Here is a 266,709-nt window from a genome sequence, read left to right on the forward strand (position 1 = left end):
CCAGCAGCTTACCGCCTTCCACTTTGTCACTGAGCACCGTAACGTGAAAATCGGTACCGAGCAATAAAAGCAGACTTACTGCTGAGCTGTAGAGGTTTGGCTGTTCGAATCTACAAACCAGGCCATTTCGACAGCAGCTATTTAAAGACTGTGTTTCAGTACACTCCGCTGACGACTACAAAAATAATGGATATTATTTTACTTCAAATAAAACACAAGGAAGTGTTTTAATACTTCTTTCGTAATAGCAAGATACTGAAATACAGAGGATGGCAGTATTTCTGGTTGCTCAGAATGATGATTAACGTACGTTCCTGCACTCTGGTAAGTATATTGTATGTATGATCGTAACTTTGGCCAAAAGCACAGCAAGGCAAAAAATGTTTACAGGTTCCCGTTATGCAATGAGGGAGACCGTGCCTCTCCTCTTTGTGAATTCAGGACCTGCAGTCTGCAGCTGTGGCAGAGCCAAGGGGCTGGACAAAAAAAAGAACATTTTTGGTTTTGCAGAGGTACCTCTATAGCACGATACCAGAAAAAACGTTCCAAGTACGCTTTGCTTCTGGAACTGTCCAGAAAGTATATTACATTTTTCTTGGAGTGGTAATTCTGTAACAACTAATAATTCTTTGGGTTTTTTTTTGTTTTTTTAGAACGTTGATGTACGAGTGCAGATTCCATATGGTCGTGACTCAGAAATAATAAAACAATTTGCGTTCAGTCCAGTTGGGAGGTTGCCAAATGATAAACTTTTTCCTTTAAAGTAGCAAAACAAACCGGTTTAGAAATAGGCCTTATCCACAAGATTTCAGCCAGAAGGAAATGGGAAAGGCAACGCTGGAACAGCTCAGAAAGTCTGTGCAGGAGGATGGTCAAACAATGCGGAGATAGAGCTATCTAAAGCTTTATTCCGAGCACAAGATTTGCTCATTTTTTCTAAAGGAGGAAACTGCTGATTGTACAAGCCAATCATGTATTCTCCTAAGGAAAACCACAGACTTTTATTTCTGGAAATGCTAATTATGAATCCAGAATAATGCAGGTCACGAGCAGTGTCCCTGGATGCTTCTGGTGAGGTTTGCAGAGGGACTCACTTGTTTTTGCAGAAGAATAAGGGTCACCGGCTGGTATCACTTTTGATAACTGGTTGACAGGTGAGAAAGGGTAAAAACAAGTAAGATCTCTTGAGCTGAAATTAGTGTGTAGATGAACATACTCAGCGTGCTGAATTATCAATGAAGTTGTAAAAACTATTTTAAAGACCATACTGAAGAAATTGAGCTAACCAGATCATTCAAATAGTAGCAAGCGAGAGGAATATTCAGTAAATATCACAGGATTAATAAAACGTGTTTGGTCCCCCCATAATGATATACTCTTTTCCCCATAATAGTTAGTCATCTAGTAGACCTCAGCTGGGTGATTTGGAAGTTTGTTACAAAGAATAACACTTTATCACGTGATGTGTGTTGAAAAATACATTGGCCTCAAATACTACAGGAATTTATTAGGTTTAATACATAAAAAACCTACTACTAGCCAGATAACTGCTGTTTGTAAGAAAACGCTTAATCAAAAAGAAGCCTATTTATGGCACTTTGATACTCCCTTTTTGTCAAGAAGATGGAGTCCAAGCACTTCCATGAACTTTAGGCCAAACAATTACGGCGTATCAAAACAGCAGTCATCTTGCTGGGGGAATGAAATCTTTAATCACTTACAGGGCTTTAGCTTAGCTAAGTAACATTAAAGTATTCTAAGCAGGTGTGAACAAAAGGTTCTGCAGGTTCAGTTCTCATTAGAAAATTTTCATGACTCCAAGCAGGCTTTTCTTCGGAGGAAAATATTCTAAACTTACTGTTCTTTAAAGCTTTTTTTTTTAATAATAGTGTGACAATTAATGCAAATTACATCGTGACCTGTAATGGATTAAACAGTCATCGTAGGCATTTCTTAATTTTCCATGGTACCATTTCTCTGCTTAAGTTCCCTTTGACATTCGTGACAGAACTCTCAACTCAAGGTACAACCCCTTATTTCGATAACAAAAAGATCCGTAAAACTGTAGTGTAGGATATCTCAATTAAAATAACAATCAAAATAACCAAACAATACAAATATATTTCTCAGACTAACTTTTATTTTCTGATGTATAATTAATATGATTTCTTGATCCGAGTTTCTAACCACATATTACAATTTAGAAAAAAAGTTTTCTGCATCTTAAAAAATTAGCTATTCTTATAGGCTGCTTAGGCAGAAATGTTCTGAATATTTTAATGCTTTTCAACTGCTGCTAGTTTGTTCATTCTTCATTAAATATTTACAGTTTCACTTTCATGGCTTCTTCAGGCCAGGTGTAGGAGTCAGCCACAAAGCTGTGGTAGTTGGTACTATAAACCTGAGAGCGGATGAAGGCTTCTAGGTCCTTGGGCTGAGGATAGGTGGAGGCAGTGTTATTCCTGTAGGCTTCTTCTGCGATCTAGAAAGATGCATTAAAATCCTAATTAGTGCTGATAAACTATTTGAGTACATTTAACAGAATTTAAAAGTAGGAATTAGTTCAAAATCAAGGTAAGACCTCATCTTCTCCGGTGCTGACAGTCACCTGTATTCACACTGGATCGGGGCAGGTGCACAGCGAATAAGACTAGGAACAGGATGATGTTTGCATTTAAGTGAGTCTGACTCATGCTACTTTTGAACAGGATTACGTGTCTTTGCTGTTAACAAATACAGCGCTCCTCCTCCTCCTCCAGTAATATCTTAGCTTTTATTGTGCAGTGGTGGATAAAATATTCCACTAACCCCAAGCACTGAGATACAATTTCTGCTTTTCCATCATCAGGTTACCCTGGTTTACCATCTTCTCCAAAGCACCGTAAGAAAAGTGTGATTTGTTCAAAGCCTCCATGCTCCCTGCATATTAGGGAAGTTCATTATTTGCCATAGTTTGATAATATATTTCTTAAAGGTAAACTCACGAGAAAAAAGTAGCCCTACACAGTGCACAGGTTTAACGCTAGAGATGGTTGGGGGCAATACGAATATATGCTTGCTTTTTCCTCACCCAGACCATACCTAAGTGAACCAATTATGCATGACAAGTATAGCTGCAACAAAACTCAAGTTTAGAAGGGGTTGGAGCCCACTCAACACATCAAAGTAGCCTCTCACGTCTGAAGAACACCGACTTGAGAAATGCGTATCTTTAGACTGGACATTCATCCATGAAACAAAAGAAGTTTGACAGACTGGTTTTATGCAGCAGCACTCTTTGGAAAGATCTGCTTCAAACTATTATTTGGCAAACAGACAAACGCTCCTGCGTTGACTAAAAGGAAGACGGTCTCCTTCCTGCTCTCCTTAGCTCTCTCTTTCAAATATAAATGGTTTAGCTTGGTGAGAAGCTGAGACCCCAAGTTACCATATTTAGACTTCCTTTCTAGGATTAATCTGAAGCCCAACCTGATTTGACTGAGAAGTACTTCGGGTGTTTATTTAAGTGTTCATCTTCAGGTCTGTGCGCATAATTATCACGGTTGAGTAAGGTCTGAATTTATACCCCACGTTTGGTATTCCAAAAAATTTTGAGAGTATTCCTCCCCTGGAAAAGGCAGAGGCCATCACTAAACCTCTTGGGCTGTATGAGCCAGAATAGGTATTTGCAGGAATAAAGTTTCAACAGAGATCAGGCAGAAAGAATCGTTTGGTAACATTTTCCTTTTTTGTATTTTATATCACGCGCACAAGTAGAGGAGGAATTTCTGTCACTGTATTTCTGCCAACCACACAGGCAGTTTGATTTTGCCTGAGGAATCTAGTTAACATTTTGACATCTACAGAACGGAGATCTTACTTGCCTAAGAAGACATGAACTGTGAGGAGGACTTTTTTTTTTTTTTTTAAATATACAGAATGATGTTTCATGCACGAGGGCTCCTTGTTATTCTTTCAAAAGAATATGCAGTAAGTGGAATTATTCACAGTAAGGTGACCAAGAGAGAAAACAATAATTGGAGCAAAAAAGGTCACAGAAGACCAGCAAAATAACCTCCTAAAATGCTGGGGAAAAAACCCTAAAAAACAGAACGAGGGAGGAACCGGGATAAATACATTATTTGAAAGCTTCCTCCTCTTCTCTCCAGGGCAGCCAAATTTCTTGGGGAAACTGCGGGTTTAGGTCAATTACTAAAAATCTATCTGCATCAACTCTGTATTTGCCAGTAAAAATCAACAACCGAACAACCTCCAACCTAAACCCGAGCCATAAACAAAAAGCACCCCCTGCAGTTAGTCCTTTTGACAAGCCAGAGTAAGGATGGGAACAAAAGGGAACAGTGCCCAGACATAGGGTGACATTTACTGATAATCATGAAGGGCCACAAGCCTTCAGCTGTGCAGCTCGCATGACTAAGCCTGGGGACCTGCTCCTAACCGGTGGACAGTACAGTTTGGGCTCTACAGACATAAACCCTTGCTATAGTTCCATATCCTTCCTTCTTGTATTTGGATTAAATTTACATTTATGAATTTAAATTTAATTTTGAAACTGCTACTTGTCCACGATTGATTGACATAAACCTTCAACTTGTGTGAAGGTGTGTTAGTTGATCAAATCAAATGCTCAATCATGTAGAGAGCGTGGGAAGAAAAGAAGCCACAAAAGACTGAAATGACTTACCCTCACAGCAATTTTCAGCGACACGTGCTGAATGGTGACTAACGGAGGGTACAGACGACCTTCCTGTAAATTCTCCTCTGAAACTTGCTGAGCTATTACCTAGAAATAAAGCAGACATGTTTAACTTGGAATGCAGATGCAGCTGTAGCTTTGTTAGACAGCGATCTAGTCTTAAGCAAAGAAATGGTTTCGCTTTGGCAAATCCCGCAGATACTGCTTAATCCACCTAGGCAGTGTTTTTTACAACCGGCCTTAACACTGGGAGTAGCTACACAAGAGCTAGAAATTTAGGGAGTTATGCCGTTTTCTCACTCAGATGATAAGATTTACTCAAGTCTTGAATAAGTCCATGACACATAAACTAGCAAATAGTTCACTGTGAGATATAAATTCCAGCCATCAACTGTAGTTGGGTCAAAGACTTCTAAAATTAAAGAAGCACCTGTTATTCTGACAGTTGTCAAGTCATCCTGTGCAGAGAACAGAGCTGAAACGCTTAAGCGTAAAATGCTTTGAATAAAATTACAGGTGGCTGAGCAGGTTTGTCGTGTGTCCAGCTCACACATCTAGCCTGTGTGAGATCATAGAAGTAAGTATGGTCAACCACAGAACAAAGTAAAATAAAGGTAAGATTATCCAGGGTCTTTTAAAGCCCTGCTGGTCACTGCAGTCAGATTTAGAAACAGAAGGTCTAATGCTAAATTCTGGCTTGCTGGGACAGAAAAAACAGTGCTGCTAGAAAAAGTCTGTCTGCTCCACTTGAAGGCTGCAGTGGGCCTGTCACCTCAACCATCCCAAGTAACTAAAGACATTATTTTGCTCTTTGCTTAATTTTTCACCAGGCTGACCAGGGGAAGCAAGGAACAATAACAGAAGTTGTGATGCACGTCTAAGAGGAGCGTCTCCTCTATGGCCTGAGTATTCTTGCCTGGTCTTCCTAGCAAGACTGGAAATGTTTTGTCGTCATCCCCAGCAATGAACAGATCAGGAAAGCATAGCAAGCTGGAGAAGCCGTTTTTTACTGTTTACTCATTGGCCATATGAAAAACCTTCTGTTACCATGAGGTGTGAGGACATTCTCCCCAGAGTGAGGAGGGACACTGCTTGCACTGTCTGCTTATGGGCTTACGTCATGAACTTCCTCTATTCCTGCAACAGGTACCTTTTAAGAAGCAAAGGGCTGCCATTGGGTCTAATGATATTTCTGCTGTCATTAGCTAAAGTTTCTTTGTCATTTGGGGATCTGAAATAGAAAATAGCCTTTCAGGGTGATCCAGACTGGGATTTGCTGAGCCCGAGAATCAGCTGATGCCAGTTCGCTAACCTGTCTTCTACTTTGTAATGTCTTTGGTGGACTTGAAGGTTTCATTTCTTTAACTGCCCACCTTTGTACCTTCTAGGGAGCTGCTAGTTAGAACCAAACCTAAACATCTTCTAAGCAAACTAAGCACAAAATTCATATATTAAAAATGGTCTGACTTTATGCAGTTTTTAATAGCTACCTTCACTAACATTCTCTACTACAATTCTCAAAACAAATTATTAAAAAGCATTAAGAGAGATTTGTGTGACCAGAATACAAATTTCAAATTTCTCTATCTTGCTTTGGGACAGAAAGGAAATTACTCTAGGGAGGGGATGTCACTTGCCCTTTGAACAGCTGGGAACACGTAACAGTCACAAGGAAAGGAGGTTCTTTGTACAGTGCAAGCTTATCCTTCTTAAATCTGTTACAGTTTATAAGCAGTTTCCATTGATATTTAGTACATTAGGCTTGCTCCTGGAGTGTATCCTTCCATTTAGTTTCATCCCAAAGGAAACCAGTGCCCCTCTCCTCTCAAGACCATGCCCCACTGTGGACCAAGGTGGAGTATGTAGGGACACCAGGGAGACGTGCTCCAGAAGACCATTCTGATGCAAAAGAGAAGGCACCCTTAGTGTTCCCATCAGGAGAAATGACACATTTTTGTGCAATTACAGCTTAGATAACAAAAGGTTAGAACCAATCACTGACTGATCCAGGAGTGCGGGGATACTGCTGCGTGATGTGACCTGTAGGGGTACTTTGTGGTTGGAAGGAAAACTCTGGTCTGGATAGCGTCTGCTGCAGCCATGTGTGACCCATCATGAGGTTCTGAAAACACCAGGAAAGTCCAGGAAACACTGTGAAACGAAACTGATAACATGGCCCAAAGAGAAAGCAAGAAGTGTGCTTTTGAGGGAACGTACTGGGAAGATACTTGAAACAGAGCACAAACTGCTTCCTACAGCTCCTCTTGCATGTGGGAAATAGGACCTTGTGTACATTGCTTGCTAACAACTAGGACTGCGTCAGAAGAGATGCCCGGCTATCACCAATTCATCGTTTCTGACAGAAGTAGGTAAATAGTTTGCATTAAAGAGCAAACACTATAGTAACTCCAGTTTCAAAGAGAAACAACGTTCTCTTCTGCAATCTACCCAGCATGCTGGTAGGCATAGTAAGTTTTTCCATTCGGAGTGGAAATGCTAACAAGAGCAACAACAGATTATACCCTTGTTGAGTATAACGAGTAAAGGAAAATTATTTGTTTACATTTTAATCTAATATTGAGAAATACAGCAGAGATAAAAACCCACTAGGGGGAGCTAAGACAACGTAAAATCTAGTTTTTGCTTTCCATAATAGCAGCTAGGTTATTTAAAAATGATACGTGGCCCTTTTGATAAAACAAGATGTGCATCTGAATGTGTAAAGAGGAGCTTACAACATGAGATTTCTGCTGTTAACAGTTTACTGGGGCTCTGCAGGAAAGATGAAATCTGAAGAAATCAACAGCAAGTTGCCTTTAGTGTAATGCATCACCGAAAAAAAAGATTCAGGAGTAGAGTACTTGTGTTTCGCGATGGGGTTGATATAGAAAGCAAGCCACAAAACATTTGGGCAGTGCTCAAATGGGAGAGGTAGCAAGCTTAACTATATAGATGCCATGCTATTCCTTCTGACATACTCCTGTAACAGCATTAAAAACTGTGCAAAAACACAGAAACAAGCATTTTCAAAGAGAATGACACCTTCTTCATGTGGTCTCTGAAAAATGCTCCTCGGGAACATCAGCTCAGTGGCAGGGGAAAAAATAATGAATCAACATCTGGAATTATTAAGAAAATAAGAGGCGACACAGAAAATGTAATAAATCCACAATGTAGCACCGCTTTCAACAGTGTGCATTTTTGCTCCACCTACTTCAAACAAGAATGGGATAGAATCATGAGGGGTATAAAGAATAACAAGGATGATCAAAAGGTTATTTTTTGTACAAGGAGACAAAAAATAATAAAACAGACTTGGAAGAAAAAAAAAGAAAAGACTGAAAGAAAATCATAGAATCATAGCATAGTTTGGGTTGGAAGGGACCTCTAAAGGTCATCTAGTCCAACCCCCCTGCCGTGGGCAGGGACATCTTCAACTGGATCAGGTTGCTCAGAGCCCCGTCCAAAATACAAACGACAACTGAAAGCGAACATTTCTCATGGCACTATAGGGAACCCAAATCATCAGACAGCAGGAAATCGTAAGAGGAGAGTGTCTTTTTCCACAGAACTCTCAATTAAATTGTGACGCTAATTGCCAAAAGATGTTCAAATGTACAAACATGTTTAAAAAGCCACTAGGCTCATTTATGAAAGAGAAATCCATACAGGGATAAAACTGCCAGTGCAGGAGGGCCATATAGTACAGGCTGCCAGAAGCTGAGAAGCCATTTCAGCAGAAGGATCACTCTGTCTTTTCCCCTTATTTACCCCCTTTTCCTTAGCTTCTGCTACTGATTACTTTCACAGGAAGACACTGAGCTGTTTGGATCTTAGGTCCAACCCAGTATGGCTATTTTCATGGTTTAAATTTTAATTAATTCAAGTTTTTAATAGAGAAATTAGCTAAGCCTTATTGCAGAACCTAGATGAAAGGCAGCCAAGACAGGACAAACAGCATAAAGCAAGTGGGGGCATCCTGGCTTTTGGAGGACATATTCTCTGTAACGAAAGGATTTAACACGATTATTTCTGGAATAACTTAACTGTAGGTCACACATGCCAAGAATATTTCATTAGTTCATAATTCTCTGTCCCTTTTGTTGTAAGACTTAGAAGAATAGGTAATGTCCTTGTCATCACAGAGCAATTGCCTGCAATTAAGAGGTATTACAGCCTACAGTACCTTAGATTTATCGTCCAAAATCAAAGTTACATGCTATTTTACTTGCCAGGAAGAAAAGAACACTGAAAGTAGAATTTTTTGTAGTTACAATAAGCTATTTGTGACTTTTATCAGATTTAATTGGAGGGGTGGCAAAGCAAGAAGACAGGAGGTGCAGGCATGTAGCCTGGGCTGCTTATTTTTTATACTTTCCTTCTTCAGGTAAGCTACCGCTACAATCTGAGAAGGTCCCTCTGTCTAAAATGCACGGGGTTTGGTGCTTTAAATTTTGCGGCATCTTGGGTGCTTCCATTTCAAATGGAGAATACTAACCACTATTCTAAAACCCACACGAAACTATTTTGATTTTATCCTTCCATTAAAAAAGCCAGGAAAACAAAACAAAAAGCACTGTCGCCTTTGCTTTGTACTGTAATTTCAGCTAAGGGCGTACGCAGCCCTCTCGGCCTTCACAGCCCTGACACCTCTTCTGGCAGAGACTCCTCTGAAATCCATCAGTTGTCACCTTGCTCAGTAACCGGCTGTAGCTCACCCAAGCCCCAGTCACACACTGCCTCTCACACAACTAGGGAGACCAGGTGTGACTGCTCTTAGCTCCAGCCGTACGGCGAGTAGCTATCCATTGATCTTGCCGCCAACAGAGACCTTCTATGCAAGAAAAAAACCCATATTTACATGTCAAACTTTTCTAGGGATTTTAGTAGAGGATGGCAATTATGTAGCAAAACCTTTAGCAAAAAAGAAGAGTCAGGAGAGAACCTCTACCTCAAAAGAGAGTTTAAAAGCTTCCTCGCAATTTCTGATACCATTTTACTTCCCTGACTGTTGCATTTCTTTGTTCGGTTAAGTTTCTTTGTTCAGAACAGATTTTTTTCTGACTTAGTAGACTACCACTTGAAACATCGTTCAATCCACATATGTGTCACCTTTCATCCCTCGGCACTCTATATATAGGAACCATTTCACCCAAACCAAAATGAAGCAACTTCTAGAATGAAATAAGACAACTGTTTAACACAGCAGTTGAGACCGGCAAGCGAGGATCACCGTATCCAACTGAAATTACAGGGAAGGATTTAAAGGGAGGATATAATTATCCAAAGACTTAAGAGATGGATCATTGCCCTCCTAAGATGGTTAAAGCCAGTGGAGACAGTCTGGGCTTTTTACTAATTTTAAATTGGAAATTGTGAATATCTTTCTTATACTGGCAAGCTGCTGGCAAACTTTTTTAAAGATGCCATAGTACGCACCTTAAAAAAAACCCCTTCAGAAATCCAGCAAAGGCAGCGTGCAAGTGCTCACCCTTTAAGAAAGCTTTGTATCACATACTGCCTGTCGTAGGATCACGTTGCCTACCAGTTGCCTCCGAGTGGTAGTAAAGGGCCATTTTCTTCCCTTTAATCCATGAAGAGGACACAAGGAGAAAGAATTCTGGAATGCAATATCGCTTAGAGCAGCTGCAAGAGTTGAGTCAAGGCATTCGCACTTCTGCTAATTGGGGCAACTTTTTTTTCTTTTTTTTTTTTTATTGTTCCATAACAGTTGCTAATTGCATTGCTTTGAGGCTTCCTCTGTGTGCTACCTACACTACCCGTGTATTTCCAAGCGTGCTTACACAGCTTCTTTGAAGATTAGGACGCTGCACTTTCATGAAGTTCTGTGGATTGTAATTTATATGAACTGGACTGGGTAGAAATTACCACTGAAGTGCATCTAGGTTAATTAGAGTTAACTTGGTAAACTGAGGCTAGCCTTCTTCCTTATTTCCATATCCTTTAAAAAAACCCCAAAAGCATCAGGCTTTTAATGACTTTGCATGGACATGGTCAGACCATCATGCACTGCTCAGGGCTCTCTCATCACTGTCTGTACTGAGCCTGGGCTCTCTCTGAGCAGGATGAGCTTGGACGCACATTCCTGGGAGCAGAGTAGCCAGGAGCTTGAGCATCACTGGATATCACATCACTCAACAGAAGGAAGCTGAGTCCTGTGAGGCTCATTACGTTGCTCTTGGTGCCAGCCAAGAGCAGAACCAACAGAGGCAATGGAGGAGACGGGAACTCCAGGACAGGACGGGAAGGGGGTGAGATGGAAAGGGTCAGAGGAAGGAGTGGTAAGGGTGCTATGATGCTATCGTGGATGAGGAGCAAAGATGCTGGACCCAGAAAAGCACAGGAAGTTTCCATTTTCTTAAGTGAGAAACAGCTACAGAAAGATTGACTTATTGTTTTGTAAAAAAAAAAAAAATTAAAAAAATTGTTAAGTATTTGATTTCAACAACTGCTGGTAATCTATTTTGTTTGAATAAGGGATTCTAAAATAATAAAGGCCAGATCCTTCTCCCATATGTGTTGAAGATACAATCCTGTGCATTTATGATGTCCTACTGTAAGACAGTGGATGTCAGATTTTGAACAATCACTGGAAGTAGGTGGTGAATGACTCCTAGAACCAAAAGTGTTTGCTCTCTGTTCATCTCTTGCCTACTGAGTGGAGATAAAGGAGGAGAGATCACATGTTGGATAACATCAGAACAAAGATCATAAAAAATTGCCTGAGGAAAGAAAAGAACCAATACAGAAAACGATAAGAAAGAAAATGGGAAGAATAACATGGCAATTGTGTCAAACTGTGGTGCAAGGAACCACAAGGCAATGGAGCACTTTCACCAGCTGTTGACAAGGGAGGTCCACAAAACATGATGCCAACAGCTCTACTCAAAAAGAGCAAAAAACTAAAAAGCTAAAAAAAATTCAAATAATTTTTGCAAGCAAAACACCCACAAAAGTCACCCCAAAGCTACCAACATCAAAATATAGTTCCTTTCAATCTAAAATCAAACCTATGTGCACATGTATGCAAACTGTACATATGTGCATTCACCTGTGATAATACAGTGCTGAAGTCTTTCTCTTTTTTCCTTGCCAAGAGAAGGTGAAGTTTATGTCAGATGACCTTTGGACCAAGTATTTAACTTTTTAAAAACAACTTGTTCAAATAGAATTTATAAAAAAACAACATACCTTGCAAATAAAGACCTTACACAGACAGCACTGTTTTTCCAATTTAAAAGATAATGTTTAACTATTTCTGATTAATTGTTCATTATTACCAAGTTACTAAATTAAGGACTTCAAATAATTTTTAATACAATACCTCAGCGGTTGTGAGGAACACGTCCTCGCCAATATGTTTCAGTCCACATGAAATAACGCCAAGGGCAACTCCTGGGAACACATAGGAATTGTTACCCTGTCCAGGATAGAGAGTTTGTCCGCTTGGAAGAGTGACAGGATCAAAAGGGCTTCCACTGGCAAAAATGCCACGTCCCTAAATTGTAACGAGAAAGCCAAAGAAAGCACGTTAGTTGTGAGGATGCTGTTGAAGTATTTCACACATCCCTTTAAATATCTACCACTGTGGAAGCTGGGTTACATCTATTTAATATCTCTTCTGAGAGAGCGTTAGAGCTACTTAACTGAGTATGTCTCAGGAGCATCAGGATGCTGATCCTAGAGATCACTGGCAATTCTCTGTGACTCTCTGATGTCAGAGAGTAACAGCTGCCTTGTTGAGGTAAGAGCTATCAGCACAATTCAGAGGAGGAGAAAGTGAAAGGCAGCACTCATTATTCACTTTGTGTGTCCATGCCAGAAGAAGGGTACATGGGAAGAAGGTATACACCTGGAGCTGTAAAACTCAAAGTGCACAATACTGTCATGGTAATAACGGGTGATGCTGCTGGATTTTTTTCCCAACAGCAGATCATCCACAAAAATGACACTAAGGCCACTAAATGTTGCACTTTTGGATGTGGCAGTTTCTGAGGAGCTGTGAGGACAGGCAGAGCTCCCTGTTCCTCCCAATCTCCCCTCTTCAGGCCCCTGCGCCCGCTCCGCAGCTCAACAGAATGACAGAGATGCAAGCTCTGTCCCAGGAACATCATCCCACCGTGCAACCTATAGCACAAGTTGGCAGTGGGACCTCCTCTTCTGGGACCTTGTGGCTCCCCTCATTGTAATGTACCGAGAAGGGTGAGGGCACCAACTCGGGCACCGCGTGTAATCATCCAATACTGATAAACCACTAGGATGTTTCCCAGCAGATTTCTGGGTAGTGCCAAGTAGCACTGTTGCCACCAGGGCCCAGGCACCATGCACAGGCTGGTCCCAGCAGGCAGTATGGAAGAGCCAGCCTGTTTTGGGGATTTGGAGAATTTAGCCGTACAGATACAAGTTACACCATATCACTTGTCCTGAGGACAAGAGAACTGGCTCTAACTCATTTTATATTGTAGTTCACATGGGACCTCTTAAATCTATTCCCAGGACCCAAACGCAGGCGTGCCTCACTGGCACACATCAGGCAGCTGTGGGGAGGAACAGAAGCCTGTGGGGTGGCCCAGACGTGGTGACGAGGCTCATGTTGCTAACGGCTTAACATTAGCTAAGAGGAATATTAGGCCTGGTGTCATGCAGTAGCACGCATGTTCACAGCTGATACCATTGGAGTACCAAGAGACGGGCTGTAAGGGAGCTGCAAGTCTGATGGAGTCTCACTGTTCCCCTGGGATGAGGCACACCCCGATGGGAGCAGATGCCGGCACCATCGAGTGCCGTTCAAGGGTGGCAGAAGAGGCACCTCAGAGGTGACTCACCTGCAGCACTACTATCCAGGTTCTCCCCAGATCATTCCTGATACACAGGGAGAGGGAAGTAATTTCTACAGCAGGCAATGCCGTTTGGGACTAATGAGGGAAGTGACGTTGCACAGGCTCTACGTCCGCAGCCCAAAGGCCCCTGGCTCTTGCCTTGCTGGGGAGGGAGCACCCTCAAATTTATGCAGTAAATTTAGGTAGGGAAGAAAAGCCAGCCTTTATTTACGCTAGCACTGCTGAAGTGATAAATGTCACTGTTAAATGCTTCAGAGGCGCTTTTGTATCAGAAATGTCTATGCCTATTTTAGAGAACTGGAAATGTGCATTTTAAAATATGCCACTGTCACTATTCAGCTCTTCAGAAGAATATTCTGTTTGGTTTGGTGTCATGCAGTATTATCACGGCCGGCTTATTATATGTTTTGGTGACAGATCAAATACTTCAGTGTGTCTTTTGCTCTGCCTACCAGATGTCGTTACCCACTATAACCAACCCTTCATGTAGGCCACTTCCCTGGCCCTTGCATTGCGCTGTAATTGTGTACTGTGCAGTACACAGGGGAACAGGCATGCTAAATTTGTCTTTTAAACACTGTGAAACTGTCATTCAAATTGCCCTGTATTTGACAAGAAATCCAAACACAATCCACTATGAAACACATACAGTCAAGTACTCATACTCATACATTTCAAATTCTAGACTGAATTACAGGATAACGTGTTTATTAGCACTTCTATAATACGATAATAAATCAGCAAGCTCAGTTCTCTTAATTTTCACCTGTTTCCATAATAGAAATCTTTGTAAAAGGAGTCAATTACCCCAGTTCTTAATGAAGAATTATTTTAAAGATTCTATTTCCTGTATTGAAGTATTTCCTTACCCTAAAGAGTATTTGTAAGATCTCAAATGAAAAGCATGCCACTGTGTGTATATGTTACACAAAGTGGTACAGTTCAAAAAGAGGCATAAGGCTTTAATGATTGATGGTTACTGATGCTTTGCTTGTAATAAAGACTTTGAGTCTTGCCTGACACCAGTAAAAGCTATTAAATGTTTTTATGAGAGTGCAAGCATATATTGACTTCAGTGAAATTGTTTTGATAAAATCTGAAAAACCACTTAATTCATTTTACCTACACACAGAGACATGATTAGTACTTGCTACTCCACCCTCTGTCTTCCTCCCATTTTAAATGTGATTTCAGATTTACTTTTCACTACGTATACTGGAGAGATGTTAATCTTTGGTTACCTCTGTATATTTGTAGCACTGCTCAGCAGTGCATTCTGCTTTGCTGGTAGGATTGCTGAGAGCAAAAATAATAGGACGTTTGTTTAAAGCAGCCATATCCTGAAGAATTTGTTCAGTAAAAGCACCACCAATTGCAGCAACTCCTAAAGAAGAAAAACACACACGTAACAAGCAGACAAATGCAATCAGTTCAAGGTAAGACATGCATGTCACTTTTAAAAGAACAGAGCTCCTTTTACTGCATACCTCCCTCTTTAAAATGGAGTTCAACCTTTTTCCTAACGTGGTTAAAATAAAGTTTTGTATAAAAGACTTTGCAACAGTGAAACTTCAGTATTATCCCTAACATAAGGCAGAACCTATTCACCCCTGTACAGTTTGGTGAATTTCTCACTTCACTTTTCTCAAGCCCATTATATAAAATAGAAATGTATCACCTAACCTGCAGGTAAGTCCAACAACGAGTAGAAAGGTACAACTCTGTCTCCTAAAGTCTCATGCAACAGACTGGATAGTTTCTCCCAAATCCAGTGTGTCAGATTTCAATTTTTTCTGACATGACGAGTAAAGTCTCTGCCTTCTACAGCTGATCATTCTGACACCTCCAGCCTCAGCTGATGAATAATCCCAATTTTGAGTCTAAGGCTTCCCTGACAGCAACAATTTTTTTGAATACATCCCTTTCCATCCCACCAGAGATGCTTTTCTATTCTCCATACTGTACTCACAACCAAAAAGGGATGTGTGTGATATTTTTGAGGTGCGACTACAGCTGTATTTCTGCCTAACCTACAAGAGTTGGGAATCCAAGGATCAGGTCCTTGCTCTCTATGCCTTCAGTGAAAAACAGATAAACAGACCTTGGAGTAAACCTAAGGATCTTTATGTCCAGGGAGGGCCCTATCACTTGGCTTGTAGAGAAGGTAGCCTCCTTCTTGCTCAGAGCCCCCAGCGCCTGGCTCCCTCCTCTGCTTTCCACACAGCATCCGAGTTTCAACAGCAGGAAAAAAGCTGTTGTTCCCTCTCTTGGGGGAGTAGGAATGGATTCAAACCCGGGCCAGGAGAGGGTGTCTCTTGGGTCAGTACTCTAACCCCTCGTCACTCATGCACAAATGAGCATCCCAACATTGCCCACTCTAAAAGGACAGCTTGGTGTCTGCCCAAGGAGAGCACAAGGTACTCGGAGGGAGGTGAAAGAGGTCCTCACCTCGCAGAGCTGGCTAGAAGGTCATACACGCTCCAGGACTAACATTTCTTAAAGGTGTCTCAGAGGATTTTCTGACTGCTTCTACATGAAGCATAGTATCATCTTACAGAGACATCTTCAAGCACAGCCTATGCCCTCAATAGGGAGAGGTGGGTGCCACACTGAAATTCCCTGAATTGTTTTAAATTGAGCTTTCCCACAAGGTCTACTGAAAGCCCAAGCACCCTACTACAGGCCCTTTAGGTGCTGTTTAGGTGCTTAATGTGGGCCCAATAATGCCTAAGACCCATTTGGTTTTGCATCTGGCCAAATCTCCTTTATTCTGATCCCTTGGTAACAAAAGAGGCAACTCCTCAATTGATGCAAATCGGTGACTTCTCTCAAAGTTTAAACATCTCTTGCTCAAACGTTTCTGTCACATACTACTATTTTTTGCAAATCTGAGCTCTCTGTACTTCACCATCTATGAATGGACAAGGATGCTTAGATGCAGAAGCTCTGCTAGACCAGCTGGGCCGCTGTATGTTTGATGAACAGTTAGGGCAGTCATGATTTTGACCCACTTGTGTAAGAGCCTGTTATACCACCTTAGTTTCTGCTTAAGTCTGCCGTTGCCAAATATTTAATGTCTTCTAAAACTGCTTCTAAACAGCCAATAGTAAGAATGACAACTATCTTCAGATAGAAAGTTAAAACACAATGCTCTGAGCAATCTCACTGACTATTTCTTTTTCGGTTTTCGTTTTAAAATTGCAATTTCTTATATTTGATCAAGCTAAACTAAGGCTTTTCCTTGAGCCATCACAGGTGATGAAATGTATATGAGGATTCGCTGAGACAGAGTGGAGTAAAACATCGGGAGAAGGAATATCAACATATTTCCCCGTGACTCCTGCTGCCCAGGGGAAGATACTGAATTACTAGTCCTCCAAACCGAAAAAAAACCAGTATTAATTTTCATTGCTGTTTCTGTTGGAAAAGCCTTCATTATGCAGTATGGATAGGAGAAAGTGACCTTGAGGGAAAGTGCCACATAGATTTATATATAGAAATGACACGCAGTAAACATACATATTTCATGACAGCAAACATTCCCTAAGCATCCACACACCTTTATCTAGATAAATATCACAGATCATTCAATCTATTCTTCTGTTCCACTAGCTTTTTCAGCCTTGTATTCCAAATAAATTCTCTAGACTACTTGGCCTCTGTCTTGCAGTGATATCTTTATGGAGCATAGAAAAAGATAAGCTTTATTTACCTCATTCATGATCATTGTCAAAAGCAGATTTTACTGAACAAGAACCATGTGGTCTAGGCATAGTTGAAAAGGTAGCTCTTAAAATGTAGGATAATTTTCACTGTGGCATTTCAGATTTTCCGGCATCTGATGAATGATTTTACTAGCCAGATAGATGAATTTTTGAGTCTTACATATTAAAAAAATGATTTAAGAGTACTTGCAGTTCATTCCTGAAACTGTCACTGAAATACAATAACCAAACTGCAGAGAGCTGAGCAATCCTTCACTGAGATCCCAAATCCTGCAGCTTTTATAAAAGAAAAGGTCTTTGTAAAATCTGTGTTTTGGTCTGCACAAAGTACTGGTGGCTAAGGACCTAAATATGAGGGAAAAGAAGATTCAGCTACAGCATGCTCATATTTGCACAGCTTTACATGTGCTTAGCTCAGTTTTCTCAGTCTAAGTTTGAGGTTATTTATATTACACCATCCACATTAAATCAGAAGTAATTTAGGAAGGTGATAAGGTTCTCTATCAGATGTTTAAACCAACTCGGATTATTCCCCCTGTAAAATGGATGGCTTGGAGTGAAAGCAGCGTTACATGCTTGGATAGTTACTATTTGTTCAGTTGCTTAATAGAGTCCATTATGCACCTAGTGTTTTCTAAAAACACACAAAGGTAAACTCTGTTCAGGGGAACTTGATCTTGTCTTCAGACAAAGCCACATCCCCATTTTTTTCCAACGAAGAATAAGGTCATTGCTTTAAAGTAAAAGAAATTACCTATTAGCACAGATGGTTTTATATCTTTAACAATATCTTCTAGATTTTTCATCTCACCATGTTCATGGGCAAAACGTTGTTTCTCAGATGTTAATGAGGCACGCCCCTGAGTAAGGAAAAAAATGAAAAAGACATTTATTATAAGTTTAATGGAACCTAATATCCCGGGATAATCAGTTTACAAAGTATCTGGTTTAACATGTCCTATTTTCATTTCTACTTTTGCGTCTACCACCAAATACCATACTAGACAAAGTTGCACTGTGTACAGCTTAAGACACTTAGGATAATTTAGAACTAATCTATTTCTCTAAGCAGTAGGTAAACCAAATTCAATATTTTTAGTTTAAATTCATAACAGCTGTAGAACACCGCTGTATTAACAATTATATGAAAGCATCATTAATTTCTTCTTTGAAGCATTCTTAAAGCTGTTTTACCTGTTAACATTTGGTCAAATGCTTGAAGTTACTAATGATAAAGATTAAATATATTTATATAGCAAACAGTACAGATGCGCCAGGGCGGGGGGATTTGTAACTTAGCAAAACAAAAATAGTGTCTCCTAGCTTTTTCAGCTTTGCCCTTGTCTAAAAGTATAGAGACTATATGGGGTGAGTATGTAGACTATAAGGGAGCCTACATTTTGCTCCACATTTTTCATATTTAAGTCATTTATTCTTAAGGATGGAATAAAAATCATTCTAATCAGACGTCTGGTACACCGTTTTTGCATTAACAAAATTGACTCAGCTGTGAAACAACTTTCACCCTGATCTACACCGGCAATTTCCACCCATTGATGCCCCACAAGGTTTCCAAATGGAATACCACAGATGCAGGAAAAAGGGCTACAGAGTATCATTGACATTGACTGGGCTGCAAACAGGATTTGAGCTCAGTGTAAGTAACGTGGAGTGCGGGGCAAGAAGGGGCCAGAATTTGTGAAAATTATATCAGTTGTCTAAATACGTGGACCTCTGTCTGTACACAGGCATCTGAAAATTTCAGCAGAAGAGTTTAAAATGCGTACACCTCCACCCCTCGTTTTATTCTTGTGCCTGCAGAAAACATCACTGCAAAGGCACTTTTCAAACACAAATCTAGAAGATGGTGCCAGCCCCTCAAAACATCGTACAATTTCAGACAGCAGAAGCAGATTATACAGATATATAGGGAAGTACACGAGGAAAATGGAACGCTAAATGTAATTTTGACCAAATACCCAGAACAGATATATATCATCTCCCCAGCCACATCTTCTCCAACTGGTAAGATGAAAGTTTCCTTAATCTTAGCAAGTTAATTAAGACTATACTGAAGTATTGGAACAGAATTCATTCCACGATTCCACCAAAGTCTATGAATTTGACAATCTTGGCTCAATTTAGGGTTGCGTATACTATCGGATTCAAGCCGGGATTAGTTTTTTAACGGCATTTTTGCTTAATTTTAACAGAAACGAGAAATCCAATGCTACGTTTCAGACCACGATTCTGCCACGTGGCAACGTGTGGCTGTGCCAGTCCCATCACCGAAGCTCCTCTGCTGGTCCTCAGATGGCCACCGCAAGAGCTGGTAGACAGAAGGGAAGGCCATTTTTCATTTCCAGCTGCAAGAAAAGTGTTTCCATCCTGAGGGTACCACAGAAAGCCGCGGAAGGCTGTTATGTGGTCGGGGCTGACTGAGCTGGTCTGCCTCACAGGACGCCAGCTTCTCTTGGCTCACCCGTGATTACAAGAAACGTCCAGAGATTTCTCCTCTTCTACAGATTTTTTTACGTGACCAAAATACAGAGTTTTTAAATTAAGAGGGTTATGTCTGGATGTGCTTATACGGGTCTTAAGTGTTCTCCTAGAGCGATTAGCACAGAAATACTGTGATACGGGCACCTGGTTTCCTTTGGGGGTAAAAATGTGAAATTCTCAGCCTCGAGAGAATGCCGCAATATTAACAATTTCTGGCACATTCACGCTCGCATCATTCCACTGTCAATACAAATTTTGAAGTCTGCCATTTCCCAGCACCCCAGCAGATGTCCCCACAGTTTACACACACGGTTTGGATGCATCTCACTTTAAAGCAGGAATTTTCCTTAACATTTTCAGGGGAAAAATACAAAGTTTTCTTTTTAGTCACCAAAGAAAAAAAATGCATTTATGACTTCCAGGCCAAAAGCTTGTTGCTAGGAATAACTCAAAATACTATAATAAAAGCCACTTTTCATTCTAATCGGTTGGTTGGTTGAAATCAAAATGCTCGACGGAGCCCAACTTGGAGGCAGGTTTCCTGGGGAGCTGGGAATGGGTGCCATGGGCGACCACCCAATCCCACGCTGCTTCTTCAGTTGGTTCCTTAATAGCTTATCAGGCTGCCATTGAGGAAGCCAGTTTTCGATCTGGTCTTAAAATCTAGCCTCCAGGAGACTGCCCTGGGCTACCAAGAAAAAAGAAATCACCTCTAAGAGCTATGATCAGCTCATTCTTTGGGCTGTGGCAGGCTGGTAGTTCTGAGCACCTCCAGGATCTGCAGATCTGGGCAGATCTCTTGGGAAAGGTGAACTCTGATTTTTTGCACAGTGCATAACAGCTAAAAGGCCAGGCTGACATCTTAGTGTAGAAAAATGTTGATATTCTTTCATTTTCATTTTTAATCAAAACCAATAACCACAATCCTGCATGAAACAGTTACTTCTTTATACAGTTTTACACTTGATTGGCTTTCGAGGACGTACTTCAACATTTTAAAATTAAGATAATGGCAGAGCTGTTTAAACACTTACTGATGCAACACCAAGGATTCAAAGCCCCATTTCCTACTCACACTGATGATCATCTCTCATTTAATTAGTTTCAAAGGAGTACTCAAACAGTAAGCTGGATGTGATCCACTGCAACCCTTTCCGGGCCACTGGCTAGTGAGACTAGTGCTAACCAGATGGGTCAGCTTAGGTCAGATTCACTTCTGCCCTACCTTAATTTGTGTCTGCCCTTAACTTCACACAGGGCATTCCACCATTCTAAAACAAACAAACAAAAACCAAAACAATTTTAAATTTATTTCTTTATTCAGCCTTGGTCTGAATTAGCTTGATCCCATTAGTCAGAATGAATCATGTCTCCAAGTAAATATTTTTCTAGTATCTTAACTAAGAATGAAATATTAAATTCTGTGGCTTAGCAAAAATAACAACAGCTATGTACATAGAGATTTTTGCTTGGAAAATGCTTATAAAAGGAATTCTACGGTTAGGGGTTTTTTTAAAATATATATTTTTAACTAGATTGTCAGAAATGTATTTTAATTGCTAATTCAGTGATCCTAAAGAAACTACATAACACCTCCCTAAAACCTGTGTCCGAGATTTCAAGACCAGCCAGTTGATTTGGTTACAAAACTCCAATAATTTAGAGGACAGTGTTTTAGATAGCATTTTTTCTCCCCAAATTGGCAAATTCTTAAGTTCTGCTCTCCACAAAGTAGAGAGGCGGCAGCAAGGGCACAGCTAGCTTTCCTCCGTGCCCTGCCAACAGGGCAAGCAATGACTTGCAGGAAGGAAGAAACAATTCAGTTTTGTGCATGCTTAACCTCAAACTAAGGGGTTGCCAGTCCATTTAGTACAAGCTTCCAGACATCCGCCCCTGAATGCCTATAGCCGGAATAAGAAATGACAGAGTTTTTGTCAGTCAGCAGAGAGAAGAGGATGGAGCCAAAATGCAGAAGTCTCAGTTCTGGATTTGTGTGGTTTTCTGTCTTGTCTCCCTCCAGACACTGGAGAGATGCAAAGCGGATGGACCTGTCAGTGCAGAGCTGCTCTGACTAAAAGATCTTCTAGAAGCGCAGAGCCCGTCTTCTGACATTTCCATTTCCAGCCCTGGGTTAGCTAGCTTTTGTACTCTGGCTATCTGCTGCTAGGAAATGAGCTGTAGAGGATTAACACAAGGCAGCATAAATCAGAAACTGCTCTGGTCTGCTTGCGTCTCCATAATCCTAAGATACTAACATGGCACACAGCTCACTGATATTTCCCTTCTTCTAATAGAAAAAGGACAAATTTAAAATACTCCATATTAAGAAAGAATTCGAATGAGCTCCGGGGTTCTGTGTATGAAGCTCTGAGTCTTTTAAGAAGAAACGTTATCTTCAGTCACATTCACGTTTGTCTTCTAAGCCCACTGTCTTGCTCTTTTAGCATTATTAAAAATTCATTAGTTCAATGAAAAGGGCTCAGAACAATCAGCAATCTAAAGACGCGCCCCTTTCAGTATGCCAAGCCTCAATACAGTCTCACTGTTTCACTGAAGGACTTCAATGCTTGCCACACAGGGGAGGAATTTTTCCAGGGGTTCCTGCCAAAGGATGTTATTGCACCGTTGTTCAAACAGCAGTATGAAGACTCATCTAGGCCAGACAGCAGCTGTCTTAAGTTGTAACATGTTTGCTATAATGTATAACAAGCATCTTTCCTGCATGAAGTGATGCTCCCTAAATCCAAAAAGAAAGTCTTTCACTCTGAAATCCACAGATGAACTAAGACTTGACGTGATACCTGTGCAGCTATTCCGAGGGGAAGATACAAACTCACAAACTCTTTCAATAGAAGGAGGAAGGTAAACTTAGAAAAAGAGGCTATATATCCCTCTTGCTTTAACTTCACAGATGTATTCAGCATCCCAAGAAAGAAATAAAAAAAGCACCAACATTTCATTATATAACTTTTTGCGATGTTATGTATTCTTGTATTATTTCCTTATCTTTTATAGAATAAGTAATTTGCTAGGGGCATTATAATAAGTTTGCTTGAATAAAAAAACCCAACCAAAACTACATACTAAAGTACCAGGAAGACAACCATAGCATCTTTAATACATACTCAGGCTGCCTGAATAAACTATACAATACACCTTCACTAGAATGCTGAAGGTGAAGAATATTAAAAACACTCAAAAACATTAATAAACCTTAAGTCTAAAGACTCAGTGAAAATGTCACAAATTACTTCAGAGGGGAAAAGTATTGCCTCTATCACAGTATCATTTTGTACCAAGAAACCTATGGGATATTTTGGATTTGAACAAAAGAGAACAAAGCAACCTGAAAACAGATATGTTGCTATATTAGAAGTCACCGTGGTATCTCAGATGGAAAGTAATATGAGCTGAATTCTTTATTAGCAAATGAGTTACAATGTGGACTGTGTTAAGTCAGCAGATGAAGTACGGAGATAAAGAAACAATAGCAGCATTCTCTGATAGTGACATTATGTATGAAGATCTTGGAAATCCTAAAGTGTCTATACTCCCTAATGGATGAGAGTCATTGGTATTATGTATTATTACAAATAGTAAAACATAGTCACTTGGACACCAGGACCTTTTAATTCAAGGAGCAGAAGGAAGTAACAGGACGTATTGGGTTTGCATGGCAAGGTTTTGGTAGCGGGGGGGGGCTACAGGGGTGGCTTCTGTGAGAAGATGCTAGAAGCTTCCCCTATGTCTGATAGAACCAATGCCAGCCAGCTCCAAGATGGATCCGCTGCTGGCCAACGCCGAGCCCATCAGCAACAGTGGTAGCACCTCTGTGATAACATATTTAAGAAGGGGGGGGGGAAAAACCAACCCAAAACTGCACAATTGCAGCCGAAGAGAGGAGTGAGAATATGTGAGAGAAACAACCCTGCGGACACCAAGGTCAGTGAAGGAGGAGGGGAAGGAGGTGCTCCAGGCGCCGGAGCAGAGATTCCCCTGCAGCCCATGGTGAAGACCATGGTGAGGCAGGCTGTCCCCCTGCAGACCATGGAGGTTAACGGTGGAGCAGATATCCACCTGCAGCCCGTGGAGGACCCCACGCCGGAGCAGGTGGATGCCTGAAGGAGGCTGTGACCCCATGGGAAGCCCGCGCTGGAGCAGGCTCCTGGCAGGACCTGTGGACCCGTGGAGAGAGAGGAGCCCACGCTGGAGCAAGTTTGCTGGCAGGACTTGTGACCCTGCCGGGGACCCACACTGGAGCAGTCTGTTCCTGAAGGACTGCACCCCGTGGAAGGAACCCACGCTGGAGCAGTTTGTGAAGAACTGCAGCCCGTGGGAAGGACTCAAGTTGGAGAAGTTCATGAAGAACTGTCTCCTGTGGGAGGGATCCCATGGAGCAGAGGAAGAGTGTGAGGAGTCCTCCCCCCTGGACTCCTCTGGAGTCTCTCCTCCTCCTGGAAGGAGCAGCAGAGACAATGTGTGATGAACTGACCACAACCCCCATTCCCCATCCCCCTGCACCGCTGGGGGGAAGGAGTTAGAGAACTTGGGAGTAAAGTTAAGCCCAGGAAGAAGGGAGGGATGGGGGAAGGTGTTTTTAAGATTTAGTTTTTATTTCTCCTTATCCTACTCTGATTTGATTGGTAATAATTCCCCCCCCCCCCCCCCAATTACCGTGATGGTAATTGCTGAGTGATCTCCCTGTCCTTGTCTCGACCCATGAGCCTTTCGTTATATTTTCTCTCCCCTGTCCAGCTGAGGAAGGGAGTGATAGAGCAGCTTTGGTGGGCACCTGGTGTCCAAGCAGGGTCAACCCACCACACAGGACTCAGTAGTTAATAGTTTTATGAAAAACTGCTTGTATTTTGGATTTGAACTGAAAGCAGTTCTTAGTTTTAGGGAGGGTTCTTAAGTTTTTAGTTTTACTGGCTGATCAACAGCACAAGAAGCAAAGGAGATACTGGGATCAGGCTTCAAGCAAATGTACATCATAGTTTCCACAGAAAGTTACTCATATCATCATATTATAGAACCAAATTGAGGCTCAGATAACAAACAAAAATGACCCATCAATAAAACCCTGAGAAAATTCATCGAAAACAGCTGTAAAAACAGGAGACCAGACTGCACAGCAGACATCTATATGGGATATTACAAAACAGGAGGCAAATCTTAAAAATACCACCAATGTGAAGCCTAATGCCATGGCCTGTTTGAGCTGGTCCTGCCGGGGCTGCCCCTTGAACCGGGGCTGAAGAGCAGAGCAGCTTAATGTCAGCAAGGCAAGAGAGGCAGGGCTGGAAGCTCTCCAAGATTTGCTCTTTCCATCAGCTGGGAGGCAGCTGAGAATAAGCGAGAGCACCCTGATGACTGCACTGTCCCACATTAGAAGCAGTGCTGGCACTTGTCCCGTCTCACAACCAGGGAGGCACAAATCTATTTATATAAACACTTGCCTCCATTTGACTGTGTCAACTGCGGCTTATTTCAACAAGAGAATAGAGATCAGTACACAGATAAATTAATACATTCATCTGAGGTTCTTAAATTCTGAAGACATGAGAACCACAAAAGACATGAGAACTGTAGACCAAAAAGCAAAGCAGTCCATTAGTAAGTTGAGTATTTCTAACTGCAAAATGTTTTGGTTTTAGTTGCATGTTTCCTGTGAGTTCCCTATTGCACAGTTAAGAGGAAAACAAAAAAAAGCAGTTGTTAAAGCATCAAGGAAGAAGAGGAAAAAAAATGATGTGGTTAAGAGTCATGGGAGAAGGTGGTGAAACATCTCCCTCTTGGGAGATGATCTCTACGTGGCCTCGTATCTCCTTCACCACAAGTAAATCCATGGTCTAAAGGCTGTTGATGAACCATCTGGAGGGCTCTAGGCAGGGACTGTAGACAGCGCTGGGAGCTGAGGGACCTCTCCATGGAGTCCCCCAGAAGCATGAAAGGGAAGGGACAGGAGAGGCACAGAGAGCATGCTAGGAGGGGACAGGCCAGGCCACCCTCCCTAGCCAGAACTCCAGGAGAGTATCGGTTATGAGGAGTTGCAAAATGTCAAAAAAAAAGGTGGAGGTATGGATATGGACTCACTGGTCAGGGGTTACTGAAGCCCAAGGGCCTGCAGGTGACAGGCACTCCTGTGCTACCTCGTTTAGGAACCAAAAAGCAGAGACATACAAGCCCTCCCAAATCCGCATACTGAGGCCCTAATTATGAAGTGACTGTGCCTCCTGACCAGGCCCATCACCTAACACCTAAAGGTGAAGAGAGCAGATTAAAACCAGACAAGGCAATTTGGACACAGAATTAATAAACAGTTTGTTGCCAACTGTGTGAAAAACCACAACGTTTTGAAGAGATAATGTCATAATGGTTGGCAGTAAAACATAACATTTAGGTAGAAATGTAATTCTGGTATTGACTTTAAAATACATTGTTAGAAGATTAGGGCTGTTTATTTAAGTCCTGTAAAATTTATAAAATACCCTTTCCATGTAAATAAGCGCACATAGTTAACAGGCAGGACAAAATTTATAGAGACAATTATTTCAAGACTATAAGATCTGAGAAGCAGAGCAAGTCAGGAACCCACAGAAGAACAGAAACAAAATGGAGCAAAACAATCATTCATTTCAATAACAAAGCGTGAGCAAAAGAAATCATAAACCACCCAAATTAGGTCACCATTTCATCAGTACATCTAATGTACACGGTGTCAAAGAGGAAACAGTTACATGCTAACAAATTTAACACCTGAATTTTTGGTGGTGTCTCTTTTAGAGAAAACAATGTGGGTATTCCTTGAGCACACCCCACCAATCATCCTTTTGCCTTGTCCTCACTTGTTTTCACATATTACTGGCCGAGTTTGAGTAATGCCATGAGCGTTCAAAGACTAATTAATGTGTTTCCTTTCTGCAAAACTTATACTTCATATAGAACAAAATAAATGCAAGATGAAACCGCACGGATTGATTCCCCAGACATCAGAATAACTGACAAAGCAAACAAGGATTGCTTCGTTGGGCTAGTACATCAGTAAAATAAGGCAGAAACTGCTTTAAGTGATTGTGGCACCTTAGAGACACCCAAGACATTGCATCTTTGCTAAGACGCAAAGCAGGTTTTTGGCTCAAAAAGTCACAGCCAGTTGCAGTTAGCCATAAATGAACTGATCAAGGACAAAAGTAAAAAGAATAACTGACTGTTGATAAAAAGAAAGCTAGAAATAATTAAAAGTTAGCAGAAGAGGCAGACATAATATTAAGCGGTATATACAAGTTAACATTAAAACCATTTTCAAATTAGTATCTAGAATGAAATCCTTTTTTTTTTTTTAAAGCGATTATTGCTAAAAAATAAGAAAATTCAGTCAGGATGGGATCCAGTTCAATATTAAGATACTTGATTGTGAGCGCTAAAGGCTCTTTCATGTATTATATGAGCTCTGCTGACTGTAATAGGAGCGACCACACCTATATGGCACTGAAATTCTGCTATCAGTCCCAAATGTCCTCCTTTCTCTTCCATCATTCTCTAAGCAAAGATTGAACTATGCATGTATCCAGCTTTGACCAAACCATGAACTTTAATCAAGGTCATATCCACTGCCAGTTAATTGGTTGTGAGGACCTTTTCCAAGTAAGATTGCCAGGGATATTCAAATGGGGGGAAGGAGGAAGGAAAACGAAAACATTTTAGAGGATTATCTACAGGACTGCCTGGGTATCTCCATTCTAATTATTTAGGACCACATAAATTGGTAAACTTTTGGGGTCTACATCCGTCCTCCTCTTACAAAGATCGATATTCTGAGGCCTTCAACTATCAGACCTCAGCTGATGTTCTTGCCATTCTGTTTGGGCTTCACTCAGATGATCTGAAGTCTTACAGGAGTTAAGACCACACATCTAATGGACATTTAAAATACAAAGCACTTGATCAGAAACAAGTATTACTGTGCTGAACTAGAAAGCATAGAGTACAAAACTGTCAAAAGCAGCATTGCTCCATTTTGACATACTCTTTAAAATTAAGGATGATATTCATCCCTAGTGAGGGAACATCATTTGTGCACTGGAGATTATGTGGCATAAAAAAATCTAATCCTGTCTTGCAAATTACAGATAAACTTCACCACAAGAGAAGCATGTTTGGCAGCCCAGCAACACTCCCATCAGCCTGTCATCCATCCTCAGTGAAGGAGCATCCATTCTTGGCAGAGGGCGGGGGGTTTCTACTGAGCCCCTTTAAATATTAAAAATGTCTTATATTTGCATTACATTCCTAGGCAGTTCCAAGAACTATCTTGCCTATCACCCTACCCTGTTCTTGGTATTGCCTTAAAGAAAAAAGGAAAGAAAAAAGAAGCATTTGCAGCTCATTACTAAAATGCTCAGACAATGGTGAACCTCATGAACATCCCAATACTGTTTATCACTTTCTGCCTCTTCTCAGCTACTTGACACAAAAGAATTTACTTTGAAGTTCATGGGTGAAGATTTGGCCACTAATATACCTAAGCATGGCACTATGGCAGCTTTAAAGATGATACGAAATGTGTTCACCACACATCACACATTTATGTATATTTGTGTGATAAACAGAAAAAAAATGGGAACACTGAGAATATGGGAAAGAAAAGGAACGTAGGAGACATCACCCATCAGTATGTTCATATAGGTAAATATCTATTCATTAATCAGACAGAATGTGACAATATGACAGAATTCAGAAATTCAGAATTAAAGATGAGTCTCAACTGCTTATGCATAATCTCCAAGTACACAAGAGTACAAAAGCAACTTTAAAAGCGTCTTTCAATTAAACATTAAAGTGTCTATCTGAATGCACTGGGATACTTAAGACATGCATTTCAAGAGGAGTGATATCTGTTTCAAAGAGTAAAGTCATGTACTTCAAGTGGCAAAATTCCAATGATATTATGATCTGCAAACCTTCCTGATCCACCTTTGGAGAAAAAATAGTTTTGAAAAGTGAAAGCATACTGAACAGATTAAAAAACACCTCAACAACACCAAAACAATATGAACAACATTTTAAGGTCACTAGAATGAAGTAGAGAACACAACTGTAGACGGTATAACAAATATAGCCTTCATCACCAGTTCTTTCACCACAACATAGCAGAAAGGTTGGTCATCAAACTCGGTTTAATGAAAAAAGATGGTTCCCAGGGGAAAAGAAAAAAATATTAACAGGAAAATGAAAACACAGCTGCACTTGAACAATTAAAAAGCCACAAGGAAAAATCAGCTACAAAAGCCTGATAAGTGACTTCGTGGCAGCTTTTGGGGGCAGGGGAAGAAGAAAAAGGTGGAAACTGCCGTCAGGTCAACAAAAGTTCCAAGGTTATTTTTCTTTGGTTTGCACTGGTTGAAATACTACAGAAAGTAGATGAAAGGAGAAACAATGTTTAAATCTATAATCATGCATTGCAAAATTAATGATCAAAGGACAGCATAGAATAAAAAATGATGTAAAAATTAGTTTAGTTGGACAAAGTAATCGCTGAGTCTTCAGAGAGTCTGTTATTTCTCATACTGCTAAAGCAACATATCAGAATATTTCTAGGACTGAAAAGGTCTCCCTGCTTCAAGTAAAATGCTTTTGATCAGGCAGTTTTTGATAGGGCAAGTTTTAAGGGACTCTTGTTGAACAGGTTTCCATTGATACACCTCCTTAGCGTGCAAAAGTTGGTTAACTGGTGATCTATGCTGTGGCTTGGCAAATCTTATCTTTGTAATAATGAAAAGGTTTCTAACAATAGAGTCCTTCCCATTGTACAGTTTTCTCACAAATCTTCCTCATTTTACTTCTCTTATCTCCTTTCTAAGAGTTTGGAAAGTCCTTCAAGTCTTGCAGCACTTTTCTGCAATCAGCTAAAGCCAAAACAATTTTCTAAGCGGACCTAAAGTACAGCATTCTCTCTCAGGCCAGAAAAAGGAATGAGGAATAGCTTAATTATTTACTTGCTGTATATATGACTTCCCAGCAGTTAAATCACAAGCTTCAAGAGGCTTACATTGTATTTTCTTTCTTCTTTTTTTGGAGGCGGGGGGGGGGATTTTTTATTGTTTTTACTTTTTAGGGGGAACATTTAGCTGTAGAAGAAAGCCAAGAGAGGACTTGCAGAGCCCTAGACCAAGGACAGGTTTCCTTATGCCCAGCTCAGGCCTCACACTGAAGTATCTCCAGCTTCTAGGTCCAGCGGGCTCTGCGCTCAAACACACTGCAGCAGTAAGCACCCACCCATTCTCAAGCCCCCCCAGGACAGCCAGACAGGGAGACTGGTACTCCCAGGTCTTCCAGGAACACCAGCAACGATCCGAAATCCGCACTGTCTGCTCCTGCTGGTTGCATCAACATCTGGCCACAAATTCAGCCCTAATCTATCTCAGACAGCTGTTATGTCTGGCTATCCTGAACAGTTTGCAAATATACTCCGGGCAGGACATGAAATTCAGTGGACTGCTTTTTGGACAAAACCCAAATTAAAGCCCCACCAAGACGAATAAGCAGAGGAAAGGAACTTAGAGGCTGTGTGAGACGCTGATTGGTTTTGGCCCCATTTGAGAGCACTGAAGCTAGAAGGTGGTGAGGAAAGAATACAGTCACTGAGTCACTAAAAATTTAGAAACTGTGAAAGGAATTAGTTGCTGCGTACCAAGAGCAACAACCCAGCTTCTCGCCTGCCTAGCAAATTAGCAGCGAGAGGTGTAAAAGAAGCAGGAAGAGGAAACGAGCAGGAGAGAAGAAAGGCTGGTTAACCACCTTGGCTGGATGGACACACAGCCAAGACTTGTTTTACTGCTTTACGGTCATAAAGTTCCTATACTTCTGCCCCTGCTAGTTTGTTTCCTTAACCACCACCAGGAGGTGATTTTAGTTTAATTGTATTATTTGATAATCCCAGTCTCTATGGTGGAAGAAATTGTGCAACACACCATTCTTCTTAGGCAACCTCTAGGTTTCAACAACCACAGAAGATACACAGGCCTTCAGTCATCTGTGTTTGGATGCAAAAGCACTTTAAGATTATTAGATGAAAACCAAAAGGATTAAAAACACTCATTAAAACAAACAAACAAAAACACCAGAAAAAAATCTGTGTCTTAGATAGTAGCAAATACCAGCATTCTTCTGTACCTGATCAGGCTACTTTTGTGCTTTCTGGCAAGGGATGACCAAGATGACCGTAGTAATACTCTCCCATCTCAATGTCTATGATCCTACTATTTTCCCTTTAACAGTATGAGTGAAAGGTGCTGTGATGCTGTTCAATAAACCAACACAGATACTGACTGCAGAATGCATGCTCCTGATGCAAAGGTATGTGAACTACAAAAGATCCTAAATATTAGACAGCTAAAGAACACTGCTCAAGAGTGCAGTACCAACAAAGATGACCATAAACACTGCTAACCAACAGGCAAGTTGAAAAAGCAAAGCCAACTGGCCTCTCATCCATTTCTTTTAAGTAGCTCACAAACTATTAAATACATAACCACCTTTTAAAACATACCAGTTTCTTTATTCTGGCACATGGAATTAATATGTTACTTTATTTTGGCACATGGAAGGAATGAGGTAAGGGTGACTGATGAAGTCTCTCAGCAGCTTCAAATTCTGACCAGTGTTGATAGCACTGCAGACCACAACATCTGCAACGTGAGCTATATCACTGTGCATAGAAGCTATTTGATGCAATATATCTCAGTTCTTGCAGAAGGGTGACATGCTTGCAACACCAAAAATATTTTTGAAGAGAATATTTTCCTGTTCCTTTTAAAAATCCTTGAATGCTATCCTAATACTGTATCTATACATCTTTGTGCAAGATTGGGCTAACAAATAATAGTTGCATTAACATGGGAAATACTAAACCCACTAGTTGAACGTTTCTTTCCTTACACATTTTTTAATGAACTGCTGAAAAATTCTCTTCATTATGTGCTCATCCCTAATAAAAATAGAACAGGAACTCCAAGCATAATCATGCCCCCCCCCCCAAGTAACATGGGAGTCTGTCATTCACTTAATACACTTTAGAAAAGAAAAAGAGCTTGCTATGTCAAGAGAGATAAATTGTTGTAGTTGCTTTCACAAAGAATACAATACGTTCTTGCCTTTATCTACAGACTGCAAATAACTATCATGGTATTTAAAGGAATAAGAAAATTGTATTACCTTTACTATTAATCCCTTTGAGTCAACCATCCATATCCTTTTGATAGCTGCATCTTTAGATACCCCTTCTTTTTCCATAGCCATAACAATGAGGTTTGCTATCCCCAGTGCAGCCTGAAGGAAAGAGAAGAAAAGCAGTATACGGAACTAGAAATGAAAGAAATCCCCTGCTCACATGTTTCCTCTACCCACTATTTTAGATAAGTTTCTTAATTTTATTTAAGAATAAAACTGAATCATTATTTTTTCATAAAGTAAACACTAATGAACTGTTGCTACCATCTGGTAATTAGAAACCATAATGTAGATAAATAGTATAGATAAATCTTAAATCATATAGATAAATCATAGTCTAGATAAATCTTAAGATGGCATTTACAGTGTGGAGAGCATAATAAATGTTTAAATTCTAATGAAAAATGCTAAAACTAATATTTATTCTACATAATCATCTCAGAATATATTAAATATTTTTTCTTCTTTGAAATTTTCTTTTGTTCATTAGATTTTTTTTTTAATTTAAACCAAAGGAAACCACACTCCGCATGCCAGAATGTAAAATGCAGTCCTGAAAGATTTTTTGCTCTTATCTTTTTTTAAAATGTCCATCAAGAAGGTAAGTCTCCTTTTACCTACTATTCATGTGTTTTGTTACTCTAGACTTGGCTGTGCTCCCAGTGAAAGCAGGGGCGAGAAAAATTCACTTATCAATATTTTGCTGAAACATGTATCATTCTTACTGGATTTTATAGTATTTCATCCAACAGATCAAATGTCATGCAGGTACAGATTGAAAAACAGGCAACAAAATGAGCCAACAGACGACTCAGTATTTCTGATTACCAACTCATATACATATTTATGGGGTTGATTCTCTTTCTTGTTCTTTATTATTCAGTTTCACTGAGAATCAAGTGAGATTCCCTTTTTTTAGTTACGAAATAAGTAGTTGTATTAGGAATGACCTCCCACAGTAGGGATATCTACCATTACCTCTTTGCAATAACAGGCACACTGACAATACTAATGAAAAAAAAAACCACCACATTAGACCAGTGACGAGTGGCGTCCCGCAGGTCCATATTGGGACCGGTACTGTTTAATATCTTCATCAATGACATAGACAGTGGGATCGAGGGCACCCTCAGCAAGTTTGCAGATGACACCAAGCTGAGTGGTGCGGTCGACACGCCAGAGGGATGGGATGCCATCCAGAGGGACCTGGACAAGCTTGGGAAGTGGGCCCGTGTGAACCTCATGAGGTTCAACAAGGCCAGGTGCAAGGTCCTGCACCTGGGTTGGGGCAACGCCTGGGATCAATACAGGCTGGGGGATGGAGGGATTTAGAGCAGCCCTGCCAAGAAGGACTTGGGGGTACTGGTGGATGAAAAGCTGGACATGAGCCAGCAACGTGCGCTCACAGCCCAGAAGGCCAATGGTATCGTGGGCTGCATCAAAAGAAGCGTGGCCAGCAGGTCGAGGGAGGTGATTCTGCCCCTCGACTCTGCTCTGGTGAGACCCCACCGGGAGTACTGTGCCCAGCTCTGGAGCCCTCAGCAGAAGAAAGACATGGACCTGTTGGAGCGGGTCCAGAAGAGGGCCATGAAAATGATCAAGGGGATGGAACACCTCTCCTGTGAAGAAAGGCTGAGAGAGTTGGGGTTGTTCAGCCTCGAGAAGAGAAGGCTTTGGGGAGACCTTCTTGCAGCCTATCAGTACTTAAAGGGGGCTTCTAAGAAAGATGGGGACAAACTTTTTAGCAGGGCCTGTTGCGACAGGACAAGGGGGAATGGCTTTAAACTAAAGGGGGGTAGATTGAGACTAGATAGAAGGAAGAAATTTTTTACGCTGAGGGTGGTGAAACACTGGCCCAGGTTGCCCAGAGAGGTGGTAGATGCCCCATCCCTGGAAACATTCAAGGTCAGGTTGGACAGGGCTCTGAGCAACGTGATCTAGTTGAAGATGTCCCTGCTCATTGCAGGGGGATTGGACTAGATGACCTTTAGAGGTCCCTTCCAACCCAAACTATTCTATGATTCTATGACCATGGATTCATCTGTCTGTTGAACATTGAGCAAAACCAGGGGAAGGAACTTCAGAAAGACAGGCAGCCTTGATGTACAAAGGCGTTGACATGCCAGACATGGATGCAAGTCACTCTGAAAACTACAGACCTGATCTCAGTAGCACCAATTATTGAACCAAATTAAAGTTATCTGGACTACACAAACTGGATTAGTATATTGCACCTATAGTGGGGTTTGGTGACCATGAACAATATTTTTCAGAAGTCTGCATGGGGTTGTAGACTTCATACAAGAGATGACAGCTAGCCACACTGTAGGTAAGTACAACCTTTACTTGTGTGTCAGTGGCTTAGAAATTTATACTGAAAAATTAGTATCAAAAAATAACGTGCATAAAAACCTTCAGAAATGGAGGATCTCATAGAATCACAGAATCATTAAGGTTGGAAAAGACCTCTAAGATCATCGAGTCCAACCATCAACTCAACACCACCATACCCACTAAACCATGTCCCTAAGCGCCTCATCTACTCGTCTTTTAAATACCTCCAGGGATGGGGACTCCACCACTTCCCTGGGCAGCCTCTTCCAATGTTTAACCACTCTTTCAGTAAAGACATTTTTCCTTACGTCCAATCTAAACCTCCCCTGCCGCAACTTGAGGCCATTTCCTCTCGTCCTATCGCTTGTTACTTGGGAGAAGAGACCAACACCCACCTCGCTACAACCTCCTTTCAGGGAGTTGTAGAGAGCGATGAGGTCTCCCCTCAGCCTCCTTTTCTCCAGGCTAAACAGTCCCAGTTCCCTCAGCCGCTCCTCATAAGACTTGTGCTCCAGACCCCTCACCAGCTTCGTTGCCCTTCTCTGGACACGCTCCAGCACCTCAACGTCCTTCTTGTAGTGAGGGGCCCAAAACTGAACACAGTATTCGAAGTGCAGCCTCACCAGTGCTGAGTCCAGGGCCACGATCACTTCCCTGCTCCTGCTGGCCACACTATTTCTGATACAGGCCAGGATGCCATTGGCCTTCCTGGCCACCTGGGCACACTGCCAGCTCATGTTCAGCTGGCTGTCGACCAACACCCCCAGGTCCTTTTCCGATAGGCAGAATACTGAAAAACTATATTTAATGACAGGAAAAATCAAAGGGGCACTGCTTCTTACTAAATAACACTGACTCTGGTAAATACATTTTATTTCATTTCTCTTTGGTGGCCTGATATATTTCCTCATCTTTCCAAAAAGTTTTGTTTGTTTATATTGAGAGCAGTTCAATAATTTACAGCTGAAGAGCTAAAACCTGAAGTTTTAAAAAGAGAACAGATCTCTGCAATATGTCTTGTGAAAAATATGAGGCTTGACCAGATGATCAGAGATTTTTCAGTAAGTTTACATTTGAATTAAGAACCAACTTTCAGCAGGTATTAGTGATCATTCTACCCATTTAATCTTCTTGCTAACTGGATACATATAACTTGATTAAATATTAAGAAAAATCTTCATAGTACAATTTTTACTGATGTATAAAATACATACCTCTCCAGCTCCCTGGAACAACACTGTGTGATCTGATAACCTGTTATTGGTGATACGCAGAGCTGCAAGAAGACCTGCAACAGCCACAGATGCAGTTCCTGAAATAAAAAAATGAATATATTTGGTTATTCTGGAAATAATTACAAAGCATTACATTTTAAATAGTTCCACAGCATCTTGCGGCTAAAAGATACAAGTACTTAGGGTAGTAACAAAAAGTTCAGTGGAACTGGAGTTGATCTACTTTATTCTTATGAAAGTCAAATGTAAGTGGGAATATCTTCAGAGTAAAAGTAAATAAAATATGATTGATTGATTCTACTGGATGGGCATAATGGCTGGGGCATTCGAACTATTATAAAATATTCTGGTTATGACCTTTTTTGGGAGGAAAGGGTGTGAGAGCCAGACAGAAGTATTTTGAAGGACTCCAGATACTGAAAATTAAGATACTGGTCTCATTCTTCAAACAGATATACTTCAAATACAGTAAAATACAAGACTAAAATAAAACTTTATTTCTCATGGGGAGGTTGTCAGAGTAGAAGAGCAAACTGAACATTTACAGAGAAACTAAGCTAGCTGAAAGAGTAAGGACAGCTTATTTAAGACACCAACTGTCCTACTGCATCTGAAAGCCCTCGGGACTCCAGTCTACTGTGAAAGGGGTACTAGCATGTAAAACATTGGAAGTACCTTTTAAATCTATCTTTGAGTTATGCCACACAGGGAAAAAGGCTAACATTTATTTTTATGATTTAGCCTGTGGAGGCCTTTCTTCTCCAAACCAAAACCACAAAGAGTGAGATACCTGTCTGCCTTTGAATGGAAAGATTTTGGTCCTCATCATGAGAAACACCTCTTAAGAAAAAGTAGAGCAATAAACAGATCTCAAGTAGGCATCTAACCCAAACCTGTTCACAATGGCAGGATCAACAATACCTCTGGGATTTCTGACAGATCTTTGTCTAACTTGTTCCTAACATCTTCTTTCGAATACTCCTATGATCTCCTCAGCAAGCTATTCCAGTGTTTCAATATACTTTTTGTTGAAAATTTCAAATCTAAGTGTTTTTTCTTCTTCTTCTTCTTCTTCTTCTATTTTGGCCTCTTGTCTTATCTACCACTGGAAAACCTGTTCTTTCATCTTTGCAACAAGACGTGTATTATATTTGAAGACTAACGATGTCCCAACCTGCTTTTCTTATGTGGAACAATCCCAATTCTTCCACTCTTTCAGAAAGATACGTTTTCTAAAACAGTTAGCACTCATTTCTCTCCTCTGGACTTTATCCATTTGTTTCTTATCTTTCTTGAATTGCAGCATCCAAACCTATAGACAACACTGCAGCTGAATCATTAGCACTGCCGAGTCTAGCTGTCAGCTTCTGTCACGCTGAAGAAAGTTGTATTTAGTTACCAGGACGTGGTATCTGGCTCTTCTGATCCAAAGACCAGTTACTCCTTCTCCCCAACAAAGCCTACTGGAGGGGGAAGGCCTTCTTTCATGGTTTACTGACTTCAGGTAACAAGCTTGTATTTTTTACAAATGATCATCGTCACTAAAGCCCAGGCACAAGGTGGCCCAAAAAAGACAGTCAGACTCCTTATTCCTGCAACAAACTTGGATCCATTAAATATAAGAAAAAAGCCCAAGAAAGTGCATCAGTTTTCAACAAGTTCACAGAATCCAGAAAGACATCCTGTGGACGGGGATATGGCAGTGAGGTAGATGATGCCAGCAGAAAAGTTGTGCTCAGTGTGCCTTTTTAGAGGAGGTTCCGAAGAACCGATAGCGGACAGCATTGATTTCATCAGGACTGAAAGAGCTGTATCAGCCACTAACGATTAGGTATTGAAAGTGGAAAAATGGGTTTCAACAGTCTTTTAGGATTTATGATGCCTATCTGATTCAGAGAGAGCTGAACCACAGGGAGACAAACATGAGCCCTGAGATGTCCCCCTTGTTCAGTTCTGGGCATAAGAACTTAATTCTTCCTTCTCCAGGCAGCGGCTGCCATTGACTGACCCAAGGAAACCAAAGATGAGCCATAAATGATTTTGAGAAGCCTGCAAGAACGTGCAAGGAGGAGATCTGCTGGCTCCTACAAGTCTGTTCCTGATCACCACAGCCCTAACTGCAATTGTCTACAAGCCACCTGGTTGCTTTTGAGGGGAGAATTCACATTGCTACTGATTTTTCCTCCAGAAAAAGTGTGAAATAGGTATGACCAGCCCTCCAAAAGCACTTGGCCCAGAATCTGCACATTCAACATTTGCCCTTAATGTGCAGCTCCCCTGAAGGATGTACTTTTGCTGTTCACAAGCCTACTTTCTCATAAGCGAGGCAAAGTTTAAGGCTGAGACAGCAGTAATCTCTACATTAAACTCAAGGAGATGCTCAAAACAGGTATTCGTATTGCAGGCATACAGACCATTAAGTTTCAAATACATGTAGCTAATGAACTAAAAGAACAGAAGTAGTAAGAAGCCTGGTATTGGGTAACCCTCTCCTTAAAAGATGTCATTTGGGTGATGGGTTTGAATCTGTGGTTTATAGGTAGGATCATCTGAGTTTCATGAATGGTTACGTTTTCAAGGTAATGCTTAGTAAAATTTAAGAACACATTTTAAAGTTAGAAAGTCACTTCTTGAAGTAAATCCACCTGAACAGTTCAAAAACATGTGTCTTTAGAACTAAAAAGTTTGTTACGTGCTTTTGATTATGACTTTTCCTTTCAATCATCAGAAATACAGGACACCTTGTTCTCATCCCACTTAATGTTTGGACCATACAAATTTGTCAGTTTTAGCTATTTAGTAATTTTTATGACTTGTTCTGAGAGCTGAGATCATTTACTCTCTTCTCCCTCATTTCTAAATAAAAATATCTAAAAAATGGTTCCTCTGAGGCACGGCTTTGGGAACAACAACCGTCGGACTGAGACACTTCAACCCCACAGTATCCAAGAGCTAGCTTGTTTCTTTCCCAGATGAAATTAAGTCTTCCTCTGGCGAGTGCCAAATTGGCAAAGACCAAAAATGGCAAAAGAGAGAAGTCAGACCGTGCTCTCAGTTTCCCTTGGTACTCTACCAAACAATCCTCATAACTGGCAATGAAAAAATCCCATCCTCTCGTTGGATGCCAAATTCTTTCTTCTATTTTATATTACACAGCTGTGCTTGCAGGGGAGGAGGAGGAAGCCTACATAACATGGCTTATTCCTAAGACCATCGATCTGGTCTCCTGAAAAGGAAACCTGAGCTGGAGCACTGTAAGGTCCTGTTTCCAGCCCTTGAAGACAGAAGTTGTGACCACGGCAGCACCAGAGGACTTCTCAGAGAGCCGGGAAAGCTGCTCTTCAAGCTGCTTTCTTCTGACAGAGACAAAATGAAACACTGAAAATTTATAACGAATGGGATCCTGCTTATCTTCATGGCTGATGTACTGTTGCTAAGTTTGTTAGCCAGAAAAATGGACTACGATTAAGTATTATCCGTTGGCATACTTTTACAAACTCTATTACAATACCATCTTCTGTTTTAAGGAAAAAGAAAAGAGGTATGAAACATGAATAAAATACTACATTGAATGTCAGTAACATTTTGCATTGATTACTTATGCAGGATGTGAGTTATTACCTGTATGTTCATTATGAGGGTGATTCAGAACAAAGGTTATAGTAGCAGCATATAAAGGCTTAAATATTGTATTTCTCACAAATCACACTTTGCACAGAAGAACTGCTCTAAAAATAGTATTTTAAAAGTACCCCACATCGGTTTTATTCAGCCATTTGACTCTAAAAAGCATAATAACCCAGTTTATTAGATTACTGAACCCACTATCACTGCTGCTGGCAGTGGCTGTCATCACTCCTCGTCAGCAGCTTCCCTTATTTCTTCCTATTGAAAGGGGGGCACCGTCAGTGTGAATAGCAGATCTGTTTAACCGGAACTGCTCTGACTAACGGCATGACCTTAAATTTCACCCTGAATACTGACTCGAGTTTTTGAAAAGAATCAAAATGCAATTCACATCCATCTGCCAAAGCCTAACCACTTCTCATGAACATTACGAAGCAGAAACAGAATTTCGCTGCTTTTCTGACTGTCATCGCTATAGGAAGGAGAGAAATGGCTTCACCTCCCTCTCCCACAGAGCACCGGTTAAGTCCCTTGTGTGCAGAATAAGATAGACAATGTTCACGGATATGATTTTGAAAACCGATTCTATCTTCCCCAAATTTCTAGAAGAATAACCACAGCAAGTTTAACAAAGGATAGTTTTCTAAAGCAGTGTTAGCTGCTGTGACAGCAAACACTTCATTATAGTTTTATAGGAAGGTGAGTCATATCTTGTAAAAATATGGTAGATGTGACATTTCAAAGTACACTATTCTTTATCAAGTCTTTGTTTTCTGTCCAAGATTCTTTAGCCTTACTTGTTACTGTAAACTGTACGACTGAGCATGAATATGTCAAAGGAAATCCTAGAGACCACGGCCTTTTGGGGTTGGCACATTATAAATGCTTTGGAGCAGAGAGTCTTCTTTCAGCAGATGCAACAATTAAAGAAAAAAAGGGGGGAAAAAAGCCCCAAAACATGAGGAACGAGAATTTAATTTTTATTGGATGTAGTTTAATTTACATTAGCAAGAAATGGCTTACAGCACTGAAGCCTTTGTCCATTATTTAAAGTTTCAAAAAATAAAACTTGTAATCAAGTATCAGTAGTTCCTTTACGTCATTTTCCCTACCTCATCTTAAAAAGCTAGCAAACAAGAAGAGGGGAGGAATTTCCGCAGCACATCCTAAAATCTGAGCTATTCGTTCTGGACTAAAAGATTAGGAAGTGGTAAAAGTAAAATTCATATTTCTCAATAGACAGCATAATAGAAATCACATGTTAACACGGTCAGTCTTCCAAATAGCACTGCATAGAGTGCCAGGGAAAAAATAAATCATTCCCCTCTCCTACACTAACTGGGGAAAAAAGGTGAGAGTCAAGATCCTGTCTAAAAGGTGTAATCTCAGCTGCGAGTGAGGCAAGTGCTATGGCTGTGGGTAGATCAAAAGGACCCTCTTAAGAGATGGGAGCTCCTTCTTCTTGCCATGAACTGGCTTTTCAAAGCTTTGTACGCGCGCTGCCCTGCTCTGCAGCCACAGCAGGCAGGCAGTGCAAAGAGGGGAAAAGGCTCTAGTGAAGGAGAAACGGAGCCTTTTTAAAAGAGCAACTGCTTGGTATATTTGAGAAGGGATAGAGTCCCAGAAGCACAGGGTGGCTGAGGCTGGGAGGTCATCTGGTGCCACCCCCCTCCTCAAGTAGGGCCACCTGGAGCCGGCTGCCCAGGAACATGGTGAGAATGGATTTCTTTTTTTTAACCCATAACGAGCAAAAAATTAAACAGAAGAATACTTGTATATACACGTATATACACATGGAAAAGTATACAAAAGCTACAATGGGGGATTTACTTGAAAGCATACTGATTTCAATGCAAATTTACCACTGAGTACCAGAGAGGTGATATCCTGAATATACTGGAAGAAAAATATACTTCACATAACCCTACAGTGTGTATCTTAATAGGGTTTTTTTTATTATTTTATTTTAAAAATCCCAATGTCTGTTTCACCTGGAAGCAAATGTCACTTCATATTATGAAAGAGGTTTTCTAGAGTTTGCACATAATATCAGAATTTGAGATATATGATATCAATATATGAGCTATTGCATGTCATTCAACTTTGCATTTTTCAAATTCTTGATCAGAGAATGAATTGGAAGCCCTGTGCCCATCACAACCACAACAACAAACCCCAAACCTTCTTTACAATTTGATTTCAAAAACTGTAATTTCCAGGTACCAAATGTATCATTTCCGATGTTAACGTTAAAAAGAATTGAATCTCAAAAAGGAGAATGCTTGTGACAGAGAAATTCTGACTTCTGAGAACTGCACTGACTTAACGTTAAATTGGTCATAACATAACTTCCAGGTATAATTTTTCTAATTATTCAAATGGCAGTCTGCTGAACATTTAGCATATATTTTAAATCAAACCACACATGTAAGATGGAATAATAATCTTAAATTATATGTGCTCTACATTTTTATTTTAGGTCTGTTTCTTTTCATAAAATTTTGATGCAATTGAACAGCACAGCTGTTAAAAACTAATGACAGCTAAGGTCATGATGGATACCAAAGTAAATTCCAGTCCAGTGCAATCTCTCCATGCAAATATTTTTGTTGGCATAAAATACGGGTTCTGTGTTCATAATGGGGAAAAGCATTCCACCTGTGGGCACAGTGAAATAGAGCTATAACACTAGAATAAAAACTCACAGTATTATACTGCATCAAGAAACACTTATGTAGATTGGTTTATACTGCAGAAGTTTGTCATTTTCCATTGAGACAATTTTAAAGTACAGGGGTGGGGAAAAAAATCAAAACAATTGAAACAATTGAAATAATTGGCCTGCATAGAAGCAGCAAGGCTACAGAAATTTATGCCACTATTTCAAATTTAACCACATCAGCAATGACTACAACCAGCTATCATGTGATAAGCTTTGAGAGACCCATGTAAAACAAATGCACGGCTTCTAAGACATGGAAACGTGCCTTAAGCCACTGACTGTGCTTGAGTAGCAAAAACTCTTTCAACAGACACACCGAAACCAAGATGGGTGTGGAAAAGGGAGCGCTACGGCACCCTGCTCTGTGCCAGGTGGGTTTGACGAGGGGCAGGCAGGTACGGCCCGAGCCGATCCCACCCGTGAGTGGGATTTCAGGCACTGCAATCCTGGACTTGTACCCAGGACGACTTCTTTAACCGATCTTAAGAGATTTGTTCAACATCCCCACAGCAGGGAAGGGAACAGGTTAGTTTCTCCAATGGGATTTTCAACCTCCTAAACTGTGAATCGCAACCCTGCCTCCTCCCAGGGGTGATCAAGCAGAGAACATCTTCCACCCTGATAAACAGCTTTGTTTGCCAACAAAAGCCCCAATTCTTCTTCTGGCATTGGTCCATTCCCAGGCAGGGGTTGGAGAGAAAAGAAAAAAAAAAAAAAAACCACACCACCACACATTTTGTATCTTTAAGAAAATTCCACTCTGTCCTTATGACTCCCCCTTCCTAAATATACTGGAGATGAGCAAAGCTAGCAACCCAATCTAATTCACTTATTTCTAAATGTTGTGAAGCTTGACATTACAATATTAATTATTATTTCTCCCATATAGGAAATTATGATTTTTAAAAAAAAACAATTTTGGACAATACTCTCTAATAGATAGAGAGAACCAGATAAAAGTATTTGGTTTGAATCCAAGGCTTTCACTGATTTACATTTCCAAAACCCATATTCTATATGTTTCAGAGAGGGGAAAAAAAAAAAGCAGCAAGCTGATTTGTGGTCAGAATAAAAACAAAGAAGAATCCAAGGAAATGAGGGAATATTTTCTCCCTAAAGCAACATTATTGCTACTGTGTTTGTAAAAAAAATTTTGAAAATATAAATATGAAGAAATGATCATAATCGCAGAGGGAAAAAATTCACCACCCATTCAAACCCAAGATGCTTTCTAGAATGATAAAATAAGAGCAATTTTATTATTCCAATACAGATTTATAGCAGTTGGTCAGAATCCTGTTCGCCCTTGTTCCCAGTTCCTTGAGTACAGAGAGGGGACGTAGAAAAAGTTAAAAAGCTTTTTCCGAAGTAAGAGATGTGACCGTGCTGTAGCAGGGATGGAGACGAAACTGTTTCCAGAAATTCTTAAATATATCTATAGGTGACCCTTAATGGCCAATCTTTAGTGGTTTTAGATCATCAGTGTTTTGGCAGACACTTTTTTCCAAATGTTCTGCAATGGCATCAGTTAGGGGCATGCTGACACCGGGCAAATAGCTGCGAGCTAACAGAAGGCAACTGCGTTTGACAAAGTTACTACTTGCAAATGGATATTCAGCTTGCCATATTTTCTTTATCTTTTATAGTGTCTGGCAGGAGTCAGGATTGTATATTAGTTTTTTTAGATTTGAGGTACTTAAAGGTCCTCATTGCATCACTAAAATATATAGGAATCCTTTGTCCGGATATCCTGTGGCAGCGAAAAAAGCCTCAAGCCCTTCCATGAAACACAGTAAACATTTATTTCGATCACTAAAGTAGCTTTGGCTTGACAAATATTTGGACTAGGAGAAACTATGTTTAAAATATCATGTAAGCACTATCTTCAGAAGATGATGGCAAATCAGATGCAATGTTGTGTTTGCTTGCTTTTATTGGCCTGACGCTATTTGTCAGCTTTACTGCTCTAGGGGTAGAAAATACAACTTGTATACAGAGAAGGCCACTCTTTCAAGTAGCCTGGAAAAAATCGTGCCATTTAGAAACTGAAAATCTCTAAGGATTGCTAAAGAAGTTAGCACCATCTATCCTCATTAAAGTTGTCAGGTGAAAGATCCTTAGGGTTTATAAAGCTGGAATAGAAAGAGGGAGAAAAGATCACTGGATCTATATTTGGGCTGTTGTTATTCCACTGCCACATTATAGGGGAAAATGACATCCTACAAAAAAAGTTACTGAAGATACTTATGGGGATATGATGACAAACAACAGAGATCAGAGCAGACTAAATGCATCCACTTTCACCTCCTGGAAGCTGTACAAGCATTAAGGATGGACATCACCCAAAAGTCCCAGACATCGTTTATGAAAATTATCAAAAGACCCACAAACACAAATTAGATTGCAGAAACTGAATAAATTAAAAGACTGCATGTGGCTGCACTTCTAAGGAAGACTGACAGCTGCTACAGCAGCTCAGCCAAAAGCCAAACAGATACCTTCCAACAGTTTTGAACATGAAGACATCTCCTTCCAAGGTGCATGAGAGAGAATGCAATGGTTTTAAAGTGTATCTAGAGACACAGAAGACTTTCTCAGCTTAGTTTACCCATGTTTGGTACACTTTTGCTGAAAAGCTTCTCTACCATTTCTTTGAAACTACATTCTAGTTGAGTCTCTTTCTGATTTGGGGTGAGGACCTTCGTTCTGCAAGGAAAGAGAATTCCCTGTGGGAGCTGGGTCTCTAAACAACTAGGGAAACTTCCAGATGCTGTTTGATCTGCTGTATTAGACTGTCGTAGCCATGACTACACTCAGACCCTGCAGGGTAAGAAGCACCATGCTTCTTACAAAGGGAAATGACATTTTATAATTAGTTTATTACCCATCTGGGAGTTTGTCCTCCATCATTTGTTTCAGATGCAGGAGTACAACTAAGCCAGGCTTGTAACAGAAACATAGTTCATGTGGCCAGCCAAATCCCTAACATCAGAAAGACAAGGGCTATTTGAATTCACTGCCATGCGTTGAGTCCCTGAAATAAGACCTAGGTCCCAAGAATGACTCAAGAATGACTTCTGGAAAACTCAAGCTCCTAATGCTTGGCTTAAAGTGCTACTGCAAACTGTTAGAAATAAAGACAGTTAAACTCCCATTTTTGATCCTGTCACTGCTGAGGACCTCCATCTACCCAAGGAAACACGAGGGGGTAAGAGGCAGCTGGGTGCCCAGGGCCCTCCTTGGGTACCTCTCTCCAGCAGTTCGTCTGACTTCAGTCTCCTCGCAAGGATGGGAGCCAGTGCACTTACTGCCCTAGAGAAAGTTATTCTCCAGTGCTCTTTTCCTGACAGGAAATACGGCAACCCAAGCAGCAGCATCCGCCACTTCAGCCCTGCTTGTCTGTCTTCTTGGGAGGGAAGGGACAAGATGCCTGTCTAGACTGAGCACTGGGGGAATCCCCCTTGCTGATGTTTCCCATCCTAGGTCTTTTCCTTTTGCCAGCTGCTACAAATGATTCAGATGGGAAACCAGAGTCAGGGGGATAATTTCCCTCTAAAATTGAATGCAGCCCTGAGACTGCAAGGAAAATTAGAAGAATATTTAACTGAGTTGTCAGTTTAAGAACTGAAATACAGTTTGACATTTTTCAAGCAAGCTCTGTTGCATGGAGGAACAGTGGAGCAGTTGTCCCTGCAGTGACAAAAAAACTGAGGGAAGTACAGTCCAGGCTTGAGCTTTGACATTTGCCCAAACATCTGAAGTTAATAATTTATATGGGAAAGCCATTCACACACTAAACTATTAAAAAAAAAACCCTGAAGGGTGAACATCTAAATAAAGCATGAGGCATAAATGAGAGGGGAAAGGTTAAGAACAAAGACAGCTCACCAGAAACCCATGCTGATGAAACCCAAGGCAAAATGTGACCTGTACTGAACATCTTCAAATATCACAGGAAAGCTGATACATTTTTTTCCCTCTGGTACATCAGTTAAGACTCATTTTTCTGGCTGGTGAGCATCACAAGAGTGGAGAGAAGCGAAAGAGTCTGTTACCTTGAATGTCATCATTGAAAGTGCAATACTTGTTACGGTACTTATGCAGGAGGCGGAATGCATTAGCATTAGCAAAATCCTCAAATTGAATGAGGCAGTTCATGCCATACCTAGAAAGACAAAAAATTGTGCATTACATTAAAAATAATACATTGTATATTAAAAAGCTATTAACATTTGCAGCTAGATTTTGAATAGAAATACAATATGATTTATACATCTACTAATGTGTTTCTGTTATATTCTGTATCTTTACGTTCATATAAATTATCTAGAAGGCATAATTAGACTACTAATACGCTTTACTCAGTTCTAAGTTAAGAATAAGAGATCAGGGGAAAAGGCCTTCATCTCTCTGCAGACATCTCAACAGAAGTCTTCACTGAGCAATCAGCTAGTGAGCAAAAAAAAATTGGCCCCATAAGGAGGGTAGTAAAAAGGTTAACACATTCAGAACACGGATTTTATTGTATTGTCATTATGCAGGGCAGCAGCATGACATCACTCACAATGTGATGCTCGACCATTCTTATTATAAAAGAGGTACTGATCAGAAACACAGTTAATCTAGACAAATGATAAACATGTGAGAACACTTTAAGGAAGGAAAGTGATAGCTGCAAATCTGAATCGAGTTACACGGCTAACGTACACTAAAACTTTGGGTATATGCAGAGAAGAGGTTATCTACATTTCTTACATCCACTGTTTCACTGGATTGTCAAAACTGATTTTCTGATATGGATACTAGATGTTTCTTAAACAGTATGCTAAGAATCAATGTTATCATCCATTTCAATGTTTTCTCATCCTTGTAGCTAATGAAACAATTCAAATTGACATTTCCTATAGTACTCTGAAATCTCTATGTACTATATTTTGAAAATATAGCATGCAGTTGCATCAGATGAACAATTTCTATCATTTAGCTGATATGACTATCTAAGTCAGTTCAACAGCATGGGTAAGTAACTTTTGATGAACCTTGTGGTAACAGTCTCAAAGTTAATGCCAATCACTACATTTCTTGGAAACAATTCACTGTGTTACCTTGCTGCCTTGGACTCACTGCGTACCAAGGCTGCACTACCAACAGGGAGCAAACAACAGCATTTTTCTAGTATAGGTAGGTGCCTGTGTTGACTTCGACAGGCGTAAGGCATCTCAAATACATCTAAAAATTATCCAAGAGAGTATTTTTATTATTATCACCAGAAACCCATGCTGAGGAAACCCAAGGCAAAATGTGACCTGTACTGAACATCTTCATTATTATTAAATTATCCAAGAGAGTATTTTTTTTTTTAAATAAGGAAACGCCAGACTCCTGGAGCTAGACTAATATGCCAATACCTAACAAGTAAATAATTGCCCTGGTGTGCCAATAAGGTTACTCCTAAAATGAAAGTTAATAATAAGTTAAATTAATTTAATATTACTACTATGCATCCTCCAGTCCTTAGATGCATTTCATAATAGTACTGTCTCTGGATTCCTTGCTTAACATTCCTGTATGGCATTCTGAAATATTTCCTTTAAACAAAAACAAAACCAAAACACCCCCACAAAAACCCAAAAACCACCAAAGACATTTCTAGACAAAAACTGTGTAAAGACTGAATTCAAGCTCACAAGCACATTGGCAACAAGAAAAAAGAAAACATGAACATAACTTCACTATCAATTTCATATAGAAAAAAAAAGTAAAACACTAAAAGTTTAAAATATAGGGTTAGTACTAAAACTGTCTGTACAAGTTTGGATCTGGAAATATCACATAAGCATTACTTGTAATATTATTCCAGGGTGGGATAAAGTTCTTTAAAAAAAAGTATTTTAAACTTAAATAAACCTAATGGCAATTTGCACAGACTAAGGAACCGTTTGATTAAAACTTTAAGAAAATGCTGCATTAAGGTGTTGCTATGCAATTATTACCACTAGGGTCTAACAGGGCAAGATCTCAACAGCACACGTCCTGCTTGAGCTAAAGGAGGTTTTTCCTTATCTGCTAACAGCACAAATCCAAGAGAGACAGTCAAGCAGTTCCTGCTTCATCCAGAAAAACAATACATACATATACTGAGCAGTTCAGTATAAATAATCTACTCTAACATTAATCGAGTTTTTCTTTAAACCATACATATGTTTGGCAACCACGTTAAGCAAAGCCATCAATATAAAAAAAAAAAGGACAAAAGTTCCTGTAACTAAATTAATTTCCATGGAAATCACATCTTTACAGCCATATTACAATTAGCCAAAACTACTGGGATTCCACTGGCAGGAATGGTAATCCCTGCTGAAAATAAATACATCTTCAGGTTTTATGGAAAAACCTGGACTTCTTCAGCAGCATAATGACAGGCAACTGTTTAAAAGAGAATTTGGCGAGTCAGTAATTCAGTACAGTAAATCACAACAGTTCAAATAAGAAACTGGAGCTACTTTTCAATAATTAATTTAAATTTCTAACCTGATTCAGTATCTGACATGAAATTCTGTGATTCCGTAAGGGTCCAGGAGCTGACAGTTGCATAATAATATGAAACTAATGAGATTAACACTCTGGAATCCTGGTTAGAAGTGTTTCTTGGATGTCATTAAGCCAATGTCTGTTTCTTTATTTTACCATATATAACATTCCATTTTCTCATCTGCATTTGATTTTTCTCCATTTTATTACCCATTGCCATTGTAGACATGGATCAAAACTCCCTGTGAATTATATTAAATCAGTGTCCCTGTAGAAAACACTCATCCTATACTGGGCACACTATCCATACTAATTCTCTGAGCAAGATATCATGGCTGTTTAATTAAAATGGAAAAAATGCAGGCAGTCTAATTCTGGGTCTCTGAGATTTTGGTATTATAGCAGAAAAATTTCTAAAGAGCATTCTTATTCGTTGCAAGTGTTATACGTGACCCCCAGGTAAAAACCTCAGACTTCAGTGCTGCCCATGACCAGTAGTACCTCATAAGATTTGTGAAGTTTGAGGTCTGTGTCTTCAAAAAAGTCTAATCAAATCCAGTCACTGGGTACCCATGACAGACAAGAAAATGACACAGTGTTTCTCTGCTTGGAGTATTCCCGTTCTCAAAACCACTAACAGATAAGACATACAGATGAGGTAATACAAAATAGTTCATCTCTGGCATTCCAGAAAATCTCCTTGCAATAATGAATTGGCTACAAAGGTGCCACACGGTTCTGGAAACAGTGACCATACCAAAACAGCCATCAATTATTCTATGACTTCCACATCTTACTATCGCAATCACTTACAGCAGAAAGTTGAGCCAAAACCTAAAATTATGTTCACAGCCAACAGCTCAGTTCCACTTTCCTTCCTGTATCACTCTGCAATAACCTTCCACCCCTATCGCACTCTGATGGATGGGTTTAGGTTGTGGTGTCTCCACTATAAAGGGACCCTCATGAAAGTAGAACATGGCTTCTCTGTTCGCACCTCATACCCTATTGTCATCACAAATCTTCGGTTTGGAACTGCACCTCTTCATAGGTGGGTATGGTAGATAAATGACTGCTGGATGAGAAGGGAACCAAGCACTTCATTGCTCGCCCATGTGCAGTCATCAAATCCTGTTGTGCCTTCCAAACCACTCAAATTCCAGCAACTGTGGGCCACTACAGTGCTGTACTTCATATTATCTTTCAAACATCATGAAAAGAGAAAACAAAGCGTAGAGCTACCCTAAAACGTGACAATCTTAAGATCTATCATCAATATTTTATACAGATAGGGCACAGACTGACTTTGGTGAGTTTCCTCAGATGACATAGAGTGACTGATCAGGTAGGTCCAGAAGCAAGTAACTGAGATTTGCTATAAACAAAATCATCAGATTTAAAAACAACATTGAACGGTTGTGATTGACTGTTACAGGGGGCATGTTAAAAGCAAAAGGCCTGCAGTTGAATGCCAGCAGCTCCAGGCAGGACAAGAAGATTAGGAGGCAGTTACAAGGAACTGTCATGATAGAAAACACCGTAAGAGATATTTCTCCATATATTAAAAGTAGTGGACTACATATCGTTATAGTGTGAAATAAGGGTGTTAACCTATGTTCTGCTTATCTAAGCAGCTAAACTTGATCATCATATACCTTAAGAGAATTTCACCTTCCTATTTGAAATTTTAAGGCGTACACATTTAAAATGTAACCTAAAATCCTTTTAATTTGAACGTGTCACCAACAATAGAGTCACAGGAGCAGGCAGACATTGTATGCGGTTACAATGCTGCAAACATGAGTCACATACAACATAATCATGCCTTATCGCTTGCCCTAAACAGAGATAACATTTCTCCAGCTATCACTACTCTTGACCCAGGGATACACAGGGGATAATTGGGGAAATGGACATAACTAACATGCATGTTCATATTGAAAGGTGGTACAAATAAACGGAAGAGAGAACCTACCCAGTGGGCATCAACTGTCTTAACCAGAACACTTGAAGAAATGACGGATCTAGTCCTAGACTACCAAAACTAAGAAAATAAATGAAAATCTGGGACGACATTCCTCTTCAGTGTGCAACCATAATGCCTGGTGAATTCTTGCTCTGGAAAACACTTCTCTGATAGCAATAGCTTGGCTTGACTAGCCTGGCTAGGACTGCTGGATTCTCACAGGCACGTGTTTCGTAGCTGTGAATTCCTCTCTTCCGCCTGTTTGGGATCTGTCACTGTGGCAGATTAAACATACATAAATTGTCCCTAGAAAGTAATAATGCAGATCACTGTTCCCCCTCGTAAATCCTGTTTTGTCACCCATGTCATTTTGTGTACTTGGATCTTAGTCTCCTGCTCCACATCATACAGGCAGTCTGAATCAGGATCCAACTGGACCGAAGTTCAAAGCCATCTTTCCTTTTTCTGTTGTGGACAGAAAATACAGCCAAGAGTCGTGGCAAGCATGCAACATCAGATTTGTCATCAACTAGGGGAGGCAAATGCTGGACAACGGATTAAAAAGAACCATCCCACTGAATAACGTGTGGTTGCCAGAAAACAGTTTCCAATACTTCTCCCAATTTACAACATATTTTGTGTGACAGCCTTAGCTTTGTTTTCCCCATTTATAAATAAATTTATATTCAATTGTCTGTGACAACAATGTTAGTATTTCAAATCATTCTACACATTATATCTTTATGTAACAGGCTGGAGAAAAATGCCCACAGCTCTTTAACCATCCCAAATACACAGTACTAGCATTTTGGCAACCTGATGCTCTTAAGAACCTCAAACAGGGAAAACCCTCAAGAATCCAGTGGGAGCTGTAAAAGTTTGGGCATCATTTTGAATTCAAACCATATGATCAGTAAAATCCATGCTTAATCCTACAGCTAAGAAATTTTTCTGGGAATACATTTGGATCATTTGTTCTTACTGCCAGCCATTGTTTTGGAAACCTTCCTAAAGGAACAAGTGGTTGTTTTTTAGGTTTCTAGAGCTTCCAAAATCCTATTTGACTATTTTCTTTGTTCATATGGGCCTGGAACTGAAAAAACCTTAGAAACCAGCAGAAGTGGTTGCTGCCACCCATTCCTAAGAAGGAGCAAAACCAAAATGATAGCAACGTTGGTGTTCTCTCCCTTGCCTCGTGCATCATGCAGCCGCTCTGCCAGCCAGAACCACTTATAGTGCACCAGGACGATGTGGGAATCATCTCCTTCCTCCCCACTCCAAACGCTGTAAGCTTGTTCATTTCCATATATCCCACTGCTCAAAACAGATTTAAAGCATAACGGCCACTGCTATAAACTCCTCTTTGTGCCAGGGCTTTCATGAAAGGATGCCTTCCCACCTTCCCTCCTGACAGCTCTTATGACCTGGATCTTCTCTTCCTGCTCTCCCCCAACCTATCTTTAACTTCATTTCAATAAAGCAACTAAACTGCTGCAATGAGGTCATACATTCATCCTAGCACCTCTTCCACTACAATTTTAACCTGCTGGTTAAATTCAACCAAATTTGACCGAGGGGGATAGAGTTTTCCACAATAATTGCTACGTATATGTTCTGTGGAAAAAGGTGGCCAAGATGAGAAACCCTCCAGCAAGCACTGCAGCCACTCTGCAGCAGATGTTACTACTCATACTGCCTGTCTAACAGCCTGATGTGCTACAGCTGCACAGGACAGAAATCTGTCCAAGGTGTACTCAGCTCTAGCCAGTGCTATAATGCAAATACCTTCCCAGAAGAGGTTTCATTAAATTACAGATAACTTTCTCTCTCTGTCCTGAATTGGACCAGCAAGTCAGAGACAGGACATTCTTCACAGGAAGAGATTTTCTAAAGAACTTAATAGAAACTGTCAGCATCTCTGCTTTCCACATGAATGACCCTATTTAAATTCCACCCCCACCCACCCCCCCGCCCCCGCAGGCAGCCATTGTTTTTGTTTTATCTACAGAAAGCATTTACTTTCTTAGGAGTATTTTTGATAGCCATGTTCTGTTTCCAAACCAATCCTTGCCCCAATGAGCTCAGTACCTATGCAAACTAGGCATGGGGGTAGGGGAGACGGCAGCATTTAGCACCCACGCTAGTACCAGCAGCAGATTCTTGCTTCATTCACGTTCTCCTTAAGGAAATATAATTCTACAAAAGTTTTCCAGGTTATTATTCCCTGGCATGACCACAGTGCTATAGTGTCTGCAGTGCAGCCCTTCTTTGTAACAGTGCTTCTAACAGCCCTCTACCTGCTCTTCCCTTCTCCATGGTGTTCATGGCATTTCTATCCCAGGAGTAGTGAGCACTATGGGCTGGTGATGGCTCATAATGTCCCCTTCCCCCCCCCCCCCAGCCAACAGCACTGCTACATGTGTGGACTTCACGGGCCTTGGGAAAAGCAAGGCTTAGGAGCAGAGCACTGCTGAATTCAGAAGGTCTTGTGGTTGGTCATCCTAGAAGTTGTTGCTTGTAAGCAGACAAGCGAAAACAGTTTATCCGCAGCCAGACACCATTTACATAAAGGGCTTCTGTTATGTAAAAAGGGAATTAAATTGAAAGCTTTTGTGGTATACTAACATAAACAATTACTACAAGAAAAAGATGGTCTGTTTTTTAACTTAATTTTTCCATCAGCTTAGTTGCATCACACTTTGTAGCGAGGAGTACTTGCTTTTAAAATTGAAGACTCAGAAGTCCATCCTACTGAAATATTAAGTTGAAAACACTTCTAAACATACTCTGTCTAATTTTTTGTGCATTTTCAAAGTGCTGTTAAAGGATTAATATTGATGGTCACTAAAGAACCTGAAGATTTCTTCTACTTCAATAGCTGATTGAATTAACTATCAGATGTCTCAGGGTTGTGTGATATAAAGGCTGTGAAATAATTAATCATAAGTTACCACTGTTGTAAATATATTTTATTTCTTCTTGTAGTAAAGTTTTTCATATTTTATTTTGGATTTAGATATTTGTACTAAAGTATTTCACACAACAATGTTGTCAGAAACTAGGCTTGATCATAACCTTGACTTTTCCAGTGCACACGCAGAGAGTCTTGTACCAGAAATATGAAGACTGGCATGAATGAAGGATGAATGGAAACATATGCAAAAGCACCAGAAGCAGCAGCAAAGCAAAGGTGAAAACAGTGGCACATACAGATAACAAAGGACAAAACTGACTGCAGGAAAATTAGAAAATTGTCTCGTTTACATCAAGATGAGCAAGCCCAAGCTCTGGTAAGGCCACAGCACAGGCAACTCTTGGACTAGGACCCTGCACCTTGATAACAGGAGAACAGCAACAATAACAATGCACTATCACAGCACATCACGTATGCCAGCCCTTATCCTATGGGTACAGCAAGATGTCATATTACAGCCCGAAGAAACTCAACATGAGAACACACAGACAAATGGACAGCAGACTTGCCTAAAATTTATGAAGGCTGAAGTAAAACCCTGCGGCAAAAGAACCATACCAGCATAGCTGTTGGATCCTAAAGGCATAAAAGACCCGCATCAAATCAGGTTTGTCACCACTAATCACCAGGAGCCCAGGAAATGCACTGAGGGCCCTTTTGCCTTCAGTGCCACGCATGAGCACTGGCCAGACCACATGGACACATACATCCTGGTGCTTTGAGTATGCATGTGTGAGACTGAGTGAATAAAATCAATTTGTTTAGAGATTTTGTAACATAAAACCATAAGATCTTACACTGAATGTTGTCAAATTAATTTCCTATGGTGGGCTTTGCCAAGTTGCCTGCTCCCCACTGTGAAAAAGTCCCCTCAGCAGGAAGGTGGCTGGATGACACAGTACTGAGATACAGTATAATGCATGTTATACAAATAAATTATACTTTTGAAATTTCACAAACTCAGACATAAGCCAAACTCTCACACTCAGTTCTTGACATACACAAACATCAGCCCCAGCAGACTAGATCACTGCCATGAAAAAACATACCACACAAACTTCCACAATTGCAGAGGTATACGGGCTTGGATAATCCTCAAGTTCAATTTGAGGAGGAAGAAAACTATATTGCAAGTTTTGGTAGTTTCCCTCCTTAAAAAAAAAATTCCATGTGGATTTGAAGTAAACAGCAAATTGAATTACTGTGATGTTTTCTCATGAATATGTATTGGTTCACTTGTTACCTGATCCTGACCTCACCTAAGTCAAAAGTAAAACTCCGGGAGCCTGAAAATGCAATTCTAGCTCTTCTAGCTATTCTGCTGCTTTTCCCAGTGCTACCACTTAGCTGCTTTAACTGTGACTTAGACCAAAGAACAATCTCAAATTACCTTCAGTTTTATATTCACTTAAAAGAGATGAGTGCAGATTTGAGACATGATCTGAGAGGGTGGTTTTTTTTTTTTTCCTTTTCTGCCTCTTCAGTTCTTTAGAGACTTGGCATGGTGACACTTTTGGCTGAGGGAGGGAAGGGTACTGAACAGATGGATTGGTCAAGTGTCTGAGCAGGCTAAATCAGAAAAACAGAGAATCAAGAAAGAAATCCGTCTCAGCTGGAAATAGTGAGTAGCTTTATTCCTCATGAATCTTTAGCTGTAACTAAAGGTGTGTGTCACGTCTTGCCCTCCCAAATATTGAGTAGTCCTCAGCAAGCCCTTTAAGCTTACTTTTTAATTTTAATTAAATGGTTTTCCACTAAACCAAGAAGTAACTGTTGTTATCAAAAAAAGAGCATATAAAATACATTATACTGTATGATAAGTCACCCTACACAGCTTAAATCATTTTAATCTGGTTTCAAATGGGTGTTTCCTGGTCACTTCATGACTGCAATCTTTAAACGTGTGTTAAAAAGTCAATGATTATTACTGTCTGGTTTAGATTGTCAGGAATTTTACTTTGCCAAGAAAAGCATCAGAAAACCACAGTTCTGAGGTTTCCTCTGTGTTGGCATGCACCTGCACACTTTACAAATAAGATTTTTAATGTTCTAAATCTGGACAAAAATTATCAAAAAGAAATAAGTACAGCAGCACTTGAACAATGGTCAACAACAGCAGAGGGCTGTCACAGGGAAGCCCTCTATAGATCTTCCAGGATGAAATATACTATGTTATATCTATCACTATTCATAATTACTGTGATTAATGGAACCATCTATTCCAAGAAGCCTGGATTCCTATATCTGGACATGAAATGTTTCTCTGGGCAAGTTCTCAGATTTCTGTATTAAAATGAGAGCGGCACTTGGAAAAGGTAAAGGTTCCCATTCGGTTGCACAAATTAGATTTGCATTGACTGTGTGTACTTTAAGGTGGCATTTTGCTTATACAAACTGCATCTTATTTTCTTGAGAATGAACCTTCATATATTCACTGCCCAGACACCAATTTTCCCCACTTTCCAGAAGGGGTGGGAGGGTTTACATTACAGCAACAAGAATAAAAAGAGATCCTTGGCTGATAATTCTGCACCAGAAAGTTTCATAATAATTCTTCAATTGTATTTATTTAACTGCGTCTAATAGCATTTAAAAATACTACTTCAATAAAGGCTAATTTATTAAGGTATTTACTTAAACATATGAGAATTCCAGCTTGGGTCAACAGGATTATTCCTTTGCTTTAACTTAAGTGCATGCTTTGATGCCTTACTGAATCAGGCCCGAGTGATTTATAGCAAATGCAATACCTTTTTGGAAAAGATATTGTATCTTTTGCCAGATCCTAAAGATTGCTAAGTGGCTTTAGGAGGTTAAAACAAGATGCCTGCATTTGCTTCATATTTGATTATATTTTTATGAGTTTATAGATATTTTTCCTAAAATAAAAGATGCAGTTGGATAGCCAAATTAGTACAAAGCCTGGGGCAGCACATCTGCTCTTTCCCCCTGCTACTTAAGATATAATGAACAGATGGAAATCTCGCTTCCACCACTGACAGCCTTCACCTTGACTGTTAAAAGGCAAAGAAGTAATGACCTTTCAGAAATGTCAAAGGGAGACTGGTAACAAGAATACTTAAAGTATTTCCGACAGATTAAATACACTCCATAATCTTTGTACTGTTTGATCATTTATGAAACACACCTCTCCCTCCCCAAATACTTGATGGTGTTTTTAAGGCATTAAAATATCTTATGTACCTGCAACACAAATTACACTTGAGAATAGCAGCATATTGGAGGGTAGACCAAAGAAATGGAGAATCATAGAATCATAGAATCATTGAGGTTGGAAAAGACCTCTAAGATCATCGAGTCCAACCATCGACCCAACACCACCATGCCCACTAAACCATGTCCCTAAGCGCCTCATCTACTCGTCTTTTAAATACCTCCAGGGATGGGGACCCAACCACTTCCCTGGGCAGCCTCTTCCAATGTTTCACCACTCTTTCAGGAAAGACATTTTTCCTTACATCCAATCTAAACCTCCCCTGCCGCAACTTGAGGCCATTTCCTCTCGTCCTATCGCTTGTTACTTGGGAGAAGAGACCGACACCCACCTCACTACAACCTCCTTTCAGGTAGTTGTAGAGAGCGATGAGGTCTCCCCTCAGCTTCCTTTTCTCCAGGCTAAACAGTCCCAGTTCCCTCAGCCGCTCCTCATAAGACTTGTGCTCCAGACCCTTCACCAGCCTCGTTGCCCTTCTCTGGACACGCTCCAGCACCTCAATGTCCTTCTTGTAGTGAGGGGCCCAAAACTGAACACAGTACTCGAGGTGCGGCCTCACCAGGGCCGAGTACAGGGGCACGATCACTTCCCTACTCCTGCTGGCCACACTATTGCTGATACAGGCCAGGATGCCATTGGCCTTCTTGGCCGCCTGGGCACACTGCCGGCTCATGTTCAGCCGGCTGTCGACCAACACCCCCAGGTCCTTTTCTGCCAGGCAGCTTTCCAGCCACTCTTCCCCAAGCCTGTAGCGCTGCATGGGGTTGTTGTGGCCAAAGTGCAGGACCCGGCACTTGGCCTTGTTGAACCTCATACAGTTGGCCTGGGCCCATTGATCCAGCCTGTCCAGGTCCCTCTGCAGAGCCTTCCTACCCTCCAGCAGATCAACACTCCCACCCAACTTGGTGTCGTCTGCAAACTTCCTGAGGGTGCACTCAATCCCCTCATCCAGATCATCGATAAAGATATTAAACAAGACTGGCCCCAGTACTGAGTCCTGGGGAACACCGCTCGTGACCGGCCGCCAACTGGATGTAACTCCATTCACCACAACTCTCTGGGCCCAGCCGTCCAGCCAGTTTTTGACCCAGCGCAGAGTACACCTGTCTAAGCCATGAGCCGCCAGCTTCTCTAGAAGAATGCTGTGGGAGACGGTGTCAAAGGCCTTACTGAAGTCCAGGTAGACCACATCCACAGCCTTTCCCTCATCCACGAGGCGGGTCACCTGGTCATAGAAGGAGATCAGGTTGGTCAAGCAGGACCTGCCTCTCATGAACCCGTGCTGGCTAGGCCTGATCCCCTGGTTGTCCCGCTCATGCCTTGTGAGCGCCCTCAAGAGGAACCGCTCCATAATCTTCCCCGGCACCGAGGTCAGGCTGACAGGCCTGTAGTTCCCCGGATCCTCCTTCCGGCCCTTCTTGTAGATGGGCGTCACATTGGCAAGCCTCCAGTCGTCCGGGACCTCCCCCGTTAACCAGGACTGCTGATAAATGATGGAGAGCGGCTTGGCGAGCACCTCCGCCAGCTCCCTCAGCACTCTCGGGTGGATCCCATCCGGCCCCATAGACTTGTGAGCGTCCAGGTGGCGTAGCAAGTCATTGACTGCTTCCTCTTGGATTATGGGGGGTTCATCCTGCTCGCCGTCCCCGTCTTCCAGCTCGGGGGGCCGAGTACCCTGAGGATAACTGGTCTGCCTGTTAAAGACTGAGGCAAAGAAGGCATTGAGTACCTCAGCCTTTTCCTCATCCTCAGTGACAATGTTCCCCCCCGCATCCAATAAAGGATGGAGATTCTCCTTGGCTCTCTTCTTGTCATTAATATAGTTGTAAAAGCTTTTTTTGTTGTCTTTAACGACAGCGGCCAGATTGCGTTCTAGCTGGGCTTTTGCCTTTCTCATTTCTTCTCTGCACGACCTAACGAGATCCTGTACTCTTCTTGAGTCGCCTGCCCCTTCTTCCACAAGCGGTAAACTCTCCTTTTTTTCCTGAGTCCCAGCAAGAGCTCCCCGTTCAGCCAGGCCAGTCGTCTTCCCCGCCCGTTCTTCTTACGGCGTATGGGGACAGCCTGCTCCTGCGCCTTTAAGACTTCCTTCTTGAAGATCGTCCAGCCTTCCTGGACCCCTTTGCCCTTCAGGACCGTCTCCCACGGGACTCTCTCAACCAATGTAGAACTCAATGTAGAACTTAAGCAAGAAGGAACTTACTATTTTCAAAGCATTATTTAGACAGCATGCTGTTTGACTTGAGGAACTGTGAATATTACAGCTGAATATCACAGAATCACAGAATGGTTGAGGCTGGAGACCATCTCGTCCACCCCCCCGCTCAAGCAGGGTCAGCTAAAGCAGGCTGTGCAGGATCACGTTCAGACGCCTTTTGGATATCTTCAGGGATGGAGACTCCACAACCTCTCTGGGCAACCTGTGCCAATGCTCCATCACCCTCACAGTAAAAAGTTTTTTTCTTAAGCTTAAACTTCTCTTACATTTAAGCACAATGTTTGTGTCTACTTTCTCTTGTCCTGTCACTGGGCACCACTTATAAACAGCCTGGCTCTGTCTTCTTTACACACTCCCTTCCAATATTTGTACACACTGATGAGATCCCTCTGAGCTGCTTCTTCTCTGGGCTAAACAGCCCCAGCTCTCAGTCTCTCCTCAGAGGAGAGACGCTCCAGTCCGTCATCATAGTGGCCCTTCACTAGTCACTCTCCAGTATGTCTCTCCTGTACTGGGGAGGCCAGAACTGGATACAGCACTCCAGGTGAATATGGATTATAAAATCTAACTGACCATATGATGTGTAGAGCATTAATTATTTGACATAATACAAAGACCTATTTCTTCTTCAATTGGGCAGGACAAATTTTGCAGTGTGACAAATAATTTATATGTAAATAATAAGACTTAATAAAAGTGTGGATAGGATAGGATAGCATTTGGCTAGTTTTTCAGCGCCAAATCCACTTCCATTTACATTAAAGTCTTCAGAACTAGATCTAGGTGATCCATACCATAATTATGAAGAAAGCCCTTTATTGTACACAAAATCAGTAACTCCATTATGCCTAGACTTGATGCTGGTCTTTACTCAACATCACTAATTGAAGGGGGGAAAAAGGGGTTTCTTCTGCGTACATATAAGACAGAACAATTACATTTCTAAAGCATCCTTCAGCTTTCCCCCCTTCTGGATTACAACAACTTCACTGGCGCTCTATATGCTGCACTAACCGTGAGGGTTTGAGTGCTTTTAAATCTTGCAGATGCCTCGAGTTGGAGGTACCTGACATGTCATGGGGTTGGATCTGAAGAACAGACTTCTTTCTTCCACAGTGGTTCCACAGCAAACACGGCATGCTATACTGCCTTTGCACTGTAATCTCAATTATGTATGAAACCTCAAACCGGAACCCCCTGTACTTAACAATGGAGCTATTATTCCACTGCGTAGAAAAGATTCACCTTTATTACATTTATTCCAGGATCAACTTCAATGGAGAATCACCAGGATCAGACAAAATCCTGGGACTTCAGGAAGGGTATTTGAGAAGCCATTTGGGACTACATACTCTCATGGTACTTGACGGTAAAGAAACTGGTTCTTTAAGTCTCTCCTCTTATTTCCCCAAGACTGGGAGAAAGTAGGTTGCAAGAGAATTTTTTTGTAGGTTTTACAATTACTGATTTTAATTACAAGTTTCTACAGTTAAAACCATGAAAAAATGCAGTCTACCTTGGACACATCAGAGATTTTTTCCAAAATAGCTCATAGCATTAACCATCACCATTTACCTATGTGAAAATTATTCTGTGCCCCTAACTGGCTAGCATGGTATATTCCTTAAGTCAATCCTTATTTTCCTTAAGCATTTCTTGGAGGGAAGGGAAGCATATTACAGAAATTTATCTCAAGCATCCAGGAAGGAGCTCTGGAACTTCTGAGTGCCCCAGCAACCACTGAATTCTGTAATATGTCCCACCCCAGCCATTGGTAGTGAACATAATCTAGCAATGATAATTTATGCTAGAAACTGGTTTTAGTATGCAGCCATTTCAAAGGTGGGGAAGTAAAAAAAGCTCAAAATTAATTTGGAATCCCTTCAGTCAAAACCAATACTGCAAACTCCTGAAAAGAAGATCAGGCATATGAAATAGTTTTCCTAGATGGATAAATACACGGGTTGAGATCTAAGTGACATTTCAGTAGGAGAAGATGGACAAGGGTTGAAAGGAAGTGTCACATCTCATCTTAAGCACACTGGGACTGAATTGCATCTTATGCCTGGGGTGTATACCATAGTCTTAGGCACTGTGGAATAAATGCCCTTGCAACCATACACAGGGAGAGAAAATCAGCAGTATCTTCAGATGCTAGTTGTGGTTGTATGGACTTCTGTATTTTGTACAGAAATATGGCAGCCTGGTCTCTTGTGACCCACTTTCCTTCCAAAGTCAGTCTACAGAATGCTTAACAGAATACCCTCTGAGAGCCTTACAAAGAGGGAGCAACCTTAGCTTCTAGTCATCACACCTAGAGGAGATGCTGAAGGACCAAATCTCAGCAAACTGGCAAAATCTCTGCGTCTGTGGTTTACCAGCTTCCCCAGTATGCAGGTCAGCAGTGACAAAGACTGGAGCCCAGAAACATGGGATTCAAGGCTTCCTAAGAAAATCAGCAAGCTGTAGGTCCTTGAGTGCACTGAACCTTACAGGTGTTCTGATCCTGAAAAGGAAGGGAAGATGACCTATTCCAGGCAACTCTTCAGTTCCACTCTGACTCAAAAGAGAAAGAAAGAAGCACGGAACTTCTGCTACATTGGTATCAAGATGGTTTATGGGTTTTATGCGCAGCACTGCATTAGAAGAAGAAGTCCGCCCAGACAAAAACTGAACTGATCCTGTGTGATTTTAAAATTCTTCATAATCGTGCTGTGATGATGCAGTTTCTGCCACCATCCTGGTCAGAGATTTTTTACGTATGAAGAAATAACCTTGACATTTACAATTGCCTTAAGTCAATCTCACTGTCTTTAGGGATGGCATTACTCTGGAAAACACTAGATCAGTGTTCCACAACTCTTTTGTAGTCTAAACCTTGTATCAGATACAGGCCCAAAGGGCATGCAACTTCCAATTTCTCTTTTGACTCTTTTCCAAGAACACCATCTACATGGGCTCTAGGATGTTTTTCTACAATATATCTTAAGCATTTAATCTTTTTTCCATTCTACTCTATTTGCATTCTTAAGATCATTCAGACAATTAAACTACATGACTAAATCTCTGCTCTCCATTACATACAATCTAAATATCATGGCAAGACAGGTCCAGGGGCAACTAAATCAAAGGAGATGGGGAGAAATAGGAAGAAAAAGCAGCATTTATCCCTCTGCTGAGCCCTACAGGAATTCATGCATACGCACAATGTAATTCAGTATTTTAGCATAATAACAACTTGGGGAAAAAATAAAATCATTACTAATGAAGTTTACACATGACACAAAGATTGGGCTTGTCATGAATTATGAAATAGGGTGATGTCTTGTAAGCCAGGCAAAGACAGAAATATATTTATTTCAATGTGGCCAAACATAAATTTATAAAGCAAGGACCAAAAGTGAAGAACTCCATTCAGGAAAGATATATTTCAAAGAAAGCTATAGGTAATGGACATATACCATTGCTCAGCAAATATAACAGCCAAACTGGTTAATGCATATAAGGGCTGTACAGACAAGAGATTATCAAATATGGATGGAGTAATCTTACCTGCATATTTGGTATAGTCTAACCAGTGCTACAGTACTCTGCCCATTTCTGATGTCTATAATTAAAGACTTAAATAACAAAAACAATTGACTCTAACCAAATGCCCCATTTTATGCAGAAGGTCAGACTAGTTCACAAAAATGTTTTCTGGCTTTATAAACTTGCAGTACACTGAACGTGGCTAGAATGTTTAATTAACATACAATAAATCTCACATTCACTTCCAACCATTCAATTATGTTGACACACTCAGCACGCTATGGGATGGTTGAAAGGACTTACAAAAGGTAAGTTTTGAACAGCAATCTGAAGGAAGCGGAAAAAAGTTGTGCTGCAGATGTGAAGAGAGGAAGGTTTTCCACATTAAAGATGAAAAAAAATTCCTCTTAAGAAAAAAGTGTGGGGGAAAAAAAGAAAAGGTGTTAGACAGCAGAGCTGTGTAACTAAAGCAGACATGAGATAGAGGTGGAAATAAAGCTGTGTAGAACTGTGAAAGAACAAAAACTATTTTGGTGTAGTAAAGCAATGAGCAGCCAATGAGGACGTTATCTAAAGATGAAGTGTGAACAAAGCGCAGAGAGGAAGAAGAGCTTGGCAGCAGCATTTGGACCGCCTGGAAGGAAACCAGGTGTATATCAGGGAGGCCAGAAATTACTGTAATCCAAGAGGGAGATAATCCAAGACTATAAATGTTTTGAAGTGTTTTCTAATAAAAGATAAGCATAGAGAAGAACTATGCCCAGGGCAAGACATCAGAGTCATCTTACACAACCTAATGAGATGGAGAGCGCTGTTACTTTCCTCGCAGAAGCTGGATGGCTTCTGTTTGAGTAGCATTGCTAGTGCAATTTAATTTTCCAGCTCAATGCTGTCAAAGCAATAGGTGACTCAACAGAAATTAAGCATAGGTAACACTACCAGTGCACATCATACAGAAGATATCTCAAACCAGAAAACGTTATAAAAACACACGTAAGTATGTGTTCAGCCAAAGTCTTTAGTTCCTGGGAATGGTGACCTGCCTTTCCTCAGACAGCATCCTTCCTTCTTTCTGCCCTTCCCTGGGCAGTTATATGAAGCAGTGAGAATCTGGATTATAGCTTCCATACCATGCCTTACTGTAAGAGGATCAGAGATTCTCTAAAGATAAATGCACCAGATACTTTTTGGATCATGCCAGAAGATTACCGTTCTGTATTAATAAAAAGCTTTTCAAATCAGCTCCACAAGTGAAACAGCAACCCAAGTTAATAAATATAGATTTAATCTGCAGCAGTTGGCACCAGCAAGCTAAAGTAATCAGAAATTAATACAAGTTCAGAAGGGCTGCACAGACTCTACATAGTGCCTTGAAGAAAAATTCTCCTAGACTCATGACGGTTGGTCTAAAACTTGAGCACTTCTCACTCAAATATAGAGCATTTTGCATCTCCCCTAGCACACATGGTGTTATGACCAGTCACACCAACATTACAAAACCAGGTTACAACTGCTTGGTTGCTCTCCGGTTTCACACGTGATGGACGACTCTGGTTATTCTGGACCAGGAAAGGGAGGAGTTCACAGGGAAAAAAACAAAACATTCTAGACCAATGACCACGGAAAATTAGGTCAGAAGTATATCACAAATTTTTAAAACAAAACTTTGTAGTGATGAAATTCAGTATTACGTGTTTAAAGGTAAGAAAGAAAACAAAACTGAGACAATACTTTTCCAAAGTACTCAAGTAATTACTTGTTTTGAAAATACTAGCCAGAATTTAAGGGAAACTCACATTTTATTACTACCAACTAAACTCATTTTTCTACAACTTTACTAATATGGTTTATATATGTCACAATGTTCAAAGCTCCACACAAAGAGTAAACCCTCAAAGACTAACAAGACCCCTTTTCATGGCTCTTTGATACTACAAAAGTTGCCACCACTATTAATATTTAAATGAAGTCAAGACTTCATGTGTTAACTTCAAAATCACCCCTAATTGGATTTAAACTTGGGAAAAATTGGAGGAATGTTTATAAACTTTGCCACAGAAGTAGAATACCCAAGCTCAATAAAATGGTATATTTATAGGAGTAATGTTTTTTCCAGAAGTCATCATAAAGAAATAACAGCCATTCTTGCTTTCATTGCAGAAACAGGAGCTTTTTGAAATCCCTAGAGAGAAAGGGAAAGTATGAACATTGTATTTTACATTGAAAAACTGGCAACGCTTTCAGCTGACCTACACTGGACATATTATTGCAGCCTGTGCTAGTGGCTAGGGTTGCGTTTTATCACCATGAATTTAGCTTTCTTAAAAATTGCCTTTAAAGCAAGTTCAAACATTTCAGTCCAAACTGTCTCACTGGTAAACTTATATTCAAATATTTATTAACAATGACTGGAAAAAAGGTTAATTGGAGACTAAATTAAGGTCCCAGAAGTGTTCTAACTCTGTTTTAACATTTTAAACAGGTGGTTAGAAGTTTTAAATGGCTCTTCCTCATAGGCTTTTCAAATATTCGATATCCTGGGGATTATATCGGTGATCTCAAAAGAGTAATGTACGAAATTATAGCTCTTATAATTAGGGACTAGGTGAGAAAAGGAAGTGGCTGCGCAGTCCTCAGAACCGTTTATAATCCTCTGCTAAGCCCAATGCTATCTATCCTTTTCACAGCGTTATTTAGGCCTTCCTCAGGGAACCTCAGATGCGTACCAAGTGGTCTCCCAATTTCTGGTCCAGACTGAAGTAAGAAATTGATGCTTAACATGTTATTTTAGATTATAGAGGCAGCACACCAATGAGATGCAGTTTCTTCTCTGATTTTATTTCAGGCTGTTTAGAAACTAATGATACACCTACACTAGGATCCTTGGATATGACTGTAGCATATAGGCTTTGCAGAATATATGCGCACTTCAAATTAGCTGGCTCAGATACCAACTTCGGTGTACTGAGAAAGTAGGATGTACCAAATAGTTAAAAAGAATACTTTTTTATGTTCTTTCTAAATTCTATCTATATTATTTGCCTTTTTGCATATAACTCCACTTTACTTATTCCTTGGATTTCTGAATATTAATCCAACAAAAAGATTTATATATATTTTAGTGGACTTGGTAAACTGGTTTTTCAGAGATGAGCTGCTGGAATTCCTACTGGATTCAATCACGGTTGAAGATGCACAGTATTTCTGAAACTAGACCCAGGCCCCACCTTTTTGGAAGGACTGAGGGGAATCATGAAGGAAATAAATTTATACTAATTCCAGATTCTCTTATTTTAGTGTTTGAAGCAAAAATCTTCCCGTTACTTGTAATTACTGGTAAATTCTATGACTAATCATTCAAAGTTATTAATACATATGTATTCCCATGACTTCAGAGAATTGGATTGTTTTAACAGGCATGTTCAAGATATGTTGCTTTAAAAAAATACCTCTCGGTTACTTCAGTAAGTTCAAGTCCCCTGTTCATGATTTATTGATCAGAGATCCATCTGTCTTTTAAGATTACTTAATATTCCTTTTCACTAGCCAGCAATCTGACTTCTGTTCTTTGTTGTCCTGGTCAGCTTTAAAATGTTCACATCCATAGTTAGAATTACTTGGTCAACACACAGTAATAACTTTGAGTACTCCAGAGTCATATGCAGGGCAGTGTAGCACCTACTGAGATGGGTCATATCGGAACAGTTCAAGAATGCCAGTTAATACAACTTACTCTTCTTTACAGTTACTCATTCACAAAACTACAGAATTGGATTCTCCAGTCTCCTAAGGCCACCTTGCATCCCAAAAAGCAGCATCCTAAATCACAGAAGAAATCAAAGAATTTTGCTTCCATAGGTGAACCGTCCTGTCACCTCAAGCCAGTCAGAAACTTAACTTCTGGAGTAAGGAAAACGTATTTAATAGGTTTTACAGAAAAAATATGTGGATGTGGGAAAACTATGGCGAAGTATTCTACTCCTGTGCAATGCCTACACCAAGTCATAAAGCCCATAATAAAGAAAATCAAAGTGAAAGTACTTTTTTCTTCCTGTAGTGCCTTCTTGAGAATAAACAAGTTCAGCTTGAGCTTCCTTAGCATGGCAACAATTATTATTATGCAGCATAAAGCAGAACACCAGAATTGTCTGTGTACTTCCTATGACTCTGAGTTTTCTGAAAGAGGTCTGATAATGTTTTCATGGTATTAGATTACATAGTGTAAACAAGCAACCAAAGGTTAATTAAGCTTATTCTATAATAACAATTTTATCTGTTTCTTTCAGCTACCTGTCTGAAAGCTATTTTCCCTGCCACTCACCTAATACACGTGACCTTTTAAAGGCTACCAACCCATTACATGTTGGGATGACGGTGAGCGCAGAATACCCACAAAAGCACTGTGTGACCCAGCAGCCTAATGAGTGCCTGTAACTGAGTGAACCCATTCACCCTATTCCATCTTCAGCAGTAACACGGGATAACTCTCTAAATACTTATTTTTGCAAAAATGTAGGGAGAAAGTAGATGGAAGATGCTACAATCATTTTTCTTCCAGTCATGCAGAAGCAAATACACATATACACATGACCATTCTGGGAAGAAACGTTTACATGGCAAGAAGTCTTATGAAGAAATGAGTTAACAGAATTAATAATGCTTCCAACTTGCACACTATCAGGCAGATACTTAAATGCTCACGTTAAACATTCACTGTGGCATCTGAGGTGGGCCCCAAAATCCACCCCTCACTCTCTGGTTGCAGTTCAATGGATGCATATGATCTGTAACACACTAAATTTCATTATGCTATCAAATGCTGTTCCTCTTATGTAAACTGTCAAGTACTACCAAAGAAGCTCATCCGGACTCCCTTAATGAAAAACTACTTACTGATCATTTTTTTCTTACACAAGATAGCTTAGAGCTTGACATCTGTATTTCTCCTTGGTCCCTAAGTCTCCAAATTCCATGTCTCTGTGAGTTAAAGACAGAGCTAAAACTTGGTTTGATTAATATTTTTATTTGCTCGTAGGCTTTAGTAGCTAAAAATATAAAAAGGGTCAGAGTGATTACATCATGAGATTTGCACATGCTGGCAAGATCATCTGTACGTTAAAATAAAAAAGTAAATAGTAAATGTCTCTACTCACTGCCAATAAACAAAGCAAAACTGTTTCAGAACCACGTATCATATTCAGTGCAGAAGGTAATGAAAAGACCATTGCTTCTACTTCAAGAAGCTATGAAAGAAGAGAGTGACTAAAAAGAATAGCACAAGAGAGAATAAGTATTATGCTTTGAAACTGCCTGTTTGCTTACAATTGCAGTGTTCCATTTAATAGATTAAACGGGAAGCTCATATAGGAGCAAATGGTCGGCAATATCGGACTGTCCATCTATCCTACTGTTAAAGTACCTTGGCTTTTCATAATTTATTTTTGTGAGCTGTAATAATCAGCAAAAAATACGATGTGATTTATATTTATATTAATGAAAAGGATGAATTGCAAAATGTACGTTTCAAAAGGTTTGGGAAAGCTGCCATCTGACTCCAGCCTCTTAGCGAAAGGACAACCACTGAACACGGAGACCGCTGTCGGTAGTGGACCACACCACTATTGAACATCCTCCTTCAGGATTCTGAAGGAAACTCCTCCAGAATCCGGCAGAATTTCCTCTTACACAGAAACCCAGCCAGTTTCTTTTTGGTTTAATTTGTCTCAGGGCTCTGACAGGCAATGATAAACTGAACTCAGCTGAAAATTAGGATCAGATGGTGAACTGAGATTAGTTCTGTAAACTTCTCACAATTTGACAACGCTAGCACAAGAAAGTCTCCCCTCATTCTACATCTCACCCTTATATGATTTAGGAAGCTAGATCATTTGGACCAAGCCATTAGCTACTGTAATCAGGGTTTTTTAATTGAATTTATTCCGTCTCTCATCCAAATGCTCAAAAGACATTGACACTGGGATGGATTTTTGGTCAGGAAACACATATCCATTACACTGCTTCCCTCCCCCCACTTCCCTCAAGAAGTCCAGGAAAGATGTACAATAACTGTAGCTGTCTGCAAAGTCTCTTCCCTAGAGATGGGAATAATGAGCTCTTGGAAATGTTTAAAGTCTACTAAATAAGAAAAGCATCTAGCAGTGATCTGGTAAAACAGTTTCAATGCCATGAGATTCCACTCAATATCTCCAGTACTATTATTTTTAACTGAAAAACTAGGACTACAGCCAATTTTATACTTCTGGAATTATTATTGTTTTATAAATTTATACATATATACACACATGTATCTTTTAAAATGTCTACATTTCCTGGCATTCAATGTAGACAGCTAGTGCTTCAAATCTTGACAAAATTCAGCTAAATAATCAAGTCCCCACCCATCTCCAAATATTTAAAGTATAGATGTGTCAAAAATATTTTCAGTTTCTTTCCCTTTGTTTGAGCTATTAAAAAAAAAAAAAAGAAAAAAAAAGAGATTTTGCAAATTCATAAATATTATATCATTTCCAGGATGACAACTAAGAAGAGCGAGAAGAGACTGGCTCTAGGGATTCCTCCATGAAGTTCCTGGTTGGGAGCGTGGATAGTGCTGCGCAAATAGTTACAACATTCAAACACGGTGAAGAGAACTCAGCTTATCCACTCAAAGCCAGTGTACAACGGCTAGCAAATACGAGCTATTGCATAAGTATAAAGACTAACAATCCCCACACATAGAGAAACCCTACGAATAACAGCTCTGAAAGTCCTTTTGTCAACTTCCAGATGTTGTTTCTTACCCTTCAAGCATCAACAGAGGCTAGAAGCATCATGAAAGCTAGCATGCACTAGCCCAACATGCCCAGAGTTGGGCTCTTAAGTGTAGCACTCAGCAGCTAAACTTTTTCAAAGCTTGGCTTGAGACTCCAGCAAAAATTCTAGAAGACTTCTGAAGTTATGTGCAATGGTGCCATGACCTGAGAGTTCCACAGGAATCTCCTCTCTGTGAGGAACAGTGACAGTGTGGCTTTCTCTGTCCTACAAAAATCCCCTCATTAGCTCTCAGCTTTCATCTCTAGTCCAAGAAAATCTCTGCTGCCCTTTTTGTAGTTTCAAAGTACTTTAAAGAACTTCTTAATAAATCAAAGTGGTTTTTAGATGCTGGAATCTCATATTTTTCCTGATATTCTTGCAGTGTTTGCTTGATACAAATTTGAACATCGATCCAGTTAAGTGTTGCTGTAAGGGACAGCCTTATCTTTGTGCCAAGAGACACACAAGTTGTTCTCCTATAAGTACAGGCTGTACCCTAACCAGGACTATCTGGACCATACCTGATGTCTGAAAAAACCAACAATTTTTCAAACTGCAACACTACCAACAAACTATAGAATCCATGTTTACATTAACACTGAGAACAACTCCTCACCATATTGCACCATACAAAGTGAAAAAATATGTACTTCTCTCAACAAAGTCAAAGCTCACAGAGAATAGAATAGTTCCAACTGGAAGGAACATACAGTGCTCATCAAGTCCAACTGACCACCTCAGGGCTCACCAAAAGTCAAGGCATATTATTAAGGGTATTGCCCAGAAGCCTCTTAAACACTGACATACTGTATTTCTCTTTGGTCCAAGCAACAGCTAGGAAAGAGAAAGAAGCATGTTAGTGCAGAAGTAAGGATTCACAAAATTTAATGTTTAGCTGGATCCCTTTAAACACATTAGCTCTGCATGTCATTACTTGACCAGAGCAGACCTAACTGGGAGAGACTTAGCAAGCTGTGAAAAAGGGGGCTGCATCCCAGACATTAAGACCAGATGGAAAACATGGAAAACAGGTGAGATCTGTCACTGGAAAGAAGCAGCTACACATACAAAAAGAGGAAAAAGAGCATGTGGAGCAAACCTGACTTTCTCAAATACATTTACATCTATTTACAGCACAACTCACTGATAATGACCATATGCTTTTGACCATAATTTTATGTTGCAGCGTCAATGTTCAAGTAATATTATATATCAAGTATAGAAATGCTCCCCAGGTTTTCATATTTATTTTTGTTTAGTAGTAGGGTATGTGACTACAAATATTTTAAAATTAAATATGACAGATTTGGAATCATACCAGTAAAATTAATAGTAGTGTAGGAGCAGTCCTTGGGACAGTAGGATACGTGGCGAAAGTCCTAAGTCAGTATTCACCACACAATCTTTTTTTGGATATTTTGCAGAGTTTAAATCACAAACAGATGTTTGTGGAAAGAAACTCTGTCTCCTCTTTCTTACATACAATGTATTAATCACTCTAAAGTAAGACTATAAAGATAATATCCTGCTGAGTCCTTAGTACTTAGCGAGGTTACTAAATACTTCATTTACATCCCGTTTGGGACAAAGCTTAAGAAGCAAAATTTGAGATGCTTCAGTGATCTATAAAAACAGTTGTAAAAACTATTTAAATATTTATACTCTTGAGGCTGACAAAAGGAACTGATGTCCCACCATGCTGGATGGTGGCAGAAGACAGAATCTCGGCCTTCAAGGGCTACGGGTCCAAAGAAAAGAAACCATCCTGAGACTGAATATACAAGCAAATTAGTTTGAGAGAGAATGAACACAATTTAGTTACGTTATGACACTCCTTTCTTATTTTTAGTGGGGACAGTGATAGCAAGGAAGTAGTAAAGAAGCTGAAAAGCAGTAGTTGCTTATCATCTGTTTATCCCTTATTAAGAGACTGGGAAGGGTGGGACCTGTGCTGTGCTATGACAGAGCCAGCCAAGGAACCAAGGTTGTGGGACATACCACAGCCAGCAAGAGCATGACAGAGACAGTAGAAGTTAGAAGATCATGAAATGAAGTAATTAAATAACAAACCCAATACTTTTAGAAAACCTCAGACTCAGAATCACGAATCAACAATCCAGAAGGATATGAAGGAGGGAACAGCTGTGACATAGAAGGATTAGAGATAATTATAGCTAAGAACAAAAATGGGTAAGAACACAGGTAGGATTTGGATTGAACAAACCTCTCCAGAGAGGAGTGGGCAATGAAGGAGGAAGCAGAATTGGAACTTACAAAAGTCAATCAGGAAAAAAAAGGCAACAGGATGAGATACCACTGGCAGAAGGCAGCTATAGGAGGTAAGCAAAAACAGAAATATAAACAGACAAAAAATGTGGAATGAGTGAGTCAATGAGAAGTTGCAGACTGTTATTTCATGCAAGCAAGCATGTCAGAGCTCTTAGGTCTGATTTCCACACCGACTTAAAGCTCAGGCACTGCTCGGACTGCAAAGCTGCACAATATTTTGTGCTAACCAGCTGCAGTAGATGGTCTGCTGCAGAGAGCATGAGGGTTCATTTTCTCATTTACCGGTGAGGTAGGGCTCTGTCGTGTTAAGCAAAGAACATCCAAGCCACATCACACCAGACAAGGTTATTGTCTTTAACAGCTTCTACCCCCCGGGGAAGGAAAAATTCATGCAGACCACAAATGACTGTGTCATGACATTCAAAACCTAACTAAGGTCTATACCATATTAGGGGAAAAAAATATGCAATTGGTCATTCTGCCGTCAGCTGCTGGATCAGGAATGCACAAATCCACAAAATCTGGCAATTTACTTTTTTTTTTAATGCCTTCACTATTCTTAATCTGCAGCATTGCTGTGATAGAAGTTGCAGTCATTTAGTGGTGGTGTAGTTCCTTCACTCACGGGGGTCCCTACAGTCAGAAATCTCAGCTATCATTTAATAGCACAAAAAGTATAACCCACCGGTGGTCCTCTCACACAGCACACGGCAGAGCAAAGCATAGAAAAAGGAAACATCAAATTTTACCCAGCAGAGGACCATCTCCTCTAGTCCTATCACTTCCTCCTTTTGAGGATGTAACAGTCATGCCTGCATTAGAGTCTCAAAGTGACACCTCTGAGCAGCACAACGCTGGACTTAATTACCTAATAGCTAAATGAGGAAAAAAAAAACCCAAACATTAAGCTGCTTATAAATGAAGGAACACAGGTTCCTATAAATGTGATATCTAAACAAAGTCTTCAGCCACAGGCACAATCTGAATCCAAGCACCAGGCACTGTAAATGAAGAGTGTCCCTAGCACAGGTGGTAGTTAAGTTTATCACTGCGATAAACTGAATGACATTTCACAATGATAAAAGTGATCTAAGCCAGGTCTATTTTCGTATCGTCAGCACTGCTCAGAACTTCAAAATTAGTATGTAGCACTGTCTTGCCTTATAACTGACAAGCGGGTAGCATGCTAGCACTTGTTTTCTGCCTCCTACTTCTCCCAAAAGTCAGTCCCTTTTATTTTCCTAACATTGTACTACAAAAAACTGCCTAAAATTAAGAGCATTTTCTTTTTTCATTAACATAATTACAATAAAAATGGAATTGCTTTCCATTCCAGCCATTCTTATCCAAAGGATATATTTACCAATGTTTGTACACTCACTGGCAACTCAGCTTCTTTGAGCCTATGTTAAAAACACCTATACATCCATATTTGACTTCTAAAATTGGACACGTGAGTGGAATTTGATGCCTTCTCTAAAAAAACCACTTTTTTCTTTGGGAATAAGCACAAGTTAGCCTTGGCCATTTCTCTTAGAATGATTCAACAGCTCCAAAGGCACTTCTGTAACCCCAGAGAAGACATTTAGTGGAAAACACCTAAAGGCTGTGCAGTTTAATTATTCTTCATTTTTAATTTTTAAGTTTTATTTTATAGAACTGGGCATTTGTTTAAAAGTCTTTTCAAATATTGATTATATATTTATCGCCTTTCTTAGTTTATATCAGTGCAGTCAAATCATATACCTGAAACCCCATTAAAACACCAATATGCAAACAATAGTTTCAATGACACAAATATTAAGGCAGAGCACATTACTTAAAACCCCCAGCCCCATGAGCGATATCGCTATGTTTATCAGCCAAAAAAAGTAACTTAGGTGGATCTTCCCTTTTTTTCCAATCACAGTAGGGTTTCTAACAAAGAAAGAAGGCAAGGTGACAAAAATGAGATAACATTCAAAAACTGCTATATAGTGCAGTGTGGCAGTACTTACTGAAGCTGAAACTAGTTCAGTGGTTTTCTTTGGAGCACAGACTATGTTCTTTGTCAAGAATCTGTTTTGTCCCATGTTCTGTGAAGTGGTTATTTGACATTGCCTCTGCTCCTTAAGCTAAACCTGCTGCCAACAAGCCTCAACTGAGAAAACACAATAGCCCCAGTAACCTTTTCAACTGCTTAATATATTAACTCCTTGTTCTCAACCATCTGACCTCCTGCTCCCAAACACAGAGTAGGAAAACCTGTTTTAGCACCTGATTTTAGAACAAAAATATGTTGTGCAGATACTTGAGTCCTAGAAAATGCAGCCATTTCCTTGTCTTCTACTCTCAAGTTTTCTCTATAACATGCTTTTATACCAATAGCTGCAATTACAAACTCCGCTGTTCTGATATTTTGTAATACAACAAAAGCCCAGAGAAGCAGAATGATGGCTACAACATGTCCTGTGGAAGAAGAGGTTTTCCACCAATGCTGAATATTTGCAGAAGGTGCCTTGAGTTCAATGAGGGCATATGGGTATTGACTCCAAGGAAAGTATGACAAGATTTTCTTTATGAAGTCACTGTAACAGGAATATTATTGAATATAATTTCAGGACAAAGTATGGCAATTTCTTTCCAGGGGGGAAGAAATCTCTTGGAAGTCTACATAAAAACTAAAATAGGGTTTTCTGGAGACCTGGGCAAACTCAAAATGGTTCTAAGCAAACCTCTTTTATATATGCTGCAATGTTGCTATTCTTCATGTACAAAATTTAGTATGTCTCCATAATATTTAATATATTTTTTTAAATAAAACAAGTAAAAAATGCTACAGCATATTTTGATATTGATCAAATCTACCTTTTAAAACTTCCCAATTTATTAAAGTTTGTGTTTAATATTAAGGAAAATAAATTTGAAATAACATTTAGCCCTACAAACCCCCTGTGATACTTACTAAACATGAAAATTGCGTTCAGACCAAACAAACTTGGCCCCAAGTCTAAATCAAAGGCCTTAAGAATGCACTGTTCACTGCAGCCCTGTGTGTGACTTCTGTTAACAGTCCAGTCTAGATTTCTTAATTTGTTCGTCAGCACCTCTGCTGAAAAGGCGGGTCTTATTTAACAAACATGTATTCTACACTCCCAGCGAATTAACAGTAACAACAACAAAGCCATGTAGCCCGCCTCCATCTCAGTTTTCCTCCCAGTGCCAAAGACCAGCATCAAAGCATACCTGCCTATAGAGCTCCAAGGAGAAGGCACCTGGGACAAAAACAAAGCGGTGCCAGTTCTGATGTCCAGAGACCAATGCCCAGGAGCCGCCTGCTCAGATGGTGGTGTCTCCTAATGCAATCAAACAGCACAGCTGCAAGCAACGTGATTAATTCAGGTAGAAAGCTTGTTGAAAAGGCACAGTGGATGCTATATACCACGATTCCCTCATTAGTTTTATTTTGGATTTTTTGCAAACAAGTCACTCAAATGTCTTTAGGATACGTGCCTGCAGCATTTGAAGACGGTGCTGTGACCAGGTGAGGATACTTTGCAACTGCTTGTATGCAGTGTTCCTCGTGTATTATTTCAAAAACGGCCGTCGTGCAACAAGCAGCATATGCTGGCATTTTAGCTAAGAGCAACAGATGAGCAGCTGGTTCCCATTTTGAAATCTGATTTGGAAAATATACCAAACCAGCTGCACTCAGTTCTCTTATCCTGAAAATACTGTTCTTTAAAAATATTTTCCATATATAATTTACAGCTTCTATACTTTTCTGGCAAAAAAAAAAAGAAAACAATCCTAACACTGTGTAGTCTGGCTGAAGCTGAAAAATCACTTTTTTTATACAAATTTAGAATCATTAATGAATTTAATAGAGCACTTCTTTGTAACTGTTATGACATTCTTAAATCAGCTGGTATAAATGGGAAGGATCTATGACTTAATTAAGGGTTTTTTTCCAGTATCAATTCAGTAGAATCGCTGCAGTCACACAGCTGAAGAAATGTAGTATTCCAGAAGCCAAACACATGCTCAGATCATAATCAACTTTTCAGAAGAAAGGATTAATCAAAGCCCTTTTAATAAAAACTCGATACTGTAAAAAGATCTCTAAATGTCTGGACCATTATGCCCCGCCACAGAAATGGACTCCACAGGTTTTCAGATGACTCCAGGGCTGACAAATGCAAAACCTCTAACAAGGCAGGCTTTCTATTCTGCATCTACTGAAAGAAGGAACCAAAAAAAAAAAAAAAAATTTCCATTAATTTTAATGGTGCAGGACCAAAGGGTATGTAAGCAAGTGGACTTAAGTATTATTGCTAAATTTGAAGATTCTCATAGTTTATTAAAGCATGTGAGATACAAGATTACTGTGAGAATTGCAGTATTTCAGAGACTTGCACCACAAGTGTTTTGTATCCTTAAGTATGGAACCACAAACCCAGATGACATCTAGGCAAAAAATAAGCTGGTTAAACATCTTCAAAGCTTCTACAGAACCTAAAATTAATACAATGTAAGTTTAATTATATGTGGCACCTAATGGCTTATTAAAAGAGTACTATTTTTTTTGCTGCATTTTTCTCAATATGCTTTCAGATTTGCAGACTCTTCTAATACTAATAACTATCATTACAACATTTCAGTTTCTCTAACAGACACAAATAAGCTTGCTCCTATTCATATATTTTGTAAAAGGAAAAATAACTCCTGTGTATGTTTTCTAGATCAGAGCTCTATCCTGACAAAAAGCATTCCAAACATCTGTTCCATTAAGATCTTTAAAAAAAGGGAAACAAAAAAAAAAGAAGGAATTTACATTTAGCAGTGGGAATTAATTACAAAGCAATTATAATAAAATGAATTTTATAGTATCATTTAACTAAATATTTGCAGAAATAATGCCTTCTATGATTCTAGAAAGAAGGCGTTCCTTTTTCTAGCAGTATTTAACTCCGTTTTTATTAAAATCTGCATAGTTCATTTTCAGCAAACCCTGCCAGCAATCTCTTTCCAGTAGCCATTTAGGCTTGCTACAGACCAGCAAGTAGATGAATGATTAACTTTGATGGTAAAATCCACCAAATTCTGAAATAAAGTTAGCCAATTAAGTGATGCTTCTCTCGCTGTTTCCAAAGTATAATGTTTGAAACAGATAACTTTCTGGTTTTGTACTAAGCTAAATCCCATTTTTAGAAGGAGAAATATCAAAGTAACGCTGTGCCGGAGATAAAACACTAAAGAATTTCCTTCTGCAAGAGCCAATGCAGGGAGAGCAGTAGGAATTCTTCCCCCTAATTATTAGCAAGATCTAAAAGAGTACGGGATTAGGAGAAAAAGATCTTTGAATCACTGAAACCCCAAGTCTATTTTTCAAAATGTGTTCCTTTTTTCTCTCATATACACCCCCAGTTATATAAAGATGACCCACCAGATAACTATTATCTGCTTCTGGGGACACAATCAGCATCCTTTGGAACTCCAGAAATCCAGTGATTCAAATAAACTCACTTACAAAATCGCAAAGAACTTTTGTAATTTTGTAATTAAACAAACACATTAGCTAAAGAGATTACACGATTTATTCAGATGTTGTTAGCACTGGCACCACTGTGGGCGTCAATGAAGTGTCAGTTAACTGCACTTACGTATGGTAGTGGGTCTGAAGTGTCATATTGCATTTTTCAGCCATTTCCAGGCTAATATTTTTTACAGTGGTGTATAAACACTAGTGATGGCTAATGCAGAAATAAGATGTGTATCTGGAATTTCCAGAAAAAGTGTAAAAAATTCTGCGGATACCAAATACTGTCTCCTTACCTTTAGATTAAATAAAAAAACCAATGAATCAGTAAAATAAATGAATTGCACGATCTTGCGATTAAAAGCAGCAGTCTCTAGCTCCCTTCAATTAAGCAAACTCTCAGTATGCCTTATTGGCATGAAACTGGTATAGAGAGACTGCAGGATTAGAAGGAGAGAGGCAGTTCTAAGCATTCAAAACAAGTCAAGTACAAAATCTGCGTGCAACCTCTAATTTTGCCAAAACTATATCCATATGAGAAGTTGGCCAGGGATAGCTGTATAGGTGGAAGGCTACCCTACAGGATATTTAGGGTTCTCCTCTATTTGCTATAGTCTTCCTGTGCAACACTAGTAAGGTCACTCAGAGCCAGTGTTTGAAAGCCTTCAAGCACCTAGAGATACAGAAAGACATAGGGACATGATATAGATGCTCAAACACAGGAACCTAGTGCCATCCGAGACACTCCAGCGTATCCACAGCACCTAAACAGAGCTGGCAGATATGATTGAGGACGTGTGGGACAACTAAGGTACCTGGACCAGCAGCTGGAGGCCAGATAGGGTATGACACTGGACCCCTATGTTTAGGCAACTGGATCGTGCCCAAGAGGACATCTAAATCCAATTTTGTCACATAATGCTCTAGTTCCCATGTATAAAAGCGGAAAAATTTTACTCTGCAACAGCTTTAAGGACTATAAAGAGGCCAGGCTGCTGGAGAATGCAGTAATAGACACTGCATACGTTTATTATACTGAAAAGACACAGAAGAAGTCTGTAGGTAGGATGTTCTTGACACGGAAGATACTTCATTTAAGGTACTCCATATTATTTTTAAACAGACCATACTTACTGATAACGTATACAACTCCAGAATTCAGTTCTGACATGCTTTCCGATCCTAGTCCCAAATCGCTGGCAGACAGTTCATATCACAAGGTTTGCACAGCTGAAAGACTAATATGGCCATAATCTCAGGAGAAGGTTAAATACTTCCATTTTACAAGTCAGCATTTAAATCCACAGTTAAGCACCAAAAGAGAAGTATCCTGATTTTCAGAAGTGCCATATGTCCATGAATAGCCATATTCAGTAGGCTATATTGCGATGTAAGGACATATGGATTACTACTGCAGATTCTAGGATGGACAGGGAAGCCACTGAAGTTTCCATTGCAATCTCCTGGGAACACTGTACAAAAACTTGTTTGTGAGCCCTTGATCCTAGCGAGTGCTCTGTCTCACAATCTCAAGGAGCATGGATAATTAAATTCTAGGAATACTGTGGTTTGTCTAATCTGGGAGTACAGTTTGTCTAATGCCATTATCGATTTTTAATACAGTGATAATGCTTACAAGAAAAAACTTTTGATACTCAGGTATGAAAAGATCTAAAATAATTTACTTCAGTTCTAGGATATCCACTGAAGATCTATGGCAATGTATGTATTCTCTCATGCTAGATTTTGTTAAAAAAGGGTACAGCTACGGTGAAAAACAGTATAAAAATACAGTTATACAGCAATTTGCAAGTATCTGACATACCAAACAGTGAGCCATGACAGGTAAGGTAACAAATGCAGCTTAGACTGAAATAAATATTTGATATGAGCATATATGCACTACACATTAGGATATGCAATCAGAGACAAGTGATACACAAACACCACAGTAGCATCCAAAACCTAAAAACATACCAGATGAAAAACATGAGATGTCGATACTATCATCTGTTTTTGTGAGCCTCAGGACAGAAATGGGTGAGGGAAAGGCCTGTGCTGAGCTGGGGCTGCCCATGTCTTGGGGACAGAGTAAGTTCCCTTCAGTGTCGCCTCCTGCTGCAGACACTACCAGGGATGAAGTTCCTCAGGGACGTGTCCTTAACGCCCAAGGACACTGCCCCCTGCCCCAAATCAGTATAGCTGGAACGCAAGATGTTAGTAAAAAAGGTCCTTGTCTCCAGTTACAGCTCCCTAACCCAAGTCAAAAGGTTTAAAAAATAGCGGATAACATATTGATATCAAAACACTTACAGTGTTACAATACTTTTTTCCCCCTTTTGTATCATCTGAGTTTTTTAGGGTCACTGATGTTGTCCACCATTAATGTCAACAGCAGGTCATGATTATATTTATTTCATCAGCACAGATGCAGGTTTACTCAGTAAATCAGCAAAGGAACTGAGACGGTATCACAGACTCTCTATTGGGAACAAATTAAGCAAGACAGTCTTTCTGGCAAAGCCTGTGTTGGCCCATTACTTTTCCAGGTGCAAGTGACAAGGGATCATTTTAAAATAACTGAGAACAATGTATATTTCTATTCTCTGTTTAAGTTCTAAGCAAAAAAATAGAAAGTAGGTAATAGCCCAGATTATATAAAAATTATATTTTCAAAATTATGCCTGCTGATTTACAGTTTTCCAGCATTTCTGTTCAGAATCAGGGCCAAATGAACAGAGACTCTGAAGATGCAATTCCTTAAAGCATTTAATCTGCCAGTCACATCTAACAACTTCTCTCTACCACACTCATACACTTGTTCCAAATTCTCTGTCAGGTGTATGAATTATTACATTTTTAGCTTAGTCCAGTCAAATAATTTAATAGTGTGATGTGTTAATAACTGAATATAAAAATTCTGTTTTATTGCTAAATCAGCCAGTGGCAAAACAAGTTACTAACATTCAAATGATGAATAGGTTATGTCAGTGATATTTCCTAATGGCTTATTATTTGTAGACAACTGGGCACCAACAATGTTTATAATCCATAGCAGATATAAAACAAGGGAATTACTCTTATGATACATTACACAATTGCATTGCTCCAGACAATAACTGACACTTGGGTGGTGGTGTTTTTCAGGTCCCACCAAACTCATGGGGAAGCTCTTAGACATTCTGGATCTGGTCAAGTCATGCACCCTCCTGAGCAGTGGATCAGTTGTGCTTAACTAAAATGCAGTGGCCCCACCAGTCCCTGGGTCTGCAGCAATGACTCCGCTATATCCCCCTATATCCTCTTAAATATTTTGTGTTCTGTAGTTTGCATTTTATCTGATAAATGCTGTTTCCTTTAAAAGGAGAACTGACTTAGACCCTGACATCAATGTTTCGCGTTACAGAAACTGCACTGCCTGAAACGTTTTTCTATCATGAAGCACAATGGAGAAAAATACCTGCCGTCTCTGGAGTCTGGGCAGGATTGCAACATCCAAGTTTCCCTCTTACCCCTGTGATACTTATTCTGTGACAGTAACAAGCAGATTTAACTCTAAAAATTGCACTCAAGTAGGAGATCAGGAAATTCAGACTACCAACTCTTTGACCTATGTCGTCTACCCAGGGTGGTCAAGAAGCCATATGTTAAAAACTTCTTGTAACTGGCACACATGCCTCAGAGGGTGCAGGGAAAGGAGAGATCTAAGTCTTTCCTAGGTGGCAGATGACCGTGGCCCTCAGTAGGTCCAGGCCCTCTCATGCAGGGCAGGATTGGTTTAGGCAGGGTAGGACATCTAGGTCAGTCCAGCAGGACACCATTGACTGGCCTCAGCTGTATCTGCTGCCTTCTGCCCTCCTGCAGCAGGGCTTTATTTTACCAGCATATCTCAGGCTGCCGAAGTCCCACTGCTGTTGGCGTCCTGCAGTCCCAGCCCGCGAGCTGCAGCAGAGGCACCCAGGGGCACAGGCTGATCCGCTGCCACAGATCAGGAATCTCAGGTGGGAGGCAGGTGCAGTTCGGGTGGGATACTCTGAGTAAAGCACCGTAGTGTCGCTGTCTGGCAGGGGTAAAGGACCAGGGAGAGATGAAGCACTGAGGTACCGAAGCCCACTAGCCAGACGGACAGTGACTCAAAGTTTTCCTGAGAGTTGAAATCTAGATAGAAATAATTCTTGACTTGTAATGGGAGAGAGACAGAGATGGGATAAGAGGGACAGATATCTTATTATATTTTGATGTGAACTGCAGCCAAAAATTTGATATTTTAGTTTAATAGAGTTTCCAAAGGAAAAAAATAAATTAAGAAACTGCTGCTTCTGACACCCTGGAAAACTACTATACTTCTGTAACAACAGTATAAACCTTGTTAAAATATTACACTCGCACAAATTATTCGAATAAATCAACATTCACTCCATTTACAATACAGTTGCACCAGCTAACTTCTGTTGAGAATCCTGCCCACCATTTGCTGGAGCTATAAAAGAGGAAGGAAGGTTACTGAGATTACCCAGGCCTTTTCCATTTGAAAAATCCCTTCTTAAAATAGTTTGGAGAAGAAAAGCCTGAGAACAGTGTGTTCTTCACTTCTTGGGTTTTGAATGACTGTAGCAAGTCTGGCACATAGCTGAGCATTATTAGAACATGGATACATCCAATGCTGAGCTCCAGAATCAGTTCTGGTACAAGAGGCATATTAAAAATACTAAAAATATTCCCCCCCTCTCTCTATCTTGTCCCACAAAAACAAAACAATAGCCTTCCCCCTCGGTACTGTGTTTGAGGATCTCATTTCTTTTTGTTTTCTTTAAGGGATGAATGAGGTTTTATTTTTTCAAGGCTCCTCTGCTGATCTTTGCTAAATTTCTCTAAGGTCTCACATTACAAACAACAATAGGACTCTATCTACAAATAAACTTGATGTGATTAGGGTCTGTCTACCCTGCTATGATTTTGCTTCACTGACAGATTCATTTTTCCTTATGCCACTTACTGTGTCCGAAAAGTTTGTAAAGCATATATTTGTAACATTTCCAGCAATCAGATATAATTTAACCACCAAATGAACCAGCAGGAAAGGGAAGAAGAGCGGTACAAGGCACCAAATAACAAAAAGAAAGACTGCTTGCCTACGTTCTTCTTTCTGTGATGTATTGTTTATAAGGATATTCATACTGGGGTTGAATTAATTAACCTGCTCCCCCTTACCTAATGGAATATACAGCAGTAGATGCCTTCTACCCAGTCTTCTTTCTTCCATCTCAGACTTCCCTGGATTTGGCAAACAAAGGAGCAGCAAACGTGCACACAAGCATCTCGTCTCAAAAAACATACTACAGCTAAGTTACTTCTCTTCTTCCCCTACATAGGCAGGCAAGGACGATTCCAAGCAGGGTACCCCACTAAGCACCACAGCCTGGGGAAGGGTGCAGGGTTCCTTAACAAACTTCCTAGAGGTGGCATCATCTGTTGAGAATTTAAATGTTGCAAGTGATAATAGCTACCAGTTGTCATGATTAATCACGAAAATTTGAAGATTTGCCTCAGACAAACCATCACAGTTGCTTGAACTAGGATAAAAAATAAACCCTGCCTATCAAGCTGTTTGAGTTTTCCTCTTCCACAACAGTCTCCGCTATCCAAAGCAATAGTCCCTGCTTTAAACCCACAATGTTTTTGCGTTTGAGGGCCTTTTTTAATAGGCAAACAACCTAAGGATCCTCCTGAATGGTTTTACCCTGTCAGTATAAAAGCAAAGTCCACCTGGGAGCCTAGGTGGGCAAGGAAGTCTGAGTTCTGGGGCCAAGCAGTTTCAGGAAGAGCATAAACCCATCAATGACTAGAAATGAACCTCAGATGTAACCACAGGAAGGAACTGAGGGTAGGTTCAAAGAGCAATTGTAACTGTAGACAAGGCAGCTCTTAGACAAGGGCTTCTGCCTAAGGACCCACTTTTCTCCTATCCTGCTGTCCACAGTGGTCTTCACTAGGAAGGTAATGTTCACCGAACGGTGGAAGGAGCAGGTAGTCATAGACTTGAAAAATTGCCTCAAAGGGCCTAAGTCCCACTGAGGGACAAAATCTCTGAACAGAAAAATCTTCACCAAGTCTGCCATAGGAGGGAGTTGTTGCAGCAGTATTTCTTCCTGCACACTTTCTGACAGCTACTTTAACTTGAGCAATATGGGAATGTACAGGCATGATACATGTCTTGGTCTTGCACCAGTACAGTGCAGAAGAGGACAGAGGCACCAATGTTCTTGTACTCACAATCTGTGCTTGAACATACTGTCAGAACCATTGTGTAGTCCAACTACTTCCTTAATGATGCACAGCTGTAAGCACCTTTTATGTTGACTTCTTGCCAGTATATTTTCTTGCCAAATGTAAGGGCTGTTTGAATTAATTAAGTTATTAACAAATTGAATTATATTCTAATGTAATCTACTCAATGCAAACATCTATTAAAATATTTGTGTATTTTTATTTTGTGGACATATTACTTTTACAGTTGTTCTCAAAGTCAGATAAACCATACTTACCATAAAACAGTTTTAAAGTAACACATGATGTGAAATGAAACCCTGCTACCATCTGTGAATAATGTAATCAGGCAAATGAGGAATAATGACTACATCATGGTAATTTAGGACAGAACATACTGAATTACAATTGTCAGCAGCTTGGTTTATAGCTCTCAAACTTGAGAAAAGCACAGCATATAAAAAGAGTGGGGAAGGATTTGATTAAAATATGATTACAGAAGAGAACATAAATGACACATGATATTACTTTTCAAGGGTCCACCACTATTACTTGCATCTTGAAGTGAAACTGAAAACTCACCATCACACACTCACAGAAAGACAATTTCAGTGATACAGGGTTGCTTTTACGCATCACAAATCTACAGGGTTTAGCTTATAACAGAATAATAATTTCACCCAACTCTTTGGGGTTGCAGTAGGTGGGCAAGGAAATAACCTATGGGAATTACACAAGATTCTTTCTCTTTTCTAAAAGTTTCCTATCTGCTCACAGACCAGAGGTGCAAGTCAGTATTATCCCTCCCCAGTGTACAGTGCCTTCCATTGGGGATGGTCTACAGCAGAAAGCAAGCTGGTAGGATGCTGTTCTTCCCTACTCTGGCATTTTTTGGAGGGGTTCAAGGTGGAGTTATCTTTACCAAATTTGTGAAAATGAAGCGTCCTTCAAAATAAGGAAAAAATTTCCAGGCCCTTTAACTCTACTTTTTGCATCAGACAAGGAAATTCAAGTCCCTGTTATTAAAAAGGTGTTTTTTTCCTCTCCCTTCATTTCTTGTTCTATCTCCACTCTACATTGTTTTCCCCTCAAGCGTTTCCATGATCCCTTCACTGTTGTACATGAATACCTCTCGGTCATTGATGTATTTCTCTTTGCATCATCGCAGGCAAGTAGGGAAGAAATAGGAACTGGAATAAAAAGACAGAGTTATTTCCTCTGGTTACACAGGAAGCCTTGGTGGATCAATCCCAGCTACCAGAGTCTTGTTTAGCAATCCCTCCTCTCGGAGTTTCCTCTGTAAACATAGGTATTTAAGAACAACTTGTTATTTGGAAAAATTTACTTCTCTGTATAAAATGTTTTATGACCCATTTCTCCATAGGGCAGAAACTTCACAAACGTTTCTGAATTCCAGTTTGATTTACGTTCTTCAGTGATGAAGACAACTGTCCATTTTTTCTCATGTTATAAAACATTCCTTCCATTTAGAATATTCCTGTTCCCCTAAATTACCGCACCGACACAAAAGCAAGAAACACCTGGTAACGTCCAGAGAAATTATGGCACCTGCCCTCAGGGAGGGCAGCTGCTGGCACTGGTAATAAATAAATAAACAGATAAATGTATACATATGTAAATAAATAAAAGCTGTTCATTGGATTTATGTCAACAGAAATCCAGATACTTTCCATATGCCTTCCCACATCTGGGAAAAATCACATTGTACTAGTTACATTCTGCCATGATCACACACTGGATACTGTACCAAAATCTTTTAGTAATGGATGGTTTAAGTTGTAGGGTTTTTTTTAAATCCCAGCTCTTTCATAAATAATTTTGTTTCATAAGAACTTTTTGGGCGTGAATAGCAGTGGAGGCTAAGAGGAAAGTATTGTAGTTGATGAAACTAGACCTTCATATGACACGCTTTTTTATAAAGCATTTTCTTTATTACGCATCATGACATTTACTGTATAAAGGTGATGTTTCAACATGAAACACTATAAATGATGCTGCATCAGCTTATAAAAATCTAGATTTTCAAAATTTAACCATCAATCAAGATGATGTGCATGTCCAGGAAGATTCCCTGGAAGCCAATGAAAAGCCTGTACAAAGTGCACTGCCCGGTACAGCTGCCTACTCCTGCTTGTTCCCAGGCAGTGCTGCTAAAACCTGGCGCTCACTTCTATTAGCATTTGGCTTCTCTGGAGAACTACGAAGGTGAAAAAGATCTAAAATAGGTATTTAACATAGTTTTCCAACTTGAAAACATTTGTCATCACCTTAAAAGCCTGTCTTTAAATTTGGCTTATTAAAAATACATGACAGCCTTGTGCTTTACGATGTTCATGGTTATGTATGTCTTGGAGTTGAACACTCTATGGTACTGAAAACACGACAACAGATTTCCCCAGAACTACTCCCATTCTCAGAACTGATTAGGCAATGCTAAATAAGAAAGCCTCTTCTGGAGTACCATGGCAATAACTAACAATAAATACGACTAACCTAAAATGTAACAGACCAAACATGCATCTAAGATTAGCAAAGCAAATACTCCCTCTGTGAAACAGCCAGCAGAAGGCTAAGAAAACTGAAAAGAGGAAAAGCATAAGAGAAAGTTTAACAAGGAAAAGATAACTAGCATTTAACCAAAGTATACAATTACTTAGATCACCACAATGGCTGGCAAGGGAAAGTAATACACAATAAAGCAAATAATGTCCTGCATCTTTAACAGTCAGACCCACCACACCAGAATCAGCTGCAAGTGCTGAGTCTGCCAGTGGCATGCTAAACACAAATTTGAATTCAGGAACATTTGAAATTATTGAGCAAATGGACTTGATTTTGATTTAACTACATCACTTTACCCTTCACCTTAGCAAATGAGTATCATAATCAATATAGATGTCACACTACAGCCAAAGCAATTCACAAGTAAACCACGCAAAGCTTGAACTGTAATTTGTAAGTGCTCCACTTTAAACATGAAATAAATGACACCATTGTAGACCATGACAGATTTAGCTGAGAACGAAGTGATCTTTCAGAAGGTCAAGCAAACACAAATTGCTCAAAATTGCTCAAAATTATAGAGTTTTTTAAGATGTTTAAGTAAAAAGAGCATGTCAACCAGACCTTCAAACATCATTGAGATAATCTTCTTCTTGACTCTTTGATTTCCTTCAGTATGAAGAACTGTGGTTCATTTTAAGGAAAGGGTGAGTTAGGGAATGCATTAAGTTAGAGATTCTCAAAACGTGGTCCACAGAGCAGTTTCTAACGCTCTGAACCTTCTTTTAGGAAGGTGAAAATGCATCAAGTTTATCTGAAAGGAAATACTCAGAAGAGGAGCTAACACATTACAGGGTAGAGCCAAACCAGCAATTTCCATGGCAAGATTATGAACAAGAGAGTGTCAGTCAAGTGGGGGTGATGGGGAAGAGTATAGTAATACATGGAGGAATATGTGCTTCAGGCATGGAAATTAATACTACCTGCTTGCCCAAGTTTCTTTTGCACAGGAACCTGGGCAGGAAGAACAGAGGTTGTGCACGTCTAGGTAAGGTCCCAACATGGAGTCAAAACGCAGATGGGGCACAAGCCAAGACTGAGGAGCAGGAAAGTATTTCCAGGTCTCACAGCTCAGCCCCAGCTTTGGGATGCAGATGCAGAAAACACATTCTGCTAAGGATCCTGGCACTTGGACTATTTTAGGTATATACATTGAATGCAGGGCTAGAACTCCAAATATTTGAACAAACAAGGAAAATATGAGCAAATGTGTTATTTGACATGTGAGAAGAACTATTTTATGCATCATGGTCTAATAATAAATTTAACTACTTTCTGTATAGGAAAAAAGAAGCAAGAGAAAGAGCTGACTTGGTATAGGTCCACACCATGACATTTAAAACCAAAACATCTAACGCTTAGTCCTGTCGTGGTTTTGGTGAGGGCAGAGGCAGGGGTTGCCAAGTATGATAGTTTCTTTCAGGCTGCTAACATCTCACATATGAAATCACAGAGATGGAGAAAATCATGTAGGCACAGCGCTAGGCATAGAAAAATATTAGGCAAATACTTAACAATCCAAATCTCGAAAAAGAAGTTTGAAAAATTAGTTCACTCATCTCAAGATGAGTTTTACCACTCATGCAGTGAATTCATAAAACTGCAATATTAAGGGCAAGTAGTTCAGGCAGTTATAAACTTATAAAATACTATGCTCAAAATAAAAATGATCAGGAACCTAAAAACTCTGTCTTCCTTTCATAAGCTACTGAACTTTATTTCTCCCAAGATGAAGTTCACAGTGGAATTCACCAATGAATAGCACAGATATATTACATACCTTGAAGTCACAGCTTCCATGAATTCATCAAGAAGATCATCATAGGCTTGACCTCTGATTCTCTTGTGTCTCAGCCCAATATACAAAGGATCTTTCAGCAATGCCTGTTAAAAAAAAAATGTTTGAACTATTACATGAGCAAGTTACACTAGTACACTCTAAGTTAATAAGAAGGGGACAACAATACAGTGTTTGAGGATTAACCCAAGCATATGAAGTACATATCTGTTTATCCACCTCTATATAAAGACTGAAGAAACACAACAAAGAGATTAAAGAAACACTCTTTTGTATCAAGGAAAAGGGATACCCTAGTCTCAAAGGATGTGTATTGTTTCCAAGTGAAAAAGTAAAAGTTTGTTCTGGGAAGTCAGGTTTCAAAAGTATCTTTTGAAGCTTTAGTTAGTACTTTTCTCTTTTTCCTTTACATCCTGACAGTGCTCTGACATTTTAGAAAAGCCATTTTCTTTACTTTTATCATCATGTTTCACAAATCTCTTCCAGAGTCCATCATTTCAACTGTGTTGATGAGCTGATATTCAGAAAACATGCTGCCTTCTAAAATTCAATATGCAAAAACATAACCAAGCCTTTGACCTTTTCCTTCCAAGCTACTAGAAGGTCTTGTTTTGGTCTGATGTATTTCCAAATAATAACTTACGAATTACTAAATGTGTTCAAAGTGTTTTGTGATCACTTTTGACAAATCACTCCAGCTACAGCAATTCTCCAGTCTCAACACTTTCACTGGCTCTCCCAGGAGCTCTCACATAAAGACACTCTTTGCTATTATTTTTCACAGGCCTCTGAAAATGAATAAGCTTATTTCTCCGTTGTATCTAGTGTGCAATCCTCCCACACATGCCCAAACAGCTTGCAGAATCGGTCAGGAGCTTGACTAAACATTTTTCATCCAAAACCAATTTGCAAAACCAACACGGCTGCAGAAACTTGTACAGCCTCTTCAATTAGGAAAACATCGTAAAGAAAAATACAGACCACCTCTCTTTCCAGGAGAGAGCGTTCAATGTACAGCACGAAGTAACACGGCTGGAAAGCTTGCTCAGCCTGCTTCAGGCTGGGAATCAGAAATCTGATTTCTGTATCTTAGAAAAGTGCCTAAATTCCCTTCACAGCTTTTCTATGTTGTAGAACTGAAAAATCCTTTGGGTCACAAGCCCCAGTTGGAGACTGATTTGAATCAGTAAGAAACTTAAAACCTTTGGTGGTATTCTGCCTCCCCTGGGATAGATAGATACGTACAGATAGAGGTGTTTGTCTCTCCCTCGCTTTTCTCTCCACTTCCATAAAAAATTAAAGATATCAGATTAGAAAGTTTAAAAAATCAATAAAAAAATTCAGCAGGATTAAAAGCTGATTTTTCTAAAATTGTTGCTAAATTCATCACCATTTCAAAACAAACTATTTCTAATACATTACTTATAGACTTTCAGAAGTTGTTAGTTCAACTGTTTGAATCGGAGAACAAATAAACCTCAAAATTAAAATTACTTCGTAAATGAAAGTGAAGTCATTACATTGTAAGCATTTTACTTGTTCCCTTCACCAATTCTATGTAGCATTCATGTTTAAGTAGCATATTCTTTGGCTGAAATAATTTTACCTGTGTATTTACATTATTCCAGGTATTCTAGCAGCAAAATCAAAATCATAATTATGTACCTATTCCAGATACTGCAGGAAAAACTGGCAAGAGCTTGATGTCAGGTACCTTCCAAAGTAATTTTCTCTTTTGTATGCTCTTCTTTTTTTATATATAATCATTTCCAATTTTGTAGTCAAGAACTATTTCTGGAATTATTTTTTCATTTCCATTTTGAATTTGCGTAGTTATTTAAAATGACCTCACAAAAATCTGACAAATCAAGGATAATTTTATTTCTCTGGGAGAGAAATTCACAGGAATTGCAAATGAACTGTTTAGCAATGCGAAATCTTAAGACAAGTTTGGAAACCCCGTGGGAGTTGCCTCGTGCCTACCACCAGACTGAGCCCGCAAGGTTGGAAAGCAGAACTGCTGAGCGGCAGGAGCCTCTGTCAGGACCATCGTGGTAAGACTCAGAAACAGCAATCCCATTTCTAAAATCCCATCGCCGCAGCTTTCCATGCCAGTAGGCTTCTGCTACTCCATGTCCTGTGCAAGCGTATCACATGCTCCGTGGTCCAACTCAGCATAAATAACTTATCTCCTTTCCAACTCCTGTAACTCTTCTTCCTAAATTGATTTGCTCTTTTAACATACTTCCACAAGCTTTTTATTAAACAATGTCCGTTTTCTCATTTTGTCAAACAATGCCCAAAATGAGAAAAAAAAAAAAAAGACATATATATCTTCGGTCCCTTTATTTTTTAAATTCTGAAGACATGTTTCCAAAACACTTCGTGGCCAGACAGAGTCATGCTGATTTCCTCAAGAAGGTAGCTTAAGTTGGGCAGTGATTCTGTGAAAGTTCAAGAGAAATAGCATTCACAGTTATGCTGTTTAAAAAGTGCTAAACAAGCCATGGGTCTGCCTTGAAACATAGGCTCTTATACTCCTTTTGCCACTTTTGCATCTTTCATGTCTGTGAGCATTTAAATCTGTAGCCAACGCTAAAACTCAGAACTCTGAAACACCTCCATTTATAAGACCACAACATAAATTTATTCACATATCTTTGATGCTGAAATTTAATGTGGAATATTTAAAACAATCAATACAATGTTTCTGGGGTATGTTTAAACTTCCAGCCTGGGAAGTCTCGCAAGCAGAGACAATTAATTCAGCGACACATCTCTGATGAAAAGCTTGGCCAGCTATATACCCAGAGTTCAAAATTCCTTTACAGCTCAGTGCATTCTGCTTCACAAACGTTGCAGTTCGACAAGAAATAGTCCCAAAAAGTTCCTTTATAGTCCTGTTTGGAACAACGTATGAAGAAACCCGGGGCGGAGACAAAAGAATGAAACATTCAGCAAGTGAAAAGAACAGTGGTCACATCTGAGCCCTGAGTGGCAAACCATTGTGGAGCCGCTCCCTTTCCAAAGGGCACTGAAGAATGAATAAGCTGCTTAAGCACATTATCCCCTTATTCAGGTCAACACCATACAAACCCGGTCCGTGGTGGTTGGTTTTTTTAGAGGGTTCACACATCTTTAGAGATTAACATTTGCTATCAACTATTTCATGGCTTTCAAAACTGATTACCAAAAAGAAAGTTCCATCCTACAATCGAGTATGTCAAGCTGACATGATGATTAGGTACTTTTCCTCAATGACTTCGGTTTCTTTTGTTCCCCAGCTTGTTGTCAAAGCTTAAACTTTGTTTTGTTCTTTTGGAAATTGAATCTCCTTCAAAACATAACTCTGCTTTTTTGAGGTTAGTGGCTTTGTTATGCATATTAAATGATACTGAAAAAGCTGATGCTGGTTTATTTTTAGACACGCTTACTCTAAGGCTAAAAAAAAAAAGTTCTAAAACATTCAGATTTAGCAATGTGGTACATTCAAGCTTTAACAGAAATAAGGTCTTACAAGAATAAAGGGCTTAATTGAGGTTCTGGTACTGGAAATATCATGTAGATCTACTTAGAATTAGCTGCGTAAAATAACAAAGAGTTCTTTGAAGCACCACCTGAGCATATTAAAACTGCAATGACCTTTGGAGTTTTAAGAAAAAGGCAAGCCGTTTATACCATCTTACTTGTGCTCACTTATAGCAAAGAGATCAGCAAACCATCAAAGTTCAAGCAAGGCTTGAGCTGCGCACCTGGCTCTAATTTAGCTACAAAAGCCAAACCAGTGAGAAACAGAAAATTGCACACTTATATATTTCATCAGTTGAGAACAAACATGCTGAAATGTCATCTATTCTCAAACTTGGCACTGAGACGTTTCTTTGGAACAGATACATATTTTAGTGAACAGCTTCACGGAAAACTGGAGGTGAAGAACTGCAAGGCACTGAGCCTTTCCACTCACAATGATGGCAGCAGAGAGCGTCCAGAACCTCTCAGTGCCACCTAGAAAGCATTTGGTGTACGGTAATGCTTCAGAGCAGCAACTCCCCCCATGCCATTACAATGTCAAAACCCTCCAGCAGTTCTACAATGGGAAATGATTTGCGTTAGAGCCACAGTTATAAAATTAAAGGAGAACTACATTTGTATGGGACATCAGAAGCGTTGGGACAAAGACATGACACATGCCAGAAATTAAACACATTTCAGAGTATGATTGGTCTAACAGGGCACACGGTTACCAAGAAAACCGGGGGAATGCTTCTGCTTTTTCAAGTGTTAATATTTTCTTACATTAATACACTGTAAATTCTTTCTGAAAACTTCTTCTTGTCTCAGTTTTCACAGGCTGGGGAAGGGCTGGTAGAGCACAGGGGAATTTCTGTTCTCCAGGAAAGTCGGACATTTTTAACTTTTTTTTTTGGTTCCACAAGATTGAAATTTCACTCGATGTGAAACGTTTTCCAATAAAAGAGTTAGCCAGTCAGAAACAACATCAACGTTCTGGACTTAACTTCAGCTTCTAGCAATACTAATTACCCCGTAATCAATCTGTGTTCATTTAAATTTTTGGTTTGCAAGCACTAACATGCTGAATCACAATCTTCTGTCCTGCAAGAACTGCTTACAGCTGCAAAGTGTTTTTTATGGCATTAGGAAGAATGTATAAGATTTCAATTTATATTAGAGTAGGAAGCCTTTTTTTCTTTGAATAAGCTTATTTTGAAGTCTGAAATACAGGATGATGCTCTTAAAACATGTAAGAGATTCTGTATTTCCAAATGCTAACTGAATTTCGGATGTGCTGAATGCTGCAAGTAACATTGACACTAATTGGGTTTGAGGGTGTAGAATACTTTGCAAAAAGAAGTTTCATAATCAGAGAACTAAAGATTTTTTTAAAATTTTGTTTTCTTTGAACTACGCTGGCCCTATGACATACTTACTAAGAAGAGATCATGGCCCCTCCTATCTAAAGACTAGACCTTTGTCAACACTTTTGCAAACTGCAAGGAGCCTCTTGCACAAGAAAAAAGGGGCCTTATCCTCTGTTTCTCCCCAGAAGAAGGAGGCCTCATCTTTGGGAGTCTCAGCTAGCGCTTTATCTGGACATCCCTAACAGACAGGTACTGGCATACAAAGCATCACCTCTCTTTGCACCTCAGTTTCCTCCAGGGGATCCCCCATGGGAGATGATGTCACAAAAGATTCCAAAATAGGAGGCCAAAAAATGGGTATCATGATGGGTCATTCTAAGTATAAATAAAGGAGAAAAAACCCCACACATTGGACATGAGTTTAAAAAGTTGAGCCCAGCTGTGCTAGACTTGCCAAACCTAAGTGGTTGCCAGTACTTGAGAGACAAAGACACTGTGTATGCAGACAACAGTTGTTCTATAATTAAGTTTTTCCCATCTGTAGCCCTAAAAACATCACTGAAAACTGTCCATTGTCTGTCCAGACAAAATTCTAGACCTGCGATAGTTAAGAATTTAAAAGATAATACATTCATAATGTTTCTTTGACATTAATCTTAAATACAGTGCTTGAAGGGAACAATTTCTGTGGGAAAAAAATAATAGCAAAGACTATTATGCATTTTTGAGACAGTTCAAAATATAAGTATTTATTAATACTCTGATGAAGCAATATCCTAATGTAACAGAAAAGAAGTTACAGTATTTCAAATTCTGTTTAAAATAATCTAAGATTGTGCTAAAAAATTAGAGAATATGTTCTCTTCCATAATTGCGTAGTGATCCTATAGTTTTGCACAGCTACACTAGACATTTTCAGTTATTTCTCCTTAAAGACAGGCTTGACTTATCCAATCCAACTTGTTTTTTCCTTTCATAAGGTTGTTTATCTGTCAATTTGACCTTTACATCCTTTGCTTGCCACCTTCTCAGTAAACTTACTCATTTCTTAACCTGAAGAGGAATTACCAGTTGTAGCTTTGACTGTGCACTGAACCCCGTTGCTTATGTTCTAGTTATTTCCCACGCATGCAGACAGCTTTACCCAGCTGAAAAATCATCAGCTCCAGCAAACTTTAATTTAACAACAAAATAAAAATCACTCTAATGGCTGGAAAGAACGCTTCATGAAGGAATCTTGTAACACGCTACGAAATTACCACAGCCTGTCTCCAAGCAAGAGACTGCACAAAGCCAGGCTGTGCCAAGGACATTCTGTGGGCTGCTTCCGGCGCGTGTATGTGGCACCGAATAAAGGCCCCAGTGTGTGAGGGCTGTGGGCAGACGGCGGGCTGCGTGCTGAGCGGGCGCCATCCCTCCGGCCGTCTCGCACGGCACGCTCCGCCTGCATCCCTCCTTCCCTTGTCACGGGTACCAGAAGGGCTCTCCCAGGAAGTCAAACTCATTGCCTCACACGACCATGCAAAGCTAAAGACCATTCAGCCCCCTGAGGGTAACATTTACAAACATAACATAAAATACACAAAATAGCACAGGCTATGTGAGCCATCATTAGCGAGGGAGCACCAAGTGCAAAATCCAAAGCGAAAAAGTTGCTGCAGCATGAGGCAAAATGCACCAGATTTTTCAAGAGGCTGTTGTGTTGTCAGCTCTTCGAGCCGCACAATGCATTGGTGTTTGTCTCCACGAGTCAGTCTGTGGAATCAAGTGATGGGTGAAAAGCTCAAGGGCTGTTGATGGTGCAGGGGTGGGTAGCAGTGTGGCCTTCTGGTTTGAGTCTGTTAGGTACATCTGAGTCACTCTCTTAGCTTACCACCAAAATACTGGAAATTATAAAATACTTTTTAGAAATCAAAAGTTTATCTCATGATTTTTAGGTGTAATTCAAGATTTCCAAGCACTTGAAACTCACAATACCGGTTACAGCCAGGTGCCCATCAATGATGCATATGCCTGAGGAAGTTCCTTTCTAGGCTGACGTTTCCATTCCCAACAACCTGGAATTCACAGGGACACCTGAACTGAACTTCTGGATTGGCTCTGAAAATTCCAAGTAATACACAGTATAGCTACGCTAACTTTATATTTTGCCATACTTTATATTGAATACTAAATTTTTTTTTTAAAAGGCAATAATACATCAGACATCAGATCAATGGTATCTTTTTCAGAGCAATTAGGCTTTTGTTCCACCTGCTCACCTTTCCGGTACACAGTATGAGAGACTCACACAAAAATGATAAAGCTTTTCCAGCAAGTTTCCATTGCTATTAAAAAAATTTCTTGCAGTAAAATTAATTGGAGAATCTAGCAAAAACTGCTCTGCACACCTTGTTCTTTATGGCAGTTTCAAATTAGGAAAGACCTGGGAGTACAGCTCAACAGTGAAGCATACCCCAGACTACAACTTTGCTAGACAAGAGATAAAGTAAAAAAATAATGGTCTTTCCCTGAAATTTAAATGCCATTGGAACTTTTTTCAGGTAAAACAGCTTACGTTGACTCTTTTCAACCAGCTTAACTTCTAAAAACTATTAGAAGCAAGTATCATAGGACTGCCATCACTGAATCTGCAGCACAAGCCATGCGCTGTTCATAAGGAGAAAAGCAGACATTTTCCTCCGGACTGGATTAGATACTGTTTATGAAGGTACTGTAACTGAAGAAAAAAAAAAAACCCTGCCTTCAAAGCTAGCAAGTTTGTCAATTCTTCATACTAGAAAAATGAAAAACTAAGAGTTTTTCAATCGTAAACATGGAATTGTGCCAAGATCTGCTGTTAATTGAATGTTACCTTCAAAAACTAAAATTCATAAGGTCCTTGTTTATAGCACTAGAGTTCTTTGCCTAGTACCATGCTTGCGTACCACCACCACACAGATGCATCAGGTCTGTCTTTTAAATCTATATTTAACTTCTACACCAAGTAGCAGCTATGCCAAGCAGGTCATTACTAAGACACTTGATTGCTAGGAGGAAGTGGGAGGGGAAACAATTTCTAATCTTGGAATATCCTTAATTTATACAAAAGAAAGAGTATAGAATGATCCATTTTCTGTGTGACTTGTGCCAATCTGAAAATAATGGCATGCTTTGTACAAACAGGGCACTGTCACTATGGGTAGAGTAGAGGCAGCTGCATTCCAAGGATGAGCACTAAGTGGAGACAAGCAACGTATCTACAGTAACACACTTCAATCATTTCATTTGTTCTTTACTGCAGAACTCTTAAAAAATGCTGACTTTACATCTCCAAACAGATGCCTGAAAGTTTTGTAGGGACAGCCAGACCAAAACCTCCGTGAAATTTTTATGTTACCCTTATTTATTGTTTGAAGGACCCTAGATAAATTTAAGTAAAGTTCACCAGAGGCTTTCTAACTCTTCTTCCTCATCATCATCATCTGACTATATCCTGTCTTTTTCTCCATAGACAGAAATATGTGATTGCACATAAATAGTTACAGGTCTTATTTCAATGCATATTTTCTGGTGGTGCTACTAAGCTAAAAAACTCTCCCAGTACCTCAGCTTGACAATCACCTTTCAAAAGAGCTTTATAAATTAAAGAAGAGAAAAAAACCCAACTCATCTCTAATGTAACAGGATAAAGTCAAGAGTGGCTGAAGGACGCCCTGAGCTGAAGAAGCCCTTAGAAGGAGTCACCAGTCTGGAATCCACAACCAGCCATGAGAAAACTCCATTCTGGGCAATTTTGACAAGCCCTGAAAAGTGCAGTTTCCCATTAACAGAGCTCAGACAACAGCCTGCTCCTCTCCCTATGAATTTTTCTCTCTTCCTTAGACATAACACATTAGTCCCATTGAATACTGCTTTCTGCCTCTTCCTTAGGAGGTTACAAATGATTTTGCAACAAAAGAGCATCACCACAATGTCTAAGGTGGGACTGCTGCACTAATTCAGGCTAGCATGCATCATATGATCCACTGCCAGAACCGTATCTAGCAGAGTTAGTAAGGAGATCAGAGAGGCCTAATTCATTGTATATTTTAAGAAAAATAAAATAAACAGCAAGATAAATACGCTGCATTATGTTTAACAGTCTCGGAGAACTCTCTGAATGTTAACATCTGTCTGCAGGGATAGGGACGATGCCAATTCCACAAATGCCTGTAATTTGAGTTGGAACTTGGAAGACAGAACCATGGTTTCGGAGCAACATTTCATCAGACATAATTTTAGGATGCATAACTCTCTTATACAGTAAAACTGAAAACAAATGGTTGTCTGTATGCCAGTGGTATTTCTTGAAAAACTTAATCATTTGCCTATTGAGAAAACAATAGTCCTGAAGAATCCGACACCGTTTAGGACTTTAGCAGATTATGCTGCATATAATCATTATTATTTTAACATATAAATAATAATCAGAAAACAAAGAAATCTGACAAGTCTCTTGTATTTTATTCTTATAATTTTCAGACTACCTAACAAGAAATCTCCTAAAACCGCTGATACCTAATTTCTATAAAAGCTTTTACTGAATCCCAGAAAAGGCTCAGACGAACCATGAAGCTCAACTGACCTTCAACAGCCCCCACACAGTTAATGACTATCACTTCTTCTTCATGAACCCCAGCAACTAAATGGCTAAAATCTCAATCTGCATGTCCTGCCACACATCAAGAAATATTTAACAATATCCTCCATACTACATTTTGAAATATAGCTGATGGGTAACAGGAACTGGAAGAAGAAATAGATTACCACAACCAAACTTCCGAAGTTTATTGCTCTCAAAAACATGAGGGAGGACGCAAATCTCCACCCCAAAATGCTGAAAGAATGTACCTACTTGAGGGTCCAGTAGTAAGTGCTTATAATAAATCACAGAAGGTGGCCAAACAATAATGTTTAAGGGCCAAAATAGTACCCACAGTAGCTTACATAGTACCCTAAAAACAAGTCTAGCCTCAGTGAAACTTTTTATAGAAGCTATTTTTCTTTTATTTTTTTCTGCAAAGTTACCAGGAGTGTAGCCACCTTAATAAATTATCTTCTTCAGCTTAATCAGGAGAGTATGACAAGTTATAGCTGCTTGAGGTGGTTCAACCACTTTGAATAAATCAAACTTTCCTACACCACTTCTGCAAAGCAACAAACACACATCACTCCCTTTATTTTCATCCACTGACATTTCCAAACTTTGTTTAGAACAGGCAGCTGAAATGTCTGAATGCAAGGAGTCATCCAGCTTTTGAAATCAGACAAAAAAATGAAAAAAAAAAAAAAAATCAAACAGCAAACCACCACCACCAAAGTGAATCAGAGAAGAGCAAAAACTTATTCTTTTAAAGAGGACATCAGGAAAGTTTTGCTATTAAGTAATAATATTCAGAAGAATGCCATCTTAATAATTCTACTTCATCTGTTAAACAACAAAGATAAAATAAACTTTAAAAAAAAGTCTTAAAGATCTAATTTTCATTCATCTTTAATATTCTATTAATAAAAAGAATTTTGCTAATATTGTATCAGCTCACACATTTTGACAGCACACAAAGTGTGTCTTGAGTCCCTCACATAGTTAATTGAACAGAATTTTAACATATCAGCAGATACACCATTTACAAAACTGAAAATCTTGTTCTATGTTATCACTACATCTCATTTCTGTATCAACAGTTCTGGTATTTTGTTTTGATTTCTTTTTCTCATTCACATGTAACTATAAATCTCCATCACTTGTTGCAGCCTCTTCCCAGTTCTATTAAACTTATGTCTATTTATTTCATTTACTTCCATAAGCTACTCCCACATGGTCCTTCACCAAAATATCTTTGACGCCAACATTCCTGTCTCCTGTGCTGACACTCAGCCATTTTCTTTACTAGAGCCAAATGGCTGGGCCTCTTCCTACATAAACAAGTCACATCAACAATGTCCCTTTGACTGACTGGCAATTATTAAACAAGTCTGGTGATATTATTTCGGCACTGGCATCTCAGCTGTTGACTATATATCTGTCCTAGCACCAGAAGAAAAAAAGGAAAAGTAGTTCTGTGCACAAAGCAGACCTGCCAGTGCAAGGCCAACATTTGTAAGAGCACCTTTATGGTCAACAGGTGACACGTTTTGTCCCAGACACTAGGCCGACTTCCCTGGAGGCACAAATGATGCATCTTATTTGTGATAATAGCTATATTTATGGCTCATTCCCTCTCTTGTCTTCTCCATTGCCTGTCAAACTGCTGAGGAGGCAGATAGCTAGCAGTTACTATTTCAGAAAGAATGGAAGCCAACCAAAACAAACACTATCTGTTGCTGTCTTCTGAGTATGAAGAGTTGGAAATGTCTAATGTATCTTGAAATAAAGTCTGCCATCAGTTTGGTCTATGGATATTCATGCATGCTATCCAAAATAAGCATTTCCAGATATTCATTTCTGCCCTCTTTTATAGATCCCCTTGTGCTGAAAAGTGAAGTAAGTAGAAATGAAATGGACTGACAGAACTGCTGGTAACACCGGTACCCAGCTCGTTCTTCCTAATGTCAGCTGAAACCGAGACTTAAATCCCATGTCACCATTTATGCTCTTTCTGCCAAAGCCCTCCCCTCTTCAACTTCTCAGGTCTTAAAGATCATTGCCGATGTGCTGTTTGGTAAATGGGAAAATCTGAAGCACCACGTGGCTTCGTCACATTTTCCATGGTCTAATGAAATAGAGTATTTCACAAAATAAATATTCATAAATAGCATATACCATAAAAATAAATGAACAGTCTCAGAAAAAGAATACCATATATTCCTAGCCAAAATGGCAAAGTTTAAAGGATGACAATGGATCAAAAGTAACAGACAATTGCAGAGGTCTTCTCATGCACTAAGCAGTAGAATAGCATTTCTCAAAGATACAAAGAGTTTGTTTAATAAGAGGATGACATAAGTTCAAAAACAAGTTTTAGTCCCTGTAGAAGCCTCCTGAGCCACACAGCACCATGTCAGATGCAGAGAAAGGCAAGTGAAGTGCAAACTGAGTATGAATTCATGTTCTCTAACTTAAGAACCTATACTGGAAATTTCAATACTCTAAGCTTTTTTTATAGTCAACAGACAAAAAAAGTTTTAAAATACAATTCATCTGACCAATTTGAGACAGCTACTCTACAAGAAGAAACATCTGCTCCTCTTCATAAAATTAGCCTAGGATAATTAGCTCAGGTTCAGATGACTCTCAAGCTCTACATCTCTTTCTCAGTCATTCTGAGCTTACCTAGTTTGGTGATGGGGCTCCAGATTCTCAAGACTAATAATTTGAACACACCATTATAATTGTCCATTCCATTGAATCTTAAGTATGGGAAAGATAAAAGAGAACAGGCAAAAATATTGCTGCCTAAGTGGGTATACTAGAAAAGTCTAGATTTGGGTTTAGTACACAGGCAACATAGAAAGGCTGGATGGTTATAAGAAGATTGCGAGCACTAATCTATTTTATGAAGCTATAAGAGGACTTTAAGCAGAGGCAATACAAGATGATGGTGGATGTAAGTCTGGCACTGAAATATATAATATATTATTTTATACAACGTGCATGTTAAAAAGCTAATATGAACTTGAAAGTCTCCTTTAATTTAATTGTACTAGAACAGTTGGATGAGTTTTAAAAATTGCGGTAACCTTTTGTTGTACAATGACAACAGTAAGCCCCTGATGAAAAAAACCAAGACTTTGCTCTGTTGTTTTTTATTTATTTAAAAAGGACTGTAAGTATTTTTGATACTGAAAGGAAATGTCTATCAAGATATTCTCCATCCCCGTATTAGGCCAAAAGCATTATAATAGTAGTATCGTAAACACCGAATGTCTTTCTACTATTATAGTAAAGAACAAAGCCCATTACAAGTGAATGGAGCATAAACAAAATGCTGATAGTGTACATATTATGAAACTGAGAAAAATATTTAAAGAGAATAAATGTTTAAAAGCCAAGCCCATTTATATTTGAGTTCTATTGGTAAAACTGCTGGTACTCATAGCTGCTGAGCTATGCCTAAGAAAATATGAGAAAAGCATCTAAATGAAAACAAGGGAGGTGGTGTAATACATTCCCCTGGGAACACCATGGTGAAGAACAGCAAATGATCTTCTACATTTGCAAATAAGTCAAAACATTTAACAGCTCTAAATATGGTGGGAAATGCTGTTCCCCTTTGCACACAATTATTTCATAAAAGGGGTAGGCAATGTTTTGTATTTCAGCTCTCTTAATACATGACTAGTAGAATGCATCCCTTAGGAAGCACGAGACGTTTATACACAGTCTCCTACTGAAGGTTTAACACAACCAATGAAATACATAGTAAGGCAGAAGATACAGAAGAAAGAGTAACTAAAAAAAAAATTGCAGAAGACTATGAACAAAATAGAAGACAAAGATTCTTCAAAAGGCAGTCTTTAAAAGACTGAAACGCACTGGAAACCTGAGTATCTTGGGTAAATTTAGACTCTCAAGATTCCCTCCCTGGAACCCCATCTCAACAACATGCTGCAGTCACTTCAGGCAAGGGTTTTAGGCCATTGTGCTGGTTTTGGCTGGGATAGAGTTCATTATCTTCATAGTAGAATCACAGAATCATAGAATAGTTTGGGTTGGAAGGGACCTCTAAAGGTCATCTAGTCCAACCCCCCTGCCGTGGGCAGGGACATCTTCAACTAGATCACGTTGCTCAGAGCCCCATCCAACCTGACCTTGAAGGTTTCCAGGGATGGGGCATCCACCACCTCTCTGGGCAACCTGGGCCAGTCTTTCACCACCCTCAGCATAAAAAATGTCTTCCTTAGATCTAGTCTCAGTCTACCCCCCTTTAGTTTAAAGCCATTCCCCCTTGTCCCGTCGCAACAGGCCCTGCTAAAAAGCTTGCCGACATCTTTTTTAGAAGCCCCCTTTAAGTACTGATAGGCTGCAAGAAGGTCTCCCCAAAGCCTTCTCTTCTCCAGGCTGAACAACCACAACTCTCTCAGCCTTTCTTCACAGGACAGGTGTTCCATCCCCTTGATCATTTTCATGGCCCTCTTCTGGACCCGCTCCAACAGGTCCATGTCTTTCTTATGCTGAGGGCTCCAGAGCTGGGCGCAGTACTCCAGGTGGGGTCTCACCAGAGCAGAGTCGAGGGGCAGAATCACCTCGCTCGACCTGCTGGCCACGCTTCTTTTGGTGTAGCTAGTATGTAGTTTGTATGGTAATATGTAGTATATGTAGTATCTATAGTATCATATCATATAGTATATGTAATATCTAGTATGTAGTAGCTAGTATGAGGCTGTGTTTTGGATTTGTGCTGCAAACAGTGTTAATAACACAGGGATGTTTTAGCTATTGCTGAGCAGTGCTTACACAGAGTCAAGGCCTCTTCTGCCTCTCACACCACCCCACCAGCGAGTAGGCTGGGGGTGCACAAGAAGTTGGGAGGGGACACGGCTGGGACAGCTGACCCCAACTGACCAAAGGGATACTCCATACCGTATGACGTCATGCTCAGCATATAAAGCTGGGGGAAGAAGGAGGAAGGGGGGGACGTGCGGAGTGATGGCACTTGTCCTCCCAAGTCACTGTTACGTGTGATGGAGCCCTGCTTTCCTGGAGATGGCTGAACACCTGCCTGCTGATGGGAAGCAGTGAATGAATTCCTTGTTTTGCTTTGCTTGCGCACGCAGCTTTTGCTTTACCTATTAAACTGTTCTTATCTCAACCCATGAGTTTTCTCACTTCTACTCTTCCGATTCTCTCGCCCATCCCACCAGGGAGGCAGTGAGCGAGCGGCTGGGTGGTGCTTAGTTGCTGGCTGGGGTTAAACCACAACAGCCATAGAGGGTAAAAAACCTTCCTGACTAAAGCCCGATGCAGTTTTGAGGATATACTTGAAAGTATAAATCAGGAAATTTGTTATTTGAGTATTTAGTAAAAAAATAACATTTGATTCTTAGATTTTTAATTGCAGAAGTGAATTCTGAAATATAGCGACATCCACTATTAAAACCAATGAAAATAATTGTGTAAAACACACCATCAGCAAATTATTTTCTGATTTCTTGCAAGAAAATCATGATGCAAGAGATCTCTGAATGTTACTGAACTGTACTTTTAAGGCTACCCAACACATAACGTTAACTGCTAACATCAGTTTCCTTGGCATTTGCTCAAAGCTGAGGTCCATCTCAGCAGGACTTTGAGCTCTTACTGCCTCAAGGAGAAAAGCCAACAGTGAAGAATGAGCCATTTTCCTTTCCTAAGACTAAAGACAGCAACTGTTTGGCTAGTAAGCTTTTACGTCCTTTTCTTTTTTTTCTTTCTTGCAGTTATTATCTGTTACTCTCCGTGAGCATTGCTTGATGCATCTTGTCAGTAAGCATGCCTGCACACATCACATTGGATATGTTTGGGAAAAAAAGAGAGTCTGTGAAAATTGATTATAGCTCTCAGAATAAATCTCGACAGAAGGTAAAGAAACATGGAGAAAAAAAAGCACAGACAAAAGTCAGATGCAAGCTACCATGCAGACTGACACATTTAACAAGATTAAAACAGGAAATGTGGTTTCCAAATAAAACACAGTATTCCAAAATACGGAATATCCTGTGCAATAAAGGCCTCTCTATCCAGTAACAATTTACCATTTCTGTTGATGACAGGGCCCTGTGAAAATACAGAATTTTCTAACGGCCCAGATATATTAACTCTATGTATGATGTAATGGACATATCTCTGTGTGCACAAACACTTCCACATAAATGAATGCAAAGCCTGAATATGCACCCATGGTTAGACTGAGATGGGAATAACTAGCATTTACTATGATTACTGAAATAAAAATAAATAAATGCAGCAGAAATCTGTATTACTTCATTCCTCCTCTCATCATGTTATAAACAGCAAGTTACTTAAGAAATACTACCTAACTTTGTGCGATGCAATATAATGGGACCAAATACCATAAAGAGTTTTGACTGAGGCCTGATTAGAGAGACTTTTGGAGACTCTTATTGTTCTGATTCATTATTTGTAATAACGATAATGTCTGTACTAGAATAAAATAATCTGATACATCAAAATTCAAGTTCAATTTTTTTTCCACAAGATTCAGAAAAGCACATAAAAAATTACAATTTCTTCCACATCTGTAATGTCGAAATAAAATGAAGAAAACTCAGTACATGTAAGAAAACACAGAACAAGAATTCCAGCATGCTACAGAAGATGACCTTGGATAAGTATTCACTTAACCACACCTTTCACTACCATCGTGGTAAGAATTTCAATATTAACCAATACCAGCTTCGGCAACAGTCAACAAAAATATTCCAAATAAAATCTGTGGGAAAACTGTAATTGTTGTTAAATATTCCCATGACTCCGCTTGCTCACTACAGTAATCTGTATGCAAGGCTCCGTGCCAGTCCACACATCCCAGGGTGTACCTCACCAGCTCAGCAACACGGGCGCCACAAAGCTTCGTAGGAAACACAATCAGGCGGAAACTCCTGATCCACAGAGAAAAAATACTGAGGCATGAGACATCCAAACAAAGTGCTGGAATCAGCTTTAGGATTTAAATTATAATCCCCCTCCACCAAATATATAAAGTAAAACCCAAAACCAGTCTATCACACTATTTATCAGTGGGTTTAGAACATCACATAGATGTGAATCCTTGGAGTACAGGAGGTTTAGGCTCAAGTTTGTAGTGGATTGTAACAGAGGGAACATATTTGACGTATTACTGTAAGGAAAAAATGAAATAAAGTTTATCATATCCTGTGAAGTACCCACCTCATGTCTACAGCAAACAGAAAACTATTCAGGCTATGAAAATATTAATGAGACAAAAACAGCAGTGATAACATATGGCTTGCAAAGGACAACATGAAATTTTAATACACATGAAGAAAATACAAAGATAATGACACGTATAAAAGCCCAAAGAAGACCTAAGGGACGTTAGCATTTGCCAATGATATGCTTCTAATGTGCAACAGATAAAGTACTAATATCTCGCTAAAACTCCTCTGTAATAATGAAAATAATAAAAATGAAATAAAAACTCCTAATAATAAAAATGCCACTCCATTTGAATATTTAAATATAATATAGGTGTTTTCTTTCAGTTTTTCATGAATTACCTTTCCAGTGTGTATACTTCATGACTGCATGATTAACTATGTCCTTCACTGAACATGCCACCTAAAAACTATTACCCAGAATCTGGAGCAATTTTGGCAGCAATTGAACCTTTAAATTAAAAAGCAGATGCTTCATGATAAATAAATAAATAAATAAATAAATAGATTTGTCACTCATTTTAAAATAACTGTACCTTCAATAGCATGTATAAAAACCTGTGCAAACTATCCTTTCATTCTGATAAAATTTAACAATTTTGATCAATATTTTCTTCTAAGAGTAGACTAGGCTTGTCAAGCTACTGCTTTGGATATACAATACATCACAAGATCACATACATAAACCTTTACTTTTCAATTTATTTCAAGTTTCCCTTGAAGCAAGCTTATTTAATATAATTTCTTGTCTGATGCCTAAGGCCTGTGATTTCATTTACTCTTCCTCATCTGTTTTATTACTCTCTATGTGCTCTACTAATAATCCAACCTGGCGAGCTTACAAGACTCAATACCTGAGAAATAGAAAGCTAGGAATTTGCAGAACAGACTAATGTAAAATAATATTTTTGGACAGAAAAAGCGAGCTACAACTTAGTCAAAAGACTGAGTTCGACATGTGTCAATAACAAATCAGCAGCATATGGCATAAATGTATTCAAATCATAAATCTAGATTTATTATTACACTTACAAATTCTCAACATGCCTGAGTTAAAATACTGAGTCAAAATAACTTTTGAAACTTTCAAGTTGTGAATGTATTACCAGACATATTGTAACTATTCACTAAGAGAACATTAAAGAGCAAGAAAAGGAAAGCTCTCAAAAAAACTACTGAAAAAATCAGCTGTCGGGTACTTGTGATCCACTCAAGCACATCACCCAACGGCCCCTGCACTGAGGGGAAATGGTGGCTCTCCTAGTACCATCCTTTCCCCAGCTCATTCTTTAGGTCTGCAAGTGTAATATGCACACTGGCACAGTTTCAGGTGTTCCTGTTGTTTAAATAAAGCATGTTTAGGAGCTATGGGTGATGCCACATTTATTTTAGGGTGGAATCTTCTGAAACACAGTGGAAAGATGACGCTAAATCCCCCCAGTTTTAGAAGACGCATCTATAAAAACAGATCGTTCTTCTCCATTCCCTCCTCTAACGCAGTCCACTCCGAATAACTGAATAGATTTAAAAGGAGACTACCAATTCCTGCAAATTAAAAACACGTGGGTTTTTTCCTTCTGCACAATGGGCTAGACAGAATTGTAATTCAGAAATGACTTTACTTTTCAGTACTTCTGAACACTGAAAAAAGAAAAGAAAAAATGACTCATGACTTTGACTCTAGGAAAAGTAATATCCTACCACAGTATTTTCTTGCCAACTGGAAGCGGGGAAAGGGGAGGAAAAAGGAATGCTCATGTATTTTCTTCTTTGTTCAAGTGCTGTTGGTGTACTACCAAGGAAGGATCTAGCAGCAAGATCTAAGGGGGGAAGAAAATTCCACTTGTAAAATAGAACTTAATTGGTGAAGGAAAGTGCAATTACCTCCTACCAGAATGGCATGGACGGGCAGTAGCCGAACGATAAAAAAAACACAGAAGATTTATTCCATCAATAGTTTTACAAATTTTCATGCCTGGAATTCAGCACCATTGGGCCACAGCATTACCTCTGAGCACCTTCCCTCGCCTGACTATTTTGTGGAATATGGAAAAAAGCCTCTCTCAGTCAACCAGGTTAATTTGGTCAGTGACATTTTAACATAGCTAAATGAAAATCCGTGTATCTAGAAACCTCCTGTTTTGGTCACACATAGTGTCATTTGTATTTCAGAAATACTCAAAACTACTAGGGAACACACTGGAGAATATAACCTAGAAATGAGATTCCCTTATATGCGCCAGATACAAAAATAGATCCTTCTTATACAGACAGGAGCAATCTCTATTCATAGAATTCAGGAAATGCTACTACTATTTTACAGTAAAACTATCACTGAAATGCTGTCTCTAGCTCTAACAACCATCATTCAAGGGGAAGGCAAAAGGACCTTTTAAATTCAGAGAGCATAACCATTCCATAATACATATACTACACAAAAAACTGTGTAAAAGTACCACTCATCTACATATGAATGCCAATTGTGACTGTCTTTTATTTAGAAATCCCTACAGCTGTACACGATTTACATGATTTGTTTGACACGTTTATATCTTTACATTGATAAGATATGAAATTGTAGGTTTCCTCTATACTCAGCTTTCTTCTGTCCAGGTTTCTATTTTGGTTGGAATACGAATAAGAAAAGCAGGTGTGTTTCTGTTTTCTCAACAGTTTCCATTTGCACATTCATAGGTAGATATTTTTCAAGAACATGAATCTTGGAAGGCTGGTACCAGTTCTTATGACAGTTGGAAGTAATTTGGGGAAATGCAGAAAGCTAACAAGCACAAGTTGAAGAACTGAGCTTGAATTTGCACCTCAGCTTTTCTGGATTCCGTCTTCCACCATGGGTGCCTGTCATTCCTCCAGAAGAGTCAGAACTGCCAGTCCAGTCATGCTCATTGACCTATTTAGGGCAACTGTGAGAACTGTCACATTCCTGCATTTAAATATTTGTCGTAAGTTAAGAGAAAAAATATTCCAAAGCAAGCATGCAGGAAATAACTTGAAATAGCAGCCCACAAGTCTCTGAAGTGTGGCAGATGGAGGAGGAGTAGCTGCCCTAGCAGCTGCCCCGCATGTTTCTCTCTCTTGTGCACTGTTCAGTACTTAAATGTCTGTATTTGACAGTTATACGAATGAAGAACGGCTTCAGATACATGTTTGCAAAAAGTGAACTGACCGTCATGATTCATCTGTACATTAATGGCATATATATATGACCAGCCAACTATTTAACTGTCTGCCGGGGGCAAGAGAAGGTTTGCAGGTCCAGCTTCATTGAAGCCATCACGGCTGCAGCTGGACTGACTTCTGACACCTGAGCAATCCTGATGGCTGGCGTGTGGCCACTGTCCCAGTGCTCAGAGCACCAAGATGCCTTCCGCTAGAAACTGCCTATCTAAAAGGTTCTTCCAATACCAGCTGTCTTGGCTTTTCTGCATTGTGTGAAAGTACTATTTAAAAGAGTTGAATGCTTTCTACCTAAGCTGAAATTTATGGTAGATGGTTTACGTTTAAATGCTAACACACACTTAATCTTTCCAAAGCTCCCACAGCTGGTCATTGCCAGTATTGAATTTACACGTGCAATCAGTCCAGGATTGCTCTGGCAGCCCTGAACTTGTCAGAGCTTCTCTTGTAAGGTACCAAATAAACACAGTTCTCATTCCTCTGCTAAGCATCCATTATTAGATTAAGATTTTTATGGTCAGAAGAAACCCTTTCACCACTGATTTGACTTCTATATAACACAAGCCATCAGTCTTCCTAGTTTTCATTCTTGCTCTGGCTGGATAATAGTACTTTAACTAAACCATGTCTCATCTATGACCCTTGGACATAAAAAATATTGCCTCCAAGTCATTGATAAAGATATTAAACATTGCAGAGCTGGAAAAAAAAAAACTGAAATACCATAAAACCACAACTATTTTATTATTCCTCACAGAAATATATGTTTTAAACTGCACTTTCTCTAGTAACACAGGAGGCCTGCTTTGTTTTTTCATTAGTCCAGTTTCTTAAAAGGAACAGTATGAATTCAAATGTGTTACTGAAGGTAAAAAAAAAGTCAACCAAAAATCTGTAAATTCACCTTAGCATTAGACTAAATTTGTTTTTAATAAGCCCATACTAATCAGCAATAGGTATTTTACCCTCAGTTCTTGATTAGCCAAACTTTCTGATTTTACTCAATTCTTTATCTCAGGTTTCAGCAACCAGGACCACTGTATTTTAAATAAGAGCCTTAACTTTAATCCAATCTTCCTGAACTTCTCAATTCATCCCAGGTATAATTCAAAAAAACCAATACTTCCTCCCCACCCAGCTCAGCATGGTCCAGAAAGCTTTTATCAGAGTTTTTTTTGTAAGAACTGGCCAAAGCATTATTTGGACATTCTGATTTGAGAATCTTGACAAATTTTTAAAGCTTTTGTTTAACATATTCATTTGCTGTTAATAAAATGGAAAACAAGACTTCTCGCCAAGACAGATAAAACTAACATTTTAAAAATATCTACCATATTTATACTGACAATCTAATACTTGCACAAGTACCACCATTAAGGTAAAGCATCAGGAACAACAGAAAACTCACTCTTACTGTTCATAATTAATATGGATTAAGTTTATTTTCTTCAGTGTCTTTTTCTTTTTTATTACCTATAAACCCAGTTTTTGAACTTGGTATCTATTCTTGGATTTTGCTGTTAGTTTTTTTTAAACTGCCAGTTTTCACATCCCTGTAAACCAGGCTGATTTTTAACCAATAGGCTTGCCTCAAGATTGTTTATTTTGTAAGCGTTTAATAACACGCTTTAAGTAGCAAACAATCATCATTCACATTTTAATGTGTAAATGTTTTCCCTTGATTCAGCTCGATTATTTCTATCATCCTTAAACCATCCCACTTACAATGCTGAGTACATGTGTTTCAGGTAGGTCTCAATTTAGTTGTAGTTGCCTGTACCTTGACAACCATTCATTTTTCTTCTGCAATCTGTTTCTTTAACCATTTCAAGGTGATTAACTTATGCCTCTATAATGTTAGATGAATGCCCAGACTCCAGAGATCACGTCACCTCAGGATTTCCAGCAACACTTTCATATCAGTACTGAGACTAGTGCCTGAGTATGTTTTACTTGGATTGAAATCCCACCTGAGAAGCACCATCCTCACACCTGAAAAATACATGGCTACTGGGGAAGGTACAACTTTCAGTGAGATTCATAGAATCATAGAATCATAGAATCATTGAGGTTGGAAAAGACCTCTAAGATCATCGAGTCCAACCGTCAACCCAACACCACCATGCCAAATAAACCATGTCCCTAAGCGCCTCATCTACTCGTCTTTTAAATACTTCCAGGGATGGGGACTCCACCACTTCCCTGGGCAGCCTGTTCCAATGTTTCACCACTCTTTCAGTAAAGAAATTTTTCCTTACATCCAATCTAAACCTCCCCTGGCGCAACTTGAGGCCATTTACTCTCGTCCTGTCACTAGTTACTTGGGAGAAGAGACCGACACCCACCTCGCTACAACCTCCTTTCAGGTAGTTGTAGAGAGCGATGAGGTCTCCCCTCAGCCTCCTTTTCTCCAGGCTAAACAACCCCAGTTCCCTCAGCCGCTCCTCAGAAGACTTGTTCTCCAGACCCCTCACCAGCCTCGTTGCCCTTCTCTGGACACGCTCCAGCACCTCAATGTCCTTCTTGTAGTGAGGGGCCCAAAACTGAACACAGTATTCGAGGTGCAGCCTCACCAGGGCCGAGTACAGGGGCACGATCACTTCCCTACTCCTGCTGGCCACACTATTTCTGATACAGGCCAGGATGCCATGGGCCTTCTTGGCCGCCTGGGCACACTGCCGGCTCATGTTCAGCCGGCTGTCGACCAGCACCCCCAGGTCCTTCTCTGCTGGGCAGCTTTCCAGCCACTCTTCCCCAAGCCTGTAGCACTGCATGGGGTTGTTGTGGCCAAAGTGCAGGACCCGGCACTTGGCCTTGTTGAACCTCATACAATTGGTCTGGGCCCATCGATCCAGCCTGTCCAGGTCCCTCTGCAGAGCCTTCCTACCCTCGAGCAGGTCAACGCTCCCACCCAACTTGGTGTCGTCTGCAAACTTACTGAGGGATTGTCACGGCCTGTGGTAAATAACTAATAGTACCCCAAATAATGTTTTACATGCTTTGGATAAAAACGTCCTATCAGCAATTACTTGCCTCCAATTTGTCAATGACTTACAAAACAGGCATATTATTTTTGGCAGTGGTCAACACCACTTCTTTTGGATGCTCAGTCCCACGCTGATTACATGGAGTAATTTACTAGTTTGGTCACGCAAGTCTTTCTACTGGGTCAATTTTTACTCATAAGTAAGCAGTTTCCATTTCTCTTGCTTATTATCTAGGCAATTGTATAAAAATGCTTTATTTGCCTCTCTTCTCTTTCCTTGGTTTTATGAGTAGCAGGATAATACCCCAGCTAAAAATACCTCTGCTAAAACTAACAGTAATAAGGCTTTTAATAATCATCAGAAATTGATTGAGTTGCTCCTCAGAGTTACTGTTTTGGGTCCTATACACAACAAAACAATACAGGATGAGAATTTGTAAAGTTTTTCTTGCAATCTGCTTTAGAGTAAGATTTAATCTTTCTAGAGAATTTGCAGGTTGTGCACAACCGCATTATAGTTGCCAAAAATACATATTTTAAAAATTATTTTAAAGCACTGAGGCCCCCACAGAAAGGGAAAAGGAACTAATCTAAATGGAAAACATCTGCACATTTCAAAAAACATGTTCAGCATAATTATTATTTATATGTGCTCAAGTTATGAGAGTGATTTCTATTGTGTCTTATTATGGAAAATCCTGACTAGAGTAAGAAAATACAGCATAAAAATAAAGTAATTTGTCCAAGAGGTTTAGATTTTAAGGTAAGGAATTGCAGTGCAATTCCACAGCAGCTTGACCTAATATAACCAGCTTAGCCAGCAAAACATGATCTCTTTTCGGTCATTTCAGTTCTCTGCAGTCACTCACCACCTGGTCACACAAACACCAGTGTTAGGGAGGGAACAGAGTTGTGCTGCTGGGGGAGAGGGAGGGTGTTAGAGGGAAGAAATTAAGGGAGCTGGTGCCCCAGGATCCCTAATTTTGACTAAAGCAGCCAGGGAACTGCACCCAAGCTCCAGTTAATGAATATCACCAGGCCCGTGCAGTCTCCTCAGACAAGGGGTGCACCAATAGAGTCCCACCTGTTCATAAACCTACAGCAGAATTCAGAGGTCTCATTCCCAGTTACAGCTGTTAGAGAAATGCTTAAATGTCTGAGCAACCAGTCCCCACTGGAAAAAGCCACCAAACATCTACGTTTTGAAGTGTAGTCTAGCACAACCCTGAAAGAGTAATTCTCTAATATGGTAGAGTTGACCATAACCCAACCATGATTCACAGCCTTGATTCCTCTCATGCTGCTGACTTCTCCTCACCCCTGCAAAAACCCAAATGAGCATAAACGGCACTGATCCGTAAGCTAATAAAATTCCTTGCATCTGCTACAGCACTGGAAAAAACCAACAAAAATAACTCTTTACACAACCTCCCACTGATTCAAACTTAGCTTAAGGTCTCCTGTACCAGTAAATTTGGCTGGGGATTTTAGACTATCAGGCAGTGCTTGCATGTCTGAGCTTGATACACACCTAGGCAGGAACGAAAAGCACCCTGACAGAAGCAGTCCTGTCCTACACTGCTAACCACTGTGCTGGCTGGGGACTAAAACACGCTCAGCCTCTCACTGCACTGTATGACTAAACTGAAGCAGTTCATAATACGGTCCTAAAATAAGAAGCCGTATCCCAAGGTGAAACAACAAAAGGCATCCAGAGCATCAACAAACCCCAGCTCACATAATTTTTATGCGTCTTGTAATACTTTAGGTTTGCCACTCTTCCATACTCATTGAACTCATTGTTTAGTCACAAGAACAACGACATGAAAGTTGAGCTACCGGTATGGGTATGCTTTTTTTGCTATTTGTGTATCTATATATATTTGATGTATTTCAGGAAAATAGTATGCTGTGAAAAATTAAAAATGACAGTGAAACTCAGGCACAAAAGCAAAATGTAAAGACTACCGCAGTATCAGAAGTAGCTGATGCAATTAAGTGTCTAGAAACATTCAATAATAGATTAGATAACTGGCTCAGCTGCTCAAACCAGGAATAAAAACATTTTATAGCTAAGGAGACTTGTATGTGATTTGATACGGCTATTTGCTACAGTGTTCAGATACATCTCACAAGTAAGTCTGTTCACTTTCAGAAGGGGGTTCTGGGGGATAGAGAGAGAAGGTAGCAGGCTATTTCTCAGTTCAGTAATGCTTTCATGATGTATTGTCTAAATTATCCCAGTGGGGCAGGGGTGGAGGTGTGTGTAGAAAGCTGAAGATGCACACACCCAACGCAACAATCTAGAAGTCCCAGACTAAATTTACTGGTACAGGAATGCTTTATTTAGCTATAATACTCATAAATCCCTGATACATTTATCATGCATAAAGTTTAACACTTGCATCATTTATAGTATAACATTTGTTTAATTCTGCTAAAGCATAATGATATTGCTGGTGATATTTAATTTGACATCATTCAGAGTCACTAATTCAAGTATTCTTTCAGGAAAAAAAGAAGGAAGAACAGGGGCCAAGTAATTAACTAGTAATCCCGGGAGCCCTGGAAATAACAAAGCCAATTTTCAAAAACTTTAAATCTCTGCGCTTCACACAAATAGGAAGCCAAGTTAAAGAGGGTAAGGTCCACATACTTGAAGCACTAGGACCTTGTTTGGGGAAATTTCATAGCATTACAGTGCTTTCTATAGCTAAAGTCAGTGTACAACTGAAGTATGTACATGTGCATTACCAGCACAGATCAGGCTACAGCTTCAAGCTGTTCACCAAAACGAGGGGCACAGTCAGAATTCACATCTGAAATCACTGCAGAGGAATTCTGCAGCAGAACTGGAGAAAGAATGCTGCCTTAAATTGCATTTTTAACTCTATCGTCCCCCCTCTTCTTGAGATCTAATTTCCCATACCACTTTTTAACATGTACAATGTATGCAGCACATTTTTACAAACAGCAGCGTCCTTAATTACTTGAGCCTTACAAAACAGTCTACACTGTGCACTAGGGTGAGTATATCTACACTGTGTATTAGGATGAGACTTCTTCCATAGGACTTTTTAGTTTGCACATAATCAAAGCCAGTATCATAACAAAGAAAAACACCTTTTTACAATTCAACTTTTATATAGTTCCCTTCAAACAGCTAATACTCACTACACCTCAGAAAAGAATATACCTCATTATCTGTTCCCACATCCAACATCACTGGTAGACACTCATGAGGTTTTACTCCTCCACATGCCGTATAAAGTGCCAGTTTACCAACTGGGATGCCCATTCCATAACAGCCAAGATCTCCAAGACCAAGAATACGTTCTCCGTCTGTCACCACAATAGCCTGGAGGAAGAAATAAAAGCACTGTAAAAATCACTTCTTTGCTTGCATGTACCAAGTATTCCATTATCTTCTTACCATCATTTTTTAATTTGCATGTAAAAATTCTAACAGGTACAAACAAATCAATAGTACAACAAAGGCCCAGAATTGTTTTATCGTATTTCACTGTGATTTTGTTACACTATTTTAGACTCTTGCTTCACTGTAAATGGGACTTTCATATAAAACTTTTAAGAATACACAAGAGAGGTATTTAGTATTACATTATAAGGGAACTGGCATTGTTCCCTCTTAAGATTTTCTGTCACCAATATGAAAATAGAATAGGAAGGGAAAGGAAGTTACCCACAAAAAAAGAAGAACCCCGGACTCCTGGGTTTTTTCATGGCTGTTTTCAGCAGAAGCAGAGCCCGCCACTCCTGCTGGCCTTTGACAGGGCTGTCTACAGCCACCTGGTTCTTACCCTTCAAAGATGTATTTCTTCTTCCCTTGAGCAAATAACACACTCCATCATACATATGAGGAAGTATGTGTTTTCACTGATAAAAATACAGGAACTCAGTAAACCCAACAAAACTGCGCTAAAAAGGAAGATTTTTCATAGTAAAGGACAGAAGTGCTTGGTATGGCAAGCAGCTGACAACACAATAACTTCCTTGTCATACCCTGTGACAAGCCATTTTAGTTGGAAATATAATATTTTTTGTGAGAGAGCTCATCGGGTATCATATGTGGAGAACTATTAACCCAAACACTAGAACAGGTTGCCAAGAGATCTTGTGGAATCTCCACCCTTGGAGATACTCAAAACCCAACTGGACACGGCCCTGAGTAACCTGCCCTGGCTGACCCTGCTTGAGCAGGAGGATGAACTAGATAATCTCCAGAGGTGCCTTCCTACCTCAACCACTCTGTGATTCCCTGAAATGCAGAAAAAGCATTCAGGGTTTTTTTGATGCATAATATTCAATGTAATTGACCAATTAATCAGTAAAGGATGCCTATAGCTAAACAAGTAAGGGTTTAAAAGCCTCAAACTTTGGCTGTAACAGCATTGTTTCTATTTATAAAATGAGCTAAGAAATCACTGAAATCTAATTGATGAAAAGCCCATAAAATATCTTAACCAAGTCACCTTGGGTGCAAGCCAGCGTCAGCTTTGTCATGCAACTAAAACTGAACTTACCTTGATGATATTTTCTGGCCAGGATTTAAGCATTGTAGCAATGTGTCCCCGGTCATGGATAGTAATAAAAAGGCCCCTGCAAATAAAAAAATACCTTTCATATAAACAGGCAATTAAATACTTCAGTATAAATCAATTAAACAATAAATTAACTCTATGCAAATGTGCTTCCAACATATATAGATTCAGTTCAATAATAAGTGCTCATGTTGTATGAATGAGCAAATTAAATGTCTGCATTTAGTAGAAGTCAGAGAACATGCAACTCAGTAAAGCTTCACTGAGCAATGAGAACCTGTAGGACTCATTTCTGAAAATTGCCAAGTTCAATTTTAAAGCTCACCGAGCACTTGATCTGTTTAAATGTGTTTGTTAATTGTCCCAGACCACAAAACGTGTTCATCGTATGACAGTGATCACTAATGCCCCAGCAGTCCTAATGTTTACAGACAAGAATAGGCCAAAGTTTTAATCTATGAACAAAACCTGAAATAAGCCATAAATTAACATTACATAAAATAATTCACGAGCATTCAGTTATGTGTTTAGAAAACAGTCTGCCTATTTAATTAGAATGACCCTTTGACACCTACAAAAGTGGGAAATTATCTTCACTATATGAAAATCTCTTTGATTTGAAAGCATGCAGCACATCCTAAAGTGCTAAGCATACCAATTTTTAGTTTGAAGAGTATTTCTAAATTGGCCTTTAGTTCCACCAATACAGAAGAGTATAAAACAAAATGACAGAAAAGTGTAATTCTCATTTCATTTTTTTATTTATTATGGAAGCAAAATCAATGTAGTATCTTATCCTACTCTTCAGCATTTTATTCTTCATTTATTTTACTTGACCTGCAGCTATACATCCAGGTCCACTCAGACTTAATTTAATTCCATTTCTTATCCACTTTTCCCATGTAAGATAGTGGAAAAAAATTCTCCCACTAAAGTCAATCTCTCAAAAACCATGAAGAAAACATCAGTGAAGAAGTACATGCCAAAGCTGCCATCTTGTAATTAAACTTTGCACTAGTAAGTATAAGGAGTTGTCTTCTGGAATTATTCTACAGCATTTCATCCACCTATTATAAAAATTATAAAGTAAAAATTAAAGAAGACTACTGAAAAATAATTTAAATCTAAGTCTACTACAATATCTCCATATTCATAGAAGTGGGTACTTGCCCATGTGGGTCTAAATAAAACTAATAACTCAGGGAAATGCTTGCCAGATATGACTGCAAGTATTCCAAATCAAACAAAAAATTTCCTGCAGTGTTAAAAAGTATATTACTCAAGACACCAAAATGAGTCCACAAATTACATTTAATTTCATATGTTTATGTATTTCATACATATTAGATTATATATATTTATATAAATTATCATGTGATATATATTTTTATATTGAATTTTGTATTTAATTCCATATTTAAGTGTCTTCTTCCCCTCTTTGATGTCAAAAATATACAATTGAAATTGTTTATTATTTTGGACAAAAGGCAGTGTAAGACACATTGCAACTAACCAAAGTATTTCTTAATCTTAAAGCTAACGATACAGAAACTACAACCTCAAGTAGCTAATTAACTAAAAACTGTCATGTTCTAAAACAAATATATATGTGCACTGTATAAAGGAAAAAAACAGTCATTTCTGATCAGATATTTTTAACTGTTTAAATTTCATTGTATGCATTTCCCCCTAGAACTGGGAATTCTCTGATCCTGGCATTCCCAATTAATTCCCTTTCTGCTTCCATTCCCCATGCTCAGAACAAATGCACCAGGCTAGATGATTACATTTGTCGGTTGTTTCTTAATAAGTAACACCTGTCAGCAGATGAACTCCTCCACCCCAGTGGAAGTGACAGTCCTTGCAGGCGGGAGGGTTAATATTTACAGCACTTTGCAGAAGTTGTGGTATTTACAGCCTACAAGCATTTCTATTTGTGACCCAGCTACCTGAAAAAAGATGTCCCTAAGTGAAACACCGTAAAGAAGCAATGCAAAATACATGCTGATGCTTCCCTTCTGATGTATTGTACAGTGAGCCATTTTATAAAACACTGTGTAAACTGTTAAATCATAAAATACAGTTGTCAAAGTTGCTAGCCTCAGAAACAGTCAATCGTGAGAGATGAGTGTGCGAAAGAAAATGAAGAGTGCAGGAGGAAAGCTATCCAGAGGCATCACCCCTCTCCTCCCCGCCCTCCAATTTACACCGACCTAATAGATTCGTGTTAAATGAAGCAAGATTTTGTATTGATTTTCTAAAGAGCCGGAGCCCAGCCCAGTGTGGTTAAATGACCTCTTCCTTGCAAGCTAGGGAGAGAGGTCTCCATGGAATAAATTCCCCGGCAGAGGAAAATAAAGGCAGGGTGGCTGCTCCAGAAGGAATTTTGTTAGAACATTTGTAAGGATCTTTGAATAAGTATTGAGACAGTATTTCAGAAATCTGTTCAAGCAGGATCACATTCAAACAACAATGGAAAATGGGGGCTGAAGTGTAAACAGAGTCATGTCGAAAGCATTTCACTCCCCTCCTTCTCCCCTTCCCTCCATTCTTTCTGTAGATTAGTAAAATGTTTCTGGACACATTGTCCTGACTGAGAAGATACCCCTGGATTTAAGGGCACAGAATAAGAGGTAAGAATCTTTTATTCTTTTATCTGGATCTGTTTTCCTCATCTTTCATTTCTTTAGTTAAAGCACTTTTCTCCTTTAAGGTGTCCTCTGCAAGAAGCTACACCAGGTTGCAAGAGGAACTCCAGTTTGCAATGGTGTCTGCCACAAGAATATTCGACCTAAATGACTGGAATTGAACCTGCTGGCAATTCTACCTGCAGGCAACTACCAAAAAAGTAGTACTATGTATTTTTTCTTTTCGATGAGGTCATGCTATGTCCAGAAAAACCATCAACTGCACAAGGGTATTGCAAGTGGGAAAGGGTGACACAAGCTGACAAGGTAGCCAACTATTTAGCTACCTAGCAGATGTTACAGTTATTTTTTGGCTGTCATAGCACAGCCATGAGAAGAATCAAGAAAGGAGCAAGCTACACAATTTAAATTGTATTACATTATATATGTATTTCAGTCCACAAATAAGACAGAATTGTCCGTTTGAGTATAATATTAATAATAATAAGTACTGTCATGTCACTGACGCGCACCCCGCTCTGCTGGATGCAGAGCAAGAGACAGCCTGTGTGATGTGCTTCTGCCTGACACAGCACTTCAGGATGGGGCTGATACAGCAGATGGACAATAACACATTTCAGCACACGGAGAAAGAAGCAAGATACAGGAAAAAAAATGCTTAAAGGTAAGGTTTTGTAAAAAAAAAAAGATGAGGAAAAATATGCTGCTTGTTTTTCAGCATGCACATATTCACATACCTAACAAGAAAAGCATCTCACGGGGAAGTACGCTTAAGTTCTCCTGTACACACTTTCAGAGCAGCCTAGGTTGGCAAACTCACTGTAAAAGCAGGTGTAGGTTTTATGGCACAGTATGGTCCTTTCTATTTGAACTGACATCTCGGTTACACATACTACCTTTTCTTGCAAGGCAACAAATTGGGACCTGTTGAGGCTTAAAAGGCCAATCAGCAAAACTGTGACTTAAAACTGACTTGAAGCTTGCAGCAGCAGATTAGTTTTCAAATTAACGTGTTCATTTTGAACCTGGCACAATGCAGATCTACGTGGAACTTGCCTGAGCGCATATGCAGAAGGGCTCATCTTCAGTCACTTTGGCCCCAGTTAGCCTTCAGTTCAGACTTTATGCCAGTCTAGCCAAAGGGATCACTTCTACTTATGCCCACTTCGGACAGACGATACATGAAACTACAGCGGAGGAATAATTATGCAAATAAGTAACTATGCCTCCTTTCTTCTTGTCACACCACCAGTAAGACCAGAGCCCTGAAGAGTGAGGGGAGAACCCACACTAGGATGTCGGGATCCACTCAACAAAGGGTGGATCTATTTTGGATCACTGAGCTCATTACACTGTAGCAGATTTTACCATTTATGTGGAGGTCATTCTACATCACATAATTTGGCTCTGTTTTATTAGAACTCTGATCTATGAGAACAAAGTAAACAGAATTAAATGGAGTATTTGTTTATTATGCTTCAAGGAAACAATGTTCCACCAGCAATGTATTTCTCTATTTTCTATTAAAGCATAGTTTAGAAAAATGTGTCATAGTAACAGAATAATCCTTTCTTTCCTCTTATAATACTAACAGAAGGCAACCTAACATGTCTCAGAAAATGCCAAACATTTTTTAAAGAAAAAAAGTTCAAACTTTTCTCACAACCCTGCATGTTCAAAACTGTTATTTGAATTATGAACTGTACATAGAATTATAATAGAGGTGACTTCACTTTCTCAGGCAGCCTAAATCAACAAGCTTAAAAATAATAATAAAAAATCTCAGGGACCAGACTCAGTTTATTTCTGAGCCTACACTTTCCTAAACTCCTGCGCTTTGCAAGAAAGAGGTAAACTACTTCCCTAGTCCCTGTTGAAATTCCCTCCTATTTTTGTTAAAATTATACAAAGCGGTAAAATACAAACATTGTACGAGAAACTACAAGTACCTATATGCCCCAAAAGAATGGTCTGCTCTTTTTTCACCAAGAAATAATAACATTTGCCATTGTAACTGTTCAATATGGTCTCCCGTCATCAAATAAAATGTACGCAAACTTTTAATTACATCTTACCTTACGAGGTTCCTTTTCATAGTAATACTCGTTCCAAGATTTCTGAGGCCTAATAAATACAACTGATGGGCTGATTTAAGAAATGCAGCTGTTTGCAGATTTATTTATTTATTTACCTTTCCCTCTGTACTGGGTGAATTTCATTACTTTACAATGCACAGGTATTTTTTTCAATAAATGAAATTGTTGATGCTGAAATTGCAGCTGCTACTGACCTTCATCGTAAATTCATCAGTATTAAACCTGGGCTTTAAATTTTCTATACGTCACATACTCAAACCTTATTTAAACAGAAAAGTTTGTCAGAAGCGAAGCAAAGCAAAGACTAAATAAAAAACCAACATCAAAAATAGGACAGGAGCACTAAGAGAACAGTACATACTGTTAGTATCTCTGAAAGCCTGGAGCTGTACATGAGTAAGATATAGTTCATAAAAGAGGCAAGTATGTTTTATGTAAGTTTTAAGTAGTAACAGTATATGAAAGACAATGGAGAATAAGATATTAACCTGGGAAAGACATAAAAGTTTATAAATATTACATGTTATTTCATGCTTGGCATATAGTTTCCTAAATGATTGATTATAAATAGTTAAGTTTTAGAGGGAAGAGACTTGAAGTATTCTGGAAGACAGATGCTACATCTGCCAACTCCAGTTAGCTATACTTAAAAGAATAACTATAAATTATAATTATTATAAATTTTTCTAGTGACTCAAAAGCCCAATTTGGCACAAGAGTGTAGGGAAATAATTAAAATAAAGAAAAATACGGTGTTCATAATCACTGTGAACAGGAAATGCTAATGTTCAGGGGTCTGAACAGTCAGTCTTCAGCTATAGGAGCAAATCAGCATTTAGTCTTATTTCAAGACTCCCTTCTGAAAACGCTGTTTCGTGGCACTATTTATCCAGGGTTGGCAGCCTATGTAGCACTCTTTCAAGTGCCCAAGTCCACCAAAGCTGTTTTATCAATCCCTGTTAGAAAGTGCAGTGCTTTAACAGTTACTACAGTTAAAAATAACATCTACATAGCAAAGACAAGTAAGTTCAGGGCACTTACAGAAAGTTACATTCTACAATGTGAATTAGCCGTAAGAGCAGAAAAGTGATGAAACTAACCTGAAAGACAGCAGCTGTAAGCCCGGCATTTGAAAATACAACCCTGGGGCAATGAAGTTTCAGAAAATAAAGGATAGGGTTTGGAAGAGTAAAAGGCACATAACTGCAGTGACACAAAGATTCAGGTGCTGTGGGATTTTTAAGTACAGATCATAGAATCACAGAATCGCTCGGGTTGGAAGGGACCTCCAAAGGTCATCTAGTCCAACCCCCCTGCCGTGGGCAGGGACATCTTCAACTAGATCACGTTGCTCAGAGCCCCGTCCAACCTGACCTTGAAGGTTTCCAGGGATGGGGCATCCACCACCTCTCTGGGCAACCTGGGCCAGTCTTTCACCACCCTCAGCGTAAAAAATTTCTTCCTTCTATCTAGTTTCAATCTACCCCCCTTTAGTTTAAAGCCATTCCCCCTTGTCCCATCGCAACAGGCCCTGCTAAAAAGTTTGTCCCCATCTTTTTTAGAAGCCCCCTTTAAGTACTGATAGGCTGCAAGAAGGTCTCCCCAAAGCCTTCTCTTCTCGAGGCTGAACAACCCCAACTCTCTCAGCCTTTCTTCATAGGAGAGGTGTTCCATCCCCCTGGTCATTTTCGTGGCCCTCTTCTAGACCCGCTCCAACAGGTCCGTGTCTTTCTTATGCTGAGGGCTCCAGAGCTGGACGCAGTACTCCCGGTGGGGTCTCACCAGAGCAGAGTCGAGGGGCAGAATCCCCTCCCTCAACCTGCTGGCCACGCTTCTTTGGATGCAGCCCACGATACCATTGGCCTTCTGGGCTGCGAGCGCACATTGCTGGCTCATGTCCAGCTTTTCATCCACCAGTACCCCCAAGTCCTTCTCGGCAGGGCTGCTCTCAATCCCTTCATCCCCCAGCCTGGATTGATACTGGGCGTTGCCCCAACCCAGGTGCAGGACCCTGCAGTTGGCCTTGTTGAACCTCATGAGGTTCACACAGGCCCACTTCCCAAGCTTGTCCAGGTCCCTCTGGATGGCATCCCATCCCTCTGGTGTGTTGCCCACACCACTCAGCTTGGTGTCATCTGCAAACTTGCTGAGGGTGCCCTCGATCCCACTGTCTATGGCATTGATGAAGATATTAAGCAGTACTGGTCCCAATACAGACCCCTGCGGGACACCACTCGTCACCGATCTCCATCTGGACATTGAGCCGTTGACCACTACCCTCTGGATGCGACCATCTAACCAATTCCTCACCCAGCGGACAGTCCACCCATCAAATCCATACCTCTCCAGTTTAGAGAGAAGGATGTTGTGGGGGACCGTGTCAAAGGCCTTACAGAGGTCCAGACAGACAACATCTGTAGCCCTTCTCGTGTCCACTGATGTAGTCACTCCATCATAGAAGGCCACTAGGTTAGTCAGGCAGGACTTGCCCTTCGTGAAGCCATGCTGGCTGTCTCGAATCACCTCCCTGTCCTCCATGTGCCTTATAAGCATAGCTGCCAGGAGGATCTGGTCCATTATCTTCCCAGGCACAGACATGAGACTGACTGGCCTGTAGTTCCCCAGGGCTTCCTTTTTTCCCTTTTTTAAAATGGGGGTTTTGTTTCCCCTTTTCTAGTCAGTGGGAATTTCACTGGACTGCCAGGACTTCTCAAATACGATGGATAGTGGCTTAGCAACTTCATCCACCAGTTCCTTCAGGACCCGCGGATGGATCTCATCGGGTCCCATGGACTTGTGCACCTTCAGGTGCCTTAGATGGTCTCAAACCTGATCTTCTCCCACAGTGGGCGGCTCTTCATTCTCCCAGTCCCTGCCTTTGCCTTCTGTGGCTTGGGCAGTGAGGCTCGAGCACTTGCCGGTGAAGACCAAGGCAAAAAAGTCATTGAGTACCTCCACCTTCTCCGTGTCCCGGGTAACCAGGTCTCCCATTTTGTTCCAGAGAGGGCCCACATTTTCCCTCGCCTTCCTTTTATCCCTGACGTACCTATAGAATCTTTTCTCGTTGCTCTTGATGTCCCTGGCCAGATTTAACTCTATCAGGGCTTTAGCTTTCCTAACCGGATCCCTGGCTGCTCGGACAATTTCTCTGTATTCCTCCCAGGCTACCTGTCCTTGCTTCCGCCCTCTGTAGGCTTCCTTTTTGTGTGTGAGTTTGTCCAGGAGCTCCTTGTTCATCCATGCAGGCCTCCTGGCGTTTTTGCCTGACTTCCTCTTTGTTGGGATGCATCGCTCCTGAGCTTGGAGGAGGTGATCCTTGAATATTAACCAGCTTTCTTGGGCCCCTCTTCCCTCCAGGGCTTTGTCCCATGGCACTCTGCCAAGCAGATCCCTGAAGAGGCCAAAGTCTGCTCTCCTGAAGCCCAGGGGAGTAAGCTTGCTGTGCGCCCTCCTCGGTGCCCTAAGGATCTTGAACTCCACCATTTCGTGGTCACTGCAGCCCAGGCTGCAGCTTCACATTCCCCACCAGCCTCTCCTTTTTGTTGAGAACAAGGTCTAGCATAGCAGCTCTCCTTGTTGGCTCCCCTATCACTTGGAGAAGGAAGTTATCATCGACGCATTCCAGGAACCTCTCGGATTGCTTATGCCCTGCCGTGTTTTCCCTCCAACAGATATCGGGGTGGTTGAAGTCCCCCATGAGGACCAGGGCTTGTGAGCATGAGGCTGCTCCTATCTGTCTATAGAGGGCCTCATCCACTCTGTCTTCCTGGTCGGGTGGCCTGTAGTAGACCCCCACTGTAATGTCACCTGTCCCTGCCCTCCCTTTAATCCTGACCCATAAACTCTCGGTTGGCTCCAGAACTGGGCAAAGAAGTCAGACCTTTGTACAATAAAAAGCAACCCAATGAAGTGCACCATAATGTGCACCTCAAACTATTTCAGATGAAAATTAAGAATACTTCATAGTAAAAGCAACACTTCATAGACTTTGTCATTGCAGACTTTTTGCATCAATTATATAAAATACCCATTATTGTATACCAAGATAACACTGTTTTTTAATTAGTGCCTCACCTCCTTTACTTACAAAAGCAAAAAGCACGGCACTTCAGGATCTAAATATTCAGACTGTAATGATGCATCCTTTTCATACAGCAACAGAGTAGATCAAATCATATCTTCTTTCTTAATTAATATCTTAATATCTTAATTAAGATTATTCATTTCTTAAAACATGAATTTGTTCATTTAACTATATTCCTAAAGTATCATTCATCTAGACAATCAGCTTTTATGTATTGTTGCTTAACTACATAATGGCAATTCAATGGGATGTGTTTGTCTGAAAAGGAAAAGGCAGACTTTGAGAAATACTGTATTTTAAGAGCCAGAGCTTTTTTGCTCCAGAAGCTACTTAAATTCTTCTGACAGTTGCTCAATAAATAATTTAATTACTTACACTCTAATAGACACAAATAGAACTATTTGAAGATTGTGAATGAGAGAATGGTTTACCAGAGCCAGACCCATTCATTTTTAAGACAAAAAATAACCCACTGTTTTGCTTCAACAGCTATCATGTCTGTATTATTTTATGCTAATATTAACTGTGTAAAGAACCATCAACAAACAACATCAACCAAGTATCTACTAGGAATCTTGCAATGCTAATGATGTTTTTTTTAAAAATCTTTTAAATGTTATTTAAACTGTGAAGTACTCAAACAAGTGAGATCACTGTCCTTCTATTTACTTCAACAACTTGTGCTGCCCTGGCTCATTGGAACATGGAAAATTTCCAGTAGTTAGACAATACTGTCCTTTAAGCCAGTTTTCATTGACCTTTAAATCACCATCATTTGCTCTCAATAACCATTAACAAGGACAAAAGTGAAGACTTATTAAAAAGGCTTCTTACGGCATATCCTACTCAACTTCCACTTTAATGAAGAAGTCACTTCTGAAAAGAGACACTATCTTCCATTTGTAGAGCTGACCTTATCTGCTGCAAAAGGAACCAAGGAAACCACTCGATTTATGTCACAGTGATAGAGCAATTCTTAACACAAGGAGCTGCAGTGCTAAGAGGTAACAAGTCAGAAGGCCGGCAGGCTGATGTGAAAGCGTCCGGTTAAACTTGTCATACAAGATTGCCAGGGAGCATCCGGGCACAGAGCAGAGCTGTTTCACCCAGGCTTGAGCTGCCTGCGTATGGCATTCAGCGGACATCTCTGAGACCTGCACCCTGAGGGCACAGAGATCACCGCATCATCAAGGTTCGCTAGGACCGATGGAGATCACCCAGTCCAAGCCCCCTTCCCAGCAGGGTCAGCTAGAGCTGTTATTTTGCCTTGGCCTCCCCTGATGTAAAAATTTGATATGGACTGTGAATATTCCCTGGTTTTTAGTAAGGAGTGTAAGCAGTAAAAAGAAAATAGCTGTTCTAGCAGAGTTTACTGTTCCTAAGATCAAATGCTTTTTGGATGGTGCTCCACTCCAAACATAGGCAGAAACCTATTCCTGCTTTCAGTGGAAATCATATCAGCAGATAGCGATTGAAAATAAGTCTCCTGTATTTTAGCACATAAAGGTGGGCATAACACTCTGAAAAAGTAAAGATCTCAATTTACCACCTGCACATTTTAAGATAAACCCAAACTATTTAATCTTAGGACAAAACCAAACAAGCTTTCACATCACAAGCATTATTTTGAGTGAGAGAAGTAACAAAGAGACAGCAAAGAAGTTATTGGAGCCATTTTTAAATCCTTACAAAATGGACATTTTCCTCCTTAGGAACTTTTACTTTGAATAGAATTGAATATAGGTATAGCATGAGTATTGTGCCCTAGAACTACTAAAATAGTAGAAGAGATTAAAAACAATGCCATTTGAGTTGAAAAGCAAGAAATTATTCAGCCTCAGTTATTTCATATTCTCCTATCATTCACAGAAATTACATTCAAATCATTTTCTGCTTAAACTTTAATTTTAGTATTTGACACCGTTACAGACTTCTTATTCGAACAGAAAAAAATGATGGGCTTGAGTTTATTGCCTGCTAGAGCATACAGCGTCTTCCTCGGGTTCTCACAGTGAATCAGTGATCTCTCAGAGCATCACCTGAGGGAGAAGTATAAAGTCTTGCTAATGCAAAATCATTCATTCCGAATTCTCATATGTCCACACTGGTTTTAATATTCCTGCAAGTTATTTGTTGCAGCGATTAATATGGCTGGCTTACACGTGCCTCAACTCACCATTATACAGGGTAGGGGCAAGCGCAGCACAGAGAGACCTGCAGGAAAGGTAACTCCCAAGGGAGCAGCAGGAGGCACAAAGGGTACCTGCACTGGTGTTCAAAAACCACTTGGGTCCGAAATTAAGTGTCATTTGGCCCCTCACTACAAGAAGGACATTGAGGTGTTAGAGCATGTCCAGAGAAGGGCAACGAGGCTGGTGAAGGGTCTGGAGAACAAGTCTTCTGAGGAGCGGCTGAGGGAACTGGGGTTGTTTAGCCTGGAGAAAAGGAGGCTGAGGGGAGACCTCATCGCTCTCTACAACTGCCTGAAAGGAGGTTGTAGCGAGGTGGGTGTCGGTCTCTTCTCCCAAGTAACTAGCAATAGGACTAGAGGAAATGGCCTCAAGTTGCGCCAGGGGAGGTTTAGATTGGACGTGAGGAAAAATGTCTTTACTGAAAGAGTGGTTAAACATTGGAAGAGGCTGCCCAGGGAAGTGGCTGAGTCACCATCCCTGGAAGTATTTAAAAGACGTGTAGATGAGGCGCTTAGGGACATGGTTTAGTAGGCATGGTGGTGTTGGGTTGATGGTTGGACTTGATGATCTTAGAGGTCTCTTCCAACCTTAATGATTCTATGATTCTATGAGTTTAAACAGATGAGTCCACTGATGCCGAACAAACTGCCTGAAGCGCAGCGCTGATCGCAGGATCAGGTGCCAGTGGGAAGATCCCAGCCAAGTCCTTACGCATCCACCTGCTGTTCTGCCCCTGTCCCGTTTTGGGCCTGCAACCACATCCTCACGCAAGACCCTGGGCTCAGCCTTCCTGGACCTGAGCCACTGCTGAATAGCCTGGAAACCTACAGAGTATGGCAAAATGGGGTTTCGAGGAAAGAGAAGAAAGTCCCACTGGATGTTGTTTCATTCAGCTTCCCGCTCCCCGAGAGTGCAAGCCCTGGCACACCAGGGCACTCTCACCCATTTCGAAGGCTGTGAGGGTGTACGCATCCACACACACCCTCCTTCCTCACGCTTTCATCCAGCTGCTCACCTGCTTCTACGTTACCCGTATCCTGGCCACAAGAAAGTAAGAATTCTCAGTTTATTGTGATAAAGAACTGGAAATTAGAGCAAGATGTAGTGCATGATGCTTTTAGATAGCTGTTTGCACGAAGGATGAGCATTTGACAGCAAAATATTTGTAATAAAAAGGTGACAAATGTAATTTTACAATAAGCACTGTGCTGTGTTGTCTATAAGCATCTTCTTTCTACTGTAATCAGCAACGTGGAGAGAACAGGCTTAGTTTACTTCTGATCCTAAACCAAAGGTGTCCACCTCTTAAAATGGCATTTAAATGGCATTTGTTAAATGTTCACTAACGACAGAAACTATTCCACTCATGCATGACAATTTATTCTGTTGTTCTGCCCTCACGACCAACAAGCTGGGCTTTGATGGCTACCGGGAAACACAAGAAGCTTTGACGGAAGATGGGGAGTTTCAGGCCCAACTTAGTACTTTACAGTAACACAAAGTTTCTCCTCTAACAAGTAATCCTATCACAGAACTGACTTCTCAGGTTAGCAATTTTTTTCCCCTCACATTTAAAGATAAGATTATTGCTTATAAATTTGCATGCAAAATATATAAATCATTGTCTAGTGACAATGTGACTAGTTTTGTATAAAACTTAAATTCCAATTATTTGGAATATCGCATTATTCTCACCATAAGAAGCTAGTAATTATGATTTTTTAAATTGGTATTTTGTCCATTTCCCTTTTGTTCTTCTTTCAGTGGTTGGGATCATTGAATAGCTAATTGATAACATCATTTGACAAATTTCTTATGAAACTTAAAAACTGAAGTAGCTTTAACAAGAATGTTTTAATTAGGCTACACATTTCCATAAAAACTTTCTAAAAACCAGAACTAAGCCTGAGCACATTCCAAACCAAAGTGTTTGACTTATTGAGACGCTCATCTTTAAAAAGCATGTAATAACTGAAATCTCATAGGTTAGAGTCTTAGCTAAAATCGGAATAATTTTTAAACACAGATCTTAAGCTAAAATGTTTTAGAAAATTCAATGGAATGTTACAAGAACTTACAAAATATATAAAATATATTACAAAATATAGCTCAATTTCATCTGAACTCCAAAAAAGTGCTGTGGTAGTAGCTTCTTGGCGTAAGCGTTTGGCTGTACCTCCATCCCACACCCAATTTCTATTGTTTTCTTTTGGCCTCTCAATTTTAACCAATTTGTTACAATTACTGCACTTATAGCAAGGCTACAATAATTTCCATCATTTTATGTCCATATTTTCCATTTTCAAAAATATAAGCCTTGAAAATAGCAAAATGCAAACAGCCTGATGAACAGCACTATTTCTGCTCTTATTTCCTGTTAAATTTACAACATGCATGAATGTATGAGATGACAGACAAAATTTTTAGGACTGTGTCCAACAACAGCTTTTAACGTGGGAAAAAACTGCAGGTCCAGCTCTGTCTCAGACAGAGAAACTGAGAGGCATACATGATTATTTTTAAGACTATGTTATCTGATGTTAACAAAGTTCCAACATACCAGTTCTTCTCACATGGAAAAAGTGAGTATTAAAATTTTATCAGCAAAAACGAGGAAATGTATATTTATATTGTCTGTATAATGTGTATTTAATTATAGGGAATTGAATATATTTAAGAATAAACTAGTGATTTTCTGACTCAATTAAAAATTACTAGAAGCCTTTATCGTAAAATTTGAGAAAAAAACTATACTGGATGGAACCCCAAGGTAACATTTTAAGCATTAAACATCTGGAATGTATCTGGCCCACTGTCATAAAAATTAACCTCATCCATTAGAGGCAAATGGTCTTGTACTTTTCCTCCTTTTTATACAAATTCAGTCATGACCCTACGTAAAGTTTTTCACTTCAGAAAGTCAGTATCAACATTTTGGGCAAAAATGCAGCATGCAGTGATATCAGGTAACACAAATGGCTAATATTATTGCTAGCCCTTACTATATACCTACATGAAACAAAGCAGCACAGGACATGGAATAGACGTAGCGACGAGTCATGGAAGCAGTCTTATGGGGTGATGGAGGTATTCAAAAAGCATCATCTACCAGTCACAGTAGGAGTGTTTCTGAAACATTATTTGTGAGCTTCCTACCTGTTCAAGGGACTTGAAGTCTGAAGTCCAATGTCAAAAAGAGGCACAGGCTTTTCTGAGGACATTGCCATTGAAAGTCTATAGGCCATATGTTCAGTCATCTGACATTTGTTTCACTGTAAAGCTTGAATGCAGTGTACCAACCACTCATCAAATGACTGAGCTTACGACCATCCTCAAGAAGAACCTCATTTCAGTGCGTGCACTGGAGTATTTTTACATTCTATGTGAAGTGGTAAACTGAAAATAGAAATAGGTACATTGCTTGCAGCAAACGGAAATAGGGCAGAATTGAAATCTTTTTAGATATGCTATTTACTTGAGAATCACAAATCCCCCATGCTCATATTCTAGTTATTTGTGAATAAACCATTAATAAATTGAACAGAAAGCAAACTGTGTTCTGTGTTTTCATTTTCAGAAGCAAACATCTACATGTCGAGGTTAAGGAGCTCGTTCTGGATGGCTAAGGAAAAGTCTCAAAGACATACTGTTGCCTAAAACAGGCAGCATGAACAACCTGCCATGCAGTGCGGCAAACCTGTACATTTGTATGTGCTTACAATAAATCTAAAGAAGAACTCCAGGAGAAAAGTTAAAACAAACAAAAAAATACCCTCTAATTTAAGAAAGCTGCCATAATATGGTGAACTTCTGTAAATGGAAATGTTCTGCTGTGTCTCTGTAAGCTACATTAGAGCTTCATCTCAGCAACAGTAAGCTGTTCCCTTAGATGGAACACTCTTCCACCAAAAAGCCCAAAACTGTAGTTAATTTCCTTATGCTAGAGCACGCTAAAATAAAGTTGTGAGGTCTCCTAAATTTCCTTTTTCCTTAAGACTAAACAGAAATTCAAGTTAAATGTAGTTGCTTTGGGAATAAAGAGGCAAAAACGAGAACTGGCTTTTGACCATCTTTATCCCAAAGGCATAGGTCCTCACTCAGCACAAACTGAAGCTTGCTTTGCTTTTTTTTATATTTCTCAGTACACAGTTCCCTGGAGTCCGTCCCTTATTTCTGCCGATTGACTTATGCCTTCCGCATCAATGTCTACCTCTGGCTATAAGTCCCTGCTTTTCTTAAAAGAATTACTTGCTTTGTTCAGTTTATACGTATTTGTTCTATACTCCCAGAAGCCTCTCATACACCTACAGCTGTTTTCTAAAAAATACTGGTTTTCCTGCATGCGGTTTAACCACTTAATACTTACTAGCAGAAGAAGGTCCTTATACAAAGCACAACTGACTTGCAATGCCACCACTTAACTCAGAGAGCAGTGGTCAGGATGACAGACGCCTCACTAACCTTTCTCCACCCAACTGCAAGTTACACTACATTAATGCTACTCTGTGACAGATTTGGTAAAGTTTAGTATGACCTGGTCTTTTTATGTTTGTTTTATCATTTTATCATTCGCATTGCTGACACTTTTTATTGAACCGCACACATAAGAAAACAGTTGTATAAAGCTATAAAACTTTGCTAAAAAGGATGGAAATGCCATGCAAGAAATAAAAGAGTTCATTTCTATCCCAAAACTTTTGTCTCTTGCCTTTTCCAGAAGCCTCATATCAGCAGGGGCATATGGCCGTCTCAAAAGCAGTGTGTAAAAATCTCCCAGACTAAAAGCATCTAGCCATAAATGTAGAGAAACACAAGAGAGATTAAAACACACAATCATCCCATTGTTATGCTCTTAAAGGCTGAAAATCTCTATGCCTTCTCTTCACTTGCAATTTTTCATTTTAAGGCCTGACTATTTACCCTATCTATCTAGAAAGCTTCTAGACAGAGACAGAAAACTATGAAGTTAGAATATCCAAGCTACTGCAAAGTTAGAGTGATTTTGCTGGGGTTCTTCCTTCCTCTTTTGGACTTCACCAAATACGGTTACAAGAATAACTCATCTTTTTTAAAAAAAAAGCTACTATATCTTGTATTGGAAATGCAACAATGAGACAATGTTGGACTGCTGAGTAATGAGAGCATTTTGAACAGAGAAGCTGCTGAATGTGTAAGCAGGGGATTTGGGTGGTGCTGAAGGACGTGCAACAAATGTACAGAAAATGAGAGCTGGAGAAATTCCAGTGTAAGCACACCCCTACAGGAAAACATCCTCTGGATATGGGCTGGGATATACACAGAATGAGCTAACAAAGCACTGTAATGTTTCTAAGTCACTGGTGTCTCATCTGAAAAACTACGGGTACCTCGTTTTGCAACATCAGGAGATAGCAATGGGAATTACTGAGGACTTGGAAAAAACCTCTCTGCGTAGAGGCAGAGAGCAGGATTCCTCTATCTCTAAGATCTCAATATTAAAAAAACCCCACACTAAACGCTTATCAATCACTTGTAATAGTTCACTGCAACATGCTCATGGTGCCTACGGATACACCCCTACCTATTTGTGATACCTATTTGTAAACACATGCAGTAATACCATATCTTTTTTATCCCATTGATAAGTAAGCCCTTTCCCTTCCACAGCATAGCCCTAGGAAGGGAGAAAAAGACACACACCTTTTTCTTAGTACTTCTCAAGCAATGAATTGCAAGTTTAAATAGCACACGGAAGGGTGAGAGGATAGCCTGTGAGTGTACACACTTCACATCTCCCAGAACAGCTAACAGCCACAGAAAAGTAGCTTCTTCCTCTAAGTGCTTCTCCGTATGTAAATGCACCTGACTAAGCAATTCCTGCAGTGCTTGCCCTGAGGAGTGTTACCTCCTCTAGGAGGGTTTCAGAATAGTCACTTTCACAAAAACTGAGGGACTGCCATCCAAAATGCAAAAACAACTCTGTAACTCATCAGCAACAACAAGTTCAACATAAATGTTAAATAGCCATTAGTACTGGTGTCTAGTATAGAAGCACTCAGCAAAGAAGTCACAGCTGCTGCTTAAGTTGAGAACCGTCAGCTGACTACAGTTGTGCAACGAACACTTATTGATAGAAAGCGATTTCATTTTAACTGCTTCATAACATCCATGCAATTGTTGTCCCCCTTCTTTGATAAAAGAGAGTCCCTTGGATGTCTCAGCACACCACAAGATAACATACTACCTGAGCATGATGTAAATGGTACGGAATAAGGGGTGGAGAATGTGCTGATTTTGGCTGGGCTAGAGTTAATTTTCTTCGTAGTACCTAATATGGGGCTGTGTTTTGGATTTGTGCTGAAAACAGCATTGGTAACACAGGGATGTTTTAGCTATTGCTGAGCAGTGCTTACACAGAGTCAAGGCCTCTTCTGCCTCTCACACCACCCCACCAGCGAGTAGGCTGGGGGTGCAAAAGAAGTTGGGAGGGGACACAGCCGGGACAGCTGACCCCAACTGACCAAAGGGATACTCCATACCGTATGACATCATGCTTAGCATATAAAGCTGGGGGAAGAAGAAGGAAGGGGGGGACGTTTGGAGTGATGCCGCTTGTCTTCCCAAGTCACCGTTACGCGTGATGGAGCCCTGCTTTCCTGGAGGTGGCTGAACACCTGCCTGCTGATGGGAAGCAGAGAATGAATTCGTTTTGCTTTGCTTGCGTGCGCGGCTTTTGCTTTACCTATTAAACTGTCTTTATCTCAACCCACGAGTTTTCTCACTTTTACCCTTCCGATTCTCTCCCCATCCCACCAGGGGGGAGTGAGTGAGCAGCTGCGTGGTGTTTAGTTGCCAGCTGGGGTTAAACCACAACACCTCTTTTCACTAAAAAACAGACCATTTATTCTTCACAGATAAAGTAGTTTCTAACTTTATAGTTTCTGGATGTATTTGGCTGCACTGAAAGATTTACCTCATCTCCTGCAGCAAATCAGTTGCATTGCTCTAGAGAGAAGCCTAGGAGTAAACTAGCATGTATGTCACAGACAGTGATGTAGTGACCAGAGTCCTGGAGCAAAATATGGGGCAACTGAGACTGACGGCAGAAACATATTTATTACTACTAAGTATGCTGCTAAAGATTAAAATTATCTGTTCTCTCCCTGAAAGCCATCCCAAATGATGAGAGTTTGAGACACTGGTGAGAAGCCAACATCAATATACTGAAGATCATTAATGGCAAAAAAGTTAGAGTCTCCAAGAACAAGGGATTCAGATCTTACAACCAAAATTATCACCTGCTTTATGCTGAAGCCACCAGTATCAGTGCTGTGTCTCACTTTACTTTGAGCACTGTCTTAGAGGATCTGACATTACTAGGATCATCCATAAAGGGATTCACACTCTCTGGATAAGAGAATCTGAAAATTCAAGTTGCTGTTCCAAAGGCTGATGAGACACCTGAAAAAATCTTGGACCGTCCTGTTTGTTCACGTGGCACAAGCTGTCAGTTGTCTGTGCTGTCCTAAATGAGTGCTAGGATGGTGCAGAATTCCAGTCCACTGATGTGCAAACTATCATCAGCTGCAGGCCACAACTTAAGGGCGGTCCAAAGCCCCTCAGTCCAGAAGGGAGGCAACTATATCTATCATTTTGCACAAGATGTAAAGATGAAGTAATGTCCATTTGCAGACATTGCGTGGGATTGATAGTGTGTGCTTGAAAAGGTGTTGAACTAAGGAAAGATATGGCTCTCTTATTGAAGCAAGTGACTCTTAAAAGGTTTGCTGTGGGGGCCAAATTATGTTAACAATTAGGGGGCGGTATAAATCTGGCAGGTTGACAGAGGCTGTTTCATGAGGGGAAAATTCTGGTATATAAATATTGCTTGAATAGAGCCAGGACAGAGCCAATGAGTAGACCTCTCCTGTACCGTATTACCTGATACCTTAGTGTTGCTCACAAGTCTTTGGCCAAGTCTAGATGTGAAAACTAAATAAAATCTCTGCCCTTAAAGTACATTTCATTAAGGAATGTACTACTTTGGGAAATCTGGAAGCTTGTAACCAGAAAGCAGTATTGTGGGCTGGCATAGAGTCAAAATCTCTCTAAAAATTCAGGAATAAAAGGAAGACATTGAAGAGTGACATGGTTATATATTGCTACAAGTCCTAATTATTGATATGAAACTGTAACTTTCCAAAAGAATAGCGCTATTTTAAAAAGGCAATGATACAGTTTATTTGCTGAAAAGGATATAGCCTACCTTTTATGTGGTATTGGCACTAGAGAGAAAAGATTAGTCAGAGTAAAGACATTTAACTTGGGATCATGTACTTTCTGTCCAGTCTTCTGCACGTAGATCCACAAGATGACTGTTTTAACAAACCAAACGAGAAGGATCTAATAAGTGCTGCATTAATAACAGTCACACAAACTGTCCTTCCCATGTGGTGAAAAGCATCAGTAAGAAACGTCTTTGTTTCAGAGGACTCTCTCAGTAGGATGCATAGTGAGGAAGATAATCATCATATGCCAAAACCCATAGAAGTGTAAGTTCCCATTGGCTCAGAGCACAGATGCCCTTGAAAAGATAAATTTGATTCCTCCAAATCTGTGGGAGAGGGAGAACTTTCTGTTCTAATCTCAAACAAGAGATGGTCGATAAGTGTAAAAAATAACAGTACAAACCCAATGAGGACAGGGTTTCCCTGCAAATAGCCAGGATGGTGTGAAGCAAGTGGAGAAGGAAACAGACAGACAGGTATGGCCCGTACGATAATTTTGGCACTCTTGCACAGAAATCACCAAGGATGGTGGTGTAGAAGGGCCCTGAGGCTTGCTAGCAGTCTTCCACAGAATACTCTGCTAACAGGGGAAAGAAAATGACCAAACACTGACTGCTGCCAAACATTTTGAGAGAGTCATGTTTTGAGTAGGGATGGCCTCATTTCCTCCCACTTGCAGTCCAGATGTACTCCCTCCAGAAAAAACAGAGCAATGCACCATCAAGAGGTAAGAACTTAGGTCTGAAAGCCAGAAATTCCATGCTTGTGATGTGTTTTAGGACAAAGCTTCTTTTATGACCATGACGAAAAGTCTCTAGAAGATTACCTGCGTAAGAAATCATCTATGCAGCTCGTGAGAGTAGGAGGAGGCTAACAATAGGTAAACTCACACAAGACTAAATGAAAGAACAGCTCAAAGCGTGACTTCTGTAAGTAATATCCTTCCACTATGGCTGTAGGTAACACCTACATGCAAGCACCAAGTACATACAAAAAATAATACCACATGGAGGCCATTGTATTTCATAATGCTAGGTCAGGACTATACATTCTCAGTTTAGCATAGGCTAATCATTCATGATTCAAGGTGCAAGTTTAATAAAAAGAGAAAAATTCACACTAGTGAAACTTTTTGCCAAAATATTACCAAAAGCCATGAATTTAACATAGTTCAAGAGAGACCAGATGACTACATACATATATCATAAAGAATATCCTAATGTTTTCAAAATCAAGATATAACTTTTTCTCATTCAACTATTTCTTAGAGTGAGAAATTGGCTTAACATTTACAGAGCACTCTAAGACCAAAATGAGGCCAACCGACATCTTCTGTGCAAGATTCTCACACCTTCCCCTGCAGCAGCATTACTGGCTGCTGACAGACCAAGTTGAATACACCTTGGGCACAATCCAGCATAGTGTGTTTCTAGAGGACAGTCTAGGAGAAGAGAGGAATTCAACACTCTCACACTGTGCCAATTCTCCTTTTCCAACTTTTCAGAGCAGGGCAATGTTATGCTAGGAGAATCTATTAGACTCACTTTCGAGCCGAGGAAGCAACAGCATGCTAAGCTAAGTTTTAGCTTGATGAAGGTAACAGAGCAGATCAGAATCATGCCAAAGAGTAGAATTACTGGGTGTCACGAGATGTCATGGTGCTTGAGTTCAATGGAAAGGCTATACAAAAACCAAGATGAAAAGCTGCCTGGAAAGTGTCAACCGTTGTCATCTTCACAAGAGACAAAAGTGAAAATGACAAACCAACATATATTTCAGAAGTGCTTGATGAGGGGCTGCAACTGCCATCATAGCCAGGCTTTTGCAGTCAATAAGGGAAAGATTGTCTAAAATTAGAAGAAATGCTACAGCTATGCTAATTCTCTGTCGTAATGTTAAGGAATAACTTGCCACCTGAGCCATGTTGTTAATACACGCAACCCACACCAGTGCCTGTTGGAGAATGGAACTCCAACAGGCTATTTTCAAAGAAGCATTTTGCTGTATTTTATGTCTTTATTGCAACACATTTTGATTTCGGAGACTGCCCTAATAATCAAGCCCTTACAAGAGACCGCTTAAAAAACCCCTACACTTTCTCTTTTTCACTTCTAGATGAAAATTCTGCATAGTTTTCAGAAAAAAAATACTAGGAAAAATAACTCTGAAACTATTGCTTTGTTATATCTTTTAATATAATTTTATGTTACACAATAATCAGTTTTAACTAAATGAAGATACTAAGACCTATAGTAACAATCAGAAGAGTAAAGTCTCTAAAATATATATGTATCTCTATTTTGCCTGGGAAAAAAAGTCTAGGTGTGCTGAAAAAAAAAATCTAAGAGGGCATTTATACTGGTGAAGAAGTTAGGTCAAATGAATCCAGGCCTTCAGGTCTCAATCAAGAAAATACCACGTATCTGAGAGTGAGACAGTCACAAAGAAGCACCAGGAACTGAACTTTCTTGGCTCATGTGATCCAGGAGTATGTGACAAGTTTTATCCTGTAAGCCAAATCTGGTTTCTGAAGAGACATAGAATCATAGAATCACAGAATAGTTTGGGTTGGAAGGGACCTCTAAAGGTCATCTAGTCCAACCCCCCTGCCGTGGGCAGGGACATCTTCAACTAGATCACGTTGCTCAGAGCCCCGTCCAACCTGACCTTGAAGGTTTCCAGCGATGGGGCATCCACCACCTCTCTGGGCAACCTGGGCCAGTCTTTCACCACCCTCAGCGTAAAAAATGTCTTCCTTAGATCTAGTCTCAGTCTACCCCCCTTTAGTTTAAAGCCATTCCCCCTTGTCCTGTCGCAACAGGCCCTGCTAAAAAGTTTGTCCCCATCTTTTTTAGAAGCCCCCTTTAAGTACTGGAAGGCTGCAATAAGGTCTCCCCAAAGCCTTCTCTTCTCGAGGCTGAACAACCCCAACTCTCTCAGCCTTTCTTCATAGGAAAGGTGTTCCATCCCCCTGGTCATTTTCGTGGCCCTCTTCTGGACCCGCTCCAACAGGTCCGTGTCTTTCTTATGCTGAGGGCTCCAGAGCTGGGCGCAGTACTCCCGGTGGGGTCTCACCAGAGCAGAGTAGAGGGGCAGAATCACCTCCCTCGACCTGCTGGCCACGCGTCTTTTGATGCAGCCCACGATACCATTGGCCTTCTGGGCTGTGAGCGCACATTGCTGGCTCATGTCCAGCTTTTCATCCACCAGTACCCCCAAGTCCTTCTCGGCAGGGCTGCTCTCAATCCCTTCATCCCCCAGCCTGTATTGATACCAGGGGTTGCCCAGACTTGGATGTCAAAGGCATCCAGTGGAATTAAGAAAAAGAAAAATCCAAACTCCAATGAAAGCCTCATTAAAAACCACAAAAAAAAATATTATTATATGTACCGCAGGATCAACCTTGTGCTGGCAAACAGACTGCAACTTCTGCCACCAAGGTCTAACATTTTTTAAGTTCTGTCGCAGGAAAGAAGTATTTCCCTATTCTCTAATTAATTTTCTTTATAAAAAAGTGATGTTATCTTGCAGCTGACAATCTCAGTACGTAAACATTACTATGTCAGCAAAAAAAGAACTCACACTTGCAGCACTTGCATTCAGTACAGTGCATCTGAACCATTGTAAATGTAAATACCTACAATAAATGTAAATAAATACATTCCCTTTGAGGAATATGAGGAAAGGAACCGATCTCAAATTTGTATGTGCTGAGGCAGTCAACGCACTTCAATGAGGAGGCAATCTGGTATAATATCAGCACTTGCAAACTGAGTATTTAGCATGATAAATTGCCTTCTGAAAAGTTGGTACTAAAGACTGCTAATAACATTCCAAGTGCTAAAATATTAAAAGAGCTAAACCAAACACATTTTTAAAATACTTATTAGAAGTCAATTCAAAATGTAATCTTGCTTAGACTTGGGGCGAGTAAGAGACCTCTAGATATGCTATGTCTAGTCATTTGTGAGGAAGGAAAACAAGAAAAACAGAGTTGAAAGAATTTTTACAGAATAAAACTTCTGTGAGAACACTTTGCTGAACAAGATCTGCTGCTATATGTAAAAAAAAAAAAAAGAACAATCACTTCAAAGCGAAGGCTGACATACTTTGCCTTTTAAGAGACTGCATCTGTATCTTCAATATGCAGCATCACTTTCAATATAGCTGCTTTAAAAATGGTTCCTAGTCAGCTTGACAGCATGTGACTGCATCGGGAAGTTATTTCAGAGGAACTTTGCCATGCCTGTGTGGCTGCAATAGTTACCAGGGCTTGCTTTGTTCATACTCTGTTTGAAATTGCTTTTCCTTCTAGGAATGGAAATACATAAACAGTCACCTAACATTTTAACAACATCCAAAGTCTTCAGCATAGCAATACTTGGCAATTTTTCCTCCCCTCTCCAAATGCTGAGTTTACACAAGAACCTCAAACTCCTGGGTGTTCTCTATATGATGTAAAAAGTTGATTTTGGATTCTTAGAGGAAATTTCCATTTAACTTTCCCATATTTATTCTTTTTGGATGAATAAAGCAGCTGAAAGAACTGTTATATTTTAGAAATCCGTTTATAGAAATAGATTGTTTCTTGGTAAGTCAGCAAAAGTTGTCATATGTATGTACACACTTTGTGCAACTGAATCATTTATTACTTTAGGAATTTATTTTTAAATGATGGATAGAAACTCTGCACCAAAAAGTGACCTAGTAGAGATTCTGAGATAATGCTCTTAATGACAGCGTGATCACTGCAATAAAACCACAACTCCATTACATTCCCAGCATAAGCCTTTAAAGCTTTTATCTGTATAGGCCCAAATTCCTTCTCTGACCTGCTCCCTGGAGGAGCCTCTTTCTTCCCTCATCCTCCTCAATGGTTGTGAGGAAGACCGGAGAGCCTGGTCTTCTAAATTATGTTTCTATAACTATGTGGTGTAGGTAGGTGCATGTTACAGATCTGCTATCAGATCTGTACTGTTTATTTCTAGAATAATGTTCTTATTCATTAAACTGGCGGAATTTAAGCTGAATATTCACAGCGAGTAACGCAATTTTGAGTTTTAATTTTACAAACAAATGTCAGTTATCCAGACAAGCTTCAAACCAGTGAGTCAAGTTACTTTGCAGCTGGTTCTCTTGAGAAATGTTGCTTAATCAGATGGTCAGCTGGTCAGCCATGAATGTTTATTCTATAATTGCAAAATACTGCTTCAGGATGAAAAACATCTCGCCTGAGCCACAGTGTCCTTCTATAACTCTAAGCACATCATGTGATCCCATATAGTCTTCTAAAAACATGTAAGGGAGTCACAGAAGATGATCTCATTTAATGATCCCATTAGACACCTATTTTTTAACTCTAAATTAATTTTCATTATTCCTTGCCTGAATACATAACTTGTGACCCAGGGGCTTCAAACTCACTTCACAACATAAAGAAATCTAACTGAATATAAAAAAAACTTACAGATTTAAACTCAGTAATAAGACATTGCCTTGCAGCTTCCAGTGTGATAAATACGATCTGCAGCAATTGGGTAATTTTTAACTTATTTACCTACATAAACAAGTCTGTTTCTAATAGGATCTTTGTTTAACTATGAAATAGCAAACATTTTCTGAGCTATGGGAAGAGACAGTAATAAAAATATTCTGAAATAAAAAACATTCTGAAAGAAAAACATTCATTTATCAGTAAAGACAGTATTTAGCTATGAGTCAGCATAAAACAGATACACACAGTTCTTACAGATAAGACCTTTTTTTTTTTTTTTTAAGGTATGATACGATAATACCTTTTTCCTGAATTGTAACAACTGAAAAAAAAATCAATTAATAAAAAAATGAGAATGTACAGACTGGACTAAATTTTATATCTTTTATCCTGTCCTCCTTCTGCATGTTAAATTAAATGTTTTTTTTTTCTTCCCTGTGAGTTCAACTCACAGAGGGTGCCGTTTATGAGGGATGCTGGTATATAATGCTTAATGCTAAATGAGCGACAGTCTAGAATATTATTTCAAACCAAATGAAATTGATTGCTCTGCACAGTTGGTTTTGGAATAATTTAGAAAGGGTTTTTCTTAGGAAAAAACAGATCTTTGTAACAGAGTGCAGTGGGAGATCACAAAGTATAGGTATTTCTTAAGCAGCAATCTGTTCAAAGGGGAAACTCTTTACACTCCTTTCCTCCGAGACCTCTGATGAACACTGGCATCAGCTGGGTGGTGTGGGAAGATGAGAGCAGGTAGTGAGATAACATGAACATAACAATTGGGAATTTTACAGGGAAGAGAAAACATCTGACTTGGCAGATGATATTTTGTTCCTAAGAAAAAAAATATTTATGAGATCCTTATTAGGCAGAAGAAGATGGTACATGTTTTTCAACCATCTTTACTTAAATGAGTCATTAAAACACTTATTTGAAAGTAGTAAGGCAATTCAGCAGGACTAGAAATAAAACAGACTTTTATAAATATCTTATACGTCTCCCCAGACAGTCAGTCATGTATATAAAGCACACATGTAGTTGGGGAAGCAGCAGACAGATAAATATAGCCAAGGCTGACTTCAGCAGCTCAAGAATACAACTATGTACCAAAAGACACATCAGTTAAAACATGATATAATAATGCTTACAACATCATTCATTCATTAGCAGCTCAGCTGCAGTGAAAAACACAGTGTGAAATACCAAATTATGGAATGTCCTATAAAGCTATATATTTTTTAAGTTAAATGATAAGGGAAAAAAATTATCTAAGTAGTATAATCTGCCTTGAATTTGCTCATTTTCAATAAGGAAATGAACACTTTTTTGGAAGGAAAAAATCAGACTTCATTCCAATATTGGTAAATAAAATCAAACTTTTAAGAACATACAAATATGAGGATGCTCAATGAGCATTTGGATCATCGCTGTCACTGTTCAGAATAGCTAAATATATGATCAGAATGGGAAGTTCACTATCCATGTGCCAGAATAACAAGCTTTTTAAAGTAGAACCGAGGAAAATCCATGGGGAACATAGAAAGTTGGTACAATGTTATTTATATGCACTGGTAGCTTTATACTGCAGTCATTTGCTGAGTTCAGAAAGTTCAGCTTGCTATTCCAAAGCCTGCACAATGTATGTATTACTGCTATTATGACTTGCTTTTGAAAGCTTTTTATATCATATTTGAAACTAAAAGGAAAATAAAATGTAAGCTTGTGATGACACATACTAATGATTCAAACAAATCCATGAAGTTTTAAAGTCTACTCAATTCTTATTACAGGAGAGGCTAAAGACTGGCTTAGTTGCACAGTGGAGAACTCAGAAGTTCTTGTTTCCCAGAGTATCTGTGCTAACTACATGTCTATAGTGTAATTTGTTTCAAGTTAACTATACAGATCCATAAATTTATTAGTGACAGAGTGACATGAACTAGGATTTTAGTCTTAATATCTAGAGGAGAAAGATTTAGGGCATCTTTCTAAGTCCTCTGCAGATAAAAATTCCACGAAATTAAAAAAAAAAAGGCAAAAAGTTGAAATGTTTCCTCTCCCTGTCCCTACATCCTAAATCATTTTTTCCCCATATCTTGAGTGTGCTTAGGATCAGACTGAAGAATGGAGTTCAGGAGTCTGAAAATCTCTAAAGGGGGCTGGTGGATTGTTTCAATCGCTGCTGCAAGCTGTGTCTCACCAGTTGCAGACTGACACTCAGCTGAACTGTTGTCCAATTTAACAGGGTTTTTTTTCTCCACAGATGCTCCACAGGTCTGGGGAGAAAGTGAAAAGTACATGCATGGGCAGAGGTGCTCCTTTTGCAATATCCTATACAGCAACGGATATCAAAACAAGGGGCAATGAGACCAGCTTAGGCAAAGACTTAATTTCCAGACACATTTAGCACTTACTGGAAGGCCAATAAAATCACCATGGTGGTAAACACTGAGGGGAAAAAAGGAGACGACTTCTCTTGCTAGGGGAGGCACCTAAAAGCCACAGATCTTTAAACAGGTTTAAGTAAGCATTCTTGAGGTCTTTTTGACTTTTTAATGTGTACAGAAGTGGGAATTCTTGTCTTCTGCAGTTGGCCAGATGGTCCTGACTCATTCTGTCAGTCACAAGGCCAAAATGATTTTTACATTAACAGCAAAACCTTGAAGCCATAAGTCTTCTCCCTCAAATACCTCCTGCTGAAGTATTTGTGAGCAGTTATTTGTTCCCTTTAAACTTGCAAGCTTCTTATTTTTGATCAATGCCTTGACCGTAAAAAACCTATTTCTGTTAACAGAGCTATGCACATACAGCCCATTTATCTCTTCCCTTGCCAGAAAATTGTGCAGAAGGCTCCAAAGTGTTGTTCCAGTTTGCACTTGAAGGCACTGGTATACACAAGGTTCTCAAACGGCAACCACCATAATTCTCAAACTCCGTGGGCTGATGTTCAAGGGGCAGAGTGAAACAGAAGCATCTACCCTTCTTTCATACCACTTCCTCATCACTCTATAAATACAGATACTGTATACAGAATAAAAGCACTCCAGAAACCAACCTATGAAACAACAAATTACTAAGCAGTGAGACAGGCGCTTTGATGATTATTGATTCTTTTTAAGATGTCTGTAGGTACATATATAATGCATCCTTGGTTTGTATGCCTATTATTTTTATATATGTATGTATAAAATACCTATAATATAAATATTTATATAGGTAAAAGTCTGTGCTCTTCAGGTCGCTAAGACAAATCTAAGACTAAGGATCCATTCTTCTCTGGTCTTGTAACATGCAGCTAGGATTCCAAAAAAGTCAGTTAATGAGATTAAAAATGTACCCATGTTTTAATACAACTAAAACAACCATTTGCCCTCTTAATGCAATACAAATTATTGTTTAATGCAGACCAAAAAAGTAGTTTGAATTATCCCAATTATTGCAGTTTTGGCTTACATTCAGCTATGTTAGAAAACCCCTGCAGGAATCTGCCAAGAGGAAAATAAGATACAATTACTTTTATTTGAAGTATAAACTTACATACCTTGGCCTCCGAAATGCTAAACCATATTGTTGGCAAGCCAGTCCCACAGTGGGAGTATAAACAATAGGCATGAACCTTTCAATGTCAGAAGTCAGCACTTTATAGAAAAGCTTTTCATTTCGATCCTGAAGACTCATTAGTAGAATATATCTGTGGAGAATTACATATAATTAGGCAGACATCAAGTGAACATACAAAGTAAATTTAGAAATACAAAGGTGTTTAGATAATTAATTAAAGCTATGTTTGCCCTATAACAGCCTCTTTCTTGTTGAGAATATTTAAATTCCTCCTTGTCTTAATAGGACAAATGGTTCAGACACAAAGGTTAACAAACTGGTTGAGACAGAAAGAAGCTGAAACCATCACAAAGTTGACAAACTGCATACTCGGGAAGCTAATCCCTCTCAGGTATGAAACACTACACTGCAATTGAGCATTTGGTCTGTCAGAACCTAATCTGTACATATCACTTGTTCCACGTGAAACGAGACCATCATTAAATAAAACTTAAACAAGCTTACTCTCTTGCCCAAAAAAATGAAACTAAAAATGTTAGCTTTTTCTGCTCTTGCCTCGATAGAAATTTCTCTTAAATCCAGACAAACACTTCAAATAAATACTTCACCTGAATACTGTAGGACAAAGCTTTCAAAAACAAAGCATACACATATGGCCTTTTGTCCCTGAAGTCTATGTTTGTAATGAAATCTGCAATGTTTTATCTCCTAATGGAAATCAATTTTTGATTGCATTTGAAGAAGTGTTATATTTATTTAAAAAGAAAACCAATGAGGAAAAAAAAAAGAGTGGAAAAAAAGTTCATGCTTAGCTTGATCTACTTTTGACTACCATCGCTCTAATATTGAATAAATGGACTAGTGCTCCTAGATCCCAACCAGGAAGCCAAATTTCAATGCTGAGTATGACAGATGATATGAGTCTATGAGTGACTTCAAGTCATGCTAGTTCACACAGGTATGACTCTGGTCACTTTGTGAACACTTAATATTTAGGAATTTGATGATCCTAAATCTCACCTCTCTATTCACTCTATTCACTTAGAGAGTAGTAGAAGACTACTCTCTAAGCAGTCTTCTATACCAATAGGCTTACATAAAACTTTTAACTTATGTATACAATTTATGTAGGTTGGGTTTTTTCTTTTAGTTTACAGTGGATTACTAAATAATTATACTCAAAAAGTTTAATATGCCCATCATTTTATTACACAAGTGTTGAGGAAATGTATACAACGCATTCATTCCAAAAGCCTGGAGGTTTGTGTTCTTAAATATTACTCACATGAACATTCCTTCAGCATACTCATATATCACATGCACCAATAAAATCTAATTCATACTTTAGGAAGACACAAATATATTCAGGTAACTATCTAACAAAGAACAGTTTAGTAAATCTGCATTTGTTTTGTTCAAGCTTAGCTTGTATATTGGGGAAGTATTTCACGATCTGCTATATAAACCTTTAACAAGCACTATAAGCAAGGGTAGTGCATCCAGCTTGGCATCTGGTGACTAATGAGGTGTCAGAAGTGCGGCAAAACAGTGTCCCTCCCCTTGTATCACTAAGGGTGCTTTAGACCCTAAACAGATAAAGACCTAGGAACCAAAGAGTTGAAGATGTACCCTAAATACCATCACCACAAGGCATCCTGAACCACCTTCCATCATACACATTAGTTTTAAATGTACTCTAAGGTTAAATTATATCCTGGACATGTAGTTCTCAGCTACAAATATAATATAAATACATACTAATTTTCTTTCATATTATTACATTTCCCTACTAACCTTTCATTTTCCCAGTATTTCATTATGATACAGCTATATCTTCCAATGTCCTTGAATTCTTGGAGCATTTTCTTTATTAAAACCTTTCTCCTGAGGATGATTATCCCAACATTTACCTTGAAATACAAGCTCTTTCACATATAGTTGTGAATACATTTGAAGACATTCATTTTGTTTCCAGAGGATCTTGAAAGTGATGTTAGAGAATATCATGTGTGCTGTGGCCTGCTCTATACCGGAGACTGCAAGCATTCACGCAAGCCACATCACTAAGTTTCAAAGCAGCTGCCAGTATGGTTTTTTTCCTTTTTATCACTTTCATTTAAGATGAGATGTGGCTACTTAAGACTTTAAAATACTTTTTCATCACCCTTTTTTACTACTTAGATCAAGCCTGGATTTTAAATGGGGTAAAGAAATCTTTTACAAAAGAAATTAAAAGTTTAGCAAAAGGCTTCCACAAGGGCTTCAAATCAAAAAACTATTCGCTAAAACTCTCCATTTGGTTTTTACTGTCCTATAGCATTAAATTGGGGTTTTATTTTCTTATTTGTATTTATCATGCCACTTTTATATTCAGGATATGCTAAAGAAATTGCAAAGATAATAACTGTATTCTACTTATAATAACATTTTCAAATATTACATACTTGGCCATAACCAAAATCAGCATAAGAAATATTATTATAAAGTGAAAAATATTTCTAGAGAAGTGCGATTTTGATCAGAAGGCTACTTTTCAGTGGCAGGTATAAAATATCTCTTCTTTTTCGGCATAGTAACTTCCTTCGGGGTATCAACTTTCTCAAAAATTCTTTCTTAAGGGGAAAACCAAAAACGCTTCATCCTCAATGTGGTGTTGGTTATAATGCATTAGACAAGTATGCACCTTTTAGCAACATGCAAGTAATCTGCACAACTAAAAGCAGGAAGTGCTTTTCAGCATTGTGTTTTAAAAAAAGATACATTTAAAATGCAGTATTCAATGGAATCTTTTACTGAAGCCCACATTTAATTGAAAACATAGCGAAAACAAGCAATAAAACACTGAGAACAATCATTTGTGCTATAAAAAGAGAGAAAAATATTATCTGTCCTCAGACAAGGAGTCTTGAATGAAGATTTCGGCAAAGAGTTTCAGAGGATGAAAACCAAGGCCTGGCAAGTAAGACAGAGGGGGTTGCCAAGCATTCAAATTTCAGTATGTCACTCTTCCCCCTTGCCTTTACTTCACCTAAGAACTTTTCATGCTAGTCTGCTGTTACGAAGGGAATGAAATACAGTAGCAACAAAAGGATATAAACCAAATAGCATCCAAAACCCAAAAGAAAACTGATGTAACTACCAGAAAATTACTGATGATTTATTAGGATAACTGGCCCTACTATCACTGGCATGCATTTTACAAGGCAAAATGGAATGGTAAAAAAAAAACCCAAACCCAAAGTTTGTTTGCTCTTACCTTGCAAAACATGACAGCAAATAAAGAAAAGTGGGAGGAAATGCTATTATTTTTAACCTGTGTAAGATACTTAGCTCCATTACTTTGCATCATCAGTATCTATGTAGAAATGCTATTAAAGACAGAGAACTTTAAGAAAAAACAAAGTAACGCAGCATTCTCAGGAAAAGTGATTTGATGGCACCTCTCCTAATGTTCACACGTCCAGTATAACATTTTACCAGTGGGTCAAATGATGTGGGTGTGTCAGGGGCAATGATTTCAGTGTCAATACAGAGCAAGAAGAAAGACAATTAAGAACGTACAGGGGAGAAAAAAAAAGATTAAATTACTTGCAGAATCCATCGCAGCTTTTCCAAATTAAGTTAGAGGAATAGAATTATTTCCTGTTACTGGCTTCCTTTTTGCCAAGCGTACCAGGCAATATATTTGCTGCTGTTTCACATTCATTTTGTGTATGAACTCTTGGTATTTCAGAGCACAGCAATTCCATGCTGCAAGTCAGCAAAGGAGTTTCAGCCATGCCAAAACATGTCATACCATGGTACTATCAGCTTAGCTTTATGAATTTACACACACCCTCTTTCCAATCAAAACCAGGGCAAGCTACAATCCTGCCAGTGTAAGATGCTGTCATATACAGCATTAATGTTTCATCAGACAATATCCTTCTGTCTAAGGTACTTAACAGCTTCCACCTCTGCAATATTCAAATACTTGTATTTAATTTTTAGTATTTGGACATAAAACACACAGGTATACACCCACTATCAAATCCAAGCTCTAGGATGAAAACAACAGCTTCCCTTTATCTCTTTTCAGTCACTGCTCCTATGGGAGCGAAGACTATGCCAGATGCATACTGGAAGAAATGTGTTTTTTCTAGAATTAGTATATTTACATTCAGTAGAAGGCAATAGCTGCATTGCCTTACACAAGGTTGTCCTTGAGCACCTGCCCGTACAGGGAGCACTTGAGATTTTCTTTCAAGTTCCAGTTAAAATAGTCAATGTCTTCTGGCATTCTCCATCAGTGAAGGTACTCACAGACTAACTGTGGCAGGATCACAGTCACTCTTCCCTTTAAAATGCTTTGATACGAGTATAGTACAGGAGACCAGAGTTCACATATTGCCTTGAAGGACTGAGCTCACACACATGTAATGCACATGTTCTCAGAGCAGGATCTCTATTGACATACTCCAATAAAATTGTCAGACACTTGGCTTATAAACACAGCTGCAAATCACATTTTGCATGCGCAAGTTTTTGCACACTCAATTCACACAAGCGTTTTATGTCTGCAAAGGAGCCCAAGATGCCATCGTTGATAGTCTTCAAAGGAAGAATCTTCTGCATGCAAATGTTACCAAGTCTTTCAATCAGTGGTCTTAAATATTAACCTACACATGTAACGCACAAATGATTTGATTTTGCTAAAAACTGGAGGAAATACCACAGCAATATAATGCCCCACTAATATAAGAGGAAAATATTTTTTTATCAAAGCATAGCATGACATGAATAGTCAATTTAGGCCTGCGGGGTGTTCACACAGAATACAAATACGATTTCTTAAAGAAACAATTTCATTTGGGGGGGACTTGTGGATTTGTATCATTTTAAGTGCTTAAGAGCCAACCTGATTTAATTTAAGCTTATTTCTTAACTGCTATGGACCTGTGTTACGGAATCGTGGACTAGCTGAGGTTGGAAGGGACCTCCAGAGATCGCCTCATCCAATCCCCTGCTCAAAGAAGAGTCAACTAGAGCAGGTTGCCCAGGACCATGTTCAGTTGGGTTTTTAATATCTCCAAGGATGGAGACTCCACCCCAGCTTATCCAGCATTATAAATGGAGCCACACTGTTTATTCAGACTATAAGGGGAAGGAGAAGATACAAATACCTGGACCAAAAGTTATGGTTGAGAAAATACCACTGCCACATGCCACAGAATAAGACTGGGAAATAAACACAGCATTTAATTTTTTTTCTTATGTTAATTACTAAATTCTTAATTGAAGTATTTTGACTAGTGATCACGTTAGTGAGAAAAAAGCCTAACTTTTAATAGTTTCAAGTTATTTCTATGAACCAAAGACTTTCTAGCTTTCGCAGCTGAAGTACATCACTAAAACCCTATTAACAACAAATTCATACTGCAAAGCTGCACAGTACAATATAACCTTTATACTAAAAAAGGCATTATACTAAAAACTGGCTTTATGGTATAAAATGGCAAGCTACAGTTTAACGCTCAAGACACATGGATGTAATATTGTAATGTTTGTGCTTCTGTTTTAAGAATGTCTGGTCACAGGAGCAGGAAACAAATTTGTTCCTTAACCAACTATTTATTTGGAAAAGAGAAAATGCAAAAGAAGACTCATAGGTGGGAAATAATGATACTGAGGTTTTGTTTTATTAATTATATACAGACATTAAGCTTAACAGGGACAGATTTGGAAAAAAACTATCTGAAGTAAATGGCTTCTGGAAAACCTTTCATTTACATTTATTTGTATACGTATTTATATTTATTTATACTTGTGTATTATTTGTGTCTATCGTATGTGGATAAGTGTACTTTAAAAAAAAAAAAAGTTCCTTTCCTCCCCCACTCCCAAGACAGACAGATTTTTCGTTTCTCTCTTTTAACATGATAAAGCAAGTCTTCTGCAAAGTTTTCCCCCAATACTTGGAGACAGTTATTTTTATTTGATGATTCCCATTGTGATCAAAACTTCAGTATATGGTGTTTTACTGTGGTTCAAATGGCCCAGCATTCAAACTTTTACTACCCTGTCATTTAAAGCTAATAGATCATTTCTTTTGTCCTTTCCTGCAGAAATTTTTCATTTTGGCAAAGAGCCATTTAAATATCCACAATTTTTTGCTAAAAAAATAAAGAAATAAGATTTGGAAATACTGCTACTCTCCTCTTGAATTTCACATAGCTAGACCTGTAACTTTCAATCTGTGATGTCTTGAGAAACACAAGTGCTTTTCTCCTATGACCTGAAGTAGGAGCAAAATTTCTTTGCTAGTTAAGAAACACATACAACAATGGGGTAAAAGGCCTTTTTTCTTGCTGCTTTTAAGTTACAGGTGAATAGAAATTCCAGCAATTCAAGTAGAAACAAACAATTGAAACAGCCTTAAAGTCTTAAATGTCCTGAAACATATGAAACAACGAGCTGTATCACAAAGGGACCACTTCAAGGCAGAGTTAAGGAGGAGATGGGGACAGAAGGACAGAGAAAGTTTTCTCCTATGGTAATGTCAGTGGTTGAAGCAGGGGTCTCCATGAAATTTTGCGCTTTGCTACATGCAGGGACTCAGACTAAAACATTCTAGCCTGGGAAGTTACTGCTCTGTGATAACTGATAATGCCCTCCCTGATAGCACTGGAGGATGGTTCCAGGAAAGATCCCACATAGACAGTGGGATCGAGTGCACCCTCAGCAAGTTTGCAGATGACACCAAGCTGAGTGGTGCGGTCGACACGCCAGAGGGACCGGGACAAGCTCAAGAAGTGGGCCTGTGTGAACCTCATGAGGTTTAACAAGGCCAAGTGCAAAGTCCTGCACCTGGGTCGGGGCAACCCCCAGTACCAATACAGGCTGGGGGATGGAGGGATTGAGAGCAGCCCTGCCGAGAAGGACTTGGGGGTACTGGTGGATGAAAAGCTGGACATGAGCCAGCAACGTGCGCTCGCAGCCCAGAAGGCCAATGGTATCGTGGGCTGCATCAAAAGACGCGTGGCCAGCAGGTCGAGGGAGGGGATTCTGCCCCTCGACTCTGCTCTGGTGAGACCCCACCGGGAGTACTGCGCCCAGCTCTGGAGCCCTCAGCATAAGAAAGACAGGGATCTGTTGGAGCGGGTCCAGAAGAGGGCCATGAAAGTGATCAGGGGGATGGAACACCTCTCCTATGAAGAAAGGCTGAGAGAGTTGGGGTTGTTCAGCCTGGAGAAGAGAAGGCTTTGGGGAGACCTTCTTGCAGCCTATCAGTACTTAAAGGGGGCTTCTAAAAAAGATGTCGGCAAGCTTTTTAGCAGGGCCTGTTGCGACGGGACAAGGGGGAATGGCTTTAAACTAAAGGGGGGAAGATTGAGACTAGATATAAGGAAGAAATTTTTTACGCTGAGGGTGGTGAAAGACTGGCCCAGGTTGCCCAGAGAGGTGGTGGATGCCCCATCCCTGGAAACCTTCAAGGTCAGGTTGGACGGGGCTCTGAGCAACCTGATCTAGTTGAAGATGTCCCTGCCCACGGCAGGGGGGTCGGACTAGATGACCTTTAGAGGTCCCTTCCAACCCAAACTATTCTGTGATTCTATGATTCTATAGTTAACCTAGAAAAGATGCCACAATCATGAGCTATTCACTTAGAAGGAAGGCTGTGCTCATCCTATTCTGCCTCCATAAAAAACAAAGGTTGTGGCAACTTTAAATTACAAAAAAGCTTTGCCACCAACAGACAGGTATCTAAAAGCCATGTATTACATACAGATAACAAGACAATCCACAACAGAGAAAAGCAAGGCACGGGGGGAAAAATAGAAGAATAGTGTTTTGTTCTAGGGCTTATAAAACACTCAGGAAAAAAATAATTGAGTATTCATAAATGTTTAAAGCCCTCCCCAGCTTTTTTCTTTAAAAATACCAAACACAACACTATATTACATATTAATTTTATAATATTTTATAAATTTTATATATTTATTTTAATGCATATGTATCTATATGCATGTAAAGACATTACTGACTTTTAGCTTCACAGGAGTTCATTTGCTTCTGATGACCTTTGTATCATTTAGTTATTGAAATAGTAAGTTCAAGTGAACAGCACTGGAATATTACAATTTAAAATTAGGAGGATTATTTTCTGAGGAAGGCATTCTAGCAAAAGCATATATTTAGCTTAATTATTCCCAATCATCAACTATCACAGCTCAAAAAAAACCCACAAAATTTCATCTGTACTACCATAAAAAAAAGAAAAATAAGGGACTCATGGTTTGATAACCAGGATACAGTTTCATAGCCATACTTTACCTGTCTAGGTCAGATGTCAGCCTTTCAAAATTCTTAAGAATACTATAAACCTGGGCATCTTGACCAAGAAAGCAAGGTGGCAATAATCCATGAATATTCAACTGTTGCCTCTCTTCCAAGGTAAAAGCCATGCCCTGAAAAAAGAAAAGTAAAAAACATGTATACATATATATGAGAGAGATTCCTTTGAAGAAAATTCTGCAGCAAAATATAGCACAGGTAAAGTCAGCATCAGCAAAACTATCTAATATTACACAGAATTAACAATTATGCAATGCTTCTGGAAAAAAATTTTTATTGAATCAGAAGAGAACAGGCCTGTACGGTACAATAACTCCATCCCAGCACAGAATGAGTTACGGTCTTCTGACACTGCAAGACTATTACCTGCAAAATTATTAAGTTACAGCTGAAGAAGAGAGCAGCACTATATTCTCAAACATTCATTTGTTTGGCTATCTTCTAAACACAAAGCATGGATAATGTTCATTTCCAGTGTAAACATTATGGTTTAAATATCTGGAAATTTTTCAAGATCCTGATTATCTCAGATGTTCATGTGAATTTTTAACAGAACTCTGTGGTACAATAAAGTCATTGCTATCATTTTGTAGTCAAAGAGCCTGGTCCAGCACCCAGTGAAGTCTGTGAATAGAAACATGGCCATAGCGAGTTCAATGCAAACTCAGATTCGAGTTTATTTTGTTTTTCAAATTCACATTCAGTTACAATAAGAAAAATCTGTACAGACTTACTGGATTTCCTTATTGGATCCAGAAAAGACATTTAAAAGTATTTAGTATGTAATGTGGACAGTCACAGAATGCTTAACACTTAAATCCAGCTTGTGGATTGGGAGAGACTGCCAAATAGCTGCTTTTTAATGAGGTCTGTCTGTCGAAAACATTTTCAGAAACTACCCAAGCTATTGCAAGAAAGAGTATGCCTTTACAGCAGAAACATGACCATGGGTTTAGCACACTAGTATCAAGCACTGTGACTTTACTTTGCTGTGGTAACTACAGCCAGTCGGGACTGACGGACGAGATCAGACCTTTCATAGTTTTAGGGGATAAAAAGGAATGTCAGAGGAATTTCTTACATACATGACCTATGAAATCTATGCATTCGTTTCACACTACAGCCACTGGTTGGTGGCTCCACAGACATGTTACAGCTCTCCTTTAGCATCACGCCTGCACCACTTCCACTCCAGAATCAGTACTGGCAGATCTGCAAGTGCCTGAGGTCTCTCTTAGGTTAACACCAAAAATGTCTATAATCTTTGCAGTATGTTTATCATGTAGCTTAAATATATTCAAAAGTTAATGTACTAGAGGTTAGGTAGCATTTATTACTCTACCAAGAAAATGTATGTGTGTGTGTGTACAGACATAGATAAACAAGCCATTAGACAGTTGCCTAATATTCTACACCTATCATACAACTACATACAAAGTACTTTGTTTCTTATGAAAAAAATATTTGAGAAAACGCCTTGGGAGACATGAAAGAGGAAAAAATGGCAATGTAGTGTTTCTGCATCTACTCTCCTGTGGAAAACAAATACTACTAAGATACTTTCACAACTACCTCTATAAATATACTTTTAAAATGTCTTGTTCATGCTACCGTTAGAATTAGCCAGGTCAACAAATGACAGGAAAAAACAGGTAAAGCAAGAGCACAAATGCAAAAGGCATCCTTCAGTGTACATTTGCACTACTCCTTGCCTTTTCAAGAGAAGAATTTGCAGTTCTTTACACAATGCCATTACTGCCTTTCGCACAACACCTAGTGAGTGATACAACATGATAAATTCACACCAGTTAGTTTGATTGATTACATGGACAGGCTTCATTTTTTTTCAGAAATACTTACCTCACAGGACTTATTCTTACAGAACAAAAATATACTATAAAATCTTCCTGTCACTTACTACTACACACTTCTTACACCATTTTTTAATCAAAGTAATTTTTAAGTGGTTATGTCATTGTTGCTTGAAAAAAGTAGGAAAAAAAAAACCCCTAAGGCAACCCCACCACACTATCTGCACTAAAATGCCATTAATCAAGTTGCTACCCTTAAGTGAAATGATGACCTGAAAAAAAGGAAAAGAAAAATTTCATAATGAACACTTTACAGAACATCAAACATTTCCAGAACATGCTTCTCCCACACACAGAAATGGAGGGAAACCAAATTTAATAAAGGTCAATGGCTGTTTTGCTGTAGTTTTCCACGCACACAAGATTTCAAAGGTTTCCAAAAGCATACACAACCCCTGTTTTTTCTTGTCCCTACATGAATTTTCTGTGGCCAGATACGTCATGTCTTCAGCTGCTATCACACTTTGAAAGACCATGGAAGAAGGGAGAGTCAACGTTCCTCACGAGTTTATTCAAAGTTGATCCCTCTTATCTCCAAGAGACTTTTTTTGGCTTGAGAAACTCACATAAAAGCTGTGCATGTGTGCTCACAACGCACACACACTTCAGCATCAGTTCCAAATGGCTGGACTTCAGGGAGTTGCATGGTTTTAGTGGATCTCTCAGTGCTGGCAATAAAATGGCAATCCAATTATTCTCTGCATCTCTCCTTTCCCTGTTTCTATTAGTCAAATTTTCTGAAAGAAAAAAATTCAAAAAGTCTGTGTTTGCCTTCATTTTAGGAATAAGATACGGACTTTAATTACTATGATACAGTTTCCCCTCTTACTGGAAAATATATTTTGTTTTAAAACAGACACATGAAAAGTTGATACATCTTGCCAAGTGCCTTTTTTAAAAAGTACTTTGTCTTGGAATAGCATATTTTCCACATATTGCTACAGTAAGTGTTAATTTCTTTTGGGCATTACTACAAAAATACAGCACCCATCTACACCTCCTATCTATATATGGTTTTAAAATTCTTTACTTGCATACTCTTCTTTGGCACGGATATTATGAATTTTTCAAATTTCTAAGATGGAATGTTAGTTCCTTTTTTCCCCTCAGATACCGTATATGCTCAAAAGAAAAGAATTATCATTAAGACATATCACCTGACTATTTAATAAGAGAAAGCCATTTTATGCAATAAATGTGTGCTATTTCATCTGCTTACAATAGGAAGAGCTCGACTACGTAAGTTTCATGGTTTATGTCTCGATTTCTTGCACTAGCTTCTCAGATTTGCTTTTCTAAATCAGAATTCTTATTTTTTCCTGTTTGAAGTGTTGTTTCCCAGCCATCCAGCAGAGAGGGCTCTAGGTCCAGCTTGGTTTACACGCTCCTTTCCCTTCCTGAGAGCTGCATTTTGTGCACACCTGGACAGGACAGACTTCCATCATCTAAAGTGCACCCCAACTATAATAAAAGATGTGGACATTTTTATTTTGCACTCTGTATTACAAATAAATTGTCCAAGAAGAACAACAGTGTGACAATCGAAAAGCCACACAAGGGCAAAGGACTGCAACCGTTAAGTATTAACCTTTGCCTAATTTGTTTTGATTTATTCACTGCTTCATGCCTCCAAAAGATAACATATATATCATAGAGATTGAAAGTATAGTTATTATTAAGCCTCCCAGGTAAGAGTTTGCAGTTCTTCAAGGGTTGTGTTTCATATGCTTCTTTATATGCTCCGGTTTTGGTAAAACTACGTTGTTCTTCAGCCACCTCATTATCTTCCCTTCTCACAAACCTTTTGGTGGAACTGTTTGGTTGGGGTTTTTTATTGCTCCTTCACACAAATGCCCTCTCGTATTCTCAATTGTACAGAAAGCTCTCTGAGTCTGGATTTTTGTTTTCATTTTCAAGAAGTTCACCTCATTGCAAATACATTTAATTCTGAATTCATCTCTCCATTTGTAATGTTGTGAAGTTTTGTAATTGTAGCAGTGATTTATATTACTGCACATTAGTCAGTATTCTTTCATTACTTAATCTCTATAGGTTTATCAGCTCAGCTCTTAACTATATGTCCTCTGCCCAGCCTCTCTCTTTTCCCCCAAAACCCCTCAACTACAAGGTTGTTTTAGTGCAATTACATATACATCAATACTCTTGTTCAGTTGCAGTACTGAAAAGCCATAAAACAGAATAAACAGCACAACATCATCTTGTATCAGATAGCTTTTTGCACTGGCTTTCAACTGAATTCTCAAGCAGTGCTTGAGAAGACAGAGAGCACATTCAAAATACTTCAGGAGGTGTCTCAGTCTCTGTTTACAGCGAGTAAAGAGACAAGTCTTATCTCTTAATACAAATTAGATTGCATTGACATACTTTTTGTTCGGATAGCATATCTGTAGCTCATCTAATTGCTGAGTTTATATAAACTTCTCAAGAAAAAGAAAGTGCACCAAAGTAATGTGTGCATGCTGTCTATGTGCTAATGAGATTCAGCTTCACTAAAGGGTAGCCAGAACCATCTCCAAACAATATTCATTGCAGGGATCCTCCTCCAATTTCTTTCAAGACCTAGCCCTCTTTTGCTCTAATAGGTCAAAATTTCCATTTTCAGGAAACGTCTACCCATTTAGAAAAAGCTTATTTCCTTCTGTCGGCCTCACTGCAGGTATGCCACAAAGCTATTAGCTTGATAGCATGCAGAAGGATGCTGGCTTAGAAGAGGAAACCATGTCCACATCCAAGGTTCTCAGACTCACTGACTCTCTCCTCAGCCTCTGGCAAGAGAAGATCAAGGCCCGTAAGACTTCAGGTCACCCCTGGGACTCAGGAGACAACCAGCAACACCAACATCCAAACTCAAGTACCCACATGTATATTTGAGCAGATTGGATCTGTGGAGAGGGGAAGGAAGAAATGAAGAGGAAGGTAAAAAGGTGTAGCAAGGAAGTATATCTAGAAGTACCATCTATTCCACAAGAAAGAAATCTCTGGATTGCTGATCTAAGATACTACTAGAGAAAAATCAGTCTCTAAAGTATTTTGGGGACAACAGACAAGTAGGTTCATCATTGTCTCAGAGTCCATCAAAAAGTAAAAAAGCTCTCCATTAAAAAACTCACCCTGTATATCTAAATCATAAAAGTGCAGTGAACAAATTTCAACGATATCTTGCAAGAACCACCCAAATCTGCGGGACTCAGATACGCACAACATCTGCAGCCGTGGCTGGAAGAAGGATAGCTGGCTCTACGCCACCTCTCGCAGCCTCCCTGAGCAGCAGTTGGTAACCCTGAGCAGAGTAAAAGAGGCCAGGGAGCACTCTGCCAGACAAAGCTCTGAGAAAATCCCACAGCTGCCTGAAATACAAGTCTGCTCAAGTTCTGAATCAATTCTTTGAAGAAATGGACTTACAGAACCCTGCAATTCCATATTCTTAAGGAAAAAAAAAGGGGGGGGGGGGGGGGGGGGGGGAGAAAATGAGATTAATGCTTTTGGCTGAAAGACCAAAAACATTCTCCGGTTACTAGAGAAGAGTTTTTTTCCCCAGGATGCCCCAGATGAAAAATCACTGGCATCACTATTAGTTGCCAGTTACACACCATCCCATACTGCTCACATCACTTCATGCACAAGATTGTCTCCAGGAGAAATTCAACTGCAGGACTAGGCGCAGTCCTCAGGAAAACACAATCTTTGGTATGTGTGACTGTTTGCAAGCAAATCTTTTGCTGCTCAAGCTTTTGCCTTCAGTAATTTTGGCTTCTCATACTACTCTAGTACTGTTAAGGAGGAATCCAAGTCAAAATTAATAAAACAATTTTCTTTTGCTTTATTTTAAGGAAAACTTCTTAGGCTGAGGAAGCAGCAAAACTTATGTATAGTCCTGCTAGGTATGAACTACATGAAAACAGTTTCACGCTCTTAAAATATCATAAGCCCCTTTAAGATCAGAATATTAAAAAAAACCCAAAAAAACCAAAAAAAACCCAAAACACAATCCTGCAAAATTTTACAAAGAAATTTCTATAATATCTCTATAAAAATATGGCACACATGAATTTTCAAGTGTTTTAAGCTACATTTAAGAGTTTAATGATCTGCAAATCCCTTTGAGATATTTTATGTAATTTGTATTTTTAAAAAAATCACCTTACAAACAGGCAAAAATGAAGTTTTACAAGCATTTCCCCTCCATTTTGCATTTTTATTATCTGAACATGACTTCAGAGAAACCAGATAAATACTTTAAATACTCCATGTCCAACACTCATTTCAAGGCACAATACCCCACGAAACAGAATAACTAATCTGAGCACACGCTGCGTAATAAACTCATTGTGTTAAAAACAAATGTGGTCCCTGGCAAGGCATCGGGGTTGGATCACTATGCATAGCTAAAGATGTTACTGCTAGTTTCTCTCCCTGTTCTTGTCATGACTGCCAAAAAATGTTACAAGCATGGACAACTAATGCAACTATCTGGATCAGTAAATCTTCTGCAAACAGCACTTTAGGCCAGACTGGTCACACCAAGTACCCCTGTAGGTAAGGAGAGGGAGGAATCTTTTTAATGCTGCAAATTTGCACACAGTTTTCTGTCATCGGGGGTCTTCTTTTGGACCCCAGGAAAAAATGGCCCTGCAAACTGTCAATTTACATTAACTTAGAAATCTATGTTTCTTCTTAGGAATGATTTGTTACAAAAAAATATATGCAAAAGAAGGGCTTGAAGAGCAGAATCCAATTTTGATTAAAAAAAAATCAGGACAATTAAAATTTTAGAGAATAAAAATAATCCTTTTAAATGGTACTCTTTAAGACAAGGGAGAAAGATGACAAATACAATTACAAGTTGATAAGAGGAAAGGATGTGATCACCAGCAGAAAGTTACCACAGTTTGAAGGTGTGTAGCATTGAGTTAAGAGATGAAAACTGAACATGAAAATACAAACTTTCTGCTGCAACCCTCTGGCAACCCAAACAGAAAAAAGCTCCATGAATTTTCAGAAGCAAAGAAGATCGGTAACCATTTGTAATGCAAACATTATCTAAGGTATTATTAGACTGCAAGTAGAAAAGTCACTGGTGAGACAGAACTGCCATCTTTCAAAAAAGTGCAGCTATTTTCCCCAAAACTATGCTCAGATCCCTAGTTGGGCATTTAATGAGGCACATCGGTTAGCTCTGGATTTTGCATTTTGGATTAAGTTTTAAAAATCAGTATACAAAGCAGTGATTAACGACCCATTAACTGCTTTGGCAGAGGAGCTGTGGTTTTGTTGTCTTTATGCAGTACCTAGCACACAGGTGCCTTGGCTTGTAGCTGAGATCCCCTAAAATAGCAGTGAATCCTGCTACTAAGTGCCTGCACTGGAGTTTGAAAAGCCAGCCACATACAGGCGACTACCCTGGCTGGGACGAGGAAGGAGAAAGCCAGAAAAGGAGGACTGGTGAAGCGTGAACAGCAGAACGCAGTTTAGATAAAGTACTTCTTGATAAGCCCTTGTGCACAGGCATGCATCAGGACTTGTGAGGCTGTGAGATATGCTGAAGGTAAATAAAAAAAACCACACTCTAGTTGATGGGCACAGCACTGACCATACAAGAAAAGGAGGAACTGTCCTAGTTTCAGCTATAAAATGCCAAAAGGGCACAGGTTTCGTTTTGTGCACATTTTTTAAACACAGCCTTTTAACAAGTATGTAAGTTTAAGAACTACATTCTGACATTTGGCATTTATAATGTCAAAGTTCTTTTTCTAGAGTCATGACAGATCTGCTGCAGCGTGTTGCACACACAATTTTTTATAAGTTTTCAAGAAAGCCGAGAGACCTGAAGCACATTCACAGACCAATTCTAAGTCCATAGGATTTTCAAAAGCAAACTTAAAAAGTCAAGTCAACAGAGGAAACTGAAACAAAAGTCAAAACCAGCTTCCAACAAATAAAGCACGAATAAATACAGTAGCTAATAAATACACCCAGGGACTTATGACTCAAAACAAATGCAGATGGCCAGAAGGAGATCAGACTTCTCTTGGCAAAATCATCATGAGAACGTGTGGGCAGCTTGGCAGCCTTGCAGTGAGCTGACATGGTGATTGCATACAAGCGTGATTCAGACCAGCACATTAGCAATGACACATCACAGCATTCTTATTTCAGCTATCTTCCTTTAACCTACTGTAAAAAATTATCTGAAAGTAAGCAAGCAAACCTATTTCAAGAAAATGTTTGTATATATTTGTTTTATTATACATATACACAGTAAAATCTTTTTGCATTGCATAATCTCTCCTCACCTTAAGTTTGTGATGGCTGTATTACACAACAGCAGACAATAACAAGCTGATCAGTAAAATAAGTAACCAAGATAGTAATATATAAAAATATATTGCATGCTGTGGTATAATGTAGGATGGGACCGAGTCTAGTTAGACACTAAATTTAGGTGTTCATATGCAATCTAGGTACCTATACTCCCAAGATAATTACAGGATACATAGTATTGATTTAAAAAAAAGCCTAAAGAAAGATCCAGCTCACCCTAGAATAGATACCTTGCAGTCAGTAATGCAAATTGCTCCCTAATCTCCAATGGCTATATTGACTATAGACCAGATTTGCACACATAAGCACCTCCTCTCATCTGGGAGGCTCGAAGGTATTGGAGAAATCAACACGGCATAGCTCATTATGGCAATGATACCAACTATAAATCAACTGCATAGGAGACACGACGACAGATGAAAGCCAGGCACGATACTCCTCTGTATCTCAAGGGGCACTAGTCGCCTATATGTGGGCCATTACATCAAGCCCCGATTGTCCTTTTGACTCCTGAATCCACGTGTCCCATTAAAAATCATCTTACTCTGAATCCTTCATATTATTACAGGAATTTTTAAACTCAAAGAAACCACAAAATTGGATTTGTATGCTTTCAGAGCTTTTATGCAGTCAGAGCTGGTTGCCTTAAAAGCAGATTCAATATAATTTTAAAGCCATAAAATCATTTACAAAGTGTAACACATAAGGGCACAGAAACCCCCAGCACCCCACCTCCCAAACTCACAGACCTGTACGGCATTCTTACAGCACCTGCAACTGAAATAATTAAGATGCTCAAGGACAGTTGTGTTAGAGTAAGATCTGCAGAGATGCCTATCCTATCTATCACTTTTCACGTGAGAATAACAGTTCTGCAGTTTAGCAGGCATGAGCTGGTGTGAATGTGCTCCACAGGTCCCCATGTCGTGGATGGAGAAATAGTTTCCAGAACACAGGAGGCGACACTGTGCCCGCCAAGAGGCAGCGTGTGAAGTCTCCCAAGATCTGCAGAACTCCAGAGACTGGTCATGCTGCTGACTCCACGAGAACTGATAAACTCATCACACCCAGAGTCACCAGCTCTGCACGAGGCCCCCAGCACACAGTCCCCTCAAGTTGCACAACTCAGACCACATCCAGAAAGGCTGTGGCTGCTGTGTGTAGACAAGGACGGCAGAGAGATACCTGATGATGAAACAAGAGGCCCCAAGGGACTTTCTGAACACCCAGCTCGAAGGTGCATCAGTACGAGCCTCTGCTTCCCAGCAAAGAGGGAGGCTGCCCTCCCGGCTGCTGCTCCCACCTGGGAGCTACGAACGTGTGCATGAGCGAACTGCGAGCTGGCTCAATGGGCATAGTTATCTGCTATTAACAGTAACAGCTTGATTCTGTCAGTAATAACAGCTAAATTAATAAGAGACTTACTAACAAATATTGGATATGATCTGTGTCTCCCCTGAGTCGATCCCCTAGCAGGGACATCACACCAGTGTAGAGAGACTGTCTCAGCTCTCTTGGTTGCTGCTAGCAGACAAGACCAAACAGCAGCGTGAAACACAGCTTAAACTGCAGAGCCAAAGAAGCTGAACAAATATTCAGGGTTTTTTTTTGTCCCTGGCTAATTCTGAGACATTTTTATTAGTTTAAAACTCCCTTGGGATGTATTGACCCTCAAAGATGCCTACTTAGGAAAGCTCTGGTTATGGGGACCATTCTGCAACATCACTTTCAGACTTGTTGAGCATGTTCTCATGACAGATGTCAATTTTCAACACAGTTTACCTATACTATAGATTAAAAACACTGGTTGTAGGCCACTTTAGAGCTCTAATCCCCTGGATGAATCATGGTAACAAAATTAATCTTGTTATTACTGCATTTGTCAATACTGTCTGTCTTCTACAGATGTATCAATGTGCAGTTGTATGTGTAGATACATACTTTATAGCCACAGGAATTAAAAATTTAATGCATGATAGTAATTTTTTAAAAATAAAGATGTCTCTCAGTTTTACTAAACCATATCTGAAATTCTACTTAAGAAATTAATTCACTCGTACAGTAGATGCTGTGAGTCAGTACTGGTATAACTCTAATCAAAGATGCCTGCGATGCTATCAGTGGAATAACTAACATGGAATCTCTATTTATGAAGGGAATTTAGATGAGCATAACATCAGCTGACATATGAAATACACTGCTAACCAGAATGATTCCAAATGAAATGCCAAATAAAAGCTAACTGTAATAATTTTACAAGTAAAGTACAGTCTCCAAGTATGCAGTCTCCAATATGCAATATATACATTTGCAAAATCAGATCTTATTTGAGAGTCAGTCAAGATTTCCATGCAGGTAGAAGAGGAATTTCAGTGACTGCCAAAAATTCCATCTGTCTAAAATAACTACTTATCCAAATACAGGTTAGTAAGCCCTGAAATCCTGAGGGGATTTGATAAACCTGATATGCTTAACAGATTTTATTGTTGCCTCTCAGAGACTAAACAGATTACCAACTACTGTATTCTGTGCTTCTGATAGGACTTAGCAACAAGTTTGTCTTCACCAGCATGAGAAATAATTAATAAAATAAATATTTAAAATACTGTAACACAAGGTTGCTTAGAGAAAGGCAGAGGCCAATCTCAATACTACGGTCTTTCCCTCCTAGTACTACAATGGTATAAATGAAATCTAAAGAAACAGCCTAAGAGAATGCAACATAAAAGGAAGAGAGCAAAAAGAAATGGTAGAAGGCACATTTCTGCAGAACTACGGCAAAGAAGGTGCAGACTCGAGGTTTGTTTAGTGGGCGATTAAAAAAAAAAAGTTTCCACACAGATTAGCCTACCTTAAAATTGTATTTTTAAGCATCTTCCTAATTATGGCAACTCAAAACAAAGTGAATCTTTCCTCTGATGAGCAAGCTAAGTGCCTACTTGGTTTGCTTGCTGACACACAGAAGCCTGACATCTACACTTTCCTTCCCCCCCAGTTTCACCCTGGGTAGGTGCTTTTCCTTGACACTTCCCATGGCTGCTCCTACCCACATGGTCCTCAAGCTGAAAGATGACTGCATTGCAACAACTCCTTCCACACCTACAACAGCACCAGCATCATCAGCTTGGGAGGATTCTTCCTATTGCATCGATGTGGTGACAAGGAGTCTGGCCAGCCTGATGAACTACAAAGATTTGACCTGACAGCCGAGGGCACTGAAATGTGCTGACACCAGTGACATAAATTATCAGATTTCTCACAGGTAGCATACTCTTTCACTGTGGCTAAAAGTTACATGTCTATACGAAATTAGTCCTCTGGGCACCCTCCACAGACTATGGAGAAAGACTGACTGGGCCTCAAGGAGGTACCCCTTTCTCTTTTTTGGACTATAAAGTAATGTAAACAACTATTTCAGACTAAATGCATGAGATGAATACTTTCTGTTGTCATAGGTAACCCAGGATTTCTATTACTACAGTCTATCACCTGTAAGTCTTTCGGTCATATGCAGTCATAGCATATATTGCATACCTATTGATCATTTCTCATTCTACAGATTGCAACTTACTTTTCCTTTTATCATCTCAGCCTAAGAGCTGGCAATACATGTATACATGAAAATAGCAAAGCCTATCCAAACCCTTTGTTTGAGGAGCTTGCTTCATCCAACCTTGGCATTTGTTCTCAGAATTTGGCAGTACATTAAAACCAAACTAATGTAGAGAAGTGATTGTCCCCCTGTACTCGGCACTGGTGAGGCTGCACCTCAAATACTGTGTTCAGTTTTGGGCCCCTCACTACAAGAAGGACGTTGAAGTGCTGGAGCGTGTCCAGAGAAGGGCAACGAAGCTGGTGAGGGGTCTGGAGAACAAGTCTTACGAGAAGCAGCTGAGGGAGCTGGGGCTGTTTAGCCTGGAGAAAAGGAGGCTGAGGGGAGACCTTATTGCTCTCTACGCCTACCTGAAAGGAGGTTGTAGTGAGGTAGGCGTCAGTCTCTTCTCCCAAGTAACAAGCGATAGGACAAGAGAAAACAGCCTCAAGTTATGCCTGGGGAGGTTTAGATTGGATATTCGGAAAAATTTCTTCACCAAGAGGGTTGTCAAGCATTGGAACAGGCTGCGCAGGGAAGTGGTTGAGTCACCATCCCTGGAGGTATTTAAAAGGCCTGTAGATGTGGTGCTTAGGGACATGGTTTAGTGGTGGACTTGGCAGTGTTAGGTTAACGGTTGGACTTGATGATCTTAAGGGTCTTTTCCAACCTAAACAATTCTATGATTCTATTCTAAAGTGACAAAGAAAAATTGCCAACTTCCGACTTTGAGTAAGCTGACCAGTGGATAGCAACAGATTCTCTTCTTTAATCACAAAGTAAACATTTAAAGTTGTGCATAGGAATGGCTTATTACTCTGTTTACATCCCTTTTTTGAAAAACAAAATTGAACATGCTTTAGGACAGAGGCCCGTCTATTATCAGGTGACCATACAGCATTTGCTTCAGAAGATGTTAACTGGGAGTTTCAGCTGTAGTTCTGTTCTGTACAAGTGTCACAGTAAGAATTAACAGAAATACTTAATTTTCTTTGATGGAATATGAAAAATTTTTCATGTTCTAAAATTCTGGGTTTGGTAGGATTTGTTTTCAGTATGTCAGCCTTTAACCCAGATTAGTATCTTTATTTAATGTACCATGAAGCTTTGCAAGAACATGGTGGCATATAGTACATCACAATATCCCACCAACATCTGCTATATGTTTCTTGGTCAAACCTGAATTTAGATTTGCATGTTGAAATAGAAGAACCACTCAGAAGTAGCTGCTACATGCCTTTGACAGAAAGGTATCTTTAATGAGACAATCCTGCCCATATATTTATTTTCCTTACTTGATTTTTCAATGCCTTGATTAGCATCAAAATAATGCAGTTCAATGAGCTGGGCTCAAGAAAACTATTGTGCTACAGAAATACAGCACAGTTCAACTCTTTATTTTCTCTTGTGACTAGGATTAAGATGCAATTCATTTCTTCAGCATTACCTTAAAAAGGACTACTTCTGGCTGGGAACAGATGGGAATTGTTGCATGCTCTCCTGACCTTCCCACTCCCCAGTGTCTGAGCAGAGAGGCTAGGCAAGCAGAACCCCTCCTCTTCCAGCTCCACAAATGGGACTGGAATGTACTGGGAAGGGCAGAGGTGGTGTAGAAGAATGCTGAGTCAAGCAGGACAACACAAATGGTAAGAAGCATAAACGATACCAACTTAAGAACTAACACAGCCCTTTTGTGGGATATTGCCCATTTTGACTCTTTTCACCTGCTTCCTAATGAGCTAAATTGAAAAGAAACTAACTGGTCTTTCTCTTCTCAGACAGAAAATGAGAGATGATTACACATTTTGCTCTTCAATACAAGAGCATCACATATTAAGTTTATTAACTGCTCAAGAGTTTAGACTGTCTTATGATTACATTACACACTAGCAAGCGAAGAAATGTCAGACTTTGTAATGGCTCATTTAAGCTAAGCAACCCTCTTCTTCCTCCTTCTTCCTCCACATGTGGTTTGTTTTAGGAGGTGGTTCCATCCCAACGTTATCAGAAAAACACAATTCTGGCCATAATAAGATGTAACTATTCAAATTTACATTTTGTGGTGGGAGTCATTTTTAGTTTTGTGTCTAAATTTAGGGGTCTACACCGATATACCTACACTTCACTTACACTTACTGTGCTGTTGACTGTATTGATCAGATCTCTTCTCAGAAATTCAACTGACCAGCAATTAGGTGTTTGACATTAATCCCTTTCACCATATGGGAGTTTAGACACCTAGAATAAATGCAGACATGTCTATTTAAACATCTTAATTTCATATAATTCTCACTTTTTTAAGCTATAAGGCTCTTGCCCATCACATAATGCAGTAGAGTTTCAAAATCTTAAATATCAAATCAAAACACGCCTTTATATCTGTTAAAAGTTCATTAAGCATTCCAGAGAATCGATGCCTTATTTTTAACACTTAAAGCAAGAAAACAAACACAGCAAGAAGTAAATGACTGGAACAAATAAAAGACATCTAGCTTTTCTTTAAGTTTATCCAGTGTGGTTTTTGTAAGGACTTATATACGTTCTCATCTGTACATAAGCAAGTCCTTCCTTTTCAGATTAATGTTAATTGTTCATGTGAATGAAATTATGCATACGCTTATTTTAAAGTTGGAAGAACAAAATCCATTCCTGCAGTATACAGTTGTAATTTGATCACTGCTGCTCGCATTCTAAAAATACTCAAACTATGGCATTATTTGTCTTCCCATAAAAATCTCCTTCCATAGGTAGACTCTAACTTCTGATTCTAACTTCTGATTTCCAGTGTAGAGCAGCTTTGGTTTGTAATGATTTTTTTTTTTTTTTAAGATCAATTTGAGTTTCGGCATTCATCTAAGCTTTAAAAATACTTTAGTCTCAGTTACGATGCATTTTTGTTACTGAGAAGTCTATAAAAACAAAAGACAGAGGAGAGCCTACACAATGAGTGAAAACAAAAAAAAACCCACAGAAGTACTTAATAAAACTTTATCAGTGACCAAGTTTTCACAGCTTCTGGCTGAATACATACTATTCTAGATGTATTATCTGAGATGTAGTCTCAGATTATTTTGGTTAGAGAGAGACGAGTCAACTATTTGACAAGTCTTCTTCCAGTGAGAAAGGTCACAGTCAAGTAACCTCAACTTCCTTTGAGCTAAGCTATTTAGACTGAGCTCCTTTTTTAGCTTGAAAAAGCAGGGATTTTAGAACTTTTGTTTAACCTTTTCAAGAAAATAGAAGACAGAACAGAAGACAATAGAAGGCAACAGAAGACCTGCATGTTCTGGTAATGTCCTCATTGGCATTTTGTATACAAATAACCCTACTTCTTTCTATCCAGTATTCTTCAGCCTTCTGGGATGATTACTGCTTCATTCACCATCACCTCAAAATGGAGCTTTTGTAGACAATCCCCTAAATTTCTGTGTTCCCTTGAGCTTTCAGGGAACCCTCGAGTTTTTTTCGTGAACCTTGAGGTTCATGTTTAGCTGTAATAAAAAGCATTAGTCAAGCAGGTACAATACACCATGCAATCTAGATGACTCAACTATCCTGCCACGGTTATAGGCATAAGTTTTCAGATGTTACAAGAACAAGCCAACATTTCTAACCATTTCATTCCATGTAACTGATGCTACCAATATTAAGGGTAAGATTCAGCTCTGGATTCAGACACCTAAATTGAGGTGTCTACAGAAGATCTAAGGTAGCTAAGCTCCCATCCATTACAGTCAAAGGAAATGGAAGCAATAAAAATCAATTGAGCCTAACTACGCTGATTTAGCTCACTTTCAAGTACAGGCATCTAGGGGACAGTGCCTTAAAACATTTGAGATGCCACAAGGGTATCCTGTCTGGCCTCCAGCCACCACTCCAGAAACACAGGTCCTGTGTCATGTGTGCCAGCTCCATGAAGATTTCTCAGATACCTTAGAGCATCTAAAATGGCTTTATAATCTACAGTGTGACTAAGTATCTAAGTTCCTATTCATATACCAAAGTTTAGATGTCTTGATCTTTAAACTGAATCCCAGCCTACATTACTTCTAGTCAACAACAGATCCAAGACTCAACTAAGAACCTTCCTAACATATCCAACTCGAAATTCCTACTTATAGCTAAGTAAAGTTCTCAGCTTTTCTTTAAACTGATTTATTCTTGCAATAAAAATATTGTGTAGTGCCAAGGCACGTTTTACTTTTATTATCCAAATATATATTTTGGAACCAAGATTTCTGTAAAAGTCTCATCAAACTGGTACCCAGCCTCTTAAAGTAAGATCTGTTTTCTGTATAACCCAGATGACTTATTTTACTAATACCAGTATTGAATTGGATTGAACGGGGTGCAACACCAATGTTTTCTTGCAGGAACTTCCCTCACATGAAACATGTCTCCTGGACATATTCAGGCTACGCAACTCATTAGCAGAAATGGCTGGCTCCAGTGACATGCGTGTAGAAAGCTAACATCAAATACCAAAAACTAAAAAAATATATGTACAACTGATTTCTGGTATAAGCATCAGCACAACATCAGTTACCCTAAAAATGCAAAAAAATTGGAAGCAAGCAGCACAGCCTTGCAGACTAGGAACAAGAGGGAATAGCTCCTAAGTAACCAAAGTATCCTAATCTCTAAAAGAACCATCCACAGACAGATGTACTTCCCTTACTGACAATGCGTATTTGTCAGTATTAGGAAATGGACAGGGCTACCAAGAACATTTCAGTTTCTACTCCAAAAAAATACAAAAGTACATATGCAGTGTTGCAGACCTTTCCTTGAAACTGTAATCATCAATCTTTTGCTTCCCCCTTCAGTGTCCCTAGAATTTATTGATGCTGCTGCTCTGAAAAGCAACTTTTTCCTCCCTCCTTCTCAGGCCTCCCCAGCTGAAAACAGCTTTGTATCATAACTGTGAAGAGAGAAACAAAACTTGCTGTAATTAAGACATACAGAAATGAGAGACAAGCGTATGATGATACACTGAATAATCTTGGAAAGAACATAACAGATCAATTATATAGTATGCAGCTGTAGTAGTGAACCACTCTACTAACACAGCTGACTGACATCCTAAGTCCAAGCAACCAGCCAGGCCTTGCAACCTGCAGAACAAACTCTGGGCTTACAACCTAACCAGCTATTTTTTGGATCAGCATTATGCAGCCATTAATCTCTCTCTTCTTAAAGGTAGTATCACATAACCAATAACTGCAAACAATAAATTGCACTGCTTTCATCATTAGCAAGTAGAAATGTTAGACATCTTAATTGGCTTAATGTAGAATTAATGAAAAATATGGTGAAAGATTGTATTACTAGGTTATTATACTTTACTATCTGATAAACTATGCTAGACAGACTTTTATCACCTAAATTGTCATTTAATTTCCATGGCCTCAACTCTTATTTTCCAGACTACGTCAGATGGCTATTCAAGAATGTAGAAAAGAAATCTACATGGATATTAATTGTGAATGTTTTTATCGTGTTTAATGCAAAAAAAAATAAAACCCACATGTAAATTTTGCTATAAGCCTGTGCCAAATACTGAATCCTTGAGAGCTTTATGAAATTTTGGGGGCTATCCTACCACTCTTTTTCCTTTACTAAGTGGAATATAGTGTAAGTATAAAAGCAGATGGCTATTGTAGTCAAGAACTCAAATATTAAGAAAACAAAAATTATTCGGATAATGGACCCATCCCTAGCACCTCGGAAAAGATGCATCATCAAGGGCCTCACAGGATTCTGACCATGCATAAATCAAAGCATTCATGGATGAAACAATCCTGTTTTGAAGAAAGAAATTCTTCTTTCTAGCAAAAGAAAGTACATATAATCAACAGTTTTCTTTACATACATTGTCTGTCAGTTTTGCTAAGTACATAGCAATGAAGCACCTGCTTCATGACAGGGTCTGTTTCTCCATTTTGAATTCTTAAACACTCAGAGTAGCCATCAGTAGCCACTCTCATTACTAGAACCACAGGCAAAGATTATCACAGCCTCTGAAATAGCAGCTAGGGGATAGAAGAGCGCACATAACTTTGTCAGTTAATATTTATACATCTTCCTGAAAATGATAAGCTTATCTGAACTTTGCTACAGAGACTAAATACTGATTTTGTTTGGTTCTATCCCTTTAGTTAAGATGTGAGGAAAAACATCAAGGACCAGGTTGACTAAGAAGGCAAACTCTTAAAACATAAACTCAACAGGAAAAATCAGATACAGCGAGCCCAGAATCTTAGTGCGATTTCTGATTTTGTTACCTAAAACTATCATTTAACCAGTTATAGAGAGAAAGTAAAGTTGGGCAACAGCCTTCCGGAGTATGGAAAACGTTAGTTGATCAAAGGAAGACTTCTACTGATGACAGAATATTTCCATTTAAAACTGTTATACTGAATGGATTCACACAGCTCTGCTTTTGCCAAAACACAACCTGTATATCAATTGTATCTGCTCAAAATCTGCATAGAAAAGATCAGACTGAAATAAATCATAGAAAAACTGTGATAAAATGGAGTATATCACTTTTCTTTTTATCTGACTGCTCTCCAAAAGAGCTAGACTCATCAAAGCAAATACTAGATTAAAGAAAACTGAACATTATGGAAAAAAAATCTGAATGGTAGTTAAGGAAACCAGCCAATATAAAACCATCTGAATTTGCTATCAGGCACACAAGAGTTCTACCTGAAAGAAAATTCATGAAGGTGAAAGAATGCCAAGAATCCCCTCCCAGTAGACCCGATTCATTTCAAGTTGCTACCATTTTCAAAGCAAACCAAGGATTTACTCACCCTTTCATCCATCTGTGCCACTCACAGAAACTCAAGTCTAAAACAACATGAAAACAAAACAGAAAAAAACCCACAAAACAAACAAACAAAAAAAACTATCTTAAGAAAACCATTTCCTAAGCTGACATTGAAAAACATATCCTGGCATTAAACACAAGCATATTTGATTGAACCTGAGGGAAATGTTTGTTGCCCCTTCATTCCCACCTTTCACATTTTCTAGTATCTGATTATGCAGCCCCATTAGAAGCTTTTTCTAGCTACATAAATGCTATTTTTCCTTAAGGAAACTATCGTGCCAGATCCATCACTTGTACAAAATGAGAACAAATATCTTGTTTAAACCTGATTAATCTGAAGCAGGCATTAACCACTGCCCTTGATGCAAGATTGTTCTGGACATACTGAGCTAGCAGACCTATAAACACAGCGTCTACACACCATAGTACAGAGCAATCAGTAACATAGAAGAGGAAGTAGTTTTGAGATAAACTAGCAAAATAACATTTTCAGGCTAATAGCTAAGGCATTTCCAGGAAAAAAAAACCCAAAACATTTATGCAATGAATGCAAAGACTGTGACAGAGCTAAGGAAATACTCCTAACAGGGTTTTAAGTCTTACATGGGGTCCTTAAGTTTAAGATACCTATTTGCAACGTATTTTAGGCAACAGTGAGAGACCTACTGTCCTGGTTTCGGCAGGGATAGAGTTAATTTCTTTCTTAGTAGCTGGTACAGTGCTGTGTTTTGGATTTAGGATGAGAACAAAGTTGATAAGGCACCGATGTTTTAGTTGTTGCTAGATAGTGCTTACACTAGCCAAGGGCTTTTCAGCTTCCCATGCTCTACCGACTGAGAAGGCTGGAGGTGCAAGGAGGGCTGGGAGGGGGCACAGCCAGGACAGCTGACCCCAACTGACCAAAGGGACATTCCATACCATATGACGTCATGCTCAGCATATAAAGCTGGGGGAAGAAGAAGGAAGGGGGGGACGTTCGGAGTGATGGTGCTTGTCTTCCCAAGTCACCGTTATGCGTGATGGAGCCCTGCTTTCCTGGGGATGGCTGAACACCTGCCTGCCGATGGGAAGGAGTGAATGAATTCCTTGTTTTGCTTTGCTTGCGTGCGCAGCTTTTGCTTTACCTATTAAACTGTCTTTATCTCAACCCAACAGTTTTCTCACTTTTACCCTTGCGATTCTCTCCCCCATCCCACTGAGCGGGGAAGTGAGTGAGCGGCTGCATGGTGCTTAGTTGCTGGCTGAGGTTAAACCACAACAGTCCTTTTTGGCGCCCAACGTGGAGCTCAAAGGGTTCGAGATAATGACAGGTTTGATTGGAATGTGCTAGATCGAATTTATACCTGTTATAGCTGTTTAGCTATTAATTGGCAGGCTCCTGTGCTTGCCATGGGGCTGGCTTGCCTTACTGTATATTAGAGTCCAATGCTCGTTAGTGGCTGTTTTTTGCTTTCGCTGCTTGCTGTACTGCTGCAGTGCTTATCATCGTATTCTACTGTGCCTGGAACATTTTGATAACAGCAATGGCCATGCGCCTGGGCTGGCAGATGGCCAGGGCATCCCTGCTGTTTCTGTGCTGCTGTACTGGGCAGGCTGGAACTCCAGTGTGAACTCGAGTCAAAGGGACTGTGACCTGTGGATGAGTCCATGCGGGAGCAGGACACCCCAAAGCATCTGTGGCCATGGATAAGCCCATGCCAGAGCAGGTACATCTCGAAGCATCTGTGGCTGCGGTTACGTTTGTGCTACAGCAGGTTTACTTCTGAAGGGACTGTGGCTGTGAGTAAGGCCACGCTGGAGCAGGTATATCTCTGAAGACATTGTGGCCCATGGAGAAGGCCATGCTGGAACAGGTGCATCTCAAAGTGACTGTGGATAAGTCTATGCTGCAGCAGGTGTACCCCTGGAGAGACTATAGCTCATAGATAAGGCTCCACTTGGAGCAGGTACAACCCTAAGGGACTGCAGTCTGTGGATAAGTCCAAGCCGGAGCAGGGGCAAGGGGAGGAATTCATTGCAATGTTAAACCCTATAACCTGGCCCAAAGGGACCAGGGATGGAGATTGTAATGGAAATACCTTTAAATTGTTGTAACCCATGATTTGAGTTGCATGTTATAGAAATTACTATAGCAGGAACCACCCGAACCAGTGGAGGAGAAGCCTTACAAGAAGCAGTGCAAGTGCAGCAGTGACCTGACCTGAGCTGGCTTTGGTGCCCAGTAACTCCACGCAACACACCACCTCTCCTGTCCCGAGTGACCACCATAACAGATGGAGCCCAAAGTCACGAACTAAATGGATATTTCATGGACATTTCTGGACATTTTACAGACATTCCACAAGGGTGGTCCATAGACTAAGGGAATGATATCTGTGTGTTATATCAAAGGATGGAAAGTGGGGTGGGTGGTTAATGAAATGTACTGGAAAATATGAGACTTGAGCATGACGTAGATGGTATAGAGTAAGGGGTGGATATACCACCGGAAAACATAGTACATCTACTCAGGCTAAGAAAGATGAAGGATCATCAATTTTCATCAGTTTCATAACCAGTTAACTACAAAAAAAGTCTGTCCACTTCTTGAAACATTTACACAATCCACACTAATATGAACCAGACCAGTAACACCAAAACTAAGTCCCTTTCAAGCAAAATCGAACAAAAAAATAGTTATGAACCAATTCAGAAAAACACTTATGTTCTATTTGTTTATTAACCTCCACATTACAAATTAGCACACTAAACTTATTTTATTAGTTCCTAAAGTTCAAAAGGCATATTTTCATTACTCATTCCAGAAGATGGAAACGTGCAAAAAGGCCCACAAATAATGAGGGCTATATAAAAAAAGCAATCCTCTCCACCAAAGTCCTAGCTGAAATCCATGATGCAGTGGATCCACAGGACTTGAGCAAGCTTTCTAGCCTTAACCTCCCTGAACGCCCAAGAGAAAGCTTCCTTTGGGGCGCATTACCTTTCTGGACACTGTCATGCAAAACTTTTTGGGGTTTGGTTGTTTGACATGAAAAGTGTAGCCCCTTCTTTGCTGTTCTTATTAAACAACGTTTAATGCTCACAAGGTACCCGATGGTTAGAAGACCAGCTGATGAAGATAAGGAAAGCATAGTACAGAAGTACACTGTACTTCCAGTTCATCTAGTGCACGCAATGAAGCTGAAGCCATTATTGCAGATTTTGGTTTATTAGTTTTACTATTTCTACACATATTTGAGAGTATATTTTATTTCCAGTCTGGCACTAGATAATCATAGAATCATAGAAAAGTTTGGGTTGGAAGGGACCTCTAAAGGTCATCTAGTCCAACCCCCCTGCCGTGGGCAGGGACATCTTCAACTAGATCACGTTGCTCAGAGCCCCGTCCAACCTGACCTTGAAGGTTTCCAGGGATGGGGCATCCACCACCTCTCTGGGCAACCTGGGCCAGTCTTTCACCACCCTCAGCTCAACAAATTTCTTCCTTATATCTAGTCTCAATCTTCCCCCCTTTAGTTTAAAGCCATTCCCCCTTGTCCCGTCGCAACAGGCCCTGCTAAAAAGTTTGTCCCCATCTTTCTTATAAGCCCCCTTTAAGTACTGGAAGGCTGCAATAAGGTCTCCCCAATGCCTTCTCTTCTCTAGGCTGAACAACCACAACTCTCCCAGCCTTTCTTCATAGGAGAGGTGTTCCATCCCCCGATCATTTTTGTGGCCCTCCAACAGGTCCGTGTCTTTCTTCTGCTGAGGGCTCCAGAGCTGGGCGCAGTACTCCCGGTGGGGTCTCACCAGAGCAGAGTAGAGGGGCAGAATCCCCTCCCTCGACCTGCTGGCCACACTTCTTTTGATGCAGCCCACGATACCATTGGCCTTCTGGGCTGTGAGCGCACATTGCTGGCTCATGTCCAGCTTTTCATCCACCAGTACCCCCAAGTCCTTCTCGGCAGGGCTGCTCTCAATCCCTTCATCCCCCAGCCTGTATTGATACCGGGGGTTGCCCCGACCCAGGTGCAGGACCCTGCACTTGGCCTTGTTAAACCTCATGAGGTTCACATGGGCCCACTTCTCCAGCTTGTCCAGGTCCCTCTGGATGGCATCCCGTCCCTCAGGCATGTCAACCGCACCACTCAGCTTGGTGTCATCTGCAAACTTGCTGAGGGTGCACTCAGTCCCACTGTCTATGGCATTGATGAAGACATTAAACAGTACCGGTCACAATACGGACCCCTGCGGGACACCACTCATCACCGATCTCCATCTGGACACTGAGCCGTTGACTACTACCCTCTGGATGCGACCATCTAACCAATTCCTCACCCATCGGACAGTCCACCCATCAAATCCATACCTCTCCAGTTTAGAGAGAAGGATGTTGTGGGGGACCGTGTCAAAGGCCTTACAGAGGTCCAGACAGACAACATCTGTAGCCCTTCCCTTGTCCACTGATGTAGTCACTCCATCATAGAAGGCCACTAGGTTAGTCAGGCAGGACTTGCCCTTCGTGAAGCCATGCTGGCTGTCTTGAATCACCTCCCTGTCCTCCATGTGCCTTATAAGCATAGCTGCCAGGAGGATCTGGTCCATTATCTTCCCAGGCACAGACGTGAGACTGACTGGCCTGTAGTTCCCCAGGGCTTCCTTTCTTCCCTTTTTAAAAACGGGGGTTATGTTTCCCCTTTTCCAGTCAGTGGGAACTTCACCGGACTGCCACGACTTCTCAGATACAATGGATAGTGGCTTAGCAACTTCATCCACCAGTTCCTTCAGGACCCGCGGGTGGATCTCATCGGGTCCCATGGACTTGTGCACCTTCAGGTGCCTTAGATGGTCTCAAACCTGATCTTCTCCCACAGTGGGCGGCTCTTCATTCTCCCAGTCCCTGCCTTTGCCTTCCGTGGCTTGGGCAGCAAGGCTCGAGCACTTGCCGGTGAAGACCGAGGCAAAAAAGTCATTGAGTACCTCCGCCTTCTCCATGTCCCGGGTAACCAGGTCTCCCATTTTGTTCCAGAGAGGGCCCACATTTTCCCTCTCCTTCCTTTTATCCCCGACATACCTATAGAATCTTTTCTCGTTGCTCTTGATGTCCCTGGCCAGATTTAACTCTATCAGGGCTTTAGCTTTCCTAACCGGATCCCTGGCTGCTTGGACAATTTCTCTGTATTCCTCCCAGGCTACCTGTCCTTGCTTCCGCCCTCCGTAGGCTTCCTTTTTGTGTGTGAGTTTGTCCAGGAGCTCCTTGTTCATCCATGCAGGCCTCCTGGCAATTTTGCCTGACTTCCTCTTTGTTGGGATGCATCGCTCCTGAGCTTGGAGGAGGTGATCCTTGAATATTAACCAGCTTTCTTGGGCCCCTCTTCCCTCCAGGGCTTTGTCCCATGGTACTCTGCCAAGCAGATCCCTGAAGAGGCCAAAGTCTGCTCTCCTGAAGCCCAGGGGAGTAAGCTTGCTGTGCGCCCTCCTCGGTGCCCTAAGGATCTTGAACTCCACCATTTCATGGTCACTGCAGCCCAGGCTGCCCTTGAGCTTCACATTCCCCACCAGCCCCTCCTTGTTGGTGTGAACAAGGTCCAGCACAGCAGCTCTCCTTGTTGGCTCCTCTACCACTTGGAGAAGGAAGTTATCATGGACGCATTCCAGGAACCTCCTGGATTGCTTATGCCCTGCCGTGTTGTCCCTCCAACAGATATCAGGGAGGGACAGGGCTTGTGAGCACGAGGCTGCTCCTATCTGTCTACAGAGGGCCTCATCCACTCTGTCTTCCTGGTCAGGTGGCCTGTAGCAGACCCCCACTGTAATGTCACCTGTCCCTGCCTTCCCTTTAATCCTGACCCACAAGCTCTCGGTCGGCTCCTCATCCATGCCCAGGCAGAGCTCCATGCACTCCAGCTGGTCATTGACATAGAGGGAGACACCCCCTCCTCCTCTCCCCTGCCTGTCCTTCCTAAAGAGCCTGTATCCCTCCATCCCAACACTCCAATCATAGGAGCCATCCCACCACGTCTCCATGATGCCAATAAGGTCGTAGCCCTGCAGGCGTGTGCACATCTCTAACTCCTCTTGTTTATTCCCCATGCTACGTGCGTTTGCATTGAGGCATTTAAGTTGGACCCCCAATGAATCTTCAAAAGTATTTGTCTCACACTATTATGGGAACTCCCATGTGAGTATGTTAAATATCTGCACTGTCTTCAAGGGCAAGAAATAGGGAGATGAGGAAAGAAGCAAAAAAATCCCAGCACAGACGCATTTTGACATCAAGGCAAAATTTTCCTTTTCTGAGCGTCAAGCTTTTTCTCTAAAAGATGAAAGGATCACAACAAAAAGGCTCAAAAATTAAACAACAAAATACACACTTATTTTCTCAACTCAAACAGCAAAACAAATTGAACCAAAGTGTTTCAAAGAGCACAAAAACCTGCTCTTTAGCTTCAGTCACCCAAACCTGCCTTTTTTGGGTTTTAGACAGCTTATGGTAGAAATTTAAATGGAAGAGTGGACCATTCACGGTGGTTGTCTGTACCTTGACTACCTATACTCTAGTAATACTGCCAGACACTATTCAGACCATTTCACATGAAGGTATAGGAGCCTTCAGCTGTTCACAGTCACTCCTGATGACTAGGCACCCAGAGCTTGATGGCAATCTGGAAATCTTTTGTTATTTTACCATTGTTCCTGACTGCCAAACGTACCACTGCTTGCTGTGTGAAGTGGGAGTGGCAATTTTCCAAACCAGCACGGCTGGTTTCGAGAGGGACTAGGCTGGCTGGCTCTCCTTCTCCAAAAGGGTTGGTCTCAAAGATAGTTTCTGGTGTTGTAGAGAAGTGTCAGTTTTAAGTCTCCCAGCACAGCAAAGCAATCCTTGAAAGGAACAGATTTCTTTCATCAGTACTGGCACTCAAAATAAGACCATATGTCTAAGCTATAATATGCAAAATTTTCCAACAACAGCTTATTTTTCTAGTAGGAAATGTGATTTACATAGATTGAACTTTAGGATTCATTTACAAGATTCATGAGAAAAACTGGTTTCCTTATAGTAAAAAAAACCACTCACTGCTCACAGGAAGCAAGCTTTAATACTGCAAAGTCACTAGCCTTCCTGGGGACACAGTCCCAATTTAGTTATATCTATCTGCCTCTCACAGAGGCCAAAAGAAGTAGCTAACTTTTCTAGAAAAAAGTAAAAACAGGAAAGGCACAATAAGGAGGTGCTGGGAGCTGCTGAAAGAGCACAACAGAAAGCAGAGACAGACTGCAGAACTGAAATTATGTGATTGAAAGCAATGGAAATGGAAAAGTTAAGCAGAAGGCCCAAGCAGATGGAGAATGAAAAGCCAGCTAAGCAAGTGAAACAGTAACAGGACTTATTTTCTGTGGATAACTGAAAGAGAACTCAAAGGTAGGAGTTATGGATAATATAGAGCAAGTCCAACCCGTGCATGGAAACACTAAGATCAGGGAACAGGCATGAATGCGAATGTGAAGGCTGAAGAAATCAAGCTCAGAAGAATACAAGAATGAAAAAATAGGTGCTGCAAGTAATTGAGCCAAAAGCACTTTGGACTGCTGCAACCTGCTTCACACACAACACACACACACACAAAGCACCTTACTTTGCTGTTTGCTCCTGATTATGCCTGGATGGAAAGCTTAAATCACACTGCAAAAGGTAACATTTCCTTTCCCAGGCAGGGGTGGGCAGCCTCAACAGTGGAGGGGATGGGGACTGCACTGGAGAGTGAAGGAGGGCTCTCCAGCAGTGCTGAACATCTGTAACCTGGTGAATGAGCGCTTACAGTGATTACACCTAGTTACAGACATTCACTAGTACTGGAATTAATGGCCTTGGCCAAGTTATTTGTTCCCACCTACTAATCATGATCTAAGCTCTAGGTATCACCACCTCCAAACTTTTGTCACGTATCTTGACAGAACAAGTATTCATGTGCAACTTCCGTTTTACACCTGCATGCACGCTTCCAGGCTGATTCTCCATCACAAGGAACTGAAACAACAATTTAATGACCTCCCTTCCACTGAGCAGCACGAAGCACATCTACTGACTCCAGGCCCAAGAGCTGCATCCCTGATTTATCAACTTGGGAAAAGCAACTAGTTTCTGAAAAGGCACCACAGAAACAATTCTCATGTGTTGCACTATCCCACCTAAAGTTCACAAGGATGAACCCTGAATCCCAGTTGGCTTTCAGAGGGAATTACAAATCACACGGAGGGGAATACGAGAGTCCCGCAAACAAAGCAGGTACCCAAAACAAGTCATCCACTGGGAAAGCGTCTCCCAGCCTGGCAAGTTTCTAAAGCTGGAATCTTTAAATTACTGTGTTGAACCAGAACTATTTACTAGTCCTCTGCAAAATTAATGCTTTTGTTTAAGGGCTTAAACAAGTCTATTATTAGTAGCACTACAGAAAACAATAAAAAAAACCCTACTAGATACTCTAATTTCTCCCACATGTGGGAGAAAGAGCTGAGCAGCATTTAGAGATTTCTAACCTTTTACATTCTGAAGTAGGGACACAAGTTGTGAAAGGTACATATGCAACTCCAATAAATGTGGATAATAAGAAAATTCTGGATCTGTGTGCACAGAATCTACAACATTCATCCTGTTACACATACAGACATATTCTTGATGAACTAGGTAAATTCCTCCATAGACTACACAATTTGCCAAAGAAGAAACATCTTCTAGTACAAACAACATAAGGAAAATGCAGTTTTAAAGTAAAAGTAATTAAGTCCCAAAGCTTTTGTTTGGGTTATTACCCAAACATTACATACTGTGGTATCTAATGTCTGTCATTTCTGAAGTGTTAGTGACAGCCAAGTTCAAGATCTGTTACCTAAAAGTAGGTCATGAGAACTTCTTGGCTGGGCTCGCATAGCTCTGTCCTCCTTCTCCCCATTTTCTTTCCCAGTGGATCTGGTACTCACAACTGTGTCAAGTTTGCATGCCTTTTCATTCTTTGCTATCAGTTACACTGTTAAGGAAATCTGCCTATCCAAAACCAAAAAGCAGTCAACTCACCTCCTTCTAAGAGGAATTCTACATTACAGGAAATTGACAGTCTTTCAGAAATAAAACTTGTTTGTTTGTTTCAGATGAACGTTACATGAAAATATACAGCATTGGCAGAAGTCCACCAACAAAATCCCAAAGCAAAACTTTTATCTAAACAATTAGGTAACTTTTCACACACTTCTCTTCAGACAAATACACAACAGTACTATAAAAGTCACCGTTGTTTATTCAGTTTAAAAAATAACGCTTATTTCTTTCTGCTCTTTGCTTTCCATAAGCTTCCCAACCATTTCTACTGATTTTAGGGTTTGTTTTTTTTTTTTTAAATAAATGGATTGGTAAATTCCATAAAAAAATACCGTGGGCAGCTCTGATAAAATAGAATCCAAGTAACAAAAATGACGTGATTATAGAAGTCCCCTTCTCCCCCCCACCGCCCCGCAAACCCAACCACATACTGGGCTCTGAAATAGCAGACCAGAAATAGGTAATATCTGCTTAGGTTAGCACTATTTGATAGATAATTATCACTGGAGAGGGAGCAGGGTCTAGACTGGTTTCTATTGTTTGGTTTTTCTTCTTTTTTTTCCTTCTAAAGAGAGGAAACCACTAAAATACATCCCGAGCTTTCTTCAGAATTGGATGCCAAAAAGCCCACATACCAACATTATACAGTTTTAAGGGGCCACAGTTCACGTGCTCTACATACGCTTGTTCTTACAGGCATATATATTAACTGAAAAAAAAAAAAAAATCTTGTTTCTCCCTTTAACAAGAGCACTCAAAAAATGTTTTAGTTACAACTTTGTAGTTGTAATGAACTCTCACATCACTAAATATTTTCCCGGCAGCTTAAGTCTACAGTAAAGTAATTATAAGCTTCACTTCTAAAGTGTTTGATTTAACAAACCTTTTTGTCCTCAAGTTGATAAGATGTCCACGAGAGACCTAAAACCATGGATGACAAAATTTTACATTAGTCTGTCGACAACACTTGTAAAAACATACAGAATACACTATTGGGTCAGAGGATGAAAGGCAGGGCAACTGATAGGAAAAAAATGGGATTTCTGGGGTTAATTCCCTCTTGTAGTATCTAACCCTGCATATATATGGCACTTTGGCTGTATGAAAATGAAAAGAGAGAGGTTGTGTTTAACCAGATAATTTACAGTCCCATGTTCTCACTTATAAAACCAGCAAGAGCATATCTAACATCTAAACCATTCTTAGCCATTTAAGTCAGTTTTCATAGCTCCCTAGAAGTCAGATGTCACTACCATGAAGCAATTTGAGCAAAGTTTTTTTTTAAAAATACAGGAAAAAGGTTAACTAGATATTATTTTAAGAGAACAAAATTTTATAATCTAGTTAGCCATGAAATCCAAACCATTATTATATGCATATAGTTCATGATAACCACATATAGAAGAGAATCATGCAGGTTGGAAAGGACTTCAGGAGTTCTCCTGGCCCAACCCCTACTCAGGGCAGGTCCAGCTGGGCCAGGCTGCTCAGGGCCATCTCCAGGTGAGTATTGAGTCTCTCCAAGGATGGAGATTCCACTTCTCTCCAGGCAGCCTCCCACTGCATCCACTCCCACTTGACCATCCTCAAGGTAGAAATTTTTTTCCTCAAATCTATTTGGAATTTCCCACATTCCAACTTGTCTTCCTTGCCTCTGACCCTGTCACCATGAGCCTGCATTTTCTCTACACCATCCCACTAGGTACTTGTAGACAGCAGTATGGTCCCCCCAGGCCTTTTCTAGCCTAAACAAACCCAGTTCCCTCAGCTCCTCCTCATACATCCCATGCTCCAGCATCCTGACCATGTTGGTGGCCCTCCACTGGACTAGCGCCAGCATGCCCACATCTTGTAGTGGGGAGTCCCAGGCTGGATGCAGTAGTCCAGATGCGACCTCACAAGTGCTGTATGGAGGGGAAGAAGCACTTGCCTTTACATGCTGGCTACACTCTTGCTAACCGGCCCATTTTGCAGCTGGCCACCTTTGCTGCAAGGGCACACTGGTAATTCATCTTCAACTTGTTCTCCAGGTCACCCAGCCCAGGCCTTTTTCTACAGAGGCGCTTTCTCTCCACTTGTTTCCCAGCCTGTACTGTTGCACAGAGTTATTCCATCCTAATCGCAGGACTGCTCATCTACCTTTGTCGAACTTCATGGAGTTCCTGTCAGCCCATTTTTCCAGCGTTTCTAGGTCACTCCGAAAAGCAGACTGCCCTCTAACATGTATAGTCCTCAGGCTTGCAGATAGTGCAGTCTGTCTCATCATACAGCTGATTAATACAGATGCTAAATTGTTCAGCCCATTGTGTTTTAACCACAGTATTTCATTAACTGAAATAATAATTTTGTTTTACTTCCCAACAGAACAGAAAACTTGAATTTACGTAGAGCATAAAAGTAGTGGTCTGAACTAAGTACCTCTCGACATTGCTCCTAAGTCTCCTCTCATACATCTAAAAGTCAGAACAAGCCACGTGTAATTTACTCCACTGCAATACCCAGGTGAGAGTCTCACCCAGGATCACGAGCAAGTATAACAATTTTTTTCAGCTGGGAACCATATGAAACTGCTGTAGCTTACATTTTCTTGCATTAGAAAATAAGTATTAACCATTTCTCCATCCAACAGCAAAGTAATTTCAGACTATTTGCAATTTAATCTTTAGAAAACCAAACTACTACACAGTCCATCTCAGAACACTGCCTCTGAACTCTGTCCTTTTTAGTTTGGATTTTGAGTGTTCTTTTAGTTTCTCACAATCTATGTAGTCCCCCAAACTAGTTGTTTACTCTTTATTTTCTCTAATAATAAATGAGAAAAGGGATAATTTTCCCTTTCCCTTTTTAGGCTTTTCCCATTTTGTTGAGAATTGTTTTCTCTCCTTATCTTCCCTGGACTTGGTCTGTTCTTCCTTCCACCTCTACTCTCCTGTGATCCTTGACAGGACTTTTTGGATCATGGGGTTTTTTTTTTTGTTTGGGGTTTGGGTTTTTTCCCTAAATACAGGGTTTTTTAGAAATTGAAAGGAACAGTTTGCAATAATTCTTCAAAAAGGCAGATAAACAAAAATGTTGCAGAAATACTTCTCCAACGACAGTTGGAAGTATTTGTTTTCACATTTTCATTTTAGAAAATGACTAAGAGGTTCTAATAAATGCTTCCTCTTCTAACTGCATCATTTTCTGGACAGAATCTAGCAGTTAATTTGTTTCTCTGTTCAAAAGAAAGCATAATAAATATCTGCTAATATACTGGCAGCTTTTCTGTGTTTACTTGAACCAAACTTTTTCATTTTAAGACCATTTTTTGTAGTAGCATTTACTGGTTTTCCATGGGAAACTTTTAGTTGAGATTATGAAAGGTGGGAAGATTAATCTAACCTCATTTTCTCTAATGAACAACCTTATTTTATCCATGATTTAATGTGAATGACTAATGGCTGAAAGATAGTCATCTCTTTTTCTTTGGACTGTCCTAAACACAGTTAATACTGCTTCTAAGTTAGATCATAGAAATATTTATAGCACCAATGCGACTTTTTTGTTTCAGCATAGCACTGATAATTAGAGACAGACAAATATTTTTTTTCTTACTATTTCTAGTGTGTTTACTCATCTTACACTATTTGGCAATTTAGAAACTAAATCTGAAGTCCAACCTTTTCAAGAAAGACATTGCCGGAGGGATTTTTTAGGTCAATTCTCACCCTTGGACAGTTCTTACTAAAAAAAGAAACACAAAAAAAAAAGCCAGTAGACATTGCAGCAACATTAAAGTACACTGATTCTAAGAGGATCATCAAACCCACAAATACTCTGTTGTTAAACAGCCTGATTTTTCACAGTTCAACAATAATTCCCTACAGTATCTGTTAATTGATTAATATATTTCTAAAGTATGCTAAAGAGATGAATTCCAGAAGGGATCATTTTCATCCACATACAGAAAAGTAATTCAGAATAAAAATATTTTCTTTTTTTTTTTTTTTTAACACTACAGATGGTAAGACGTTTCAGCAATGGGGAGGAGAGAGAGAACCCTCTCTCTCACATTGTTTCAGCTTGAGCTCTGCAAATACCAAGACCTGGAGGACCTCTATGCACGCTCTTGTCCAACATTGGACCAGTCCGCATTCAGCCAACAAGAGACAGTTGTGTCAGGCTGGATCACGTGGAGGAAGTCACAAACTCTAGCCAAGTAGTTATGTGAGCAGCAGCCCTGACGTACGTGCCAGCAGAAGAATGCTTTTGGTAGATCAGTTCATGTTGCCTGAGACAGTAGCAAAGCTATGCTGACAAGAAGCTTCCTCCTTCAGGCATACATCCCTTTTCCATGAGAGGGCTCTGCCGACACGGCTGCATCAGCCGAGGCTCTGTTGCAGCCCTCCACAAAATCACCGCCGATCCCTCCCCGAGAGAGCCTTCAAGAGCAATTCTTCACATCATTGCCATTAAAAAAAAAAAGTATGTCTGGTTAAACAGTTTTGGTCTGTGTAGATTGTTTCTGCGGAACAGCATGTGCAAGCAGCCCTTTGAACACATACACACACAGAAAACTGCTTCAGTCTGGTTACTCATTTGTAACAAGATTTGTACCAAATGAAATGGAAACTAATACATAACCCTGGTTAATGCAGTACCATGACTGAAATTAAAAGCCTTGTTATTCTCCTTGCTGAGGGAGAGCAGATAGCGAGGTCACACAGGTCATTTCTGAAGCAGGGAACGGGAAACGGGTCATCAGTCAGGATACTTTCCAAGTAGAACATATTTACAAAACCTGAAGCGTTCCAGCTCCTTGAGTAAGGTGATTCTTGCATGCACTTCATCAACTTTCTCTTGTAGAAATACAAGAGAAAACATAACTACTCTTGCAATAAGAAAACTTTCTGGAACCCTTTCAGGCTGTGACACATTAAGAATGCTGAAGTACACGATTCATATTCTGCCTTGGTTTTGACATCTACTTCAAAACCCCTATCCAGACCTGCTCTGTATCCTACAAATGAACCTTTTTAATTTTGTCAAGGATTACTGTCTAGCCATCAGAAAGATTTACATAACCATCCAAAAACAAATTTCCAAGTGATACTCCTATATAGGATTTTTTAACTCTAGAAGAAGTTTTCTGCTAGGTACGCACACATCAGTGAAACAAAATAAAAATCAGGGGCTACATCATGGATATTAATGAATACAAATACTATCACATGTTCTTTCCAATACTTTCTAGGAGAATTCATGGAAAAGCTGGCCTGCGGATGGTCTCACAGGCTATCAGAAGATGCTTTACCTAAAAAGCTGGTTCTTTGTTCCTCATTTCCAAATTGTGATAAAACAAGCTTTAATGATCCTCCCTCTATTAATTTGTTGTATGGGTTTTGTGCCTTGAATGAATATGCAGCAAAATGTATAAATGGGAGGAGCTGCAAACATTTTTCAAAGCAAATGGAGTTTGGGAATTTAAATGACATATGCGCCTGCCAGCATGAGGAGCTGCAGACAGACTAGCATCCTGGCAGCAGGTCAGCAATGGGTGAGTGAGGCTGGGAGAATCTCCCCCATTTGAACTCTAGTTCAGATGCAACTTTTTGCATCTTAATCAGCGCTAAGCAATAGTGAGAGGACCTTCTAACAAGATACTACTAGCTTAACAGCATGAAGGCAGTCAGCTAAATTATTCTTTTTAATATCTCATATAAAATAGTACTTTATTAAGACATTACACAGGAAGAATGCAGTAGCCATCCAACAGTAGTAACAGCCACAGGAATTTCAGCATTAGGCTTTGTTACTATATGTTACTGTATGTACTTCTACTTTGTTTTTTTCCTTCCAAATATGGTTGGAGTAAACACACAAAAACACACTGACCCAAAGACTATCCATCCAAAGTGATTAGATAAGAGCCAAGGAAAGGAAGCTGAAAATATGCTTGCTAAGGGTTTAATACACATAGCATACAAAAACTTTTGTCAGGAAGGAAAGAGAAGACAACAGCCAGCTCTGCTTTTCTTGAAGCTGGGAAGAAATACAGGAGGGATTGCTGGCACCACCGATCTCTAAACCAGTTCTAGATCTTCAGGATTCAATGTAACTATGCATTGAACCACACAATTTTTAGAACGTTAGGTAAATTGAGCACAGTGTAAATATTTTCATCAGTCTGACTCGGAGCGCAAAACTTTTTGATGACTCTTAAGAACTCGACCCTGTCTTTGCATCCACACAGACAGAATAAGCGCTGCTCCCAACAGAGAAGGTTTTCCCTAAGCTATTTCTATGTGTAAGTGGAAAGACACAAAAGCATGTCACACATAGGAAGGTCTACATGTCATTTTTTTCCCTCTTTCGCTATTACATTCTATAAATAACATATTTCTACCTGAATACACATTTCAGAGGCAGGGAAATGACAGGACACTCCTAGGAAAGTGCTGCCTGCATTTTAGTACATGTCTAATCTCACTGTTCTTACTTATTTATAGGTGAAATTCTCTCATTTTTTTATTATGAGAAGGATGGTTGCTCAAGTGGAAAAAAACAAAAACAACAGTAAATCAGCACTAACCTTGAGCCCCAGCAACTTCATATATTGGGTCTGATAAGCAAGTGAAATTCTCATAAAGGCTATTGTCTTCTCTTGCATGGATTTAAAGCATAGCATACATCTATATACATTTAAAACACCCTGTGAAACATTTTTACTGCACTAAAAGCTGATGGGACCTATAGAAGTGCTTAAGCCCAGACAATTAAAGGTTTTGAATCCCTCATTTCTTAATGATATATATTAGGTGCACACACATTAGGTTTTTTGTTTGAATGGGATGCAGGCTTTTGAATCAAGTTTCCTGATTGTCACCGCTCACTGTATTTGGCTCATATTGTGGAACAGTCTCAGAGCACTTGAAGTGAATTCTTTTTGGATAAAAAGTAATTAGAAGTTATGTTCCAGGAGTTCACCTAATATGCCTGAGCTGTAAGCAGGCATTCAGTCCATAGGATCAGACTACGGTTAGTCCAAAAGTAAAAAAAAAAAAAAACAAACCACAAACCAACCAAATCTCCTGCTCCCTACCCAAAGAAACAAAACAACAACAACGAAAAAATTAAAATCCAGATCAAAAAAACTAAAAAGAAATATAAAAAAAAAAATCCACCTCCCCAAAAAAAAATTAAAATAAATTTTTAAATAGCACCAAGCCTCAGACTCTCCTAAAAAAATCCTTGACACTGTATACTGTGGGCATCTGGTCTACAGATCAACACTATTTGCTATTGAAGACAGAGGCCATAAAGGGCAGAGCATTTACTACTTGCATACAGTTTGCAAATCTATATACGTAAGCACATTAATTAAGATGTAAGAGATTGGTGTGGAAAGTATTCTAACATGAGCACGGGTACTGCAAGTGCTCTGTTTTTCTCTTCAACAGAATACAAAAGAGAAAAACGTCACATTCTTTTTTATGGTGTACTTGTTATATTTCCACTGACACGTTAACATAAGCAAGAATAATATGATTAAATTATTCTGAATTGTGCAGTCATAAAGAATTACACATGACTCAGAACAACCGCAAATTGAAAAAAACAGCCTACAATTCCAAGAGGAGAAACAGCAGCAGATTTTTGCTTTCTCCCTAAAAAGAGGTTCCTGGTCAGTGGAGATTCTGTCTCACCAAGATGTTTTGCACTATTTCTACTCCATTATCATTGATTAGGTCAAGTGCAGCCCCAATATGTCGTCTTTATCGTTAGCCGAACTTTATGGTTTATTCTTATCTCTTGTAAGCTCCATAGCTAGTGTAGCTCCAGGAGATGAGTTTCTTCTCCAGTAGCCGAGATGAGTGAGCCTGTAGAGCTCCAGCCTGTTTGAGCAGGCTAAGACCACAACAAGGAATGTGGTCAGTTAGCTAGTCAAATCCACTGAGGCCACTTTAAACCTTATTTGAAGTAGATGGCACATTCAGCAAGGTTTCAGTGCAACTGGGCAAGCTTTTCTCAGGAACCCAAAGGTAGAAGCACACAGGCATCCCCATTTCCTCCTGTAAGTTATGGGTCCACCAGACTCCATTTGATCTGGTTTTATTCCATTCACACACATAGCAGTATTCTGAAGTTGTCCCTGCTTTGAGCAAAAAGCTGGACCAGATAAGCTCCCAGGGGTCCCTTCCAACCTAAATTATTCTGTGATCCTGGGTCTCAGTTTCCAGGCTACTATTAGGGCATCCAGAAACCACCGAGAATCCAAACAAACCTCAAAGCTGTAAAACAACTTGAAGAAAGGTAACTGGCATGGGAACAGCTGACAGCTGAAAATGGACAGGAGAAAAAAGGAGAACAAGAGATTCCAAAAATCAGAGACAGAAATCTAGCAAGATGAATATGAATTGCCCCCTTTTCCAGGTGAGAGAAATCAGTTATGAAAGCAAGACAGTCCATCCTTTCTATCTGGCTTGAACTCTCAACTACAGCAACCTATCTGTAAGTAGCTAGCCAGCAGTTTCAAGTTGCCTTTGCTAGCTTTCATATTAGTGTACTTAGTAACAGAGGTAGGACCTACTTTAACAATTCATAGAATCATAGAATCATTTGGGTTGGAAGGGACCTCTAAAGGTCATCTAGTCCAACCCCCCTGCCGTGGGCAGGGACATCTTCAACTAGATCACGTTGCTCAGAGCCCCGTCCAACCTGACCTTGAAGGTTTCCAGGGATGGGGCATCCACCACCTCTCTGGGCAACCTGGGCCAGTCTTTCACCACCCTCAGTGTAAAAAATGTCTTCCTTCTATCTAGTCTCAATCTACCCCCCTTTAGTTTAAAGCCATTCCCCCTTGTCCCGTCGCAACAGGCCCTGCTAAAAAGTTTGCCCCCATCTTTCTTATAAGCCCCCTTTAAGTACTGATAGGCTGCAAGAAGGTCTCCCCAAAGCCTTCTCTTCTCTAGGCTGAACAACCCCAACTCTCTCAGCCTTTCTTCACAGGAGAGGTGTTCCATCCCCCTGATCATTTTCGTGGCCCTCTTCTGGACCCGCTCCAACAGGTCTGTGTCTTTCTTATGCTGAGGGCTCCAGAGCTGGGCGCAGTACTCCCGGTGGGGTCTCACCAGAGCAGAGTAGAGGGGCAGAATCACCTCCCTCGACCTGCTGGCCACGCTTCTTTTGGTGCAGCCCAGGACATGATCAGCCTTCTGGGCTGTGAGCGCACATTGCTGGCTCATGTCCAGCTTTTCATCCACCAGTACGCCCAATTCACTTAACTGGAGCAGACAGCAGCTTGAAGCAGTTGGTGTGGAAGCTTTTCAAACCTTTCATTTATATGTCTCCTCTGCAGCACACTTGGACTGTGGTGTGCAGTTTAATTTCCATGCACCAAAACCTCTGAGAGATCTAAATGAGCTGAGGAAAGTGAAAACAACCAGGGAGGCGGAAATCGTCACAGCTGATTTGCTATGTTGACCCAGCCAGAAGGTTTTCAACCTGAGAATTAAATTTGTTTAGTGATGATGGGATTGTCCACTTAGTAGTTATTAGGAGAATTCTTTTAAATCAGTATTAACCATTTTGCTTCAGAAACAGCCCCAGATAACCTTCTCTCAGGCCAGAGCAGGATGGGATGAGAACTACAGAGTTCTGCTAGACCTTTTCCCTGCAAGAGCTACTTACGCAAACAGAATGAAGCTCTAAAGAGGAAGCGCTGCCTTGGGTTTGCCTGAATAAATAGTTGCACTGTATTTCCTTTACAGAAGTGCTGATAGCTCTTTGAAAATTCCACAGATAGCAGCAGAGGAACCAGAGACACAATAGCTTCTCTTTTTTTATAGTATTCCAAACTTGTACAATATTGCCAAGAGACTTGTATTCAACAGAATTTACGAGTTTGACAAAGAGGTCATGCACATGTGCTACGTGTATGCAGTATTTCTTCCTCCTCCTGCTATTTATATAGGGAGAATATAAATGTTTAGCTGAATAACTGAAATCTCTGACTGCAGTAGATACCAACAACAGTAACCAAGTATCAGGCTGACAAACTGTCCTTGTTCCTTGAGTACCTACAATGTAAGTCCCCAGATCACAGACCCCTGTTCTTACAGAAGACTTTAATCTCCTTAACCTCTGCTGGAAGAGCAACATGACAGGACACAAACCATCCAGGAGATTACTGGAGAGTGTCAGGGATGACACAGGAGATACTACTGGGTGAGCCAGCCAGGGGTGATGCAGAGCTCGATCGGCTCTTCGCAAATAAGAAAGACCTGACAGGATACAATAATCAATGCCAGCCTTGGGTGAAGTGACCATGGCCTAGTACAGTTCAAGATCAGAAGATTGAGGAAGACAAGTAGGATATTACAGACTGGACTTAAGCCAAGGGTAAATCATCCCTGATCAACCTGACTGCCTTCTATGGTAAAATGACTGGATTTATGGACAAGGGGAGACAGAAGATGTCATTTATCTCACCTTAAGCAAGGCTTTCAAAATTGGCTCCCAAAAAATCCTTGTACCCAAGATGGGATATTACAGTCTAGATGGGTAAAAAACTGTTGTTGGATGATGGGGCTCAGAAGGAAACAGTTAACGGGTTATACTCCACCTGCAGGCCAGTAACAAGTAGAGTGCTGCAGGAGTCTGTAATGGGACCTGTCCTGTTTAGCATCTTTATCAATGACCTGGAGAAGGCAATGGAGCGTACTCTCATCAGGTTTGCAGATGACACCAAATAGGGGCGACTGTGAATACACCCAAGAGCAGGGCTGCCATCCAAAGGAACTTAGTCTGGAGGAATGGGCTGACAAGAACAGTATGACATTCAACAAGGACAAATGCAAACTGCTGCAACCTGGAAAGGAAACAATACAGGCTGCAACGATCCAGGATGGCGACAGACTGACTGGCTGAGGTCAGTCTGTTGAAAAGGACCTGATGGATGGCAAGCTGAGCAGAGGCCACCAGTGTGCACAGGCAACAAAGGCAACCAACAGTATCCTGGGCTATATTAGCAAGAGCATAGCATACTAACAGGAGCATAGATTGAGGGAAATTATCGTATCACTTTACTTGGCATTCACGAGACTGCATCTACGATAGAGTCCAACTTCGGGTCCCCAATACAAGAAAGACACCAATAAACTGGAGCAAGTTCAGTAAAGGGCCATCAGGGGCTAAAGCATATCCCCTATTAGGAAACTGAGCTTGTTCAGCCTGGAGAAGGGAAGGCGCTGCAGGGACCTAATAGCAGCCTTCCAGCACCTATGATGAGGCTATCAAGAAGACAGAGCCAGGCTCTCCACCGCAGTACACGGCAGGAGGGCAAGAGACAACAGGCATAAGACGAAACAAGAGAAGCTCAGACTGGATATAAGGAAAAAAAATTTCCCCGTGAGCCCAGTCAAACACATACACAGGTTGCCCAGAGAAGCTGTACAGTCTCCATCCTTAGAGGTTTTCAAGATCTGACAGGATACGGCCCTGAGCAACCAGTTCTCACTCTGTATCTGACCCTGCTTTGAGCAGGAGGTTGGACTAGAGACCTCCTGAGGTCCCTTCCGACAGAAATTACCTTATGGTTTTATAATAATATTTCACTCACATTCCCCGTGATGATATTATAAGCTCCTTCTACTAAGTAGCATTCAGACAGTGATCTTCATAGTTTTAGTAAAAAAGGATCATTTCAAGAAGCATCGCAGTTTTTAGCACCAGACACTGGAAATAAATAACTTCATGGTGAGGAATGCCAGGTACTTTCATTTCAATTGGTTCATATTATCATCGTTGATGATGTTACTCTGAGTCAGGCAGAGGAAAAAAATGAATACACACTCACGTTGGTTTCACACATCTGCGTAAGCCAGCTGAATCTCAGCCAAAGTATTAGAAAGGCTTGTTGAGATAGGCCAATTGCAGTTTAATAAACATACACAAAAAAAATTGTTCCCCAAAATTAAACTAACATGCTTCAACAAAACTGACAAGACAGCTAAAATGTCAGACCACAGAGTAAATCAGTTAGATTAAGTCACAGAAAAGGCTTATAAAAATACTCTCTTTGCAAGTTCCTTAGCATGGAAAACTACAGGAGGGGGAGTAATTTTGTTTAGAAGGTATTCTTTTAAAACCCAGGACATGCTGTTGTGATTACTTCAAATACTTCAGTCCCATATGCTGCATCTGACAAAACCACTCAATCATTAACTTGCATTTTCCTTTAACTACTCATTTCAAGGCAGACAGTGGAATAGCAGCATATATGATCTAGAGAGGCTCAGGCTCCCTTCACACCATGACTCAAAAGAAGAGTTTCTAGCCTGAACAGGTTCTGCTCCTGCAAACATGTACTTGGTGTTGCAAACAGAAATTCATTTGCCTACAACAACATACATTGTCAAGTGAAGAAAGGACAGGACAGGTAGGGAAAATTCCTGTTCGAGTCATACCACCTTCAACCCAAGCTGGGTTTCTCACAGTGCTAGTACTTGGATTCCAACACCCACAGCACCAAAATGAGATTAATGAGGGGTTCTTTTGTTATTGTTACTATTAATGCGATTTGCTGTGGATAACAGATTCACAGAAGGCAGAGCAGATTCACCATAACAGATCCAGCTTCAGTTTTCTACAGCTGTATGTCTAACTACTGCATTATTGCTCTGCTCTCCACATAGCAGCTTCGCCTACGTAAAGTAATGAAGTGTAAGAAAGAAGCAAGTACAAAATAAATGGGGCTTTTATGCTTGTGCCACATTTCCTCATAGTATCTGAAACATTATTTCTATGTATTTAAGTAAATAGATGAGTGTAAGTATTTTCAGGGCCAAAAAATGCTTATCATTGTACACTTTGACAGTTGCACTGCTGGCAATTTGGAGCACAGCCAGACAAGCATTACTTTTCTCCAGCTACTTATATAATTAAGTATTTTCAGGATTAGGTTCACAGATACTAGTTCATCATGTAGGCTTTCTGGTCACTGATGAAATTCCATACTAGAAAACAGGAATCTCTTTTGAAATAACAAATTATTACAAAATATGGGAGGATTAAGATATAATTCAATAGTTTGACATGAAAATAGATTCATTTTGCTAATTGTTAAACCTTCATCGAGTTATCTTTCAAAGAAAATCTTATTTTGCTGGGTATTTACACTACAAAAGCGTAATTTCTAAGAATTTAATAAATATGCATATGTAAAGAAAATGTATGCAGCTCCTTCTGTTTAGAGGACATACATGTCCATTGTTTTTAGCATATTTTAGAAAAGAAAAGAAAAATTTTAAAAAGGTATCTTTGAGGGCAACAGTCAGCTCCACTACACAAGGTACGGCAGGAGTTTTATTCAGCCTTTAGACATTTTCTGTGCAGGACATTCTCTAGGGAATCAACATCAGAATCCTAAGTGTGGGAAAAGAGTTTATTTCAAATTTGTATCACCTTTGCCTATCCAATAGCTAGCAAAGTCTTCAGATAGCTAAATATACCCTTAGAAAGTCAGCCTTCATTCACATCATCACATGAATTTAAGTCCTGCAGACATGAATTCTATCTTCTTGAAGAAATGAAGTTTCACTGAGTTAAAAACTACCGAGTAGCAGTTAGCTGAAGGTTGAAATACCTTTTCTTGCAGGAACTATTGACCTGAGCTTCCTCAGGCATTCAGCTGATAAATACTGAACACTTTCTCACCTCTTCTCCCCACTCAGCTGGAATGGATGCAACTCTTACCAATGCTGTCCAGGACCAAGAGGCTTAGAGGAGGCAGCCAACGGTCAGCTACCACCTCATCTAATTGGAACTAATCTGCAGGTAGCACAGCATGGCTTGAAGCCAGGAGCAGGTATAGCTACACAGATGGATGATTTCTTCCTGCCTATTTAGATCTTCCTTATCCCCCCAGCATTCAGCACTGACCATGATTTGCACTCCTGCCTAATGGATTTTCATGGATCTAGGAAACTGTACATGCAGGAGACTGCACGTGCACCAATACCCCCTCTACTTGTAATTGCAATACGGCAGAAGGTAGAAGGACATGGACAAAACATGTCAGGACGATGTAGATTAGACATGGGTCTACTTGGATGTGACTTCAAAAGAAATAGCAGCCTGCTGACTGATTACTGCAAAAAATAGAAGATGATTCCCCCCACCAGGGAAAGAAAATTGTAAATAGAAACTAGATTATAGCAGTACAAATACAAAATAGCAAAACATTATCTAAAAAGACTAATTATATAAGACCAAGTACTTTATACTAGTTTTCATCCTCAAAATTTCTCAAACACTGCTTGCCTTTTCCGATGAGAAAACTAAATGACTAAGATTTAATAATCACAAGTGCATGACCTAGTTTCCAGTCCAGTGCCCAATATACTACAATATTTTGTCTCTCTTGCTGAAGTAGAGCTCACTAATTAAAGGGGGAAAAAATGTGCGTACTCATACTCATTACATAGTTCTGAAGCAAGACAAAGAAAGCTTCAGTCATACGTTTAAAGATTTGTGAAGTGTACCTCAAAGCAAACCAGAAAGGGTGTCTGTTACACACCCTGTTTAAATTGCTAGTGGAACATTATGACAACTAAACTGTACTTTCCTATATTCATCTGTTTTTCTTACCTGTGTTTTACCCACTACATCCTTACTGCAGAATAAAGTTAGAGGACTCGGTAACTACAGAACCAGAAGAAAGTTATTTCTTGCCATAAACTACACAGAAGTAGTTTAGGAAATAACGTTAGTTTGAAGGGTGTGTTTCTTTAGCCTACAGATTTATTTTTTTTCCCCCTAAGAATTACACCTCAGAAGGAAGCGCTCGCTTTTTATTTTCTGCTTTGAGTTTATCCATGTACTCCAAGAAGCATGAGAGCTCGGTAGCTCAAACAGCCTGGCAGCAGAGCAGAGGCTCCAGTTTCACGCAGACTCCTGACCTGGAACACTTTTGCTCTTCTGGCAAATGCAAGGCCAGGGGCTACGAGACAGAGCCGGACCGGTTATGTTTCCCCAGGTAAGATGCAAAGTGAGATGTTCTACTTTTCCTGAGCTTAGATAAAGTGTTACTTTCAAGCAGCTGCTGAGGGCATGTGGTGAAAGCCACCTTCGATGCAGAAAAAAAGCAGTACAGTGAGTAAGACACCTTTTCTGATACCTGTTTATACAGACTCAACTACATTTATTTATTTATTCTCACCTACAATCGATCTGTTTAGTTCAACCACTGCAGTGTTCTAAATGTAAGAATTTGTATGCTGTATACAAAGTAAAAAAAAAAAAAAAATCAGAATTATCAAGCTATTTTAAGGACCATTCCTTATTTCTTTACCTGACCCTTGACTGACCTAATAAATAGACAGCCATGCCAAATCTCCTATCACACGAGCAAGAGGAAGGCTTTATCCAGCCTTTGCTTAGAGAAAGCAATGCAATTGGTAAGCCTCATCCTTAGAGAATTTGGCATGAAATCTTGTCTTAACAAAAAGCAACCAACACAAAAAAAGATAAACCACACTGCTTTCATGCTCTCCTAAGACTACAAAAATTGTATGCCTTAAAGACGTAATTTTGTATGCCTTAAAAGACAAACAGCAGATGTCTTCATGTCTAGAACTCTGTTAAAAATTATATTACCTCAAGCTTGTTGTTACACATAACCTATGCATAGAAATAATACACCAAAGTTCATTGACTTCATGAATAGATGCTTATTACACACAAACTCAGTAAATTTTTTCAAAGAACTTCAGTGAATACCCTGTGCAGAGGAAAAGCTTTGAAGCATAGCAGGGAACCAGCTGTCCTTCACCAGGCCTGAAAGCTTTAGATGAAGTCTGTAAAATGACACCTACACTCAGCAGCAACCTGAAAAAACAAGGACTCCAGTGAGAGGAAGGTGGAAAGGGGGCGTCACTGAGCTTCAGAACGCTCCTGGGATAGAGGTGACCTGAAACATCCCAAGACGGAGTTGTGTTGGAATCAGAAGGACAACTGTCCCGCTTGGGCTCCGGACAAGAGCAAGGTAAGAATTTCAGAGAAACCTTGGGAATGAAGATGTCAAGCAGTCACCTAAAACGTTATGATCTGAGGAAGACTGAAAAGCCCGGGCAGAGGGAGGAACAAACTGCTGCAAGATCTCACTCCTGCAGAAGGTGCAAGAGCCTGAATCCCAATCCCCTGGCAGAAGGCTATTCATTCCTCCCCCAGCACTTCCTCCTAGGACGTGACTTTTAACAATGGCTTACGCCTGGGCAAAACCAAAGCTATGTAAACCTATGGACTTTAAGGAATTACTGCTACAGCACAAAATCAAGAGTTTGAAATGTATTTTCATAATAACTTCCATTTGCCTATAAATAGCAGCAGATAAACTTACCTTTCAATGGTCAGTATCTTGAAATCCAACACGGATTTTATTCCATATATTCATCATGGACTAAAACTGCTGAACAAGTCAGCATTAGGGTTCAATATTCTGTACTTGAAAGAATCTTAAAAAGTTTTTTCAGCTATTAAATTACTCTTCTACTTTAAAGAAACTCAGTTGTAATTTTAACACGTTTAACAATGGCAAAAAGGTCCTACAAAATCTTGAAAAGTCCTTTTTAAGAGTTTTAGAACCATACACTTAATCAGCCATCAGCTGGTGAAGTACTACATTTTAACACCTCACATCTTTAACCTAAGTTTATTAACTAGATAGTATTCTCTTCAGATCTTAAGCAAAGACAGAGTGGAGAAGTGTGGGTGTAAGAAGCAAAGATGCAGGAGCATCATCAATACCTTCAAAAGGCATCTACCTACCAACTAACACAAACAGGCTTCCTCTGCTTCAGGTGCACTGCTCCTGTCCAACCCCTCCAAAAAAAATAGCATACAGGACTTGAAGAGATTCGAGCGAAATCAAACCAACATTAAGCAGACACTGATTTCAACAGAAAGTACACAGTGCCTGCAAGAACTGCCTCCAGGGTGCCCTGTGACCTCCTTCTTCTAAGCCAGGATTTTTGCTTCCTGAATTATGCAACAAATTACATTAGCAAAGTTTAAGCTTTGATAAGACCAACACTTGTTTTCTTATGCATGCAATTCAGGGTTTTTTTTAATTAACTCCTAAAAAAAAAAATCTATACTAAGGAATATGCATAAAATAATTCTCATACAAAATTACTTTAGAGATCTGTTTTTAACAGAAACACATTTAGCTTTCTCCACAGCATTTTGTTTTCTCTGAAATCACCCAAAGATTTGGACTATTTAAAGTCATCTTAATTAATAAAAAAATGAGATACTATAATATTCATCATTTTAGATAAAATCAGACTAGTCTCAGAAAGGTCGGACTAGCCAAAGACATTTATCTTGCACACTGAACGAATATGTCAACATTTCCTTCTAAATGGGCTGCTAGGAATCAAGTTTTAGAAGTCTGTGGAGGTTAAAGGTGCTCATACTCTCCAAGTGACAAAGGGGATTGTTTTTTTCAAAGGATTAATGCACCAGTGCTAATTTCATGCCAGTTTTGCAACAGCTTCTCCTCTTGCACCCCTCTACCATTAATTTACTCTGAGCTTACACTTCTAAAACCAGTATCAGAATCGGGTCCTTAGTCTTTTCTCTAACATCACCCTACACAAATTTATCATCCTTATAAAAGCCATGAGCTTATTTGTGATTATGGTCCAACCTCGATTCCCCATGGCTGTGTATCATGGCAGTCCTGGCTCCTGTAGGTGTCTGTAGTGTGCATCATACTGACAATCCTTTGAGGCAGTTTTAAATTTCCTACTACCTTGCTACATGTCCTGAAATCATGAAAATTAGTCAAAATGATAACCCAACACGTTATAACTATACAGCAATTTTCTTAGTTCTCTGAAAGCGTATCGTTATTCTACTATTGGCTCTAGAAATAAAAAACTGAAATATTTCTAAAATGTAAATTCATGGAGTTTCAATATGCTTGACAGCAATCATTTACTTCTCAATTAAAGATATAATGCTACTTATAAAATTGCTATCGAGGGGGAGAAAGGGGAAGGTACAGAAAAGAGTGACTGACACAGAAGTTCAATTTATGCGGGCTACATAGGGTGAATATTAACAAAAACAATTCAACTATATTTCAACACTCTCTTAAAGCAACTATCAGATGGTTTCCCCTACCTTGCTTGACTTCATCCATGACTTTGATTTTTTTTGAAGATGAACAGACATACAGCACGTTCCACAGAGAGCTTGCACAGTTGCAATTTCAGAACCACAAGTCAATTCATAGCTATTGAGAATAGGACACCCACAATAAGTATCACGTCTTAATATACTGATTGGGTAAGGTAGATTTCTCATGTCTGCAAGCCCTGCTAGGAAGCAGTGCTGCTGACTGTGCACGATACCTTTCTCCATGAATGCTAAGGCAGAATATTCTAGTGTGTCCTGGTTTCGGCAGGGATAGAGTTAATTTCCTTCCTAGTAGCTGGTACAGTGCTGTGTTTTGGATTTAGGGTGAGAACAATGTTGATAACACACCGATGTTTTAGTTGTTGATAGGTAGTGTTTACACTAGTCAAGGACTTTTCAGCTTCCCATGCTCTACCAACTGAGAAGGCGGGAGGTGCACAAGAAGCTGGGAGGGGGCACAGCCAGGACAGCTGACCCAAACTGGCCAAAGGGATATTCCATACCATGTAACGTCACGCTCAGTATATAAAGCTGGGGGAAGAAGAAGGAAGGGGGGGACGTTCGGAGTGATGGCGTTTGTCTTCCCAAGGGCGTGATGGAGCCCTGCTTTCCTGGAGATGGCTGAACACCTGCCTGCCCATGGGAAGTAGTGAACGAATTCCTTGTTTTGCTTTGCTTGTGTGCGCAGCTTTTGCTTTACCTATTAAACTGTCTTTATCTCAACCCACGAGTTTTTCTCACTTTTACCCTTCCGATTCTCTCCCCCATCCCACCGGGGGGGAGTGAGCGAGCGGCTGCGTGGTGCTCAGTTGCCGACTGAGATTAAACCACGACATAGTGTCAAGCCAAATTCATCCTCTGCCTCTGACTAGAAACCATCAGCATCATTATTTAAAGATTTAAATTCCTATGTCAGGTAAAACACTGGAAGCACTGAAGCCTTTGCCTGGTCTCTGACAAGTTAATGCATAGTCTTGCTACTTCTACCTGTCCATTAGGGAGTTTATTCCAAGTCCCACCTATCCCAGTTTTGCAGCCACACGGCTACTGTTTCAAGTTTGTCTGCAGCTTTGCTGTACAAAACTTTGGCTACCGTATATTACAAATTGGTAATCCTACAACATTTTATTGCCTTTTTCCTATAACAGATTTAGCTCCTTGATGTTGTGTTAAACCAAACAATGGAGATAATTACTGTAAAACTATTCCCAGTCATGGGCCTGGCCTGCACTGCCCTGGCACAGAATAAAGAGGAAGCCCCTCCATGAAAGAGAAGGACATTCCAACAAAGCTTAACTAATGGCCTACTATTGTCAAAATGTATTATTGTTTTTAATCATGGCAAAGGAGAGAGTCAGAAAAATTCAGAGAAGATGAAGAGGCCTGGAAGCATCGTCCAGAGCCCCGGCGACATGGCACCTCACCAGCCAGCGCAGGCACACTGCACCAGGTGTTACGACGTCTGGTTTGTGCTAGTAGAGACGTAGCCTCTGCGCCCACTTCTACAGAAGCTAACTCTGTGGATGGTCACAGGGTGTGTTCCCAAAACTGGCACTTTTCCTAGTTATATGATAGCTTTGGATCTCACAAAACCTCCTGCTGAAGACAGACAATCCCTTATGCTCAGAAGCTGTAGGACTGAGCCTTGCTTCAACGATGGCCTCGGTAACTTCACTGGAAAAGTCTTTTAAAAGTAAGTTCACAAATCACCATCTTTTTAACAGAAGATCATGTGTGTATATGAGCATGGTCAAATATAGCACTATTCATTAAATCCAAGGGATTCTTAATTTATACCCATTTCCTGTCTAATTAATTGATGCTTGAAACATCTCAGTGCTACTGTGATATCACAGCAACCACGCAAAAAAAAATACACACAATTCTTCAAATTCAGTTCCATGCACTAAAGCCTTGTTGATAGGCATGTACGTGCATCTCTGGGTCAGAAGTCCACAGGTACTTGTCGCAGTGGGACAGGCTTAACTCAGTGCTGAATGAAGACAATGAATGCATAAAGATGAATGGACCTCCATTACTCCCCAGCTGGCACTTAACAGGTAGCAGGTCCTTCCTGACACTGCACCTGTGCACAGCGAATGGAATTGGTCTGCTCTTCTGTTTTTTTAAAGCATCCCGCCCTGTCCAACATTATCACTAAGGGGGGGAAAAAAAAAAAACAAAAAACCACAAGAGGTTTCAGCACATGTTAAATGTCCCACTCCTATTAATGCTCACAGAAGACAATTTCTTCTTTCTTTGTTTCAGGTATATGGGAGCGAACAGACTACCTTGTGCATCTCATTACACAGGCACAAACCCAACAATGTTCTTAGTTCTATTCCTTTCCCCCCTTTCCATGCTACTCTTCCAGCCACAATGGGCCACAGAGCTCTCAGGCAACCACCGTACATTTGCTTTGGCCAGGGATGCACAAAGGACACCTTACAAGAGCTCTTCAGATTTGCAGGGAGCACAAACCACTTGCTACTGCAGCTGAAATCTCAGAATCACGTCCTCCAGCAAATGGTGCTTTTGACACCTCTTCGAAACAGCTGCTCCACCGTAAAATTCTCTAACATAAACTGGAAAAACCTAATTGAAGGACCTAATTGAAGGGTATTAATACTCTATTTCAGACCTCCATCAGTAACGTATTTAGCACAACAGCAGTGGGCCACTTAGCCATCAGAGCCTGGAACAATGAGACCTTCGGTGTGAAACCCTGCATCAACCCCTGCAGGCCTGGGCTACAGCAGCCACGAGCAAGTCATGCACCGAACGCACGGCTCACCTGCGCAGGCAAGGAAGGAAAGGGAAAGGCATGCCAAAGCAAAGATGGCACATTTTAACTTGGGGTTACGGGTTAATAAGAAACATTGCTGTCACACACATTTCACTTCCTCCTCCCCTCAGAGAGGGAAGCAGGGCTGGGGGAGAGAAGCTTGGACCTGCTACGGCCACAACTTCTTCCTTTTTCAGAGACAGCTCGATGCAAGAGACTGATTCAGCAGAACTGGGTATATAAAGCAAAGAATGCAAAATAAGAACTTCTGTACTCTGAGATATGCTTTCTGTGGAAAACACAAATATTCTCTGCAGTTTATTTTACCTAGACAGAAGTACAATTTCTCAGCGAGCTCTTATCCTACTTATTGTCAGCATCCATCAATAAGATTAAAAAAACAACACCCAAGTTCTGTGGCCAGCATCTTTATAAAACCTAGCGTAGAAAAGCACATTTAACCCATTCTAAATACACAAATCCTGTTTGCAGGGTGCTCTGTGTCAGGATTAATGTTTCTTTTCAAGTAGCATTTATAACCAGTGGGCGTAGGATTCCTCAGTCTGAAGAAAACAGGTCAACTTTGTTTGTGTTCAATTACTGAAGTTCACAAGAAAATTACACAACTGAAAAGTGTTTTTAATGCCTGAAACAGCTTCACAGAAAAACAATTTTAGGTTTCAGCTTCTTGCAACAACTCATACCACTATTCACTTGCTATTACTGCTATATAGCTTACTACATAACTTCTCCTTCATTTTATTTGCTTTTAATTCAAGTCACAGAACTTTGTTCCCAACTCGCTGTCTCAGCACTCTTTTTCATAACTGCAAGCAAAGAACTGGAAGCCAACAGGAAGAAAAGAATATAACACCAACCGCAGCAACTTACCTACTAGGTCAGGAACAAAGTAGTAGGAGGCAATGAACGCTGCAAGCTGTATACATAAAATAGAAGACGGTGGTAAAATAATCTGATTGAAATACTTTGTGCTTTTCCCAAGACTTTTTCCTTATTAATAGTATGCAGGACAAACCTGCCTTGAAGTAAGAAAGGTGGAAAAAAAGCACAGAATTAATTTTTAAAGCCCCTTCACACATACTGTAAATAAAAACACTCATACAAAAAACATCCTGCATCAGAGCTCCTCCCTCCCACCTCAAGAAGGTGATTTCAAGAAGGGAGAACACACTGGCAGTGTGAGAACCTCCTCACCCAGCCCTATGGTACCCACCAGTGAGCCACCGCTGAGCTCACGCCCTTGCCCAAAACCCAAGCGTACAAGGTAGCTGCAGTTCTACCAGTCTGCAACTTACGGTCCTGATTGTTAAAGAGCAAACAGCTCTGGTATGAACCAACCTCACACTTGAAGAACCTCCTATTTTAGGTTGCCGTTCCACAGAACGGCAACTCCAGTGTCAGAGACCCCTGTAATAGATCAAAAATGCAACGCTCGCCAAACACACAGGCAAACTTGATACAAGTTCACTCTAAAAGGTTTCAGACAAAGACCAGATTGATTTGCTTTTTGAGCTAGCACAACCACTACACCATTTACTCTTGTCAAAGACCAGAAAAATAGCATGTGCTTATCCCTATCAAGATCAGAACTGTTCTGCTAGGTGATCCAATGGGGATAAGAACCTGGAAATATTACTGTTAAAAACTACAAAGTTGTAAAGGGCAAAAAGTTTATAGGAAAAAAAGAAGGTAGAAGACAGTGAGAGTGATCAGCAACTATACCCCCACAAAATTTCCCCAAATTACACCTTTACTTTCACATGGAGCTGACCATCTTCCAGTCTAAAAGACACTATCATACCTACTTCCAATTAATATGAAATCATCCCTTCCAATATCAAGTAACCTCCAGAAAACCTATTTTACAAATTAATATAGATACTTCCAATATGCCATTTTAAGGAGTGTTTTCCTCCTCCATCCTCAGCTTCATCCGTTTTCTTCCCAGAATATCTATCTACAGCTAAGGCAAAAGCAACACTCAGTGAGCACTGGCCACTCCAGAGGACCCAGCCAAAGTCCACACAAGTTTAAGATGTGAAAATATGAACATTACCAATGGAAGGAAAAAAAGACTTCTACTGCTTGGTATTTGATAAAGGAATAGATTTATTTAGAGGAGCTTCTTAAATGTTTCTTCTCTTTTACCCATCAGATAGAGAAAATCTCACTGGAATGCTTCTGATTTTTTACTGAGGTCTAGATTTTCCGAGGCCTATTAGAGGGTCACCAACAAATGCCAAAGTTATAAGACCTTTTTTGTATGTCACCGACACCAACCACAGGATTATACTTTCTCAAAATCAAATTTGATTTTAGTGAAGCAACTAGCTGTATACGGAGCAAGTATTTCATGAGCATTCTCCTCCCACTGTCTGAAACGTAGGAGCAAAATGGGAAGTCCATGCTTCTCTCTAGCTCAGATAACGATTTCACATGAATTAGGGGGGAAAAAAAAGTTTACAATTGTTTTTTAGTAAATTAGTATACATAGCATGTGTAATCTGATAAGACAGACAAGCATTCATATCTTAATAACCCCCTAATAACCTGCTCATTCCCTCAGCCTGGAATTGAGCATTCTAAGAAAGTATCATAGAGGCGTCGTTTGCTCTTTTACTCCTCCTGAGGGATCCAGTTTGGCCACTGTCAGAAATAAGACATTGGGATAAATGGACCTTTGGTCTGTTCCAGTATGGTTCTTGTACAGTAAATCCCACAGTGAGTCAATGGACTGACAGCCAACAACTAATGTCACTGCTTAGTTGAGAACCTACTAAGATCCAGGGGCATCACATACAGGAGATGGTAAGGCTAAAACATCAATGCCATTGCAGGTGGGATTGAGGTTGGGAGCTCTCGGATATTCAGCAGCCCCATCAGACAGTCTGTTCTGAAATTCTCCAGTGCTTTAGTGCAACTTGAATAAAGGGAAAGAAGAAAGAGTGACCAACAGTTTACAAGCGCACTACACTCAGCAATGATGACAGCAGTCAGTCAGGGGAGAGGGATTAAAATTAAGCAGCTGGGGAGGGGAGAGAGCCCTCCAGCACTTAGATTTAATAGAATCACTTATTTCCTGCTCACTGAATCACTCTGCAAGAATACAAAAGCAGCCTGGAAGCAAAGCACTCCTCCAATGGCAAAGTTTCTCAATCAGAGAAGTGTTTGGACTTGGCAACTAATACAGGCTATTGGAAAAGTTTGGTACTGAAATACGTGTTTGCATATCTTCACATCAAGATTCTGAAAATAAGCAGCTTATAGGAAACTATGATTTGTTTAAACAATATTAAAAGGTAAAAAACCTAAAGATGAGATGAAAGTTTAGTGTTAAATTATTTGTGTGCTTTAAATTCGCAAACTGAATAAAGCATAAATGAGATTTATAGTAGAAAAAATTACTTTCACACTTCTGTAACTCATCAGCTTAAAGAGCATACAACTCCCAGCCTAAGGTTTCTAATGCAATCTTTTTCACTGAAAAGAAGAGAAACTGTGTTTGTTTTCCTTGTAATTGCTATTTACAATGTGTTTAGTTGCCTGAGGGGAAAAAAAGAAAAACCACCACAATTACCAAAAAGGTTTCAAAGACACTTTTAAACACTATGGACCTAAAATCTCAGACAATAAACTGAATCGTGATTATTGTCCATAAACTTGGACATGTGTCCTCAAGTAATTAAACTCAGTGTGTTACGATACGCTGTTTCTCATGATTTTTGATGCATCACTGCTGCTGAGATGGGGCAAACCGCTCAGTGACCTTGTAAAAGCAGCAACCGTTTCATATGTAGGCAAAATGTTCCAGCATGGAAAAAAAAAAAAGAAACACAAAACCACCACATTTTTATTAAGTTTTTCCGCAGTGAAGGTTGTACATGTTTGTTTGAGTTACTTACAAAGTAAAACAAAAGATTTAAGAACGACATTGCCTAGGGCTTCACCACACTCCAGTGCTTAGCATGTTCTGGCAATTTTGCCATCCAGGTAGAAGTAGGTGTTTACCCTGGCATTCCCTCAGCCCTTTCTCTCACCTCTCGCCAGCCATCAAGGTTGTGATGTATGCACTGACTGTGCAGAAATCCAGCTTTATTGTTGGATGAGTGGGGCACTAAATGGAGATAGGTATTTAAAAAAAAAAAAATCTAGCTCCTGCTTTCTTCTTGTATCTATTTTTAAAGACGTCCAAGTATAAATGGTTCCTGTGAAATTTTCCTTTCAATTTGTCTGAGAAGAGGAATGCATTATTTGAGGATGCAAGCCCCAAGCTTCCACGTATTGCAGCATACTTCAGCTTCACCTGCTTGACAGGCCAGCTGTCTTGGCTTAAGAGACCCCGAAAACATCATTTGTCATATTTTTCTGCAAGTCACTGCTAGATACCACTACTCAGTATTTACAGTCTACTTTTGCCAAGTATATGCAAATAGGACTATTAAAACTGGCACCATATCCAAAAGAAAGTGCTGATACCGAGGAATTGCAGCTCTTAGACAGGGTCCAGGAGACAGCAGAAAGTTCTGGCACTTTGCAGAGCTGCAAACAATCCCTGTACTTTAGAATCATTAAAGGAGGTATTTTATCTACTTCAAATTGAATTATCTGCAATCTGATGCTTGTTTAACAGCCTTGGCAATAGAAAGTGAACTGGGAGTACCATAGAATCATTAAGGTTGGAAAAGACCTCTAAGATCATCGAGTCCAACCGTCGACCCAACACCACCATGCCCACTAAACCATGGCCCTAAGCGCCTCATCTACACGTCTTTTAAATACCTCCAGGGATGGTGACTCAACCACTTCCCTGGGCAGCCTCTTCCAATGTTTAACCACTCTTTCAGTAAAGACATTTTTCCTCACGTCCAATCTAAACCTCCCCTGGCGCAACTTGAGGCCATTTCCTCTCGTCCTATCGCTTCTTACTTGGGAGAAGAGACCGACACCCACCTCACTACCACCTCCTTTCATGTAGTTGTAGAGAGCAATGAGGTCTCCCCTCAGCCTCCTTTTCTCCAGGCTAAACAGTTCCAGTTCCCTCAGCCGCTCCTCAGAAGACTTGTTCTCCAGACCCTTCACCAGCTTCATTGCCCTTCTCTGGACACGCTCCAGCACTTCAACGTCCTTCTTGTAGTGAGGGGCCCAAAACTGAACACAGTATTTGAGGTGCAGCCTCACCAGTGCCGAGTACCAGCTCCCATGCATGCAAGCAGGCCACAAGCTATCAAACTGGCAACTATGTTGGCAGACCTCAACATAATTGATTTTATTGCCCATATACATATATATATTTGGCAATAAAATATATATATATTAGGGTGTGTGTACATATATAGTAGGGTGTAATATATCCACACCCACCAAAAATCACCTGCCTCAGTCAGGAAACTGGCTTACCCATTCTTCACCAGATCAGGACCAGACTCTCCTCACAGGCATAAAGACCCGAGATTTCAGCTGACCTTTTCTAACACCAAACCCTGCATTAGCTGGGTAGATGTGTCTGGTAATGAACTGCTGCTTTTTCCTGCTTCTCCGCTATGTAGTACAGATGTGCTATACCACAGCTGAGGAGGAAGGGAAGAGTAAAAAATAAGCCAGGAAATCAAGCAAGACCCTTCCTCTTTAGCACCTCACCTCCAGGTATGCTGTTCAGAGGCAAGATGTATGATGTTTGAGGGGAAAAAGGTAGCAATGAGCCTGCTTTGTCTCTGAGTGCTCTTTATACAACACGTTTTAGAATAAGTCCTATTTTTTGTTTGGTTGGCTTTCCTGGTTATTCTGAATCAGACTTTTTCCGTGAATACTGCAGCTGCTTAAAAGCAATCCCAAGCAAAACAGCCTCTCATTGGTTTCTTCTTGGGAGTTTTACATTTTGGTTCATTTTCCTTTCACCTGACCTCAGGAGACCTTCTCAGGCCTACACACACACACACAGAGACATAAGACAGCCTCTGAGGCAACTTTGTAGTCAAGCACCAAGACTAATAAAAGTACTATTCATCCAGCTAATATATGGAGTTTTTAATGATGAGTCAACCTATCCAGTAAAACTAGAGACATAGTTTCTGTCAATTTATACAACTCAGCAGTAAGTAAAATGACTGTATACGCATTCTAACGCAGAGGTACAAGTCAGAGCATGAGAGCTAACCGTTAAAAGTAATATGCAAGAACAAAGCTGGGGCTAAGAACTTATCATCTACCTTTGACTTTACCTGTTTTTCATGTTGGCAGCAAATCCAGGGCCTGTCACGCCAATAAAGTATTTTACTATCTGAACTTTGCATCTTTATCAGAGCTGTGGAAACACCTACTTAACTTTTTTTTTTTTTGCCAGATTTAGCATGTTTAGAAAGTTTTATCAAGCTGAATTACCATTCTTAAGCAAATTAGGTGATAAAAAGGTTTTGCTGTGCTACGGCATCTCTTAAAAGCTGACTGCATTCGCTGATGTGGAGCGGGGTGGGGGGACGACGACGAGTTAAATTTTACAGCTGCAAGTGGAATAATAGTGATAAAATGCCTTTTCCACCTGCCAGGCTTGCCCTTAGGAAGCAAGGTGGGGCACTCGTGGGAAAGAGGGCTGGAAAAGGAGGGTACCGGGAAAACACAGACACAGCAGCGGGAACTCGCATCAGAGCGGCGTAACTTTCAGCAGCATCCTCCCCAGGCTGCTGCAGCTTCTCTCCTCTGGAAGATACATTCTCTGGGATGGCGCCGCTGCCCACGGCGGGCTCCGCGCCCCGGCGCCGAGGCTGGCGGGGCGGGGGCCGGCACGGCGCTCAGTGCCGCCCGCGGGGCCCCCCGCCGCCCCGAAGGAAGAGGAAGCGCCGCCCGGCCCGCAGGAAGTACCGTTGCCCCGCGCCCGCCGCCCCACCGGCGTCCCCGGCCCGGCGGCCGCTGCGCGAGGGGGTAGCCGGGCGCTCCCCAGGCGCTGCGCCGCGACAGGTGGCGGCGGCGAGAGGCCGCCCGGCGCCCCCCGCCGCCTCGGGCCCGGCTCCGGCTCCGCAGGCAGCGCCCAGCCGCGGCAGGTTCCTCCGTCCCCCGCGGGCGAGCGAGGGGCCGGGGCGAGGGAGGCGGCTCCCGCCCTCGGCGTCCAGCGACCCGGGCCGCCGCGGCGCACCTGCCCCGCCCGCCCCTACCTTGTTGAGGTGGGGGTCGCGGAGCACGTCGTAGCCCCTCTTCATGGTGACCTGCAGGGGCCGGCCAGCGTCCCGGCTCTCGGCTGCTTTCCCTGCTTGCATGGCGAGGCGAGGCTCACTGCCGTCAGGTCGCTGCGGGAGCGGAGGCAAAGCGGCGGCGGCGGCTCCTCCTGCTGAGGTGACCGCCCGGCGGGGTGGGATGATCCTGCCGGGAGGGAGGGGGCAGAGCCGCGGCAAGGCGCCGCCGCCGGGAGGGGGGTCACCGGGGCGCCGCCGCCGTCGCTGAGTCACCGGCAGCTCCGCGCACCCCCAGCGAGGCGGGCGGGCGCCCAGGTGCGAAAAGGGGAAGCGCGGGGGGCGAGCGGGCCCGCGCCCGGGAGTCCCCGGCGGTGTGCTGCGGCTCGGCCCGGCCGCTGCAACCTCGCCCCGGGGCGACGTTTGCGAGGGCTTTAGACTGTTCCCCCTTTTACCGCTTCAGAGAGCCCCTCCAGATCGCACCGTGCCCGTTAGAAACGGGCTGGTCCCTTATCACCTGCTGAGGGGAAATGGCACCAGCGGCGCTCCCTCATCACGTCGGGTTATGTACAGGACCCGGTGTTACCCACTGCGGGGAGCACAACCGCTTAGGGCTTACCAGCGTCACGTGATACAGCTCATGGACCCGCGAGCCCGGGCACAGGCGCTTGGGTGGGACCCTGCGCCCAAGCCGAATCCCTGGGCTCGGCCACACGCAGAAGCGGGGCCTGTGCGCTCTAATGACAGTCAAGTTTCACTTCCTTTCTGCTGTTAAGTGACTGTGAAATCCAACCTTTCCCGAAGGGGATGGGCTGCATAGCTTCGTGCAGTCAGGACCAGGACGTGTTTGATGTAATTAGCTTTAGGCTGGGGGGGGGGGGAAAGTGGTGTGCTGGTTTCAGCTGTGCTGTTTGGGGTTACGCCTGGTCGGGATGGAGAGTATTAGGGCGGAGCAGGTGTTCAGCTGATTTGTACCACTATCCCTGACAGTCGTTTGCAATATGTTCGCGTACAATCCATTGTGTACTATACAACTGTGGCTTTATTCCTCTAAATTCCTGTATGTAAGCAGAAATAATTTTCATGCGGATACTGTAACCCTGCTAGAGAAATTACAGAGCTTTAAATGTGCGGCTACAAAAATACTCAAGGATAGAGGGTTTTGCTGCCTGTTGTCAAGCGGCACCAAACAGATCAAAATTTTATAGCTCTTTTAAACTTATCTCTTCACATTTAATCTGTAGGCCTTGTATCCGTTCTACTACCTCATATTTTATAAAAAAAAGGCTCCCACAGAATCTGGTTTTTCCTCAATTTCCTGTTAAGTAGCTCCAAACAGTTCATTTGATGTTAATTAACAAAGGAAAGTTGGAAGGGTTCTAAGTCTGTATTTCTGGAAACTTGATTAGCAAGCAGCAGCAAATTCAGTAAATAAACCTCTCCCTCACTTCACCATCTCAGAAGGAATTATGGAAAGCAGCATTAATAAAAATTTTTCAACAAGCTTTGAAACTGGAGTCTTTGTGACTAATTATTCAGCCTTCCTTGGATTTGTCCAGATAGCTGACCTACACAAGTCCTGAATTTTACCTTCAATAGGTAGCAGGGTGGCATTTCAGGTCTTTCTTAGTCACGATAAAAATAAAAAACGGCGTAGAAACATCCTTTTTCCTTTCTTTGTGGGTGCCCTGAGACTATTCTGATGGAATGTTAACCTAAATGTGATATTTTTGTCCAAGAGAGAGCAGTGTGTATTGATGTAATTTTTATCTTGGTGTTGCAATGCTGTCTATAAAAAAACCCTCTTTGATTTATGCCAAAAGTCACTGCAACCACTATGAGTACCTGTTCTGAGGTCTGACCCCTGCTAAGGACTTGTCCTGACTGACCTCGCCCCGGTAATAAAAGGTATATAATGAAACAGTTAATTCAGGTGAAGTCCATTTGGAGATAGATTTTTTTTTTTAATGTAATCAGACTTCAGAAACAGTTTACTACTCTGTTTTAAGTACACATTTACTCCTCCTTGTCTTCCTAAAAATAGAATTTATTTCTGTTTGTTATTTTCAAGCACTAATAAAAACAAAATCATAACTGTTGGTTAAGATAAATGTGTCCCTGAGTTGTAAGAATGGCGACAGACCTTTTCAGCTCAAAAGAAAAACCAAGGAAACAAGAAAAAGTGGTGTCTCTTGTCACCTGTAGAAGTCTTGAGGCCTGGAACATTTTAGCATTAGATGGGATTAGTAAGGATTTATTTGTCCGAGTCTGCTGCTAGTGATTGCTTTTCTTGCTGGTGTTTATAACCTGCGAATTTTGCCGTGCAGTTGTATCACCTTTGCAAGGTGATACATCTTTGAGGAAGATGAATTGTAGAGTGACTCTTAAGTGACCATATCCAGGACCTCATAATAGTTGAACCGCAAAACCAGTTCAAAATGGGTCAAAGGAATAACATTCAGCACTTACATCTGCAGTCAAAGTGGTTATTCCAAAAGAAGATTGGATTGCACAATAAAGCTATGGTTACAAGAATATAAATAAAGCCTTTGTAAGTGGCAATCATTTTGTTAAGGATACGTTATGTGATACAGGTATTTTTGCAAATGTTAGCCCACATTCAAATAAATGACGAGTGAGCACCATGTTGTTACGGTGTTTCTGACAGAAAATACAGTGGCTTTTCCCTTCTGGCAGGCACCTAATTCTGTTTCCATATGGTACACTTTCAAGACTCCTACACAAGATTTTTTGTAAGTACCTATACTTACGGTTTCCTGCCACCCCCCCATACTCTAATTTGAATTAATTTGAAACTTACTGGTAACTTCTTGTGTCTCCCAAATCTCCCCAGATGTACTATAGATATATGAAAAGCTCTACTTGAAGTAGTCCTAGAAAAAAAGACTAGAAGGAACATTGGTCATCTAGTCTACCTTCATATCTCAACCTAGTGTTAAAAAGCTCCAGTAAATCAGACTTCACAAGCTGCTTTGGCAAGCCAACAGTAAGGAGAGATAAGTACAGGAAAGAAAGTTTCCTTGTTGCTGAAGGAGTTAATTAAGATGACTGACTCAGTTTAAATATTTAAGAATGGAAATGTCCCTGTGTCAGGCTGGCACTGATGAGAGGATTTGGACCCTCTCGAACCATTGTTTGAAACACTGTGAGGTCTGGGGTCTCCATATTCTGCAGTCCTGCTGTGGCACTGGGGAGAGGTTACCTTCAGGGCTACTGGTTTGGGAAAAGAGAAAGGGAACTCCTACATTCTCATGAAAGCATCACATCATTAACTACTTTTTTAGGGTGGTACTTGTATTTCACGCCTGATTTACCCCATCAAGATCTGTAGTCAATCTATTACCAACTGATGGTAACTGTTGGGTGCTCACTATGGGTCACAGTACTCCAGCCAAGACCTCGCCAGCCCTGGATCAACTACGAGCTTTACTTCACATGTTTTACCAATGGCAATTCCCTTTATACTTCTCAGCACAATGTTTGCTTTTTTTTGCAATAGGGCAACACCATTAACTCATGCTGGGTTTGCGATCTGATATGACCCCGTGTCCTTTCCTGCGGAGATGCAGGCTGAATGAGTTAGCAAGTCAAATTTGGCAGAGGCACAGGGTATCTTTAAAAAAAGGCAAATTGTTTAATGATTTAAAAATAGAACTGAAGCATTTTTGAAGTCTTTATTATGTAAACATTTTACAGTAGTGTTAGCAATTCAGGCTTGTGCTTGATAATTTGAAAATTAGATTTTTTTTTCGTCATTGGGAAGCATATTTTTAGTTAAGCTGAAGGAGAAGCAAAAATTAAACAGCACAAGCAGTACAAGGTCATTGTTTAATTTTAATTTTGATAATTTTTGATAATAGAAAACTGTTGTTTGTAACACAAAGGTGGATTTTTTTTTTATTTTACTTTAAACTAGATAATGCATTCCTGAAGTTAAGAGAGGAATCTAATGGTAGTTTTGAAATGCCCAAAGTGCCAGCGCCGCGAGGGCACCGCCAGCCCTGCCTGTCCCTGCCTGCCCCAGGGCTCCCCCAACCCTGCCCATGGCCCAGGACCCCATTTCAGCCCCCCGGGGCCGTCGGTTCCTGCCCCAGCGATGGCGCAGCAGGGCCGGTCCCCAGATCCGCCACAGCCCTGCCTGTGCCTGGCCATGGGCCCCGCTGGCCTGGACCCTGACCACCGGCGGGCTGACTTCCCAGCCTGGCCTCAGCTGGCCTCATCACTATGGACTCACTCAGCGATCACGGGGCTGTATCTGACCCTGGTTACCCTCACGGGGCCTGACCCTGCTTCACGTTCCCAGCTTGACCTCAGACAGGCCTCAGCACGCAGTGGATGACGGGGGGCTGCCCCCGGCTGCCCCCAGCCTGCCCTCCTCCTTCACTGGGGGTGGTGGGACGGGCCCTGGCTGGTGAGACCCTGCCATGCCAGCCCACATGGGAAGCCCCCAGGCCTACCAGTCCCTGCCATGCCCTGGCATGGCGGATGGTTACTGAGAAGGCAGAGCCAGGCTCTTGTGACAGATGGGGAGCGCAATGCCAAGAGGCGGCAGTAGCAAGGCGCACCTGGAGAACGTCCAGTTGGGCTTAAGGATGACGTTTTTCACCAGAAGGGTGGTGAGCACTGGCACAGGCTGCCTAGAGAGGTCAAGGAGCTTCATGCCTGGAGATTTTCAAAACTTGACAAGACAAGGCCCTGAGCAGCCCAGCCTGGCTTTGAAGTTCGGCTTGTTTTGAACAGGAGGTTGGGCCGGATGACCTTCCGACGTCCCTTCCGACCTGGACTGTTACGTGATTCTGTGGGTAGTACACTGCTGAGAATGACAAATTCTCTGAAGATGCGGGCATTTCTACAGGAGTTTCATCACAGCCACAAAAGGCTGTTCCTCCTCATGAATTCACCAACTTTTGGTGATCTTGCTCCTCTATTTCTGTCTCTTTTTCTACTTAGACATATATCTGTTTGGCCAGTGGGATTTTTACCCAGAAGAACTGTCTTCATACCCCTCACATTTTACCCCTTTCTTGCAAGGATTTTATCCTACATACCTTAAATCTAATTAAACTATTTAGCTTCAACAACTGGTGGTAAATATCGTAAGAGTCCACAATTTTGGAATCCGTCACCAGATTTCATAGAAATACTAAAATTATTTCGGTATAACATATACATAAAATATACATAAATAAAATAAACCAGTAAAAATGCCTGTTGCAATTTTTATTAGTTGACATTGCATAGTCCAGGCATTGCAGGAAAAAAGCCGTACCTGGCCAACACATGTTGTTGGATATGTTGAAGCACTGTGAGAGAATATCCACATGTACATGGTACCATTAGGAACTTCCATCAGCTCTCGAGACCACTGTAAAGTAGGGAGAAAGACACATAGAAGTAGTTGCATGCCTATATAGTCATTCATTTGCGCTGCACAGCATGCCTGGGGTAGAACGAGAATTGAATTCTCCCATATGCCAGTGTTACTGTTTTGACTTGTAGACCACGTCCTTCTTATTATAGTAAATCTAGCACAAGGCAAGTAAAATAGATATGCTTCAGGGCAGCATGTTCTCAGAAGATACTCTGGCCCAATTTATGATTCAATGAGATTAAATAATGCTCAGAGTAAGCATCCAAACTTTTTTCAGTATTTGTCCAAATAGTGCAAAGATTCCTAAGGATTTTCCCATTTCTACAAAAAAAAAAAAGAGAATAATTCAAACTGTAGAAGCCTAACTATTCACTGCTTTAGTTGTCAGTTACACAAGAACAGATCTAATGTGAGCGGTAATAGATTTGCAAAGCTGATATAAAATGCTTCTATTTTGAATACAGAGACACTCTAGAGTGACTTAAATGATCTACATAAAAGCATGGAAAATCCCTTCTCTTGAAACTATACAAAACGCTTGAAGCAAATCTTCCTTGAAGTATCCTTTTTAAATTAATTTCCTGAATTGGCTGGTGATGAGGAATGTAAAGTATTTCTAGATTCCCAAGCCTGCTTATCTGAAAGGTATGAAATCTTCATAGTGCTATCTTTTCATCACTAATGCAAATGCCTTCATTTAACATTACACATAGTTTTAGAGATTTAAATGTGCACACATATTTCCATCTCAGATATTTTAGAGCTAATATGTGGAAGAATGTTTCAGATTACTAGAATTAACATTTTTTAGACTGTTTGGTTAAGTGTCCCGGAACAAATTTTTCTTGGCTTCATTTTAGTTGCGCTAACAATGAATTTGGAGCTGAGGATTATTCAATGCCAAAATGAAATTACTGTGACTTTATGGTATGATTTGTATCGTAATACTGGGAGTTCACTGTCTTGCTAGGAATAATAGGATTGAGAAAAAGGCCCCAAACAACATTTTTACTTAAATTACTGTATCAGATGTATGTTCCAGCAATAAGTGGTAACTCTGCGAGACTCCTTCCATTGTTTATAAAAACGGGGTGAATTCTTTCAGCTCTGCCAATTACAGACACAATTCCAAACAACTTCAGCACCATTAGAATAATTTTGGAATAGTATTAGTGAGTGCCTTTCCATTGTTTGCTTCTATTTGCAGCATGGTTATGTCTGGCACAGTAATTTTAATGGTTTAGCAACTGACAAGGCATGCTCAGAAATTTTCCTCTTTTAACTACTTCCTCTCCTATACAAAGGGCAGATGATCCGGGGAGCCTGTAAAGGGCTTTTCCTTCTCCACGTGCTAATTACCATAAATATTTTGGAGATTGTCCCACAAACTCCATTTTGTTTTCCAAATCGTTAGCAATGTTAAAAACAAACCTTCTGACAAAAATGTTGGCAGAAGTTCAAGCACAATTCCTAGCTCACCAGAAACCCTCCCTTATGCAAAGGAAGCTGTGTGGGGTCCGTTACATGCAGTTCACTTGCCAAAGCACAGGAGGTTTAGCGCATGAGATTCCAGCCGTGCTTAGGTTTTTTAATACACAAATCATTTAGACAAGACCAATTAAAAGTTAAAATCAGCTAAATCAGCAGGGAAGAAGAATGAGGCAAAAGGTTTTGAGACAATGAATTGCTACCACTCTGCTTTAACAGGAGTCTGTAGACGAGGTACAAGGAATCATGGGCATCGATGGCTATGATGCCTGGTTTGTAAATATCTGTAAAAGGCCTAGACAGCTTCAGCCTGAGTACAAAACATGAGGGAAAAATAATACTGTTTATCATTTTACCAAGCTTAGCACCTAAAAGAGAACACTTGAGTAAGGGCTGGTGAGTAGCACCAGAGATGATTCTTTTCAGTTCACACTTCACTAGAGGAGAAAGAAGAGCATTTCTCTCCAACCGCTTTTGAGATCATTCTCAACCTCATGATGACTCAGGTAGTAGCAGTCAATGTCCCATGAATTTATTCACTGATAGATCTGTTCACCTTGTCATCCAAAGAGCCATTCTATACAGCTCTATAGAGGCCCTCAGAGGTCTGGATACTATAGGTTTTATACAATGGTTATGCATACCCTAAATTCTTAATATGGAGCTAACAAGTGTCTAACAAAGATAAACAAAGCTGTATTCCTACACAGATAACAATAACTTGCCATACCAAAAATCCAAAAGGATGCCGTATTTCTAAGTCAATATTTTGAAGACAAACTAACCTGGTCATTTTGAGTTTTGACAATATTTTCCAAAAAGCATTATGTGCTTTTACAACGTTAAGATTATTTCTTCTGAAACTTAATCTGTAAAAATGTCTAATATTATTTTCTATCATGCCAAAGAAAGGAATTAACAGGGACTCTGTTTAAGCAGCAAATTTTCTGATTTAAAGTGGTCATACACAAGATAACTCACCATTACTGTGGATTTTCAGTTACAGGACAATGTTGACAGGGTTTCAGAAATAATGTGGCGTTGTTGCCTGTGCATAGCAATTAGTTAGTGGCCTAGTTCAGATGAGAGTTCCAGTGTTTTATAAAATGTCCGAAGAATAGCTGTCCCAGTTAACGTAATTAACTGCAAGGGACAGTTGAAGGGCACAGTTTATTTATTTCAGGAAACATTACTCAAAAATTAAATAAATTTGGGCTATAAACAAGCTCTAGGGAGAAATATGAGTAAATGGGAAATTCTAGGTAGAGTACATGGAGTGGACTGATAAAAACATCGCTATACAGCACTAGATATCTTACCCAGCAAATAATCAGTTGTCTTCTTGCTTAAGTTTGTGAGCTGTTTTATTGATTCATACTTGTAGGAAGCAAGAAGAGATTTCCTGAAGAAAAACACTACTCAAAACGTGTTTAAGAGTGTTTATGTAAAATTTAAAAAAAAAATTAAAATCCCTAAAATGATTTAATCCTATCAGGAGAGAACAGTATGCCTAACTAAAGCTACATACCGCTACTTGATACTCTATCCTACCATTACTGCTTTTAGGGTCCTCGTAATTCTTTAAGGAATGTTCACACCAGGGATTTCCCATATGTCATTACCCAAAACCTCTAAATCTCCATTAAAAACAGAATGTTACTTATTTTCAGCAAATCCCACCTCTTTATAGCCCATGCAGTCTGTGCTGCAATATGCCTCAAAAGGAAGGCACTGCTAGTGGAAAGAGAACAGCAGAGGTACTGCTGAAACAGGTGCCTTTAAAAGTACCCTTTAAGCTCCCACACCATTATATGCCAAGATTAAAGAATCTTATTATCCTCCATCACTCTGTGTTGCCAGAATGTGAGCACAGAAGGCATCTTTTCAAGATTAACTGACTGGGCTCAGCCTAGCTGGGACCGTAATATCAGGTCTACAGTCAGAACCACAGCATGCAAAACCACTTGTAATTAGCCTTGCCTAGGTGTAGGGCTCAGTGTGCCACAGTCATATGGACAATATCAACCACAGTGTTCAGTATCCAAATTATTCTGTGGGCAGTAAAATCTTACATACGGTTTGTCTAATGTACAAGCGTAAATTATGAGAACTGTCATACTAGGTCTGACTAAAGGGCCATCTATCACAATATCCTGTTTTTAAGAGCAACAGGTAGTGGTTTCTTTGGGAAAGATCATAAGAAACAGCATTCCTTGGCATCCCCTCTCAGTTCATGACAATAACTTGCAGGGACTAGGGACTTCCTGAGCCAGTTTACAAGCAGACCACCACATTTAATAGGCATGGATTTTGTCTGATTCTTTTTTGAACCGCTATGCTTTGGTTTATACAATATCCTGGTGAGATGTGTTTCATAATTAACAATGTATTGTTTCAAAATGTGTGGTGGTGTGTGTTCTCAGCTCTCGTCTGAGAATTTTGTTGGATGACCCCTACTTTTGTAGTATGAGAAATGATAAATAATCATTACCTATTTATACTCTTCACAACCATCAAAATATAGAGAACTGTGTTTTCTCCCACTACAGTTCTTTCTTTTCCAAACTGAAGTCTTAAACTATTTAAATCTTTCTTTTGTACCTCAGCCCACCCTCTATACTTCTCTAGTTTTTGCTAAAACTCTTTGGAGTTGAGAGGACCACTAATGCAGACAGTGTCCAAGATGCAAGTGTACTACGTATGACTTTATACAACATCACAGTCACAGTCTGTCTTTTGTTTTCAGTTTCTGTGTATAAATAGTCTCTGAAATTGTATGCACTTTTTTTACTGCCTCTAAAATTCTGTGCCAGTTTTCAGAGAATTATCTACAATGACTCAGTGGCCTCTTTCCTAAGTGGTCTTAAGTAAATTAGAGTAATCCATTGTGTGTGTGCAATATTTGGATTAAATGTAATCTGCCGTTTCGTTACCCACTCACTTGGTATTGCAAGGACTTTTGAAACTGCATCTCACTCCGCCTCCCTCCTGCAGCTGTGAGCGTGCAGTCAGACTTTCTTTTGCCAAGCTCTCTGACACAAAGACATAGTTTCATGAGTCAGAAAAGACAAGACTTTCTCAAAATCCTGATAACGTGCCTCTTTTCTGTAGTTCTTGGAATGGTTCTCGTGAACTTGCCCTGATGGTGAACAAATGCTGCAGGTGACATTATTTGTGGTAACTGAACTATGGGTACAAGTATTATCCTTCTTCCCTACAAAGTGTGAGCTCCCCATTCTCTGAAAGCCAGAACTCGTCCTATTTCTGATGCCCATAATCTTTGGTCAAACCACAAAACCTCCATTGCCGCAACTGGTTTTTTAATGGTTGATTGGCCAACACTAATCAGGATTGCAGGAGACGAATACGGTTTGTACATAACTGTACTTTGGAGCACAGTGGCAATTTACCTCTGCACTAATCAGCTGCTCAGACACTTATGAATCAACTAGTCATTTAGAGTCAGCATAACAGTGATCCTACTGTATTATGCTAATTCTGTCGTATTAGAAGCACTCGTCTACAGAGGGGCAGTTATGAATTTATTGCAACTATCCAGCATGCCATGAAGAAATAGTTATAATTTTCGAGCCCTGTATGTTGTAGTCTCACTAGGTGCTTATTCCACCATAAATTTATAAGCAGGAATAGATCACAACTGTTTACTAGTTTATAGCCTAGTAGAAATTGAAAGAAGCGACTAGAAAACTGAACACGAAGGGTTTTGACAAATACCTTCAAATACATCTGCATGAAAGGTGAGGAAGGGCAACAGACTTCTTGCAATGCAGACCGGTCCCAAAGCAAGTCCAGTTAGTGTGGCACAATAAATGTGGGCTATGTTCCCAGAAATCATAGTGTAGCTGAGGTGCCATGGGTATGAGACTTAGTATGTACTTATCCTTGGTAATGCAGACTCCAGGTGGTGGATTTGGACATGAGGAAACCAAAAAGGGACATAGGTGGTACTATTAACATATGTTAAAGAGAAATGTCAGTATTCTTTATCACATGAAATAGTGCTTCTTCATCATAAGGTGACAGAGCTTGCCTCCTAAAACAGGCACCTAAAGGTGGTGGGGTTTTTTTCCTTTTGTTACCAGACTAACTGTTAATAAAAAAAATGACTAATTACTTCCAGTGCAAGAGTCCCCAGATTTAATTATTTTTCACTGTGTGATGTAGATACAACATAAATGTAGGTGGACTGGAAAGGAGTTTTGCAGAAGGCAGGAGGTCATGGTCCACGCAGTGCATCCATAAAATAGATAACTGAGTAGGCAGCATCTTTCTCTGTAATTCTTATTCTTGTAACTGACTATAGATTTTTCCTTGTAATGAAGTTATACTACATACTTGCTTTGACTTCTCTGATCATGTGTGCCTCAAAACTGAGCTAATTTGATTGCTTTCCTGCTAGAAATACATTTATTCCAACTGAGTCAGAATCCAGTGTGCGTTTTAGACCTGGATCGCCAAAGGAATTATTTGTTCTAAGAATCAGCTACGTGAGACATACAGTGAGTCCAGGCTTGGGGCTTTGAACAGATTGTTCAGCTGAAAGGGGGAGGGTAACTTTCCTGTATTACAAGGTGTTGATTTTAACTTGTCTTTAAATAATACCTCAATTCAAATGGTCTAAAGTGGTTGCTCTCAGGCTAGATGTTGGTATGTTCCGTTTTAGCGATATGGAATTTTATGGTTGGGTCAGGAACAGAAGCTGTTAGAAACGTAATCTCCATCTCAGAAGAGCACCACTATAATTACTGTGTCCTAATGAGCATGGCAGTGCAAAGATGCAGTGAGAGTGCATGTTTTAGTAACATGTAGCCCTTCCACAACATTTAATCTCCAAACTATTTTTTAAAGACCAAGTGAATAATCTTCATATCACCTATCTGGAAACATGTAGCTGCACTTTTTTACTTTCACTTTGCAAAACATTATACCAAGTAAGTTCATGCCCATCATACAAAGTGCTGAGCACCCTGAATTTCTTTTGGTTTTCAGAATGAGCCTATGGCTTTTCTAGAGCTGTGCCTTTAAATGATTGTGCTGGTTTTGGCTGGGGTAGAGTTAATTTTCTTCACAGTAGCTAGTATGGGGCTATGTTTTGGATTTGTGCTGAAAACAGCATTGGTAACACAGGGATGTTTTAGCTACTGCTGAGCAGTGCTTACACAGAGTCAAGGCCTTTTCTGCTTCTCACACCACCCCACCAGCAGGTAGGCTGGGGGTGCACAAGAAGTTGGGAGGGGACACGGCTGGGACAGCTGACCCCAACTGACCAAAGGGATACTCCATACCATATGACGTCATGCTCAGCATATAAAGCTGGGGGAAGAAGGAGGAAGGGGGGGACGTTTGGAGTGATGGTGTTTGTCTTCCCAAGTCACCGTTACGCGTGATGGAGCCCTGCTTTCCTGGAGATGGCTGAACACCTGCCTGCCGATGGGAAGGAGTGAATGAATTCCTTGTTTTGCTTTGCTTGCGTTTGTGGCTTTTGCTTTGCCTGTTAAACTGTCTTTATCTCAAGCCACGAGTTTTCTCACTTTTACTCTTCCAATTCTCTCCCCCATCCCACCAAGGGGAAGTGAGTGAGCGGCTGCATAGTGCTTAGTTGCTGGCTAGGGTTAACCCACAACAATGACTTAGCAGCTTTCATAGGGAATATTTTAATGACTATTCAGTTATTTAATTTTCTGTGGCATGTAGGACCCTGATCTAGAGTCAGGATGTGCTAGTGTATACTAAAAGACATAGTCCCTGCCCCCCTGAGTTTTAAAACTGAGGTCCTGATCCAGCAAACATTTGTGTGAATATTATATTTTTATACGTGTGAGAGGTTCCCATTAAACTTCCACTGGGAAAAATTTACAGAAAGACCACACCTGCTGAGCTTCAGCCTTCTGGCAAGTGCAGTATAGAGGCCTAATGGGAATTCACAGAGAAGAAAGGTTGCCTGCATTTAAGAAGGGTGTGAACCTTCCAAGCTCTCAGGGTATGTGCAAGTTTCTATTTGGATAACCGAACAGCTATGCATATAAATTGTCGGGGAAAATTAATGAATGGTGCATGTGCAGTATATCAAACATCTTGATGTCTCAACCAATATTTTCATATGTATCAAAGTGTACCTTCCTTACTGAGGGTTCTATACAATGAGATGTTTAAAGTTTAAAAAGCCACATTATTTGAATGTATCTGAATGCAGAAACCAGTGACCCAGTTTCTTTAATAACCAGGAAGCACTTTTTGCGTTCAGTCATGGATTTCTAAAGAAAGTAAAGGGGTTTGTGATCAAGCACTCCTGAGACAGTTCATACTAGAATTTACTTCTGAAGTTGAAAAGAAATAAAATGGAAGTGCTATCTCAGCCGTGGCTTCAGTTTCTAATTTGTTTCCCTTGGCCACATTTTTTTTTCATGGAACCTACTGTAATGTATTTTTAAGAAGCTATGTCATGTTTTATATATGAAAAACACTATGAATGAAGTATGTATCCTTTATCTTGTCCATGGATTCCACACTACAACTGTAAATCTCACATTTCTTCTTTATTATTTATTTCTGATGACTGATATTAATCTCTTCATACTGGCTTTGGCATGGTAGGTATTATTTATGTCCTAAAGTTGTTAGCAGTGGTCTTAATCAAACCTGAACGCTCTACAGCTCTTGCCAGCCTTGCAGTGGCTCTCAGTCCTCCCTTACCCTTCCCACCCCAAGCTCCTTAATAGGTCTATTATTTCATTTGGGGTTAAGGTACAGCATGTCTCAGGTTTAGCTTCTGAATCTTCTTTACACCTATAGGTGGCATTCGTACCAATTTGTAGCATGATGAGCCTTCCCTGTAGTTTCTAAACATTTGTCTGATATCTCAAAATAATTTCTCTCAAATGGCGATCCAGATTCGTGGGCACCACAGTTTTAATTCAAGATATATTAAAAAGACTCTGCACGAAGTGAAGACTTTAAATCTGCCTTTATAGAATCATAGAATAGTTTGGGTTGGAAGGGACCTCTAAAGGTCATCTAGTCCAACCCCCCTGCCGTGGGCAGGGACATCTTCAACTAGATCAGGTTGCTCAGAGCCCCGTCCAACCTGACCTTGAAGGTTTCCAGGGATGGGGCATCCACCACCTCTCTGGGCAACCTGGGCCAGTGTTTCACCACCCTCAGCGTAAAAAATGTCTTCCTTCTATCTAGTCTCAATCTACCCCCCTTTAGTTTAAAGCCATTCCCCCTTGTCCTGTCGCAACAGGCCCTATTAAAAAGTTTGTCCCCATCCTTTTTAGAAGCCCCCTTTAAGTACTGATAGGCTGCAAGAAGGTCTCCCCAAAGCCTTCTCTTCTCTAGGCTGAACAACCCCAACTCTCTCAGCCTTTCTTCCCAGGAGAGGTGTTCCATCCCCCTGGTCATTTTCGTGGCCCTCTTCTGGACCCGCTCCAACAGGTCCATGTCTTTCTTCTGCTGAGGGCTCCAGAGCTGGACACAGTACTCCAGGTGGGGTCTCACCAGAGCAGAGTCGAGGGGCAGAATCACCTCCCTCGACCTGCTGGCCACGCTTCTTTTGATGCAGCCCACGATACCATTGGCCTTCTGGGCTGTGAGCGCACATTGCTGGCTCATGTCCAGCTTTTCATTCACCAGTACCCCCAAGTCCTTCTCGGCAGGGCTGCTCTCAATCCCTTCATCCCCCAGCCTGGATTGATACTGGGCGTTGCCCCGACCCAGGTGCAGGACCCTGCACTTGGCCTTGTTGAACCTCATGAGGTTCACACGGGCCCACTTCTCGAGGTTGTCCAGGTCCCTCTGGATGGCATCCCGTCCCTCAGGCGTGTCAACCACACCACTCAGCTTGGTGTCATCTGCAAACTTGCTGAGGGTGCACTCGATCCCACTGTCTACGGCATTGATGAAGATACTCAGCTTTTTTTTGCCCCCCTGTTAACTGAACCACCTATTGTAGCAGTCTGCTCATTTCTAAGAGCAGCGATCCCATCTGCTGCAGAGGCTGCCTCACTACGAACGAACTCCCTCCTGCCAGGTGCTGAGAGCTCTGGCCCTCATTCATCAAAGTCTTTACATACTTAGCTGCTGGACTAAGATCAATGTCTAACACTTTTCAGGATAAAGCTTTGCTCCAGGAAGGATCGTTCATTCTTTCCTCCTGTCAGAGGATGGGTCCTAAATAAAGGAGTTAATCTATTCTTCCTGGTTTGGTTGTCTGGCAGGAGAGAGACTATTACACTAGACTGGAGGACCCTTAAATTAGCTCAATTTACAATATCCCATCTGCTTTGCTCTGTAATTATGCTAAGATTATGATAAGCTGTATATATCTGTGTAAAAGTTAAATTAATAACAAAAATTAATAGCTAAAATAATCTAACACATTTTAACTTCATTATTATTTCATCAAGCAATAATGAACTGGGAATTTGGCCCAGTATACTAAAAACATAGCTAATAAATCCTACATTGTTTTTTAATTAAGAACATAGAAGTATGTGGACTGCACAGAAAAACAGTGAAAAAACTGATTCATATATATGGTTACTAGCGTAACAGTAAAAAGCAAACATTTTCTTGGAAGATAGTACAACTTTGAGTTAGGATTTGCACAGCAACTTAATCTGTGAACTGAGAGGAGAACGGCAAACAATTTCAAATGTATGGGGCGTATGTTCTTCAGGAAAGGAAAAGGTTTGGATCATCTAACTGGCACTCATATTTACAATGCATTTTAGCCTGAAAAAGGAAAATAAATTTTAAATGTGGCCTTCTTTTTTCAAACATCAATATATAAGGGCCCCCCTTACGTAATACATAAGGCTTGCCTCACTTCAGCCAACTGAAGTAAAGGTTTAAAGCCTGAGCTGTTTCAGGCAAGCTGCGAAGAGGAAGAGGAGCCTCTTATCTGTGCTCCGTCCTCCTCTGGAGTCAGGATCTCTAAGTGCTTAAGGAGGACCAGAAAACCTTGGCTTTCACTCCAGCGCCCATTGCATTACTGTTGCTGCTCTCAGGAGAATGGATTTATTCTCCACAACCATGCCATCTTGTAAATTGTTACTACAAGACAAACCACTGATGTCCTTTCTCAAGCCCCAAGACAAGGAGTGAAGGTTACATCCTGTTGATAACATCTAGAAGCGATCTATTTCTGTAAGTACACACTTACATAATAAGTATATATTAAATAAGGGTGGACGCAAAGCAGTGTGCAGTAGATGCACTGACTATAGTAACTAAAGCCGCGGTTTGATGTGCATGGTGCCGCCCCGAGCCACTCGCTTCCTCAGCACCTCTGTGCTGCTGTAGTTGTTTGTGGAGACGACACAGTAAAGTGGATCAGCAGCTCAATTTAATTAAAATTAACTATTTTCTGCTGGATTTTTGCTAACTGAAGTAATTATCTGCACTTTGTATGACCCACATAGAGCTATATACCAGCATGTGGAAGGAATGCAGAAAGGCTGGGGGGGGGGAATGCCAGCAATAACTTAATTTGCTACTGGCACTGAAAAACTGCATGATATACTTGCCCCTGAGTTACCAGTAGAAACCTGCAAATTTGTTTTCAGTGTAAATGGAAAACAAATATTAGAAAGACTCTTTCTAGGTAGAACAGCTTTGTAGTTCAGACTCTGAAAAGGACTTGACCTTCTGCCAGAGAACCTGCCTGTGGACATGGGCGATCATTCAGTTACTGGCTGTCCCACTTCTTTGTCTGCAAAGCCCTTGTTGTACAGCATGTCGCAAAGATACATTTCTTAAGTCTGTAAAGTACTCACATGAGGAAAGCCAGACAGGCAAGAGGAGCTGGAATGAAAAGCAAAAACATTCAAAAAGCACTGAAGTTATTAAGGCATAACATTGTGTTGTATGTGGTTTTGTTTCTTAGGAAGTGACTTGCAGGTGGTTGCAAATATTATTTACTAACTATTCAAGTGATGGCACTTGTCCCCTAACCAATTTCACTCTTCAGTTTTCCTGTGACCTCTTACATTTCCCAGTACAATATTAAGAAGTCCTATATTATTTGCATCCAATAACAAATGAAGTCTGGTAATGCTGCACTTGCTATTTGTTTTTTAGATCTGCTGAGGTAGGATGAAGCTAGTTGAGTATTTGGGGAGGCAGCTCTAAGAGCTGCGCAAAATTATTTTGGTAGGTTTTTTGGGTAACTTCTTCCTTTCTGAAACTTCCAACCCTATAATCATATTTGTACACATTGACCCCTTTAACCTTTCAAGCTTAAATTAAGTGGGACAGCTCAGAGACATATAGTTTTGGTTACCCAATTGGAAAATAAGGTACAGAGCCAGTGTATGGGGTTTGCGTGGCAAGGTTTTGGTAGGAGGGGGGCTACAGGGGTGGCTTCTGTGACAAGATGCCAGAAGCTGCCCCCATATTTGACAGAGCCAGTTCCAGCCAGCTCCAAGAGGGACCCACCGCTGGCCAAAGCTAAGCCCATCAGTGACAGTGGTAGCACCTCTGTGATAACATATTTAAGAAGGGAAAAAAACTGCTGCACAACAGCAGCCAGGGGAGAGGAGTGAGAATCTGTGAGAGAAACAACCCTGCAGACACCAAGGTCAGTGAAGAAGGAGGCAAGGAGGTGCTCCAGGCACCGGAGCAGAGATTCCCCTGCAGCCCATGGTGAAGACCATGGTGAGGCAGGCTGTCCCCCTGCAGCCCATGGAGGTCCACGGTGGAGCAGATATCCACTTGCAGCCCATGGAGGACCCCATGCTGGAGCAGGTGGATGTGCCCAAAGGAGGCTGTGACTCCATGGAGAGCCTGTGCTGGAGCAGGCTCCTGGAAGGACCAGTGGCCCCATGGGGGACCCACGCTGGAGCAGTCTGTTCCTGAAGGACTGCACCCCATGGAAAGGACCCATGCTGGAGCAGTTTGTGAAGAACTGCAGCCCGTGGGAAGGATCCACACTGGAGAATTTTGTGGAGGACTGTCTCCCATGGGTGGCACCTCACGCTGGAGCAGGGGAAGAGTGTGAGGAGGAAGGAGCGGCAGTGACAACGTGTGATGAACTGACCGCAACCCCCATTCCCCATTCCCCTACGCCGCTAGGGGGGAGGAGGTAGAGAAATTGGGAGTGAAGTTGAACCTGGGAAGAAAGGAGGGGTGGGAGGAAGGTGGTTTTTAGATTTGTTCTTATTTCTCATTATTTTACTCTGAATTGATTGGTAATGAATTTAATTAATTTCCCTATGCCGAGTCTATTTTGCCCGTGACAGTAATTGGCAAGTGATCTCTCCCTGTCCTTATCTTGACCCATGAGCCTTTCATTATATTTTCTCTCCCCTGTCCAGCTGAGGAGGGGAGTGACAGAGCAGCTTGGTGGGCACCTGGCATCCAGGCAGGGTCAGCCCACCACAGCCAGAAAGATGACATTTTGTAAGTGCAATCTTTGGGCATGCGACAAGAAAGCATTTGTAATGTTATCCTGATAATCTGTAGTGATTTGAAATCCTATTGTAGTTTCTGTATCACTAGTTTTATTATTTGATTAAAGTCTAGCAGAGCATTAAGGATTACATTTGACTGAGGATGAATGATTTACAATTAGTTAGAAAAAATAAAGGTATTAAGGAATGTGCCAGGTTCATTTATTTGACAAATGAGTGTAAAGCTACTTACAAAAACACTTCAGAACGTAGCAGCACCTGGATCGTAATATGTTTTGTAGAAGCAATGAAGAAAGTAATTAGTTTGAGAATTGTAAAAACAATGCCAGGAGGTATAGCTAAGATCTAGCTTGCTAGGAATGCAGGGGCTGACTTCCACCGCACTCCACGGTCATGCTGGGTCCCTTCCATGATTAACCCAGTGGTGACAGTCAGCAGCCCGAGGGACCCGCAGGTAAGGAAGATGTAAGGCCACGCTATACTTAGGAATTAGCGCATGGTTTGATGGTATCCAGCCTGGGGTTTGTACAAGGGGATCATTGTAATCAATTTGTATTACAATAGCATCTAAAATCCTTGACCATGTTTGATGCTTTTGGATGGAGAGGGCAAAACACATAAGATACAGTCCAATGAAGAAAAGATCTGTTATGTGAAAGCACTTCTTCATGTTCCAATAACTTAGTGGATTTTCCCATTAAACTTGAAACAAAATTAATTTCTTGGATAGCTGAAAAGGTCATTTTTAATTCTCACATCTTTTTGACAAAGAGTCTTCACAACAGAAAAAAGAGTCTAAAGTTAACCAGAAAGTGAGATGCTGACTTTCTGAAGTGCAAGTAAAAATTCATGCCGTGAGCATTAATCCTATATCGACTATTGCATTGCTATATTACATAGGGATTGAATTAAGGAATTAATTGATGGTTTGAAACTGATGGGTTGCAAATGCTAAGCTTTTAGTATTTTCCAGTTTAATGTCAATAATACTACAGTAATGTTGACATCTAGCTTTTTAAAACACTATGCTTTCTTAATTTGTTTATATAGGCAACATTTATGTTTTCACAGTAGTGTAGGAAACACCCAGTGGTGACTGATTTAAGCCACTTGCTGTCTGTTTTAATTTGATAATGATATTGCTGTGTCAACAGTATCAAGAGCATAATGTGCAGCATTCCAAATGTAAAGAAACAAACTGTTCCAAAAAGTGTAATTATGCATATTTATGTCTGTAGATATTCATTAGCTTGGGTTGTTGAGTTCAAGTGTTATAAAGTGTTCATATTTTCCGTATCTATTACATACTTCACATAGATATTGTTTGTGTTCCATACATTTTGGCAGTTCTAAGCATTTTAGTTAAACTTCTAAACTTTGAAGAAAAGGTATTGCTAGGCTGCTGGCCACACTGAAGTGGGAAGACAAAGAGATAATAACTCTCACAGCTGATAATATTGAATCATTTCTAGCTTCCATTAAGGACAATATAGCTTTATCATTGATTTCTTCAGCATAGAGGCTGTTACCCCTATATCTGGGATTTTTTCAAGTATCTTCTTAGCCAATGGGAAAGACATGCAGAGTACGGGAAAGGCAGTATAAATGGGAAGTATATCAGCTCTTCAGCTCATCTGACAAATAAACAAACCGTGATTTTTCCATAGAAACCGCGCAGGCAATCTCTGCACTGCTGCTACTCTCATTCAGTGAGGCGCTCTGCAGACACAGGGTCTCAATCCCTGCTTCTCTTTGTAGGCCTCGGGGCTTGATGACGGTATTTGTTGTGGCTCCCTAAAGAAGGTAGCACTTCCCTTTGCAGTCCTTCACTCTACTGGGAGCTGCATTTCCCACAAGGAGCAGAAACACCTCTTGTTAAAAGAGCAGTGCCCAGCTAAGAACGTATCTAGGGACTGGCCAGGTAACTTCGCTTGTGAGATTTTTCCCCCCCCCCCCCTAATCTTTGCTTTATAATTCTCATTATTAAAAAAGATAACATGATAGAGGACTTCAGCTAATCAAAGACTGATCATCAAAAGCAGACATGAATTGAGGGAGGCCAACGTCTTAATCTGCAGTCTGACTCCACTCTCCCACATTCATCTTTTGCCTAAACTGGCAGAAGCTCCCCATTACATCGGAAAAGGGCACAGGGTGGTTTCTGGCCTCTCCCAGAACTACGCTTCTCTGTCCCTGGGGGTGGTCAGGGGAAGTTTGGGAGGATGCAACGAGCCATTCTTCTGCTTGAGTCTTCTGAGTCCACTCAGACCTACAGGTTTGGGTGCTCCTAAAATGCAATTGTAGACACTATTTTGAATGGTGCCAATACTCCCCATCCACATAATATCCTAGTGGTTACAGCAGCTACCAAGTAATTGGGAGCCTTGGGCTCACCTCCCTTCTCAGCCTGGTGTGGTTTGATCGCTTCGTGGCGTCTTTCACATCTTCCATGTCTCACATGAGTGCTTGACTAGCTGGGCTGGAGCTACTGAATCTGTGCTGCATATAGGGCCAGGGAAGGCAGAGAGTGCTTTTGTGTTTCTTCAAGTTCAGGTACCGCAGAAGAGGGCTCAAGTGGACCTCAGGTGGGCAGGATTCTCCCATCTACAGCTTGATCTAAACTCACTCCAAAAATTAGGTGAGCTCACTAGGTTTTTCTAAGTTGGAGTGGAATTGCATGAGAAGCGAATCCTTTAATTCAAGACTCTGGACCCTATCACATAGGAGAGCACTTAAATAAATAAGACTATTAGAACAACTGTACTGGGTCAAACCAAAGACCCTCTTAGCCCTAAACACAGTCTCCAAATGTGCATGCTGAGCACATTAAATACTTGACGAGCAGACAGTTTCCTGCAGCTCACGAAGGTGAACAAAAAGAAGCACAAGAAATAAGCACTGGTGTTCAACTGAAATGCTAGCCTGCACCCCTCAGAGAAGCATACTTTGTGAGGACTGATGGAAAAGAGCCAGAACTGCTGGAGACAATTCCCCATGAATTCAGGGCATAATGTATGTTAAAAAAATAAAGGCTTCTTTTCACATTTTAAAAAAATATGACAAATGGTATCTTCTGTTGGGGCTGCATCTTCAAGATTCACAAGATCTCGTCAGGTAATGTGCCTTCTGTAGAAAAAAGATGTGCCCTCTCCTTCTGGAGTGCCCAGAGCTGGTCTTTTTACACCGCTTGTTCCATTTCTGAGAAAAATTCACTGAGATCATCTGTCTCGGTTCTCATGTCTCCATTGAGGGAGGTGTTTTTATGTCTAAAATATGTCAATAGACATCTTCCACTGTAAGGAAAACTGTGCACTCTGTCTCTTTTCCGTTGCCAGCAAAAGTCAAACCAAGTTAAAAACCCAAAACAGTGGCTACTAGCAAGCCTTGTAGTGACACTTCCCAGAGTAGTCTCCTGAGTGAATTCTGGCTCAGGAGCTAACTGAGCTAGAGGAGTTGCATTTGAGCTAGAGGAGGTGCATTTACATTAAAAGCCTGGAACAGATTTTGCTTCCATGAGTTTGTCCAAACCACTTTTGATTTATGTGAACTTTTAGTATCCACAACATTATGTGGCAGGGAGATTCACAGGTTAATTATGTATGCATGTAAAGGTACTTCCTTTTGTTTATTTTGAATCCATTACCTGCTCGTTCCATTTGATGTTGCTCCTATTGGAAAACACAGTGAAAAATCATTCCCTGTTTCCTATCTCCATGCTATATAACCTTTATCTTTTTCTTCTAGATCAACTGTTTTCCAGAATGAGTTTTCCATTTTCTTATATTGAACCTGTTTGATACTTTGCATGCTCTTTGTTGCCATTCCCTTGTTTTATTATATCATTTCTGAGATGGATGAAGAGAACTGCACAGGGTATTCAACACGTGGGGACATCTTAAATTTATTTTATTGTGGCATAGTACTGTTTTCCATTTTTTTTCTCTATTCTTTTCTAATAATTCCTAACTTTCTGTCTGCTTTGACAGCTGCTCAACACTGAGGTGATATTTTCATAGAAGTAACTATTTATATGCCGTGATTTCAGACCATGATGGTAATCATCTACTCTGGGTCCACCACTGTATATGTTAAGCTGAAATTGTTTCTTCCTGTACATATCACCTTACAGTAATCTCTGCTGGATTTTATCTGCCATTTTATTACCTGGACATTCAGTCAGTATCAATCACATCACACTTATTATATCCTTTTGCAGCTCTTCATAATAGCCATCATTTTTAATTGACTTCAGTGACTAACTTAGTACACCTGCAAACATTGTCTGTGGTACCTACTTTTGTTCTTGAAGGCCTTTCTTGGATTTAGCTTATGTTGTAAAGGTTTGAAAGAAAAGGGTGTACTGAGAGAGGAAATCTTCAAGAAACTCCTGCTCGTGGGAGGAAAATGTTCCCCTTCCTTCCCCTTCCACACTGGGCTTTTGCTACTTTTAGAAACGGAAGACCTCACGAAGCTCAGAGGAGGATGCTTAGGTACCAGCGGTAACCTTTCCCATTTCTTCCCTAGGTAATTGGATCTCTTCTGCAGTCAGAGAGACCTAATACATCAGTCTTCATATATAATGTCCGTGAGCTAAATTGTCAGGAAAGTTCATGATCTAACTTCAGAAAAATTCCTTGAGAAAACAAATCATTTATTTTCCCAGATGCCTGGACTTGAGAATGCAGAATGCAATATTCAGGGTAGATAAGCAAAAAGCTAAAGGCAAAGGTAATATATTAAAACTTGTCCTCAGTAAATTAAATGGGAACTTGGTTGTTTTCTTTAATGAATGACAAAATGCAGTGGTTAGCCCTGGGAATGACACCCTCTCCCAAGCAGGCACAAGGGTGCTGGAGTGCTCTCTTTCTTGTCCACCATTCAGGTTCCCTGACTCCGTATTTACCCTCTGCACCAGCCTTCTCAGCCCTTTGCCCTTCTGGCATGGACCTTGTACAGAGAAGCTAATTCCTCACGCTTCTTCCTCCCTTATCCATCGAACCCTGCAGCTTCTAACCCTAAACAGTATGACAAACATTTCCAATACCAGAAGTCCTCTTTCTTCTGGGGACAGGAGCCAAGAGAGAATTTCTTACCTCTTCCTCTCAAGCAGGCATGGGTTCTCCTCATGGGCTTTAGCCTTTACTAATCCTGTCCATGTTCTCAGCCACAGATTCCCAAACTCATGAGTTTTCTCTGGCTCCCTTCTGCCAAACTGTGCTGCATTCAGTGCTTGATCCAGTATCTAATTTCACTAGCCACAGTTTTTCTTGGCAAAACTGTAAAGGGTCTCAATTTGCTGATGTCATTTGTCTATTTAATTACTGTATTTTTATTTTTCCTATAATTGATGTCTCTGCCAGAATTGCTATAGCTATTAACAGAATTGTGGTTAGTTCATTAAAATAAAAAATGTTGAAATACGTTATGGTATTCTGCTTTTGCCCTTAATTATAAAAGTATTTTATATAATTTCAAATCTTTGATTATAATGTGAGAAGGAGTTTGATAGCCAGATACAGTAAGAATATGAAGGTGTTCCAAATTCAGATCAAAACCAATGCTGTTTTCATTTGAAACCTGAAATTACAAGTCTAATTTTGATAGGAAATACTTACTCACACAGACAGCTAAAGGAACAGTTATTGTGTAAAACACTTATGTGATTAAAGCAGCTCATGAAATTCCCTGTATGTATTCATTTTGTGTCTTGTTTTCAGCTACAGTATATGTGTTATAGCACAAAGATCTGACAGTTATGAGTCAAGTCTTAGTATTGGTGAATTGGCAAAAAGAAGAGTCCTTTCCCCTAGGTAGAATTTGAGGTAGGATATCTTGCGGATTTCTTTATTTAGTCCTTATACCACTCATTTCTGTAAGAACAGGTCAAACATGAATGACATTTATATGGATTTTTTGCATTCTCCAAAATCATGAGGTGATGGGATAGGCCTATAAACTAAAGATTGCTGTTTAATTTTCTTTTTGTTGGCAGCTGGACGTTACAACATTTCTGAAGTTTATATAGAACTTTCACAGTTCACAGTGTAAAACATCTGCAAAAGTTACAAGATCATGTGCAGTCTTAGTTTTGTTTTCCTTTTGTGCATACGATTATCTTGTACTGGAATTCCAGAGCAGTGGGAAACAGAAGGAAGCAAGAGAAATAGAAAAGTGGCATGAGAAATATTGGATAAAAAGCTGGAAAGAAAGAAAACCTGCCATTTCTGCTAAGGAAGCAAATATGAAAGCTCAAAATTCAATGTTCTTGCAATGAATTTGGATACATGGCTTGATAAGGAGTATGACAGCACAGAACACCGATATCTCACTTTTCTCTGTAACTGATATAGTGGAGAAAGGAATCTGTGTAAACAACCACCTCTCAAGTACTGGAATTTTTCTCCTCTCAATCTGCTCCTTCTTACAAAGATATGTAAAGCAGTGGCATGGGAAAACACAATGATGAAGCTTTAAGTATATTTATTGTGAGAGATTTAGTCTCAAGATACAATCTCTGCTACATATTTTGAAAAAGATAGAACAATGTGGATCCAGTCTTCCCATAAAAGACAAAACTCTGGAAATCATGGAGAGACAGATTCCACTTTACATAAAGATCTGGATTACAGTTCCCATTTACAGAAATGTTTCATGATTAAGCTATCCTAAAAAATAACAAAGGAGACATTAGGAGCACAAAACCTGAGCTTTCAGACTTTATTCCAAAAATCTTAGGGATTCACAGTCATTTCCCCATAAGACCACAAGTATCTCAAAGGATCAATAAGCTAAAAAATGACTATTACCTTGCTGCTTGGGTTTTTTTCTTCTCTTTAAATCTATCAAAAATATTTATTCTTTAATGAATCTTCTAATTCTAAATGTTGATATAATTTTTTTAAGAAAGCACATTTCAAAATTATCCTCAATTATACTTATTCATAACCCTGATCCAGAAAAAAATCGTATTATCTAATTTTCATCAGTGGGAGACAGTTGCTATAAAATAGCTCATGATTAAGTGCAGCGCTGAACTGACACTGAGAATGGGATTTACCTCATCTAAATTTAGCCACCTAAGAGTTTGGCATTTGTGAGGTATTCCAAAAAGGTAACTTTAGCCATTCAAGCTAATCTTTCTAGGCTCCCTCTATAGTTTTCTACAGATTCAGAGCCAAAAAGCCTAATTGCTCTGCATTGACCCTTGAAAGCCTTAGTAAATGCCTCTCCTTTGTCTCACGGGACTTACTAGCCCTCCTTGTCTTCAATCTAGCCATAAAGTTTCCTTTGGTAGCTCCTAGAGACAAAAACCATCTCACCCTAAAACAGATGGAGTAGACAAAGCTACAGAATATTGTGAGCCTGTAGCTTGAGTTGCTTTTTTTCCTCCGTTGCTAAATACAATTTCTGGAGAAAATCCGGAGGAAGCTGATAAACTTACTGAAAGATGCAGGAAGTTTGTGTCAGAGGTATCGACAGTCTTGACGTAGCTTATGTCTATGTCTCTCAGAAAGAAATCCAAACTGACTACCTGCAATATACTGCAGAAAACGGTTTGTAACTACTTGTACTGTGGTTCTGTCTTAGCTGAAATAAATAAACAAATGGATACGTATCAGGTTTAAGCTGAAAGTTTAGTTTGGACTGAAATAGTTGACTGAGAACAATGACTGGAATGAACAATAATACCAGTGAGGGGTCTCATTCTGGTAGTGCTTATTCCCATACACTGATATTGATACATTGAATGCATTAAAGTGGTATGAAAACAGTCAACAAAATGGGGAGAGATATTTGCCATTAATTTTTAAATGAAGGCCACTGCACACAATTTATTTTATTCTTTTTTAAGAAACTCATTATGATAGTATTGGCTCAGTTATTTTAACGTTTTTATGGAAACTGTGATTTATGACACACTGTAGCTATATAAATTCTATAGGCTCTTATTCTTTGATGCTAAAACTACTGTGATGCCAATCCATGTGCAATTTCATTTCTAAAGAATGCACTGGAAAACTGACAGCTATAATAACAACGGGCTGTGAGAGACATAGCTCAAATGAGAATTTTGCCTTGGCACATACTTTATTGATTTTATATTATATGGAGCTTACATCGATAAAATGTAAAAGCAGTTCTTTGCTATTAGTTCTTTCTTATTAATTGGGTATAAACCACACAGTGTAAAAATTAGCGACGCTCCATATAGTCTCCCTTAGCTTTTATGCCTGGTGCTGCGATGGGGCTATTGATAGTGGGTTTGTTCAGCTGATTTCCAGTATGTTCAGGGAACATAAGATGCTTTTGGGGTGAATGAAAGACTTAACAATGAGGCTTGCAGCTATTTCTGTGAGCTTGCGAAGGCCCGAACCAGGCATAAATGCCCAGAGTAGATCATATGGCTATCACCTGTTTATTGAAAATAAGAGGCCTTTTTCTGTAAAGGCAGCCCTAGACTCCCTCCTTCGCCTTTTTCACCATATGATTGCAGTAGCGACCATCCCACAGAAGTCATCCTCAACGGGACTTTCTCTAACTACTTTTCTATCTTCAGGAGAAATGACAATCTCTAACTGGCCTTTGTGAAATTATTCTGCCTGTAAATAAGGACCTGAATACTCTCTTTATCAATCAGCAATGCCTGAAACACGCAGACTTTTCATCAAGCACAATACAAGATTCATCAAGTAAAACACCTGAGAAAGACAGAGGTGCCTGTGGTGAGGGAGGCTGAAAGCCCAGCGTGCTGCGTTGTGGGTTCTCCATCCCGCAAGACATATCGGCTGGACTGCACAACTACAAAGCACAAGGCTTAATTTTGCAATTGTGTAATAGCACTGAATCTGAAAGTTAAGAAACTATTTAAGACTAGCTAAATTGATTTTACTGCTTTAGTTAATATCTGTAACTAGGGCCTAAAATCAACATGGGTAGAAAGATTCTCTACCAACTATTTTAATTTCACTGTTGTGTTGGGAATGAAAGAGGAATAAGGTCTTGATTAAATCAATGTAATTTTCTTTGATCATCTAATACAGGGTTAATACGAAATAATTCTTTGTTCCTTTAACTTCTGTGATTTGATTGCCTCCTTTCTAAATTGGGTCATCTGGCGAAATGATGACTTAACCATGTAGTATTTTTAACCCACTGAACTTCTGATTCAATATCAGTTTAAACCTCGGTTTTAAAAATAATCTTAATTCCTACATAGGCTATTGACATTTTTAGCACTTTAAGTCTTAGCGATATTGTCAGTTTTGTAATGTTTGCTTATTACAAAGCAATGGAATTTGCTTTTTGCAAACATTAGCAGAACTGGTTTATTCTTTGGATAGCAGAATGGACTTGAAAAATAAAAAATAGGTAAATTAGCCGAGGTACATTAGTTTGGCCCACTCTACAAATTAAAACCTTTATCCAATAGTATTTCACACTTTTAGTAATTCACAGCAGTAAATCATTAATCTTATCTCTTTTTAGAATTATATGTTAGAAGTCAAAACAAATCTTTTATTGAAGCAAAATAGGAACATTTCATAAAATGAGAAATTTTCCTGGAGTCATCTCAACAAAGACCCATTCTAGAATTAATAAATGAGACTAACCAGTTGCAATTCTGTATGTTTTACTAGAAAGAGCTGAGTCAGTGGAACTGAATCCAGCGTTTCCAATTCTTTCTGGCAAGTGAAAGAATAAAGAAGCAAAAAATGAAGTCAGGATCATACTTTGGGAATACCATCATATTTTTCTAATTAATTCCATTCAAGAAAATCTTAATTGAATATTTTACAGTTAAGATAATACTGCTACTAAGCAGGAATGCAATTTGCTGAAGTCAACAAAGCACGACTGTGCTAATGTACGTAAGAAAAATTCAAAGACATTGAATTTGCCCATTAGTCTTATCTTATCCCCCTTGGATTTTATTTTCTGTGCTTTAATTTTAACCTCGGAGTCATGTTCATGTATTATTAAATCGCTAACAACTGTTGTTTAAAAAGCTTGGCTTTCTGTAGCCCAGTGAATAATCTGGATGAGCAGTCTACCTCCCTAGGGGAATTTTCCTATGCGGAAGCTGATGTGACCTCCACTCAAACCGTTTCCACCATAATTGCATTTGTGATGGGCCCTGCTTGTACACATAATTTGAAAATAATCAGAGGGTTGTAGTGAATTTTGTCTGGAAATTTGACCCATTACATTTGCTTCTTTAGTTTTACATCACTCATGTTAGTAAGAAAATAAGGCATTTTTGTGCCAATTAATCAAGTAACTTAATTAAATTATGCACTTGACATTCTAACAGATAGCATATGCCTGCATTATTTGGCCTTCTTTGCAAATGTACACGTATGTATTGTGTGCAGTGCTCCATATCCATGTATAGTTATGCCAACATGTGGACAGTGGTTATCCTGTTCTAGGCCTGTGTAACCACACAGCTTGGAAAGTTTGAATAAGTTGCTGAATGAACCTCAACGGGGATTAAATTCATGAGGTTTACAGAGGGCAGATGCCTCCTTTCTAAATATTGCTAGCTGCCACATCCCCATTCAGGCCTTCAGCAGGTTCCAGGTAGCAATGCAAACACAGTAGTCGTAAGCCAAATGTATCCAACTGTGGAAAATTTTGGCGTCTAGCAATCTCTGGTCACGTGCTAAATCCAAGCCAAGCCAGCCAGCTTGGGTCTTTCCTTTTTAACTCCTCCCCTGTGATTGACAGATCTTGCAGGAAAAGTGCAGAAGAGTTGATGGAGACGCTAACAGCTCTGTAGCTTCACTCAGCCACTCTGAGGTTCGTACAGCCCATCACAGGCTGGAGTAAATGTCTACACGTTGTAAGACCTTCCCAGGGTTGAGAAAAAGGGTAATAAGCTTGAACAAGGAATTACAAATGAGCCAGGAGAGGATCTCATTGTCTTAGGACCCTCATTCTCTGGAAGGGTTTTACATTGTCCTAGAGGACTCCCTTTTATTGTGCTGTTAGCAACTGGGAAGCCTTTCTCCTGGCTGGGTGCTTGTTTAACTTGGAAGGCCAATGCCATTTTGTTCTGTAGTAAGTCTGTAAATTAGGCATATAGTCTTCAGCATGTATTTGCCAAAGTAAACCAAAGGACTGGGCATTTCCATATGCTTTTTGGCATTCTATAGTTCTTTCTCTAATCTATGTGACTGCAGCCAGTGGCTTCCTACTGCTACTCAGCACTGACTGTCAAAGGGCAAGGAGGTACAAAGCTGATACATGGTAAATAAATTATTTTTTTTTAAAAGCTCATATTAGAGATAATTGAAATGCAGAACAATGTCATCAAAGTCAGTTCTGAACACGGAAAAATGGAAGAATGCTTTCTGGAACAGCAAAGGTATCTTTTGTGTTCTTAGATAAAACTGCTGAAATAACTAAATAGGTTTAAACAGGAACTGCTTCTAGACTGTAGCTCGAATGCCGATTTTCAAATGAGGATCTATTTTTAGATGCAGTTCATGAATTGCTAAAACCAAGATTTTCAAGTGGAAATGCAGAGCTGTTGCTGCAACAGTGTGCTGTCAGTAATTGTGATTGAAACGTAACAGGTACTGGCACAAGCGGAACAACTGCATCTATTTACATCTCTTCCAAAACCAGTATGTGCACATGTATTTCATCCCATGCTGCAAAAATTAATTTATTATTTGTGTTATTATTGCTTATAAAATCTCCAGCCTAAACCGGGACTCTAGAGTCATCTGCTGATACATATTGTAAATGGGATACAGACAGAAAGGAGACTACAGAGAGAGAATAAAATGACAGTGGTCTGTGTGCTTGGTTTCTGCCCATCAATAGCCTAAGTGTGATAAGCATCCTCTAGGTGCCACAGAAAGAGAAAGCTTTAAGGAAGGATTCGAAGGGGCATCCTGCAGTAAAAGAGAAGCTCCGTTTGAAGTGAAATGGAGAGCAGAGAGCCAACACCAGAAGCAGGTGAAGTGTGATGGTGTTTGTTCAAACACATAAGGAGCAGAAAATATGGTATGATGTTACAGGCAGCGAGAGGAGTTGGCACCATAATAATAAGCAGCATCTTAATGAAAATGGAATGGGGAAGCACAAGCCACAGATGAAGACAAATAGCTTATGCTTGCTGGGATAGAGAAGGATTATCCCAAAACTTCTGGTAATAATCTGAATGTGTATAAATGTTTGCCTCTGCTGAAAACGAGGTGAGGTTCGTACAAATACAAGAGGCAGGCAAACCCCACCTCAGGGAGTTTTGACAAAACATACTGTTAATGACGATTTGGTGACTGAGTCATGTGCAGTTAGTTTAAAAATCTTGGCTGAGCAGAGGTATGTGGATGGGTGATAATTCTTAAGATGAGTATCAGTTTTCCATTACAAGTTGGGGCTATAATTTTCCATTTATTTTAACTTGAATGAAATTAATTCTAAAGTAAATCTTCTCACATCTGTTTTGCTTTAATACAGTGAAACTATGCAAGGAGACTATGGGCTAGAGAGTTAATCAAAAGCAAAAATTGTAATGCTTGTAATGGGTAGAGGAAGAGAATCTCTGTGGTTATTGAATCTCCACCATCATTTTTCTCTCTGGAGACCTGATACAAAGGCCTGGGAAGTGAAAAAAACCCTTCCACTATCTTGCCTGGGCTTTGGATTTATCTCCCACACCTTATCAGTTGTACCAGCAAGCAGACCAAATAAATCAATGGGGATGAATATTACATTGGTATCAAATAATCCATAGAGTTGTGGAAGATGCCATCAAAGAGTGACTCTGTAGTACATTTAATTCAAAAAGTCATTCAAAATGAAAAGTGTGGGTATGCTGGGATAATAAATATACCAATATGCTACTGTTGATTTGATGAGACCTCTGAAAGTACTGGTCTGATATACACTGCTTCCAAGTGTTACTAGTGTCCCACTCTGCACTGCTTGCATTGCATGTTTCATTGTGAGTGTTACAGCTTGACAACCTGCTAGAGAGTTTTGAGGCAGGAATGAACAGAAGCAGAACTTTCTCTCCAAAAAGTTCAGCTCACATCATGGTTAACTCAGCTCTTGTTTTTCCAACTATCCTCCAGACTTACCCCCAAATTTACAGTTTTCCCAAGCAACGTCTGAAAAAGATAACAATAACGTGTTTTCTAATTTCTATCTTCTTTTTCATCAGGGCAGTTAACATATTCTGTTAATTTGCCTGCCACAGGGGAAAAAAGCATGCTGTAGCTTGCTCCTTCTGTCTTTCCTTTGTCGCAGCGCTGCTCCTCTGAGAGAGGCCCCAGTGAGTCTCCTTGTAACTGCATGAGGATGCATCTTGCCTGAACCTGGGAGTGTAATGAGTGACAGTGAAAGAGGATGGGCTGCCGGACAGTCTTAGGACATGTCTTTACTAAGATAAAGGTCAAATTTAGGTCAGGCTTTAAAAAAAAAGCTAAATCACCCCTCAATATCTATTCATGTTTATCTGTGGGTTCCCTTTGAGGACACTTCTGCCTGTAACCTCTTGAGAATGACGCTAGACCTTCACAAATCCTTAGGGCACTAGCACAGTCGGAATGGCAGACAGGAGATGTGATTCTGTGCAAATACTACTGCAGAAATCAATACTGAGAAAGTGCAAAGGGGTGTCTGATTAGAGCAAAGCGTTTCTGCCTTCCCTCTCCTTGTTGAATGATTCACTGGGCTGTTAGCATGTGGAAATGATTCCAGCAGCAAGCTGAAAACCTACAGACAGCTTTAAAACTATTAGAAATATGCAGAGACTTTTAAAGCCAAGAAGGACAGTTATGAGTATTTACTTCAATCTCCTGCATAGTATCACCCACAAAAAAGATCCCCCGTTACTTTAGCTGCAGCTGTACTTCCCCTCAGTTGCCAGCGTGACCGAGTCCTGCCTAACGCAGCGGAGGTCAGTGAGAATACATGAACAGAAGACACAGGAGAGAGCTATGCGGGATGCAAAACAGAAGATGGAAGATTGCATTAAAAATGTGTCCTGGATGTTGTTTGGTCCTAGTTTCTCCTGCCAGCTTCAGAGACCCAAAGATAATGTACGCCTAACGTGCTCTGGACGGCAACAAGGCATACTTGGCAACCCCGATGCTGTATTCACCATCGGTTTTGGCAATAAATATAACATTGTTTTCCTAACAGTAATTATGGCTCTGAGATGTATAAAATGGCTGTGTTCATTTCAGTGGAATATTAAGTTTGATGTCTAAAGTGAAACCTTAAAAATTCCAACATTAGAAGCTATTACACTGTTAAAAATTTTAGCAGAAACATCCAGCTATTTCAGGGTTGTGAATGGAATTTTAAACCGGTATCACCAGGTTTTCTTCAGATCTGACTTCATACCTACAGTTTACTAAGAACGAACAAAAAAGATTTGCCTTTTGATGGAATACTATTCTGGAATGTGGTTAAGTAAATGGTTCTTTTAAGGTGTGTTTTTTCCCTCAGGTTTGTATTCAATTTATAAGTCATGCAGCTATAGCTGAAAAATTAATCTTGTACTCTCCTGGGCATGTTTGCGATGGCAGTAAATAGTTTATGGTCACCTTCAATTAATACTGACAATAAAGACAATATTCCTTACTACCCATGGATTAAGGCCAACATCCCCCTTTTTCTTTTTTTTTGAGCTCTTGAAAATGCGATTTCTGTTACTGCAGCTTTTCCTACTTTGTCCATACTTCTAGAGGAAGATTGCTTCAATATTCTGTTTGGAAGTACCACAGGCACTCAGTTTTGTCCTGAATGTCACATTTTCTCTGGTAACATATTGCTGTTAATTCCTCTGATTTCTCAGACTTCTTAAGATGTGCATTTCACTGCCACTGACCCTCTGCTGGTTTGAATAGCGAGATCAGGCACCACGTCCCTTGCCAGTTCATCTTTCCCTGGAATCTCTTTCCCCTCTGTTGGGTCAATCATGCTGATGGTAGCTAGAATCTTATTTTATCTAACATGTCAACGTCACTCTATTAACTTTCCTCTGCGGTATGCTGTTTCCATTATAGGAATTTAGAGGCTTAGGGAGGGGATGAATGTTCAGCTTTAGACAGGCAAAGTCGGGTTTTTTTCCAAAGCTTCTCAGAGTCTCTGGTCATGCACTTTCCTCCTCACATCAAAATGTCATTTATCCATATCATAGTATGCTGTATTACCATCTACAGTTCACCGATTTTCCAGTAAAGCTGCTGGTATGCTGAGCACAATGGGAATGCCAGTTGGAGGAAACCATTTCCTTCAAAGTAGTATGCTTATGAAAATGGTGTGGGTTTTTTTTTTTTCCTTAAGAGTACCTGGTTGCAACCTGCCAACACATCATGTGTATAAAAATATTTGCCATCTGACACATCTCCAGAAGTACCTCTCCTTGTGGAAATTTTCCTTGAGGAAAATGTTCACTTTATGTATATGTATATAATCTCCATGATGCTACACATCAGGTAAGAATTGTAGGGTTTGCTCTTTTAACAATGATGAGTGAACAATCGAGACTGCTTTTCTACTAAACATACGAATGTCAGAATGACGAGCCTCTCCAGCTTCATTTTCAACTGCTGTTCTAGGGGGAGACAAAAATAATAAAAGGCAGGAGTTGGGTAGTGGCTGGGCTACTAACTCACTTCCATTCTGCACAGTTAGAAGAGCCTCTCTCCTATGGGTCATATGCTTAGACATATCCACATTTATTTTTGCTTGCTGCCTCACTGAAGAAAGCATCCTCTTGATCTGACCACAAGCTTGACATAGTTTTAACTCGGAAATGGGACTTTATCTGTTTGTACTACTACTAAGTGTTTTTTTCCAAGTCTATTATTTACCCATATATCTAGTTCATAAACTCATATTGTGAAAATCAGGTCACAACTAGACGCCTCAAGTTTCACACCACTCCTTCTTTTTGTCATCTGTAAGTTCTTGTGTTGACGACATTGCACTCATTGGTAATATCCTTGTTTCTGGCACCATACTCCCTCGTGCACCTATACCCAATTTAAAACGAATAACTACCTCGCCAGCCTGTACTGGGATAGTCCATTGGTCTATGCAGAATCCTCGTGAGCTAGCGATGCTGTTGTCATCCTCTTTGTCCTCACTGTGCACACTTTTAAAAAAATGATGCGATTTATTGCAGTTCTTGCGCCTTTTCCAAGTCCTCAAAGCCAGGGTCTCTAACAGAGGTCTGTTTCATTCAGTGTTTTAGTCTAACCAGTCAGCATTGTGTCACAGGAACCTCTGAACAGCACAATAACCAACCCCAACTGGTCCACAAAACAAAAGGGCTTCTGTGGCAACAAGCTGCCACAGAAGAGACACTACCATGGAGACCATTCTTGATCCTGTAAGAAAGATCCATTGTATTTCACATCCCTTTGTTCTGAAAGCAGTAGGAATTATCTCACGTCCATTCATCATGAGCCAACAAGTTATCCCAAGTTTAGTGTTTGCAGACTGGAAAAGTGTTAAAGCTCATAAAAAATAGTCTTGCTGGGACAAGAAAAGTGGAAAGGAAGTGAAACATATGATATCAGCTGAGCTGGAAGAGTACCCAGAGGTAGCCTGAGAATTAAAGTGTGAAGGAAAGGGAGTTACCTGCACTACCCAAGTAATCACTAGTTTTGGAATAAAGTACATGTGTACATGTATACACGAGTAGAAGAAGGACTGAAGAGAAGAAAGGAAAAGATTAAAGCTGACTACTTGTGGGGTATGGCTAGAGACTACGCACTGAACTTTCAATTTGGTTATAGGCATTTGCATTCTTTTTGAAATCTATGAACCTTGTTTTTGGTTTTCCTGAGTTGTACCTGCCTGTTTTCTCTTCCCAGAAGTCATATGTAAAAGAATATTTTGTGGGTAGGTATATCTGCCTGCTGAGGCATAATGCACTACATGGAATACAATTCGGAGACTGCAGACAAGGCACCTTGTTGCTACAATCAAACATTTTTCGCATGTGTGCAAGACCCACATGAGAGCAGAGTGTGTTCCTCCAGCGTCGTAAGGCCAGATTACATTCCAGGAGCGGCTGCCCAGTCGGTACGTCCACACTCAGGCTATGTTGCCCACAGGGAAAGTTGAAGCTCCTATCTCAAATTTCCACCTGAAAAAAATCGAGGAGAATCTTATTTGGAAACATTTTGTAGCTCATTTTGTGGATTATCTACCCTAAGATAAGAATACTACAGTTCTGTGATTCACTCAAATCCAGGGTACAAATCTGATGGTTAAAAACTTGATTTTTAAATTTATTTTCTTTGTAGATATGCAGGAATAATTTTGATAGAAGTCAGTACATTCTTGACGTTAATGCAGATTTGCTTTTATTTTTTTCTCTGACACTTTTTTTTTCTTTAATTGTAGGTATCAGTCTTTCAAAACTCAGTTCCAAGTGAACATCTCTCAGTTGGTATATGATGTCAAACTTATTTTTGGAACATGTAGAAATACCAAAAGGGCTCACTAATCTTCTAATGAGATAAAATTACTTCTGAAGGATAAAATTAGCATGCTGGAACTTTTCCAACAATTATATTTTTACAGCCCTACCATGTATATTATACAGTGTGTTTCTAAAGAATCAGTACTCTGGAATATATATTCCTCATGCCTTTTGCAAACTATACTTTGAGGAAGTTTTTAATGTGATAATTATTAAAAAAAAAAAAAATCTAAATTTTTAGGAAGAATTATCCAAAATATATAATCTTATTATTGCAAGAAATAAAATATTAGTAATGAAACAGGATTCAGGGAAAAATAGTTTTAAATAATTTAAAAACATAAATATAAGTTATGCTCATAAATGTATTCTAATTTTTCTAAAACTATTTTTTACAATGTTCCTTTATCTTGAGAGCTTTCAATGAGTGTCGTCTGAGAAGAGAGAGGAGTGTGAAAGCAGGAGTCAACTCCATTATTATTAGCCAGTCTTTCAGGTAAAAACAGAAAGGAAGAAATAAATGACCCGGCCCAGATTCCAAAAGCAGGAGCGAGCAGAGTGATGCAGCAGAAGCACACTGATCCCGTCACCTGGAGTTCCATAAACAGACATGAACCTCTGCTAGCCTAATTTTCTGAAAGACGGGAAACAAAATATAGGACTAAGGGATCAGTTCTTGTAGGGATGATACGTTACCAATAACGATCTGCTTTGCCCTACACTATTAAGCATATTCATAAATGATCTGGAAAAGGGATGAGTAGTCAGGTCACAAAGTGTGATGAGGCTATCAAGTCGTTTAGGTTAATAAAGATAAGGCAGTCTTGAAGATCTGCAGACAAGTTTATGGAAGGGAGTGACTGAGCAATAAAATGGTAGATGGAGTTCAATGTAGATAAATGCAAAGTGATGCACAAGGGGGAAAACGGTCCTTACTTCAGGTATGAAAAGGCAGGTTCTGATCTGGTGATTACTTCTCAGGAGAGAGAGTTATGAAAATGTGTCCATGGGAACATCAGCCTGGTGCTCAACAGCTGCCAAAAAATAAAAAAATATTACGGAGTGTTAAGAAATCAGTAGAAAACAAAACAAAGAATATCTTTTCACTGCCACAGAAATCTGTATTTTGCTTGCATCTTCTGTACAGCTAAAGAATCATAGAAATATTGGTTGAGAAGAGACCTCTGCAGGTCACCCAGTCCAATCTTCCACTTGAAGCAGGAGTATTGCCAACACTAGATCAGGTCAGCTGTGGCTTTGTCTAGCTGAGTGTTGGAAACCACCAAGGATGGCAATTCCACAACCTGTCTGGTCAATTTGTTCCAGTGTTGCATGTTCCTTTTGGTGAAGAAATTTTTCCTGATGTCCAATGTGAACCTCCCAAGCTGCAGTTGTTGCTCAACACAGCTGCTCGATGCAAGTAGCTGTTGCTCCTTGTTTTCTACCTGCCAGTGCCAAGAAGTGTTTGGCTGCATCATCCTTTGGATGCTCTTCCGGCCCCTGCACATCAGCAGTGGGATAGAAAACAGGAACATCTTTCATGTAAACCACAGCTAACTTAGCTAGAATCCTTCAGGGTGGAAGAGGGGCTACAGGGTGTATGATAAAGAACTAGTGAGCATCACACGAAGCTAGCAGTAGCCAGGTTGAAAATACACAAAAGGAGGCAGGTTCCACGTGGTTGACCTGTGGAACTTGTCACCACAGCAGGTTGTAGATGCTACAGATCTACGTAGGTTTAAGGGAAGACAGGCAAGTGCCTGACAGAGGAATCCAGTGGAGGTTACTAAGGTCATAGAAACTACATCTGCCTCAGAAAATCTCTGAGTTTGAAATATTGGTGGCAGGGAAAGTGCTGGAGGGAACTATTGCATGACCTTGCCCTTTACTAATGCAACACGATATTGGTCCAGCAAAGCCCTTGGTCTGACCCAGTATGGAAGCTCTTACGTTCAACAAATTGCTTGTAAAACTTAACTATCTTACACTCATTTCTGTCTCGCCTTCTTAATTAAACTGGGAACTTCAGCTCGTTTTCTCAGGCACATGAATAATTATTATTACACTTTGGTTTTAAGTTGTACACACAAACAACACCACCACCACAAACAGAACTGCAAACAAAATTTACATTTTGAAGAAATCAACATCAGTCTTCGAAATGAAACTGCAGGGTGCGGTTGCTGGCCAAAGCCTTATTTCCAACCTATTTATATAATTGGTTCCACTAGATTTCAGAAGTTAAGTCTTTTAAAGGAAGGATATGCCTACGATTAAGACAGCGAAACAGCACTCTGGAGATCTCAGTCTGATCTCTAGCAATGCCACAAATTTCCTGCCGGTTTTGGCAAATCAGTGGACCCTCATCTAGCGTGAGCCGAGTTTTCCGCAGATGAACTCATTGAAACTACCCCGGTTAAGCACTTGCAGAAGTGCTTAGTGAACGAGCTTTTGACTTTGCACATCTATGTAGCAGTGGAAAGCTTTGGGGAGGACCCTGTAGTGCAAAGGGCTGATCCACGGAGCAAAGACCACCACCCAAAGCTTTCTGCCTTGGGAGGGGAGACGAAAAGGGACACCAAGGGAAGGGGAAGGCAGAAAGAGAGGGGTGAAGGGTGATGAGAAAAGGAGGGAGGCGCTTCTCACCTGGCCTCTGAGGCCCTGAGGAGCAGGGCTGGGGAGGAGAAGGCCGCCCCTGAAGAGCGGGGCCAGGAGAGTCCCTGAGGAGCACGGCATCCCTGAGGAGCGGGGCCAGAAGGGTCCCCGAGGAGCTGGGCGCCCCAGAGGAGCGGGGCCGGGAAGGCGGGGGGCCGGGGCGTCCCTGAGGACGAGGGCAAGGAGGCGTGGGCAGGCCACGGGTCGGGTGAACGCCACTCCCCGCAGCCGCAAGCCCCATCCCGGCCCGAGGAGCCTCCTGTGGAGCCGGCAGCCGCTCCTCGCCTTCCCCAGGAGCCCTACGGCGGGTCCGGACGGAGCGGCCCTCCCCGCTGCCACCGCCGCCGCCGCCCGGCCCCGTCGTGCCCGGTAGCCCCGGCCCCACGCAGGTGGCGCGCCGCGGACGGCGCGGCGCCCTCCCGCCATTCCCCCCGGGACGGGGTCCCTCCGCCTCCCCGCTTGTCTCCGCCTCCCCCCCCCCCCCCGTCCCGGCGGCCTCTCCCGCCCCGTCCCGTCCCTGCGCGGGTGACCCGGCTCTCCGCCCGGCGCCGAGAGGAAGCCTCTCCCGGGGCGATGCGCCTCCCCGCCCGGCAGGCAGAGCCCCTTCTTCCCTTCCCATCCCATCCGAGGAGATACCGGGATCTGCCTCCACTCCCCTCGGCCCTCCCCCTCTCGCCCTCCCGGCCTCCTCCCTCTCGCCTACTTTTTCTTTTTTTTTTTCCCCTTTTTCCATCCCCTCCCCCGCCTGTGAAGACCTGGCCGCTCCCACCGGCCCGTCCTCAGTAGCCGCGGGAGCTGGGCTGCGGGCGGGCGGCGCGGAGCGGGGAGCTGTGGCTGCCTTCCCCTCCGTTCGTCCTGCGGGGTGCCAGGTATGAAAGAAACCCTTCCCGAGGCCGGCCGCGGGGGGAGAGGCCGCCCCGAGAGACCTGGTCGGGGCAGCGCTGGGTGGGCAGGCTGGGAACTGGGGACGAGGGCTGAGGGTGGCTGCCCGGGGCCGGGGCCGGGGCAGCCCGGGGCCGGGGACAGGGACAGGGCAGCTCGGGGCCGGGGACCGGGCAGTCCGAGGTAACGTCCGTAAGATGATCTTTTTTTTGCGATGTCGTTCTTCCTACACGAGTCGTTTATAAAAAATGATGAGGCTGAGCGATGTCAGTACCTTGGGCTTGGCAGCTGAAGGGTTTTGTATAAAGCTCCTGCCTCTTTAGCCTGATGGATATATTTTTGATAGGACTAAAACGTGACACGTTTCTCTGGTTCTTTTTTTTTTATTTGAAGCTGGTTTCACAAGACGGCTTGACGGGACGGAAGCAAGGGGCATATTTGTTGGGCTTTCAGGGGTTTGTCTCTGTGCTGTGTCTTCTGCGGGGAGCAGGCAAGGAGCCTCTTCACCCTTCAGAACAACCTCCCCTTTAATTCTGATTCATCCCCTCAGTATTCGCGCTACCATCCCTGCGCTCTTCTGGAATTGACACTAATTTCATCCAGATTCGTCACTGCTGGAAGCAGCTTTATCTTGGAATGGCAAAAAAAGCCGTGCCAAGGTATTTAGCTTGCAGGCTCTGGAGAAAGGGAACTCCTTTGGATCAGATCTGCGGAAAAGCAGAGCCTCCCGCGGAAAGGAGGACCAGGGGATGGCTAAAGAGCTGTAGAGTTAAAGCCTTCCTCTCCAAACCCTTGGCTTCTTCCAGGAAAACCCTGGGCTTTAACATGTTAATGCATAGGAGCGGCCGGCAGAAGCGGAGAGGGCAGTGGAAAAGCGGCCATCCCAGCAAAGCCTGCCCGGTCCCCGCCGTTCCTCCGGCTGGTTCCCGCCCGGTACCCGCCCGCTCCCGTCCCGGGGGCCGCTGCCCGGGGCCGCCCCGGCTGGCAGGGCTCGACGCCCGGAGCAGCTCAGCGGCGGAACAGCGGCCGGGACGCGACCTCCCCCCCCGCCTCCCCCCGACCCGGAGGAGCGGGGAGAGGAGCCCGGCGGCGGGGAGGGTCGGGAGGAGCGGAGGCTGCCGTGGGGCCGGCCCGGGACCCGGGGGACCGCAGGCAGGGGGTTAAGCGGGGCCGGCCGCGGTTGCCGGGCCGCCGGCTGTCCGGGCGCGCCACCCCGCGGCCGCGGCGGGGGCGGCCGGGAAAGGGAAAACCCCGTCGGAGGTGAAGCCCCCTGTCCCCGTCGCCATTCATCCCCCCTTTCTTTATTTCCCCCTGCGTGTGTGATTTCAGAAATGAGCTGTCACGCCTGCCGTGTGAAATTAGTTCTTCTTATGCCTGCTGAAGCTGCTTAAATTTTGTAAGAGCCAGGAGTCGCAGTGGGGTTTTCTCCGTAAGTCAGAGCGGGGGACGAAACCTATGCACCGATATATAGAGTGAGCACACCCCGAGGAGTGAAGGGCGCAGTGGTGGATAAGGTTAGGGTAATGGTTTCTCCCAGGGAGTTCGAGATTTCCAAAATTTGTTCTCTATTTTGCTTCGTCAGAGTAGAACTGTGAATTCCAACTTTCAGGCCATTTCAAGAATAAGGCCAAAAGCAGTTAAAGGAGTTGGTTAGTGTAGCAGCCTCTAATATTTTATGGTCTGAAAATTGCATGTAGAATTATGTAAGCTTAGTTTGAAATGTGCTGACTTTCCTACAATAGGAAGGAAACCCCAGAGCAGAGGCTGCACTGAACAGACCAAGATAAAACACTGCCAGGTAGCTGGACGCAACTTTTCTTCTGTCTGAGCTACACTGACATGTGAATTCACTCTGGGGTAGCCTGAAGAGAAACATATTCTACTTCTGCTTGACTACAAGCCTTCCCCCGAGCATTTGAGATGCATTCTGCTGGAGTAAGATAGGTTATACTGACAAAATATTTGAAGGATATCCTGAAAAGTTAGGACGTGGGTAGGTTTTGTCCTGTGAATGCAGAAAGATTTGATGTTGGAAGCAAGAAGTGAGAAGAACTGAAAATACTTTTAATTGTATACATACGCCTGGCAGCTGGAATGCCACCAAACAGGGAGTCCTCACTGTTATCAGCTGGGTTTGGAAACTGGAGGAAGAATGTCAACATTTTCATGGAGCTGGGGATCTCTCTCTCACTTTCTAGTTTCCATCTTCCTCTGTCTTCTCTGAAGCAATTCATCCTACCATAAAGACAGAGCTGACTCAAGGCTTCTAATTACTGTAAGCCAACCCAAAATTTGTATGGGAAAGGAGCGAAGGAAAGGAGAGGGCAGAGCAGCTTGGGGTTTGGAGGAAGAGTGGAGAACAGCGTGGCAGAAAGTGTGAGTAAGATATTGAGGGTTTTTTCTTGCGTCCGGCTTGTAGCCTTCTCAGGGCCTTTCCTCCTTCCTCTGGAGGCTGTATTCTCTCTCCCCTTCTCTCACCCTGCAAAGGTGTCTTTGCAGCCGTCTACACATTTCCATCGCTGTCATCTGGCAAGAGGAAGCCCTGTGTTCCCCCCTTGCCGGCAACCTGTACTGGGCCATGGCAACTGCTGACATTGCCCATGCTTGAAGTTGGCCTTGCTTAAATGGTAGAGATCGGGTTAGTAAACAGAGCTTAAGTGCATGGCTGTAAATGACAATGCTGCCTAGTAGGACCACTGCTCTGGTCTGTAATGAGAGTTACCATTTTCATCAAGTTCCTCGGCTTGGACTTCTTCCAGTTCTACTGAAGTGTAGTTAGTTCATTACGAGCAACAAGTGGTTCATTATAAGTGATGAAAATCTTGGCTTCCAAGACTGCCTTTGTAAGTAGTGAGCACTTGAGTAGAGTGTTTCAAGTGGGAGGCTCCAATGCGTCTATTGAGGACTGTGTGTTTTTGTTTTTTTCTTTTTAAAGAGTGGCGGAAGGGAGCCATGGTACTCCACCCATTTGCTTGCAGAAAGTCTCTCTATAAAGTGAAGTTAGTTATGGGTCCAGCTGGGAAGATTTCAGCCATCACGGTGGAATCACATCAACCCAGGCACCTCTAAGACTTTCTATGTGAACTAGCAGTTAGTGAATGAACTTTCCTTAGGGCTCACAAAATTCAGCTACAGAGAAATATCAAATACCCAGACCCTGAGGAAGGGCTGAGAAAGGGAGGAGTGTTCTAGGAAAGAACATAGAAAAGGCATTCTTGAGCCTGACAGAAGAACTGGGTTTCTTAATACCTTGTATCTGTTCAACAGCTATATTAGGGCAAAGCAAAATAAAACCGGCTTTTCCACATTAATATCACATTATTTATCATCAAACCATGCTAGTTTGTGACAGGCTGAAAATAAAGAAAAGGAGGTACAAGGTGTAGTTAAGCTGTGGAACTCCTTGACGCAGAACATTGTGGACACAATGGGCAACCATGGAAGAGGAATCCATTGAGGTTTCCTCACACTACAGAAACTGCCTCTGGTATAAAGTCCATGAGGTGCAAGTGGTTGTAAGCTAAGAGACTATGAGGGAGGAGGGACATACATGGTTGCCCTATTCTTGTGCTCTACCCTAGGCATCCGCGTTTGGCCAATGTCAGAAACAGGATTTTAGGTGAGGTGGGCCTTTGGTCAGGCCAGGAAAGCTATTCTTACGTTCTCATCATAGCATTTCTTTATTTTGACACCTTATCATTTATCCATAGATATGTAAAATTATCGTTCCTCTTGAAATTTAGTATTAATTGAGCAATAACCAACACAATGCTTTGAAGGTAACTTTGTACATAAAAGTTAATGTTTAAATATGTGCATTTCTGCTATACCAATAACCTGGACTGTTATGGTCAACTGGTGTCTGCAAAATCTTGCACCTGGGATGACTCTGCTCTGCTTTCAAAACCTTCAGATATCTTTTAATATGACCGCATACACCCCAGAGTTTAGGCCTGTGAGTCACTGTAATCTCCAGATGTCTTATGAAAGCCCACATGTCTTCTCCAAAACCTGAGTTAGCTACTTTAAAGCCAGGGTGGGTATCTTTATACTGTATGTTGTTTTATGTATATCTTAGTAAGTAAACTCCGGGTCAAAGTTTGTGTTCCATGCAGGCGAAGGGGAAAAGCATCAAAAATTATGCTAAAACAAAACCACTCTCTGAATTTGGCATCAGAAGCAACAAGCTGTGTTTGAACCGTAGTGCTCAGTTAGCTAAAAAGTTATAATTGTTACCTTTTATAGGCAGGAACTATGTCTATATGGTGAAGATGTCTGAAAATTATAGGAGTCGTTGGTCTATTATACAGCTTTTAAAGTGATGTTACCACTTCTTTTTCCACGTTGCACACATACTCCTCTTTTTTCATGCTAGATCTTTAGCTAGCTTGTAACCAGGCTGTTTCACTGGGTAGCAGTACTCATTCTAAACTAAGCTCAAGAAAAGGAAAGCGGTTATCTTTGCCCTATTTTACACTGCCGTTACACTGTAAACCAGAGAGCTTAACCACATACGTATCCTTGAATTGCTTGGCTTTTAAAGTTTAATCATAGGCCCTTTCTTTCTGCACAGCTGAGGTTTCCATGTAGTTGGAATGAAGGATATGAGAACGGAGCGCAGCTTTCCCAATGGCAGCAGCCCGTAGTTGGTTAATACCACTGACATCACTGCTGCCAAAGGAGAAAAATGGTCTTTTCAGTAATGTTTTGAGCTCAGAATCAAGACTTCTGGGTTCAGTTTCTGGCTCTGCCACAGACTTCTAACAATTTTACGTTCTGTCTGCATGTTTCCCAACTACAGATGGGAACAATACTGCTTTTTGTCTTTCCCATTTGAAGTATTAGCTTTGTGTGGTGCATCCCCCCATCTAGGTGGGGCTTTCCACATGTGACCGTAAGGCACAGACAGCACAGTTCCTGCAGCCTTTGTGGGATCCTGCAGGAAACAGGCATGTGATGAGTCAGCAGACTTGTCCCTCCTACTTGGCTGGGCTTTCCTGCGTGTGTATAACCAGAAGACTCCCCTAGACCCGCAACCTTCTACTTTCCTCACTCATCCATCCCCTCCAACCATGGATTTTGAAATTCTCTGACATCCTGAGAGAGATTCAGACACCCACACATCACATAGGAAATGAATGAGGTTTTGGTGGCCACGGCACACAGGGAGATACAACGCAGGATCTGTAGGAGACCCATGCCTTTCAGAGCAGCAGAAGCTGAAAGCATTTAAAATGGGACTTGCCACCTTGTTTAGGTGCCCAAATTGCTCCGTCACCTCCAGACAACATAAACTTTGAAAGGAGAAAGGAGATCTTTCTAAGTTGGTTCCTTGGGAAAGCAATTAGCAAAGTGCCATTTTCCATAGCAGGCAGATTCACAAGTCTTAGCTGGGTGGGTAATGCAGAACGACTGGTGACTTTTAGGTCACTTAAAGCTGCTGCTTTTTTGGCCATTACATGAAAGAGCACAATTGGTCTGGTTTCCTAAGGGTTCCTAAGTCTCACGAGCGTAGTCTGTCTGTCCATCTCTGCCTGGATCCCAACCTTTGAATGCGACTTTTGAATACATTGGTGGTTTTCAACCATGTTCTACCTACAACCAGTAGCTGTAGAGAAGAGAAGCAGAAGAGTAAAACATAATTGCATTCCTATGGGATAAATAAAAACAGGGCGCTGTACAGAGTGGAATGACTCAGACTACTGCCCCACTGAGGGAAAAGCAGGTAAAACTCAGCTGTTTCCACCTTCCAAGTAGGTAGCTCACCATGGATGCTGGCTGACTCGTCTGTGCCCATCTTGCTAGAGACCATTGGAAGCGTCAGAGGCAATACAGGGAATATCTGAGGCATTTCTATTTTGAGCAGAGTGTTAAATTCTGTTCCACTGATGTCAGTGCTAATATTGCATGATTATACTTTTAAGATACTAAGAAAACTGTCTATATTTCCAACGCATATTTTCAAATCTCTTTTTCTTGTTTTAGAAAAAAATAGGTAAAATGGAGCACATGTTACTCCTATTCATATTTTTCATACCTATATTGGGTCTCACTAATGGAACAGAAACTGAACAAGATTTTACTTGGCACTTGAAGAAGATTCCCCAGATTGTGAGCGAAAGAACTTTCTCCCTTGAGAGCCCTAAATTTGAAGCAAAAACCAAATTAGAGCTGAAGAGTGTATGTGGAATCGAATGTCAAAGAAAATTGCCAGTGCCAAGCTCGTCTGACTTGAAGGACCTCTTATCCTATGAGACCGTTTTTGAAAACGGCACACGGACCCTGACTGAAGTGAATGTCCTTGGACTAGTGCTTGACCCAGCTGGAAACACAACCACACAAAGGTCTTCGAGAAAGAAGAGGCAGATATATGGAACGGACAGTAGGTTCAGCATCTATGACAAGCGGTTTATGACCAACTTTCCGTTCAACACAGCTGTGAAGATCTCCACCGGCTGTAGTGGCATTCTCATTTCCCCCAAGCATGTGCTAACAGCTGCCCACTGTCTGCACAACGGCAAGGATTATGTTAAGGGCAGCAAAAGACTGAGGGTAGGCCTGATGAAGACAAAATCCAGAGGCGACGGCAGGAAACGCAAAGGTGCTAAAAGAAGTAGGAGAGACGTTTCTGCAGCCCAAGAGGATCCCAAAGTTGCCACAGAACTAAGGCGACAATCCAGAGGTGGTGGGAGAAAGCAGAGGAGATCTGGGAGGAAGCAGGGGACCTCAGATGGCACGCCCTCCTTCCAGTGGACCAGGGTGAAGAGTACCCACATCCCGAAAGGCTGGTTTAAGGGTGTCTCTGGGGATATTGCTCTGGATTATGATTATGCTGTTCTTGAGCTCAAGCGTCCCCACAAAAGGAAATACATGGAGCTGGGAATCAGCCCAACAATCAAAATGATGCCTAGGAGCATGATCCACTTCTCAGGTTTTGACAATGATCGATCCGGGCAGCTGGTCTATAGATTTTGTAGCATTTCTGATGAGTCCAATGATCTCTTTTATCAGTACTGTGATGCTGAGCCCGGCTCCACTGGATCTGGCGTCTATCTCCGTCTTAAGGAGCCGAACAAAAAGAAGTGGAAACGCAAGATCATCGCTGTTTACTCAGGCCATCAGTGGGTGGATGTCAATGGTGAACAGCAGGATTACAATGTAGCAGTAAGAATCACTCCTCTCAAATATGCCCAGATTTGCTTCTGGATACACGGGAATGATGAGAATTGCACACAAGGCTGAAGAGGGCTGAACCTGACTCGCTTAGCACCCGTATTACCATAGAGTGAAAGTCTGCTGCAGCAGTTACTGGAAGAACATCACTCCACGTCAGGATGTTTTTGAACTCAAAGCTCACAAGTAATGTTACGGTGACTTGAGGAACGCTGAATTGCTGGGGGATGGGTAGAATTGTCAAACAAAATATTTCTAATTGTAATCAACCCTAGATATGCACTTAAAATCCCAAACTGTATTTATGTTTGCAATTGTGATAAATCGAAATCAGTCACATCAGAAAAAAAATGACTACACCTGTTTGTCATTTTTTTTCCAAGGGAAGGATTGAAACGTCTCAAACTGGTATTATTAAACAATATCTATTTTTCCAATGGATTTGCTTTTCTCAGGGTTCTGTTCCAATTCTTCAAATGCAAGTTGTGCATACAGCACACTACTGTATGTGCAGAATGATCCAGAGAACTGCATGAGACCAAGACATTATTTTGGCATTCTCTAAAGACCACAGCTCCATGTTGAGAAGCAGCAGTCTAGTTCATGCTTGTTAGTTTGGAAAACTTCCTCCTGTGGTTGCTGCAGGAACACTTCCATGGAAATCCCAACTTTCTGTAGCTGAGGGTTAGATCTTAAAGACAAGTTTGACTTCATTGCTCAGTAAAAACAGCAAAAAGAAATTAATGAACATAGAAGCTTCCATGTTTGGAAGAAGAAGGAACATCAGGACATAATTTAATGCCTTTAAATCTTCTTTGAGAAGCTATAGAAGTCTTAAACACATGCATCTGCATTCCAATTAGTATTTGGAGAGCTGTACGTTTAGTTTCTAGTCAAATGTTCAGCTTTACCATTGGGAGAAGTCACTGACTTCTGAAGTGGCTATTTGACAATCATTTAGAGCTTCACAGATTATAGATTTTTTGGGTGCTAACCATTTTTGCAGTTTTTATAAATTACTTTTATACGAGTTCAGCTTCATAGATAGGATAGTATGTATTAGACTGGGAGTCGGAAAGCAGTATTTTAGTTTGGCTTTATACGGTTTTGCAAAATGGGTAGTTTTAATCATGTCGTATTCAGACTCCACCTCAACATGAGTTACAAGGTTAAACTAAAAATTTCTCCCAACTAAATTGTACCACCTTCTGCACAGTAGAGGAACCATCCTGTACATTATGACAGATATCTTGTTAGGTAGCAGCAGTAGTTAGCAAATAAATTGGTTCAATATGTTTGCTGAACCATATATTTAATGAAAACACAAAGTGAGCTTGACTTTTACACACCTTTAAACACAAATCACCTTTTAAAAAATTGTTGTTGAAGCTACTCAAGTCTATATCTTTTATTTCATATCAAGATTTTGAAGCGAACAGGATTGTTATGGTGCTACGTTAACCTAATAACATAAAATGATACTGTGTATTTCCAATCATATCCTTTGGGTTTCAATACTTTTAAGATTATTCACCACCACAATATTTCATTTTTTTAATCATAAGTTTATGCTGACCAAAATACATTTTCTTCCTGTGCAGAAGAAAAAACATAACAAGATTTTAAAATACTATTTGTTTGTTGGTATCTTTAAAATATGCCTGTAATCTCTTTTGAAGAAATAGGATCATTTTTAATAACCCACTTTTTTGTAGATGATTGAAAGTATAAAACCTGACACTTTGAATGTGCAGGCAACTTTCTTTGTCATATTATTGCCAAAGCATAAAAATTTAAGACTTGCTTCCATACCATAACTCTAACAATATTTCATTAAGTGGAAGAGATCTCACTTTAAAAGAAACTATTTCTTTCAATGTCAGCCTTTCCAGGGAACACTGGAAAGTGTTTAATTTTGTGTGATTATTTGCAGAAAACTGATAATTTTTAAAGTTTAGAAATTAATGTCTAAGATTTTAAGGTTAATTATTTTTTATTGTTGTTAACATCTCTATTAAGACGTATGGTTTCGCTGACAGTAATTTTAAATCACCTCAGTCCAGTATTTAATACTCTTGCTCTATGCAACAGGCCTACAATATTCTTTAGTCGGCTCTGTAATGTTTCTTAAGTGCCTTTTTCCATAGTTACTGTGACAAATAAGGTACCACATCGTTAATCCAATACAAGTCAACCTGGGTCCATGGATTCTGTTACAATTCTCATCATTGATTTGGTCCAAAACTGATCAAGATAAGGTGGCTTAGTAAATTCCTTGTTTCGGTGAGTCTCATTTAGGTGTACTCCTTAGGAGCAGAAATGTAATCTATTTCTTTATTAGTTTGGGAATCAGGGATGAGGTAAGAATGAAAAATGTTGATGTCAGCTTTCAAATGGTCTTGTTATAATAATCATCGGCTATAAATACCTCAGCCACAACCTGAAGTTCTCATACCAGGCTGATAAAAAATGTTTGTCCTCAGAGGATAAATATTAGATGTACAATCCCTCATTTTATGGTACTAAGAGATTAAAGAGGCTGGCCAGAGCAACATAAAAATTAATCAAAACTATATATATATATATTTTCAAGCTTCTGTGTCTGAGTGCACATGCACGAACACAGGCAAATACAAGGGCTTGTAAAGCATTTGCTGTTTTGACCAGGTCAGCGCCTTCAGGCAAGGGAATGCAGGCGCAAGAAGACATGGACGAAATGTTATTCCTGTTATATCTGCATGCCGGGCAACATTTCAGTCTGCCACTTGGCCTAATAGAGAAGGAAATGCTTTATGTAGGTATTGTGACTGCCTACTATAGGGACTTGTGAAGTAGTTCATAAATTGAGTACTTGCACACAACCCCAGGAGGTCAATGTCCCGCATAGAGCTCTTGGTACCAGCCACTGCAAATGAGACAAGAATTTCTGAGCCGCGATCATCTCAGATTTCCTTAAAAAAGCTGCAGTTAGTATCTAGTTATCAGTGAGAAAATACGAGGAGGGGGTGTTCTTAGTAGATCGGATCTGCTGTTGTCTAGGACACCAGCATCAAGGCTGGGTTCCCAGCCCAGAAGGGGACAGTGCCCCAAAGGATTTTTCCCTCTTTCAAGTACGGGGCTGTACATCGTTTGTTTTCATCAGTACTAATGCTTTTCCATAAGCGTTCCTATAGTAGATCTTTAACTGTATTCCTGGCTTTAGGAAAAAACAAACTCAGTCAAATCCCTTTTCTGTGAAGGGGCCACTGGCAATTTGTAATGTTAACAAGTAAGTTTTTCCCAGGCCAAAGATAAACCTCATATACAAACCGTTAACGCACCCAGACCAGCTTCTGCAAGGCATTTGTGCATGCATTTAATTTGGGGCTCTGAGACATACGATGGTAGTCAAGGGGGTTATCTGCAGTGTGAAAAATTAAGTCTCAGTTTGTATTATCTTAACAAAAGAAAAACACAATGTTAGAGAGCAAAATTATTTCTGTTATATGAGGTGTAGAGTACCCCATGCGTTAAAAATTGCTTAAAGAAACTCCTTGACTCAGTTTATAATTTACCATCCAAATTTTGCAGATTTATGAGTCTATATGCAGTATGAATCAGCACAGAATATGGCTTAAATAAAAAAATAATTCATCTACATGCAGAGGAGAGAAGCAGCTGGGGAGTTCCTCCTATTCTGCTGCTAAGGGATGACCTGGCAGCAAACAGCCATTAATACAGAAAGAGAGAGCAAGAGAAGTAGATGGTACGGGAGACCAGGAAGACGGAGGTGGTATGCAAGGGATAAAGAAAGTGTGAAAAGTAACAGATGAAATGGCTGCGAGGTAGCAGAGAGACCTATTGTGAGAAAGAGTAGGCAGCTGGTAAAGGCGTAACAGTATAAATTAAGATGTAAAAATCACAAGTTACATGAACAATCTCCTTTCGCTGTTAAAGATGAGGCTGTTCTTCCCAGCCAACAGCACCAAGGAAAGGGCTGCGAGAGGGCTCAGGTTCTGGCAGGCACCACTAGCAGGCAGGGGTAAAAACCCTTGATCTGCAATCCCTGCCCGAAGTCACAGGGATTGCGCTTGTGGTCGTTTAGGGTCCTTGGGACGCAACAGATCCGTGTCCTGGCCAAAAGGCTTGGCAGGATGAACCTCCCAGCACACTGGGTCACCAAGAGTGTAGTGAGTAAAGGGAGTTCCTTTCACTTGAAAGTTCTCAAACCTGACATTTTGTTGGGATTCTTGTAAAGGCTGTTCTCCATTGGGAAAAAACAAACAAACAAACAAACAAAAAATATCAGACTTGAAGCATTTAAATGTTGGCTCCATTTTTTGCATGCACCTACAAGTTCTAGCCAACAAATTTTTTTCAAATACCTTCTGTTTGGTATCTGTAGAAATTTAATCAACTGCTTCTAATTTTAAAGCACAGAATATTGCAGATACTTCCATCTACAAATTACTGGATTAAAGAATGAATGGGGAAAAAAAAAAAGAATATTGTTAAATTGAAAGCTTAAAATTGCACACTAATCTCAAAAGATTTGGAAGTATATTTGAGTCCCTGTTGCACCAACCTTTTGCTCCGAGTGTGAGATAGCATTTAGGTTAAAAACCTCCAGAGGTAGCTTTGATGATTCTTTAATGTTCTTAACTTTTTAAAGACTGACAGCAAACTTCAAAAAATGTGTTTTTATAATATTTTTAACTGCACAAAATGACAACTCATTCGAGAAAATAATAAATGCAAACCTTTGCTATATTAAGATATTATATGATGCACATACTATGTCAATAAATATTTTCTATTGTTTTTCTTTTCCTCTGTCATGATGTAGTTTGTTAGCTATGGTGGTTTCACAAACTCCATTCTGTAAACGCTTGTAACAGGTTATCAGTGAATCATCTGGGACATGGTCTTACAAGATATTAGTGTCTCCTTAAATTTGTTCTGGGAAAAAAACTCCCTGTCTACTCCGGTCTTCAAGATAATTACTCCATGAGCAAATTTGATGAGTAAAAAAAAATTGGTTCAGCAAGGAAATGACTCACAGACTATGCCACAACTTATTAATTCTGAAATAAGTAATTAGTTCTGTTTCTGCTATTAGCTATCGTTGTATTTTCTACCCCAGAGAGCTGTTGAACCAGGCCAAATTAGAAGTGCGTAAAATATTATAATCTTGGTTCTCAGCATTATCTTAACTCTGTGCCCTTGAAACTGGTGCTGATTTGATCACTGACAGTAAAAGGAGAGATTTTTGGCAAGGACGAAACCTGCTGGAAATATTTCATGGAAAGTTTAGAAATGATTACAGCAGTGATTAACAGTGTATCTAATACAAGCAATATTTAACAGGGGTCTGGCAAGGGCTCCTCTGCCAGCTCTGGTGGTCTTTATGTGGGGGAGGAGTGAGGGCCACAGGGGAATAAATAGGATCGACAGCTTCGTCACCTGGACCAAAGCCCATTTGGGGCTGGTAACAGGATCGAAGTCTCTTCATTGCTGGAGTCTACTTTTTGCCACCTTCTGGGAGAATGTCTTGGTGCCCGAGAAATGTTTCTCTGCCCCTATCCAGGGAACACAAACAGAGACCCAGGGGTGAGAGCTGTGTCCTCTGCAGGCCACTCCCAAGCTACTGGCAGGGATGTGGTTGCTCCGATGGAAGATACGTTCCAAGACGTGCTTGTGGGTCTCACATTCCCATGGGCCCTGGGGGCCTTGAACTGGCATCCTATCCAAACATCTATTCAGCCCTAAAATGTTCCGATACAGCCCAGTTCCTTGTGCAGGTATTTGCCTGTCATACTTCCAGTTCCCATCATCTTTAACAAATGCTCAAAAGGCCTTCACCAAATAACAGCAACCCAAAATCCACCAAAGAAATGACATCTTATGCCGGTTATTATGCAGGTATTCCTGACGAACCGTTCATTCCTCCTACTTGGAATATGTCTCTAAGCCTTGATAATGGTTTACCCTTCAGCTGCTATTGCTAAGAAAAAAGATCAGATATACTGGAAAAGTTACACAAATATTTTACAAGGATTGCGCCTCTTGGCAATTATGTACGCACCGTAGTTATTGCAGTTGCTATGGCTCTACTTCTTTTCCATGTGAAGGAGTTTGAAAACATTGGATGAAACCAAGTTGGGCTGGTTTTCAGACAAATTACTCAGCTGCCCTTTGGCTGCAGTTGCAGCATTCTCCCACCCCTCCCTTCCAGTTTAATTTCAAACTTTATGGATTAAATGCTGGTTTCAGCTTTGCTTAAAGACAAAAGCAGCCAGGAGACAGCACACAGCAAAGGACCCTTTCTGGCCATACCTCTCTGTGGGCATTTTGAAGCAGGGCAGGCCCCAGGGGGAGAAGAGGACAAGAGAAGCCAAAGGTGAAGACCGTGATCAACAGCAAAAAAGCACAGTGCCTTACTGAATGGAAGAAAACATTGTTTCTATTTTTCCTACAGTGAAAGGCAACCCTAGTTTTTACATTCTATGTATTTAGAAAAAACTATTTGCATTTTACATTTTGCCTTCTCTTGAATGATTAACGCATCAGCTAACCATTGACTTTTGTACAGGAGCGAACCAACCCGCTCAGTGGTGGGGATATAACATGCCCTCGAATGCCAGCAGGCGCTTCCCCTCCCCAACACAAAAAAAAAGAGAATGCTAAGTTACCCCAAAGGGGATTTACTAGTAATATGAAGGGGGAAAAAAAAAAAGTAATCTCTAAGACAAGCACCATATCTTTATTTAAGTAAAACAGGGATATTTTGAAAAATATGTACACAGAAAGGCAACGGAGACTTTATAGATATGTGTGGCATATGGGTTTTTCTGCCACGCTTGTCTGTGCAGGACATGGACACATTCCAGAGCTGCGGTGAGTTACATGGCGAAAGAACAACCAGTTGCTGGTTGTCTATCCCACCGTCTCCCCACAGGGGCAGGGATTTAGTTGTGCTACCAAACTCTTGCTGCTTATTGTGAGTTCAGGCTCAGACCTGGTCTTCTTAAATGGTGGATATAAACAGAGGCTTCCGGGCACATGGACACTGACGTTTTAGGGTTTTATACATTTTGCTGTATGTATCCATGGAAGATGTATCAAGTCTTTTTTAATAAAGGTGGGTTGAAACAGTAAGCTCCAGTAACCAACAAACACTGCATCACATTCTCCTCTCATTTACAATGGTGTACCTTAGAGGGAAATTTGACCCGCTGCGTATTATATGTATTTACTTGTTATAGAGCGTTATACACTAGGCATTTATGATCTGTAAACAAGTTTATTTTTTTTAGAAAGAAATAAAAAGGAAGCCAATACTTAAAAGGGAAAGTAGCTTTGAGTGTTCAATTTAGATATGATACTTTATTGCTTGTAAATTAACTTGTTACAACAGTGATCTGTGATCAAGTAATGCTGCTTATACGACTGACGTGCTTGAGTCCTTCACTTCTTGTTTATTGATTTTTTCCTTACCAGTTGGGACTAAATAAAATCAGACATCTGTGCAATGACCAATGTGAGGTTAGCTTTCTGTCGGTACTGTGAAAACAGTGTCCACAAGCTTAAAAAAAAAAATACAGCTGCCACTAATTGTATTTTATTACCTTTAAACTGGTAGAGAATTGTCTTTACAGGGTTATGACTTTGGAAGCAGTTTTTGCTCGGTTATTTTGGTGTTCAAATCCATGATACACCACACACACAAGGAGGGGCAGCTTTAAACTTGTCTTCAGCTTGAAGGCTCCACAGAGATTGCATTAGCTATCTCCAGCTACAAGCATAAAAGAAATGCCATACAGTATTTGTGTATTTGTTCTCAGCCTTCACCTTTGCATCCTTCACATTAACGACATCAACTTTGCCCCCACCCTATGCTCTACCCATTTATCATCAGGCTAATGAAGCACCTTTTCTTGATTTTCTTTTGCATATCAGAAAGTTTACATACAGGCCACTTCTGAACTTGCTGATGTGCTTTTTTCAGCTTGATCCTATCTCTAGGAATTGTTTTTCATGCCTTTGACTCTTACCTTATGGCAACTGTTTTTATAGTGGGGAAAAGTCCTGGCTCTCCCTGCTCCAGTAATGTATGGACTTGATGCTGCTGCTCCCCACCAGGACAGCTGGGAAACCTGTGCCTTAGTCCTGCAAGCAACAAACCCCATTGATTCCCTGTTCACTTCTGGGTGCTGCTTCAGACTGCTTTCCTTAGTCTTCAAACAGCTTTACATCAGGCATGCACACAGCCGAGGGATGAAGGCGACTGGGGAACCTGTCCCCTGCTCCGCTGCAGAGACCTTGGAGGAAATGCAGCCAAGGTGGGCCCAGACACTCTCCTCCCAGTGTTCCCATCACTGATGTACAGGCTCAGACATCCCTTGTCCTGTGAATCTTGTGCCGTGCCTCTTCCACCACACACAGCGCACCATCCCGTCCCATCCCATCCCACCCCAAACTCCCTCCAGGAAAGGAAGCTCCTCGACTGAGCGGGACAGTGCCAGCCAGGACCCCAGCCAGGAGCTGCACCGGTGTATGGGGGTCCCTGTAGGGCTTACCTTGGCTCCCCTTGCTCCAGCCTCTCCTTCAGCGCCTTGGCTGACCAGAGCATCTTCACAGTCCCACTGTGCCCACGCTTCCTTGGGTCCTGCCCTTTAGAGCAGGGCTAGTCTCTCTCTCCGTATTTCAGCTGTTTTTAATGTGCTGTTTCCAACTTCATCTCACGCTTCCCTGCCCATCTTGCGTTCTCTCTGTTGCTAATTCCACTTTTTATTTTTTTTAATTGTGCCCGCTTTGGGGTTTCATCTCATTTTCTACTTAAACACCAAACACCTAAAATTAAATTAAATAAATAATGCCTGACCACTGGTGCTATACAGTGAGGAACTTGGCTTTCTGTCCAAGAGAAACCACTTCAAAGTGCTATTAAGGTAATAGCTGCAAACAGAGAACTAAAGGCAAAATCACCGCAAGCAAACCAGTGATAATAGCTCCAGAACAACACATTGAATCTGGAGCCAGCCTTGGGAAATGCTTTCATAAGCTCTGAGTCAACGTAAACACAGGCTGCCAGCTGAAGGAGCGATCTTGTAACATCCCTTACAAAACAGCTCTGGGCTGCCCTGACAGCTCCTCCGGCCACAGATGCTGACTGAGGGAGAGGTCACAGGCTCTGGACCCCAGCAGCAAGCATGGAGTTTAATCTCCTAGACACATCCTACTCTCCAGGGGAAGCTTTATTTAATTTCACTGATTTAACTGACTGCAAAAATAACAATAATTTGATGCTATTAATCAGATTATACTAACTGGGCTGTAAATGGCTCCCATAGCCTTGCAAGATCCACTGGAATAACACTTTCAAGTGAAAAGCGGACGATCCCCGGCAGGGAGATGTGCCTGTGTGGGAGCCACATCTGCTCAGCACCTGGAGAAGTTCAGCAGGGACCTTCTCGGTAGCCGGCTGCGGGTGAGGTTTATCACATCAGTTATTTAAGCCTGCTGCCAAGGTGATGTCTCGTTGCAGCAGCACAGACTTCTAGGGCTAATCCAAGGACTAAGCCTGGAAAAGAAAAGCTATAGATGTTGTAGATAGGTCTTATCTGTAGCATTTCTTTACGTACCATTTGCAAAAGAGAAAACCGCAACTCTACAGAAGGGGTAAAGCCTTCACATTCCAGTATGTACAGTGAAAAGCACCTGCCTTTTTTCCCCCTCAATACCATTAAACAGCATACATTTAAAACACTGTAAATATTGGAAAGAACTTAGAAAACTCTGTACTTCATTATATCCCTGTACCAGCCCTTTTTTTAATGCACAAGGTGGAGCCAGGGCTGTAAGCGCAGCCTGTTTGCCAAAACCATGCTGGCCCTTGTGTGCTCGTCTCTTGCCACATCAGTCAGAGCCCGCGTACAGAGCCAAAATTACACGGTCCTGGAACAGAGGGGTGCAGCCACGTACTTTTCCAGGCCACAACGCAGCTTTTTTTTATTTGGCAAAGGCTAAGCTTCAAGGCAAGTATTTTTAGACATATAAAAAGTCGCATTTCTAGATCTGGAAGCCAGCTCTCTCCTCCTAATTTGAAAGCAAACTTTTTGTAAATTTTTAGGCTTGTCTGGCAACGTCACTGTGGAACCAAGTATATCCTGATAGAACCATGATAAAGGTACAGCTCAGAGATACAAGACTGGCAGGAAACAAGGTTACCTACGAAGCAGGTAATTGCTAAAATAACTGCAAGATTCACAGCCTTTCTTAAAAAGACGACTTGACATGATTTTTTTCTACTACCTATTGACTAAGTGCATGGAAAGAAAATTATCAAGCAATTAGGGTTTTTTGGGGCGTTTGTTTTGTTTTTATTTTAGTGGGATGCCAATGTCTATCTCCTGTCATCAGAGGGCTTTTTAGGCAGCTCCACAAATTGCAGAATTAGGGGTTCAGTAGGCAGTGCTACGTGCCCTGGTGCAATCCAAAGGCAGCAGCTCCTGTTGGTGATGATGATCAACCTTCTACTGATGAGTCTTTTGGCGAATATCTAAATAACATGCAGATATTACGGCCATTAAAACCCACAAAACTTTCCACGAGAGCAGAGCAGTTCAGACCTGTGTCATGGCCAGATTTCAGCTGGTAGCTGTATTCTGCCTCTCCCTGTTGCCCCTTACACATTCACGGCATGTGAATGCGGCGCAGCTAGCAAGGAAAAGAAACCTGTGCTCTGGATCTGTTAATGTTACCACCATCCTTATTCAAAAGGCACCTAAAACTCTCCCTTCTGCTATTTCCAGCTACTGGCATCATTACGTTCATTGGGAGATCCCCCCAGATGGGCACATTCATCACCCTGCAAGCGAGGACCCTGCTGCTGACCCCCGCCTGCACAGCGGGGCATCTCACACCAAATGCGCGGCTCCATATGCTTTTGTATCAGGGGCAACCTCAAGCTTGCGACCCAGAGAAACTGCCGATATACCCGCCCTACTCTGGCAAAAACCAGCTAGGGCTACCAAACAAGGTATTTTACGTTTTCCAACCTGTACACAGCAGCTTTGTTACAAAGAACGTACAGTTGCAGATTTCAGAGACTCTGCTGAAAATTAGATAGCAAGTGTATCATGTGTATGTGTATGTATACATATATATGGTACACAGTGAATACACTATATGTGTGTGTATATATATACACATGTATATATAACTATATGTATAACTAATACATAGTAGTGTGATTGTAAATGTGATACTCAAACAATATCTGAAGAGGAGCTAATGATGCTGTCACAGCGTCTGAGACCCTGATCTTGTGCCCACACACTGCACTGTCTCCTCCCTCACCTCTCCCATCACCCTCCAGAGACCTGCAGCTGCTTCTTGTTTCTGTCTCTCCTGCCAGGCGCCTGAGCAAGCTGCATGTAGGAGAAACAGTTTGAGGATCCTGATTTCAAAGGGCTGAGGGAGGATGGACGGTCCCATCTCCTACAGAACCGCTCTTCTGCCCTGCCGTCTTTGCCGTATGCTGAATTCTCCCAGGACAACTCCCCATGCAGATAGAGATCCAACCAGCTGAAAAGCAGGGGGCGGAGAGACATTCAGCCCATGGCCTCCCTCCTCCTCCCCAAATTTCTTCCCTTGCTGAAAAGATTTAGCAGTGTGCTGAGTCTTATTAGTGTCACAAAGAACCCAACAATAATGCTCAATACTGAAATTCTTTAAACTGTCAAATTTCTTCCTTTTAAAAATCATTTCCTTTTTAAATTTTTATTCCTGTTTTTCTTTTTTCCCCCCCAAATGGCTACACACTATGCACAAATGTATGCTGAAGGGCAATTGCTTAAACCACAGCTCTTCAGGAAGGACTTTAAGAGCATAGAGGAGCATAGGCTGACCATGGCGCAACTGTGCAATCCTGCTGGGGAAGGTGCAAATGCCACGCTCGGATCTATAATTGGGAGCCTGGCTCACAACCCCTGCGACATGGTATTTCTGTTACACACAGCACAGGCGTGCCGTCACTCCGCTGCTGTGTCCTGTTTTGGATGCTGCGCTTCACGGGAGACGCGGACCAGTCAAAGAGAGCGCAGAGAATACCAAGACTGATCAGTTATCTAGAAAACTTGACTGGCAAGGAACGATTGAAGATAGAGGGCATAAGGCAGAAGAATGACTGTGGTAACTGTCCAAATACCATCTTTGCTGCTGCAAAGAACAAAGGGAGTATCCCCACGGACAGAAGAAATAACAGTTCAAGATGCAGCGAGGAGGAATCGGGTAACAGTAACAGCAGCTTTCTCAGGGTGAAGGTGGTGATGTCCTGCAGTGGTGTTTGGAAAGGCTGTGGTGTGATGGAGGTCTTTTAGAAAAATCTGTTGGGAATTATACAATTTTGGCTTTAGAGCAGGGGAATAGAGTAGATGGCGCTCTATTTTCTGTGATTTCTATCTTATGATCCTGCCCAGCAGTCTTAAAGTGGAAACTTCACATGCTCTGAATGCATTGCCTTTGCAGTGGAGTGCAGCAAGCTGCATTGGTCTTGCTTATCATCTGT

The 266,709-nt window shown here is 40.5% G+C and overlaps 2 protein-coding genes and 1 long non-coding RNA gene across 4 annotated transcripts; 1 reads left to right on the plus strand and 2 right to left on the minus strand.

Annotated features, from left to right (window-relative positions):
- Positions 1–2,118: 2,118 nt before the first annotated feature.
- On the minus strand, positions 2,119–207,868 carry ME1 (malic enzyme 1). 2 transcript variants are annotated; one of them, XM_076333150.1, is made up of 14 exons: positions 207,662–207,868; positions 151,791–151,924; positions 143,458–143,607; positions 115,118–115,193; positions 113,770–113,931; positions 87,636–87,739; positions 45,986–46,095; positions 35,561–35,658; positions 31,998–32,111; positions 18,037–18,142; positions 14,799–14,941; positions 12,042–12,215; positions 4,685–4,783; positions 2,119–2,482 (listed from the first exon to the last, which is right to left on the minus strand). In XM_076333150.1, exons 1-14 carry the CDS (start codon positions 207,761–207,763, stop codon positions 2,324–2,326), a joined length of 1,731 nt encoding a protein of 576 aa, XP_076189265.1. In that variant the 5' UTR covers positions 207,764–207,868; the 3' UTR covers positions 2,119–2,323. The 2 variants fall into 2 exon arrangements, with proteins under 2 accessions (XP_076189265.1, XP_076189264.1); XM_076333149.1 differs by lacking the exon at positions 207,662–207,868 and adding an exon at positions 197,696–197,725.
- A 34,942-nt stretch (positions 207,869–242,810) lies between these two features.
- On the minus strand, positions 242,811–246,417 carry LOC143158987 (uncharacterized). Its single transcript, XR_012995085.1, has 3 exons — positions 246,096–246,417; positions 244,386–244,483; positions 242,811–243,110 (listed from the first exon to the last, which is right to left on the minus strand). It is a non-coding gene; the product is annotated as an uncharacterized LOC143158987 (long non-coding RNA).
- Positions 246,418–246,917: 500 nt separating this feature from the next.
- Positions 246,918–254,600, plus strand: PRSS35 (serine protease 35). Its single transcript, XM_076333153.1, has 2 exons — positions 246,918–246,973; positions 252,972–254,600. The coding sequence occupies exon 2, from the start codon at positions 252,987–252,989 to the stop codon at positions 254,226–254,228; it is 1,242 nt and encodes a 413-aa protein (XP_076189268.1). The 5' UTR covers positions 246,918–246,973; positions 252,972–252,986; the 3' UTR covers positions 254,229–254,600.
- The last annotated feature ends 12,109 nt before the right edge of the window (positions 254,601–266,709 follow it).

This window comes from Aptenodytes patagonicus, chromosome 3 (genome assembly GCF_965638725.1).
Source record: "Aptenodytes patagonicus chromosome 3, bAptPat1.pri.cur, whole genome shotgun sequence".
NCBI lineage: Eukaryota > Metazoa > Chordata > Aves > Sphenisciformes > Spheniscidae > Aptenodytes > Aptenodytes patagonicus.

Bases quoted from the DNA above. Each gene is read 5' to 3' on its own strand.
- ME1 (XM_076333150.1), bottom strand. From the start codon at position 207,763: ATGCAAGCAGGGAAAGCAGCCGAGAGCCGGGACGCTGGCCGGCCCCTG. The intron at 46,096-87,635 runs GTATGTAATATA...TTGTCTTTCTAG, and splicing joins ATGGAAGCTGTGACTTCAAG to GTATGGCATGAACTGCCTCA. The intron at 14,942-18,036 runs GTAATTTCTTTT...TTTCTTCTTTAG, and splicing joins AAAACCATCTGTGCTAATAG to GAGTTGCTGCAATTGGTGGT.
- PRSS35 (XM_076333153.1), top strand. From the start codon at position 252,987: ATGGAGCACATGTTACTCCTATTCATATTTTTCATACCTATATTGGGT.